The sequence below is a fragment of the Bubalus kerabau genome, chromosome 2, assembly GCF_029407905.1.
Source record: "Bubalus kerabau isolate K-KA32 ecotype Philippines breed swamp buffalo chromosome 2, PCC_UOA_SB_1v2, whole genome shotgun sequence".
Lineage (NCBI taxonomy): Eukaryota > Metazoa > Chordata > Mammalia > Artiodactyla > Bovidae > Bubalus > Bubalus kerabau.
This window is the reverse complement of record NC_073625.1, coordinates 81,942,815-82,231,172: the sequence shown is the minus strand read 5'-3', so window position 1 is coordinate 82,231,172 and position 288,358 is coordinate 81,942,815. Positions and strand designations below refer to the sequence as shown.

General features: G+C 37.4%; 1 non-coding gene across 1 annotated transcript; it reads right to left on the bottom strand.

Annotated features, from left to right (window-relative positions):
- Positions 1–200,742: 200,742 nt before the first annotated feature.
- TRNAC-ACA (transfer RNA cysteine (anticodon ACA)) lies at positions 200,743–200,814 on the bottom strand. The gene has a single exon. It is a non-coding gene; the product is annotated as a tRNA-Cys (tRNA).
- Positions 200,815–288,358: the final 87,544 nt, after the last annotated feature.

The following is a 288,358-nucleotide window of genomic DNA, read 5'->3' as shown; positions in this document are numbered from 1 at the left end:
TCCAAAACACAATGCTGAGAACTGAAATTTGTTTTCGCTTGTCATAAAACTGACCCTTGATTTTAAAGAGCTAGCCCTGTTTGCTTTGTTTGTGCCACTCTCTGCATTTACTTTGCTTCTTCCTTTCTCCATTGTATTCTCTCATTTTCCTCTCCTAATGCGTGCTCTCTGTTCTCTCCCTGCTAACAACGATCCAGGTCTGCTCAATGCATCTCTATGCTGTGCCTTCCTCTACTAGATGCAATCACCACGTATTTTTCTCTTTGTACAGTGAAGGCAGCTGAGTATAGAGCATACCTTCCTGTCTTCTCATTCAAAATGAATATTTAACTGATCTTTGAAACAGAAAAATAGTTAAAATAAGTATATTACTATTGTTTAAAACACTAATTATTAAATTTTAGAATAGCATATATGTTAATATTAGAGCTTCCCTTGGGGCTTAGCTGGTAAAGAATCCGCCTGCAATGCAGGAGACCTGGGTTCGATCCCTCGGTTGGGAGGATTCCCTGGAGAAGGGAAAGGCTACCCACTCCAGTATTCTGGCCTAGAGAATTCCATGGACTAAATAGTCCATGGAGTCGCAAAGAGTCGGAAACATCTGAACAACTATCACATATGATAATATAAAAGTATTTGATGTTAAAACTTTAGAAAACATGATTATAACTTCACAAAAAAAATCTCTATTTCATTAGAATAAAATACATCAGTCTTTCTTTGACATTTGAATAAAATAACCTTCAGCCAACTTTCTGAATAAAACATTCAGAAATACCCTTAAAAAGAGCCAAAAACAACACTAGTTTCCAGTAAATTGAATATTACTAATTAAGTAAAAACATGGCCATGATATTTATTGTGTCATCCTTCATATAATAGCATGTAATTAAGAAAACATTTTATACACAATTAGTAAAGCTGGCATCATAGGACAATATCTGTGATCAGCCCATACCATTTCAGATGGCTAGCATACAGCATTTCAATGAAAACACTAACTTTTTTTCCTAGTCCATGGCAACAACATATACAATTTCAGTTGATTTTACGTAAATGTAAAACTGCAACACTTTTCCATTTCAGATAAAAGTTATTTGCAATTAACTCGAAGGCAAATAGTCTTATTTATGGCATTCACCAGCTGCAGCATAGCTCTGCTAGACTTCCTTCCCTGTTTAATGTCTGCCTTATGTATATTTGAATTTTATAGGCCAGTATATGTAGAAGCTTCCATAATTTAATATGCATAATAATTCATGCATAGCGAAAGCCAAGAACACCCATTTAATATGGACAATTTAAAAATTCATAATCTTGTCAGCCATTGGGCAAATCAAGGTAGTCAATGAAAATCTGTCCAACTGGTTTTTGGATTAACTTGAGCTATTTACATATAAATTTGCTTGCATATCTGATGATCATAATGATAAACTTAGTCAAAAGACAGTCATATATTAATACTGTCCAAAAGTTTGTAGCATGGGTTAATCACTTGCCAATTTATATTTGGGCTTAGTTTGACCTTTGTCATCCATTTCAGTTCAGTTCATTTCAGTCACTCAGTTGTATCCGACTCTTTGCAACCCCATGAATCACAGCATGCCAGGCCTCCCTGTCCATCACCAGCTCCTGGAGTTCACTCAAACTCACGTCCATCGAGTCGGTGATGCCATCCAGCCATCTCATCCTCTGTCGTCCCCTTTTCCTCCTGCCCTCAATCCCTCCCAGCATCAGAGTCTTTTCCAATGAGTCAACTCTTCGCATGAGGTGGCCAAAGTACTGGAGTTTCAGCTTTAGCATCATTCCTTCCAAAGAACACCCAGGAGTGATCTCCTTTAGAATGGACTGGTTGGATCTCCTTGCAGTCCAAGGGACTCTCAAGAGTCTTCTCCAACACCAGTTCAAATGCATCAATTCTTTGGTGCTCAGCTTTCTTCACAATCCAACTCTCACATCCATACATGACTACTGGAAAAACCATAGTCTTGACTAGATGGACCTTTGTTGGCAAAGTAATGTCTCTGCTTTTGAATATGCTATCTAGGTTGATCATAACTTTCCTTCCAAGGAGTAAGCATCTTTTAATTTCATGGCTGCAATCACCATCTGCAGTGATTTGGAGCCCCAAAATCCATCTATACAGGTTTAAATATTAGTTTATTCTTCATTAAATATGAAGTTGGATTCATTGTTTTCCAAGGTCTTATCCTGGTTTAATTTTTATGATTTCATTGAATTTGCCACTACTTGGCTGGTTTGTATTTATACAGAGTCATGATATTTATGATGCTGTATGTTTCCTCCTACATATTTTCCTTGCATTAACATAACCTCTCACTAGGATGGCACAGTCCCCTCAGCCTAATGAGTTTTTTTCATGTGTAGTTGTGTTATGGATTATTGAATACTTTTCATTTTTTCTGTGTGTGTGTATAAAAAGTTAAAAATATCAGAAATATAACTGCAAAAATGGTAGGTTCTCATTTGAACCATCTACAAGGTTAGGTAAATTGTTTGTTTCCAGAAAGAAAATGTCCCTATAATTATCTATCAAAGGCTATCTGTCATGGAGTCTGGAAAACGGTGTGAAACTTTCTTTTCCTTTCCTATTGTGATTTTTTCTTCATTTGGTACTGGGCAATCTAGGAGGCTCTTCTCTATCCAACCAATGACTCTTTTTTTGCCAAAAGCAGAAAGTTGAGAAGAGGGTTAGACAATAGAGAAAGGGCTTACAGGGAAAAGAAAATTCTTGCTTTCCTCATGCTATATAATACTATTTAAGAAGAGAGAAGCATCACTCTGAGTATTATCTGAAGAGCTTCTAAGGCCCCATTATAACTGAGTCGTTTTCATTTTATTTTTTTATCAAAGACAGTTTAATCTAATCCCAGTTTTCATTTTGGACTTAGGAAAGTGAAAAGTGAAAGTGAAGTTGCTCAGTCTTGTCTGACTCTTTGCGACCCCATGGACTGCAGCCTATCAGGTTCCTCAGTCCATGGAGTTTTCCAGGCAAGAGTACTGGAGTAGGTTGCCATTTCCTTCTCCACGGGATCTTCCTGACCCAGGGATCGAACCCAGGTCTCCCGCACTGGAGGCAGACGCTTTACCGTCTGGGCCACCGGGGTAGCTCTTTGGACATAGGAAGACAGAGCTGAATCAACCTACACTTTTTATCTTTTCCAGGATATTGGATGGTGCTGCATTTTACTCTTGGACCTCTAACTGCTATCCAAACCTTGACAATCACTTGATAGCTTGTTTCTTCCATTTCCGTTCCTGCCTTTTCTCTTTTTTTCTCTTGCTTCTTCCTTGACTCCTTCCTTTGTCCCTTCCTTCCCTCCTTCCCTTGTCCCTTTCTTCCTTCTTCCCAATTACTGTGGACATTTAGTCTATTTTTTATCCTTAATACACTTAATAGGTAAATAACAACATCTCTCTTTGGAGAAAGGAAACTGCCTTTAAATTTCATAAGGCTTGGCAAAAGTTAAAAACTTAAAAGATGAACAAACTAAGCCCCAAGTTAGCAAAAGGAAGAAATGACAAAGATCAGATTAATTTATGATGAAGGAGCCAAGAACAATCAATAGGAGAAAAGGTGTTCTTTTCAATAAACGGTGTTGGGAAAACTGGACAGCCACAAGCAAAACAATAATTGGACCCCTGTCCTACCTCATATAGAAAACTCAGCTCAAAAGGGGTTAAAGACTTGAATGTAAAATGTGAAACCATGAAACTCCTAGAGGAAATCACAGGGAGAAAAATTCCTTGAATTTGGTCATGACGATGATTTTTAAGATTTGACACCAAAAGCAAAGGCAACAAATGCAAATATCAGCAAGCAGGACTCCATCAAACTAAAACCTTCTACACAGCAAAGAAACCATCAAAAAAATAAAATGGAACTTTTGGACTGGGAGAAAATATTTGTAAATTGTATATGATAAGGGGTTGATATCCAAAGTATGGGGTTTCCCTGTCTCAAACAGTAAAGAATCTGGCTGCGGTGTGGGAGACCTGGGTTTGATCCCTGGGTTGGGATGATCCGCTGGAGGAGGGCATGGCAACCCCCTCAGTATTCTTGCCTGGAGAATCCCCATGGACAGAGGAGCCTGCTGGGCTACAGCCCATGGGGTCACAAAGATTCAGAAATGACTGAGCAACTAAGCATAGCATAGCATAGCATATCCAAAGTATATAAAGAACTCATAAAAATCAATAGAAAAAAACAATCTGATGAAGGAGTGGGCAGGGGAACTGAATAGATATTTTTCCAAAGAAGATATACAAATGGCTAATAGGTGCATGAAAAGATGCTCAACATCATTAATCATCAAGGAAATGTTAATCGAAACCACAATGAGATGTCACCTAACAGCTATTAGAATGGTTATCATCACAAAAGACAAGAAATAATGAGAGAATACTGGTGAGAATGTGGAGTAAAGGGGATGTGTATTGTTGGGAATGTAAACTAGTACAGCCTCTGTGGAAAACAGTATGGAGGTTTCTCAAAAAATTAAAAATAGCATTACCATAAGAACCATTCTCACATCTGGGTGTATATATCTAAAGGAAATGAAAATAAAATCTCAAAGAGGTATATTGTACTCTTAAGCATTCATTGCAGCATTGTTCACAATACCCAAGATATGGAAACAATGTAAATGTTCATCAATAGTTGAATGGGTAAAGATGTTGTATACACACACAATAGAATTTATTCAGCCATTTAAAAAATCCTGTCATTTATGACAACTTGAGTGGACTTTGAGGGCATAATGGTAAGTAAAATAAGTCAGACAGAGAAACACTATGATATTGCTTGTATGTTAAGTTGAGAAGAGCTGAACTCACATAAACAAGAGAGTAGAATAGTGGTTACCAGTGGTTGGGATGGGGAAAATGAGGAGATATTGGTCAAAAAACAAAAATTCCAATTATCAGTTGAATACGTTCTACAGATCTAACACACAGCCTGGTTACTATAATTAATAATACTCAGTATAAAGAATGCCCTAACTACCACACAGATGCGCTTGTCTCACACTCTAGTAAAGCAATGCTCAAAATTCTCCAAGCCAGGCTTCAGCAATACATGAACCGTGAACTTCCAGATGTTCAAGCTGGTTTTGGAAAAGGCAGAGGAACCAGAGATCAAATTGCCAACATTCGCCGGATCATGGAAAAAGCAAGAGAGTTCCAGAAAAAGATCTATTTCTGCTTTATTGACTATGCCAAAGCCTTTGACTGTGTGGATCACAATAAACTGCGGAAAATTCTGGAAGAAATGGGAATACCAGACCACCTGACCTACCTCTTGAGAAACCTGTATGCAGGTCAGGAAGCAACAGTTAGAACTGGACATGGAACAACAGACTGGTTCCAAATAGGAAAAGGAGTACGTCAAGGCTGTATATTGTCACCCTACTTATTTAACTTATATGCAGAGTACATCATGGGAAACGCTGGGCTGGAAGAAGCACAAGCTGGAATCAAGATTGCAGGGAGAAATATCAATAACCTCAGATGTGCAGATGACACCACCCTTATGGCAGAAAGTGAAGAGGAACTAAAAGCCTCTTGATGAAAGTGAAAGAGGAGAGTGAAAAAGTTGGCTTAAAGCTCAGCATTCAGAAAACGAAGATCATGACATCTGGTCCCATCACTTCATGGGCAATAGATGGGGAAACAGTGGAAAGAGTGCCTGACTTTATTTTTTGGGGCTCCAAAATCACTGCAGATGGTGATTGCAGCCATGAAATTGGAAGACGCTTACTCCTTGGAAGAAAAGTTATGACCAACCTAGATACCATATTGAAAAGCAGAGGCATTACATTGCCTACAAAGGTCCGTCTAGTCAAGGCTATGGTTTTTCCAGTGGCCATGTATGGATGTGAGAGTTGGACTGTGAAGAAAGCTGAGCACCAAAGAATTAATGTTTTTGAACTGTGGTGTTGGAGAAGACTCTTGAGAGTCCCTTGGACTGCAAGGAGATCCAACGAGTCCATTCTGAAGGAGATCAGCCCGGGGATTTCTTTGGAAGGAATGATGCTAAAGCTGAAATTCCAGTACTTTGGCCACCTCATGGGAAGAGTTGACTCATTGGAAAAGACTCTGATGCTGGGAGGGATTGGGGCAGGAGGAGAAGGGGACAACAGAGGATGAGATGGATGGATGGCATCACTGACTCAATGGACGTGAGTTGGGTGAACTCTTGGAGATGGTGATGGACAGGGAGGCCTGGTGTGCTGCGATTCATGTGGTTGCAAAGAGTTAGACACGACTGAGCAACTGAACTGAACTGAACCGAGTATATACTTGGGTGTTGCTAGGAGAGTATGTCTTTAAATATTCTCATACAAAAATGAAATGACAGTTATGTGACAGAGTGTGAACTAGCACTCTAGTGATAAGCATTTTGCCATATATAAGTGTATCAAATCAACACGTGGCACAACTTATTCAGTGTTTTATGTCAACTCAATAAACCTGGAAAATTAATTTAAAAAGAAAAGGAATTAAAAACATGAGAGGCTCACAGCTACATGATACATCATAAAACATCTACTATTCAGTATAATTTTAATGCTGAATGAGGTTATGGCATTCAATTTTTTTGAAAATCAGTAATTTGCATATGTTTATACACCCATCCACAAATGTTTATTGGATATCTGCTATATGTCAGTTATTATATCTATGGTAACAAAGTAATAAAAAAGTCACAATCCTAGCTCTTGAGGAGCTTATAATAAAGCTATTAATATCTTTTTTTAAACTAGAAAATGTAAGAAAAAGTAAAATTGTACTCTGTGAATAATTTAAATAAGAGATACTTTATTATGTACACAGGTAGACATTACTAGTTGTCTGTGAAAATCTATCTCTTCCCTTTTTTGCTATAAGTGGTGTCTTATTTTGTTAGGAACAAGATGCACAGCCCTGGGCAATGCATAATGTTTGTTTAATCCAGTCCTTAGAATTCTGTCCTCTGTTTTCCTGATCTCTCTTGCATCATAGCGTGCCAATGATACCGAAATGATAACACATGGATGGGTTTCTGCAAAGCTTTTCCTCTCTTGAAATAGGGAACACTAGAGGTCAGAATCAATTGTTCTCATTTTTTTCTGCGCAGAAAGCAGACAGGTTGTGGACCTGTAGCAGACATATTGTGATCATAATCTGGGTTTCATGAGAAACACATTAATACGCTAAAGATGGTGCAGCAGAGAGGTAGAAAGAGCTATTCCTTGAGATGTTATTGAGGAGCTGAACTGACTATAGCCACCTCTACCTTCCAACTTCTCATTATGTGAGAAAAATAAACCCCTATTAGTGTAAGTCGTTATAAACTAGGTTAACTGTCACAGTGGAACAAATTTCTTTATAGATACACATATACAAAAGAGTCAATAGGGATATAACAGACTAACGTAAATTAAAGCCAGCAGTACAGGACAAATTTTGTATTCCTAACATTCATGTGAATTAAGTGAGTCATTGGTAAGAGCTTGGAAATCATTGTCATATTAATTTTTGGTTTAATTGGGTTTGAAACGTGGTACAAAATGTCAAGAATTTATTTTTAATAGAGTATAATCTCTTCTTAGAGATCAATGATGGTGGCTATGCATTAACATTTTATTTCCTACTGTCCTTTCTTTCAGAACTAAAAATGAGTCTATCATCTAAGGATAAAGAAAGAACTTTGAAGGTATTGAAAGTCTCTCTGAAATAGAACTTTCAAAAGGACAGCATTTTATTCTTGTTTACTGAATCATGAAATATGTTCCTTTGTTTATAAGATTAAAGACAATTTGGGAAGGAGACAGAGCAAGCGTGGTGATTGCAGATGTGTGCTTAGTTGTATAAAAATACATCTCCAATTAGTGTTTTTAATCCCATTCCTTCGTAGAGAATATTGGTTAGGTGACTTATTAGGGAAAGTGAAAGTGTTAGTCTCTGAGTCATGTCCGACTGTTTGCAACCCGATGAACTGTAGCCCACCAGGCTCCTCTGTCCATGGAATTCTTCAGGTAAGACTATTGGAATAGGTAGCCATTCCCTTCTCCAGGAACTCTTTCCAAAACAGGAATTGGACCCAGGTCTCCTGCACTTAGGCAGATTCTTTACCATCTGAGCCAACAAGGAAACACAGGAGTTACTAGAAAACCCTCACTTAACTAAAAACCCGTTCTGATTTTATTATCAATACAAAGAACCCTATGAAATGTCTACATTTATTTATGTTTTAGAGAAACTAGTAGTTTACAACATTAAGTAGTAGTGTTAATTCTGAGGTCCCATAACAGCAGTTTCTACATGTTTGAAAGACTTAAGTGCAAATAAGCTGTTAGCATTTGGAGGGCCTTTATTCAGTGAAAGTAGATGACAATTGTCCTGCGTGTAGGTTGAAGTCATATGGATATGTTTGTATGTGTTATTTATAGCTATGATGGTAACAAAATCCAAGAAGAATTTGAAAGAAAACCCCACTATAACACTGAAGTGTTTTATTTTATTTATGTTACTGATGGGTGAGGGCTCATGAAAACAAAGCGAGAGCTAATTGAAGTTATTTGGAAATTTCTTTACCTTTGGAATGCAGTCTTTTTAAGTCTAGAATGTTCAGTTCAACTCTGGAAGCATTCTGTTAACAACACACACTTGTTAAGCATGTGATATATCCTAGACAGCGCTCTTCTCATTGGGCAAACAAGTGGTACACACCACTGCTGGTTGCATGGGACTCAGCTTATTGGGGAGAAAAACACTTAAAAATAAGCACACCAATAATACAGATATATGTGGATGGCTCTGTAAGATCACAGAGCAGAGTCCCTCACTGCATGGGGGAGTGAGTGGGGGCAAGGATGGCAACCACTCTTCTGTTTTTCCATCTTCTGTCATATCCAGGGCTCACCTCTCCATCTGTGCTCTAGATTCAAACTCTCCTCACCTCTTCTAGGACCTTTTGAGCGACATTTGTTGTTTCCTTTCTCCTCTATATTTTCAAATGTTTCTAAGTTCTTCCTCTCACAGTCTAAACATGCTCATTCTCATCTTAAAAATATTAAAGATGGCCTGTCATAGGCCACTCCCCAACAATTCCCAGTTTCACCAGCATGCTTCGCAACACTTTTGCCTGCTGTTGAAGACTTCACTTCCTTTCATTCCCCTCATTTTTCCATACTTGAAATTCGGGTTCTGTTCTGACTGCTGCACTGAAACTGCCTTGCCTAGAGTGGGAAATGACCCATGTAGATGGCAAGCTCTGTGAGATATGCACTCTGGCTGCCTCCTGCATAGTGTACTGCAACCTGCACAACCTTACCTGGCACAATGTCAGAGCAGTGATAAATGTCTGTGGATTGATGACTAATATCTTTTCTTTCTTCCTGCAGTATTTTCAACATCTTCCTCGTTTTCTTTAGGACATTCTTGCCCTCCTTAGTTTCTGGTACGTCACTGTCTCTGTTCTCATATTGCTTTTCTGGACATTTCCTATACTTCCTCTACTGGATCAATATGAAATATTAGCTTTCTTTCTGAATTTTATGTTTTATTATTTTTTCTTCACACTCAATGTATTCCCCTAAAGCTGTTTGTAGTCCTCAAATTTATATTGCTATCAAAGATTACTTTGAGAATATCCAGGGCTTATTTGACACATCTGTTTTTACTTCCTATGTTTGCTCCTATCAACATAGTGAAATCTTCTTGAAAAATTATTCCACCTCCAGAATTTCCTATAAAATAAGAGACAGTGTATCCTAGACTCAGAAATCTAGTAATCACTATACAATAATCTTCTTTCCTCACCCCTCTCCCCAGGCCAAAAGACACTAAGTCTTGCAGGCTCTATCTTCTCATTATGTCTGATACCTGACTCTTGAATCTCTCATATTGAATAGCTTCTTATATGGCTACAAAAGTAAATTTTTAAGGGTTCCCTGAACTCAATCATGTGCTTCTTGAATTCTTTCTACCCCTGTATCTTAATGGTCTTTCTAAAGTATAAAACTAGTAATATTACATTTCTAACTAAAATATTTCAATGGCTGCTTTAGGATACTGTATCAGAAAATTTAATACTATGAAAAGATTCTCACCACTAATCATCAGGGAAATGCAAGTCAAAACCACATCACCTCACACCTGTCAGAATGGCTGTCATCAAAAAGAACACAAATAACAAATGTCAGCAAGGATATGGAGAAAAGGGAACTCTTGTGTACTGTCTGTGTGTATGTAAGTTGGTGCAGCCAGTATGGAAGGCTGAAGGTTTCTTAAAAAACTAAAAATAGAAGTACCCTAAGACCCTATGCCAGAAATTCCACTCCTGAGTATATACCAGAGAAAATCCCAAAAAACTAATTTTAAAAGATAAATTTACCTCAATATTCACAGCAGCATTATTTACAACTGCCAAGATATGGAACAACCTAAGTGTTGTCCTGTGAAGAAAGCTGAGCGTTGAAGAATTGATGCTTTTGAACTGTGGTGTTGGAGAAGACTCTTGAGAGTCCCTTGGACTGCAAGGAGATCCAACCAGTCCATTCTAAAGGAGATCAGAACTGGGTGTTCTTTGGAAGGAATGATGCTAAAGCTGAAACTCCAATACTTTGGCCACCTCATGTGAAGAGTTGACTCATTGGAAAAGACTCTGATGCTGGGAGGGATTGGGGGCAGGAGAAGAAGGGGACGACAGAGGATGAGATGGCTGGATGGCTCACTGACTCGATGGACGTGAGTCTGAGTGAACTCCGGGAGTTGGTGATGGACAGGGAGGCCTGGCGTGCTTCGATTCATGGGGTTGCAAAGAGTCGGACACGACTGAGCGACTGAACTGAACTGAATTGAATTGATGTGTCCATCAACAGATAAATGGATAAAGAAAAAGTGCTAAACATATACACAATAGAATATTACTAGAATAAAATAAATAATAGAATAATAAAATAAATTAATAGAATAAAAAGAATGAAATTTTACTGTTAGCAAAAACATGATACTAAATGAAATGAGTCAGACAAAGAAAGGAAAGAAAAACTATGATATCACTTATATGTGGAATCTAAAAAACTAAAACTAACTGGTGAATATAACAAAAAAAGAAGCAGACTCACAGGTATAGAGAACACACTAGTGGTTATCAATGGGGAGAGGGAAGGCAGGTGGACATAGGAACAGAGGCCACAGAGGTGCAAACTATTAACCTACAAGGATATGTTGGACAACATGGGGAATATAGCCAATATTTTATAATAACTGTAAATAGAATATAATCTTTAGAAATTGACAGGATGGAGCAACTGAACTAAACTGATATAGTATACCTGTAACATACAGTATTATACATCAACTATACTTCAATAATAATAATAATGCTGCTGTTAAAACAGAGAAAATTTAATACTATGTCTAAAAGTAAATTAACTGGATCATCTTATTAAAATACAGGGTGAGCCTCATGCATTTTTTCCCTGCTTTTCTTTTACTCTCCCCACCATTTCATTAGCTTCATTCTCTTTGTTCAGTTGCAAATGGGATACCTATCTTCTGTTCCCAGAAGAAGGGCAGTTCCAATCAGTTTTCACAACCATTTAAAAAAGGTCTTGAACTTCATGCTATTAATAACTGGGCCTTCTTTGAACAATTTCTTCTGGACAAGGAATTGCAGCATGTTGATTGTGGAAAATTCTGAAAGAGATGGGAATACCAGACCACCTGACCTGTCTCTTGAAAAACCTGTATACAAGTCAGGAAGCAACAGTTAGAACCGGACATGGAACAACAGACTGGTTCCAAATAGGACAAGGAGTATGTTAAGGCTGAATACTGTCACCATGTTTATTTAATATATATGCAGAGTACATCATGAGAAACGCTGAGCTGGAAGAAGCACAAGCTGGAATCAAGATTGCTGGGAGAAATATCAATAACCTCAGATATGCAGATGACACCACTCTTATGGCAGAAAGTGAAGAAGAACTAAGGAACCTCTTGATGAAAGTGAAAGATAAGAGTGGAAAAGTTGGCTTAAAGCTCAACATTCAGAAAACAAAGATCATGGCATTTGGTCCCATCACTTCATGGCAAATAGATGGGGAGACAGTGGAAACAGTGGCTGACTTTATTTCTCTGGGCTCCAAAATCACTGCAGATGGTGACTGCAGCCATGAAATTGAAAGACGCTTACTCCTTGGAAGGAAAGTTATGACCAACCTAGATAGCATATTCAAAAGCAGAGACATTGCTTTCCCAACAAAGGTCCATCTAGTCAAAGCTATGGTTTTTCCAGTGGTCATGTATGGATGTGAGAGTTGGACTATAAAGAAAGCTGAGCGACGAAGAATTGATCCTTTTGAACTGTGGTGTTGGAGAAGACACTTGAGAGTCCCTTGGACTGCAAGGAGATGCAAGCAGTCCATCCTAAAGGAGATCAGTCCTGGGTGTTCATTGGAAGGACTGATGCTGAACCTGAAACTCCAATACTTTGACCACCTGATGCGAAGAGCTGACTCACTTGAAAAGACTCTGATGCGGGGAGCGATTGGGGGCAGGAGGAGAAGGGGATGACAGAGGATGAGATGGCTCGATAGCATCACCAACTCGATGGACATGGGTGTGGAGGAACTCCGGGAGTTGGTGATGGACAGGGAGGCCTGGCGTGCTGTGGTTCATGGGGTCATAAAGAGTCAGGCATGACTGAGCGACTGAACTGAATTGATTCATTTAGGCCTTGGTTAGTATCTCTTGCTGAAACAACCACTATGGCAAGGGAAGTGGGAATACCGTTATAGTTGAGATCAATAACGGTCCACCCCTGAGTTTGGAGTGGGGTGATCCCACAAGTAGAGCAGCCACATAATGTGGATAGAGTGGGTAAGCATAAGACAGATGATCACTGTGCCCCAGAGATGACACAGTTCTTCTGTAAAGTGACCTTCTGGCCTATCCATTTTTATCTCTTGTGAAATGCTTGTCTGTATTGTGGTTTTATGCATACAGATCTGCTTGCCATTCTCTGAGCACACCAGTCAGTTTCCTGCATCTGTGTCTATACTCATCTGCTCTCCCTGTATGAAAGGGAAACTTCTATTCCTTGTTTAAAAATGAGTGGAGACCCTCACCTCTATGAAGCTATCTGTGATGCCACATTCCCTAGGAAGAATTTTTTAATTCCCTGTGGACTTCTTCCCCACCTTTACCACACACTCACTGAATGGTATGGCATTTATTTTTTATACGTTTGAATTTTTAGCCTTTTGAATCAGGGGAGTTTTCTCAGTTGCCTTGTAATCCTTAATACTTATACAATGTCTGGCAATAGATAAGGCTCATTAGAGTCAAGGACAAGAAATGCCACTTTCTCTAATACTTTAGGCAAAGGCAAACTGGATGTTTGGGGCTGGTGCACTGGGACGACCCAGAGGGATGGAATGGGGAGGGAGGAGGGAGGAGGGTTCAGGATGGGGAACACATGTATACCTGTGGTGGATTCATTTTGATATTTGGCAAAACTAATACAGTTATGTAAAGTTTAAAAATAAAATAAAATTAAAAAACAAACAAACAAAAAAAAAACAAAGGGGAATATATTTTCCAGTGAAAACTTTTCTTTTTTTAAATTTATTTATTTAATTGGAGGATAATTACTTTACAATATTGTGATGGTTTTTGCCATAATCAACATGAATCAGCCACAGATATTCAAGTTTCAAAAGTATAGTTAGGATCTGGAAGAAAAGAACTTTCAGGTTAGGCAGTACACAGAAAAATATAAACATTTGTTGGCAAATAGAGACAAACATCAGTCTAAAATAGATGGAAACTTGGAATGGGTGGTTAGGAAAGTTCTGACTTCTCATTCTGTTTCTTGACTGTTTAGAGAAAGAAGCAGAAACCTTGGTAAATGTCCCAGAACCCAAGGTGGCAGCAAACTTTTTAGTAAAGGAGCAATGCAGCAGACATTTCTCACTTGTGAGAATAAATAAATACCTTGCCTCTATTCCTGCTGTTACAATCTTCAGATTCTTTTTATCTAAATGCCATCATCTCCCTTGTCCCCAGTATCAAATAAGCCATTAGTTCAGTTCAGTTCAGTCGCTCAGTTGTGTCCGACTCTTTGTGACCCCATGAATCGCAGCATGCCAGGCCTCCCTGTCCATCACCAACTCCAGGAGTTCACTCAGACTCACATCCATCGAGTTGGTGATGCCATCCAGCCATCTCATTCTTTGTCGTCCCCTTCTCCTCCTGCCCCCAATCCCTCCCAGCATCAGAGTCTTTTCCAATGAGTCAACTCTTTGCATGAGGTGGCCAAAGTACTGGAGTTTCAGCTTCAGCATCATTCCCTCCAAAGAAATCCCAGGGCTGATCTCCTTCAGAATGGACTGGCTATTAGATCCTACTTATTCTTCCTTAGAAATGTCTCTCATGTTTGCACTTGACAAACAAAGCTTTACAAAGGCATAGTGAAGGTATAAAGGAGTCATTCTGCAGAGAAAGTAAATTATGAAAGGGAAGATGGATTTGGAAATGTCTTAGGAGCCACAAGTAGAGAAAGTGGCCAGGACGCTGAGGTAGTGGTCAGACTTTAAAGGAAGGAATGTAATAAATGCCTTATTAATAACTTTCTCAATTCACTGAAACCCTTCCCTTACTTACATAAAGAGAATACTACCTTAGAATTTTTCCTAGGGAAAGTAATATATCCATTTTCTAGGATGTTTCAGAATTTTGGAAAGCTAGGAAGTTTAGAGCACTTCCTTTATGTTCTTATTGTCTTACTCCTTATTGAAATGCAACTTCTATGCAAAACAAATAAAACTGCCATTACCAACACAATTGGCATATATATAAAATCACTCTCCAAATAGCCTTTAGTGAGTGTTCATATAGAAAACAAAGAAGGTAAAACATCAATCAGTTCCTCTTAAAATGTTTTTGGTTACATGCCTTCTTTGATATTTTAGGTGGATATCTTTCAGCAAAATGATAAGAAAATACCTTGAGCTTCCAGAATTAAATCAGGTATTCTTTGGAGATACAAGACTGGAAAAATAATTTCAATATTTGCCTGAGACAAAGAAATAGTTCTACTTAATACAGATGGGGAACTGGGAAGACATAATTATAGTTCTCAATGAAAAGTGAAAAGTAAAATGAAAGTTGCTCAGTCATGTCTGACTCTTTGAGACCCCATGGTCTATACAGTCCATGGAATTCTCCAGGCCAGAATACTAGAGTGGGTAGCCTTTCCCTTCTTCAGGGGATCTTCCCAACCCAGGGATTAAACCCAGGACTCACGCATTGCAGGGGGGTTATTGACCAGCTGAGCCACAAGGGTAGCCAAGAATACTGGAGTAGGTAGCCTATCCCTTCTCCAGCAGATCTTCCCAACCCAGAAGTGGAACTGGGGTCTCCTGCATTGCAGGCGGATTCTTTACCAGCTGAGCTATCAGGGAAGCCCATAGTTCTCAACAAAGAAGATTAAATTTAAACTATTAAAATATAGGATTCCTTCAGTGACTCTAATTGACTAAGGAGTTGTGAACAACAGACTGCTTTGAGCTCTGAAAAAAAAAAAACAAACACAACACACATGAAAAGATGTCAAACATTGCTAATCATTAGAGAAAAGCAAATTAAAACTATAATGAAGTATCATCTCACACCAGTCAGAATGGGCATATCATCAAAAAGTCTACAAATAATTAATGCGAGAGAGGATGTGGAGGAAAAGGAACCTCCTACACTGTTGGTGGGAATGTAAATTGATGTAGCCACCATGAAGAGCAGTACGGAGGGCCCTTAGAAAACTAAAAACAGAACTACCATATGATACTGCAATGCTACCCCTGGGTATATATCCAGAGAAAACCATACTTTGAAAAGAATTATGCACCCTAACATTGAGAGCAGTACTATTCACAATAGCCAAGACATGGAAGCAACCTAAATGCCCATTGACAGATGAACAGATGAAGAAGATATGGTATATGTATACAGTGGACTATTCAGTTCAGTTCAGTCACTCAGTCATGTCCGATTCTTTGAGACCCCATGAATTGCAGCATGCCAGGCCTCCCTGTCCATCACCAACTCCCAGAGTTCACTCAGACTCACGTCCATTGAGTCGGTGATGCCATCGAGCCATCTCATCCTCTGTCATCCCCTTCTCCTCCTGCCCCCAATCCTTCCTAGCCTCAGAGTCTTTTCCAATGAGTCAACTCTTCGCATGAGGTGGCCAAAGTACTGGAGTTTCAGCTTTAGCGTCATTCCTTCCAAAGAAATCCCAGGGCTGATCTCCTTCAGAATGGACTGGTTGGATCTTCTTGCAGTCCAAGGGACTCTCAAGAGTCTTCTCCAACACCACAGTTCAAAACCATCAATTCTTTGGCGCTCAGCCTTCTTCACAGTCCAACTCTCACATTCATACATGACCACTGGAAAAACCATAGCCTTGACTAGAGGGACTTTTGTTGGCAAAGTAATGTCTCTGCTTTTGAATATGCTATGTAGATTGGTCATAACTTTTCTTCCAAAGAGTAAGCATCTTTTAATTTCATGGCTGCAGTCACCATCTGCAGTGATTTTGGAGCCCCCCAAAATAAAGTCTGACACTGTTTCCACTGTTTCCCCATCTATTTGCCATGAAGTGATGGGACCATATGCCATGATCTTTGTTTTCTGAATGTTGAGCTTTAAGCCAACTTTTTCACTCTCCTCTTTCACTTTTATCAAGAGGCTTTTTAGTTCCTCTTCACTTTCTGCCATAAGGGTGGTGTCATCTGCATATCTGAGGTTATTGATATTTCTCCCAGCAATCTTGATTCCAGCTTGTGCCTCTTCCAGCCCAGTGTTTCTCATAATGTACTCTGCATATAAGTTAAATAAGCAGGGTGACAATATACAGCCTTGACATACTCCTTTTCCTATTTGGAACCAGTCTGTTGTTCCATGTCCAGTTCTAACTGTTGCTTCCTGATCTGCATACAAATTTCTCAAGAGGCAGGTCAGGTGGTCTGGTATTCCCATTTCTTTGCCATAAAAAGAATGAAATAATGCCATTTACAGCAACATGGATGGGCCTAGTGACGATCACACTAAGTAAGCCAGGAAGAGAAAAACAAATATAGTGTGATTTCACTTATAAATGAAATCTAAAAAAGTGATACAAATGAACTTATATACAAAACACAAACAGACCCACAGACATAGAAAACAAACTGATAGTTACCAAAGGGGAAGAGAGGGAGAAACACAAATTATGAATTTGGAATTAATGTATATACATTTACTATATATTGAATTATTACCAACAAGGACCTACTGTATAGCACAGGGACTATGCTCGATATCTGAATCACAATGTTGTGTACCTGAAACTGACACAAAGTTATAAATACATACACTGCCTTTTTTGGAAAGAGACACTGCATAAGTAGTGATCGTAAGCATCTATATAAGAAGAATATTATCTTATTATTATTTCAACAATAATATTTAACTTCTTGATTAATTCAACATTAACATGTTCTATCCAAACCAAGACTGCCCTGTGCTAATAGGACAATCTCCATATGCTGCTAAGTCACTTCAGTTGTGTCCAACTCTGTGCGACCCCATAGATGGCAGCCCACCAGGTTCCCCCGTCCCTGGGATTCTCCAGGCAAGAACAATGGAGTGGGTTGCCATTTCCTTCTCCAATGCATGAAAGTGAAAAGTGAAAGTGAAGTTGCTCAGTTGTGTCTGACTCTTCGCGACCCCATGGATTGCAGCCTACCAGGCTCCTCTGTCCATGGGATTTTCCAGGCAAGAGTACTGGAGTGGGGTGCCATTGCCTTCTCCGAATCTCCATATAGGCAGCATCATTTAGATCATTTTGTCTCCTCTTTGCCAAGTCTATTTCCCTTTAGTATTTCAAGCTTCATTCCTATCAACATGCTCTTGAAATAGGAATTAGAGGAGATTTCATGTCATTGTGATCTGCAAAAGGTTTCGCCATTCTCAATAGTCTCTCAAATGTCTCTCTCTTGGCAATTAGATGTTTTGTTTTAGGAAACGTGATTATCTGCTTCTGAATGAATCTGAATAATAAAAAAGTAAACCATGAGAAAATGGGCTCATGATATAGTAGCACACAATATTCATCTTTTTTCCCAAAGCTCCAACATAGCCCCTAGGTTGTTGGATACACAACACAACATTCCTTGGTTGTGTATCTGAAAATAACTGCCAGAATATACTTCATAATTGAAAGAATTAATTTGTGAAAATCTATGCATGGGGCCTGAGCTGGCAGTGAGATGAAATAGTGCTTAGAGTACATTCACTTCACTGACAGGGACCCTTCAGAATGTCACATAGTCCTGATGTCTTAGAGCTCTGCAAACAAGAATCCCATCATTTCCTGTATATATTTTAAAATACCTAGGTTAGTGTTTAATAAAAATGTGAAATGTTTCTATAAGAAAATTTACTAATATAGGAAATCTTATTAAAGGTATATTTAGATAGAGCCTTTCACCTAGGATAAACAAATTCTCTGTCTTACTTAATTTGCACTTGAAAAATAAAATTTGACCAACTACTTTTCTAACTTTTTAAAAAAGGAAATTTATGTTTCTCAGATTTTGAAAGAGCCCACATATCTGATTCTAAATCTAAAAATAATGATTTTAAGACTGGTCAGTATTTATAACTCATAATAATATTTAATGACTATAATAGTAATCATGATTTATCAATAAATAGCTAAGTGTATTCAGAGTACTTTTTAAAAGAAGGTAAGAATATATGTAATGCATTTTAAAAAGATGGCACATTAAAATTCTTTAAAATGGGTCTCAAGACTTTTAAAAAGATACTTCAGCAATTTTACACCATGCTCAAAAGACATTTATTCTCTTAAAAATTTGTAGCACTATAATGATCATTTAGTTCAAACCCCCCATTTTTTTGAGTCTATAAGTTTAAGAAACTTGCTTAAGTTTACACTGACAAAGAGTGATGGCTCTCTGACATAAATCACAGCAAGATCCTCTATGACCCACCTCCCAGAGTAATGGAAATAAAAGCAAAAATAACCAAATGGGACCAAATCAAACTTAAAATCTTTTGCACAGTGAAGGAAACTATAAGCAAGGTGAAAAGGCAGCCTTAAGAATGGGAGAAAATAATAACAAATGAAAAAACTGACAAAGAATTAATCTCCAAAATATACAAGCAGCTCATGCAGCTCAATACTAGAAAAATAAATGACCCAATCAAAAAATGGGCCAAAGAACTAAACAGACATTTCTCCTGTTTGGAAGAAATGTCTTCTTCTGAAGAAGACATAGAGATGGCTAACAAACACATGAAAAGATGCTCAACATCACTTATTATCAGAGAAATGAAAATCAAAACCACAGTGAGGTACCATCTCATGCTGGTCAGAATGGCTGCCATCAAAAAGTGCACAAACAATAAATGCTGGAGAGGGTGCAGAGAAAAGGGAACCTTCTTACACTGTTGGTGGGAATGCAAACTAGTACAGCCACTATGGAGAACAGTGTGGAGATTCCTTAAAAACTGGAAATAGAACTGCCATATGACCCAGCAATCCCACTGCTGGGCATACACACCCAGGAAACCAGAATTGAAAGAGACACGTGTATCCTAGTGTTCATTGCAACACTGTTTACAATAGCTAGGACATGAAACAACCTAGATGTCCATCAACAGATGAATGGATAAGAAAACTGTGGTACATATACACAATGGAGTATTATTCAGCTATAAAAAATAACACATTTGAGTCAGTTCTAATAGGGTGGATGAAACTGGAGCCTATTATACAGAGTGAAGTAAGTCAGAAAGAAAAACACTAATACAGTATATTAATGCATATATGTGGAATTTAGAAAGATGGTAACGGCAACCCTATATGAAAGACATCAAAAGAGTACAGATATAAAGAACAGTCTTTTGGACTCTGTGGGAGCAGGTAAGGGTGGGATGATTTGAGAGAATAACATTGAAACATGTATATTACCATATGTGAAATAGATGACCAGTACACGTTTGATGCATAAAGCAGAGTACTCAAAGCTGGTGCACTGGGACAACCCAGAGGGATGGAATGGGGAGGGAGGTGAGAGGGGGGTTCAGGACGGTGTGACCCATGTACACCCTTGGCTAATTCATGTCAATGCATGGCAAAAACTACCACAATATTGTAATTAGCCTCCAATTAAAATAAATAAATGAATTCAAAAAAAAGAGTGATGGGACCTCAGTTTATAACTAGATTCGAAGATTGCAAAGTCCAGTGTTTCTTTCAGCACATCACATAGTATAGGCAAGATTTTTTTTCTTGTTAGGAAAGTCAGAAGCTTAAAGTCTCAAACAATAAATGTCTAAAGAAAAATAACGAAAAAATATTTCAATTGTATCATTAAAAGTTTTAAGTGAAGCAAAGAAAAGAAAGGAACCATCATTTATTTGAGCCGGTGAATGTGCCAGAATTCATGACCTTGTCAGTTTGGGTAATATTTTTCACATTTTCAGAGGTAGAAAAACTTCAAAAGACTAAAGTGATCTGATTTTCTTAAGATCATTTCATTTTTAAGTGGCACATCTGGAATTATACCCATGTCTTTCAAAGAGACCATCTGATTGCCAAGCCTATACTCACAAAAGGACACAGTCAGTGGTGATTTATATTAGACTCAGCTGACTGGTTATGAGAAGATATGAATAACCCTACATCCGGCAGTTTAATCTTACAAATCTATACCATGTTTTCTAAAGGAATGATTCTCACTGGAGGTAAAACTGTCCCCTCGCTGCTGCTGCTGCTGCTAAGTCACTTCAGTCGTGTCCGACTCTGTGCGACCCCATATACGGCAGCCCACCAGGCTCCCCTGTCCCTGGGATTCTCCAGGCAAGAACACTGGAGTGGGTTGCCATTTCCTTCTCTGATGCATGAAAGTGAAAAGTCAAAGTGAAGTTGTTCAGTCGTGCCCGACTCTTAGTGACCCCATGGACTGCAGCCTACCAGGCTCCTCCAGCCATGGGATTTTTCCAGGCAAGAATACTGGAGTGGGGTGCCATTGCCTTCTCTGTACTCGTGAAACATGAGTCAGCTATCCCTCTGGGAAGCTCCTCTAAGTATTGAGGGTAGCCATTTGGGGGAGATCACCACAGTCTTCTGAAAGCTATATCAATTATAGAAGGATTCTCTTAGACACTGGAAGGAGAGAAAAAAGTAAACAGTGGCTTTTGTTTAAGAAGTGCCATGGAGTGGGAAGTAAACTTGGAAACAAAGTGTTGTTTATAATTGTAAGGATCCCTCAGTGAGACCTATGTTGGCCAGGAGACACAAGTTGACAGTGTCTCTCAGAGCATGTCCCAGTCATATGATGTAGCTCCCAGTTCACTCTGAATGATTGAGTCTAATTCTTGGTTTTGGAGACACTCCCTAGAGGCAGTTTGGCTGATCTGTTTGGTTCTTGCATGCCATCAGTTGGGGGATATCTGTGCCTTATGCAGCATTAGAGGAACAGCTACAAAAATAAGGGTAGGAATGATCCAGAAGATGGACAAGCATTTTATGAGGGATCTGTGGGATATGGGACCTTTCCTTCTATTTCCAATTGACTTCGTGCATGGTTAAGTGGAATAATGATTAAAGAATCGTCAAAGATCTCTGGTATGGATATAAAACCCAGGAGTCAGTTAAATTCAAGTTGCTCACAAACAGCTGGGAGACTGGTGACAGGGCACTATCTTTTACAGAGACGCTTTCAAGGGCAATTCTGAAATACAAACGATCATAAGATCCCTCCCTCTCTCACACCTCCCAGGTCTAAGGTATTCCTTCCTAAGGTGCCAGGTTTGTTGCATTCTTTCTGCTACTCTAAAATCTATGCATGCTGTCACAGTTTTTGAAAAGTCATCTTTTTTTTTTTTTAAACCATCCTCTGCTATCATCCGAAGGGATCTGGTACAAGAGTGACAGGGTTTTAGGATTTTTATCAAGTCTTCAGAGACCCAGAAAACTCCCTATTTTAGCCTTGTGGGTTTGTTGTCTAGTGTGTTCAACCAAAGAGTCATTATAATTATGCTCTAAAACTATGGACATTCAACGAGAGAATCCAGGGGACTGGGCCAGAATTCAGTTCAAATCCTCTAAGACTTCTTTTGGTTCAGTTGTAACTAGGAGAATTCACTACCTCGTCCAGTCCTAGTTTTCTGTTAAGGGAAAGAAAGAAGCCTAATGCTCAGGATTGGTCAGACTGGAGTCCCTAATTTTCAAAATAGGCCTACACATCCTCCCACAACATTCATCCTGATATTAGATGCTCATTTAATGACTAAACTGCTATAATCAGGTGTGCGGATTAGGAGGCAGGGAGGAAAGTAGACTGAGAAATCTTTTTGAGCTGGTGTTTAGAAAATACTGGATGCCTGGGGATGGTGGGCAGTGTGGAAGAGCCATCAAATACCCATCAGGGCACTGTGGACATTGTCTAATGACTTATGATAAAAGGAACACCACAGTCAGACTGCAAGTGGTCCAGAAAGTCAAACACATAACAGAGATTAAGTTTTAAGGACCACAACAGGGTGACTGGAGTCAGTTGTCTGGGGTGGGAAGCAATTCCGTAACCTGCAAATGTGCTGAATACACTGTGGCTGCTGCTGCTGCTAAGTCACATCAGTCGTGTCTGACTCTGTGCGACCCCATAGACGACAGCCCATCAGGCTCCCCCGTCCCTGCGATTCTCCAGGCAAGAACACTGGAGTGGGCTGCCAGTGCCTTCTCCGCTGACAACAATAAGGCACCATTAATTGCCTGGATAAGGGGATCAGAGAGCTAATGTAATTACTCTGTAAGGACTAGGTGGGGGCCAAGTCCCAAGGAACTTGGTCTCTCCCACCTTGAGACAACAGGGCCACCTTCAGCAAAAGTTTGGCATGTGGTGGTAGCCTCTTCATTAGAAACAGAATCCTTTCCCCTGTGTCCAGGATATGATGGTGGGTGGATTGCTATATCTCACATAGTGATGAATCTATGTGGTGAGTCTTGACAACCTGGGCAGCTCAGGCTCAATCAGCAGTATGAGTCCGGTTGGCCTCATCAGAGAATGAATCCTTTTTGTGGCCGTCTGTACATGTGGCCCAGATAGTTTGATTTGAAGCCTCATTGTGATACTTCATGGCCCCAAAGAAAGGTGTCTTTAATCTGACAGTTTGTCGTTTTCCATGCGGCTGACCAAACCTCTAGGCTTTTTGCAACAGCTCAAAATCAGTGAAAATGTAACAGAGTTCGTCATGAGAAGTATTTGTCTGAGCTACGAGAACGGTTTGAGATTTGCCCACAGTGGAGAATCAACATAGTGCTTTTCAGTCTGGCCCAGCCGGTCTGCCACCGAGCCTGCAGAAGGCCTGTCACGCCACATTTCAGTTTGGCAGAGCTGTCAGTAAACGGGGCCATGCATTTTGCGGAATCTCAGCAACAAGAGGACCCACTGAGCAGGCAGCTTCTCTTCAGGCAGTGGAGAGGGGAATAAAGTGCTCCTCAAAGGTTAGCTGCCACGTTCTCATGTAAAGCTAAGAGTGCTGCTGGAGTTGGATGAATATGCCATTTCTACTTGATGAGTAAGACTTTTTGAGTATGCTTTACCTTGTTGCTCGTGGACTCTGAACTGACTCCAAATAGGGATGTTATGTCAGAGGTTTATGAGGCCTTTCTGGATAAGTGCTTGGCTTCAAACCAAGGCCAATAGTATGCTAATGACTATTTATCAAAAATGCTATATTTAGTAGTTGTTTCAGGGCAACAATTCTAAAACCTTGAGAGGGAGCTCCAATGAGAGGCTACCTCCAGTTGCTGGGAACTTCAATAGGCAAAGTGATATTTGTGGTTCCAAAGGGTCATTAGGATTGTCACACTCAAAGGTAGAGAGTACGTTGTATAATCTTCAGGAAAGTTTCCAATGGGACTTTTAATTAGGATACAGCTCAGAACAAGCTGATTTGTATTACGGTCAGTCACTGGAATCAAGTAGGAATTTCAAGTTGGGTACAAACTGCCTCAGTGCCTAAGGAGTCCAAGAATAGTGTTGGGGCCTCTCTTTGGTGAGGGGGTGCCAAAGATAGCTGATCTGACATGTTGAAGGAATTGATGGTTGTGAACCCACACATAGCTCCAAGGCTCAGAACTTTATCCGGATTTAGCTACCATCCCTTCCTTGAGTCAGAGGTGTTATTACACCAGGTAAATGAGCATTTATGTTTCTCCTCACTCCATCTGTGTGTTCCTCCTTAGATTTGGGGCCAGTTGGTTGTTACTTGACCTCAGTCCCATGATAGATTTATTAAAAATTTGTGAATGTAAAGTTAGTCAACAATTTTTTATTGTGAGCAGGAGAGTGGTGTTTCTTCCTGCTCTCTACATTCTAGAGTAGGATAAAAAAAGTCATATGAGTAGCTTCTGAGGAAGAAGCTAAGGAGAAAATAACTGCTCTCTCAATCATATCACAAACTAATTTTTACATAAATATTTAAAAATTTCTTTCATCATTTTGAACATGAACTAGTGGCCCTGTGCTACTCAGTGAATTTAATTTACCCTTTAATTCCCACCCTTATTCTTCAGTTCAGTTCAGTTCACTCGATCAGTCAGTCGTGTCCGACTCTTTGCGACCCCATGAACTGCAGCACGCCAGGCCTCCCTGTCCATCACCAACTCCCAGAGTTCACTCAGACTCACATCCATCGAGTCACTGATGCCATCCAGCCATCTCATCCTCTGTCGTCCCCTCCTCCTGCCCCACTCCCTCCCAGCATCAGAGTCTTTTCCAATGAGTCAACTCTTCCCATGAGGTGGCCAAAGTACTGGAGTTTCAGCTTCAGCATCATTCCCTCCAGAGAAATCCCAGGGCTGATTTCCTTTAGAATGGACTGGTTGGATCTCCTTGCAGTCCAAGGGACTCTCAAGTGTCTTCTTCAACACCACAGTTCAAAAGGATCAATTCTTCAGCACTCAGCTTTCTTCACAGTCCAACTCTCACATCCATACATGACCACAGGAAAAACCATAGCCTTGACTAGATGAACCTTTGTTGGCAAAGTAATGTCTCTGTTTTTGAATATGCTATCTAGGTTGGACATAACTTTCCTCCCATGGAGTAAGCATCTTTTAATTTCATGGCTGCAGTCACCATTGGCAGTGATTTTGGAGCCCCCCAAAATAAAGTCTGACACTGTTTCCAATGTTTCCCCATCTATTTCCCATGAAGATATGGGACCAGATGCCATGATCTTCGTTTTCTGAATGTTGAGCTTTAAGCCAACTTTTTCACTCTCCACTTTCACCTTCATCAAGAGGCTTTTGAGTTCCTCTTCACTTTCTGCCATAAGGGTGGTGTCATCTGCATATCTGAGGTTATTGATATTTCTCCCGGCAATCTTGATTCCAGCTTGTGCTTCTTCCAGCCTGTTTCTCATGATGTACTCTGCATATAGGTTAAATAAACAGGGTGACAATATACAGCCTTGATGTACTCCTTTTCCTATTTGGAACCAGTCTGTTGTTCCATGTCCAGTTCTAACTGTTGCTTCCTGACCTGCATATAGGTTTTTCAAGATGCAGGTCAGGTGGTCTGGTATTCCCATCTCTTTCAGAATTTTCCACAGTTTGTTGTGATCCACACAGTCAAAGGCTTTGGCATAGTCAATAAAGCAGAAATAGATGTTTTTCTGGAACTCTCTTGCTTTTTCGATGATCCAGCAGATGTTGACAATTTCATCTCTGGTTCCTCTGCCTTTTCTAAAACTAGCTTGAACATCTGGAAGTTCACAATTCATGTATTGCTGAAGCCTGGCTTGGAGAATTTTGAGCATTACTTTACTAGTGTGTGAGATGAGTGCAATTGTGTGGTAGTTTGAGCATTCTTTGGCATTGCCTTTCTTTGGGATTGGAATGAAAACTGACCTTTTCCAGTCCTGTGGCCACTGCGGAGTTTTCCAAATTTGCTGGCATATTGAGTGCAGCACTTTCACAGCACCATCTTTCAGGATTTGAAATAGCTCAACTGGAATTCCATCACCTCCACTAGCTTTGTTCGTAGTGATGCTTTCTAAGGCCCACTTGACTTCACATTCCAGGAGGTCTGGCTCTAGGTCAGTGATCACACCATCTCGATTATCTGGGGCATGAAGATGTTTTTTGTACAGTTCTTCTGTGTATTCTTGCCACCTCTTTTTAATATCTTCTGCTTCTGTTAGGTCCATAACATTTCTGTCCTTTATTGTGCCCGTCTTTGCATGAAATGTTCCCTTGGTATCTCTAATTTTCTTGAAGAGATCTCTAGTCTTTCCCATTCTGTTGTTTTCCTCTATTTCTTTGCATTGATCACTGAGGAAGGCTTTCTTATCTCTCCTTGTTATTCTTTGGAACTCTCCATTCAGATGCTTATATCTTTCCTTTTCTCCTTTGCTTTTCACTTCTCTTCTTTTCACAGCTGTTTGTAAGGCCTCCTCAGACAGCCATTTTGCTCTTTTGCACATCTTTTCCTTGGGGATGGTCTTGATCCCTGTCTCCTGTACAATGTCACGAACCTCTGTCCATAGTTCATCAGGCACTGTATGTATCAGATCTAGTCCCTTAAATCTATTTCTCACTTCCACTGTATAATCATAAGGGATTTGATTTAGGTCATACCTGAATGGTCTAGTAAAAAAAAAGTGATATGAGTAGCTTCTGAGGAAGAAGCTAAGGAGAAAATAACAGTTTTCTCAATCATATCACAAACTAATTTTTAAATAAATATTTAAAAATTTGTTTCATCATTTTAACATGAACTAGTGGCCCTGTGCTACTCTGTGAATTTAATTTTCCCTTTAACTCCCACCCTTATTCTTCAGAGCCACCCTATATCCATAAACCTGTTAACTTTCACAGCTGTTCTAGATTTACTTCCTCTCTCCACCTATCCTGAGTAGATATGATCTATCTTCTTACTAGTTTATATTTGTAGATGATATTGCAGGTCCACTTTATTTTTTGTTGAAGTATAATTGACTGACAGCATTACGTTAGTTTCAAGTGTAGTACACAGTGATTTGATATTTTTATACATTAAAAAATTATCACCACAGTAAGTCATCATCTGTCACCATACAAAGGTATTAAAATGTAAAATGTTCTTGACTATATTCCCTGTAATATATACACTGTAATGTTGTGTATTATATCCTTATGACATATTTATTTTATAACTGGGAATGTATTTCTTAATCACCATCTCTTTTTCACAAATACCCTCACCTCTCTGCTCTGGCAACCACTAGGTTATTCTCTGTGTCTATGAGTATGTTTCTGTTTTGTAATGTTTGTGTGTTTTGTTTTCAAATTGCAAATATTAGTAAAATCATACAGTATTTGCCTTTCTCTGTCTGATTTATTTCACTTAGCATAATACTTTCTAGGTCTATCCAGGTTTTTGCAAATGACCACACATTATTTTTTATGGCTAAATAAATATTCCATTGTGGGGTGTGTGTGTGTATCAGTTTAGTTCAGTTGCTCAGTTGTGTCCAACTCTGTGACCTCATGGACTGCAGCATGTCAGGCTTCCCTGTCCATTACCAGCTCCGGAGCTTGCTCAAACTCATGTCCATTGAGTCAGTGATGTCATCCAACCATCTCATGCTACTTCTTTTTTAAAAGTCAGTTCATCTATCAGTGGACTCTTAGACTGCTTCTAAATCTTAACTATTGTAAATAATGCTGCAATAAACACAGAGGCATATATACATTTTCAAATTGGGCTTTTTTTTTTTTTCCAGATAAATACCCAGAAGTGAAATTGCTCAGTCATGTGGTAGTTTCTAATTTTAGTTTTTTGAGGAATCTCCATATGGTTTTCTATAGTGGTTGTACTATGTGCAATTTAAACTTCAGCTCGTGAAGCATCTACCTGCAATGCAGGAGATCCCTGCATTTTGATTCCTGGGAGGGGAAGTTCCCCTGGAGAAAGGATAGGCTACCCACTCCAGTATTCTTGGGCTTCCCTGGTGGCTCAGATGGTAATCTGCCTGCAGTGCAGGAGACCCAGGTTCGATCCCTGGGTTGGGAAGATCCCCTGGAGGAGGGCATGGCAATCACTATAGTATTCTTGCTTGGAGAATTCCCATGGACAGAGGAGCCTGACGGGCTACAGTCCATGGGGTCACAAAGAGTCGGACACGACTGAGTGAATAAGCACACATGGCAACAATGCAGGAGGGTTCCCTTTTCTCCACATCCTCGATAAAATGTATTCATTGTTTTTAAACAGTCATTTTGACAAGTGTGAGGTGATATCTCATTGTGGTTTAGATTTGCATTTCTCTGATGATTAATGATGTTGAACATCTTTTCATGTGCCTATTGACCATCTATGTTTGCTTTGGAAAAATGTCTCTTGGGATTATACTACTAAGACAAGGTTCCCATGGTGCATTTCACCTGGGTCATCTTGGTGGAATGGCTGGAGCTTGGACAGGTACGCCAGGGATGCCTTAGAAGGACGACTGTAGCTGGCAGCTGGGGGTGCACTGGGACAACCTTAGCAGACTGGCTGGATCACCTATTTTCCTACTGGGTAATAATATGGAGAGGGAAGAAAGCAATGGCATTCTCTGATTCTCCTAACCTCAGAGACAGTTTCAGCAGTTCTCCACTCAATTTGACAGATGCTCTAGGGTTAATAAATGGATTTTCTTCATGGATAATGTAGGTGCTTTCTAAACTGCTGTTTTGTTCACTGTGCCCCAGGGTGGGCAAGTCTGTACTTGGGCCTCTCAGGGTTATTCTTCCTTACTGCTGGCTACCAGATTGGGGGTGGGGTTCTCATGGATACTGTGTCTCCTTGTCTTCTCCCCATCCTTTTGTGGTCCTTTGGTCGTATGTTGTGCAGAAGCTGTTCAATCAGCTCTCAGTTCTTCCTCAGGAGGAACTGGTGGAAAGGTAGGTATAGGTTCGTGTATCTGTGGGAAGAGGTTAAGTTTTCGATCTTCTTATGCCTCCATCTTGGACCCTTCCTTTCACTTTTAAATTAAGGTCTAATATAGAATTTTGTTTCTTCAGTTTGCCACTTGAATCAAAACCTGTGCTTTTAAAATTAGTGTAAAATCTTTAAAACATTTATTAATTTTGATCTCTTGTTTTCTTCTTTGAGTAGTTCAACAACATGTACAAATGTTTCTTATTCAACAGGACTCTTGTTCCAAGTGTTCTAGTTGAATCAACTAATTTTCAATTACTTCGACTTTATTTTGGTTTCTTCTTTCTTTTTAAAACTTAATGATTTATCTCATTTAGAAATTTTCATTCTAGATAGTGATTATTTCATTATTTATATCTAATGTGCATGTTTAGTCCCTCTGGTATCACATTTTGAAGTCATTTTACTATACTTAAATATTTTCTAGTGTTTTCTATAAATATTGTATATAAAATCACTGTTACAGTTGATAAATAATGCATTTGTAATTTTATTCTTTAAATAACTCCAAGCCAATATTCTTTATTGGTATTTTCTAGTAATTGTTATACACCATGAATGGCTATTTATTTGCTTATCCTTCTTTTGGTTCTATGAATTGCACATGTTCTTTTTTTGTATGCAAGTGATATGCTTCATGTTGCTTTAATCAAGAATGATTAAACAAAATTACAGGGTTTTCATTTGACCTGTTCAACTTTTGAATTTGATGAGATAGTTTTCTTCTCTTCATAAGAAATTAAATCTTCATTAAATTAATCACTTGTAGTGTCTTATATCAGAGAAGGCAATGGCACCCCACTCCAGTACTCTTGCTTGGAAAATCCCATGGACAGAGGAACCTGGTAGGCTGTAGTCCATGGGGTCGCGAAGAGTCAGACACGACTGTGCGACTTCACTTTCACTTTTCACTTTCATGCATTGGAGAAGGAAATGGCAACCCACTCCAGTGTTCTTGCCTGGAGAAGCCCAGGGACGGCGGAGCCTGGTGGGCTGCCGTCTATGGGGCCGCACAGAGTTGGACACGACTGAAGCGACTTAGCAGCAGCAGTGTCTTAAATGCTTAATTTAGGTTGGTTATGCTTAGATAAAAATAATCTTTTAAATTTTTTTTAGCTTTTAAAATATGTAAACAAACTACCTCTATGAAGACTTTCCCCATTTTTTCCAGCTCTTTTTTGAGCTCCACTTTTGCATATTTTATCATGACTCTGACTTGAACTCTTGCTTAATCATCTAATAAAATTAAATTGTTTTCCAAGTATAAGAAACTAAGTATATTTAAGTCAAACTCTATTAAAGTGAAAATAAAAAATAAAATTATTTTCACATTTGTTTTCAAAATATTTTTCTTGAAACTAAAATGTAAAATATCATTTATAAAAAACTAAAAAGTTAGCTCAAAATTATTTTAATAAAATTGAAATTTTTAAGTGGTTTTGGACATTGATAAATTCTATTAAATATTTTTATAAAACTTTCTGCAAGTGTAGCATTCAATTCACACCTGATATTAAATGAAGTATCAAAATCACATTAAGTCTATACCCACATACATACTAATTTATGAGTAGTAAAATTTGTTTAACATAGTAAATTTATCCCAGCTACCTTCTTTAGCTGTTGAGGTTTTATGGACTAATGGGAAATTCTTTGCTGTGTAAGAATTTTTGCATTTATGCTGACAGGAAGGAGTTGACTAGTCTTTATATTTTCTTTTTTTCCCATATAAGTACTTCTGCTACTCACATCCTCGTCTCACTATTTCTGTGTCTACTGAAGCAGTCAGGCACACAATTTACAAACTTTCCTGGCATTTGGATGTAAGTTCAAGCCTGCACTGTTCAAGGGGCAACCATACATAAAAATAGTATTAGCTTGTGAGCCGAAAACAAGAGGCCCCATGATATAGATGGTCCATGGGCCATAGGTTTATAGTCTACTGCTTAGAATATTACATCTCTTCTTTCAAAGGCAAGACAATTGGAAAATCTAATGAGAAATAAAACTAATAAGAAAGTTTCATGTTAATTAAAACCATATTATTGAGACTTTTTCCTGAGAAAACTTGAAAGGGGTATTCAAAGGCCATTTACTGAAAGTGATTTTAAATTATAATATGTAATAAAAGGTCAGTTTTCATTCCAATTCCAAAGAAAGGCAAAGCCAAAAAATATTCAGACTACCACACAATTGCACACACTCCACATGCTAGCCAAGTAATGCTCAAAATTCTCAAAGTGAGGCAAGAACTTCGAGATGTTCAAGCTGGATTTAGAAAAGGTAGAGGAACCAGAAATCAAATTACCAACATCCATTGGATCATCAAAAAAGCAAGAGAATTCCAGGAAGACATCTATGTCTGCTTCATTGACTATGCTAAAGCCTTTGACTGTGTGGATCACAACAAATTGTGGAAAATTCTTAAAGAGATGGGAATACCAGACAATCTTATCTGCCTCCTGAGTGCCGGGGACCAGCCCCAGCTGATCCAGGGTATTCGAAGGAGAGACGGCTAGGCGAGGGTCAGGGAACAACTGCTTAATTAAACGTTAATTAAGGAATAGAATAAGGATAGCTCAGTAGGAAAATTCAGTGGAGAAAAGAGGCTGAGTAGCTTGGTTTACGCGGGGGACCAATAAAACTTCAAGACAAGAAGCTTGCACCACTTACGTAGGCCGCAGGCGTCCTTCCGTTCTCCCGAAGGAGAGGAGACACTGAGGCCTCCCCGGTCGGATCTTAGAAGCCCAGGCATAATTAGTAAGCATGGTGGGTTCCGCGCTCCAGATGGAGACTCAACCAGAGTGAGAGAGAGAGAGACATGGGGAGACCAGTCTTTCGAGGAACTGATCCCAATTCTTTATTTTCCATGGTCTACTTTTATACACTGAGATGTTATGCAAAAGTCACGCGGGGTCAGCAGTCCTGACTTTTATCAAAGTCAGGTGCTTCATACAAATGTATACAGAGGTCTTAGGGGTGTTACATCATCTTCTGGCCAGGGGGCCTGCTGACAATTTACGACCCTCTCCTTGTGACAGCGGTCAGTCAACCAGGACACTTATTTCTCCAGGGGTGATTATTCTTAAAACAGACGCCACCCAAATAAAGTTACATTCCTATAGGGTGAGGGTGTAGTGGGTTTTAGTTAAGGAAAGAATTTACTTAGCCTAAGGTCTAACGTGATTTATATCAAAGGTTAATACTTATTTCTTCTATATATTCATTAATGTGTATAAGGGCAGGGGATGTGGAGACTTAGCAGTAAACATTGGCTCAACAAATGAAAAACCCTTCACCAATACAATTTCTAATCAGCCCATTACACTTATACTAATAATTTTCTAACTTTTCTAAAGAACCTGTTTTTAGAAGGTTTAAAGCATCTTGTGCCTCTCATGGTTGGGAGGCTGTGAGCAATCACATGTGGCCGGACAAGCCTGTCAGGCAGGCTAGAGAACCTTCAGAGGAGTTTGTAGGTTAAAACACTCTTGTCACGCCCAGGGGTTTTTATCAACTGGAGCTTTAAGTTAACTCCTTCTCCGAAAGAGGTGGTGGGGGACAGCCCCCCGTAAAGTCAGAGGTGTAGGTGAGAGCACAAAGTAGTAAAGTAGGCAGGCTCTGGTTATGGGGGTAGATGCTCGAGGATTTCCAGGGGGACTCCTGAGGCTCGATCCCGCCTTTGCGTATGTCGAGCCTCCTTCCTCATGACCTTTGCCATGGGTGGAGTGCCTCATGCCGGCCCCCAACACCTGAGAAACCTGTATGCAGGTCAAGAAGCAACAGTTAGAACTGGGCTTGAAATAGCAGACTGGTTCAAAATTGGGAAAGGAGTACATCAAGGCTGTATATTGTCAGCCTGCTTATTTAACTTATATGCAGAGTACATCAAGTGAAAAGCTGGGCTGGATGAAGCACAAGCTGGAATCAAGATTAATGGGAGAAATATCAATAACCTCAGATATGAAGATGACACCACCCTTGCGGCAGATGGCAAAGAGCAACTAAAGAGCCTCTTGATGAAAGTGAAAGAGGAGAGTCAAAAAGTTTTCTTAAAACTCAACATTCAAAAAATGAAGATCATAGCATCTGGTCCCATCACTTCATGGCCAATAGACAGGGAAACAATAGAAACAGTGACAGATTTTATTTTCTTGGTCTCCAAAATCACTGCAGATGGTGACTTCAGCCATGAAACTACAGATTCTTGCCCCCTGGAAACAAAGCTATTACCAACCTAGACCATACTAAGAAGCAGAGACATAACTTTGCCGACAAAGCTCCATGTAGTCAAGGCTATGGTTTTTCCAGCAGTCATGTATGGATGTAAGAATTGGACAATGAAGAAGGCTGAGCATGGAAGGATTGTTGCTTTTAAACTGTGGTGTTGGAGAAGACTCTTGACAGTGCCTTGGACTGCAAGGAGATCAAACCAGTCAGGTCTAAAGGAAATCAACCCTTAATATTTATTGGAAGGACTGATGCTGAACCTCCAATACTATGGCCACCTGAAGTGAAGAGCTGACTATTTAGAAAAGACCCTGATTCTGGGAAAGACTGAAGGTCAGAGAAGGGGATGACAGAAGATGAGATGGTTGGATGACATCACTGACTCAATAGACATGGGTTTCAGCAAGCTCTACCAGATGGTGAAGGACTGGGAAGCCTGGCATGCTGCAGTCCATGGGGTCACAAAGAGTAGAACATGATTGAGCAACTGAACAACAATGTAATAATTATATCAGCTGTATTTCTGAGCACTTCACAGATTCTACTAGCTCAATCACCATAAAGTAGGAAAGCAATATGATTTTTCAGTTGAGAAAATGGAGGCAGAGAAAATTGTCACTTTCTTAATTCACATAATTAGTGACTGATGGTCATGGGATTCTAAAGAGGTAATGTCTCTCCCGAGTTCATGCTTTTAACTAATACTACATACTTTCTGTGGTAGCTTTGTAATGTGGCAAAATAGCTAAATCAAATTACATTTCTCAGAATGCCCTTCCATTTAAGAGGGTTGGAGGGAAGATTCTTGGGAAATTTGGAGGACAAAAGAGAAGCAACAGTCACTTTGTGGCTAACACCCACTGCTACTGATTTACAGATTCTCTCTGGTGGCCTGAATCAGCAGCTGGGCTTGAAACTGCTCTATCATTCCCCATATCCTTGTTCAACTTCTAGACAACTAGTCAAGGTATATGTATTTGGCTTTGTGGGAAACATTCTTGGTTTCTGTAGGATACCCTTACTACCACTGTTAAGTCAAAAGCTTGTGTGTTTCTGACCTTCCTCATGGAGTTCCACCTCATGTGGTGTGGGTTCCAGACTATTTTTGAACTACCTTGTTTTAGATCCACCTTTATGACTGTCAGCTCTATGGACCAGAATTACTATTCCTCAGTTTCAAAGGAAATGTTCTTTTTTTCCGAAGTTATTTTTCCAAAGCCTATAATGTTGCATAGAATGATGTAATTTATTTAATTATTCTCTAATTGATGGGCTTTCAAGATGTATATTTTTTAATGTTTATAGAAACAGCTCTGTAAATTTATTCTTAAATATTAGTTTACATTTCTGAGTTGCTGGGCTCAAGGATAATGTGTATTCCCTGAAAAAGTTGTATCAATTTGGAATCCCACCAGTAAGGCATGAGAAAATTTTTGTCCGCATTAAATGCTGACTCATTTGTGAGCATTAAATGCAACTGTACTTTTATTTTTCTAAATTGATAACTGAAATATGTGCATTTGTTGCTTTAATTTGCATTTCCATGAATAATACCAAGCTTGACCATCTTGACTTATGTTTATTCTTAGTTATTTTGGTTTCTGTTTCTTGAGTAGCCCTTTCTTTTTATAGATAAATCAGATTATCAGTTTAAATTTTTCTTCTTAATATGGGTTAAGATAGTATTCCTTAATATCTAACTACTTTGTTAGCATTTTTCTATTTTTCCACCAATTAATAAATCAAAAAACAAAAATGTGGGCCATCTACATACAATGGAATATTATTCTTTGGGTTATAAAATACATGGAATTGGGATGGCCAGATCTTGTGCAATTTTATTTTTAATTTTTGTGAGGAACCTCCACATAGTTTTCATTATAGCTGCAACATTTATACTCTCACTAATGGTATATAATGTTTCTAATTTCTCCATATCCTTACCAGTACGTGAACCCAACCCTTGCTACTTTTTTGGGGGAGAGGAGATAATAGCCATTATTGGGAAACCTTTTCCAAGGTAATTTAGGTGAGAAACTTGCTGGAAACTTTCCTTGTCTGTATTTCCAGGTCTTTTTAATCTTAGACTTGTCAGATTTCCCAGAGAAAAATTTTCCAGTATTTTGTGTGGAGACTAGTAGTTTGGCCATCAGATTTTTGGGTGTTATATTGTAGAAAGGATATGTGGTACTCAGCACTTACCATTCAGAATGCATGTGTTCACTAATCCCTCTATGTTCAGTATAGAGCCAGATCCTCAACTGTATCTAGTGTATTCTACCAGAAAGACTCTCCATTATATCCTCCTTAGTGGAAATATTAAGGAGATCCTGGAGAATTCCATGGACAGAGGAACCTAGCAGGCTACAGTCCATGGGGTTGCAAAGAGTTGGACACAACTGAACAACTTCACTTTCTTTTCTTTCTTTCTTAATGGAAATATATATCTAGTAAAAAGCAGTAGGGGTAAAGAAATTGGTGGGATAGGGCTTTATCCAGGAGTATAAAATGACAATCTAAATGCTACTCAAACAACTTTAACCCAATCGTCCTGACATTTCTTCTTCCTTGCCACCCTGTTTATAGAGGTATCTGGTGCTGTATGTCCATAAAACACTTGAACATTCTGTGGTATAAACTGCCCTATTTCTCAAACTTCACTTGCTGAATTAAGGTTTACTTTTCTTGATATTCTGTATCTATCACCTGTTCTTTCATTAATCTTCTGTTGTATACTTTGCTGTTCTTCCATGCTTATTGGATAATGTCTTTAAAATCCCTTTACTATAGGTTTATTGGATTTTCAGGAGTAAGTGACATTATATTGCTATTTAGTGCAAAAAATCAAAAAGTTCAATTTAAATGCCAGAGTTTTATCTGGGGAAATCTAGAGGACATTTGTTCCTTCCAATTTACTCTGAAAAATGCCTGCTGCATGTTTCACGGAGTTGACTTTTATCTGTTTATGTATATACAGAGAGTGTGCTTTTTTTCACTTACTCTAAGCCCTTGGCCATCCCTAGTCATTGCCTCTGCATTTTGCCCATGCTGCTGCTGCTGCTATGTCACTTCAATAGTGTCTGACTCTGTGCGACCTTATAGACGGAAGGCCACCAGGCTCCTCCATTCCTGGGTTTCTGCAGGCAAGAACACTGGAATGGGTTGCCATTTCCTTCTCCAGTGCATGAAAGTGAAAAGTGAAAGTTAAGTTGCTCAGTTGTGTCCTACTCTTAGCGACCCCATGGACTGCAGCCTACCAGGCTCCTCCTTCCATGGGATTTTCCAGGCAAGAGTACTGGAGTGGGGTGCCATTGCCTTCTCCAGCATTTTGCCCATACTGTGTCTTTAAATAGGACTGTGTTCTATCACCTTGTACGGAGAATACCTTCTGACTCAGCTTTTCAGGGCAAAAGAATCCCTCTTTGATCTAACATAGCACTTTTCCTCTGTAAATCTTTAAAATATTCTTCCTGGTCACATAGTTCATGGTGCTTCTAATTAATCATTTCATATTCAGTGTAACATGAGCTGTAAAATAAACCTAAATGCTCAGACTTCAGACGTCAGTTTGAGGGAAATTGTGAAAGTCATATCAATATCTTTCAAATTATAAAATACAAGTGACAACTGACCCTCTCTTTTCATAAGAACATCTGTTTTGTATGTGTGTATATGTGTATGTACATAAATTTCTGCTTAAGTGGGATAGTTTTCTTTCTACTTGTATGAACTTTTGGATAATTATACAAATTTGTTGTTGTTGCTTTTTAAATCTGCTTATGTTAGACTCATGACATACCATGTCTGATACACACAAGCATAGGGCATGTACCATATCATATTCATTTATATAAAATCTGCCTATGCTATCAGACGGAGAAAGCAATGGCACCTCACTCCAGTACTGCCTGGAAAATCCCATGGATGGAGGAGCCTGGAAGGCTGCAGTCCATGGGGTCTCTAAGAGTCGGACATGACTGAAGTGACTTAGCAGCAGCAGCAGCATGCTATCGGAAAAGTGTAGGGGAAATTATGAGTAATTATTAAGATCTGTCTCTCTCAACAATAAACTGGGAATGTTATAGTTTTTATTATTTAGATTTGTCTACTGATTCAGCTCCAGTTGAGTCCTATATAGTCGAGAGGAGTTAATAAAAGCTTTCCAAAAATTTTGACGCATAAGCATCAAAGTTTTGAGATCCTCTTAGCAAAGTGGCAAATCCAGGCAGAGAGGAGTCCTCCCAAGTTCTCTATGTAATTTAGAAATAAGCAATTTGTAGTGCTTTATCTACCTAGAGTCCCTGTTATCATAAATTATACAACTCTTACTATTTTCATAGAGAATAACAGTTCTCTTCCTGCACACAAAATCTTCTGTGGGTTCGCTGATGGTATCTGGTGAGCAGCAGCTGTCCCTGAAGGTTTGTTGCACAATCTGCAAGAGTAATGGAAGCACCTAACAGGAAACAGCTATATTCTGTATTAATTGTGAGCCTTTCTGGTCATTGCAGAATAAGTGAACTCATGGAGGGAATGTGCTATGATCTATTTTCAAGTTGCTGAAATTCTCATAACATTAGGTGGAGGTAAGAACTAGTGAAATTTGAATTGCTATTAGAAATGTGCTATCATCTTTATGAATAGATTCAGGAAGTCCAGTTATGCTAAAGGAAGATATGGTTATCAGCTATAAGTACCTTTTTCCTTATGGTAGAAGCTTAGAACATTGATCTAATAATTTAATAATTATTTAATTATTATTAGGTTTAATAATTCTTTTCAATTCTTTACATGAGAAACTATTGTTCTATAGGGTTTATAAATGTATTTTTTTCTATTAAGGGGATATCTGTTCTTTTATATAAATTTCATAATTGCCTGTGAATATTTATTAGAAGATTCTTCCTAGAATTATAGCAAGAAGAATGAAATATTGGGATATGTAACATTGAAAGTTGTTTTCCCAGCATAAAAAAGTTTAAGCATGAAGTGTTAAAAGATAGTAAGATAAGAAAATTACCAACTGCTTAACAGGGAATCTAATGAAATACTTGCAAAAATTTTACAGAGAAAACATTATTGGGAGAAATTAAAGTCTAAGTCCTTATAGTAGAGAATATGAAAGATCTAAAATCAACGTTCTAAGCTTCTACCATAAAAAGTTAGAAAAAGAAGGACCAAATAATCCTAAAGTAAGTAGAAGAAAAAAATTTGCAACTAATCCTACAAAAATTTTCACTGAGCAGCTGCTTGTGCAGCTCTACTATTTAAATGTATATTTAAATATTGAGGCTATCTTTGGAGGCACATAGTAGTCACTTCCTTCTCTCTCCTTCCCAAACAAATAGAGCAGTTGTGACACCCTGAGGAAATCTGCTCCAAGTCTCCCAGTCTACATTACTCCAGGGGTGTAAATCAGAGGAGAACAGATAATAAAGACAAGAGAGAAGGCATTGAAGCATGACTTGTCTTTCTGTTCTATGTTTATCCTTTTTAACCTGTGTCAACTGCCATGGCATGCTTGATATATTTTTCTCCAGAATGTACCTCAAGAACATTATTACACTTGGGTGTGTGTACTAACACAGCTGCTTAGGCTACGTTCATATTTGCTTGTGATCTTTTTTTTTTTTTTTGAAATGGTCAATATTTTAACTTTTATGAAATACAGTATAATTTATAAATAAGAAATTTGTAGTGATTTATCTACCTAGAGTCACCTGTTATCAGAAATTACAAGCTCTACATCCGACTAATAATTTGCCTGGAAAATTTTATAGATATTGTCTAATGCAATATGACAACGCAAATAAGAGGACTTTATGCACTAAAGTTTGATTTTTAATAACCAGACACATTATTTGCTGTCCAACTCAGTTTTTAAGTCTAACAAACATTTTCCTTCCCACCAGTCTCCAAGCTAATTATCAGGAAGTGCCAGGACAGAGGTGATTAAGCAATTGTTTTCTCTCTATAAGGAATTATGATTATTTTATTCATTTTTATTAAAATATTAACAGTTCACTCTTTATGCTTTGCCTCTAACTTTTCCAAGGAAGTATATACATTACTTTTGAGATAAGGACAAAGGTTTGTAAAAAAGAAACAAAATGATGAAAAATTAGACTATTAAGTTCAAAACTCAATTGCTTTGGGTAGTTAGGATTCCAGAAATTCTATTTATTTCAGGAATACTTTACCAACAATAAAGACGGTGTTATTCAAAAGGTACTGGCTTACTGCTTAGTCTTGAAAGAGAAAGAGCATAAGAGGAAACAGGAAAACTGTTCAATCACTATATCACAACAGAAGTGCACTTAATTTTACTTAGTAAATAAATTCATTTAAATGATTTACCATGCTGTACTGCCACATTATTAGCATCAATTCTGTGGTCATTGTAAGCCCACCAGACAGATTCAGCATCTAGAATTTTCTTCTCTCCCCATCTTAGAATAGGCAAGCACTAAAGACTTTTCATAAAAGTTATGCCTTTAACATGTGAAAGAGAATGTTTTATAAAGGCAACAAAATATTAGCATTTAACACCAAGTCTCAGATGCTTTTAGTTTTCTAAGAGATGAATTTGAAGGAGTGGAAGAAAGTTATACTGGAAGGGCAGTGCATTTTTTATCATAGATAGGTAAACTGAAAGAAACGTTAATGAAGAACCCCATTGTGTGTGGTTGTAGGACACAGAGCACTTGAAGTACATTGCAAACCTCATGGATGGTGACAGTGATGAGCAAATCTTCATTTTAAAAAGTGTGGAAAGCATACATAGAATATATTGTTTTTCAGCCTACTACATAGCTAAATGATCTATCATAGATACCACAGTGGTGGAATCATAAGGTAATAATTAATGTCTATTATACCTTCTTACCTTATTATACCTGGCATGCTGTGGTTCATGAGGTCACAAAGAGTCAGACGTGACTGAGAGACTGAACTGAACTCAACTGAACTGATACCGTCTTACAAAGGTATGTGAAAGTCAGGTTTATGTAGTAGACAGCAGAGTACACAATAGTGTATCTTATATTTTTACCCTCTCCATTTCAGGCCAGCATATTCTAAAGGCCTTATTGTTTTAAATTTTTCACACATCCTAGACAATGACTATGGTATCATCTCTGGTGAACTCAAATCCTCTCTTGTGAGAGACAATCTGATCATCTTCAAACAGAATGGGAGGAAGTAGTTCTCTCCTCAAACACAGCGAGAGGAAGTCCCAGATACTTTGGATTATTTGTATTTTGTAAACCTGACCTACTATAACTACAGTCTTTTAGGAGCATATAATTTTGCCACAAGCAAGTTGACATAACAACCCAATTAAAACTAACTGTGAAACGTTAACTACCTATGTGTCCCAACTATTTACACTGAATGAAACTCTTTCTGTCAAGTTTTGGGCTACTTTTCTATGATCAGTCTGAGTCTATTTCTTATAAGATCACGCATTAGAGTTGTCACTCTACTTCTAACCCCTATTTGACACTTCCAACCTCTAATTCCCACCCCCTAGTTATCTGCCTCAGTCATGGCACCAATTTAATTTTCAATTTGCTGCTCTCCCTGGGTTTCTCTGCTAAGGGAATTCATTAGAAATGTAATTTGGCACTTGTTTATGGTTTTTTTCCAATCAGTCTGATGTGGCTGACAGAGGTATTTCATCTGTAGTGGCAATGTAAATCATTTGGAAAGTTTTTAAGCATCCTAAACAGACTTTTTTTTAATAGTAAAGCCATATTCCATTGGCAGGAAATCCTAATCAAAATTTCAATACCTGTTACATGAGGTCCTGAGAAAGTATGTCTGATTTCTAGGTTCAGTTCAGTTCAGTTGCTCAGTCGTGTCCGACTCTTTGCAACCCCATGAATCGCAGCACGCCAGGCCTCCCTGTCCATCACCAACTCCTGGAGTTCACTCAGACTCACGTCCATCGAGTCAGTGATACCATCCAGCCATCTCATCCTCTGTCGTCCCCTTCTCCTCCTGCCCCCAATTCCTCCCACCATCAGAGTCTTTTCCAATGAGTCAACTCTTTGCATGAGGTGGCCAAAGTACTGGAGTTTCAGCTTTAGCATCATTCCTTCCAAAGAAATCCCAGGGCTGATCTCCTTCAGAGTGGACTGGTTGGATCTCCTTGCAGTCCAAGGGAGTCTCAAGAGTCTTCTCCAACACCACAGTTCAAAAGCATCAATTCTTCGGCACTCAGCTTTCTTCACAGTCCAACTCTCACATCCATACGTGACCACTGGAAAAACCACAGCCTTGACTAGACGAACCTTTGTTGGCAAAGTAATGTCTCTGCTTTTGAATATGCTATCTAGGTTGGTCATAACTTTCCTTCCAAGGAGTAAGCGTCTTTTAATTTCATGGCTGCAATCACTATCTGCAGTGATTTTGGAGCCCAGAAAAATAGTCAGCCACTGTTTCCACTGTTTCCCCATCGATTTCTAGGTAGTGGGTTGATATTCCTGTGTTCATTTAATTCCATTTCCTTTCTTCCTCATGGAACATTACAGGGTAGTTGTTATTCTGGCAATTTTTAGGTAAAAAAAATCAGAGACACTGCACAAATTTTCCTTGAAAAGAACTAGATAATTTATAGAGATAAATGATGTCTGTGACAATCAAATACATTAAAATGAGTTTAGTTCAACTTCTCAGTTGTGAGTCTTAGCTAATGGAGATGACTGCAATTTGCAGAGCAATGAGAATACTTTCTGAGTAAAGAGAGCAGATTTGAAAAAAAGTTCCACTTAAGGATTTATCTATAGCAGACTAAATGTAGAGTAAAAGCTTGAGAATTGCTGGTTTTCAAGATTGTGAGGTTAACTTAATAATGACAGGATCTGAGCCCTAATTTATAGATGTGTGAATTCTGCCTTCAACAAAGTAAACAAGTAGAGTAGCTTGAGCAGAGGAAAAAATTGTGAAATATATACTTTGATTGAATATTATTCATGATATCTATAAAACAATATCTTTAAGTGTAATTTTATTTATATTATTCATGATCTATGTTGAACAATTTATCTTATGTGTAATTTTATCATTAGGCAGTGTCCTCACAGCTAAAGCCATGGTTCTCAAGCTTTACTTTGCAACAGATCACCTGAAAGCCTTGTTACAATATATGGAGTATCAGTTCTCAGGTGGGGCAGATAATTTAAATTCCTAACAAGTACCATTTTTTTTTTTTTTTGCATGAGTTGTATCCTCCACAACTCTCTGCTGCTGCTGCTAAGTTGCTTCAGTTGTGTCCGACTCTCTGCCACCCGATAGATGGCAGCCCACCAGGCTCCCCCGTCCCTGGGATTCTCCAGGCAAGAACACTGGAGTGGGTTGCCATTTCCTTCTCCAATGCATGAAAGTGAAAAGTCAAAGTGAAGTCGCTCAGTCGTGTCCGACTCTTTGCGACCCCATGGACTGCAGCCTACCAGGCTCCTCCATCCATGGGATGTTCCAGGCAAGAGTAGTGGAGTGGGGTGCCATTGCCTTCTCCACCACAACTCTCTAGTCCTATGTTATTCCAATCTCCAAATTTTGAGAACATACAATGAATTTTATTTGGGTAAGTAGTATATTTTGAGAGCTGAGTAACCCAGTGAGCTTCCCGCATAGCTCAGTCAGTAAATCATCTGCCTGCAATGCAGGAGACCTGTGTTTGATTCCTGGGTGGGGAAGATGCCCTGGAGTAGAAAATGGCAACCCACTCCAGTATTCTTGCCTGGAGAATCCCATGGACAGAGGAGCCTGGCGGGCTACAGTCCATGCGGTGGCAAGAGTTGGACAAGACTTAGCGACTAAAACCACCACCACCACGAACATTTAAGGATTGTTGTTAGAATACTTGGAGTTTTATTTATTTATTTTGTTTTCAGAGTTCTCTTAGAAGGGGATGACAAAGAAAGAGATGGTTAGATAGCATCAGCTCCTGGATGGACATAAATTTGAGTGAGCTCTAGTAGTCGGTGATAGACAAAAAACCCTGGTGTGCTGCAGTAAACGGGGTTTCAAACAGTCAGAAACGACTTAGTGACTGAACAACTACTGGAGAGAACTGGTCTTGCTTGCCCTGGACTACACTTTGAGAACTACTTACTCCAAAAGTAGCTTTCACATTTGTACTCTTCTAGCAGCTCTTATCTGGCTGAATCTGCTTCATAATGAGGCAATTCAATACCTTTTATACTCTATATATCCACTTTTTTTTTGACATTAGTTATTTTCTCCACAACTCTCTAGTCCTATATTATTCCAGTCTCCAACTTTTGAGAATGTTTGCTAGGATTTCTCAGTCATATGGAAAATTCATAAAATAACATTTATTCATTTAGCAAGTATTGTTTGTTTGGTTTCCTAACATGTACCGAATATCATTTAGGCACTAAGGTATGTTCTGGGAAAAACAGATAAAGTATCTACATTCCCTGATTATATAGATTAATAATGGTAAACAAGAAACAAACAAGTGAGTAAACAAATAATTTTAAGTACAGAGTGTGTTGAAATAGGGTGTTGAAATCAGGGAGATGCAGTGATGGGTATGGAATGTGGTATTCTAGAAGATGATATTTTATATTAACACTGAACTATAAGAACATGACTTCTTTAGAATTTTAAAAAACACACAAAAAAGTTCTGGTTAATCTTCTATTGGAAACATGTCTATTTTATTTTATTTTATTTTATTTTATTTTTTTTAATTTTAAGTGTTTTTTTTTTAATACTTGAAAATTGCTAAGAGAGTAGCTCTTACATATTCTCACCATGAAAAAGAAATGGTAATTATGTGACATGACAGAGGTGTTAACTAACGCTAAGGTGGTAATCATTTTTCTTTTTCTTTTTTTTTTTTAGATGCTTTTTTTTTTTTCACATATTTTATTTTATTTTATTTTATTTATTTTTTTTTAATTTTATTTTTAAACTTAACATAACTGTATTAGATTTGCCAAATATCAAAATGAATCTGCCACATGTATACATGTGTTCCCCATCCTGAACCCTGCTCCCTCCCCATACCATCCCTCTGGGTCGTCCCAGTGCACCAGCCCCAAGCATCCAGTATCATGCATCAAACCTGGACTGGCAACTCATTCCATATATGATATTATACATATTTCAATGCCATTCTCCCAAATCATCCCACCCTCACCCTCTCCCACAGAGTCCAAAAGACTGTTCTATACATCAGTGTCTCTTTTGCTGTCTCATATAAAGGGTTATTGTTACCATCTTTCTAAATTCCATATATATGTGTTAGTATACTGTATTGGTGTTTTTCTTTCTGTCTTACTTCACTCTGTATAATAGGCTCCAATTTCATCCACCTCATTAGAACTGATTCAAATGTATTCTTTTTAATGGCTGAGTAATACTCCATTGTGTATATATACCACCACTTTCTTATCCATTCATCTGCCGATGGACATCTAGGTTGCTTCCATGTCCTGGCTATTATAAACAGTGCTGCGATGAACATTGGGGTACTCGTGTCTCTTTCCCTTCTGGTTTCCTCAGTGTGTATGCCCAGCAGTGGGATTGCTGGGTCATAAGGCAGTTCTATTTCCATTTTTTTAAGGAATCTCCACACTGTTCTCCATAGTGGCTGTACTAGTTTGCATTCCCACCAACAGTGTAAGAGGGTTCCCTTTTCTCCACACCCTCTCCAGCATTTATTGCTTGTAGACTTTTGGATCGCAGCCATTCTGACTGGTGTGAAATGGTACCTCATAGTGGTTTTGATTTGCATTTCTCTGATCATGAGTGATGTTGAGCATCTTTTCATGTGTTTGTTAGCCATCTGTATGTCTTCTTTGGAGAAATGTCTATTTAGTTCTTTGGCCCATTTTTTGATTGGGTCATTTATTTTTCTGGAGTTGAGCTGTAGGAGTTGCTTGTATATTTTTGAGATTAGTTGTTTGTCAGTTGCTTCATTTGCTATTATTTTCTCCCATTCTGAAGGCTGTCTTTTCACCTTGCTTATAGTTTCCTTTGATGTGCAGAAGCTTTTAAGTTTAATTAGGTCCCATTTGTTTATTTTTGCTTTTATTTCCAATATTCTGGGAGGTGGGTTGATCTATATTTCTGTCTTTGTGCCAGTACCATACTGTCTTGATGACTGTGGCTTTGTAGTAGAGCCTGAAGTTAGGCAGGTTGATTCCTCCAGTTCCATTCTTCTTTCTCAAGATAGCTTTGGCTAGTCGAGGTTTTTTGTATTTCCATACAAATTGTGAAATTATTTGTTCTAGCTCTGTGAAGAATACTGTTGGTAACTTGATAGGGATTGCATTGAATCTATAGATTGCTTTGGGTAGTATACTCATTTTCACTATATTGATTCTTCCAATCCATGAACATGGTATATTTCTCCATCTATTAGTGTCCTCTTTGATTTCTTTCACCAGTGTTTTATAGTTTTATATATATAGGTCTTTAGTTTCTTTAAGTAGATATATTCCTAAGTATTTTATTCTATTCATTGCAATGGTGAATGGAATTGTTTCCTTAATTTCTCTTTCTGTTTTCTCATTATTAGTGTATAGGAATGCAAGGGATTTCTGGGTGTTGATTTTATATCCTGCAACTTTACTATAGTCATTGATTAGTTCTAGTAATTTTCTGGTGGAGTCTTTAGGGTTTTCTATGTAGAGGATCATGTCATCTGCAAATAGTGAGAGTTTTACTTCTTCTTTTCCCATTTGGATTCCTTTTATTTGTTTTTCTGCTCTGATTGCTGTGGCCAAAACTTCCAAAACTATGTTGAATAGTAATGGTCAAAGTGGGCACCCTTGTCTTGTTCCTGACTTTAGAGGAAATGCTTTCAATTTTTCACCATTGAGGATAATGTTTGCTGTGGGTTTGTCATATATAGCTTTGATTATGTTGAGGTATGTTCCTTCTATTCCTGCTTTCGGGAGAGTTTTTATCATAAATGGATGTTGAATTTTGTCAAAGGTTTTCTCTGCATCTATTGAGATAATCATATGGTTTTTATTTCTCAATTTGTTAATGTGGTGTATTACATTGATTGATTTGCGGATATTGAAGAATCCTTGCATCCCTGGGATAAAGCCCACTTCGTCATGGTGTATGATCTTTTTAATGTGTTGTTGGATTCTGATTGCTAGAATTTTGTTAAGGATTTTTGCATCTATGTTCATCAGTGATATTGGCCTGTAGTTTTCTTTTTTTGTGGCATCTTTGTCAGGTTTTGGTATTAGGGTGATGGTGGCCTCATAGAATGAGTTTGGACGTTTACCTTCCTCTGTAATTTTCTGGAAGAGTTTGAGCAGGATAGGTGTTAGCTCTTCTCTAAATTTTTGGTAGAATTCAGCTGTGAAGCCGTCTTGACCTGGGCTTTTGTTTGCTGGAAGATTTTTTATTACAGTTTCAATTTCCGTGCTTGCGATGGGTCTGTTAAGATTTTCTATTTCTTCCTGGTCCAGTTTTGGAAAGTTGTACTTTTCTAAGAATTTGTGCATTTCTTCCACGTTGTCCATTTTATTGCCATATAATTGCTGATAGTAGTCTCTTATGATCCTTTGTATTTCTGTGTTGTCTGTTGTGATCTCTCCATTTTCATTTCTAATTTTACTGATTTGATTTTTCTCCCTTTGTTTCTTGATGAGTCTGGAATGGGTTTGTCAATTTTATTTATCCTTTCAAAGAACCAGCTTTTGGTTTTGTTGATTTTTGCTATGGTCTCTTTTGTTTCTTTTGCATTTATTTCTGCCCTAAGTTTTAAGATTTCTTTCCTTCTACTAACCCTGGGGTTCTTCATTTCTTCCTTTTCTAGTTGTTTTAGGTGTAGACTTAGATTATTTATTTGACTTTTTCTTGTTTCTTGAGGTAAGCCTGTATCACTATGAACTTTTCCCTTAGGACTGCTTTTACAGTGTCCCACAGGTTTTGGGTTGTTGTGTTTTCATTTTCATTCGTTTCTATGCAAATTTTGATTTCTTTTTTCATTTCTTCTGTGATTTGTTGTTTATTCAGCAGTGTGTTGTTCAGCCTCCATATGTTGGAATTTTTAATAGTTTTTCTCCTGTAATTGAGGTCTAATATTACTGCATTGTGGTCAGAAAAGATGCTTGGAATGATTTCAATTTTTCTGAATTTACCAAGGCTAGATTTATGGCCCAGGATGTGATCTATCCTGGAGAAGGTTCTGTGTGCGCTCGAAAAAAAGGTGAAATTCATTGTTTTGGGATGAAATGTCCTATAGATATCAATTAAGTCTAACTGGTCTATTGTATCATTTAAAGTTTGTGTTTCCTTGTTAATTTTCTGTTTAGTTGATCTATCCATAGGTGTGAGTGGGGTATTAAAGTCTCCCACTATTATTGTGTTATTGTTAATTTCTCCTTTCATACTTGTTAGCATTTGTCTTACATATTGTGGTGCTCCTATGTTGGGTGCATATATATTTATAATTGTTATATCTTCTTCTTGGATTGATCCTTTGATCATTATGTAGTGACCTTCTTTGTCTCTTTTCACAGCCTTTGTTTTAAAGTCTATTTTGTCTGATATGAGTATTGCTACTCCTGCTTTCTTTTGGTCCCTACTTGCATGGAAAATCTTTTTCCAGCCCTTCACTTTCAGTCTGTATGTGTCCCCTGTTTTGAGGTGGGTCTCTTGTAGACAACATATGTAGGGGTCTTGTTTTTGTATCCATTCAGCCAGTCTTTGTCTTTTGGTTGGGGCATTCAACCCATTTATGTTTAAGGTAATTACTGATAAGTATGATCCCATTGCCATTTACTTTATTGTTTTGGGTTCGAATTTATACACCCTTTTTGTGTTTCTTGTCTAGAGAATATCCTTTAGTATTTGTTGGAGAGCTGGTTTGGTGGTGCAGAATTCTCTCAGCTTTTGCTTGTCTGAAAAGCTTTTGATTTCTCCTTCATATTTGAATGAGATCCTTGCTGGGTACAATAATCTGGGCTGTAGGTTATTTTCTTTCATCACTTTAAGTATGTCTTGCCATTCCCTCCTGGCTTGGAGAGTTTCTATTGAAAGATCAGCTGTTATCCTTATGGGAATTCCCTTGTGTGTTACTTGTTGTTTTTCCCTTGCTGCTTTTAATATTTGTTCTTTGTGTTTGATCTCTGTTAATTTGATTAATATGTGTCTTGGGGTGTTTCGCCTTGGGTTTATCCTGTTTGGGACTCTGGGTTTCTTGGACTTGAATGATTATTTCCTTCCCCATTTTAGGGAAGTTTTCAACTGTTATCTCCTCAAGTATTTTCTCATGGTCTTTCTTTTTGTCTTCTTCTTCTGGGACCCCTATGATTCGAATGTTATAGCGTTTAATATTGTCCTGGAGGTCTCTGAGATTGTCCTCATTTCTTTTAATTTGCTTATCTTTTATCCTCTGTGATTCATTTATTTCTACCATTCCATCTTCTAATTCACTAATCCTATCTTCTGCCTCTGTTATTCTACTATTTGTTGCCTCCAGAATGTTTTTGATCTCATTTATTGCATTATTCATTATATATTGACTCTTTTTTATTTCTTCTAGGTCCTTGTTAAACCTTTCTTGCATCTTCTCAATCCTTGTCTCCAGGCTATTTATCTGTGATTCCATTTTGATTTCAAGATTTTGGATCAATTTCACTATCATTATTCGGAATTCTTTATCAGGTAGATTCCCTATCTCTTCCTCTTTTGTTTGGTTTGGTGGGCATTTATCCTGTTCCTTTACCTGCTGGGTATTCCTCTGTCTCTTCATTTTGTTTAAATTGCTGAGTTTGGGGTGTCCTTTCTGTATTCTGGCAGTTTGTGGAGTTCTCTTTCTTGTGGCATTTCCTCACTGTGTGTGGTTTTGTACAGGTGGCTTGTCAAGGTTTCTTGGTTAGGGAAGCTTGTGTTGGTGTTCTGGTGGGTGGAGCTGGATTTCTTCTCTCTCCTTTAGAAGACAATGGGCTGCTTTTCTGAGTGCCTGATGTCCTCTGCCGGCACTTAGAAGTTGTTTTGTGGAATTTACTCGGCGTTTAAATGTTCTTTTGATGAATTTGTGGGGGAGAAAGTGTTCTCCCCTTCCTATTCTTCCGCCATCTTAGCTCCTCTCTGTCTATTTTAAATTCCCTAAATTTCTCAATTGTTCAGTCTTTACACTTTCCTCTTTACCCTTTCCAAATGCCTTGCTGTTCTATTTTGTTAAGAATAAAAGACCTCCACAGATACACAATCTTATTGGAAGTCCTCTGTGCCTTTTTCATTTGTATCTGCTACATGGAAAAGATGATCTATACCTTTGCTTATTTACTTCTGCTTTCCTTCCATTAGAGTGGGAGGACCTTCCTTTCCATAGCTCTGCCAGCCACTGATCTTCCTGCCTCTTAAAATAGTACACCTCAAGTTTCTCTCTGAATTGTTTCCTTTTCATCCTCTCTCCTGTTTAGAAACACACTTAATCTCCTGTATCTTCTTATCTGTCCATCATCTTGATGCATCTTACCCTTGAACTTGCTACATTTAGTTACCATTTTATCACTCTTTTCTGTAAAACATTTGGAAAAGGAAGGAATGGAAAGTAAAATTTGGGAGTCAAGAAGACCAGTGTTTAGAATGTTACTTCTGGGACATGTTAGCTGTAGGAATTAAGGCAAGTTTCTAGATTAAATTTCCTAAAACACATAAATGATTATATTTCTATTATTTTAAAATACTATCACACCATTTACTATAATAAATGTCCAGTGCCCTTAGTTTCAACCTTTGCTCTCTGATATCTATTTTTTTTTTTTTTTTCTATTTTACATCTTTTTTTTTTTTTTTTTTTCCTCATTCTCAAAAACTGTGATGGATCAAGTCACTATTCACTTCTATTTTATATTCTTATATTTCTCTGTCTTAGTTTATACTCAAGTTATTCTTTATCCCAAGAATGCCTTTCCTATTAAACTCTAGTAAAACAAATTCTACCCACAGTTTTTTGCAAGCACAATGGCAACTTTTCCCTAAATTCAATTTCAGTCTTTCATCTGAAATTATTTACCCTTCCGTGTTTTGATACTGGTCATACTTATTTTGTAATTCCTTTTGGACTATCACCTTCTAGCTTTCACATATTTGTCTGGTTATTATAGTTGACCAACATGAGTGTAGATTTCTAGAGGAAAGAGTATCTAATTCATCATTATAATCTTCCAAATACCTAGTACAATACCTATCATCTTCAAAGTGTAGGCCCTAGATGAATAGCATCAGCATCATTTGGTCATGGTTAGAAAGGCACTGCAGAGAAGGTGATGGCACCCCACTCTAGTACTCTTGCCTGGAAAATCCCATGGATGAGGATCCTGGTAGGCTGCAGTCCATGGGGTCGCTAAGAGTTGGACACAGCTGAGTGACTTCACTTTGACTTTTCACTTTCATGCATTGGAGAAGGAAATGGCAACCCACTCCAGTGTTCTTGCCTGGAGAATCCCAGGGACAGGGGAGCCTTGATGGGCTGTCGTCTATGGGGTCACACAGAGTCGAACACGACTGACGTGACTTTGCAGCAGAAGGGCAGAGTCAGAAACTCTGGGCGTGGGGTCTAAAACTTGCATTTTAACAAGCTGTCCAGTTGATTCTGATACTGGCAAAATTTGGGACCCAGGCTTGTACACATTCAGCAAATACTTGTTGAATGGACGAATGAGTAAACAAAAGAATAAATGTAGTTGATTTTTAAATAAAACATATGACTGTTATATGATTATTTCTGCTGGGAAAGTACATACTGTTGAGATTTGGACATTAAATTATGAAACATCTTTGAGTTTATATTAGAACAAATCTGATGTGCTGTACGTCTTAGCAATTTTTTTTTTAATGCTGCTTTCCTCAATTCTTTCTCTTAATTCATACATTACTTATAACATCTTAAAGTGTGACTGCTGAAACTTTTGTAAATGTTTACAAGTAAGCCACTGATTTTAATTTGCTGGCGAGATAAAGATATCCATAAGGGTCTCTTGAATTTTTTCAATAAAACAGAGCATTGTATAGTGCTTTGTGACGTGATTGTGCATATGACTCATGTGAGGATCTTGTTAAAATGAAAGTTTGATTCAGCAGATCCAGGATGGTGTCTGAGACTTACTTGTAAGTCTCGTCCTGCTTATTGGTTCAGGGACCATCTTATGTGGAGAATCATAATAGTGTCATGTGGTTTCCAATCTAACATGCCAATTAAAATCACTCTGTAGATGAGGAAGGGGCTTGAGGTTTGGGGCAGATTATTTTTTCCCTGGGAACCTCACTTTCTTCATCTGTGAACTAGAAATAACCTCTAGTATGATGCCTGACACACAGTAGGTACTCAATAAAAAGCAAATATTATTATTCAAATAAAAATAATGACAAAATTTAAAAGGAGTATCAAAATATTATGGCTCCATCCGGTAGTCTACAGATTGGTATGCAACTGGTTAACTCTATTCCTGATGTGCTCACTCTGGAATGTGAGGGCAATAAAATTGATCTGCTGTCAACAGTTTTATAGCTTCTGCAATTTCAGCTTGAGTATCTGCCATTGACCTGCAGCAGCTGAAATCACAGGTGCAACTTCCTGAAACCTGAGCCCTTCTTCTGGCACTTCCCTAGTTATCAGTTATTCCTGACAAAGAAAGCTGCAACCCATTGAAAGATAACATTTTGATTTTTTTATTGTATATGTAAAAATATCTTTTCATACTGAGATTTATCTTGTTGCACATTAATGTCAGTAACTGAGATTTAAGCAAGTCTATTGTTAGATTTTTCATTAATATCAGGCATTAGTTGAATTTGGTGAATTTGGTGTACTTATACATACCAGTTAGCATACTATTGAAAAATGAGTTATTTAAATTATATAGCTTATTAAGGTAGACTTTTTTTTCAGTTTGTAAAATCAAAAGCAATAAATCCAATAGACTATTTTATTGTTCACTGCAGGAGAGTTACCACTCAAAAAGACAAATTTCTGAGTGACTGTCAAATTAGATCATATGCTAAGGAACTCTTTTGGAACTTCTTTTGGGAATTATGGACACTTAAATATAACAGATAAATACTCAGTTTAAACTACAGTGATTCATCAGAAAAAATATGCTTCAGATCCAAGAAAAGTAGATTTATCCCTAAAGACTACTTTGAAAGACATTGTACTAAATATTTAAGGAAAGATGCATCATCTCATGTCATTATATTCCTTTATGAAAATTGGGAAAGAACAGGAAAGCAAAAAATAGATCTCTGGTTTTGGGGTGGGAGTAAGATTTAGAAACATGTTTAAAATGATTTTTCAACTACTTACAGTCCAAAATCTACCAATTATTGTGGAATACCTTGGCTGTGTTGAATTTTCCAGATTTTTATTGTGACATTTAAGTTTTTTAATTAAAATATTATCAGTAATTAAATCCTAGTGTTAGGTTTAATTAAAACATGTTCTGATAAGCATTTGGCTGAAGTTCAGCAACATTTCATAAGTCAGTAACTACCATATCTAGATTAAATAGAGTTAATTTATCACATTGATGGCAGATGAATTATCACCTTCAGATGGTAGGTCAGCAGATAATAGTTTTCAGATAGTAGGACAATTGGTCACATTAAAAAAAATAGAGCACTTTTGCATAACTTAATGAAATGAAAAAAGGAATATCAGGTAAGATAATTTTATTTTCACTTTTAATGGTTTCACTTGACTTTAGGGACATGAGGATTAAAACAGGAGTTCAAAGTTTTTCTTTCATCACTGCCTCTCCTTTACTCTGTGTCACTCATATTGCGAATATTTTTATTCTTTAGTTTTCCTATCTTCTAAACATGTTTTAAAATTAATTCTTAAGCTTTTCTGAAAGGGAATACATTTTAAAAAACAGGTTTTGAATGCCAATTATGTTTCTCTAAGATAAAGATCACTTGATTTTTACCTGTAAAAAAATTTATTCCATATTATTCCCTCGCTTTAAAAATTCTCTTTCTCTCTCACCCAATCTCTCTCTCTCTCCTCAATTGGATTTCTCTGTCATATACTTCCTATTTAGTTGAAGTGTGACCAGTCTAAGAGAAAGAGTATTTGACCTTGATGTGAAGCAAATTTTAATAGTATCATAGAGTCCACTGTCAATTTATGGGACAGTATTTGAAACACTGGCACTTCTTTTAGCTCTCTGCCACCCATGAGTGAGCCCACCAGCATTTAATGGGGCAAATTTAGCTTAGCCCAGCTAGAATCTGCACCTACATTCCCCTGAAGCTACAACCAGGAAGTTTCAAGCCCATGCTCTTGACTATGAATGTGCTGTCAGAGACAGAGGTGGGTTCAGAAACTTATAGAATTTTGAAGGCCTCTTTTAAGGAAAAAGAATACAATTTGTTTTTACAAAAATATTACAGAAAGCATTTGACTATAGGAACATACTACTAGGGCCTCTTGTAAGGGACTGATGCTAAGGAGCTTTTTGCAGGAAGTGGGTAGGACATATAAAAATTCCTGCTTCCATAGAAAAAATAATTCCTGATTCAGAGAGAAAAATCCAAATGTTTTCTGAGGGTCATGGTTAGCCAGCCTGATTCCATAAATATATTTTATAGATAGATATTTACTTATTCATTCATTAGTTCAGTGTTCTGTCAATGAGCAGGCAAATGCCTCTCTAAGATTAGGTTGAATTATTTTGTAATTTTCACAAGCAGTTGCAACAGTGCCCTTTGAAAATGCTCAGCAAATGCCAGTACGAAGGCATATGATCAGTGGATTTTGCTTTTCCTTTTTTCTTATTTCATATGACCACATTTATTAGTTCTCAAAATATACGTTCAGTGGTATTAAGACAAGCTAAGAGGTTTAAAGTGAGGGCAGAAGAATATCTACATTCCAACTCTTAGTTTACCAAAATGCTATTGCATTGGATTAGAGGATCACTTTATATAGGTACATCTTAACTATTTACATCTGCAGTGATTTTATTTCCAAATAAGGTCACATTTGAGGGTACTGGGGCTTAGGACTTCAAGATATAGATTGGGGAAGGGGGGCATAACTCAAACTATAAAAGTAAGACATGCTTTTTGTAAGCTTTACTTATTTAATCTCTTTCACTTAAGCACACTGACTGATTTTGTAGATCTAATGAAAAGATGACTTAGATGGTTTATTCGTAGACTAGATGGTTTAAACAATAGAAGTTAATTGTCTCACCATTTTGGGGGTTGGAGGTCTAGGATCAAGGTGCTGGCAGGACTGGTTTCCTCTGAGGCATCCCTGATGGACTTATAGATAGGCCCTCCAGATGCTTGTCCTCCCTCGCGGTCCTTCTGTGTGCACAAATCCCGGTACCTCCTAACTTACAGGGACACCAGTCATTGGGTCAGAGTCACTGCTATGGTCTCATTTAACCTAATTACCTCTTTAAACGTTCTATCAATGGATAAAATTACATTCTAAGGTACTGAGTGTTAGGACTTCTGAGGGCACAAAATTGAGACCCTAACAGATGGCCTACCATGTTTTTTTTTCTTATTAAAACCTGCTCCTTGCCAGTGAAAATTTAATTTGGGTGTTATTTCAGTTAATATTCCACAATGTCAATTGTATTAGTTACACTAGGCATAAAACAGTCTTCCTTGAGTACCTTTAGTGTACAAAGTTTACTGATTAATATAAGGCATACAAAGATGAGATACATGATAATCCTTGACCTTAAAGAATTTTCTAATGAAGTTAGGAGAAAAAAGGAAAAGAAAACTGAATGAGACTGTTGAGTGACTAGGTTTTTTTTCCCCAATGGGGTAGGAATGACATAGCTACTGACAGTGGTTGAGATAGATGTTAGGGTTGGAAACACAGAAAACTTTAAGGAAAAGGTACCTTATAAGTGCATCTTGAAGGATATGTGGGATTTAAATATGCAAAAATCATTTCTCAATGAAGCCAAATATATAAATACCCTCAATATGAAAAACAAAGCTAAAATTCTGTCTGTGATACCAACAGACCATGAAATAACTGTAAATATTTCAATAGAAAGACTATATAGTTGCTTATCTGTGTATCATTATGTGAAAATTGGGATCTATTGGATCAATCAATCATAAAGGAAATCAGTCCCGAATATTCATTGGAAGGACTGATGCTGAAGCTGAAACTCCAATACTTTGGCCACCTGATGTGAAGAACTGACACATTGGAAAAGACCCTGATGCTGGGAAAGATTGAAGGCGGGAGGAGAAGGGAACAACAGAGGATGAGATGGTTGGATGGCATCACTGACTCAATGGACGTGAGTTTGAGCAAGTTCTGGGAGTTGGTTATGGACAGGGAAGCCTGGTGTGCTGCAACCCATGGGATCGCAAAGAGTCAGACACGACTGAGCAACTGAACTGAACTGAACTGAACCAATAACAACAGCAAATGTTTATTTAAAAAAATTACAGTTTCTAACACTGTTCTGAGCACCTTATAGTTTTCACATAGTTAGCTTTTACAATTATTATATCAAGTAGTAGTTATGATTATCCCCATTTTGCAGAATGTACACACACACACACACACATACAGACACACAGTTTCTTTTGTGTCATAGTGAACACCCTTCTGTATACACAGTGGTGTTTGTAGTTTAACAGGTTGGATAAGTAATTTTTAACTGATTTATGAAGAAAATAAATGGTTGTCTCTGGACTGCAACCAAGATATTTACACTGCTATTTTGTCATAGATTTAAGTATGATCACAATAACTTTTCTTTTCTTTGGATCTTTATTTATCTTTTCTTAAGTAGGAAGCATTATAATGTGATGTTATTACTAATTATGGTGGTAGTTAAAGTCTGCTGCTGCTAAGTCGCTTCAGTCGTGTCTGACTCTGTGCAACCCTATGGGGGTCCACCAGGCTCCCCCGTCCCTGGGATTCTCCAGGCAAGAACACTGGAGTGGGTTGCCATTTCCTTCTCCAATGCATGAAAGTGAAAAGTCAAAGTGAAGCCGCTCAGTCGTGTCTGACTCTTAGCGGCCCCATGGACGGCAGCCTACCAGGCTCCTCCATCCATGGGATTTTCCAGGCAAGAGTACTGGAGTGGGGTGCAGTCTACTCAGGGGAAAATTCTAATCTATTGAATGAGTAAATTTGTTCTACAATGTGTTCTAGTTGCAACAGGATGTTCTTTGTTCCTTAACCTAAACACTTTCCTGCTTTCAAAATGTTTTCCTAGGTGTTTGCCTACATATGGAATACACTTTCTCAAATCTGGCTATTACTTTTACCACTGTTGCACACATAATTGTCTGATAGCTGCCATGAACGTGCCAGGCACTGTCTGAAAGACCAATGGGTTAGGCAGTGAACTAAGCATTCCACAGATCTTATTTAATACTAGGAATAAGTCTATGATTAGATATTATCTTCATTTTACAAAACTAAAGCTTTAAACACCATGCATACTACTTACATCATCAAAACCTCCATTGAGTACCCACTTTCCCCATGAAACTTTCTAAATTCTTTGTTTTTTATGCTTTCATAATTCTTTGATCATAATATTTAAAACCAAATTCACATTTCACTTGTTATTCATGGAATGCCTTGACTTATGTTATTCTCCAACAACATTTGGGAATAATCAAGATGAATATTGGATCAAAAATTATGCCCTGCTCTGTATTAAAATGTTTGTATTTTAACTATTTTGCTTAGATATCTTGGTAACAATGTAGTACCAGAGAAGGGCAAATAAAAAGAACTGGAGTGGAAAAGTTGCTATATGCTTATAGATAGATGATAAAGGATCTTTAGATAAGAATGAGAATGATGAAAGCTTTATTAAAAATAAAATGAAAATCCTCTAAGAAGAATAAATCTAATCTCTAAACAGTAGAATGAATATGCCTTTCAAAGTCAAGCCAACTAAAATGGAAATGCTAATTTGTGGACTAGGTTAATTAGTTTCTCGTTTTCCTAAAAAATGAAACAAGGAGAAATAATAAATAGAATTTAAAAGAATGTCAACCAAAAGAAGTTGGGATATGTATGATCCAAAATGTTGACTTCAGAAAGGAAAATTAGCCAGTTGTCTGTTTCCAAGAGTGTTCATAATTGTAGGAAGAATATTTTCAAGTATGCCTCAGTTGTGAGAGGTAAAGATGCAAATAATGCATAATAAAAGAACAAATCTTGCTTTCAAAGGAAAAAATCATACTCTAGAGGTAGATATATCTAATTACCTCTATCTCTAATTAATATGAGATCAAATCTGTATGACAATATCTATGTTTTTATAAAGAAATGATATGTATTATTTTTCTAAAAAAACTGAAAAAATTAGAACATAGTTTACTCTGGTAGTGTTATTTTAATTGCTTATTTTGACATCGTTTGAATGTATTCCTGCTGTTCTTCAGAATATTGTTTTTCACTCTTATAGTACTATATTCTTTATTATTCCTAAATATTTTGCTTAGCATCTCATAACTATAACTATTTAAATGTTTAAACACAATAAATTTTACTTTAATCTTTTTAATGATCACTTTAAATTTTTTTTCATCTTTCTCCAAAAATAGTTAATAGTTTAATGTTCTAACTTTCCCTCAGCAACATAATTCTTAATTCCATGGTCATTTGTTGAAGCTCTAATTTTAGCAAGTTTTCATTAGATTGTCACTGCAGCTGTCATCAGAAAGGCTTCTGTTAGCATTTTATTTGTCTTTTCTTTCTCTACGGTACTGAATATGTTTAGCCTCTCTCTTCCGTATTCTTTGCAGAATGCCATTGGGCTCCTTTTCTGTTTTATTTTGTAATATTCAAATATGTTTGTGGGAGCAGGATACAATTGATAAATGTTTTATAAGTACATTTTAACTTTTGGAAATGTTAGAGTTTGTCTCATTATAGTCATGTAGCAGCATATTTAGTTTAAAATATGCTATATTTACACTCTGAGGTGGAGACTAAATATAAATTTGAAGATTAAATGATTATTTAGAATGAAATATAAATGTTATAAGCATGTCCTGGATAGAATTATTTTAATGTTCTATACTTAATATTCAATATTTACTCATGGTCCTTATTTTCTAGCCCATTGATTAACTGTTGTCACAAGTCACCTTCTATTAATAATTATTTGATTAGTGTAAATGTGTACTATTTCCCCCAGTGGGTGTCAACTTTCTTGAGAATAGGTATGTTTATACGTCTTTTTATTCTCCACAGGGCATAGTAAACAACCTTGCAAACAGTAGGTGTTAATAACTATCAATTATTTGATTACATTTTTGTGAAGACCTTGTTCATTGTATTGATGGACATTGCTAAACAATTGGTTTTTCCCTAGCCATCTAGACAAGTAAGGCCTTCTATGTTCTTTCTTCATATGCCTGACCTCCCTAGATTTTTCCTATGATGGGAGTGAATTAGAAGGCACGGAAAAGCAGTCAGTCTGACTTTGAGGCCAACCTACAGCTACTCTGATGAGGCAGAGAGCAAAATAAAACCTGTCCAGTCTCTTTCCTCATAGTCTGCCAAACTACTCACTTCACAGTAATGACATATTGGGAAAATGAAAAGCATTTTTTTGCTTGTGGACATTGAATGACAAAATATGACATGTTTGTGTGAAGAACCTCTGCATCAATAGTTTTGCAACTGGTAACTTGTAAGCTACATCCCCAGTCTATCTGGCTTTCTTATCATAAAGAGTAGAGGCGGTGGTGGTGGTGGTGGTGTAATCACTAAGTCATGTCTGATTCTTGCGACTCCATGTACTGTAGCCTGCCAGGCTCCTCTGTCCATGGGATTTCCCAGACAAGAATACTGGAGGAGTAGGCTTTTCTAAAAACATCCTGTAAAAACTCAGTGAGATTCTAGCATCCAAAACAATATATGACTCATCCTATGCCCTGCCAAGTCCTCAATGTATGCCATATCTCCATCAATAAAGTAGTCTTTTGTGGATTATACAATGCTCTCAAGTGATTACTTTCTTTCCTGTTTAATTTTTTGAGAGTCAAGGTTTGAAAGAATTCAATCAAGTATTACTTCATGCAGAAATCCTCCTTTTAATTGCAATTACTCATGGAAAAGATAGCATGGTAAACTGATTACATCAAACATACTGAAATGGAGAGAAAACAAAAACGTAAGGAGCAAAATTCAAACACCTTTTACAGAATTTTGCTTCAAGGCCAGACCCATTCAGAGTAAAAGAAATCCTTCTGCTCATACACAACTGAGAGTTCTTTTTCACTTCCAGCTTTCATCCATGCTCTTTGCATTGTTCGGATGCTTTCCCAGCCATTCTAACCTCATTTATCAAGTTAATATCTACATATCCATCAGCTCTCAGCCAGAATAGTACTTCTTGAGCACCAGCCTTCTGTTATTCTTTTTCATTGTACTCTGTAACTTTCCATTGTCTTGTGAATTCTGTAAAAATTTGAGGTCAGGATCATGTCTGTCTTGACCATTATGGTAATTCCTGCTCTGGCACAGTAACTGACAAAGCAGGGATAACACTAGGAAGGTTTTAATGATCTGGTGTTGAATTCTATTTATTCTTGTGAAACCAGGTCAATCCACCCATATAATCACATTGCCAATCACAATTGGCACAATTTCAGATTTTAGACTAACTCTCCTGAACTTACTGTTGCTCATTTTCCCCAAGAGATATCAGGGTCATTACTTTACTCACTTACTCTCTTCAAATGATTACTTCCTTTCCTGTTTTAATTTTTTGAGAGTCTAGGTTTGAAAGAATTCAATCAGTTGCTGCTTGTCACAGGTTTCTAGTTTTTCTCTGTGTGATGATAGTATAGGATGTATAGACTCTCACAGAGGATATTATAATGATGCCCAAGCAAAGTCTGATTCACTAGAGTAAAAACTTGTTAACCCCACATCACAGGTAAACATCAAAGTGGTTTTCCTAGTGTTGAGCATGTACTTGAAAGTGAAAATGTTAGTCGCTCAGCTGTATTCAACTCTTTGCAGCCCTGTGGTCTGTAGCCCGCCAGGCTCTTCTGTCCATGGAATTCTCCAGGCAAGGATACCAGAGTGGTTGCTATCTCGAGGGGATCTTCCTGACCCAGGGATCAAACCCAGGGATCAAACCCAGGTCTCTTGCATTATGGACAGACTCTTTACCCTTTGAACCACCAGGAAAGTTCTGAGCAGGTACATAAACAGATCTTTTTGTTTTGGGCACAGTTTCCAGAAAGGTGCAGATGGATTGAATATGTATCCCTGTCTTCGTTGCAGCATTTCTGTTTGAAAAAAAAAAAAAAAGCACGAGTTTCAGATAGCTGCAGGATACAACAGGTTGCTGTATTTTCTTTGAGATGTTCCCGCCTTCCCTACCATAGCCTCAGGGAAGGTAGCCAGCCAGATTTTCTGTGCATTTACTGATAAATGTATGGATTCTTAACCTACATCATTAAACACTTCAACCTACTTCAGGATTTAGATCCAAAGATGTATGATGAGAAAACAGAGATGACAAAAAAGAAATGAATATCAACCACAATCAGCGAATATAGTCTGTTGTGATTGATCCTTTAGTTATTTAAGGCAGGATTTATAATGATCTGAATAAAATTATCTCATATGTATGTTACTTAAACCACTGTCTTCTTTTTGGCCTTTTTTTTTTTTTAATGAAACCTCTTATGACTAGATTCATGCAAAATATGAAGCAAACGTTACAACAAAACCTATAGCTTCAGTACCTGAACCAAATATTAAATCCTCAAAGAGGGAAATACTGCTCCTAGAGAAATCTAACATAAATTTGAGGGCAGGTTGTTGGAGAACTTCTGTCACAATCGTCAGCTCAATACTGTCCGTGGAGCCACTTCTATTAAAAATAATTATCTGTTCATGGAGGTGCAACATCCAAACAGGTTATAGACACTTTTATGTGATGTGGACAGATTTTAGAATTATTTATCTTGACTCTTTTTAGCCCCAAATAGTGCTGAGCTACTCACACTGTGATAGACATTATGTCTGGATATTTAAGACAAGAGTATTCTAAATTAGATGTCTTTCACATCCTTTTTTAATTATCTAAAAGTATAATCAATCTTCTGAAAATGTTACAGCTAAGCCCCAAAATAAAGTAACATTTCTGAAGTAGACAAGATAGATTATTTGATAAATGTTCTGTTTCCCTTGGATATGTGCAAGCATGCTCAGTTACACAGTTGTGTCAACTCTTTGTGATCCCATGGACTGTAGCCCACCAGTCTTCTCTGTCCATGGATTTCCCAGCCAAGAATGCTGGAGTGGGTGCCATTTCTTCCTCCAGAAGCTCTTTCCCACCCAGATATTGAGTCTGTGTCTTCTGTGTCTCCTGCATTAGCAGGTGGATTCTTTACCACTGAGTCACCTGGGAAGCCCTTTATTTGGATATAGCAATATTTAAATATAACAAATGGCCTGTCATATTTTCAAATGTGTGTGTGTATAGTTTGTATTTTCCTGTTTACTTGTAACTATATGATATGATGTTTCCTTATATGATGTATGAATCTTTCGGACCATGACAGACAGAATATCAATAAAAATTTAATTACATCATCGCAAGTGGTGCCAGTTGGCTCAAACCATCAGATGTTCAGTTTGCTTCATGACAGTAGAAAAACAAAAGATACATGGTAATAATAGCTCAAAAATTGCATCATATACATGTTTTTGTCATTTTCTTGGGGCCTACAGACTGGCATATGACTTCCCAATTCCTAATGTCATGTTCAATCTTTAAACACTTAAAACTTTAATTTTCCTGCAGAAATCCACACTTGAGGCTCAATATCTCAGTTCTCCAGCCTCTATCATGTTTTACTGACAATCAAGAGACAAATCAATCAGTCAATCAACACAAATTATAACTTTTGGTATCAAATGACAAGATACACCTAGGGATAAGGTGGACACAATAGGAAAAAATACAAGTTTGCACAATTTCTTTCAATACAAAGTCCAAACTAACTTTACCTACTGCTAGAAATTGAGGGGATCCTGGAAATGGCAACCCACTCCAGTGTTCTTGCTTGGAGAATCCCAGGGATGGGGGAGCCTGGTGGGCTGCCATCTATGGGGTTGCACAGAGTCAGACACGACTGAAGTGACTTAGCAGCAGCAGCAGAAGTTGAGGGAATCCCGGAAATGGCAACCCACTCCAGTGTTCTTGCCTGGAGAATCCCAGGGATGGGGGAGCCTGGTGGGCTGTCATCTCTGGGGTCGCACAGAGTCGGACATGACTGAAGCGACTTAGCAGCAGCAGCAGCAGCAGTTATTACTAGGAGGCAGGATCTTGTTTTAATGAAAACTGATTTCTTTGCCATTTCAAAAAGCCAATTTCATAAGGAGTGTGTTTTGTATCTGGGACAATCAATCTCTAAGTGAAGAGAAAAGATAGATCTTAGATTAGTTTCAAGTACATAACTTAGACTTTTTTAGTTAGGATAAAATACATAAGTGAATTTTTTGTTAAGCTATTTGAAGTTTAGTTTTAAAACTCTCTCTTTGCTAAGATTGTTTTATTTATTGTTTGGTGCTAAATAATCATTTAAAAGGAATTCAAAGTGAGAGCAATGCTTCTCTTCTAGTTATTCTTAGCATCTACCTACCACACATGTGAATTATACCCAAGGAAGACAGAGTACAACAAGGGAGATTTCAGACTAGATTTATTTCTTCATGGAACGTATCATTAACAAATAATCTCTCACGTCCACACATGAACATAAAACTCTGTGCTAAATGCTATTAAGGAAAAGTAGATGGTGCTATCAGAACATATCATAAAGAAAGCCTGTCTAATCTGGGCAGGGATAGCTAGGATAAATGATATTTTAACTCAATAAAAAGTGATATTTAAATATGACTCTGGAGAATGTGGCAAAAGGTGGGAAGAATTTTCATGTGGTGGGTACAGTGAACGGACCTTGAGCGGAAATGAAGAACAAAGACGGGTGTGGATCACTGAGATGGTCTGGGAAGCCAGTGGGTGGCCAGATAGATCCTGGAGAGCCCAGGAGACCATGTTAAGTATTTGAGACTTTGCCTATAGCTGTGGATGCCAGTGAACAGGAGAGTTAAATGACAAATATGCACCCTTAAAAAGAAAATACCTTACTTGGAAAAACAGTTGATAAAGATCTATGCTTACTCTTCTTTTTATTTTTACTTTTAAATTTATTTATTTGAAGCATAATTGCTTTATAGAATTGTATTAGTTTCTGACAAACATCAATTTAAAAAAAATTGTGTAGTTAATTTATACTGATTCAGATGTACAGCAAAGTGATTCAGTTATATATATAAATATAAATATATATGGCTTCCCTGATGGCTCAGCTGGTAAAGAACCTGCCTGAAATGCAGGAGACCCGGGTCCAATCCCTGGGTTGGAACATACCCTGGAAAAGGGAATTGCAACCCACTCCAGTATTCTTGCCTGGAAAATTCCATGGACAGAGGAGTCTGGCAGGCTACAGTCCATGGGGTGGCAAAGAGGGTCACACAACTGAGCGGCTAACACTTTCATTTTCATGTATATATTCTTCTTAGATTCTTGTCCATTATAGGTTATTACAAGATATTGACTATAGTTTCCTATGGTATACAGTAGGTCCTTGTTGTTTATTTTATATATAGTAGTGTGTATTTGTTAATCCAAATTCCCAATTTATCCCTCCTCCCCTTTACCATTTGGTAATCATAACTTTGTTTTCTACATCTGTGTGACTGTAGATCAGCCTTCTATGTGATTGATTTTATGCAAAAGCTGTTAAAAACTTGATTACTGGTACCTACAATCTCAGAGAGGCCAGGATCCTTTTGGGCTGTGGAGAGTGATAAACTGAATTCTAAAAGTTCATGGGCCATTTTTCCAAAACCAAACAAGTTGCAAGGATTGTGGTTATTTTTACCCCTAATCTGGCACTATTCTGATACTGTGATATTAAAATCAAAGGCTGGTTGTGAATAGCTGAAAATTCCATAAGCAAAGTTAAAAGGTAGACAACAGACCAGGAGAAAATATTTTCAAGATTCAGCTAAAATGTCAACCATTTTTGCCAGCTTAAGAAAGTTTTATTCTTATATGCTTACTCTTCATATTTCCTCCTCCCAGCAATCTCAAGTCTGTGCAATCCTGAAGTCTTGAACTATATTCTAGTACCATTGGGAGTTTTCAGAAACAAAGATTCAGTCATTGAGGGCGATCCTACTTTAATGATCTACACATTCACTGATGATAGAAAGGTCCCAGTATGAATCTAATGCTCTCAGTAAGGTCGCATAGATGAGAAAAAGCTAATAATTGTAAGGTGTTCTCTTAAGAATCAGTTTTATCATCCTGGTGGTGGCAGAAGCAGTGGAGTGGCTTACAGTGTTATAATCCTCAGGGTTATAACAAATAAAAGACAGAGAGAGTCTGTTTGACTCCTTAGCTTGATGGATGATCATCAATGGATAGCAAATGAGCAATTTGGCAAACAGGAAACAAAAGAATCTCAAGAAACATGCCTGGACTTGGAAATTGAAGGAATCTGGCCTAGAGTCAGGAGATGTTTGTGGGTAACATGCAAAGGATACCGGGCTTCTTTGGTGGACCAGGGTAGGAAGACCTTAGCTCCTCTTGTATCTATATACCTGCCCTGGCTTGGGTACCTGAAAGCATTATGATTTTTCTGGCAGTAGTGTTTATCTTTTTCTGCTCACACATGGTTCTCCCTTAAAGATCTTCCACATCTATTTTTTCTCTTCCATTTCTCTTTCTCCCCCACTCTCTTTTTAATCTATCATAATTTATTTTTAATTTAATCTCCCACTTCTCTTCCCCATTATTCCTTTCCTTTCTTTTCTTTTTCTTAAATGAACATGATATGGAACAAAAGTGAGTGATTTACAATATTTGTTATATTTATGTTTTAAAAGTTTCATAATTTCTATACATTATTTATAATTTATCTGAAACTGCAAATCACATAACTGAAATCACTGATAAATTGCTGTATTGGGGTAATATTTATTTTTATTATAAGTCAGTGTTCCTTGTTAGGAAAAAATAAAACAGAGCTATCCTGCTGAAATCTGAAGAACAGAAGATGTGCTGTACCACCGCTGTTGTTGTTTAGTTGCTAAGTTATGTCCGACTCTTTTGCAACCCTGTGAACGGTAGCTTACCAGCCTCCTCTGTCCATGGGATTTCCCAGGCAAGAAGACTGGAGTGGATTGTCATTTCCTACTCCAGGGGATCTTCCTGGGCTGGATGGAACTTGCTTCTTCTGCATTGGCAGGCGGATTCTTTACCACAGAGCCACCAGGAAAACCCTGTGATACCATATCGCAGGGTAGTTAAAAACTCAGATTAACATTGTCTCCTATTTAGAGTGGATATTTTTAGTCCTTGTCAGGTTAGTAGGTGAATGATAATATTGATTGATGAATCTTGAAAAGAAACAAGTTGACCAAGAGTTGTTAGGAAATTAATAGGAGTGCATACCTAAAGAAGTGCTGGGCTTAAGGTTTTGCATGGATAATCTCATTAAATCCTCATAATAGTCTTAGAAGAGAAGAACTGGCATGTTACAACTTTATCAGCTGTAGAACTGAAGTTAAAGGTCAAATTTATTGCTTTTCAAAGAGGCAGTTGAAGGGCTGGGATTCAAACGTAGGTAGTCTTACTCCAGAACTAAAACCAAACTTTGCTAACCTGGCTCAACCATCTCTTATTATTCCTACATCTGTAATGTAGCATTAACTCTGTAAAATAGTGACTGTTAGTAATTCACATACAAAAATATTTCAACTTAAAAATTAAATTGCACTTTCTTTGGATCACTATAATAGTTATGACTAAACAATCTTTCTCTATGTCACTTTATTTTATTGGCAATGAATAACATCTTTGTTCACAGATAAGAATATTGTAAAACAAAATTATAGCATAAAACATACTATTTAAAAAAATTAAAGCTATAGTTTGAAAATAAATAAAATTATTGAAAGCAAAGCAATGTTAAATTTGATTTTGCATCATCATGTTTCCTTGAAATTTTCTAAAAGATACAAAGTGGTTGTAAATCTTTTTTTAAAAAACATATTCATAGTGAGTATAGCATATATTTCCAGTAAGCAGAATCTGGTCTTGGTAATTTATTTGCTCATTTATTTTTTATTGTCCTACTTTTAGCACAAGGTGTGCTGTTAGTTTACATGATTGGTCAATTGTCAGGAAGGAGCCAGTTCTCATTCAGAACTTGCCAAATCATCAAATTGGCAATGGGCTTTTCAGGTTTCTAAAAGCTTCAGTACTTTGAGAATTGGCTACTATCCAAAGCCCCTGCAGAGGTTGAATTAGAGTAACCCATATGCCTGAGGGCTTCCTTGGTAACTCAGACAGTAAAGAATCTGCCTGCAATGCAGGAAACCTGGGTTTAATCCCTGGTTTAGGAAGATCCCCTAGAGAAGAAAATAGCAACCCACTCCAGTATATTGCCTGGAGAATTCCATGGACAAAGGAGCCTGGCGGGCTACAGTTCATGGGGTCACAAAGAGTTGGACACAACTGAGCGACTCACACAAACACACACACACATATACACACACACGTCTGAAAAGAAACATAGGTTCTCCTGTGGAACAATCTTATGAGCCTACGGGCCAAAAAAAGGTAGGATGTCTTTGATCTTTTACTCCTGGTCAGCAGGTACCCTGGTCTGGGATGGCTTATGCTGCTAGCAGACTGGGAGCACTCATTGCTATTCTGTTTGGGTTTTTTCCTCATCTCTAGACACCATCTTCTTTTTTGTGGTTTTCACATATCCACCATAATGTGGAAGAAGTATCAAGAGATAAAGGGAAATCATTAGATTCTAGGTAAGGTTATTTTGATTCTGATTCCTGTCAGGAATTTACTAACACTGATGAGCTGGTCCTATGGTTTCTTTGATTTCTGATTCTTGGTTACCATATTTATAAAATAGAGCTTGTAGGTGGAGCAAAAATAAATTATATATGCCTCACTATGAATCCTTCCTATAACTTAAAAATATCTGAGACACATAATAAAAAATAAACACATAATAGTTCAGAATAGCAATTGAAAATTCATCTTACAAAAATGGAATGGTTCCTAGGATGAAGACTCCTTTGAAATACAAAGTAGTGCATAGGAGTAAGTGTATCAGAAAGGGGTGCATATGGCTATAGAATAAAAGAAAAGGAAAGGATCACAGAGGAATATTTTGCAAAATTGTACATTTTTACAAGTGGGTGGGAAAAGTGATTTGAAGTAGATGAATCATTCCCTGTTTTTCTCCCCAAATATATGGTTTGAAAGAAGCAATTTAAGCTTAAAATAAAGACTGTGTATGTGGCTTTGTCCCACATTCAATAGGAGGACTTTGACAGGCAATGGCAGACTTTGGGGTCTATCTGACTGCATTCTGTCAGTTTGCCCATCTGGAAAAAATGGTATTAACAGGCCTGTATAAGTGCTTGATCTTTTACCTCATTTCAAATTACTGATTGAAATTTGGATTTATCCATCAATCTCCAATTATTTGGGTTAGCCCCAGTCAGCAGCTTGAGGCAAAATAATACATCACTAAAGTGTTAGAGAAAATATAATACCAGGCATATATTAGCAGATGCTTTATAAATGTTAAATGAATAAAGAGTTAATCTAGTTTATTAGATTAAATGAAGACTACAGAATATGGCTTGTTATAAAACATCTTTCTAGCAGTGACTTTTCTTAAGATAAGACAGGTATACTGAAAAATGCTATTCCTTCTAAAATGAACTTCTAACCTTTTCCCCTTCTATTTTTTAAAAAGATAAACAACTGTTTATTTGCCCACTTTTCTTCCATATTTTCTCATAGAAGAAGGAAGCAAAACATGTTAACATTGAACTCTGATGCACTATTAAATAACTCTTCACATCTAAATGTGCCCCCAAGGTTTTGCTCTTATATTTTTATATTTGTGCATTTATTTTTGATGAAAACATGATTTCAAGTACAAAGCATTTTTTTTAATGAGCTCAGAATGTCAATATATTAAAATTATAGAAGTAATTTCTGCCTAACTACTATGGTATTTTAGTAATGGAGAAAAATCACAATCTAACCACTGAAGTATTAAAATCATAAGTTGTTTTTCATGTTTCTAGGTTTATCTAAGACTCCTTGGAATTTGCACTATTGTAGTTCACTTATGGCATGATGCAAAAGGGGATAAATAAGACTATTTCATTAGTTACTGTGTTCTAACAAAAAAAAATAGGTAAATGATTACATCTTGTGCTTTATATGGCAGGCCAGAGTTTATATTTTTCTTTTCTGATTGGAGCATAACCAGGCTAGAAAAAAATTATCAAGCATAATAATTTACAATAATAATGCAAGAAAGAATAATCTTATAGAGGGTGAAATAGATTCTATAGATATTAATCTTGAAGCCAGCCTGGTCAATGCGACCACTGTCACTTTCCCTTATTTCTTGGGCCATCAGCAAACTGGACACCGTGGAATGGGGGCAGTGGGCTGAACAGACAGAGGAAAACATGGGAAAGGGGTGAAGAAAGGGGATGTTGACCAGCTGGACCCAGCTCCCTGGTGATGCTGGCGAGGGGGGCATCTGTGTTATGAGGAATAATTATGCTACTTTAAGTAACATAACAGTTTTTATTTGATCAATCACGTGCAAACATGGAGTAACACCACAGAGAGGCTATGAAAGTGAAAGGGATTTATTATGCTCAAAGGTGCCAGAAGAGGGAGATGTAGGGTGTCACATAGGGAGACACAGGGAAGGAGCTCCCAGAGAGCTGAGAGAGAGTGGGGACCCCTTGGCAAGTACTGTAATGGAGGGCGGGGTCAGGGTGGAGGGTACAAGCAAAAGCAGTGAAGCAATTTCATGTGTGACTGGATGTCACTGAGTCATAGTCAGGGGAGGGCACAAAGGGGGACTTGTGGCAGGGACCAGCCTTATCACACTGGTGGACCTAGTCACCTGGATGGGTACTTATACCCTGTTTGTGGAGACGTTGAGGCATGAGGAAAATATGAAGTTTTGAAAATTTACAATCTATGGCTAGATTCTCTAGATTTTATTCTCAGATTTTAAGAAAAAGGCCCCAGTGCCTGTGAAAAATGGATGATAATTTCCCACCGAAAGGAGTTCTGTACAGGGTGATATAGGTCATTTGAGTTTGGAGAACAGAATGTTCTGCCTGTAGCTCTGATCATCAAGTGTGACTGATGAATAAACTGTAGGATTTATTATCATAAATAATCAGAAAGACCCTCCCATATTTCAGATATTGAAGATATCTGAAGATATCTTATTACAGATATCATATTATAGATATCTTATTACAGATATCATATCATATGATATCTGAAGATATCATATTACATATATTGAAGATACTGTAAAAGTTAAAATTTTTGAATGAGATAAGAATTTATTGGGAGACAATTTTCTATATAGGGGAATGGAACTTTGAACCCAGGAAGGACAACTAAGATCTAGCATAACACTATATCTCCTCCTTTTGAAAATGAGATGATTTATTTTTTTCCAGTAGCCATGTATGGATGTGAGAGTTGGACCATAAAGAAGACTGAGTGCTGAAGTATTGATGCTTTCAAATTGTGATGCTCTCAAAAGACTCTTGAGAGTCCTTTGAACAGCAAGAATATCAAACCAGTCAATCCTATAGGAAATCAACCTTGAATATTCACTGGAAGGACTGATGCTGAAGCTGAGACTCCAATACTTTGGCCACCTGATGCAATTTCTAAAGACCCTGATTCTAGGAAAGATTGAAGGTGGGAGGAGAAGGGGAAGACAGAGGATGAGATGGTTGGATGGCATCACCGACTCAATGGACAGGAGTTTGAATAGGCTCCTGGAGTTGGTGATGCACAAGGAAGCCTGGCATGCTGCAGTCCATGAGGTGGCAAAGAGTCAGACACGACTTAATGACTAAACAACAATGTTTAGAGAAAACGGCTATGACCTATTTAGTATCATCAGTGAGTTCAATCATTCAATCATGTCCTACTCTTTGCAACCCTATGGACTGCAGCACACCAGGCCTCCCTGTCCATCACCAACTCCTGGAGTTTATTCAAACTCATGTCCATTGAGTCAGTGATGCCATCCAACCATCTCATCCTCTGTTGCTCCATTCTCCTCCCACCTTCAATCTTTCCCAGCATCAGGGTCTTTTCCAATAAGTCAGTTCTTTGTATCAGGTGGCCAGAGTATTAGAGTTTCAGCATCAGCATCAGTCCTTCCAATGAATGTTTGGGACTGATTTCCTTTAGGATTGACTGGCTGGATCTCCTTGCAGTCCAAGGGACTCTCAAGAGTCTTCTCCAACACCACAGGGTTTCACCTGCATATGTGAAGTTCTTGATGTTTCTCCTGGCAATCTTGATTCCAGCTTGTGCTTCAATCCACTCTGGCATTTTGCATGATGTACTCTGCATATAAGTTAAATAAGCAGAATGACAGATATACAGTCTTGACGTACTCTTTTCCCAATTTGGAATCCAAGAATACACAGAAGAACTATACAAAAAAGATCTTTCCGACCCAGATAATCACGTTGGTATGATCACTTAGAGCCAGACATCCTGAAATGCAAAGTCAAATGGGCCTTAGGAAGCATCACTACGAACAAAGCTAATGGAGTTGATGGATTTCCCATTGAGCTATTTCAAATCCTAAAAGATGATGTTGTGAAAGATCTGCAGTCATTATTCCAGCAAATTTGGAAAACTCAGGACTGGAAAAGGTCAGTTTTCATTCCAATCCCAAAGAAACACAATGCCAAAGAATGCTCAAACTACTGCACAATTGCTATCATCTCACACGCTAGTAAAGTAATGCTCAAAATTCTCCAAGCCAGGTTTCAACAGTACATGAACCATGAACTTCCAGATGTTCAAGCTGGATTTAGAAAAGGCAGAGGAACCAAAGATCAAATTGCCAACATCCGTTGGATTGTTGAAAAAGCTGAAGAGTTCCAGAAAAACATCTACTTCTGCTTTATTGACTATGTTAAAGCCTTTGACTGTGTGGATCACAATAAACTGTGGAAAATTCTTCAAGAGATGGAAATACCAGACCACCTGACCTGCCTCTTGAGAAACCTGTATGCAGGTCAGGAAGCTACAGTTAGAACTGGACGTAGAACCATAGACTGGTCCAAATCGAGAAAGGAGTATGTCAAGGCTGTGTATTGTCACCCTACTTATTTAACTTCTATGCAGAGTACATCATGAGAAATTCTGGGCTGGATGAAGCACAAGCTGGAATCAAGACTGCCAGGAGAAATATCAGTAACCTCAGATATGCAGATGACACCACCCTTATGGCAGAAAGTGAAGAAGAACTAAAGAGCTTCTTGATGAAAGTGAAAGAGGAGAGTGAAAAAGGTGGCTTAAAAATCAACGTTCAGAAAACTAAGATCATGGCATCCACTCCCATCACTTCATCACAAATAGATGGGGAAATAATAGAAACAGTGAGAGACTTTATTTTTGGGGGCTCCAAAATCACTGCAGATGGTGACTGCAGCTATAAAATTAAAAGACCCTTCCTCCTTGGAAGAAAAGTTATGACCACTCTAGACAGCATATTAAAAAGCAGAGACATTACTTTGTCAACAAAGGTCCATCTAGTCAAAGCTATGGTTTTTCCAGTAGTTATGTATGGATGTGAGAGTTGGACTATAAAAAAGTTGAGTGCTGAAGAATTAATGCTTTTGACCTCTGGTATTGAAAAAGACTCTACTGCATGGAGAATCAACCAGTCCATCCTAAAGGAAATCAGTCCTGCATATTCATAGGAAGGACTGTTGCTGAAGCTGAAACTCCAGTACTTTGGCCACCTGATGTGAAGAATTGTCTCATTTGAAAATACCCTGATGCTGGGAAAGATTGAAGGTGGGAGAAGGGGAGGACAGAAGATGAGATGGTTGGATGGCATCACTGAATGGATGGACATGAGTTTGAGTAAACTTCAGGAGTTGGTGATGGAAAGGAAGGCTTGCTATGCTGCAGCCCATGGGGTCACAAAGAGTAGGACATGACTCAGCGACTGAACTGAACTGTTGTTCCATGTCCAGTTCTAACTGATGCTTCTTGACCTGCCTACAGATTCTCAGGAGGCAGTTCAGGTGGTCTGGCATTGCCATCTCTTTAAGAATTTTCCACAGTTTGTCGTGATCCACACAGTCAAAGGCTTTGGCGTAGTCAGTAAAGCAGAAGTAGATGTTTTTCTGGAACTCTTGTGCTTTTTTGATGATCTAACGGATGTTCATAGCAGGTTGTTATCCTGTCAGGACGAGAATGGAATTTTTCTAGTGGCTTTTTTTTTAACCACTTATGCACTGTATTTTCATTTTTTATTTTTAGTTTGAGCAAAATAACATGATAGTGAATTGTTCTTCTATCTAAATTATTCTTTATGTATTTACTCTAAGATGTTTACAAGTCTATGGTAAAGTTAGACACTAAAGACTGAGCCTGCATTTTTTTCCCCAAGAAATAATAAAACCTGAAGATGTATTCCCTAGAGACCCTGCCTGCAGATAAAAGGCCCACAGCAACCGAAAGTGTCTTTAATTTCTTAGAGTCCTTAGTGAATCTAACTTGGTAGCACTTTTTAAAAAGTTTTCTCGTTTTTATTTTTGGTCTTTATCCCTAAAGAAAGAACAGATGCAGGACATGTTCAGGGTGATAACAGGAGATTGAGTACTATGTCTTTTAACCACTTTAATCCTCAGATATTCTTAAATTTAACAATTTTATTTATGTAAGAATAAAAAGGGATAAGTTGCAATTTCCCTAATTTTGCTGATTAGAAATATGCCAAAAAGGAGTTAAGTTACCCTAACTAAACAGTAGTTCTGGAATTCAAATTCAGGGGTGTGGGCTCTAGAAATTGCACTTTTTTTTACACTAAGTGCTGCATTAAAGGCCAAACCTACTGAAAGGTCAAAGCTATGTTTTTAGTGGTAGTTTTCAATCTTCAGGATTTTATTCTAATTGACATGGTTTCTGTACCCCCACATCTCTCTCTTTGCCAACTCTAAAGACCTATTTTAATAACACTTGTCTTCTAGAAATAATTCCCAAACCCAGTGTTTGTCTTGTGTAGTCCTGGTAGCTTGGCATCTGCTAAGCATACACATTATTTCTACTATAAACTTTATATTTGGATTCCAGATATCATACTCCTAACTCCTCCATTATTTTTCTCTACATTCTGTGCTCTTCTGCTGCAGTACCTCATCCTTTTATCTTAGATCATTGCCACCAAACGTCTACTTGGATAGTTTTTATCTTTAGACTTTGCCAAATCCCCTTTGACACTGACTTATACTAATCTCGTTGGATTTCCACTTTTAGTTCAAACCAACCCTGAGATCTCACACGTATGTCCTCTGCCCTGTAGTGTTCACTATTTGGTCCATAACTTTCTAACTAGTGAATTTACAGATGTAACAGCAAATCAACCCTAGATATTTATAGGAAGGACTGATGCTGAAGCTGAAGTTCCAATACTTTGGCCACCTGATGTGAACAGCTGATTCATCAGAAAAGACCCTGATGCTGGAAAAGATTGAAGGCAGGAGGAGAAGGGGATGACAGAGGATGAGATGGTTGGATGAGATCAACAACTCAATGGACATGAGTTTGAACAAACTCTGGAAGATGGTGAAGGACAGGAAAGCCCAGTGGGCTGCAGTCCATGGGTTCACAAAAGTCGGACACAACTGAGTGACTGGAAATCAAGGAAACAGCATCCTCTCTTACTAGTTTCGATTTCAGAAAATATTAGAAAGTATAGTCAGAAAGCTGAATGGTGAAATGTTATGCCCCAAATGGATCTATTACATATTTTTAAAGGGATGAAATGTAAGCACTGTATAGTCAGATAAAATATTGATAAATACCAAACTCATATTAGAAAAATTATGAAAGCCCTGATCTGCAGTTCCAAGTCAAAGTTTGCTTTTCTAAGAAACAAACCAATAGCAAACTAAAGAGATGTGGAGACACAGTTATTCGGTTTCTAGTGCTGACTATTGTTTGTTGCACTTAATCCATCAAGAACAAATCTCTGAGTGTGACAGGACCAGAACTGAGCTCAGGCATTCTTAAGCAGAGTTGCACTTTTGTTCCACCTGAAGAGCTTTTAAAAATACTGATGGCTGAGCCTCATTTCCAAAGATCCTGATTTAATATATCTGAGATGAGACACAGACACTGTATTTTATTTAAAAGATTCTAAGGTGAATGTGGGACTTCCCTGATAGCTCAGTTGGTAAAGAATCTGCCTGCAATGGAGGAAACCCTGGTTTGATTCCTGGGTTGGAAAGTTCCCTTGGAGAAGGGATAGGATACCCACTTCAGTATTCTTGGGCTTCCCTTGTGGCTCAGCTGGTAAAGAATCCGCCTGCAATGCAGGAGACTTGGGTTTGATCCCTGGGTTGGGAAGATCTCCTGGAGAAGGAAGAGAAAGGCTACCCACTCCAGTATTCTGGCCTGAAGAAATCCATGAACTGTATAGTCTATAGGGTCACAAAGAGTCCAACACAACTGAGCGACTGTCACTTTATGGGGTACTAAGGTGGGCTTCCCTGGTAGCTCAGACGGTAAAAAGTCTGCCTGCAATGCAGGAGACCTGGGTTCGATCCCTGGATTGGGAAGATCCCCTGGAGAAGGAAATGGCAACCCACTCCAGTATTCTTGTCTGGAGAATTCCATGGACAGAGGAGCCTGGTAGGCTACAGTCCATGGGATCACAGAGTCGGACACGACTGAGAGACTTCACTTCACTTCAAGGTGAATGTATTATTCAACTAGGAATGAGAACATGTAAGAACCCTTGGCAAAATAACTGAAAAAGTCCAGCGTGTTTTGTTCCCCCTATCTTTTCATTCTCTCCTTTCTAAGCATGTGGCAATCTGCCTACTGGGGTCTCAGAGTGCCAAGGGCTCCTGACTCAGTTCTTTCTATGTTTGGCCACTTTTCTCTTGGAGGCTTTCTCATGTCATGGGCTTGCCTCTCTGCTCTTGTAAATGGCAGGAACTGCTTGCTGAACCAAGTTTTCTAAGAGGTGAAAAGAAAATTGGGATTTAACATGATGATTAGTATTATAGAATATTTTTCTCTTCACCCTAAAGTGAAAGGCCTCTATCAAAACTGAGTAAATTTAAAGACAAAAATGATTATCTAGTACTCTTCTGTTCTCATGTCATAACTGGCTTCTTCTCTGTCTGTTCAAAAATCTGTCTCTGAAAGCTTGGAATGAATGGGCTTATTTTTCCCAGAGGCCTCAATTGCTTCTACTGATACTAATAGCTGTGAAAAAGCGACATGTTTCCTGTGCAGTTGGAGCCTCTGCAGTTGGATTTATTAGGAAGGCATATAAAAATAACAACAACAACAATGAAACAATTCAACTATGATTTGGAAAAATACTGAATGGAAATACACTTATTGTCCATATAAATGTTTTCCCTTTTGTCAAAGAAAGCCAGAAAGTGTTTACAATGTGTAGGGCCTTGAATGAATTTTCAAAGTATGTGCCACTAGGCTTATTTTTGGAGACCTTAAAGATTGATATTTTAGGTATTGTTTTATTCTGATCACACTTGGGTACCTAACTAATTATCTTGGAATTCAATAGAGGATCTCTGTTAAGAATCAGTGCTATTGAAGCATCTAAGAGAAAATAAAACCTGTGAGGAGGGTATTTGCTGTTTGTTTTTAAGCAAATAGAGATAATTTATGCAAAGACTTGGTGGTCTAAGGATGAAACTGCGATAAGTAAGTTTGTCTATAAGTAAGTGTGTCTATGGTTCTGGGGAAAGATATTAGCTTTGTAAAGTATCAATTATTTCAACATTAAACTCATAAGAGATCATTATAATATTGACATTGTAGGAGATACTGTTAGTAAAATAGGCATTTAACTAGGAAAATTAAAACCTGGCAAAACATAACTACAAAGAATAGATGCTAAAAGAAATAAAGAGTTACTCTACAGTTGAATGAAAGATACAAAGACCTGGGAATGCAAAGGCTTGGCATAAGCTGGCTGTATGACCTTTACCAAAATGACTTCTCTGTACTCTATTTCTTTAAACGTGGCACTGGAAAAAAATCATGTGTTAAAAATTTAAAGGTCTCTTAGGAAATTTAACAAAATATAAAAAATACTTTGAAGAGCATAAGAAATTTTACAGCTTTCTTGCTAAACAGAAACTCAAAACTAAAACTACAATATATGTAGAAAACTTTTATTTAGTTTAATCCATAATCAGAGATCATAGCTTTTGTCTCTTTTCATAATTAAACAAAATTAAAAATAACCAAAGGATTTCAACTCAAGATTAGAAAAAGACAACAAATATAGTAAGATGTAAAGAAATAATCTAGGAGAAGAACTCATGAAATAGAATTTTAAATACAGTGCAGCAACACAATAACTATCTCTCTCCCTAGTGGAATTTGTGGATAGAAAAATGGATTCTTTTAGGAGTATCATACAGGAAAATCCATGAAAATTTTGATCAAAGAGTAAAGGAAAAACCTTAATATTAGGAAGGAGAAAAGAGATATGACCCTAGATATATAATAGAGTAACACAACAAAAAGGTAACAAATAAGTATAGAAATATAAAAAATGGAAATAAGTGACAAGTGCAATAACACATATTATAATTTATAAGACCTGGCCAAAACAATACTATGAGGGTAACCAGTAATTTTAATATCTATGGTAAGTCCTTACCTGAAATAAAGAAGGGAAATACAGACAAATAGCTTCAAAGAATATGCTCATAGTCAGAAAGCATGCTAAATTATACAAGAATGAATCACGTTCAGCTTTTCATACACACACACACACACACACACACACACACACACACACACACCCCTCCTGGGTCCTACAGTGCTGATTCTCTGACAAGTTCTCTGATCCTGTGGACTTTGGAAATAAATTCTGTAGTTGCATAGGTTTGGTGTTTCACTGACTCTACTACTCATCAGAAGTGCTGCTTGGAAGAAAATCTCAGAAATCATAATCACAGAACTAGGAAATAAGATTTCAGTCTTCTGGTACCCTATGTAAGAAGGCTTAAGTTATGGAATTGATGTATTAACGGATAATGTGAATTTCTTAACACTGTCAGTTTTCTTTATCTACAGGTGCAACCCTTGTGAATACCATGATAAACTTTGAGTACTTCCAGAATCACAGATTGAAAGATGAAGGAAAACAAGTAACAGAGAATTGATACCATTGGTGAATAGTACTTTCTTAAAAAAGAATGCCCTGAAATTTTGCTGAGAGGAAGAATCTGACAAATTAGTTTATTTGCTCTTTCTTTGCCACTGTTCAAAACTGGATTCACTCTTTGAAGTAGTTTCCATTCAGATGTCAGCAGCAGCAAAATCCTCAAACTGCCATTACATTTGGTCGCAGTCACATTTACTTTCAAGGACACAGGGTGAGTGATGTGAAAAACAATTTCCCTGGGGCCTAAACAGAGTTAGTTAGTATGAGAGTAAATGTTTAAGTGTATGGGGTGTTCCATGTTGGTGTGTGTGTGTGTTAGTTGTTCAGTTAAATCTGACTCTTTGTGATCCCATGGACTGTAGCTCACCAGTTTCCTCTGTCCATGGGATTCTCCAGCAAGAATACTGGAGCGGATTGCCATTCCCTTCTCCAGGGGGTCTTCCTGACCCAGGGATTGAACCCAGGTCTCCTGCATTGCAGGCAGATTCTTTACCATCTGAGCCACCAGGAAAGCAGCTCTGTGTGCTGGTGTGGCGTGCCAATCCTGAGTTAGAGTCATTCATGCTCTTCAGCAAATTTAATTCTAGTGTATTTTTAGTACATGGAACCCCTAAATTACAAGGGTACAGAGAAGTGACCCTTCACACAAGTTCTAAGAGTTGTACTTGTTTAATATATATGATTTTGAGTCACTGAATATGTCCAGTTGGAATATCCAGGAATCAGCTAGCTAAACATATGGATCTGGAACTAAAAACAATTAGGAATTGTCCACATGCAAATGGTTATTGGACTAAACTATCTTTGTAGCCAGTTAGCTGTTGGAAGTTCTCATTACCAAGTTCACTGACCAGAGATTCTCACAGAGTGGGAGAAGTAGAAATTGAATGAGCCATGACAGCTTTATATCAAGGCTTTGTTTTATTGTTGACTAAAACATTTATCTGTCATTATGAAAATGGCAACCTAGTAGAAGAGGTAGGTATTTAGCATTGAAAAGGAGGAAAGTAAAATAAAGAGATAGTTTGGAATATTTAGGGAAGTTCTTCCTGAAAGAGTAATATGAAAACTGGTACTTAAAAATTTAGTATAAATTTATCTAGGGGAAGGGAAGGGGTGACAGAAAACATTAAACTTGAGTTATTCAAGGGATAGAAAAAAGACATGGATAGATTGTAAAGGTTAGAGTGTAAGTAGGTTTTAAACTGAGTATCTTGTGAGTTCTGATAGGGATTTTAGAAACCATATTAAAGATGTTTGGAAGTTACCAAAGTATATTTGGGAATAAATGATCAGATTGAATTTTAAAAATTTATACTCAAACTTATGTATTGAAAAGGGGTAAGAGTTAAGAACTAAAAATGATTAGAATGTTACTGAAGTAGAGAAAACATCATGTTTTGGATAAAAGTGTTGATAGTAAGAAAAGAGATAAGAGAATAGAATGAGCAAGTTATTTATAAAATAGAATTGATAATACAATGATTGGTTTAGAGGAAGATGTCAATATAGTGTCTGGCTTTTGGCGCAAGCTGTTCTGTGGATGGGGTTATCATTTACTAAGTAAGAGAGAAGGAGGATAACTGATTTAGAAGTGTTTATGTAAGTGGAGATGCTTTTGAAACCTAAATGAGGATGTCAGCAGGCATTTACACAAATGTTCTGGAGATGTAGAGAGAGAGGTCTTGACTAAAGATATAAATGTACTGATCAAGAAAAAAATTGGTTAAGAGGAAGATGTTCAAGATGATGCCTGGTCAACTCAGTCTCTGTTATGTTCATTGTGTTATGTAGTCAGAAAAGTGCTGGAATATTTTTTATATTTTGTCTAGTTCTCATACATCTAGCTAATCCATCTAACTCTGATTTATTTACTATGCTTTGTTTCTGTTAATCGTACCCATAAAACATCCTTAACATAGAGTATCACATGCTGATGCCTCTTACAAACACACTTAACAGTTTAACCTGATCATTTCTCTTTATTTTTACCTTTTCCTCCTGATTAGCACTAGCCATTATGTATTAGAAAGATAACCAAAATAATTAAAAGGCCAGTAGGAGTTAAAATGGGTTGATTTTAGTTTTATAGAAAATTATCATTATTTAAAATTTCATTTATTTGACAAGATAGGCAAAAATAATACTGAACTTAGAAGGAAGAAATAATAAGATATGCATTCATGAAACAATTAGATGACAGATTTAGCACTCAAAATCTGATGATTTGTTAAATGTCTTTTTTTTAATACGCTTAGGTCTCTTAGAAAATTCTTTTTGCTATTTCTCTGTTTCATAAAAGGTAGTCATTTTGTATCTAATAAAGGGGAAAATCACATTGTTGTAAGACCCAGTGCTGTTATTATCTATTTTAAAATTACAGCCAAACTAGCTGAGAGATATTAAAAATAAATTATCAGCCTGTAATTACCACAGGTAGATATTGTGCTGTCACCAAAAAATAATGGGTGAATGGCAGATGAAATGCGCAGGTGATGAGGTGCTATTTGTAACCCAGAACATGGTTCCTGATAAATCGTAAACTGTATAATTAAGACAACAGAAATACGCACATTGAGAGATAGGGTTGGTTAATATTCGTCACGTGAGGATAGATGTTGTTTAGTTTATCATGCCTTTACTAAATAATTAAACTATTTCAGTTTTAAATAGCGCTCATATCTTTTAATGATGGCAATGGAGTATATGGTTCTGGATTCCACTTGTGAAAGTGGCTATAGGATTTTGTGCAGAAAGTATTTGTTGAGGCTTTAGGCTCAGACCAATTTCTCTGAAATCCTTACCACCACAATTCTTACCCTCCCATCACATGCATCATTTTAGATATCAGTTCTGCACCATGTAGGAGTAACTTGGAAGTTTTTCAGCTGGTTTTTTTTTTAACTCAAATTCTGATAGTATAATACCTCATTTTAGAAAAAGAAAATGGTTCCAGTTTTTAGCAAGCATTTAAACATTCCAGTATACATGTATTCCATTGTTTTTAATTCAACAAACATCAATAAAGCCAAGGCCCAACTACATTTCCTATTCCAAGGGATTCGCTGTCAAGAGAGGAACACCAATATGTTAATAATATGAGCACTTACAAATAATAGGTGTAAAAAGACAGGTAAGCAAAATGATTGAGGAGCAGAGAAAGCAGGATTTAGGAGATAATCTTCACAGAGGTGGTTGATAGTCACTGAGGGTTTTTATCAGGGAGAGATTTTTAGGTAGAGAATATAATGATACGGAGGTGCAAAGCAGTAATATGTATGAGGTTTGCAAGTAGTTCAATAGGCCTAGTTGGCCAAGTTTGGGCAACTGACAAAATATGAAGCTAGAGAGGTCATATGGGATAGACTATAAAAGCAATCTTATCAGGTGGTAAAGAATCTGCCTACAGTGTAGGAGACCAGCGTTCAGTCCCTGAGTTGGGAAGATTCCTGGAGAAGGGAATGGCTACCCACTCCAGTATTCTTGCCTGGAGAATTTCATGGAGAGAGGAGCCTGATGGGCTATGGTCCACAGGTCACAAAGAGTTGGACACGACTGAACAACTACCACTTTCTCTTTGACAGGGAGAATGCAGAGAAGTCAATATTGCATATGTTGTTTGATTATCAAAAATTGGTTACTGTTTTGGGGGAGATGTTTAAATGAGTTTTGAGGAGGCTTTGTCACATACACTTAAATCAAAAAAGAGTCTTCTTTTTCCATGTAAATTAATCAAACTGTGTATGTGTATATGTGTGTCTTTGTGTGAGTGTGTATGCATGCAAGGAGATCCAACCAGTCCATCCTAAAGGAAATCAGTCCTGGGTGTTCATTGGAAGGACTAATGTTGAAGCTGAAACTCCAATATTTTGGCCACCTGATGTGAAGAGCTACACATTTGAAGAGACCCTGATGTTGGGAAAGATTGAAGGCAGAAGGAGAAGGGGACGGCAGAGGATGAGATGGTTAGATGGAATCACCAACTCAATGGACATGAGTTTGGGTAAACTCTGGGTGTTGGTGATGGACAGGGAGGCCTGATGTGCTTCAGTTCATGGGGTCACAAAGAGTCAGACATGACTGAACTGAACTGACTGATATCAGTTATGAAAGCAAAAATGAACTACATATCCACGTCTATTCATACTTCAACTTGAATGAAAGTATTCAAGGTAGAATGTTTCTTTGAAAAGAAAATCTTGACAATTTCCATGACCTTAAAGTGCATTTTTTTTTTCTGTTTTCTCAACTTATCTCTGAAATAGCTATTTGCTATGGTGATTGTTTTATAATCAGTTCAGTACTGCCCATTTACTGCCACACAATCAATTGTTCCATGAATAACATGAGAAGAAGGAAATTCCTCTTAATTTACGTAAATACTACCTAAAACTTACTAATATCTGATATTCAGTTCAGTTCAGTTGCTCAGTATTTGCAACCCCATGAATCGCAGCATACCAGGCCTCCCTGTCCATCACCAACTCCCCGAGTTTACCCAAACTCATGTCCATCGAGTTGGTGACGCCACCCAGCCATCTCATCCTCTGTCGTTCTTTTCTCTTCCTTCCCCCAATCCCTCCCAGCATCAGGGTCTTTTCCAGTGAGTCAACTCTTTGCATGAGGTGGCCAAAGTATTGGAGTTTCAGCTTTAGCATCATTCCTTCCAATGAACACCCAGGACTGATCTCCTTTAGAATGGACTGGCTGGATTTCCTTGCAGTCCAAGGGACTTGCAAGAGTCTTATCCAACACCACAGTTCAAAAGCATCAATTCTTTGGCGCTCAGCCTTCTTCACAGTCCAATTCTCACATCCATACATGACCACTGGAAAAACCATAGCCATGACTAGACAGACCTTTGTAGGCAATGTAATGTCTCTGCTTTTTAATATGCTGTCTAGGTTGGTCATAACTTTCCTTCCAAGGAGTAAGCGTCTTTTAATTTCATGGCTGCAGTCACTATCTGCAGTGATTTTGGAGCCCCAAAAAATAAAGTCTGACATTGATTCCACTGTTTCCCCATCTATTTCCCATGAAGTGATGGGACTGGATGCCATGATCTTCGTTTTCTGAATGTTGAGCTTTAAGCCAACTTTTTCATTCTCTTCTTTTACTTTCATCAAGAGGCTTTTTAGTTCCTCTTCACTTTCTGCCATACGGGTGGTGTCATCTGCATATCTGAGGTTATTGATATTTCTCCCGGCAATTTTGATTCCAGCTTGTGCTACTTCCAGCCTAGCGTTTCTTTAACAGGGTTAAAAAGAGTTGCACACAACTTAGTGATTGAACAACAACAATAAAATAAAGTCTAACCTTTTTCTTCTCCTGTGTGTTTAGTCTAGTTTCACTTGCTCATAGGGTGCCATGTGTGCAGAGAGCTCACATTGGACCCTTCAAGCCAGAGTTCCTTTGTGAAACAAACAGCTAACCTGACACCTCAGCTCAGACCATGTACAGAAGCCACAAGCACAGCAGAGCAATTCAAGTTGGTGGTGATGGGATGGGCTGTGTGCAGAGACGCGGCACCCGGCACAGTGATCTGGAGCATGAACAGCACAGCTACATGGGCTCGGCGAGAACCCCCGCACTCCCACTGATGAGATCCTTATAAAGCAGCCCTGACCATGGCCTGTTGGGCGAATGTGTGCTGTGTGTGCCCTAGAGCGTGAGCTTGCGCCTCTTGACTCTCTGATTAGAGATTAAATCTGTCCTTTGCTTCTGAACCAAAGTCAGTCTCCTTTTATAGATATAAGTAACACCAGGGAGAAGGATACTTGTTGCAGACAGACTTGGGAGGGTTGACAACAATTTCATACCATAAAAAAGGAATCGAGGGCTTCCCTAGTGGCTCAGTGGTAAAGAATCTGCCTGCCAATGCGGGAGATGCTGGTTTGGCCCCTGGGTCAGGAAGATCCCCTGGAGCAGGAAATGGCAGCCCACTCTAGTATTCTTTATTCTTCCCTGGAAAATTCCATGAACAGAAGAGCCAGGAGGCTTATAGTCTGGATTGCAAAAGAGTTGGACACAGTGACTAAACAACAACAACATAGGAGAATTGATATCTTGTTCTTTCATATGTACCACTTTATTATAACATCTATAAAGGAGCATTACATAATTAATGTGTTAAGACTTTGCATTTTAGATTACTGTGGGAATAATTTTGTAATCAGTTTAGAAATTTGGTCTCTTAAGAACATTTTAGCTTTTATAAACCAACCTTAGTTTTAAAATTCAGGAAGTGAATATATGTATATCAATATATTTCATAAAACCATACACATAAAGACAGATAATAATATATATCATTTTTAAGCCAAAAGTAATTTTTTCTTTCATTTTTAGTTATATCAAGTGTTAATTATTCTTTTGAATATATGCAAGAGTATATAGAGAAAATTCAAATCATAACATTAAACATAAAAACCTGCTGGCTTTAGAATACATGAACATATCTTTCTCAATATTCTAATTTCATTATTTCTTGTATGACCACATAAGAAAAACACTGGCTTTATTTCTTTTAAGTGATACAATATTAAATTTCCAGTTTTCTAGGATCTTACCAAACTTAGATTCCTCTGGTTTCTTGTTTAAACTTAAAGTTGAAAAATGAAATATTTTTGAAAAGAATTTTTTCAGTGTACTTGGTATGCTTTTGAAGTCCTCTCCAGGTCTGCAGACTGCTACTTATAACACAGCAGTTGTTTGCATTTATCTTTAACAGGTAACAGCAGGCTGGCAAGAGCTTTGAGGAAAAGAAGAACTTTTATATTTAAATAGCCAAATAAAACAATAAAATGCACTAAGTAATTCTGCAGTGTAGATCTTGACATCAAAAGATAGCTCTTTCTCCTTCTTTTGTTTCCATAAATATTCTTGGGATGTGGGGAATAAAAGAATTTAATCTTTCTCTTTTCAGCCTTTATTCTCTCCCTAAAATCTTTTTTTTTTGTGACATCAAATGGTCTTTTAAGTGGTGTCCATAGTTATGTGTTGAAGAAACAGTCCAATTTATGGCATGAATTCCACAAAGAATAATTTTATTTTCAATTATTTCTTATAGAGATGCCATATTTGAGAACAGGAGGTTTATTTATTACATCCTGTGTATTATGGTTTTGAAGAACTCTTCCCCTAGGAAGCAAGTGATTATAGAAGTGAGTAATCTTCTGTTTCTAGCAAAGTTTAAAAGAAGCCACTAAATTATTTCGGAGTAAACAGGAAATGTACTTTCATATCTACAAATTTGGTTTCTCTCCTCCAAAACCAGTATCAGTGGGGAGAACACAAACTTTCTTGATAAAAATTAAATAAATTATACTCTAATACAATAATATTATTAAAAAACAGATACTTCTCAAATCTTGAAACTTATTCAATTTTTTAGGGATTAAAATTTTTTCTCTTCACAAAAACAGGTCCTGTTATATGGTTTCTATGGTTAAATATCTTCAATGCTTTCTTTTGGTCTTTTAGGTGAGGAGAGGGAGAATAATGCTTATTTTAATCTTTCTTTTTCTATCTTATAGAGTGTAAATTTATAAAAACCTAGTATATAGTAGATATAATTGTCTTATTAGCTTCCAAAATTTCTCAAACAAGTTATGGGTACTTTTGTGGTAAAAAGAGATTGAGAAAAGAGACATAAGGAGAGAGACCGAAACAGAAAAAGGAAGATGCTATGCATCTGCAATTATAAATTCACATCTTAGTGAATTTCTTCTTCTTGATACATGTGGATCTACCCCCATTTGTGTCAAACTTCCATAACTTGTTTTAACCATTAATCTATTAATAGTCAACGAACAATTTTCTTTTCCACCACAATTAACAAATAGTGCAATAAATATTCTTCTGTTGGAATAAACGCACATTTCTCAGTCTCCCACTCAAAATGTCTCATGCTAGCCCCCATATCTTTATCAGCTTGTTTCCCTGTTCACTTATACACACCAAATGTTCTAGTTAAACTGATTTAATCACAAAATAATTGTTCACATTCTACACTTTCAGTTCATTGCTTGCACCAAATACTCACATTGATCTGGGATGGCCTCACATTCATTTCTTCATTTACTCAAACTTGTGCATTTGTCAAGTTCTACCTCTCTTTTGACCAGCAGTGATTGCTTCCTCTTCTATAACACATAGATACCATGCATGGCTCAGTTATGTAAGATATCTTGTGTTAGTTTAAGCGTGTAAATGTATTATATTTTTCTTCCTAATTATAGACACTTTTGGAGAAGGCAATGGCACCCCACTCCAGTACTCTTGCCTGGCAAATCCCATGGACGGAGGAGCCTGGTAGGCTGCAGTCCATGGGGTCGCTAGGAGTCCGACGTGACTGAGCGACTTCACTTTCACTTTTCACTTTCATGCATTGGAGAAGGCAATGGCAACCCACTCCAGTATTCTTGCCTGGAGAATCCCAGGGACGGGGGAGCCTGGTGGGCTGCCATCTCTGGGGTCTCACAGAGTGGGACACGACTGAAGCGACTTAGCAGCAGCAGCAGCATAGACACTTTAAAGACTTTCGATTATTCCTTGAGTTTCTAGCATAATTGCATATTTTCCTAATCATGGGAGACACTCTAAATAATAAAAACTTTAGAGTATGATTCCTAGATTTCTTTCTTAGTAGTGGTGTTAACATTCTTAGAAAGTGAACAACCCACTGCTGCTGCTGCTAAGTCACTTCAGTCGTGTCCGACTCTGAGTGACCCCATAGACAGCATCCCACCAGGCTCCCCCGTCCCTGGGATTCTCCAGGCAAGAACACTGGAGTGGGTTGCCATTTCCTTCTCCAACGCATGAAAGTGAAAAGTGAAAGTGAAGTCGCTCAGTCATGTCCAACTCTTAGCGACCCCATGGACTGCAGCCTATCAGGCTCTCCGTCCATGGGATTTTCCAGGCAAGAGTACTGGGGTGGGATGCCATTGCCTTCTCCGGAACAACCCACAGGTATCAACAAATCAGAATTGAGGGCTGACTATGAAAGTGTCACTGGCTCGGTTGTATTTGACTCTTTGGGACCCCATGGACTGTATCCCACCAGGCTCCTCTGTCCACAGAATTTTCCAGGCAAGAAGACTGGACTGGGTTCTCATTACCTTACTCCAGGGCATCCTCTCGAACCAGGGATCCAACCCCGGTCTGACGCATTGTGGGCAGACTCTTTACCATCTGAGCCACCAGGGAAGCTCAAATACACAAGTGCTGGGGAAAATGCCTGCAGCTCTCCTGAAGTATCAGATGTTTCTCTTTTAGTTGTTTGATTATGGAGAGATCAGATGCTGCAAGGAAGAACCTTGGCAATTGTGTTCTTTAGGAAGATACTTGAGGACCTATGACACTGATTACATAATTAAAAAGCCAGAATGAAACTATTTCAACATTTTAACAATAGGCCATGCAGGTGATGGAGGGGGTCATCATGAGGGCATTACCGCAGGTTAACCCTGACATGGGAATTAGTGGTTCCTCCTGCTTCCCAGTCTTTGTCGTTCGTGCTCCTTTCTGCTCCTGGCTTCCCTGGTGCTGCTGCTGCTGCTAAGTCACTTCAGTCATGTTCGACTCTGTGCGACCCCGTAGACGGCCGCTCACCAGGCTCCGCCATCCCTGGGATTCTCCAGGCAAGAACACTGGAGTGGGGTGCCATTGCCTTCTCCGCCTGGCTTCCCTAGCAGGAACCATTTCAAACAACACAAGTCCTAGAGGAGAACATAGGCAAAACACTATCCGACATACATCACAGCAGGATCCTCTATGACCCACCTCCCAAAATATTGGAAATAAAAGCAAAAATAAACAAATGGGACCTAATTAAACTTAAAAGCTCCTGCACCACAAAGGAAACTATAAGCAAAGTGAAAGCCTTCAGAATGGGAGAAAATAATAGCAAATGAAGCAACTGACAAACAACTAATCTCAAAAATATACAAGCAACTCCTACAGCTCAACTCCAGAAAAATAAATGACCCAATCAAAAAATAGGCCAAAGAACTAAATAGACATTTCTCCAAAGAAGACATACAGATGGCTAACAAACACATGAAAAGATGCTCAACATCACTCATTATCAGAGAAATGCAAATCAAAACCACTATGAGGTACCATTTCACACCAGTCAGAATGGCTGCAATCCAAAAGTCTACAAGTAATAAATGCTGGAGAGGGTGTGGAGAAAAGGGAACCCTCTTACACTGTTGGTGGGAATGCAAACTAGTACAGCCACTATGGAGAACAGTGTGGAGATTCCTTAAAAAAATGGAAATAGAACTGCCTTATGACCCAGCAATCCCACTGCTGGGCATACACACTGAGGAAATCAGAATTGAAAGAGACACATGTACCCCAATGTTCATCGCAGCACTGTTTATAATAGCCAGGACATGGAAGCAACCTAGATGTCCATCAGCAGATGAATGGATAAGAAAGTGGTGGTACATATACACAAAGGAGTATTACTTGGTCATTAAAAAGAATACATTTGAATCAGTTCTAATGAGCTGGATGAAACTGGAGTCTATTATGCAAAATGAAGTAAGCCAGAAAGAAAAACACCAATACAGTATCAGTTCAGTTCAATTCAGTCGCTCAGTCGTGTCCGACTATTTGTGACCCCATGAATCGCAGCACGCCACTCCTCTCTGTCCATCACCAACTCCCGGAGTTCACTCAGACTCACGTCCATCAAGTCAGTGATGCCATCCAGCCATCTCATCTTCTGTCGTCCCCTTCTCCTCCTGCCCCCAATCCCTCCCAGCATCAGAGTCTTTTCCAATGAATCAACTCTTCGCACGAGGTGGCCAAAGTACTGGAGTTTCAGCTTTAGCATCATTCCTTCCAAAGAAATCCCAGGGCTGATCTCCTTCAGAATGGACTGGTTGGATCTCCTTTCAGTCCAAGGGACTCTCAAGAGTCTTCTCCAACACCACAGTTCAAAAGCATCAATTCTTCGGCGCTCAGCCTTCTTCACAGTCCAACTCTCACATCCATACATGACCACTGGAAAAACCATAGCCTTGAGTAGACGGACCTTTGTTGGCAAAGTAACGTCTCTGCTTTTGAATATGCTATCTAGGTTGGTCACAACTTTCCTTCCAAGGAATAAGCGTCTTTTAATTTCATGGCTGCAGTCACCATCTGCAGTGATTTTGGAGCCCAAAAAAATAAATTCTGACACTGTTTCCCCATCTATACAGTATACTAGTGCATATATATGGAATTTAGAAAGATGGTAACGATAACCCTGTATGCAATACAGCAAAAGAGACACAGATGTATGGAACAGTCTTTTGGACTCTGTGGTAGGGGGCGAGGGTGGGATGATTTGGGAGAATGGCATTGAAACATGTATAATATCATGTGTGAGATGAATCGCCAGTCCAGGTTCGATGCATGATACTGGATGCTTGGGGCTGGTGCACTGAGACGACCCAGAGGGATGGTACGGGGAAGGAGGAGGGAGGAGGGTTCAGGATGGGGAGCACGTGTATACCTGTGGTGGATTCATGTTGATGTATGGCAAAACCAATAAAATATTGTAATTAACCTCCAATTAAAATAAATAAATTTATATTAAAAAAAAAACACTGCAAGGCTTGAGAGAGGAAATAAAGTGTTACTGAGACTATCTGGGCTGTACTGCATGTGACTGAACCCCATTAAGTCATCTTTATAAACTCCTAAGATTCTGGGGAGTGGATGCAGAGAGCCACTGTTTTGAGGTGCCCAAGTAAGAAAGTTTGCTTGTTAAAACTGCCACCCACAAATCTGGATTGATTGACATCTACCTTCTGTCTCTTCTTGCCCTCCGTACAGGGGATCCTGTTTGGGACTTCACTCATGAAACTCGTCATTTTGAACCTACAACAGGTTACTAATGTGGGAATGTTAGGCTTGTTAACCCAGACTTCAGAAATAGAGCATATTTGGAATTTGTGAGGGCTACAGCCTGGGAGACACAGATTCAAGAAGCACTTGAATTGTCTTCTGATGGACTGCAAAATGAAGGGGCTTATGATGGCAGAAAAGTGGCAAGCCATAGTTAGTTACAAGGGTTGTTCGTGAAGAATTGTTTGGAGCTGGCAAGAAATAAGGGTGATTGTTAAGAAAGTATTGTTTGGGGTCCAAGATGGTTGCATAGTTACAGGTTATAGGCCTATAAGACCTTGATACCATAAGGTAGCAGCTGGCAGGTGTTTTTCTGAATATAACTCGTGGTGTCCTTGGGTCTGGTATGGTTTATACAAAGTTCAAGTTCTCAGTGGTCCAAGGGTATGTCTGAGACCAGATCCTCAATGGCCACTCAACTCCATTTTTGTTTGTCTGAGCTTTTATTACTCCATTGTAATTTCAAGTTGTCCTCAATTCTATTTTTGTTCTATAAAACTCACTAAGAACTGATGGAGGCAGACATAGAAGTATGAGAGATATTCGGTTTATTGAAAGATGAATAGGACTTGACCATTAAACAAGGAAAAAGAATAGCAGATGGTGTTGTGTTTTATTCCAAGTTGAAAACCCATGAGTAAGAGTCTGTGATTCTTGAGAAACAGTGTAAACTTCTGTTTATGTGGAAACAATGGCAATCAGAGACTGTTGGAAATTACTGGAAGACATTATAGACAGATGTATATGTAATAAAGAATAATTTGGACTTCCACCTATGAGTATGGAACTCTAGGAATTTTAAACGAAGTCAGGATGAAATGAGTGGATTTGTGTTTTGAAAAGTGTTCAGTGAAGCAGATTTTTTTTTCAATATTAAATACTACAATACTTCACAGTTTGGAGTTTGTTGTATCTGTGGATGTAGAACTGGATGTGGAGGGCCAGGTATAAGTTACATATGGGTTTCCCACTGTGCAGAAGGTGGACACCCCTAACCCCAGAATTGTTCAGTGGTCAACTATAATGGAGGTGTGTGTTCCTATGTAAATTTTTATATTGGGAATCTCAGTTGCTCACAGACTCTCTGTGTAAAATAACATTGAGATAGTAACTGCTATGCTGAAGGTATTTTATTTTGGGTGTAGTCTACACTACTGATTTAATTGATAATATCTGTTTCTGACCATTTCCTAATTAGGATTGAAAAATAAAACAGTTGTTGCTAATTGAGCATACAAAAATGATACAGGTGCAAAATATTTTTGTTCAAGAAATAACATATTGGTAAAATGAATAAATATTACCACGTCTGGCTGACAAATTAAAGAGAAATTCATGAGTGAAACTTTTGGGCTGAATGGTGACCTTCCCACAACCATGAAAAGTGAAAGAAAATGTTTGTCGCTAGGTCATGTCCTACTCTGCAGCGCCATGGACTGTAGCCTGCCAGTCTCCTCTGTCCATGGAATTCTCCAGGCAATTAGGGTTAGGGTTAGGGTTAGAGTGGGTAGCCATTCCCTTCTCCAGGTGATCTTTCTGACCCAGGGATTGAACCTTAGTCTCCTGTATTGGCATGTGGATTCTTTACCATCTGGGCCACCAGGGAAGCCCATATCTGTGTTCTATTTCCTGGAACCTGTGAATGAAAAAGAGAGATCTTTGTACATATAATTAAGGATTTTGAGTTGAGGGTATAAGGAGATCCTGTGTTATGCAGATGAGCCCTCAATCCAATGATACGGATTCTTATAAGAGATGTACTCCGAGGAGGAGGCCATGTGATCACAGAGACAAATATTGAAATGATGTGGCTGCAAATCAAGGAATATGAACTGCTACTAGAAACTGAAAGAGAGGCAAGGAAAGAATTCCCCCTGTATCCCCCAAGGGAGTGCAGCCCTGCCAACACCTTTATTTCACACTTTTGGCTTCCACAGCTGTGAGATAATAAGTTTGTGTTTTTTAAGTGACCAAGTTTGTAGTAATTCATTATAGCAGCCATAAAAAATAATGCACTAAGCTTTTTAGATAAATGTTTAAATATCTGTGGCCAAGATAGCAGTTGAAAAAGTATCACATGGGCAGTAGAAAAACCAGAGCAATTTGAACAAATAAGGATCATTCACATATTATCTAAAGAATTACTATGACACATGTGTAATTGTCTTATGATCTCACTTAAGCTGGCTGTGAGTGAAAGACAGTTTCTGCTACTGGGGATTTTCCTTTTATGTCCTAACAGTGTGGTTCCTGTATTGCTGAGAGATGGGCTGAGGGGTCATGAGGGAATTTTCAGGAACAGGAATTCTCTAAAACAAACAAAGATTATGCTGAAGTATTTGTGAAAGTTTGGCACGAAAAAGCACGTGAATAGTCAGGTTATGAAAATAGATCTAACATTCAAAGTAAATAAACATGCATTTTACATTTGGTTTCATTTTTGTGAAATCATCTTTGCCAAGCAATAACACAGTATATTGAGCCTAATGAGTTGTTACTATTGGACCCAATCTTTTCAGTTGTAAATTCAGTATGATTTGTTTATTTTTTGGGTACTGTTCAGACAGTATCTCATAAATCTTTCTTTTGAGACATTTTTAAAATTTTGTATTAGTGTCCTAGGGCTGCTATTACAAATGACCACAAAATGATTGGCTTAAAACAACAGAAAAGTGTTCTCCCACAGTCTGGGAGCTACAGATCTGAAATTATGGTGTTGGCAGGTCTGTGTTTTTCTGAAAGTTCTGATGGAGAAATTATCCATCTCTCTCCTAGTTTCTGGTGGTTGCCAGCGATCCTCTGTGTTACTGGTATGTACATGCATCACTGCAAAGTCTGCCTCCATTCTTGCATGATGTTTTCCCTGTGTCTCTATGTTCAAATTTTCCTCTTCTTTTTTTTTTTTAAATCAAGACATGAGTTCTTAGATTAAGGTTTACCTTAATCCAATATGACTTCTTATTAACTTGATTATATCTGCAAAGACTCTATTTATAAATATATTGATCAGCATTCTCCAGAGAAGCAGAGCCAATGGGACTTACGTGTGTATATTTATTTTAAAGAGTTGGCCCATGTGATTATGCCTGGCAAGTCTAAAAGTTACAGGGTGGGTCAGCAGGTTGCAGACCAGGGAAGGGCTGATGCTGTAGTTATAAAGTTGAAGTTGTTGACAGAATTTCCTCTTATTTAGGGAGAGTTCAGACTCTCTTTAAAAAAAAAAAAAAAAAAAAATTCTAGCTGTCAACTGATTAGATGAGGCCCACCCTAAATCTCAAGGGTATCTACTAAAACTCTACTAATTTAAATGATATGCTCATCCAAAAATACTCTCTTAAGGAATATCCAGAATAATGTTTAACTGAATATCTAAGGCTGTGATCTAGTGAAGTTGCCATATAAAATTAACTGTTAAAACAAAGTCATACTCATAGTACCAAGAGTTGTGACTTGCCTATATCTTTTGGGGGGGCCATAATTCAACCCATAATACTTTTGTACATATATATGTAATTTCAATAACTTTCTTAAATATTTTAGTTTTTGCATAATACTGCTCCTTTCTTATAGTTGGAAATATAGGAATAAGACTAAACCATGTGTAAAAGTCCTGAATTCACAAAAGACAATTTAAATGTTCTGATTATTTTAGACTGATGTGCAATCAAGTTTTAGTTCTTTGCATGGGAAGAAAATATTCTCTTGCTATGTCTATGTCATCATTATAACCCTGTTGGCTTATAATTCAGCCATTTTCTCCATAGTGATATCCACACTGCTTTTATTTGTGATCAGGGTTTTATTTATTTTGTTTCATTCATTGAACTAATGATTATTTGTTCCTGGGGAAAGGAAAGGCATATATGGGCCTTGCTTTCGTGATAAAAATAAACAGGAAATAAACAAATTGATAATGTTATCGGCGGTAGCAATTTAGAACCAGGGAAGAATAAAAAGTGTGGGTTGATAGAGAATGAATTGAGGTGGGGGTGCTTACAGCAATATTAGATTGTGATACCTGGGAAAGCTTCTCTGAAATGAAGAGTGACATTTCAATTGAAAAATGATTTGACAGGAAGGAACCACTGACCTGAATGTTTGGGACAGAATCTTTGGATAGAAGGACCAACAACTGGAAAAGTCCTAAAGACAGAATAAGCTTGGTGAGCACATAAGACGGAAGAACAGCAAGTGTGGCTGGGACTTAGTGAGAGAAGGGGAGAAGTCTGAGATCAAGATCCATCCAACCATCTCATCCTCTGTTGTCCCCTTCTCCTCCTGCCTTCAATCTTTCCCAGCATCAGGGTCTTTTCAAATGAGTCAATTCTTCATATCAGGTGGCCAAAGTATTGGAATACTTCCAATGAATATTCAGGACTGATTTCCTTTAGGATGGACTGGTTGGATCTCCTTGTAGTCCAAGGGACCCAGTCCAAGGGTAGGTGAAGGTAGGTCTTTTTCCCACAGTGAACCCTCTATGCACTTAATGATACGTCAACTGTAAATCTTTCAGCAGTACCATTTATAGACTTTGCCTCACCCATTGACAATATAAAAGTGTACCTGAGGTTGGGGGTGATCATTTGCATATCAGTGTCAGAAGATTAAATGTCATTTACCAATATTTTAGGTTTGACTAAAAGTATATTTTATCTGTTTTTCTAATAGAAAAAAAAAGTAATAAAATGTGTAATTTACCCTAAAGGACAGACTTAGAATAATGGTTTTATCTTCTTAAGTGTCAGTTTGAATAAGAATCATCTAATCCAAGACATGGTCCAGTAAGTTGAATGTAAATTGTTTGAGATATGAAGTATTAATTAGCTCAGAAAATGTTGACCTTTCCCAAATGTCCTTTTTGTGTTTTTTTTAAATCAGTTTTCTCTGAGAGAAATTATGAATTTCTCAGTAGAATATAAAATTAGCTGTGGGGTACTTTTCATTAATATTTTTGAGTAAGTAAATCCTTCTCCCATCCCTCCCACCAGCCAACCCGTAGTAGAGGGCCATGAATATAATGGAAATGTTTATAGCCATGTTTACTTGAGACTATTAACTTGTATAATTTTTAGTTTACTTGTTAATAGAGACCATTAATAACCTTTCTTTATGCTTTGATATAATAGGATTAGTAATCTCAGTAAAAAAATGATTAGAACTTTGAAAAGTTCTCACATGTGTTTCAGTTATCATTGTAATACAACAAACTATGATTTAATAGCTTAAAACAACATTGTTGTTATGCTCACAGATTCTGTTGTCAGAAATTTGAACAGGGCATTGCCGGAAAGACTGGTATTTGCTTCACAATGACTGGGGCTGGGGAGACCCAAAGTCTGGGGATGAATCTATAACAAAAGGTGAAATCATCCGAAGACTTGTTCAATTACAAAATTAGCACCTGAGCTGGGTGACTGGTCATCTAGAACTATTGTCTAGACTGGAAGTCTAGGCAGTATTTAAGTTAAAAATGCATATATCGTATGCCATAGGGATCCCATTTCAACTGTATCTTGAATAATTTTTTGAAGAATCTACGTATAGGGATGCTCACTATGACATTGTTTTGATAATCCAGAGCACATGACTTCCAAGCAAGGCAAGAGCTTGTATGAGCCAGACTTGGAATACTGCACAGCATCACCTCTTCCCAACTATATTTGTCTATGCCATTATAAATCTTTCCAGATTCAAGGGGAAGGCAAGTAGACACTAACAATTGGTAGGAGATTTATAGTGTCCTGTAAAAGGGCATAAGGGCATATGGGAAGGGAGATAACATGATTGCTATCTGAAGAAAAGGCAATCTGATACAACATATAGAGTATTTAGCATAGGGTTTTTAATATGAAAGAAGCACTCAATGATAATTATCATTAGTATTTCAAGATAATAATAGTTATAAAATATTCTTTAGTATATTTTGGACTATAGTCCAACTTGAGCTTTTTAATTATTCATGTCATTATAATAAGAGCTTTTCATAAAAAAAAAAAAACTCAGATTCCAGAAGGAAATTTAAATTGTGTTTTCAATTGGTGAGAAAATTTAATCCATTTATTGAAATGTAATATTAGACTTAATTATGGATGAAGCACAAGCTAGAATCAAGATTAATGGGAGAAATATCAATAACCTCAGATATGCAGATGACACCATCCTTATGACAGAAAGTGAAGAACTAAAGAGCCTCTTGATGAAAGTGAAAGAGAAGAGTGAAAAAGTTGGCTTAAAGCTCAACATTCAGAAAACTAACATCATGGTATCTGGTCCCATCACTTCATGGGAAATAGATGGGGAAACAGTGGAAACAGTGTCAGACTTTACTTTTGGGGGCTCCAAAATCACTGCAGATGGTGATTGCAGCCATGAAATTAAAAGATGCTTACTGCTTGGAAGGAAAGTTATGACCAACCTAGACAGCATATTAAAAAGCAGAGACATTACTTTGCCAACAAAGGTCTGTCTGCTGCTGCTGCTGCTGCTACTAAGTCGCTTCAGTCGTGTCCGACTCTGTGCAACCCCATAGACGGCAGCCCACCAGGCACCCCCATCCCTGGGATTCTCCAGTCAAGAACACTGGAGTGGGTTGCCATTTCCTTCTCCAATGCATGAAAGTGAAAAGTGAAAGTGAAGTCGCTCAGTCGTGTCCGACTCTTAGTGACCCCATAGACTGCAGCCTACCAGGCTCCTCCGCCCACGGGATTTTCCAGGCAAGAGTACTGGAGTGGGGTGCCATTGCCTTCTCCAAAGGTCTGTCTAGTCAAGGCTATATTTTTTCCAGTAGTCATGTATGGATACGAGAGTTGGACTATAAAGAAAGCTGAGTGCTGAAGAATTGATGCTTTTAAACTGTGGTGTTGGAGAGACTCTTGAGAGTCCCATGGACTGCAAGGACATCCAACCAGTCCATCCTAAAGGAAATCAGTCCTGAATATTCATTCGAAGGACTGATGTTGAAGCTGAAACTCCAATACTCTGGCCACCTGATGCAAAGAACTGACTTATTGGAAAAGACCCTGATGCTGGGAAAGATTGAAGGTGGGAAGAGAAAGGGATGACAGAGGATGAGATGGTTGGATGGCATCACTGACTCAATGGACATGAGTTTGAGTAAACTCTGGGAGTTGGTGATAGACAGGGAGGCCTGGCGTGCTGCAGTCCGTAGGGTCGCAATGAGTCAGACATGACTGAAGGACTGAACTGACTGACTGATAATCTCTACAATTATTAGAGCAGCTTCACGTTTTGACAAGGGAAGTTCCAAAAGCAACACGTGGCAGTTTGACCACTAGAAAAACTTTAATAAACTTAATGTGGAATTTGTGGACATAACATGTAAAATGAAGGGGGCTGTCAAACTAATCAGTTATTTGTTCCTTTGATAGCGATCATGTCTTTTTCACATGAGAACATTAAAAATAAAATGGTACAATCTTTATAAAAATTAACAAGTTAAATGTATGAACTGATTGAAAGAACTAGGATTAATGACTTAAAACAATTTATATTACTATATTACACAAATAAAAGCTAAAATATTGTGAATTAATGAATTGACCTTTGACTAGGATAAATTTTAAATGGAGGTTGACTTCATAAAGTTATTTGGCAATATTTGATTAGTTTTAAAATGAATCAAGATATATCTTAAATAAGTCTTGCAAGGAACACATGTAGGGATGCTTTATACTGTATTTGTTTATAATAGGAAAAAAATGAAATAATTCAATGCCTTATCGGTGAGGGAGTATATTAAAAAATTAGTCTCTTCATTTGATGAGATGTTAACCTAGATTTTAAAATAAATACATTTGATAAATGTGTGTTGAGTATTTGAAACAGATTGAATATAAAAGGCTATTTGTAGAAAAATATTTACAGTAAATTTTATTACCTAATTTTTGCCTTATATATGATACAACAGTATTTGTTACTATGGAAGTAAACATGTAACACAGATGTGCAAACCTGTTTGCATGGAAATCTAAATTTTGTTAATGTTCATATAGGAGTAAGAGAAGGATTAGACTATAGAGAAAAAATCGAGGTTACAGCTGCACCTGTAATTGTAAAAACATTTTGATTAGTCTGACAAAAGATAATCTTTATTTTGTCTGGCTAGCACACCAATATTGTTATATTATCTATTATAATTTTCTGTTTTAAAAGTGAAAAGTGGTATTGACTCAGAGGGAAAATTATGCTACAATCACTGATATCTTAAAAATTAGGCATCCTTATGATTATAACTCCAGCTGGAGAACTTTCTTTTGATATGATGAATTTCAGTCCTTTTTTAATGGTATTGATAATTTTTAAATTACTGTTTTATGTCTATTTTTTTTTTAAATTGGAAAATAGGTAAACTAGCACCACTTTGTTTTCTTAATTTGCTATCTAAAGAATTTCTGTGTAACTGTATGTCAAAGCTCTGTACTTCACAGCTCTACAATAAAAGGCATATAATAAACTTGTCCCTGAACCATCATGGTAGACACAGATAAGAAAAATGAATCAGGAAAATAAAGAAGATTATATGGGGAGAAGGCAATGGCACCCCACTCCAGTACTCTTGCCTGGAAAATCCCATGGACGGAGGAGCCTGGTAGGCTGCAGTCCATGGGGTCACTAAGAGTCGGACACGACTGAGCGACCTCACTTTCATTTTTCGCTTTCCTGTATTGGAGAAGGAAATGGCAACCCACTCCAGTGTTCTTGCCTGGAGAATCCCAGGGACGAGGGAGCCTGGCAGGCTGCCGTCTCTGGGGTCGCACCGAGTCGGACACGACTGAAGCGACTTAGCAGCAGCAGCAGCAGCAAGCAATAGCTTGTATTCTTTAGTTGTGATTCTTTAGTTATTAGAAGCATGAAATATGTTAACCTCTTTGGATTCTGTTTGAAAGGTACATATATATGTGAGTTTTCCAATAAAGCTATTTCTGCTTTGCAAGTTTGACAAGATTCTGGCATGTTTGGGGTCATCTCATACTCTGTGTGTATCATCAGCCTTCATTCTCTGAATCAGTGCCTCTCCAAAGGTCACCCACAGACTGTTAACCAGTTGGTATGTGTTACCAGTCTGCAGTGGGATAAGGCACTTGTATCAGTGTAAATCAATCATATCATAGACATTATTTATTTCAGTTATTTAAAAAATATAGTATGAGTTTCTCAAAGAAGGAAGCAGTGCATTTACTTCCATTCTGATATTGAAATGGACTAACTTGGATTAGTAGGAAAAAAAGAAGCAGAAGTTGCAGCAAGGATAAAATTTTCACACTTTGGGAAAAGGACATCCAGGGCAGTGATGATAGGGTGAAAGGGAAATGAGGCAAAGAAAGAAGCAATGTAAGCAATGTAACCATGAGCTATCAGGCCATTTGGCACTGTTCACAAGGAGCACTGAAGGGATATGGTTGGTCCACAGCACTTTCTTAGAAGAGTTACAAGGAGACACATATAGCATAGTGGGAAAATAGATTTTATAAATATTCATTGAAATAAACTTTGAATATGGAAGAATATTAGGACTCTAAAACGATAACTATTTTTAGAATTTCTTCAATGTTAATAAATGACAAAGTTTCGCATCATGTTTATTATATCCCCAAACTTTCCTTTAGTATGGTAGGGGACCATGTTGGTAGGGGTCCATTAGCTTGTTAGGAGTGTTGGTTGCTAATGACTCATAGCTGCTGCCTTCTCTAGAGCATTTCTCTTGGCAGAGTGGGAGCTTCCTTGCCCAGAAGGTTATGTGTCCTTTCATACAACCAGTGACTGGCATGGAGATACAGATGGTAGTTCCCTTGCCTCAAGGTAGAGTCAATTCTGTGTCATAATTTATGTGCCAGAGGCTACAGGGGATCAGCCTGAAGCTGGACATCAGCTGAAATTCATCCTCGCTTAGCTCCTTCCCCAGCTGTGTCTGCTTCCTTCGTTCCCTTTCTCCTGTGAGCACTGCCACGATCAATCACGTGTGCCCAAATCTCTCTCAGCTTCTGCTTCTAGGAACATCAGCCGAAGTCATGATGTTGGAAGAACTGATTGAGAGAACTTTTGAAAGAAGAATCACCAGAAATGGTTTATTGATGGAATACTGAGAGGTGATTTGATTTACAAATGGCCCTAACATTACGAGACAGTGCTTACGAGGCTTCTATGGAGAAAAACATTAGAAAAGGGAGTAGATGACAATTTTAGATATCCTGCATTTGAGATAATAAGGAGTCAAATGGAAAAAGCAGAACAGGATATTTAGCAAAACTGCAATTTAGATCAGTAAATAGAACTAAGACTGATTAGGAAGGAAGTGACTTTTGAAGAGATAAAAACATAATTCTCAAGGAAAAATCTTTAAGAACAGAGGGCAAATGAATGCACATTTTTAAATAGAAGAGGGCAAATTCTTTTACTAAAGGAATTCTTGTGAAATTCATATCTGTTTTTCAGATAATGAACTTTTGAATTGAAAGCCCATGTACCTATATAAAGTTGGGCTTCCCTGATAGCTCAGTTGGTAAAGAATCTGCCTGAAATGCAGGAGACCCTGATTCAATTCCTAGGTCAGGAAGATCCTCTGGAAAAGGGATAGGCTACCCACTCTGGTATTCTTGGTCTTCCCTTGTAGCTCAGCTGGTTAAGAATCTGCCTGTAATGTGGGAGACCTGAGTTCGATCCCTGAATTGGGAAAATCCCCTGGAGAAGGGAAAGACTACCTACTCCAGTATTCTGGCCTGTAGAATGCCATGGACTGTATAGTCCAGGGGGTCACAAAGAGTCAGACAAGACTGAGTGACTTTCACTTACACAAAGTCTACTTTCTATTTGTAAAATAAATTTGATTTCAGCTTTTAAATCTGTGTAAAACCGTTGGGTTAAGCCCTTATTGATCATAGAGCCTTGAAAGTATTTTAAATGTAAGTTTTAAGTTTAAAATCCTTTATAAGTTTTTCAATTTTAGTTTCAGTTTCTGAAATACAATATTATCACTTTGAGATTTAACTAAGTTTGGATGAAAGATTAAGTAGATGAAGCAGAGTCTCCCAGGCCTCATCCATCTTAGTCAATGGTGCTCACAGCATAGGCTGCCTCCACAAACATCAGAGAATTACCTCAAAATGCCCACCCTGTGCAAAATGTTATGATCTTTTCCTCAAGGTCTGCTTGAATGTTAAAAAATATATATATATTTTCTTCTAAAATAAAAACTAAATGCTCTTAGGTCCCTTCTTGCTGGAAAACTTGCTTTATATGTGTCATTTCTTTAGCTGCTTAAAATGGTTCCACTCAGATTTCAAATTTCTATATCTGAGACATGGACAATAGTGCTTTTTAAATATAGCATGATAAAATGAGCAAGTATAACTTGTTATAAGAATAATGTGAAATTACGGTATAAGCATTGGATTCCTCTAAAGGAATGTCTGTCAAATCTGATAAATTATTAAATTTAATAAACAGACAAAAATTCGCTGGGCACTATAATATCAAGTGGCATACCACAGTAGACAAAAGAATCATGGTAATAAAACGCTATGGTTTTTACATGAATTTCTTATTAGAATTTAAAATGAATATGAGAGGCAGTGAGTTACTAACACTATAAGAGTCAAATTGGGGAAAATCTGAATTTGGGAAAGTTCAAATGAACTTTAATATTTTCCCTATATTTTTTATTCCTATTTCTTAAATAGTCTTACAAGGAAAGCTTCCTAACAAAATAAAATCACTAGGTGAGCAAATTATATGAACTCCTCTCTCCTTGTAGTAGATGAATAGAAGGAAATCAAGTTGTTACAGGTTGTTGTTCTGATATGTATGTGTTGAAGGTATGATGAACAGAGGAGTGTAGACTACAGTCTGTACTGTAGGAAGACTATGGAATCAGCTTTTAATTCCTGCTATGGAGAGAAATATATGAGTTATTAGTTCTTTTTAATTTATTTCAGCTTAATCTCCTAAATGATGATTCCAGTATACTTGTTCCTTGAAGGTTAAATTTTCCATGTCAGTATTTCCAGAGGTCAAGGTACTTTTTCTCTCTCTGTGTTAAATGTCTATGCATATTATAGCACAGTTTTCAGCACTGGCCACAGGACTGGAAAAGGTCAGTTTTCATTCCAATACCAAAGAAAGGAAATGCCAAAGAATGTTCAAACTCTTGCACAATTGCACTCATCTCACATGCTAGCAAAGTAATGCTCAAAATTCTCCAATCCAGGTTTCAAAACTACATGAATAGAGAACTTCTGGATGTTCAAGCTGGTTTTAGAAAAGGCAGAGGAACCAGAGATCAAACTGCCAACATCCACTGGATCATTGAAAAAGCAAGAGTTCCAGAAAAACATCTACTTCTGCTTTATTGACTACACCAAAGCATTTGACTGTGTGGATCACAACAAATTGTGGAAAATTCTTAAAGAGATAGGAATACCAGACCACCTGACCTACTCACTGAGAAATCTCTATGCAGGTCAAGAAGCAACAGGTAGAATCGGACAACTGGTACCAAACCAGGAAAGGAGTACCACAAGAATGTATATTGTCACCCTGCTTATTTAACTTCTATGGAGAATAGCATAGTTGGATGAAGCACAAGCTAGAGTCAAGATTGCCGGGAGAAATATCAATAACCTCAGATATGAAGATGACACCATCCTTATGGCAGAAAGTGAAGAACTAAAGAGGATCTTGATGAAAGTGAAAGAGGAGAGTGGAAAAGTTGGCTTAAAACTCAACATTCAGAAAACTAAGATCATGGCATCTGGTCCCATTATTTCATGGCAAATAGATGGGGAAACAGTGGAAACAGTGACAGACTTTATTTTCTGGGGCTCCAAAATCACTACAGCCATGAAATTAAAAGATGCTTGCTCCTTGGAAGAAAAGCTATGACCAACCTAGACAGCATGTTAAAAAGCAGAGACATTACTTTGCTAGCAAATGTCTGTCTATTTAAGGCTATGGCTTTTCCAGTAGTCATGTATGGATGTGAGAGTTGGACTATAAAGAAAGCTTCAGGTCAGTTCAGTTCAGTTGCTCAGTCGTGTCCGACTCTTTGTGACCCCATGAATCACAGCACGCAAGGCCTTCCTGTCCATCACCAACTCCTGGAGTTCACTCAAACTCATGTCCATCGAGTTGGTGATGCCATCCAGCCATCTCATCCTCTGTCATCCCCTTCTCCTCCTGCCCCCAATACCTCCCAGCATCAGAGTCTTTTCCAATGAGTCAACTCTTCGCATGAGGTGGCCAAAGTATTGGAGTTTCAGCTTTAGCATCATTCCTTCCAAAGAAATCCCAGGGCTAATCTTCAGAATGGACTGGTTGGATCCCCTTGCAGTCCAAGGGACTCTCAAGAGCCTTCTCCAACACCACAGTTCAAAAGCATCAATTCTTCGGCGCTCAGCTTTCTTCACAGTCCAACTCTCACATCCATCCATGACTACTGGAAAAACCATAGCCTTGACTAGACGGACCTTTGTTGGCAAAGTAATGTCTCTGGTTTTTAATATGCTATCTAGGTTGGTCATAACTTTCCTTTCAAGGAGTGAGCATCTTTTAATTTCATGGCTGCAATCACCATCTGCTTAGTGCCAAAGAACTGATGCCTTTGAACTGTGGTGTTAGAGAAGACTCTTGAGAGTCCTTTGGCCTATAATGAGACCAAACCAGTCAATCCTTAAGGAAATCAGTCCTGAATATTCATTGGAAGGACTGATGCTGAAGCTGAAGCTCCAATACTTTTGGCCACCTGATGCAAAGAGCTGACTCATTAGAAAAGACCCTGATGTTGGGAAAGATTGAAGGCAAGAGGAGAAAGGGATGACAGAAGATGATATGGTTGGATGTATCACCAACTCGATGGACATGAATTTGAGCAAGGTCTGGGAGTTAGCAATGGACAGAGAAGCCTGTTGTGCTGCAGTCTAAGGGTCAGAAAGAGTCAGACACGACTGAGCAACTCAACTGGACTGGGATAAGGTGCTCTGATTCCAAATTCTATTTTTCTTTAATAAAAGTAGTGATCTGATAAAGTATTTTATTTCTAAACAACTTTTTTCCAGAACAAATATTTTCATATACTAGTGCGTTAAATGGATTTAGTAAGTTTAACAGTGTTTCATGTGTCTGCTTTTGCCTTAAAGTTATAACTTTGTCAGTTTCCACAAATAAGACCAAAAAAAATGTAAAATTTGTAGAGAAAGTGAATATTTTTATTAACTTGTACTTTTAATAATATACTTATCTAAGTATGAAGTATCCAATCATGTAAGAAGACAGTACTCAGAGCAAACAACTTAGCTTTAGCTAGAGTTGTCAGGGGTGACAGAAATAGGGAGTCAGAGAGATGCATAGGAGAAATGCATAGAAACTTGGAGGCAGGTGACAATAAAAGTAACCCTTCATCAATTCTAATTCCCAGCTGACTTGGTTATAAAAAAAAAATGTGTTCTTTGGGTATAAGAGAATCAAAGACAAATCAAAGGCCAGAAGCTGGTTCAAGAATTTAGCTTTTGACCACTCATTTCATTTGAGGTTACTCTGGCCTAACCTGAAACCCAACAGAGAGCTTTTTCTATGAGCTATAAGATCAAGACCAGCCATATTCTTGATTTGAAAGTTTGCAATGTTTAAGCAAAAGTTCATCCTGTACACTTACAACTTTTGATACAAATGGAAACTCATTAGCAATCTTAGAATCAATACAAATTGTTTGCTTGGTTAGAAAATGTGGTTTAATAAAAGACTGAAAAAAATGTTTTTGCTAATCACAGAAGGCTGAAAAGTGTTTTTATTGTCCTGGGCAGGATCCCCGATTAGGACTTCTCTAATTAGATGGTGAAATGGAATCTGAGAGTAAAGGATTTAAATGACTCACTGAAGAATTTTTAGGACAGAATTACAGGTTGACCAAGGTCATAGCATGCATAGTGTAATTTTTGTTTTTTTGGTTTAGATGAAATATATAAGAATCTTTAACTCCAGTATTTTCTTTTAAAGCAATAATTATTGACATCTTTGCAACCAGGAAAGCTGAATTTTAATGTAGTAAAATGTGAACCCAAATTTCATTCATCATGCCTTTTATACCCCTTAGGATGTCATGTAATGAACCAGTGGTTTAGTGTAACATATGTGAATATGAGAGTTTTTCCTCTACATGGAGAGCAATATATGCACATGTTAAAGAGATTTATTAAGCTCATTTTCTTTAAATTAGCATACTAGACAGTGCTACCAAGCACACGACTGATAAGCTACTGCAGTTATTTTAGCTTCGGTTTTAAAAAGTGCCAAGAGCGTACACAATATCTAAGCAAGTTGGATGAATATTTTTTACCTTAGATTCTATTTCAACATTTGATTAGAAAATATTATCTAAAAGGCAGCTATCAGTTTTGTGTGATACTTTTTAAAGTGAATGTTTAAGTCTTGAATAAAAATGGGGTAGTCAGGGAAAATGATAGGTGAATTCATAAGTAGCCAAGAAGGAACTCTAAAAATTTTTAAACTCAAAAAAAAAAAAATCAGTTTTTATAAGGCCATGATGACATAGCTCAGACAGGAATTGAGTCTTAAAACATATTATTTTCCACTGAAACTAAATACAAGGAAGCTATCAGGGAAAAGGCTATTCGACGATGTTGCCTTTTCCTGCTTTCCAACAATTTCACATTTCTTTTTATTTCTACAACATCAGTTTGACTAAGGGCTCCTGTATTTCAGTTAGGAAAGCTCAGTTTCAGTAAGGACCAGAATAATATGCAGTAATCATTTATTGTCCTATCATTTAGCATAAGCAGCTGTTTGCAGGAAGCTGCCCTCAGCAGGAAACCCCTTTGTCTTGGCACTTTCAGTTCAGTTCAGTTCAGTTGCTCAGTTGTGTCTGACTCTGCGACCCCATGTACTGCAGCACACCAAGCTTCCCTGCTCATCACCAACTCCCATGCCTTGCTCAAACTCATGTATATTGAGTCAGTGATACCATCCAACCATCTCATCCTCCGTTGTCCCTTTCTCCTCCCGCCTTCAATCTTTCCCAGCATCAGGGTCTTCTCTTTAGTCAGCTCTTCACATAAGGTGGCCAAAGTATTGGAACTTCAGCATCAGTCCTTCCAATGAATATTCAGGACTGATTTCCTTTAGGATGAACTGGCTTGATTTCCTTGCAGTCCAAGGGACTCTCAAGAGTCTTCTCCAGCACCACAGTTCAAAAGCATCAATTCTTCGGCGCTCAGCTTTCTTTATAGTCCAACTCTCACATCCATACATGACTACTGGGAAAACCATAGCTTTGACTAGACAGACCTTTGTTGGCAAAGTAATGTCTCTGCTTTTTAATATGCTATCTAGGTTGGTCATAGCTTTTCTTCCAAGAGCAAGCGTCTTTTAATTTCACCATCTGCAGGTATTTTGGAGCCCAGAAAAATAAAGTCTCTCACTATTTCCACTGTTTCCCCATCTGTTTGTGGTGAAGTGATGGGACCGGATGCCTTGATCTTAGTTTTCTGAATGTTGAATTTTAAGCCAACTTTTTCATTCTCCTCTCTCACTTTCATCAGGAAGCTCTTTAGTTCTTCACTTTCTGCCATAAGGGTGTTGTCATCTGCATATTTGAGGTTATTGTTATTTCTTCTGGCAATCTTGACTGCAGCGTGTGCTTCATCCAGCCCGGCATTTTACATGATGTACTCTGCATATAAGTTAAATAAGCAGGGTGACAATATACAGCCTTGTGGTACTCCTTTCCCTATTTGGAACCAGTTTGTTGTTTCATGTCTGGTTCTAACTGTTGCTTCTTGACCTGCATACAGGTTTCTCAAGAGGCAGGTCATGTGGTCTGGTATTCCCATCTCTTGAAGAATTTTCCACATTTTGTTGTGATCCACAGTCAAAGGCTGTGGTGTAGTCAATAAAGCAAAAGTAGATGTTTTTCTGAAATTCTTTTGCTTTTCTATCATCCAACGGATGTTGGCAATTTGCTCTCTGGTTCCTTTAGCAGAGAGCTATATTGCAACTAACCTTAAACCAGGCACTCTCATGCCCTGCACATGGATATAGCACATGTTTCACATCTTTTGATCACACAATACCTTGCTTAACTTGTTTGTTCTTTCCATAGATCAAAGAAGTAGAAATGAAGAAGAAATAATTTACAGATAACCATACCTCTTTTACTAAAGCTTCCCTTTTAATAATCTCATGTAGAAACTGTGTGAACAAGATAGCCTGTAAAGAAAAACCACAAGAAGTCCACAAGCCTGCACACAGTGAGGGGATGGCGATGACTCTGAATTATCTCAATGATTAACTGAAATTATTTACCATTTTTTCCTTTAAAAGATTTCATGACTGAGCAGAATCTTGGGAGTTGCTATTTTTGGGGACTCTGAGTTCACAATCTCCCCAGATTTCCAGCATTCTGATGAAACTTCCCTTTCTCCCAACAATACATCTCATGTATTTATTTTGAGCAGCCAGACCTGAGTTTGGTAACATTAGGGGAAAAGTTCTTGCAAATTTTCAAAAATACCTTTTCTATTGTAATTTATACTAACACCTAACAAAGAAACAACCGATTAAATTCAGCAACAACTACTACGCAGTAGCAAACTGAGTGGCTAAAGCCTATTCCTTTCCAGTGGCTCAGAGGTAAAGAATCTGCCTGAATGCAGGAGATGCAGACAATCCAGGTTTGATCCCTGGGTCGGGTAGATCCCTTGGAGGAAGGTATGGCAGCTGACTCCAGTATTCTTGCTGAGAAAATCCCATGGACAGAGGAGCCTGAAAGGCATATAGTCCATGGGGGTCTCAAAGAGTTAGACACGACTGAAGTGACGAGGAGTCACTTACTTGCAAGGGGATCTTCTTAGTTGCAAGGGGAGCTCTTGGTTGTTTTTGTCCTAATTCTAGTTAATCTCTTATCTATAAATACCAATGAACCTATGCAGTTCTAGCTTTGTATTAATAATTTATTAGTCCATTCTTGGAGAAGGTAGTGGCACCCCACTCCAGTACTCTTGCCTGGAACATCCCATGGACGGAGGAGCCTGATTGGCTGCAGTCCATGGGGTCGCCACTGAGCGACTTCACTTTCACTTTTGACTTTCATGCATTGGAGAAGGAAATGGCAACCCACTCCAGTGTTCTTGCCTGGAGCATCCCAGGGACGGCGGAGCCTGGTGGGCTGCCATCTATGGGGTCGCACAGAGTCAGACACAACTGAAGTGACTTAGCAGCAGCAGCAGCAGCAGCAGTCCATTCTTGTATGGGACTAAAGTAATAATAGCTCTAGTATATTTTCTACTTGATGAGATAATGTTTCTAAAAGTTATGGTTGCTTAGTTTAGTGTAAATATTTATTTCCCCCATCGAAATAAACAACTATATTAGATCCCAAAGTTTATAAGTTATTTAAATGAATAACTAGTGTAATATCAAGGAGAAAAGTAATTTTTTCCAGCAAATATATTTTTGAGCAAATGATACATGCTAATTACTATTACAGGTAGACGCTGTACATGTCCTGCTGATGAAGTAGCAAACAAAACAGACCAAAAAAAAAAATTACTATGTATTATACACATGAAGCTTACAATCAAAGTTACTTGTAGTGTCGTGTACACATATATTACTCACAGTGGCCCCTGTCCAACCTCACCTCCCCCTAAAACATGCATACTGGATTAGGGATCTTTCGTCCTTGATCCCAAGGCATCTTGGAATGTACTCAATGCACTTACCAGATTGGACTAAACTTGTTGATGTCTTCTACACTAGACTTGGTGGATAAGAATAATTTCTTACTCATCTCTATTTCTCCACTGCATAGTTCAGCATCTAGAATAAAGGGTTCCTTAAAGTTTTAATTGAACGATCCCACATGTTTAATAGCTCATAGTTACTGCTCAATTACCTGACATTCTAAAAATCACTAAAATTCTGATGCCTCCTCTAGGAACTTTACCATCTCCAGTCATGTGAAGCAGTCTAATATTTATTCTTTTAACTTAGAATTCTCATTATACAATTTTTATGAGATTTTCTCATAAAAATGATTTCTTAGAGAATATCAATCATAAACATTTTTTATGAACTATTACTGTTATCTAACCTTTAGCTAGCTAGATATCTCTGAATACCATATGCGTGCATGTGTGCATGTTCCGTCCTGTCTGACTCTTTGCAACCCCATGGACTGTAGCCTGCCAGGCTCTTCTGTCCATTGAATTTTCCAGGCAGAATACTGGAATGGATTGCCATTTCCTCCAGGGGATCTTCCTGACCCTTAGATCAAACCTGTGTCTCCTGCATTGGCAGGTGGCTTCATTACCACTGAGCCACCTCCATAAATCACAGGGTTTAGTAACTCCTTCTGATGCTCCTGGGATGCTAAAATCTCTGCTGTTCCCACATTCACATTGAATACTATAGCAATTCAAATCTACCTTATTTTGTAATACTGAAAACATGAAAAATTAAGTTAATAGTTAAGACTATGCATGTGTGCTAAGCCACTTCAGTTGTGTCCAACTCTGTACGACCCTATGGACTATAGCCTGCCAGGCTCCTCTGTCCATGGAATTTTCCAGGCAAGAACACTGGAGTGGGTTGCCATTTCTTCCTCCAGATCCTCCTGACCCAGGGTTTGAACCCACGTCTCTTAAGTCTCCTGCAGTGGCAGTCAGGCTGTTTACCACTAGCGCCACCTGGAAGCCTAATTAAGACAAGAAACAAAGTGAAATATAAAATATTAAGAAACAATTGAGACTCCATCCTTGATGAAATGAGTGAAGTTAAATTGAAATGACAAAAAAAAGATTTTTGTAATATTTACCTGTTCTTTTAAAATAGGAAGATCAACGTGTAGTTAGTTATAGAATTCTTGTACAAGGGCTTGCGTTTTCATGTAATGGGCTTCAAATGCTCTCATAATTTTACATTAAACACAAAAGATATAAATAAATTAGCAAAATATTGTAAAACATTAAAGAATGTTAAGCTAAACAAACAAAGACAGTCTTCCAGGCAGTAAGCCTGAGGGAAAGAAATCTCATTTGAACTTCAGTTTTAAAAGACTCTGGTAACCTCAGATGCAGCCACATAAAGAATTATATTCTGTGTGTGACTCGGGGATCAGCAGATGAAAGCATAAAACTAATTTTAAGCAACATTGGCTTAAACTAACCAATACTAAACTAACTTAAACTAACCAATACTAAACCAATACTTAAAGTATGGTTTTGTTTGTGATCGCTTTCTGTCCTCTATCAGTCTGCCGGTCCCTTTCGTTAATTCATTTTTGTTGAATTGTTGAACCCCTTTCCAAGGACTATGTTATTTATCTTGATGTCTTTAATGTTTCCCACTTTTAACTTTTATTGCCTCATTGAAATGCATTAACAAATAAAAGCACACCAGAAACTGACTTCCTGAAGAGTGAGAGGGTGAGAAACAGCCTCCAAGAGAAAAATGGGGATGACTACTCCTAGGAAGAGAGGGTTTGAAAACCGCTGGCAAATAAACAGGAAGTTTTCACAGAAAAATTAGGGTGCCCTAAAGTGGTCCCTAAGAAAGAACTATTAATAGAATCAGAGTAAACAGTGGAAGAGAAAACCTCCACGTGGACTACAGGTGCCTTCATACTTTGTGTGATTTTAGAAATATCTGGTCATTTCTTGAAATTTTATTTTTGAATATTTGAATCAAAATTACTATGCTGAAGAGACTACTGTGCTCTCAGTTTTGACTCGTCTAGTCTCTGCAGTTGGGCAAGATGCTGAATCTTTAAAAAGTCATGTTTTCCCCATATATGTTTTAAAATGGTGTAATCATAGTAGCTATATTATAATAAGATTGAAGAATAAAAAATTTATGTGTTCTTCATGGCACAGTGCATGGTATATAGTGACTATTCCATAAGTATTTTATTTATAATTATAAACTTTATAAGAAAAAATTCTTTTATATAGCTAAACCTAATGATTCCCTGATAGCTCAGTTGGTAAAGAATCCGCCTGCAATGCAGGAGACCCCGGTTCCATTCCTGGGTCAGGAAGATCCGCTGGAGAAGGGATAAGCTACCCACTCCAGTATTGGGCTTCCCTGGTGGCTCAGCTGGTAAAGAATCTGCCTGCAATGCGGGAGACCTGGGTTCAATCCCTGAGTTGGGGAAGATCCCCTGGAGAAGGGAAAAGCTACCTACTCCAGTATTATGGCCTGGGTCTCAAAGAGTGAGACATGACTGAGTGACTTTCATTTTCACTAATGATTAAGGCACGTCATTATACTGTGCCTATTAAGCTAAACCCTCACAGTTTACTGGACCTGGAGACAAGAGCTTACAAAGATTTCAGTTAAAAACTTTGTTCTCTAGTTCCTTGTTTGCAAGGCTCAAGACATCTTTCTATACAATTTAAATTTTCTAACATCTGATTGGGTCTCAATTGAGAAGTTTATATCCAAAATGTTTACTGTATTTTGGATCTTCTATTAAAGTCATATATTAATTTTAATATTTAAATTATATGTATGGAATGTAAAAAGCTAACATGCTATTTTCTTCATTAATTATATTGCATATCATATATATCAACACCAGGAAGGAAAAATTTGTGAAGTAAATTAAAAGTAACTAACTATAATGATGTGAATAGGCAAAAGTTTATCCATAAGAATGGTAAAATGTAAAAGGGGATGGTATACAAAAGTATAATATGATACATAAAGTTGTATGTGCACAAGGAAACCAAAACCCAAGAATAATCCAATATTATTATTTTCTTTTTATGAGATATACTTTGAACTTATCCAGCTTCTAACTCTGGATTTCTGGGGGACCAGGCCCTTCATCTTTCCCCCCCGAAATATTTTATCCAACTGAAAACTTCCTTGGGGCCACCTTAAAGCAATCAGATATTGTTGACAAGAATTTTTTTCCCTGAGTCTGTGTTTTACTTGGGATAAGTCTAAACCAGTTTTAACAGCCAAAAGCATTTCTCTGTTTCACATTTTTCTCTAACAGTAGAGGAGAAACTGTCCCACTTTCCCAAGTCCAAATACTCAGACTGTGCAAATATGTACAAGAAAGAGGATATACTTGCACTTGCTTTCTAGTGATTAGGCATCAAGAAAGTTGAACCGTCTCTGCAACTTTTATTGTTCCTTTCTACTCCTAGTTAGTATTGCTTCAATTCAATACTCAGAGTATTTGGACTTCTTATTTTTTCTTTCATGTCTACTTGATAATGGGTGATTCTGTTCTGTGTTTGTCAATTGTGAAAATAGCAATCCATATTAGTAATATTCTATTTTGAAGTTCGTTGCCCAAAGTCAAAATTTCATCAAGTGCATTTTCTGCCTTCCAAACTGGGATAGGGAAGACTCATACTTTATTATAGTGAAAGTGTTAGTCACTTCAGTCATGTCTAACTCTGTGTTGACCCTATGGACTGTAGCCTTCCAGGCTCCTCTGTCCATAGGATTCTCCAGACAAGAATACTGGAGTAGGTAGCCATTCCATTCTCCAGGGGATCTTCCTGACCCAGGGATCAAACCCAGGTCTCCTGAATTGCAGAAAGATTGTTAATCTGAGCCACCAGGGAAGCCATTTTCCCATTTACTCCAAATACAGCCTGCAACCCAGTACCAGGTGTGTGTGTAAGTGTGTATTTAATAGCAAAATTCCAATGTGAGGTATCAGTTCTATGGTTTTTGGTGTGGTGATAAACAGCTCCCAGGTGTGTGTGTGTTTATATTTAATAGAAAAATTCCAGTGTTAGATATCAATCCTATGGTTTTTGCTGTGGTGAAAAACAACTCCAAAATCTCAAAGTCTTTTAAACATGAACATTTATTTCTTGTTTTCCCTATATGAGGACTGAGGTTAGCTCCACATATCTTCTCATTCAAAAGTCCATGCTACAGCAGCAGCCCCCTATTTTGGTTAAGCTGTTGTCATGGAAGAAGACAGAAGCTAAAGAGATTGAACTGAACATGAAATTATTTGCAAAACCTCTATTCAAAAGGATGTGACATATATTTCTTGATCACCTTTTATTGGTTAAAGCAGTTTGACAGTGGGTAGCAGAAATTTATGCAAATACAAGATGGGATATGAATATTTGGAAACAGTAGTGTAATCTTACTCCATCATGTAAATTTTTCTGTGTCGTGAGAAATGTTTTCGTAGGTCTCCAGACAGTAATGCTAGAGAGATAAATACATTGAGTGGGACGTAGGCCAATCAGGTTTGTAAGTTACAGGTTGAAATACTTTAGATATCTTTGTGCTAAGTATTATAGGTAGATTAAGCATGACAAAGACCTGGGTACTATTTCTTAACCACTTTTTAAGACTGAGAGTAGAAAAACAACTTTACAAGCAATTTTATTAGCTTCCAGAGCCTAGGTAGATTGTTTGTCTCATAAGGGAGAATGATTAGACAATTTGTTTCTCTCTCTCTTTTTTTTTCTTCTGCAGTTGTCAGGCACTTAAAAAAAAAAAACAAAACCAAAACAGAGGTAAACACAGGTATAGTCTTTATGGAACAAGAAAAAAATGGGGAGAGAATATAATATTCTAACAGCAACTCTAAAGGATATGTGAAATAAATAAAAATATTTACTGTTGCTGTATCTAATGGCCACATGCATGTTATAATATGTGATCTTGGTTTTGTAACACAAAGTACAACTCTTCTGAATGATGTGAAGATAATTCTCTAGACTGTGCAAATATGTACAGGAAAGAGGATATACTTGCACTTGCTTTCTAGTGATTAGGCATCAAGAAAGTTGAACCGTCCCTGCAACTTTTATTGTTCCTTTCTACTCCTAGTTAGTATTGCTTCAATTCAATTTGAAGAATTGGCATTTTCTGAATTTGATCTTAGGGACTGTTAATGCTTAATGTCCAGTTCAACATCTGCTGGATCATGGAAAAAGCAAGAGAGTTCCAGAAAAACATCTATTTCTGCTTTATTGACTATGCCAAAGCCTTTGACTGTGTGGATCACAATAAACTATGGAAATTATGAAAGATATGGGAATACCAGACCACCTGACCTGCCTCTTGAGAAACCTATATGTAGGTCAGGAAGCAACAGTTAGAACTGGACATGGACCAACAGACTGGTTCCAAATAGGAAAAGGAGTACATCAAGGCTGTATATTGTCACCCTGCTTATTTAACTCATATGCAGAGTACATCATGAGAAACGCTGGGCTGGAAGAAGCGCAAGCTGGAATCAAGATTGCTGGGGGAAATATCAATAACCTCAGATATGCAGATGACACCATCTTTATGGCAGAAAGTGAAGAGAAACTAAAAAGCCTCTTGATGAAAGTGAAAGTGGAGAGTGAAAAAGTTGGCTTAAAGCTCAACATTCAGAAAATGAAGATCATGGCATCTGGTCCCATCACTTCATGGGAAACAGTGGAAACAGTGTCAGACTTTATTTTTTGGGGATCCAAAATCACTGCAGATGGTGATTGCACCCATGAAATTAAAAGATGCTTACTCCTTGGAAGGAAAGTTATGACCAACCTAGATAGCATATTAAAAAGCAGAGACATTACTTTGCCAACAAAGGTCCGTCTAGTCAAGGCTATGGTTTTTCCTGTGGTCATGTATGGATGTGAGTGTTGGACTATGAATAAAGCTGAGCACCGAAGAATTGATGCCTTTGAACTGTGGTGTTGGAGAAGACTCTTGAGAGTCCCTTGGACTGCAAGGAGATCCAACCGGTCCATTCTGAAGGAGATCAGCCCTGGGATTTCTTTGGAAGGAATGATGCTGAAGCTGAAACTCCAGTACTTTGGCCACCTCATGGGAAAAATTGACTCTTTGGAAAAGACTCTGATGCTGGGAAGGATTGGGGGCAGGAGGAGAAGGGGATGACAGAGGATGAGATGGCTGGATGGCATCACCGACTCAATGGCCATGAGTTTGAGTGAACTCCGGGAGTTGATGATGGACAGGGAGGCCTGGCGTGCTGCAATTCATGGGGTCACAAAGAGTCAGACACTACTGAGAGACTGAACTCAACTGAACTGAATGTTTAATGTTTTGTTTGGAAACATTATCTCTGCTCTGAAGGTTAATTAAGAAGATAGATAAATTAAATGTATACCTATAATAAATTCAGTTGTGTTAAAAGCCTTTGCTTAGGAAAATGAATAAATGTGCTGCCTGCTTAATAAGGTTTTGAATGAAAAACATTCTGATCATCAATTACCTCTTGAAGTAGATCAACTGACTTGTATTAGTCATTAAAATGGCACTTTACCTGCCCTAAAATCTTATTCCTTATACTTTCTATACTCTCTTCTTCCTGTCTATTTTAATAGTCATTTTTGATGTGATTTTTATTCTAGCAAGAAAAAATAACTTTAGAAACAAATGGAAGATTTTTCACTTGTTAGTTGAGAATCAGAAATTCCTTTTCTAATTCTTACTCCTTTCTTCTTTTCTTCTTGGAATAGGTCAATGAATTTTATCTGCTCTTTCCTGTGAGAAAGAGTTATAGATTTGTGATGCTTTGTAGGTACACTTTAATTTTCTATTTAATATTTCCTTTTGATAAAGTGACAAAATGAGAGCAGAAGTGGTATAAAATTAATATTTCTTAAGATACAGTTTAGACCATAACCACATGATTCTTCTTGGTTCTGGTTCGAAGTTAATTACTTTTCTGGTAATTTCTCTTTGCAGTGTGGAGAAATGTTGCCCTGTAATTTTTTTGTAATTTGTTTTGATCATCAGAAAAACTGTTCTCCACACTGTAAGTCGAGGGCTGATGTCAGCATCTCCAGTAATAATTGAATGATTCTTTAGTTTTAAAAATTGGTAATGCCTGAGTGAGATCTGAACCTAGCTAGAATAAATTAGAAGCTTCATTGTTAAAAAAACATTATTTTCAGTATGTGTATGATTTCTGGTTGAAGGTATATATATCTTGAGAGAAAATTAAAGAAAATGCCAAATATGATGCAAATTCACCTCACAGCCAGTATGGATGCAAGATGTATTAAATTAAGATAAAAAATATTGGCACCAAATGCAGACATGAGCTTAGAATTCAAATTAGATCAAAGAAAATATAATATTCCTTAATGAGCCAGATTCTGTCAAACCATGGTTGCTCCCTAGTAGAAAATATGAAGCTTATTAACCAACTGCAGTAACTCTCAGGCTTCTGAGAGGGCTTATTTTAAACTCATGACTTGGGTTGAATTCAGAAAACAGCATTAAGAATCTGGATCACCTGTTATTCAATGTGAAAGTACCTTTTCAGTTTCACTTCTTACAATGCCAGTGGGAACTCTAAATGTAATTTTATCTCCATGACTGACCAACTCCATAATTTATGTGGAACCAAGCTGGAGTTCTATTTTAACTTGTACTGACTTTATAAAATAATGCTTTGAAAGCACTGGCTTCAGAATGTGACAATAATAGTCTTCTGACATTGTATGCACAACTTACAATCATCCCACACTTGTTGTACCTCCATACATAATGTTGCACAGAGATTTATGTGAAGAGTGGAAAACTCTTAGTGTTATTCGGCTTTCTGTAAGAGCATTGCTTTTTACCAATATTGGTTAAGATACCTGAAAGGTAGAAGTTACCAATATTGGTTAAGATACCTGAAAGATAGAAGTTACCAATATTGGTTAAGATACCTGAAAGGTAGAAGGTTAAATGAAATGTCCTTTATATAAAGGTAGAAAGAGAAAACCTATACAGAAAATTGGTTATAGAGTTTTGGCATATTCAGATATGATCTAGTTAGGACAACACATTCAATTCCTTGAGTGTCTCTTGTCAGAGATGAAATACACTGGAGTCATAAAATTGGGTCTAATTTGGGATTTTGTTGATTAAGTTTAAGCTCTGTGACTACTGATATAGTTATAAAATAGCTCTAATCTTTTTCTATTTTTGTTCTTTGATTATTTTTTAAATTTATTTATTTTTAATTGAAAGATAATTGCTTTACAATACTGCATTGGTTTCTGCCATACTTCAACATGAATCAGTAATAGGTGTACATATGTCCCACCCTCTTGAACCTCTTTCCTACCTCCCACCAATTCCCACTCCTCTAGGTTGTTACAGAGCCCTGGTTTGAGTTCCCTGAGTCATTCAGCAAACTCCCATTGTCTAAAATAAATTTAAAAAATTAAAAGACAGTTGTTCCTTGGAAGAAAAGCTATAACCAACCTACATAGCATATTAAAAAGTATAGAAATTACTTTGTCAACAAAGGTCCATTTAGTCAAAGCTATGATTTTTCCAGTAGTCATGTATGGATGTGAGAGTTGGACTATAAAGAAAGCTGAGCACTGAAGAATTGATGCTTTTGACCTGTGGTGTTGGAGAAGACTCTTAAGAGTCCCTTGGACTGCAAGGAGATCAAGCCAGTCCATCCTAAAGGAAATCAGTCCTGAATATTCATTGGAAGGACTGATGCTGAAGCTCCAATACTTTGGCCACCTTATGTGAAGAGCTGACTCATTAGAAAAGACCCTGATGCTGGGAAAGATTGAAGGAGGGAGGAGAAGGGGACAACAGTGGATGAGATGGTTGGATGGCATCACTAACTTGATGTACATGAGTTTGAGCAAGGTCTGGGGGTTGGTGATGAACAGGGAAGCCTGGTGTGCTGCAGTCCATGGGGTCACAAACAGTTGGACACAACTGAGCGACTGAACTGAACAGTTTGTTTTGATCCACACAGTCAAAGGCTTTGGTGTAGTCACACCTGAGCCAGACCTGCCTTTCAGTGTATGAGTGTCTCCTTGCGGAGGCACAGATCAGCAGTGGCCTGCCATGGGGACAGGGACTCTGGCCACAGCAGTCCTGGATCACCCAGTGTGTGGCATAAGCCCTCTTCGAGGAGGTCATCATTAGCCCCGCCATAGAGCTGCCATGCAGACGACCCACAAACTGCAGAACAATTATACCAAAGAGATTCTTTCACTGTTAAGAAAGTTCTAGGACCCACAACAGATTTCCTAACTTGAAGATCCAGCAAAGGGACTGAAAAACCCCCATGGAATTTGACTTTGGAAGCCAGTGGGATTTGAATACAGAACTTCCAAGTTAAAGTGAAAGTGTAAGTCACTCAGTCATGTCTGACTCTTTGTGACCCCATGGACTACAAAGTCCATGGAATTCTCCAGGTCAGAATACTGGAGTGGGTAGCCTTTCCCTTCTCCAAACCAAGGGATTGAGCCCAGGTCTCCTGCATTGCTGGTGGATTCTTTACCAGATGAGCCTCAAGGGAAGCCCTTGTCCTAGAATTTTCATAGGACTTGGGAAACAGACTCTTGGAGGGCACAAACAAAACCTTGTGCATACCAGGAGCCAGGAGAAAAGAGCAGTGACCCCATAAGAGACTGACCCAGACTTGCCAGTGAGTGTGCAGGAATTTAGGGGGAGGCATGGGTGGAGAGTTTGGCCTCAGGCCAAACAACAGGGAAGGAACACAGCCCTGCCCATCAACAGAAAATTAGATTAAAGATTACTGAGCATGGCCCCACCCATCAGAATAAGAGGCATTTTCCCCTGTAGTCTCTCCCATCAGGAAGCTTCCATTAGCCTCTTATACTTATCCATCAGAAGGGTAGACAGAATGAAAACCACAATCACAGAAAACTAACCAAATTGATCACGTGGACCACAGCCTTGTCTAACTCAATGAAACTATGCGCCATGCCATTTAGGGCCACCCAAGACAGAAGGGTCTACTTATTGGAAAAGACCCTGATTCTGGGAAAGATGGAAGCCAAGAAGAGAGGAGGACAGCAGAGGTTGAGATGGTTGGATGGCATCACCGATTTAATGGACATGAATATGAGCAAACTCTGGGAGATAGTGAAGGACAGGGAAGTCTGGCGTACTGCATGCAGTCCATGGGGTCACAAAGAGTCGGACACAACCTGGTGACTGAACAACAGCAGCACTGTTGTCTGCTTCTGTAGAAGTAAATGATTTCTTCTTCTGAACTCCATCAGAGTTTATGTTCTTTGTAGTCTGTTTTGTACTTGGTGCCTTCTTTTTTGTTGTTGTCCTATACTATTTAAGCCATCCTTGTTAGTATGCTGCTACTGCTGCTGCTGCTAAGTCGCTTCAGTCCTGTCCAACTCTGTGTGACCCCATAGATGGGAGCCCACCAGGCTCCCCCGTCCCTGGGATTCTCCAGGCAAGAACACTGGAGTGGGTTGCCATTTCCTTCTCCAATGCATGAAAGTGAAAAGTCAAAGTGAAGTCACTCAGTCATGTCCAACTCTTCATGACCCCATGGACTGTAGCCCACCAGGCTCCTCCGTCATGGGATTTTCCAGGCAAGAGTACTGGAGTGGGATGCCATTGCCTTCTCCTGCCTTGTTAGTATAGTGGTGACTATTCCCGCCTGTCACACTGGAGACTGGGATTTGATTTCCAGACAGGAAGGCAACACACCCTTTGGGCTCACCCTGTTGGCTCAGTAAAAAAAAAATTTGCCTGCAGAGTGAAAGAAGTAGGATACTCCTGTTCCATCTCTGGGTTGAGAAGATCCCATATAGAGGGGAATGGTAACCCACTCCAGTATTCTTGCCTGGAGAATTCCATGGACAGAGGAGCCTGGCGGGCTACAGTCCATGGGATTGCGAAGAGTTGAACACAGCTGAGCGACTAACACACATATGATTTAAATATTTATTTCTGTCTAAATTTCAATATATTTATCATATAATTATACATATAATCCTTAATTAGAATACATATTTTTTGGTATATCTTAATATTTTTAAAAGAATTGTATATCATTATAGCCCCTAAATCCTGGCATCATCATGCATTGCTCATTGCAAGTACTCAGCAAATTTTCTTAACCCTGAATTATACTTACAACTTACAGTTTTTCATAATGATTAGTATCTTTCCAGAGAATTAAAGTAAACATTGAAGAGAATCACTAATTAATTTATTTATTCATTCTTATAGCAAATGATACTGAGTTCTCTCTAAGTGCTGGAATCTAGGATAAAAACATTGAATAGCTAAGAAAATTTTTCTCATGAAATTTAGAGTAAGGCTTCTTTCATGTGCTTATGAATCACCTGGAGATCTTGTTAAAATGCTGATTCTGATTCAATACTTCTGAGATACAGCCTGAGCTGTCTGTATTTCTAATAAGTATCCAGGTAGTACTGATACTCCTGGTCTGGTCCTAGGAACATTTAGTGAGTAGCAAGCACTAAACTCTCCATAGCTGAACACCTTGCTGAACACTTAATACTGGATCACTTCTCTCTCATTCAGTCTCTCCTGAGAGAGGGGGATCTTGATTTGAAACACCCTTACATACTAGCCCAGAAGAAGTGAACTCATCAGTGTGACACTTGGCCAGGTGAGGTATGTATGGGAGAGAGGCTTGCTTGTAGGATGTCAGTTCTCTTATAAACTCTTAACAAGTATGCTCACCCAAATCCCACTGAGGAGAGCTTAGTCAGAGAGTACCACCATGTTGCCTCTCGACACAAAGAGTCTTCTCCATTAGTGGGCTTTAGCTCTACTCCCAGAATTTATTGCATTATGATTATGTGATAGAAACATGTTCTGTAATAGCACCCATTTCTGATGTGCTAGGGCTTGGGGTCTGAGTGAATATAGACAATGATGCTCTACTGTCCTAGTTCAGCTTTTGATTTCTCTCACCTTTAAAAAGGCACAAGAATGTGAGTTATTGATAGAATTACATGAAGTGATTTTCTAATTATGTTAAATTGTATACACTTCTACTTATCTCTAATTTAGATTGTCCACAGCAGCCCAGTAATTTTATTAAATAATTTACATCAAGCATACATGGAATCATATTTAACATCTACAGTTTTCACATCTAACCTCTTATTAAGAAAAGCCAACTCTATTTATGCTCTGAAACTTCAGATGAAGTGACAATTCCACATTGTCTTCTCAAGCCACTTGCAATTTCCCATTCCCTACTTATGTTATTAGCTTTGGAATATTCCTCATGTCCTAATTTTTCAACCATTTCTCATATGGGAGCTTCTCAGTATGATTTTCTAATAATTCCTTATTATCTTGATCGATATTTTTATTGCCCCTGCCCTACCATGCCCTTGAGAAGTGGCAGTTCTAGAACAGATTTCTATTATCTTTTTTTTTTGCCAGTTTCATAATATCCTACAAATCAAGAGTAAATGAAAAATTATATTGCTGTCATAGTCTCAAGTTACTTTTGGCAGTGAGCTCTGGGTGACTCATGCTCAGTAAGTAGCACCGTGACCATGAAATATGCATGGTTCCATCATTATCATACAGGATAAGAAGCTCACAATGCCACATAAGGACACAAGACACACAGTAACCATGATGATCTGAGTGGATTTCTGAACCATGGGTCTTGTGATTTCCTAAGTCAGGGGCTAAAGAAGAATATTACTGGAGATGCTTCTTGTATTATAGAGCCATGAGTAAACTCTAGTTTATGTAAGTCGACTAGAAAACTAATTAGCTACCTCTTCATCCTTTCTTTTCAGAGTTTACTGCACAACTCAGTTGCTTTTTATTTTATTTTCCATCGATGAATTTTTCTTATGGCCCTTTAAAAATAAATAGGCTTTAAAAATTACCATCAATTTTTAAGCTCCAGTATACATCACCCATTTAGTCTCTCTCATATTTCTCTAATGTTTCTCAGAAAAGTTGTTATAATAGTCTTGGATTTAGTCTTAGGAAAGCACTACTTATTATAATTTACCCAAAGACTTAATAATCTTTAAGTGACTGATGCAAATGAATCTAAACAAAAATGTTCTTTCCCACCCAGGCACCTTATTGAGTTTTACAGTGTTCCTAATATGAGGACATTTGTAGAAGGAGTTAAGGAAGATTCCTGAGCCAGGACTTTATATATATATATATATATAATTTTTCTTTTAGAAGAAAGTTTTCCAGATATACACCCAGGAGTGGGATTGCTGGTAACAATCATATGGCAACTCTGGTTTAAATTTTTGAAGGAGCCTCTATGTTGTTTTCCATAGTGGCTGCACCAATTTACATCCCCTCTGTCAGTGTAGGAGGGTTCCCTTTTCTCCACACCCTTTCCAGTATTTTCTTTTTGTAGACATTTTGATGATGGACATTCTGACTGGTGTGAGGTGATAACTCATTTTAGTTTTGATTTGCATTTCTCTAATAACTAGTGATGTTGAACATCTTTTCATTTACCTGTTGAAAAAAAGTGAAAGTGAAGTTGCTCAGTTGTGTCTAACTCTTTGCGACACCATGGACTATAGCCCACCAGGCTCCTCCATCCATGGAATTTTCCAGGCAAGAGTACTGGAGTGGGTTGCCATTTCCTTCTCCAGGAGATCTTCCTGACCCAGGGATCGAACCCAGGTCTCCCGCATTGCAGGCAGACGCTTTACCGTCTGAGCCACCAGGGAAGCTATCTATATATTTTCTTTGGAAAAATATCTATTTAGGCCTTATACCCATTTTTTGATTTTTTTTTTTTTAATATTGAGTTGTATGAGCTGCTTGTATATTTTAGAAAGTAATCCCTTATCAGTTGCATCAGTTGCAAATATTTCCTCTCAGTCTGTAGTTGTCTTTTCATTTTGTTTATGGTTTTCTTTGCTGTGTTTAAGCTTTTAAGTTTGATTAGGTCCCATTTAAAAAATTTTTGCTTTTATTTCTTTTGCCTTGGGATACTGGTAAAGATCCATATTTTAAAATTTACTTTTTAGGATTTTCCTGGTGGTCCAGTGGCTTAAACTCCAGGTTCCCATTGCAGGGGAACAGGGCTCCATCCCTGGTCAGAAAACTAGATCCAACAAGTCGCCACTGAGACTTTGTAGTCTATCTCTAGACTTTGTAGTATCTTTCGACAACTGAAATATCCGGAATGCTGCAACTAAAGATCCTGCATGCCACCACTAAGACCCAGTGCAGTTAAATAAATAGATAAATATTTTTTTTAAGTTTCATTAAAATTTACTTTTTAAATTGCTATTTTATTTTATGCTGAAAAATTCCTTTATATTTCTTAAAAAAATTTTTTTTGCTCTTTTCTCTGGATTTTAAAAACTTGATTCCTTTCCCCTCAATCTTTCTAATAAATGCAGTAATTACAAAATCCATATCTTTACATACATGAACTATAGACTAAGGACTCTTGATGCTACTTCGGCAATATTCTTTTAAGGTTTTATTTATAGTGTGCTCATCATTGATTTCTATTATAGATAATTGTTGCATTTGTTTTCTAGGGCTGCATTATCAAAGTACCACAGGCTGGGTGGCTTAAACTACAGAAACTTATTGACTCATAGTTCCAGAACCTAGAAATCCAAAATGAAGGTGTTGGCAGGGTTGATTCCTTCTGATAGACTCTCTGAGTAAAGGCCTCTTTCTTTGGCTTATAATTGGCCATCTCCCAGTTTCTCTTCCCCTAGTCTTGCCCCTGGGGCATCTCAGGTGGTGCTAGTGGTAAAGAACCCAACCTGTCATTGTAGTGGTTGGGAAGATCCCTGGAATAGGAGAGGGTAACCTGCTCCAGTATTCTTGTTTGGGAAATTTCATGGACAGAGGAGACTGATGAGCTACAGTCTATGGGCCACAAAGAGTTGGAGATGACTTAGCACACACAGAGTCTTCCCTCTATGGATGTGTCTCCAAATTTTCCCATTTTTGTAAGGAATTTTGTTAGATTGGACTTCCCTGGTGGCTCAGATGCTAAAGAATCTGCCTGCAATGCAGGAGACCTGGATTGGAAAGATCCCCTGGAGAAGGGCAGAGAAGCCTGGCAGGCTACAGTCCAAGGGCTTGCAAATATTGGACATGACTTTCACTTCACTTGTTAGATTGGACTAGAGACCTACTCTCTTCCAGTGAAGACGTCATCTTCACCTAACTAATTACATCTGCAATGATGGTATTTTCAAATAGGGTCACATTTTAAAACACTGAAGTTTAGAACTACAATGTATGAGTTTGGGGAAACACAGTTCCAATTATTAACCTTGTGATACAAGAACCCCACTATTGTGTATGTGCTTAAGTAGCTTTACTCCAGAAGGGGAATAACTGGGGTATAAGGAATGTTGTGTTGTTATTGCCGTAAGTAAAAAAAAAAATGTATGCCTTGATGTAGGAATTTCATGTTTTCATTCAGCTTAATATAAATAGATATCCATTAACATATATCAATTGTATGTTTTATGAATGCTACTGTGAAAATGCAAAATTCAGTTGAATACATTTAAAGATCTAATTGGCTTTATTCAATGATTCATAAATTGAGTATTATCCCTTCTAGCAAATAGAAAGGAGCTCCAAAGAACTGTACAAGTGGAAGACTTTGATAGGCAGAAATGGATGAAGGACAAGGAAAAAGTGCATTGTTTCAGGCAAGGTCACCTTCCTTTAGGGGACAAAAAGGATATATCAGTATATTACTTCACTGGTGCTGACCAGAAAATTCCAGACTGACAAGTTAAGATTACATTCCTGGGGGAAGTTAACAGGGCAGTTAGGCTAGGTATTGCCTTGGGTCTGATGATATGGATTTAGCATAAGGGACTCCATTTTGGGCCTGTTGTCTCTTTTAATACTACTTTGTAGGGAGATTTCTTAGAATGTATAAGAGATAAAACAAAGTTTTAATATTCAAAAAATGAAATGCCGTTTTCTTGGGAAAAAATGCTAGATGTTCTTGAATAATCCTTTTCATAGTTTTATTTTCCTATGTTGTCCTATTAAGCAATTACCTGCTGATAAATCTTATTTAATTTAGTTTTTTCCTCCTTTCATACCACCCTCTGCTATCAGCTCTACATATGTTTTGTCATAAATCTGTTAAAGGGCAAGCATATAAATAGTTTTGGCTTTTGAATATTAAATGTCATTGCTTAGACAAGGGAACCTACATCTTTTTTTAAATGCTATTTTTCTCTATGCTTAAGATGTTGCAATATCTTAGATGAAGACCAAATCTTTCATAAATGCTTTTCTACAGCAGGTCAGGATAACAACTGTTTCAGTATCCAAGCTACTAATACAGTTTTGGCATCACTTTTAAGAGAAAGGGAAGAACAAAAATCAGCTGCGTGACTGAAACAATATGGGATAAACTCAGAGAAATAATGAACTCCTTCCCTTGAAGGGTACTTTCTTGAAAAAATAAAAATTACCTGCAGAAATGGTTTAAAGACGTTTGGAAAGCTGCCCCTTTGATTAGAAAAGAGTTCCATCTGAGGTTTCTGATTCTGTATTGTCTAGAGGAGTAATTGGAGGCATCAAGCCTAAGTGTTGCTATTATGCAGTATTACATGTAGTGAAGTCACTCACTGAGGTGCTCTCCAAGTTTCGGATACTGCATTTCCAATGCCTGCTAATGAAGACTTTCCAAACAAGTAGGTACACTTTTGCTAAGAATGGAAAATGTTGGAGGTTATAAGATTGTGAGTTGTGCTTATAATTTGTTATAGTTTTACACTGAAATTGAACTATATTACCTTAAAAAAATGAGAAATCATGAGGAATTAGTGATATAGAAAGCCTTATATATTTCCCTAAGGATTTAGTTGCTTGAAGTAGTAAGCACTAAAGTCATGGAGACACATTTTATCACAAACTTGGTTATTATATATAACTAGAAATTTGCTCTTATAATGCTAATGTTAGAACTTTTAGGTCAGATCAGTTGATTGAGTTGGAAAAGAACACAGTTCTTTGTGATACAGTTTAGTCTTAGTTTTTTGAAGTGAGATACAATTCAGTCTTTGTCACTTGTTCTGTGTCCTTGGACAAATTACTCAACCTTCCTAAACCTCAATTTCATCATCTTTAAAATAAGAACAATACCTATATTTGACTTAAGACATTTGTTACATTTAAATAAAGTAAAATAGATTACTTAGATTATTATTATTATGTGGATTATTTAGCCCAGTGGCTGGCACATACTAAACATTCAACTAATTAGCTTTATTATTACTAACCCTAAACTGGAAAAAGAGTTAGCTAAAGATATAAAAGTCATTTACAATTTAGTCCATAAATATTTGTTATGGGTCAGGGATTGTTACAGGTGCTTGGGAGAAAGTGATAAGTAAGACAGATAGGATCCTTGTCTTCAAGGAGTTTCCATATTAGTGGATGTGAAGAGGTGGGTATAGAAAAAGACAGTAAGCTAGTATGAAATGAAGTAAAACAATTTACATTATGAAAAACATGGATAAAGAGATAGAAAGGGACTAGAGTGCTAATACTGTTTTAAGAGGTATCATGTGACTTGAGACTTAAGAGGTATCATGTGACATCAAGGAGAAGGGACAGTAAGTACAAAGTAAGATGCTTGTGAGCTTGTCATCACTTTAAGAGCCGTAAAGGTCAGTTACCTGGAGCACAGTAATATGGAAGGTGAGGGAGTCATGAAAGGTACATAATGATCAGTAGGTGGGGATGTGTCATAGAAAATTTTGGAGACCATCATCATTAAGGAATTGTTGAGGAATTATTGATTAAGAAATCAATAAACTTGTTGATTTTGTCACTGAAAGATTTTAAGCAAGAAAGTGACATGACCCAGATCACATTTTAGAAATGTCTTCCTGACTCAGAAGGGGATGGATTTAGGGCAGCAAGAATTAAAGCTAGCAGAGCAGTCAGGAGGTGACTGAAGTAGTTGTTGATAATTCTATGGGGAATAAGGTGAACTTGAGCTAGGATTTTGCACTGAGATTACTAAAAAGGTGAGATTTGGAATTTATTTTTCAGTTAGAGGCAACAGGATGAATTGGATGGAAGGTATGAACAAAAAAGATAAACAATAACAACATTAGGTTTTGTCTGTCTAAGCAAACAAAGAGGTGGACTCATATTTTCTTTCTTGACTAAGTAGAATAGATTATTTAGACTATAAGTAAGGATATATTAATAGTAATGTGCATACAGAGAAAAACAATTTCAAACCAAGAAGGAACCAACCAAGTTATTATGAGTTTAACATTTTAATGCAGAAATGCTACATTCTAAGAAAGCCCTGAAATGTTTGGTTTGATGTATTCTTAGTATTTTGAGTGACTTTCTCCAGCAAATGCATCTTCATTTATTGGCATTCTAGACTGCATTCCCATCTCCTTGGAAAATGAAGATGATGAAGGATATTTTTGGTTGATCTATACTGCTCAGGAAATGTTTGCTTTAGTTATTTGTGTAACGTGAAAAATTGTTTAAAGTGTAGTGAGAAATAGGAATGTGAAGTAGAAATATAACTTTAGTGTTGGAGTTTTAAAAGATTATTATAAAATCTGTCAGCCTACTATTCAATAATGTTTTATCACATCTTTATGAGCTAAAAATCTAAAAATTAAAAAAATTAAAAATAGCCTTCTTCCCCAATAAAACAAACAAATGAAGGTTTCCTAAATTTAAATAGAAAGCCAGAAACTATAAAGTGCTGGATTTCTTTTGGCTGAAGTCAGAGGGATTTGAAGTATGGAAGGGACTGAACTCATCATTGTTAGAGGGGTGGCCACATGGAAAGCAAGAGAGGACTTCAGGCAAACTCTAGGAGAGAAGACTACCCTCCTCTGCACCCCTGTATCCAGCAGACAACCAGCCAGGAGCAGGGCCTCAGTGACATAAATATAAGTAACTAAATCTAGGGAACAAGTTGAATGAACTTGGAGGTAGATGTATTCCTAGAGCCTTCAGCAATCTTGCTGACATCTTCATTTTGCCTTTGTTGCTGGTGGCGGTGAATTGCTAAGTGGTGTACGACTCTGCGACCCCATGGATTTTAGCATGCCAGGCTTTTCTGTCCTCCACTATCTCCCAGAGTTTGCTCAGATTCATGTGCATTGAATTGGTGGTGCTATCTAACCATCTCATCCTCTGCTGCCCTCTTCTCGTTTTGTCTTCAGTCTTTTCCAGCATTAGGGTCTTTTCCAAAAAATTGATGCTTTGCATCAGGTGGTCAAAGTATTGGAGCTTCAGCATCAGTCCTTCCAGTGAATATTCAAGGTTCATTTCCTTTAGGACTGATTGATTTGATCTCCTGCTGTCCAAGGGATGCTCAAGAGTCTTCTCCATCACCACAATTTGAAAGCATCAGTTCTTGGGCTTTGTGATACTTTAAACAGGAAAGTTTAAAAAAGAAAAAAAAAAGTTAAAAAAAATGAAAGTTTAAAAAAGAAAAAAAAGTTAAAAAAAAGAAAAGCAATGCCAAAGAATGCTCAAACTACTGCACAATTGCACTCATCTCACACGCTAGTAAAGTAATGCTCAAAATTCTCCAAGACAGGCTTCAGCAATATGTGAACTGTGAACTTCCAGATGTTCAAGCTGGTTTTAGAAAAGGCAGAGGAAGCAGAGATCAAATTGTCAACATCCACTGGATCATGGAAAAAGCAAGAGAGTTCCAGAAAACCATCTATTTCTGCTTTATTGACTATGCCAAAGCCTTTGACTGTGTGGATCACAATAATCTGTGGAAAATTCTGAAAGAGATGGGAATACCAGACCACTTGACCTGACTCTTGAGAAACCTATATGCAGGTCAGGAAGCAACAGTTAGAACTCGACATGGAACAACAGACTGGTTCCAAATAGGGAAAGGAGTACATCAAGGCTGTATATTGTCACCCTGCTTATTTAACTTATATGCAGAGTACATCATGAGAAATGCTGGGCTGGATGAAGCACAAGCTGGAATCAAGATTGAAGGGAGAAATATCAATAACCTCAGATATGCAGATGACACCACCCTTATGGCAGAAAGTGAAGAGGAACTAAAAAGCCTCTTCATGAAAGTGAAAGAGGAGAGAGAAAAAGTTGGCTTAAAGCTCAACATTCAGAAAACAAAGATCATGGCATCTGGTCCCATCACTTCATGGGAAGTAGATGGGGAACCGTGGAAACAGTGTCAGACTTTATCTTCTTGGGCTCCAAAATGACAGCAAATGGTGACTGCAGCCATGAAATTAAAAGACGCTTACTCCTTGGAAGAAAAATTATGACCAACCTAGATAGCATATTCAAAAGCAGAGACATTACTTTGCCAACAAAGGTCCATCTAGTCAAGGCTATGGTTTTTCCTGTGGTCATGTACGGATGTGAGAGTTGGACTGTGAAGAAAGCTGAGCACGGAAGAATTGATGCTTTTGAAATGTGGTGTTGGAGAAGACTCTTGAGAGTCCCTTGGACTTCAAGGAGATCCAACCAGTCCATCCTAAAGGAAATCAGTTGATTGGAAGGACTGATGTTGAAGCTGAAACTCCAATACTTTGACCACCTCATGGGAAGAGTTGACTCATTGGAAAAGACTCTGATGCTGGGAGGGATTGGGGGCAGGAGGAAAAGGGGATGACAGAGGATGAGATGGTTGGATGGACTCGATGGACATGAGTTTGAGTGAACTCCGGGAGATGGTGATGGACAGGGAGGCCTGGAGTGCTGCGAATCATGGGGTCACAAAGAGTCGGACACAACTGAGCGACTGAACTGAACTGAAACAGGAGACACAGTTAAATTACATTGTACTTAGATTGCTGATGAACAGAATTGTGAGATACAGGAGTTGGTGTAAACCTAAATATGTGGAAATTTGTTATGATAGCAACAGAAAATTAAGTTGTTAAAAAAAAAAACCAAGTTGTTAAGCTTGTTGAAGAAGGGCAGCAGGACCAAACTGAAGTCACTTGTGCTAAGCTGGAAGTCAGAAAACCAAGACTTAATACCTAACCTGATTGCAGTTTCAACCACTCTCAGAAATGTAATCTTAAATCAGTCCATCTGGAATTTCCTGGACAGCACCAGTGATGTAATCCATCTGATTACCTCTTTCATCTCCCAAATATAGACACTTTGCTCCTTCCTGTTATTGCCCCATTCTGTCTACAAAATGTCTCCCATTTTGTACAGCTCCTCAGAGCTCCTTTATGTTTGCTAGATGGGGTGCTGTCTGAATCATGACTCATTTAATAAAGCCATTTGGTTTTAAATTCACTCAGTTGAATTTTGTTTTTCAACAGACTGGTGAACAAAGAAGTGAAGAGTAACACAAAAGAGAGGAAAGACAATCCTCAATATTTGTTTATATAAAATTACTATATATAATGTATACAATTGATTATATGAAATGGTTTACCTTCCCTGTAATTTAAAAACAGGATTCTGAAGTGAAGAAAAAAATAATTATTTTCCAGGAAGAATTACGCTTTATTTCAAGATAGCTTGGTGGCTCAGACCGTAAAACGTCTGTCTAAAATGCGGGAGACCTGGGTTTGATCCCTGGGTCGGGAAGATTCCCTGGAGAAGGAAATAACAACCCACTCCAGTACTCTTGCCTAGAAAATCCCATGGACGGAGGAGCCTGATGTCCATGGGGTCACAAAGAGTCAGATACGACTGAGAGACTTCACTTTCACTTTCAGAGCAACTTTCACTTGGAAAATTAAAAAAAAATTTTTTAGCTATACTATTTCATTAAAAAAACCTAAAACTTTTTTAAAAGCTTAAAACTTAAAATTAAAAGATTTTTAGATTCCAAAGAAATAGTACAATTGTTTTATTGATCTTGGAAGATTATGTGATTTTATCAGAGCAACTAGAAGAGATTTCTGGACTATTTCATCTATATTACTTTGACCCTTGGCAAGTCACCTAACATCTCTGTGACATATCTTTCTTATCTGAGACTATGAATGTTAATGGAACCTACCTCATAAAGTTATTATATGAGTTAAATGAGTAGGGAATCAATTAGAATTATAGACTAATAGAACGAAGTTTAATACTGTTTCATTTAATGGTATTTCTGTATGAAATGTGGGCTATTAGATATAAATGTATTGGGCTTTCCTGGTGGCTCAGAGGGTAAAGAATTTGCCTGCAATGTGGGAGACCTGGGTTCGATCCCTGGGTTGGGAAGATCCCCCTGGAGAAAGGAATGGCTACCCACTCCAGTATTCTGGCCTGGAGAATTGCATGGACACAGGAGCCTGGCAAGCTACAGTCCATGGGGTCACAAAGATTTGGACATGACTGAGCGACTTCCTCTTTCTTTCATACATACATATCCCTAAAACCTACTTGCATGAGAAAAACTCACGTGTTTATTTGTAGCTACTGTTTCAAATAAATGACCTATCTTTCAAGTCCTCTTCAGCTCTCTTGTATCTTAGACATCCTTACTGTCTCTATTTCCTGTTGTTATGATAGATTATTAATCCTCACAAAGCTGCTCTGTTGCAAGACCACCAATAGAAGTCCATAAATAAAAATATTGTATCCCCTAGTTTATTGCATTATGGGTGAAATGCCTATATTGAAATAAACTACCCTGTAAACTGGGGTGCATGAGCTATATCTTATTCAGCTTGAAAAGATGTTGACAGCAGTTCCTGGGGCATATTACAAGTACTCAATCAACACTCAATAAAAATATGTTTGACCTCCTTGGCATGAAAATTTATTTTTGTCAAAAGAATTTAACTATCTTATTAGATTTTTATGGTTCCTCTTCCTAGCTCTAAGTATCTAATTCTGCTGCTGCTGCTGCTGCTGCTAAGTCGCTTCAGTCGTGTCCGACTGTACGACCCCATAGACGGCAGCCCCCCAGGCTCCCCCGTCCCTGGGATTCTCCAGGCAAGAACACTGGAATGGGTTGCCATTTCCTTCTCCAAGTATCTAATTCTAGGTAGTATTTATTGAGTCTTGATCATGCTTCTCTGAATTCTGAATGCTTTACCTATTAACTAATTTTATTATAAAGTATTCAGGCTGTTTTCCAGCTATGTGCTTTCCTTGTAGCCTTGAAATATCTTTACTAACCTTGAACATTCCCTGCATTGCAATTTTTTTTTTTTTTTGGCTAAGATGAAAGAACTCTTTATTCTTTCCTAAGATAGTTCATGATCTGGTTGAACTTCTAGCCTCGGCTCTAATATCATCAGATCCGTCATTAGCCTTATGATGATCTTTTCCCATTAGAGGAGACAGAATTTGACTAATTCATTCCCTTCATCTAAGAGTGAATTTACCAGAGGAGAAAATGGGAAGAGAAATAAAGAGATGTGATGTTATGAACATCATTGTCTATTTGAATAGTTACTACCTGAGTTAAGTGTCTTCTTAGATGTGGCTTGAAGATGGACAGCTGTATCAGGAAGTTCTTTATAACACTAAGAAGTGTCTGTTGAAAGCACTAAATGCACTTCTTTCTGACAAACAAGGGAAGTTGAATCAGTTGACCCCAGGCAATTACCATTCACATCTCTGTGATTCAGCGACTTTGTTTGAATGGCTAGAGGAGTGTTAAATTACCAGTTTTATGCAGCTGCCCTCCCTGCTGATTCCGTGGCAAGATAATATGTAACCTCAGTTATTGCAAGCAATCTTCTGGGTCTATAAAGTGAGTTAGAGTGCTGCATGGAACAGCCAGTTTAAATTATAGTTATGGTTCGTCTTTGGGCTGTATTACTCACCTAAATAAAATTGGCTGCACAAACAAATGCTATTTATAATGTGTATGTTTGTTTTCTTTTCACTTTTTTCATACATCTTTCTTGGGGAGTTAAGTAAAGATATTCTTTAAACTTAGCATTGAGTTTCTCAGGCAGTAGGATCTGGGCCTCTACTCAAAATAATGTCACCAGGTTCTTTACGTCAAATGCTTCATTGTTTTTGATAACTTTGTCCTTGAGGTAACAGTTCTGACCTCATTATTTACCTATGTTCTTGGTTTCTTTTCTAAGACCAAGCAGAAGTAAATAAAAGGGGCCCAGTGAGACAGAGGTGACTAAGTGTTTCTCTTCTTCTGAACTGCTAGAACTACCACTGGTCTCTCCAGAGTTTGAGCTGAGTTGTCCAGCTGAAGACTCTTGTTTTTCAGATTCTCTTGCATCCTGGTGTGTTTTATCAGGTTGAAAGCCAATGGAAAGTAAGCACAAACCATTGTGACCATTTCCAGTTCTTGGCCTCAAAATATTGAGGAAAGAGGTGGAAGAGTACATATAGGCACATAGAAGCCTCCCCAGAAACATAGACTCTTAACTTTGAGACTATTTGTGAGAAATAAATAAATTTCTATCTCAAGGTACTGTCATTTGGGAATATCTATGTTACAGCAACTAACAATTTACCTTCACCTATATAGACTATATACACTTCACAGGTGGTGCTAGTGGTAAAGAACCTGTCTGCCAATGCAGTAAACACAAGAGACACAGGTTCAATCCCTGGGTCAGGAAGATCCCCTTGAGGAGCGCATGGCAGTTGACTCCAGTATTCTTGCCTGGAGAATCCCATGGACAGAGAAGCCTGGCAGGCTATAGTCCATGAGGTTTCAAAGAGTCCGACACGACTGAAATGACTGAACACACACACATACAGACTGTTGCTCAATTGCTACTTTAGATAATAACTTCAATTTAGTCCTATAAAAACTGTGCTTGATTTACAGATAGAATGTAATTGTTGGTTAACACAACACTAGACTGAGACACAGGAGACCATGGCTCAAGTTCAGGTTTGCAACCAGTGTGAACCTGAGCAAATTATTTAGCTAATATTATTTATGATAATTATCATTATCAAATATTACATAATAATATACCAAGCATTTACTTATTTGCTTATTGTCTACAGTGCATGGATTTCTCCAGGACAGAATACTGGAGTGGGTAGCTATTCCCTTCTCCAGGGGAACTTCCCAACCCAGGGATCAAACCCAGGTCTCCCACATTGCAGACGGATTCTTTACCAGCTGAGCCACCAGGGAAGCCCTCACAAAATGCAGGCTGCACAAATACAATTCATTTAAACACTTGTTAAAACAAATAGCTTATCTCTGGCACATAAAATAGGCTTAGAATAGTATCTATGCAATAAATACTTGTTAAATTTGTTGAACTTTTCTGGTCCTCTCTATACAATATAAAAGTTGGATAAAATAATCTCTTAGGACTTTTCTAACATTTTATGACAATTAGTTTTAATAAAAATACGGGAATTCTGTCACTCATTATGATCTTATCAATATCAAAATTAATTATGAATTTACATTAACATTCAACAAATAGCTAATATGTAATAGACACTCAACAAAGTCCTGGGAATAAAAGGGCCTGGGTGATAATACTGTTCAGGTTAAGAGGATGGGTGGAATTAAGGAAAGGTGGTGATAGGCTATGAAATATTAATAATTAGCCTATGGCCTGGGATTAAGATGCAATGTATCGATACTATGATAAAGTATGACAAGTTTCAGAGACATGTAGAAAGTGCTGTGAGAACAGAAGGGAGAAATGTAACCTTTTGTTTTCAGTGAATAAAATGAGAAAGATTAGAGGTATGTAAACTATTCTGTGCCTTCAAAGAAGAATTCTCTAGACAAAGACATAGAGAAAGTCATTGTGGACAGAGAGATTGATATAAATGACATATACTCCAAAAATAACATGGAACTTCTTTGGCTAGGGCACACATTGAAAAGAGTAGAAATATATGGATGAGGAACAGATTTTGATGACAAAGAAATCTGACTTTATTTGTACTAGCCTGTTTTTCTCCCACTCCCATTATGATAAATATTTTAGAAAAATCACTGTGGCAGCAGTGGTTCTATAAGTGGGAAAACAAAAGCAGGAGTGACAAAGAGACTCAGGGGATGTGAAAGGGCTGCTGTAGGGAATTAGTTAGACAGGGCTGGTCAATGAAAAGCAAATGGTCACATACATATAAATGGTCCTAAGTTGATCATATTTTTAAAAATAGTCTACAGAACTTCTGTCATATTCTAAAAGGTTAAGCCATGGAGTGTTTAACTTCCACATATTAACATAATCTCAGTTAAAATCTTTAAAATACAATTTAAATATATAATCACTGAATTAAGTAGGAATGAGGACAGGTGGCATATTACTTTATTAAAATATTTTCTTTTTTTTTCTCTTTTCTTTTTACCTAGGTTTTAATCATAGAGGGAAATTTGTCCCCAAAACTCTTATTTTTTCATCCAGTGTGTCTAGACATGTCAAGAAACCTGAAAAAAATTGATTGTTTGAAGAAGGCAGGGTGAGAACAGGCTGTTTTAATTTCTTCTGATCTTTTTCTCCAGACACCTAGATTGGCACAGGAAGATTGCAGAATTCCTCTGAAGAGATAAAGTATCTTCCTATAGAGGGAAGAATAATAATGTGAAAGAACTGCTATCAGTACATGGAAAACCAGAAACTGTTTAAAAAAAAAAAGCCATGATTTTTCTAAAGTAAAAGAGGAATAGAGCATAGGACTAATTCTTTAAAAATCTGTATTGTTTTAATTTTCTCTCTCCAGGTCTGGAGATTTGGGGAAAGTGGGAAGGCTTCCAGTCTTCTGCATACTTAAGGGTGCTAAAATCTATCTAATGAATTGATATAGGAAAATTTGATATTTCCCCATTGTATGCTCTAGAAGATCTGTCATGGTAAACAGTATTTTTTCACCTTCTGAATAATGCTTCTTTGAAGTTTAGGAGGAGAAACCCTTTGTCTTTAAAATGAGGTGATACTTTAAACTAAAAACAAGTTATTTTAACAGCACTCTACTGCTAATAGAAGGGTTGATATTAAAATTATGCCTTTCTCACAAAAATCACTTGGTCAGTAACATTTCAAGGGCCTTAGAAATAAAGTAAGAGCAGCTATTTTAATGTTATAAAGGAAACTTAAAATTTTATATTTTGAGCATTCTGAGCATTCAGAAAGAGATACTAGGGTAGCATGTGGTTTTTTTATCCTGAAAATTTAAAAAACACAATTGCTCTTTCATTAGATTGTAAAATCACAGAAGTGTGATAATGTTTATATACCTTGTCACTAGCCTAACCCTGTCTCTACATAAACCTTTTTTGTGTTTTTCCGGTCAGATGTCTTTCAGCCTGTGCATAAATAACTCCAGTGATTAGTGCTGGAGCCTTCTTGAATTCTCAAATGCAGACTCTTAGAAGCTTTCCTTTATTTTGGTTCACAGTATGCCTTCTACTAATTACATTTAGGTCTTTTTTTGTCATTTTGATCACACAGCATAATTCTCTGTCCATTTTTCTTTCAACTTTTCCACATGTGGTGTGGTACTCCTCTCTTGATTTGTTTGGTTACTATTATCTAACATAATGGTGTGTGTTTAATACCATGGTGAAGTCTTTTTTAGAATTTAATGTAATACTATAAGATTAATTTGGTAAGTAATATACTGAGCAGAATAATTACTGCCTCAATTCTAGACATTTCTATCAAGACAGGCTAAAACTGAATTCACTTCTATAGAGGTTATATATGGACATTTACATATCTTTCATTCAATCAAAAGCTAACAACTTTTCTCATTAATATTTATAAACCAGGCCCCTCCTCTTCTTCCACCTAATTCCCTTCTGATACTTACATAGTTGTTTGCGGGACCTCAAAGTGCAGTCTTATTCCACTGTTATCTTTGGCTTTGTCACAGTATTTTAATCTTTCTGATTAATCTGTCTTTTAACCTTTCTATTGTGTAAACTGAAATGTAACATTTCAAAAGTTCAGGATTCGCTTTCATCATGTCATTAGTTGTAGTCATTTTTAAACTTAAGGTTGAAGACCCTAAAAAGTTGCTTGAAAATAATTCTGACTGGGACATAAATCAAAAGAAATGGCAAATGATTTAGAAGCAGTATTAAAGAAAATCGGTAATAATGCTTCTTGGAGTTTTGCTAAGTTGTAAAGATCATCTGCTGTGCTAATAATAATGGTAACTACAGTATGAGGGTGGTTAATGTTAGATCATTCAAATACCCTTTGGGAAGCTTCAAATACAGGAAAAGCCTAAAAGAAATGAATGAAAAGGAAAACTATATAATCGTTTTCAGACTAATGAGAGGTGCTGGTTTGAATTGCTACCCTAGGAAACTACTGTCATAGAAGCAATTATGTTCTGTGCCTTCATCTTTGCACATGTTCCTTCCTGAAATAATTGCATCCATTACACAGCTGGGATTGGATGGTAACAGTTTCCATCCTGATTTCTTTCAGAGCCTCCTTTATGACATAGGCACATTTGGGAAACACTCAAAAGGTGTTTGACTCATAGGAGATCTAAAACTTCATATTCTCTAATTACACACTTTGTTAATGAGCCTCTGAGTAAACAACCATGCTTAAATTTTTTTTTAAAGTTTGCTTTGAAATGTCTCATTAGTACCATGCATCTCATAAAAAGTAAAGAATATCGCTAAATTTAAAGTGGAAGAAGTGTTATTTTGTCTTTGCATCATATGCTTGTGATTGGAAATCATCCAAGGAGTTCATGTGCACTGTAATCACCTGGTGAATTAAAACATACCAGTCCCCAGGCTCTTCCCCAGACCAATTAAGTCACACTTTCCAGGGCAGTGGATGTCATGTTTGAAGGAGGGAGCTTTTAAAAATCCCAGTGCCAGGGCTACATTTCAAACCAGTTAAACCAATTAAATCAGAATCTCTGAAGGATGGAATTTAGATATCATAATTTTTAGTCTTCCAGATAATTCCAATGTCCAGACAAGTCTGAGAATGTGTAAGTGTAGGTCCCATATATTTGACTGCTTAAAAAGACCTCTATGCTATGTACTAGGTTGCTTCAGTCACGTCTGACTCTTTGCAACCCCATGGACTGTAGCCCACCAGGCCCCTATGTCCATGGGATTCTCCAGGCAAGAATACTGGAGTCAGTTGCTGTTTCCTTCTCTAGGGGATCTTCCCAACCCAGGAATCAAACCTGCATCTCTTATGTCTCCTGCGTTGGCAGTTGGGCTCTTTATCAAGCCCTCCAAAGCATACTGAATTCAGGTCATCTTGTGAATCACTGATGTGAAGAAGAACTACCCCAGGATTTCCATGGTGGTCCAGTGGTTAAGATTCCATGCTTCCATTCCAGGGGGCCAGGGTTTAATTCTTGGTCAGGAAACTAAGATTCCGTGGCCTAAAACAAAAAATAAATAAGGAAAAGAATAACTATCCCAAACAAGCAAATTGTCTAACCTGAGGCACTTAAATAGTCTTAAGAAGGACTAGAAAGTCTGATTTCTGGGTCCAATGTTCTCCCCATTCCACTTACCTTACACAATTCCTAAATTCTACCAATATTATAAAATATATTGTGCCAATATTTTTATTGGGGTCTTCCTAGGTGGCACAGTGGTAAAGAATCTGCCTGCCAATGCAGGAGACCTGGGTTCCATTCCTGGGTCAGGAAGATCCCCTGGAGAAGGGAATGGCCACCCACTCCAGTATGCTTGCCTGGAGACTTCCATGGACAAGCTCCTATGCCCATGAGATTCTCCAGGCAAGAATAGACAATTAAAGTAGAAGACATGAGATTATTTACTAAGCCTTTGACAAAGTTAAAAATATTTTTGAGGTGAGCATGTGAGGGTGTTCAAGTACTTGCCAAATGAGTGGAATTTTGAGTTTACCTAGGAAAAGGAAGTCTCTGGGGCCTTGTCTAAACATTGCACTGTGGAGAGCCATCTGTTGGTTCAGTCATCTAACATTTCCGTCACATCAGTATGGTTCATCCCAAATTATATGATACATGAAATGACAGATTTATCAAAAGAGAGAGAGAGAGAGAGAGAGAGAGTCAGTCTTTTACGTGTATTAGTTTTGTAGGGCTGGTGTAACAAGGTACAACGAAATGGTGACTTAAACAAGAGAAACTGATTTTCTCACAACCCTGAGGAGGCTAGAAATCTGAGGTCAAGATGTTGTCAAGGTGTTGAGGTCTCTCTCTTGGCTTCTGGCTTGCCACCTTTTCCCTGTATCTTCAGATGGTCTTCTGTACATGTACACATCTGTGTCCTAATTTCTTACAGGGACACCAGTGAGATTGGGCTAGGTCCCACCCTAAGGACCTCATTTTAGCTACCTCTTTAAAGACCCTGTCTAAGCACAGTCCTGTTCTGAGGTACAAGGAGTTAGTACTTCAACATATGAATTTGAGGAGGACACAGTTCAGTCCATAGTACATAGAAAGAACACTATTCAAGCACACTTAAATGTCTGCTGTTTAAAACACAGAACACTGCTATCAGCTACATCTGGACTGTACATTTGGATCACAGAAGGATCAAAAAAAATACAACTTCAAGGTGATTGGCATTGTCAATGTAGGATAATTGTGTCATCTTTCTGCTTGAAAAGTAGTACTTACACAAATGTGTATCAAAATGTATTTCCAAGTCTAGATAATTGTCTGTCAATTCACTATATATCCTGACACTTGAAAGCTTTTCTTTGGATATTTTTGACCAACCAGCCTCTTCATTCTATGTGAAAACTCAACAGTTTTAACTCAATAGCCCAAACTAAAAAACACAAAGTATCAATGAACCTATTTGCAGGGAAGGAATAGGGATGCCAACATAGCGAACAGACTTGTGGATACAGTTGGGGAAGGAAAAGGTGGGGAAGAATTAAGAGAGTAGCATCGAAACATGTACATTACCATGTGGAAAACAGTATGTCTCAGGAAACTCAAACAGGGGCTCTGTATCAACCTAGAGGGGTGGGATGGGGAGGGAGATAGGAGGGAGGTTCAAGAGGGAGGGGACATATGTATACCTATGGCTGATTCATGTTGAGGTTTGACAGAAAACAACAAAATTCTGTAAAGCAATTATCCTTCAATAAAAAATGAATAAATTCATTAAAAAAAAAAACAAACAAAACAGATAGCTGATGGGAAGTCGTTGTATTACACAGGGAGCTCAACCTGGTGCTCTGGGACAACCGAGAGGGGTGGACTGGGGTAGGGGGTAGGAGAGAGGTTCAAGAGGGAGGAAGTATATGTATACATATAGCTGATTCATGCTGTCGTGTGGTAGAAATCAGAATAATGTTGTAAATAAATTATCTTCCAATTAAAAATAAACTAAAAAATTAAATACACAGCTTAAAACAAAGCAACACAATTTGAGAAGATTTTAAGGATTATGCTTCACTAACATGATTCATGTACGTTTATTACAGATGTGTGCATGAGCTTTCTTAGCATTCTGACATTAGAAACTATAGAAAAACACGGATGATTCAAGGAGGCGGATGGCCAGCACTGAGATAAGTGAAAAATCTCAAGTGTGATTTTTATAAACTAGAGCCGTGAGGGCCTCATGCTATTTGAAAACCATAACATATGGTAAAGCCATAGTGATATGTGTTTTTCACAACTTGTAAACGCCAACACATAGCAGTATTTTATATTAGAAAATAATTTAAAAAATCTTTTAAAATGTATTCTTTAATAAATTTTTAAAGTATCTTTTTTTAGTTTAAAAAGATTTGGGTCTAATTTATTTGCAACAGAAAGTACTGACTATAAGAGTACAGTTTTAACAAATGTTTATACCAAAGTTACCATGGCTCTACAAAGATACAGTATGTTCATCCTAGAGAGCTCTCCATGTTCTTTCCAAGTATATTACATTGAATCATCTTTTCTCCCAGTTCCAATAAAATTTTCCACTTTCTTTCCAGCCTTCACTAATACTGTCTTCTAGACCTTTCTGCTTCTGTCTGCTACCCAGTGTCAAAAACCAGGACAGAATTATGCTTGCTGTGGTGATTTTAGCTTAATCACTAAATAGAGTTTTGCCCGTTTTTTTTTTGAAACTACATATAAATGTGGTGATATAGTATGAATGCTATAGTGACTGATGTCTTTTGCTCAATGTAGTATTTGTGAGATTCATCCAATTTTTTCACATGTATACTTATTTTCGTTCTTTTATTACACTGTAGTATCTTACTGTATAACATCAGTTACTCATTTTTATGATGAACATTTAGTGTGTTTTTAGCTTGGGGCTGTTATAATTTCTGTGAAGACTTTTCAACTTACTTTTGGCAAAATTTTGTCCTTATTTCTCTCAGAGATATACTTGCTGTTGTTCAGTCACTCATTCATCTCTGACTCTTTGTGACCCCATGGACTGCAGCACGCCAGGCTTCTGTGTCCTTCGCCATCTCCCAGAGTTTGATCAAATTCATGTTCATTGAGTAGGTGATGCCATCCAACCATCTTGTCCTCTGTTGTCCCCTTCTCCTCCTGCCTTCAATCTTTCCCAGCATCAGGGTCTTTTCAAATGAGTCAGTTCCTTGCTTCAGTGGTCATAGTATTGGAGTTTCAGCTTCAGCATCAGTCCTTCCAATGAATATTAAGGATTGATTTCCTTTAAGATGGACTGGTTGGATCTCCTTGCAGTCCAAGGGACTCTCAAGAGTCTTCTCCAACACCACTGTTTAAAAGCATCAGTTCTTCTGCGCTCAGCTTTCTTTATAGTTCAACTCTCACATCCGTGACTACTGGAAAAGCCATAGCTTTGACTAGACGGACTTTTGTTAGCAAAGTAATGTCTCTGCTTTTTAATATGCTGTCTAGGTTGGTCATAGCTTTGCTTTCAGGGAGCAAGTGTCTTTTAATTTCATGGCTGCAGTCACCATCTGCACTGATTTTGTAGCCCCCCCAAAATAAAGTCTCTCACTCTTCCCACTGTTTCCCCATCTATTTGTGATGAAGTGATGGGACTGGATGCCATGATCTTAGTTTTCTGAATGTTGAGCTTTAAGCCAACTTTTCCACTCTCCTCTTTCACTTTCATCAAGAGGCTCTTTAGTTCTTCCTTGCTTTCTGCCATAAGGGTGGTGTCATCTTCATATCTGAGGTTATTGATATTTCTCCCAGCAATCTTGATTCCAGCTTGTGCTTCTTCCAGCCCAGCATTTCTCATGATGTACTCTGCATAGAAGTTAAATAAGAAGGGTGACAATATACTGCCTTGACATACTCCTTTTCCTATTTGGAACCAGTCTGTTGTTCCATGTCCAGTTCTAACTGTTGCTTCTTGACATGCATACAGATTTCTCAGGAGGCAGGTCAGGTGGTCTGGTATTCCCATCTCTTTCAGAATTTTCCAGTTTGTTGTGATCCACACAGTCAAAGGCTTTGGTGTGAACAACAAAACAGAAGCTTTAAATAATTAAATATTTTACCATATTTAAATTGTACTATTTTCTCTTTGTGCATCTGTAATAATAATCACTGAATTTCTTTTATGAAAATTTTCAGTGATATGGTGATATAATAGTTTGACTCTTATCTTGGTACATATGCCAAACTGAACTGTTTTATTAAAGTGGCCTAGAGAGCCTCATTAATTAATCCTCTCTCTTTATAGACAATATAAACTAATAATGTATATGTTAATAGAATAGGGATTTAAACAAATAAAAATTTTTGATAAACTTTTATATACATATTTAATTTAAACTTAACAATGCCCCTGAAGATAATATTATTTTCTTTTGCTAGAAAAGGAAACAAAACCCCAGATTTTATAGAGATTTTAGTTGCTAAAGTTCATAGCAATTTAATAACATATGTGGAACTTAAATCTATCTTTTCTAGCTACAGATCCAAAGCTCTCTTGTCTCTCTATAAATAGTAAGCATATATTAAAGCATGAATTCTATTATTTTCAAAGCAGAATGGTAATTTTAGGATTTAAATAAATCATATTTATTAGAGTATATTAAATGTTTTTATGTAATTTAGAATATAGCTTTAAAATAAGATCCTTGTATAAATTTAGTATTATATTCCAGAATTCATTGTTTTAAATGCACTGAATTTGTTCATAGTAAAACTAGCATCTTATTATGAGAATAAGTTTTTAAAAATGGTATTTTTGAGCCAAAAGGATTTTTCACATGTATTTTTATTCTAATTTGGTTGTCAATAAAAATATATTGGAGAAATCAGAATTGCTCTATAGTCTGGTGCTCTGTGATTTTAGGCATGTTCTCTAGTATCTTTGAAAGAATAATGAAGCTTTTAGAGGAAATTTCTTCCTGTTATTATACTAAATTGCTTTGTCTTGCTAGAATGCTCACTTAGTCTGTAGAAATAATTCTAGACTAGCAAATCTACTGTTTTTCTTTTTTTAAGCTTAGGTACACCATTACTGATAGTATATGCTATTTGGATTGTTTCTTCATAATCATCTATGAAAATATATAAGCATCATATCACTGAGGCTAGAAAAATGGTTTAACTTATTTGATGTATTTTAAGTTTTAAAAGGCATCCTGTCAAAATAGACTGGCAGTCAGAAACTATAGATTCCCAGCTTACATCTGAAGCTGAAAAATCATTGCAGATCTCATTTTTTTAACTGTAAAATAAAAGATTTACACTAACTAGAGCTCAAAGGTCTTAAAGCTCTAAAAATGTATGTACTCATTTTATGTATGGTTTTCGTTGTTTTTTTTTTTTTAAATCATGGTGACTCTGTCTGCTATTGCAGTTCTTATTTTGAAATAGGGGTTTTATTTTTTTCCTTTTTTAAATGAGAGGGAAATACTTTTTGCAGATTATGTCATGCTCATTTGATTAAAAACTGATGCTTGGGCTTATATTATGATACTAAATCAGAGTCCTTGTTTTAGGTTCTTCTGGACAGAGGCTTTATATTGCTTTTGAATAGAATGCCATTCTTTTAGAAGGCTTGTTAGAATTCTCTCCCTTTGAAGAACAGCCCTTTATAGCTCTCCAGTCTTCATTTCCTCTCAATACTTTCAATGAGATTTTCATTTCATATCTCATTTGCCTTGTATATTTGAATAGTGCACGTTTTAAAGATGATTTCACAAAACTAAGCTTTATTGAGAGTTTTTTCACTTAGTATCTTTCAGAAGTCATTTAAAAATTTTCCGTCATAGTTGCACCTCATAAGCAATCACTGGCTTGTAGTGAGGGTTCAAAATGGTTTTTTTAGTTGAATTGACTTCAGTTGAATTACGAAGAAATAAGATAAATGAGTTTGTAAAATATAAATGTTCATTTGTTTTAGCACTATCTTTGGAAAGACCATCCTTTTCCTTCAATTACCTAGGCACTTTTATGGAAATAAATTGACCAGATTTGTGTGGATATCTTCTTTTTGAAAGTGCTTATTCCATTTTGTGTTTTCATTCTTCATCTATTACTTTGTAGAAATTCTTTTTATATTGTGAATATAAATCTTTCACTGAACATATGAAAATATTTAACTCTCTGTTGATTTTTCACTATTTTAATGATGTCTTTTCATAAGTGAGTTCCTCATTTTAGTAAAGTTCAATTTATCACTTGTCTTCTTTGTGTTTAGTGCCTTTTGTGATCTGTTTAGAAATCTCTGCCCAACCTAAAGTTAAGAATATGTCCTTTTATTTTTCTGAAGCTTTATCATTTACTTTTACATTTATGTGTACAATCTATGTACAGTTGCTTTCTGTATCATTTAGGCATCAACATTCATTTTTCCCTCCATATGGATATCCATTAGTACAAAAGAGTTTATTCTTAAGCCCTCTTTTTCTCGCTTGTGTGTAATTGCACATTTGTTATTAATTAGGTAAACATATCTCTATGAATCATTCTGGACTCTCAATTCTGTTTCAGTTTTCTATTTTTTTTATCATTGTTTTAATTACAGCTTATATAAAACCTTTGACATCTGATAGGATAAAGTGTTAGTTGCAACAGTCATGTCCAACTCTTTGTGACCGCATGGACTGTTGCCTGCCAGGCTCCTCTGTCCATGAAATTTTCCAGGTAAGAATATTGGATTCATTTTGATATTTGGCAAAACTAATACAATTATGTAAAGTTTAAAAAAAAAAAAAAAGAATATTGGAGTAGGTAGCCATTCCCTTCTCCAGGGGATTTTCCCAACCCAGGGATCAAACCCAGGTCTCCTGCATTGCAGGCAGATTCTTTACTACCAAGCCATGATAGGATAAGCCATCAATTTTATTATTCAAGATTGTCTTGGCCATTCTTGGCCCTTAGTTATATAAATTTTGAAGTTGAATAGTCTATTTTAACTGTAATATAGCTTAGTATTAGCTTTCATAATAATTAAGTTGGCTTGTTCAAATCTCCACACTAGACAGGTTGAAAAATCTACTATTTTGTGTGACAAGTTTTTTTAAAATACCAATGTGACCTGCTCCAATTATTTGAATCTAAACAGAGTCTTTTAAAAATATCAGTAAGAAAGTGATTTTATGTTCTTTAGTCATTGGAAAGTGGTACTAAATTTGCCAACCTTCCCTGACATCAAAGTGGTAAAAATAAAACATCAACAACAATCTGTGAAGCAAAAAGAGAGAATATAGTTTCAGCAAAGATTAAAATGTCTCATGCTCCTGAGCATGGTAGTTTTCAACCCTATGGTGCTTGAGAAAAGTCCCTCAGGTGGGTGGAAGTGAAGGGCATGTGTTTTCTAGAGCAGAGTCCCTACTGCCCATCTGTGAGAGGCAGTCAGGGAGACACCTCAGTTCAAGGTGTTGTTATGAAGTGAACAAGCTGGAGCATTGTTGATAATTTTATATTTGTTTATGGTCTTTCTTGGTGATAGAGGATTTTCATCTTGCTTCCCACCCTTTGCCTGTAGATAACTACTTCCAATTTTATTCAGTTAGTATTAAAGTTGTTTTTAATACATAAGAAACACTTTTTCAAAGGAGTCTGTGTCAAGCCTCTCAATAGTATAAGCTTCATTGTGGAGGAAAATGTATTGAGACAAACACATTCTTATCAATCTTATAAGAGGTGGGAGTTTTTGAAATGATGGTTTAAAAAAAATCCAGATTCTACAAAGAATATTTAAATGATTCCTTAATAGTAAGAAATAGCCTGTTGTTGTTCAGTTGTGTCCGATTCTTTGTGACCTTATGGACTACAACCTGCCAGCCTTCCCTGTCCTTCACTATCTCCAGGAACCTGCTCAAACTCATGTCCATTGAGTTAGTGATGCCATCCAAATGTCTAATCCTGTGTTTCCCCCTTCTCCTCCTGCTCTCAATCTTTCCCAGCATCAGGGTCTTTTCCAATGAATTGGCTCTTCACATCAGGTGGCCAAAGTATCATAGCTTCAACTTCAGCATCGTCGGAGCTTCAGCTTCACCATCAGCATTGGAAGAACTCCAGTCCTTCCAATGAATATTCAAGATTGCTTTCCTTTAGAATTGACTGGTTTGATCTCCTTGCAGTCCAAGAGACTCTCAAGAGTCTTCTCCTACACCACAGTTCACAAGTATCAGTTTTTCAGCACTCAGCCTTCTTATGGTCCAACTCTCACATCCATACATGACTACTGGAAAACCATAGCTTTGACTATATGAACCTTTGTGGCAAAGTGATGTCTCTGCTCTTTAATACACTATCTATGTTTGTCATAGCTTTTCTTTCAAGGAGCAAATGTCTTTTAATTTCATGGCTACTGTCACTGTCCTCAGTGATTTTGGAGCCCAAGAAAATGAAATCTGCCACTGTTTCCACTTTTCCCCTATCTGTGTACCATAAAGTGATAGGACTGTATGTCATGGTCTTAGTTTTCTGAATGTTGAGTTTTAAGCCAGATTTTTCATTTTCCTCTTTCACCTTCATCAATTCCATATCTGACTGCTTCCTATTATACCTAAAAGAAATTCTTGGACAAATTATAAATTATATCAAAATATACAGATAATTTCAAATTTGAAGTTGTTATATCAACTATTATTAAAGCCCGTTATGTTGTATTCAGAATTGACTTAATGTATTTTTACCTATTTTTAAAAAATAGGTACAGGTGTACAACAATGTGATTCAATTTTTTTTTTTTTTTTTACAGATTATGCCCATTAAAATTACAATATGGTGCTGCTGCTGCTGCTAAGTCGCTTCAGTCGTGTCCAACTCTGTGCGACCCCATGGACTGCAGCCTACCAGGTTTCTCTGTCCATGGGATTTTCCAGGCAAGAGTACTGGAGTGGGTTGCCATTGCCTTCTCCTAAATTACAATATAATAGCTTTAATTCTCTGCACTATACAGTATATCCTTTATTTTATACACAGTAGTTTGTATTTCTTAATTCCATATTCCTAATTTGCCCTTCTCCCCCTTTCCCTATTTTTTCAGCTTTATTTATTGACCTTTCTTATCCACCATGTACTGTGTCTGTATTTCTGCTTCATTTAAAGCTCTCAGTTTGGTGATTCCTGAAGTGGTTCATGATCAGCTCTAGATCAGATCATCACAAGATTTGAAGATGTAAAAGCAGTGGTTTCCCTCCTACAATGAAGTGTTTCTCCCATAAAGAAGTGGGTGAACTTGTTCTTTATCCACTCTGGGATTATTATAATGAGTTGGTCTATTAGGCTGTCAATAAACTAAAAATATTTATAAATAGCATGAAATGAAAGAATGTCATCATTTTTATTTGTTGTTGTTGTTATGTCATCTTTTTATTTTTGGACAAAATATATCAGAACTATGATTATATTTGTTTAGTTCTAGATGTTCTAAGGGTATAGGTTGGCAATCCCAGATGCCTCAAAATATTAATTGTGGGTGTACTCTTTCAAATAAAAAATATTGTCTTTGATGTTATTTTTATTTGGTGAGTTGTTAAGAATATCGCAGAAATTTGATTTGTATTGCAGTTGATACTTTACTTAATATTTTAAGGATTTTCCAATTTTTTCCCATTCAGATGATAATTTTTTTGGTAGTTTTTGTAGTATTATTATATAAGTAGGTAGCAAATAATCAAGGTACAGAATTTTAAAGTATGTGTACGGAATATTACAGCTTCTCTCTTTCCCCTGTCCCTCACACTCAATTTTCAGCAGATATAACCACTACTGTTCTGTAATTTCTAAAGATTTTAAGAGCACTTGTACATAAATGGATTAATAGATATAGATATATTTTTTCACCAGTGATTGAATAGTATATATGCTGTTCTGCACCTTGCCTTACTTCATTTAATAATGTATCTTGGATTATTTTTCATATTTATACCTGTAGATTTTCTTTAATACTTTTAATGATGACATAGTGTTCCCTTATATGAGGTTACATTAAATATCTTTACCCAGGGTTTTAGCCAATTGGACATTAAGGTGATTTCCAATACTTTATATAACAAATCATGTTGCAGTGAAGATATTTCTACATTAATTTCTTTATACACATACCTGTTCCAGTTACCCACCCACCATTCATATGTAGCTGTATCTCCTTCACACATTCTTTCCGGCATAGCATCAATTTTTTTTTGTCTTTACTAACTTAATAAGTGAAAATAAAGTCTTTCATGGTCTTAATTTGCATGGGTGTTAATCTGAATGGGGCTTCCCTGGTGGCTCAGAGGGTAAAGCGTCTGCCTGCAATGCAGGAGACCTGGGTTTGATCCCTGGGTCAGGAAGATCCCCTGGAGAAGGAAATGGCAACCCACTCCAGTACTCTTGCCTGGAAAATCCCATGGACAGAGAAGCGTGGTAGACAACAGTCCGTGGGATCGCAAAGAGTAGGACACGACTGAGCGACTTCACTTTCACTTTCACTTAATCTGAATGAGGTTGTTTTTCTTTCTACATTTGAATCATTTGTATTTACTTCGTTAAGCAAGTATAGAGTCTAATAACCAACTGAACATATCACTCAATTTAAACTGTCCCTTCTATAGATAGGAACTTCTCTGCTCTGGGAAGCACCCTACTTTACTTTTTACTCCTTTTTAATCAGCCCTTAAATTGCATCTGGTTATTCTAGAACTGGGATAGAGAAACACAGGCAAGACAAAGACCAGGAAAATCTTACCTTCGTTGTGCCACTTGAATCTTTTGCTGGCGTCTGTTAAGTGTGACAATGCCAACACCGACTCTTTCACTTATAGGATATTTTTGTGGGTTTCCCTGGAGATTTGCCTACTGGGAATCTGTGAGTATAGCTTCTTTGATGAGGGCCATGCTGTCTTTGCTTGGATACTTTTTACTCCAATCCAGTCTCTGGGATTCCTCAAATCAACCCACTGTTGGGGGCTCTTTGCCTTACCAAGTGGTTATGTTAGATTGTCTGCTTTTTAAGATGACTCAAAGTGGGTCTCTTGATGAGTTCATGACTCCTCTCACAGCATCACATATTTTGATGTTGATGAACATGTAGGGAATTCCCAAATCAGCCCTTTCTTTGTGTCCAGACTTCGGTCAGTTTTTTTTTTTTCCTTTAGATTTATCATGGCAACTGTTTTACTCCAGTTATTGGCTGGTTCCTTTCATTTTACCCGTGTTGAAGAGATACCAAAATTCCATCCCAAAAACTTTGCCCAAAGAAAATTCTCTATCAGACTCTTTAGCCCCAGACTTGCAGTTTTTTCACTTAATGTAACTTAGAAATGAGTAATGCGCTGGCAGAATTTGCTTCATAATCTCTGTAATGTCTTAGATTTTAGGATATTTGGGATTCTGTATATTGCTTTCAGTCTTTTGGGGATCAGCCCAAACTTGAAGAAAGCGGTAACAGTCACAGCATCTTATTACACACATATGATACAAGAAAACCCCAAATCCCAGCAACACACGGTTCTCTCTTTTTCTGATTTCCCCAAAGCACAATAATTCATCCTAAGAAGGCAAATAATAATAAAAAAAACTAATATAATGCATATTTATAATGGGAACCAACCTAAGCATTTAAAATATATTTAACCTCATTTAATTCTCACAGATACTATATCAAGTAGGTACTGTTATCTTTATTTTATATATCAGGAAACTGAGTATGAAAGAGATTAAGTAATTTGTTCAGAATTACACATCTAATTATTACTGAGCCCAGATTTTGAAAAAAAGTCTGTTTCCTGAGTCTATGATCTTAATTATTACATTATACTGATTCCCATTAAAATCTTATTTGTTTCCAGGGAAACAAAATGAAATATAAATACAGAGTACCTTCATTTCTGGTTGCCTTCACATCTTTTGTTGGCTACTGAACTATTCTTGATGTGCAGACTCAAATTTGTTTAATTGGTAATTTTCAAATTATGCTAGAAATTGAAAGACACCTAAGAGGAAATTTTATTTAAAACTCAAGAATTCCACTTAAAGATTATTTAGAATAAACTAGCAGCTCAACTTATGAAACAAAGTGGGATTGACAATTCTTGATTAAAAATGTAGCAAAGGCTAACCAAAAGTACATATTATAGATATTGACATATCAATACTTGAAATCAATGAAAATGACTGTAGAGAATAGAAAAAAAATGGAAAAATTTTTATTTGAATATTCATAATTTGAAGCTCCAAAGTTACTCTCCACCTTCTCTTTTCTTATTTTTTCTGTCCTATTTTTCAGTGTTTAAAAACAACCAATGATAAGTTTGTATTCAAAAGTAGAAAGAGAAAATCATCATGGGATGTATCTTCCTTTTTAAAACAATAATTCGAAGAGTTTATATAGGCAGTTCAGAATGAAGTATCTTTGGATGATGTCGTCTTGAATTTAGCTTTGATCCTAATGATATTTTTATTGAGTTAATAAATAAACATTTTAATATCAGAACTATGCTAAATTAATACTTTTTCATCTGGAAAGTATTTTCTAAAATAGGCTATATTTAACAAATTTAATTGCTTCATTTCCTGTGTGGTCAATTTAAATTACTCCCCATTTTTTCCCATTTTAATTTAACTGCAATTATTTTCATAAAATATATTATTTTTGTGTAATTGTTTCAAGGAAACTGGAAATCTATCAACTCTCTTGATCACATTTTATTGCTCATGTTTCTGTTATTGGAAGCTTTCTTTAAGCTCATTATTCCACCAAGTCCAAGATTCCTGGCTCAGTCTGACAAATGTATGCCAAAAGATTAGATTTTTCTTCAATTTTTAGGTGGTTGCAAATTTGCCATGTGCAACTTTAGATGTTGTCAACTTCATATGTCATTGATTATTTTTGTAAGATATAAGTTGTAAAAGTCTCCATTAACAGACTTATGTGAACAATAAACTTTACTTCCTTTTCTATAAATCAATTTACTTTCTAACTCTAATGCCCATTCCTCAGCCAGGAGAAAACTTCCCCTCAATTACTCCTGACACTCTGTTCTCTGTAAAATTGTATTTCCTCTGTATAACACATGCAATTGCATCAAGTGTATCTTATACTCAGTAGCAGGTCCACTTAAGTTGGTAAAATGCCTGACTGCAGTCCTCATGACTCTTCACATATTTCTTTTGATTTTTTAGAACAGAGATGATCAGTGAGGTTTCCTGCCTTTGTTCCCATCTATGTATCCACAATGCAAGCACTTCTCTTTGATATCTGTCTACTCATCTTCCTTGAGGTGTTGATGGCAAACAGAGCACAGATTCCCTTGCTCTGATAGTATTGGGACATCTCTTGGCTTCACTGCTTGAAGTTTTTGTTTTAATCTTTGGGGCAATAATCCCACTTACTTTCCTGTTTTGCCAGGAAACACAATCTTTGCCCAGAGATCCCTTTCATTCATTCATTCTTATTATTTTTTACACCTAAATTCTTCTTAAGGTTTAGGGCAGGTAAAAACAAACACTTTAGACCACTTCTACATTATATACTCCTACAAATTTCCCAAGGCACTGAAATAAGGGTTGGACTTCTTGCTTGAGTGAGACCCAAACAAAAACAATAATAACAACCACTGCCCCCAAAACCAGAAGAAAATAGGAGGGAAACTATTTCAAAATATTATAAAGCCATGTTAGTGTATTATAAAACCACGTTAGTGTAATATTTATGTGATCAATTGCCAAATTTCCAAATGCTATAGAATGTTATACTAATATAATGTGATACTTCAGTCAGGTTACTTTTGAAATATATAGTAACATTTCCCTTGGGATATTTCAGCTGCTGTGAGCTTTAGTTTGTATTCATTTTTCCAGCAGTAGTATTAAATTAATTGCTGTGAAAGGCTCAAAGTATGTTTTTATTTTAGTAAGAAACTGAGGACATTCATAGAACAGAGGTTTGTTAGATAAGTTTTCGGCAAGGTGAAAATTGTTGGTTTCTGGCAAGTGTGTGTTCATTATAATGGGGAAAGGTTATGCATAACAGGACAAGTGTTGGCTTCTATCCATGTTTCTCCTTGTTTTGTGTTTTAGTTTTTTTGGAGAGAAAAAGAAGCAAATTTACAGATTTGTGAGGACATCTAGGAGGTCAGAGGTGCAAAATTAAAGCCTTTATTCATTTTCCTCTGAAATTTACTGAAACGGGAACAATTATGATGATTTGATGTACCCCTGACTGATTCAACACAACTCCCATCCACCCAGCTTCATGAGAGGGGAAATTCACCAGGCACATGAGTAGAGTACAAGAGTCTAGATGACCTAAAAGAGAATTTATTTACAGTTTGTGTGTTCCCAATCTAGGGAGCTTATCTTGGCTCAATCTGTGTGTGTTTTGAAGTGAAAGTTTAGCAGGAAGTGTTACATAGATTCCTGTGTGTATAAAAATATAATCTGTGTCACCCGGGGCTCAAGGCCAAGATTATTAGGACTCAGCAATTATTAAACATAATAATAAACATAATATTAAACATAATAACCCAAGAAGATAAAATTCCTCTTTTCCCACCTTACACTAGTGTGGGGGCATGTCACAACAGTAGACAATAGAGACTGCAGAATTGAATCAACATGCTTCCCAGGTATTGGAGGAGGAAATGGCAACCCACTCCAGTGTTCTTGCCTGGAGAATCCCATGGACAGAGGAGCCTGGTGGGCTGCCGTCTATGGGGTTGCACAGAGTCGGACACGACTGAAGCGACTTAGCAGCAGTAGCAGCAGCTTCCCAGGTAGTACTAGTGGTAAAGAACCTGCCTGCCAGTGCAGGAGAGATAAGAGACACGGGTTCAATCCCTGGGCCAGGAAGATCTCCTGGAGCAGGGCATGGCAACCCACTCCAGTATTCTTGCTTGGTGAATCCCATGGACACTGCCGCCTGGCAGGCTACAATCCAGAAGGTCACAAAGAGTTGGACATGATGGAAGCGACTTAGCTTGTGGCAACAAAAGCCACAACAGAGCAGCAACTGGCCTGCCAAATTTGCCCAGACTTTTCTATTTTCTTTCCAAGATGTGATTGGCACTGACTCATTCTTGTTTTGGGTAAGTGAAGCCTTATAAAATTCTTGGATTTTCCCCAGTGGTAAAACATTCTGCCTTAGAAATAGAGAAATAGGGAACTGGGTCTTACAGTTGACCTTATAATTAAAGTTATTTTTACCAGCAAATGTGTTCATTTGGGAATGGCAGAGGAATTACTTGGACATGGCAAACCACTGACAGATCTGCAAAACACAGGAGAGGAATGAGGAAGGAGTTGGGAGGGGCTACTTTGAAGGAAAGTCCATTGCAGGAAAGTGAGAGTTTCTCCTTGGCACTTTTGGCGATTTCTAATTAGCTGGGCTGTTGATGGGCAAAGAGAAAAGCCTTCCTTCCTCTTGCTGAGGTAGTATAGTAAGCTTATTCCTCCCCAGAATTGTAAAATAAGCTGCAGTGAATGGGGTGTGTGTGTGTGTGTGTGTGTGTGTGAAAGAGAGAGAGAGAGAGTGCTTTCCCTTCAGGGCTTCCTGATTTCATTTTAAATGAGGTTTTCCTTTATTGATTTTCACAAAATTAAATACTAAAGATAAATTTTAGCCAACAGTGTATTGAATAAAAATATCAGAGGATTGACACCACTAACTGATATCATGATTTTCTATAAACTACTGCTACTAAGACCGTGGTCTTGTTGAAAGAATAAACAAATAGATTAATGGAGGAGAACAAAGCTTCCAGATATAGACATACAAGAAGATAGTCAACTAATCTTTGACAAAAAGCAAAAGTGATGCAATGGAGAAAGGATAGTTTCAATGAATGCTGTTAGAAGAAGTAGATGTCCTTATATAAAAAATAAATCTAAACACAAACCTTACACAAAAACTAACTCCAAATGGATCATAGAATTAAGTGTAAAACACTAAACTATACAGCTTACAAATGATAACTTAGGGAAAAATCTAGGTGGTGGTGGTCTTGAGTTTGGCAATGAGTTTTTAGATACACTTAAAGCACAGTCTATGAAAGAGAAAACTGAAGGTTGTACTTCATCAAAACTAAAATCTTCTGATCTGTAAAAGATGCTGCTCAGAGAATGAAAAGATAAGCCACAGACTGGGAGAAAATACTTGCAAAAGACATATTTGATGAAGGACCAGAATATACAAAGAACCCTTAAAACTGAACAATAAGAAAATAAGCAACCCAATTTAAAACTAACCACAGATATGAATCTTTGCCAGAGAAGATATATAGATGGAAGATAAACAAATGAAAAGATAGTCCACATCATATGTTATTCAGTCAGTCAGTTCAGTTGCTCAGTTGTGTCCGACTCTGCGACACCATGAATTGCAGCATGCCAGGCCTCCCTGTCCATCAACAACTCCTGGAGTTCACTCAAACTCACGTCCATCAAGTCGGTGATGCCACCCAGACATCTCATTCTCTGTCGTCCCCTTCTCCTCCTTCCCCCAATCCCTCCCAGCATCAGAGTCTTTTCCAATGAGTCAGCTCTTCACATGAGGTGGCCAAAGTACTGGACTTTCAGCTTTAGCATCATTCCTTCCAAAGAAATCCCAGGGCTGATCTCCTTCAGAATGGACTGGTTGGATCTCCTTGCAGTCCAAGGGACTCTCAAGAGTCTTCTCCAACACCACAGTTCAAAAGCATCAATTCTTCGGTGCTCAGCTTTCTTCACAGTCCAACTCTCACATCCATACATGACCACTGGAAAAACCATAGCCTTGACTAGACGGACCTTTGTTGGCAAATTAATGTCTCTGCTTTTTAATATGCTATCTAGTTTGGTCATGACTTTCCTTCCAAGGAGTAAGCGTCTTTTAATTTCATGGCTGAAGTCACCATCTGCAGTGATTTTGAGCCCCCCAAAATAAAATCTGACACTGTTTCCATTGTTTCCCCATCTATTTCCCATGAAGTGATGGGACTGGATGCCATGATCTTAGCTTTCTGAATGTTGAGTTTTAAGCCAACTTTTTCACTCTCCTCTTTCACTTTCACCAAGAGGCTTTTTAGTTCCTCTTCACTTTCTGCCATAAGGGTGGTGTCATCTGCATATCTGAGGTTATTGATATTTCTCCCAGCAATATTGATTTCAGCTTGTGCTTCTTCCAGTCCAGCGTTTCTCATGATGTACTCTGCATATAAGTTAAATAAGAAGGGTGACAATATACAGCCATGACGCACTCCTTTCCCTATTTGGAACCAGTCTGTTGTTCCATGTCCAGTTCTAACTGTTGCTTCCTGACCTGCATACAGGTTTCTCAAGAGGCAGGTCAGGTGGTCTGGTATTCCCATCTCTTTCAGAATTTCCCACAGTTTCTTGTGATCCACACAGTCAAAAGCTTTGGCATAGTCAATAAAGCAGAAATAGATGTTTTTCTGGAAATCTCTTGCTTTTTTGATGATCCCGTGGATGTTGGCAATTTGATCTCTGGTTCCTCTGCTTTTTCTAAAACCAACTTGAACGTTATTAAGGGACTGCAAATTAAGCAACAATTTGATACTGGAACTACCTATTAAAGTGGCAAAAATCCAAAACACCAGCACCACCAAATGCTGACAAGAATCTAGAACAACAGGAGCTCTCATTTATTGCTGGTGGGAATGCTGTATGTTACTTTGAAATTCTCTGTCCTTTCTGATAAATTTTTCTTGCGTATAAAACTGCTCTAGAAAATAAAGTAATTAATTAAAAAATTTAAATCTACTCTGTAAAACAAACTGGTAAAATTTGCTATGTAATTTATGTGCAGGTAAGAAAATGAATGCACAAAAAAGTGTACTAACTTATCAGTGGTCACTTTTTTTTGAGGCTAAGGCAGCCCTGAAAACTTTGTCCTGGTTCAGATAATTAGTTATCAACCTCATTCTATCACCTGTCTCTACATAAATAACCTCTGCTTTATACTGTGTCATTCTGTTTTGTCATACTACCATTTTCTCATTTTAAAAATATTCAAATATTTATAAGCATTATCAGTTCAGTTCAGTCACTCAGTCATGTCTGGATCTTTGCAACTCCATGGACTGCAGCAAGCCAGGCCTTCCTGGCCATCACCAGCTCCTGCAGCTTACTCAATCCCATTTCCATCGAGTCAGTTATGCCATCCAAGCATCTTATCCTCTGTTGTCCCCTTCACCTCCTGTCTTCAATCTATCCCAGCATCAGGGTCAAGGCTTCACTAAAAACTTAGAAGTTATATAGAAAGGCAAAATAACAGATCAAATGTAAAAGAGAAAATGGCATATTTAATTTTCATACTTTTAAACGTCTCAAGCCACTTGTTGCTGGGATTTTTTATTCAGCTCGTTATCTTTGGAAGAATCCAACTTTCTATTATTTTTCTGACTTTTCATTTGTTCTTCAATCATTTTTTTCCTTTCCTTTTTCCTCAATGAAAATTTCTAAGAGAAAAAAAAATGAGAGGGTGAAAAATATTACCCAGTATTTCTTTTATGTTATCATGTAAAAGATCCCAATTATTTCTTTTCTATTCTTTTGGCTTTCCCTACCAAGTAACCTCAGCATGCCAGTCACTAGCCCGACACTCATCAACTTATTAACATCCCACCAAAGAAACATTACTCTCCAAAGAGGAATATTGATGATTTTCCTGAGCCGCACTATATAGATAGTTCCATTTTGCATTTCCATAATACTCTCAAAATTAATGTCAACATGCATAACATCTAAGTTCTGTTTAGATGTGTTGAATAAAAAAACTACTTATTACCAGCTATGTAATTTAGGGCACATTGCATTAATTTTGGTAATTTCCTGTCTTTATCTGTAAAATGGATATGATAATGGTCCTTAATAAGGTTATTGTGAAAAATAAGTGAGTTAATATATGAAAATATATGAAATATATGAATATATGAAGTGAGTTAATATATGAAATATATGACTCATTTGAAAAGACCCTGATGCTGGGAAAGATTGAGGGCAGGAAAAGAAGGGGACGACAGAGGAGGAGATGGTGGTATAGCATCACCAACTCAATGGACATGGGTTTGGGTGGACTCCGGGAGTTGGTGATGGACAGGGAGGCCTGGCATGCTGCGGTTTGTAGGGTCACAAAGAGTCAGACATGACTGAGTGACTGAACTGAACTGCATATATGAAATAAACTCAGAACAAGGTATCAATGTTTTAATACTTTGTGGCTTTATTTATTAATTTCACATATTAGAGACATAAAAATCTCTAAATTTAAAATATGCTTAATGTTGCAATTATTTCATGGGAGTTCTCTCATCTTGAACCTATTTCCACAAATATTCAAATTATCCATATATCAGCAAATTACACTTTATACTTACCATGCTAATACAATTGCCCATCACAGAAGACTGCTTACTATAGATGATCCCGATGATCAAAACTAGTGAGTTCTTTCCTCACAGAAGCAACCACATAGAATCTAGAATTAGTCCTATTCCATCCAAATGAGGTAAAGTATTAAGACAAAGATGATCACACCATTTTGGAGGAAAAATGTGCTAGGAGCTGAGAAATAAAGTGGATTAAGAATTTGATTCTGTCTTTTAAGAATTACCAGGCAATCCTAAATCATATATATGTATGTGTATATATATATATATGCATATATATCCATATCTGTATCTCTCTGTGTATATATAATATAAATAAATATATTTAAAGGTCTGTGATCCTTTTAAAGTAGATTCTGAAAGTGCTGGGAAAGCAGAAAATATAAACATAAATCTTTTTCAGATAAATGTTTTCATGAGGGCAGGTACTTTCATAGGAGAGAGTCCCAAAGTCCCAAAGTCATTGTAAAAGTACACTTCAACCTATATTTGAATAGCCCACAGGAGCCCTTTCATATTAGTGCTCAACAATATAGGAGGATTTTGGCATCTTACATTTTTGTGGCACCCATAGTAAAGAGCACCTCTGGATATTTTCTCATTGTTTAATACTTTTAGAAACAAAGACAGCATTTTTTTTAATTTGTAAATTACCTGATGTCATATATGCAACAATCTAGCTTCCTTCCAAAGCCATAACATATAAGTAATACAGGAGAAAAGGAAAAGAGCAGGAAAATTGCAGAAATGCCCTAAAATAATTAGCTAGATCAGAATCAGACCTGGGATACGCCTGAATCACTTGGGAAAACTTGTTAAAATACAGATGACAGGACTCCATCTGTTGAGATTCTATTTCGGTAAGTCTGTGATGGGCCAGATAGTCACGTTTAACAAGATCTTCTGATGATCCTAAAGCACACTGAAATTTGAGTTCCCCTGAATAAGGCTAGCAGAAGGAACAAAAGGAAGGTCTGTATGTAGGCCTTTGGCAGTCAGGCCTTAAACTCAAATTCCTAAAGTGTGAATAGCAAGGAGGGAGAAGCTGTTCATTCTTCTTTGTTTAGATTACTTGATTTTAATATTAGTTTCTAAAATCTTGTATGTATTAACATTTTGGTTAATTAAGGCAATTAAACTTGTTTCTATCAAAGTGACTAAGGATTAATTTATCTATCTATGTACTGAAAGTGAAAGTCATTCACTCATGTCTGACTCTTTGTGACGCTATGGACTGTAGCCTGCCAGGAAACTTCCCAGGCAAGAATACTGGAGTGGGTAGCCATTCCCTTTTCCAGGGGATCTTCCTGACCCAGGAATAGAACCAGGATCTCCTGCATTGCAGGTGGATGTTTTTACTGTCTGAGCCACCAGGGAAGCACATTACCTACAAATATGCAGTGATGTTCTCAACACAATTATTTTGTCTTTGCCTAAGAAAGTTAGGAAATTAAGAAAAAAAGATCAGCAGTTACCCAAGCTAAATACGTATATTATTTCCAAAGACACTGGTTTAATTGTTTGTGCTGCTTCATACCACACTGCTGCTGCTGCTGCTAAATCGCTTCAGTCGTGTTCGAATCTGTGTGACCCCATAGACGGCAGCCCACCAGGCTCCCCCATCCCTGGGATTCTCCAGGCAAGAACACTGGAGTGGGTTGCCATTTCCTTCTCCAATGCATGAAAGTGAAGAGTGAAAGTGAAGTCACTCAGTCGTGTCCTACTCTTTGCGACCCCATGGACTGCAGCCTACCAGGCTCCTCCATCCATGGGATTTTCCAGGCAAGAGTACTGGAGTTGGTTGCCATTGCCTTCTCTGCACTATGCAATGATAAAAACAAATAAGATCAAATAGAATAAACAAATAGAAATATGAAGAAATACTGACTTCTACAGAAACTAACCTAAAACATTATAAAGCAAGCTCTTCAAAACAAGGTGACAATAAAGGATCATGAACAAATATTTAACAATTATGGAAGTGTTTATCATAAACTATTTTACAACATCTCTTACAGTGTATACTGAAATAAATTCCAGATATGTTAAACAAATGTGATATCTTAAAACTATAAAAAGTTGAACAGAATATTTTATTTCACCAGTTGATGAATATCTTTGTTAATCTGAAGAAAGTAGAAATGGCAAGGAAAAAAAAGATATACATTCATATATAACACTAAAAATTGAAGTACTGTAATAGCTGTTAGTTAGTAATATAATTTCAAAAAGAAAAATAATATTTGATGGAGGATTTTCATCTCAGTATAATCTTTCATTTCAGCTAAGAGAACAGTTCTTAATTTCTTATTTCTATTTAATTATTTTTATCCAGAATAGTATAAATGAGTTGGTAAATTTAAATAAATAAAATAATATTCTGAAGTTTCTCATAAAATAATTATTGAAACTAGGGAAAACCAAAAAATTGTGAAATGATATCAAATATAACAGTATAAATTAGAATGTCTATCTACTGCATTTCTTGAAAAATCATTCATTGGAAACAGATTGGACATAGGGAACTCTCTGGCAGTCCAGTGGGTAGGACTCTGGGCTTTCACTCCTGAAGGCTCAGTTCAGTTCAGTCACTCAGTCGTGTCTGACTCTTTGCGACACCATGGAGTGCAGCACCCCAGGCTTCCTTGTCCATCACCAACTCCAGAGCTTGCTCAAACTCATGGCCATCGAGTCAGTGATGCGATCTAACCATCTCATCCTCTGTCATCCCCTTCTCCTCCTGCCTTCAATCTTTCCCAGCTGAGGGCTAAGATTCAATCATTCCTGGTCAGGGAACTAAGGTCGCATAAGCCTTGTGGTGTGGCCAAAAAAAAAAAAAAAAGGAAATCACAGATTAGACAATGCATTTGAGATTCATTCATTCATGTTGTTATGTGAATCAGTAGTTCATTCCTTCTTATTAGTATTCAAATGTATAGATGTATCAGAGATTGTTTATACATTCACCAGTTGAGGGATATTTGGGTACAGGTTTTCGTGTAGTGAAAGCAACCATACTTAAAAGGCTACATACTATAGGCTTCTACATGTGACATTTGGGAAAGAGAGAAAACTATTGTGACAAAAATCAGATTTGTGGTTGGGTTGGCAAGGGCTGGAGAGAAGAATGGATTTCAAAGGGGTGAGTGATTCATTTCCTAGGGCTGCTGTAACAACTTACCATATACTAGGTTACTTAAAACACATTAATGCTATAAGTGCTTTTGGTGAATTTCTCAGATGGAAATGAGAAATGTGTTATTAGACACGGGGGAAAAAAGATGATTTTTGTTATTAAGTGACAGAATACTTGGCTAAATTGTGTTCTGACTTTGGGAATTAGAATTTGTAAAGTGATGAATTTTGATACTTAGATAAGAAGATATCTAAGCAAAGGGTCGAAGGCATGGCCCAATTTTTCCTTGCTGCTTATGGTAGAATTAAAGAGAAATGGAGTAAGTAAGGAAGGAACTGTTAAACTGAAAGGAACCAGCAATTGATGATTTGGAAAATTCTCAGCCTATCCATATTGTTAAAGATGAGAAGTTTGCCCTGGAGAGAAGTTTGTCCCAGGTTGGACCACATGCAGAATCTCATCTATATTTGATTTAGATGAGTTAGAAGATGAGACTAGGGACTTACTGAATTTATCATATTTAGATGAGATTTTGGATTTAGAGTCGATGCTAGAATGAGGTTAGATTTCGGGGAATGTTAGGAGTGGGTGAATACATTTTGCATGTGAGAAAGAAAAGAATTTGGGGGGACCAGAGAGAAGACCACTGTTGGTTGAACTGTGTTCTCCAACAAAATATGTTCAAGTTCTACCCCCTGATGTCTATGAAAGGGACCTTGTTTGGAAACAGTCTTTGAAGATGTAATCTATTTCAGATTCGATCATTCTGAGTTACCTTAGGTCCTAACTCCAATGACTGGTGTCTTTATGAGAAAGTGAGAAAATTTCAATACACAGATGCACAGGGAGAATCACATGTGAAGATAAAGGTAAAGATTATAGTGATGCAATCACCAGCTAGAGTGCCAGGGATTGCTAACAGAAGCTACAAGAGAAGCATGAAACAATTCCTTCAGAAGAGTCAGTTTTATTGACACTTTGTTTTGGACTTCTAGCCTCCAGGACTGTTCAGTTCAGTTCAGTTGCTCAGTCGTGTCTGACTCTTTGTGACCCCATGAATCACAGCACGCCAGGCCTCCCTGTCTATCACCAACTCCCGGAGTTCACTCAAACTCATGTCCATCGAGTTGGTGATGCCATCCAGCCATCTCATCCTCTGTTGTCCCCTTCTCCTCCTGCCCCCAATCCCTCCCAACAACAGGGTCTTTTCCAATGAGTCAACTCTTCACATGAGGTGGCCAAAGTATTGGAGTTTCAGCTTTGCATCAGTCCTTCCAAAGAACACCCAGGGCTGATCTCCTTTAGAATGGACTGGTTGGATCTCCTCGCAGTCCAAGGGACTCTCAAGAGTCTTCTCCAACACCACAGTTCGAAAGCATCAATTCTTCAGCGCTCAGCTTTCTTCACAGTCCAACTCTCACATCCATACATAACCTCTGGAAAAACCATTGCCTTGACTAGAAGGACTTTTGTTGGCAAAGTAATGTCTCTGCTTTTGAATATGCTATCTAGGTTGGTCATAATTTTCCTTCCAAAGAGTAAGCGTCTTTTAATTTCGTGGGTGCAGTCATCATCTGCAGTGATTTTGGAGCCCCAAAAAATAAAGTCTGACACTGTTTCCACTGTTTCCCCATCTATTTCCCATGAAGTGATGGGACCAAATGCCATGATCTTAATTTTCTGAATGTTGAGCTTTAAGCCAACTTTTTCACTCCTCTTTCACTTTCACCAAGAGGCTTTTTAGTTCCTCTTCACTTTCTGCCATAAGGGTGGTGTCATCTGCATATCTGAGGTTATTGATATTTCTCCCGGCAATCTTGATTCCAGCTTGTGCTTCTTCCAGCCCAGTGTTTCTCATGATGTACTCTGCATATAAGTTAAATAAGAAGGGTGACAATATACCGCCTTGACGTACTCCTTTTCCTATTTGGAACCAGTCTGTTGGTCCATGTCCAGTTCTAACTGTTGCTTCCTGACCTGCATACAGGTTTCTCAAGAGGCAGGTCAGGTGGTCTGGTATTCCCATCTCTTTCAGAATTTCCCACAGTTTCTTGTGATCCACACAGTCAAAGGCTTTGGCATAGTCAATAAAGCAGAAATAGATGTTTTTCTGGAACTCTCTTGCTTTTTCCATGATCCAGCAGATGTTGGCAATTGGATCTCTGGTTCCTCTGCCTTTTCTAAAACCAGCTTGAACATCTGGAAGTTCACGGTTCACATATTGCTGAAGCCTGGCTTGGAGAATGTTGAGCATTACTTTACTAATATGTGAGATGAGTGCAACTGTGTGGTAGTTTGAGCATTCTTTGACATTGCCTTTCTTTGGGATTGGAATGAAAACTGACCTTTTCCAGTCCTGTGGCCACTGCTGAGTTTTCCAAATTTGCTGGCATATTGAGTGCAGCATTTTCACAGCATCACCTTTCAGGATTTGAAATAGCTCCACTGGAATTCCATCACCTCCACTAGCTTTGTTCATAGTGATGCTTTCTATGGCCCACTTGACTTCACATTCCAGGATGTCTGGCTCTAGGTGAATGATCACACCATCATGATTATCTGGGTCGTGAAGCTCTTTTTTGTACAGTTCTTCTGTGTATTCTTGCCACCTCTTTTTAATATCTTCTGCTTCTATTAGGTCCATACCATTTTTGTCCTTTATTGAGCCCATCTTTGCATGAAATGTTCCCTTGGTATCTCTAATTTTCTTGAAGAGATCTCCAGTCTTTCCCATTCCAGGAGTGTAGGAGAATAAATTTCTGTTGTTCTAAGCTACCATATTTATGGTAATATTCTGTAATTTATGGTCATTTGAAATCCCTAGGAAATTAATCCAGAGCATGAGAAAAAAAAAATTGGGAGTGATAGGCCTGTTCTAGATCTTGAGTTCAATGTTCATCACACAATTATATCCATGTATCAAAACTCATAGAATTGGGCACGAAAAAAGTGAATATTCCTGATGTAAATTTAAAAGATGAATTTTAAAACACATTGAAAGAGACTGTCAGGAAACAATGGAAAAGTATGAGGAAAGGAAATTAGACATGAAATTGGGGTACTCTGAACTTGGGGTAACTTGAATAGCATGTGTCTAGTTATTGGTGAGGTTATGTCTATGACTTGTTTTATGGCATATTAGTCATTATTATGGTCAACTACCATAGCTCTGTTCTAAAGTGAAAATGTAGATGCAAATTGTATGCTTGTATCAAAGTATTATGAGAAATTCAAATTAATATATAAATATTTAATAAAGCATAAAATTAAAATGAACTACTTCTTACATTCAATCTTAATTTATTTACAGTTTTCCAAAAATCCTGAGGGGATGAATAAATGTATTCATAAATAAATAAATTGAAGCTGGTAATATAGTTTTTAAGATTACTTTTTTTCATTTTTGAGAAAACTGTATTATAGGACATTAGCAAAAAGATAGAAAATGTAGAGTAAGTCATAGCCCGTGGCTGTATTGGTAAAATTCTGGGTTAGTAATATTTTGCCTTTCCATTTAAATTGCTACTAGTTCCAAATAATTTTTTTTTCACTTAGAGGACAGTGCCAATGAAGCCACAGCCTATAAAGAATCTATTAAAGAATTCTATCTTATTGATCCATGAAAGATACTTCAAGCCATATGCATCCTCTTTTGAACTGGAAAAGCATGATAGACAGTTGGAATCTTTGAGGCTTAAATATACTTCATCACAAATATCTCCTGGTTCTGTTGACCTCGTCTCTTCTTTAAACAGGTGCCTGATGCAGTAAGGAGAAACTGGAGAAACAGTGGACGTGTGTGTGTGCATATTTCAATGATTTTGATAGTCTAGATATATGACATGACTAATGTATATTCTACTGGTCAAAATTGGCTCCCTGCTCTTTGTCTTTGCTCTTTCACACATAACTTTTGGGTAGATGGTCAACTTTATAAGGATAACTGTCGAGACTACATTTAGCTCATACTTCTTAGTTCTAATGTCTTATATCCATTGTATTCAACCAAATGGATAGTTAAAGAAGTCTAGGTGTCATTTCAGGCTCAACATGTCTAAACTAGGAATATCAATTTATTATTTCATATTCTCTGCTCCTTCCTCTACAAATGGATGTTTTGACTTCTCCCTTTTTTTCTTTCATATCTCACCACAGAAAATCCGTTGTATAATTTTATCAGTTGTATTCTCTTCTTGCTCTCCCTACTGCAACTAGACAAATTCTGTTCCTTATAATATTGTTATACAATAAGAAAGAAATGTCTTTGCTCCTTTTTTATCCCTATCCCTACTTATGTATTTCTTCCAATTCATTATATACATTGAGACATTTAATTACATATTCATAGAAATATAATTAATAGTCATGCTAATTTGAAAGCATAATACATAAATATATTTAACTTATAATAATAAGCCAAGGTAAATAAAAGTTACATATATGTATGTTTTTAAATAATAACATTAAAAATCCTTCAAAAATGATTCTGTTACTCTTTTGGACTAAAATGTTTTCATGAGGAAAAATGTGAAAAAATCCTTACCTTGATGGTGCATTTATTTTATAGCTTTTAATAAGTGAATGGGGAAATTCAATAGCAACATTTAACACTATGTAGAGAATATTCATTGGAAGGACTGATGCTGAAGCTGAAACTCCAATACTTTGGACACCTGATGTGAAGAACTGACACATTAGAAAAGACCCTGATCCTGGGAAAGGTTGAAGATGGGAGGAGAAGGGGACCACAGAGGATGTAATGGTTGGATGGCATCACTGACTCAATGGATATAAGTTTGAGTAAGCTCTGGGAGTTGGTGATGGACAGGGAGACCTGGCATGCTGTAGTCCATGGTGTCACAAAGAGTCAGACATGACTGAGTGACTGAACTGAACTGAGAGAATATTTAATACTACGGCACTGGAAGAGCTGGAGGGAAGTGAGAGCATGAGTGAGGTCTGTTTTTCCAGTCTCCACACTTTTTTCTGCCTTAAATATGTGGCCACCCCAGAAGATCTCCCACAGTGTAAATGCTGAGGTTTTGCTCATTAAAAGCTTTTCACAATAAGAAAGTACACTGTCATGACTTTGGAGACGGATGGCTTTTAGCTAACAATTAAATTTCTCTTGTTGCTCTTTTTATTTTTAAAATTTTACCTTGAGTCAATGGTAGCAATTTGTTTTTCTAGAAAATTGTCCATTGAAATAATTGTTTGAATTTATTGATATAAAATTTTAACTACATAAAAGATTTAAATATTTATTTTTTAACTTTGTCCCTTTTTTATTCTACTGTTGAGTCTCTTCTCTTTTTAATTCATTAAAAAAATCTTGCTTGGTTTTTAGAGATTAGTTAATTCAATTATTAGCCTCTTTAAAAACCATTTGCCATTGTAAAATAGATGACCAGTGCAAGTTTGATGCATGAAACAGGGCACTCAAAGCTGGTGCTCTGGGACAATCCAGAGGGATGGGGTGGAAAGGGAGGTGGGAGGGGGGTTCAGGATGGGGAGGACACATGTGCACCCACGGCTGTTTCATGTTAGTATATGGCAGTAACCACCACAATATTGTTAAGTAATTAGCCTCCAATTAAAATAAATAAAAAAAGTTTTTCTTCAACTGTGTTGTTGAGATTCTCTGATCTTAACTCCTCACTCAATAATTTCTGCTTTTATTTTTTATTTCCTCCTCTCTACTCTCAAAAATGGAATTTATTCCATTATTGATTTATAATCTGACTCTATTATATGTCCTTTTATTTCAAACATTTCTTGCATTTTAATACCCTGAATACCATTTATTTTTAAGTACAATTTTAGTTTTATTCAAGTTTGTTTTAAGTAAAACTTCAAGTTTTATTATTTTTATTGTCATTTAATTTCAAACATTCTGTGATTTCCTTTTTGGGTTTTCTTTTTACCAATAAAATACCTAACATGGAAGGCTCCATGGTGTAGGGGAACAGAGGCTGGGCCCTGGCACCACACTGCTGTGTTCAGTCCATCCCTATGCTTACTAAACCCGAGAACATAGGCAAGTTAATTATCAGCGCTGTGTACTGTTCTCTCTTCTAAAAATGTGCATAAAAAGTAATGGCCTCACGCAGTTGTTATGAGGACTAAGTGAAGGGATGTCTGACCAGCACCTTGAACTGTATGCTGCTTCTTAAACTCTAGCGCCCTCAGTTCATCTCAGGATGAAATGAGCTGTTTTTCTACCTTTTTTATTTATCCATAGGTAGCATTTTGGAGAATACTTGCAATATTTTAAAAATATATTTGAATAGGGCTACTCAGAAGAGAACCTCTAGCTGTCTCCTCCTGCTTCAAGATCATTTATCTACTTTAATATCTTCTGGCTTTGCCTTTTTGTCTTTTTCTTTCCCATGATGACATTGTCATTTTTCACTCAGTTGTGTCCAACTCCTTGTGACCCCATGCCAGGCTGCATGCCAGACTGCAGCATGCCAGGCTTCCCTTCCTTCACTGTCTCTCTGAGTTTGCTCAAACTCATGGTGACATACTTTGTTCTAAAACACACATGCATGTGCACACATACACTTTAAAATATTTAATCTATAACTTCTGTTTTTGAAATAGAGAAGATCCCCAAAGCAAAATTAAATTCTTATTGGAAGTCCACAAAAACCAATGTTAGAATGTCAATGTATGGCAAAAAACCACCACAATATTGTAAAGTAATTAGCCTCCAATTAAAATAAATTAAAAAAAGCAAAGAGGTGATTGAATAAATGAATGAAGGAATAAAAAAAAAGAGTATTATCCTTACCTTCCTGAGAATTTTCTGACTCGCCTTAGAGATGACAGGTGATAGCCAGGAAAGTTTGGTAAATATGTTTAAAGACATTATGCTTTTATAAAAAACAGTGCTCAAGTGAGACTACCTATTTCTCAAACTCAGAGTTGTCAATATGCATTAAGAATGGTTGCTTAAAAATTAGACATAGGTGAGATTTGCCTTTATAAGTGAGAAAAATATGACTTTCAACTAAACAATTGTAGTTTTTACAAAAATTTATTTTCAAAGGGTAAAAACCATGGTTGCTATTTACAGTCATACAGATATTTAAAAATATTAAAAAAAAAACAACAAAAATGTTCATGGCACTTTGGTTGCAATGAAAATATACCCATGAGACAGGCAGAAATAACCTCAATATGAAAACACCTAAAAGTGATACTTGGCAGGTTTATCATCAGTTATAACAACGTTAGATTTTTTCTCTCACATCAGAACTAAGGTGATGGCATTGTGTATTTTTAAAATGAAAGGCTGAAAGCTTATGAGAGCAAAAAACAAAAATGAATGCTGTCTATCTTAAGATATATTCTATTTTGTGAGAGATGGAACTAAATCTAGACTCAACAATCTTGACTGATTGATAGAAAAATATCAGTTTTTTGGGAGATGGGATGATAGGTTTGGTGGTTCATCTTTTAATATCAATCAGTCAGTTCAGTCACTGTCTGACTCTTTGAGGCCCCATGGACTGCAGCACACCAGGCTTCCCTGTCCATCACCAACTCCTGGAGCTTGCTCAAACTCGTGTCCGTTGAGTTGGTGATGCTATTCAACCATCTCATCCTCTGTCGTCCCTTTTTCCTCCTGTCTTCAGTCTTTCCTCAGAGTCTTCTCCAACACCACAGTTCAAAAGCATCACTTCTTCTGTGCTCAGCTTTCTTTATAGTCCAACTTGCACATCCATACGTGACTACTGGAAAAACCAAAGCTTTGAGGAGATGGACCTTTGTTGGGAAAGTAATGTCTCTGCTTTTTAATATGCTGTCTAGGTTGTCATAGCTTTTCTTCCAAGGAGCAAGCATCTTTTAATTTCATGGCTGCAGTCACCATCTGCAGTGATTTTGGAGCCCCCCCAAATAAAGTCTCTCGGTTTCCATTGTTTCCCCATCTATTTACCATGAACTGATGGGACCAGATGCCATGATCTTAATTTTCTGAATGTTGAACTTTAAGGCAGCTTTTTCACTCTCTTTTTTCACTTTCATCGAGAGGCTCTTTAGTGCTTATTTTCTGCCATAAGGGTGGTATCCTTTTAATAAACAGCAGAATTAATTTTCATGTATTTTAAAAGTATTGCATGTTCTCTCCAAAATGCTACCTATGAACACATAAAAAGGTAGAAAGCAGCTAGTTCCATCCTGAGACAAATGGAGGGTACTAGAGTTTAAGAAGCAGGGTACAGAGGCTGAGCAGATGAAATTGTTCTCTTTTGCTCTTTTCTTCCCAACACTGGAAAGTTGAGGATGTCGTAGGAAATCTGGATCTTAGCCTGGACTTGAAGGGACTTCCCTGGTGGCTCAGATGGTAAAGCGTCTTCCTGCAGTGCTGGAGTGAAAATGAAGTGAAGTCACTCAGTCGTGTCCGACTCTTGCGACCCCATGACTGTAGCCTATCAGGCTCCTCCGTTCATGGGATTTTCCAGGCAAGAGTGCTGGAGTGGATTGCCATTTCCTTCTCCAGGGGATCTTCCCAACCCAGGAATCAAACCCGGGCTTCCTGCATTGCAAGCAGACGCTTTACCGTCTGAGCCGCGGGAGACCTGGGTTCAATTCCTGGGTGGGGAAGATCTGGAGAAGGAAATGGCAACCCACTCCAGTATTCTTGCCTGGAAAATCCCATGGATGGTGGAACCTGGTAGGCTACAGTCCATGGGGTCGCAAAGAGTTGGATACGACTGAATGACTTCACTTTCACTGGACTTGAAAGGAACAAGTTCAATTTTAATATCTTATCATAAAAGTTGGCACAAAAACTTGGCTGAGCCAAGTGGGATGTAGGTGTGGAGCAGATCATAGTATAGACAGAATAGCCCTCCTTGAACATGTTCTTCAATTATGGTCCCTTTAAAAAGTGTTTAGAAATTATGTACTGTTGAGAGTTAAACTGTGGCTAAAAAAATCTTCAAGAAAGCAGTGTGAACATTCAGTTAAAACAGAAGAATTCAAACAGTGAAACATTATGAAAGTAATGAAGATGCAATGCTGTTTTATTTGCTTCTTCTTTCAACCAAAAATGCAGGTTCATCCCACAGCAAGTACTCTCTCCAGCCTCAGTTAGAAGCTGTCTAGGCCACTCATTGCCACATTGATTGCTTTCAAGATCTTGAGTTAATATATTTCCTTATTATCTTCCTCCTACCTCTTTCTGAATTTGTCCCTCATTTTCACTTTTTTCTTTTTTCCATTTTCACTGACCCACCTTCAATCTCAACCAGCATTTCAACACACTAACATTTGGTGTTTTGCTAATTTTATCCAACCCTATCTAGATCTATCCTCTCACACTGAATTTTCTTTTGTCTCCTCAAGCCCACTTACATCCTTAGCCTCTGTGATTAGAGTAGAACTAAATCCTAGTTTAATATCTAAAGCAATCCAAAATAAGATGAACTCATTCATTTAAGTCTTTGCATTTATTTATTTATTTATTTTTTCCGAATGTATAATTTGCTTTAATAAGAGTTTGGTATATTAAAATTGTGTTAATCAAGGCATGATTTTTCTTTTACTACAAATAATGCACTGTGTTTTCAATAAAAAGAAGGTATTGTTAATGTATACTTATAAAAGAAAACCTGAATGGATATAGAGAGCTATAGATGGTTTTTAGGAAGCAAATTCTATTTGCTTTGGATATATATCATATAATTATATATGCATATATATAATTTCAAATAATGAGCTAAATTGAAGCAATGATATATATTAGTTTTGACAACATTTGCACAGTAAAGTTTTTTTTCTTTTTTTTAATTTAATTTTATTTTTAAACTTTACATAATTATATTAGTTTTGCCAAATATCAAAATGAATCCGCCACAGGTATACATGTGTTCCCCATCCTGAACCCTCCTCCCTCCTCCCTTGCCATTCCATCCCTCTGGGTCGTCCCAGTGCACCAGCCCCAAGCATCCAGTATTGTGCATCGAACCTGGACTGGCAACTCATTTCATACATGATATTTTACATGTTTCAATGCCATTCTCCCAAATCTTCCCACCCTCTCCCTCTCCCACAGAGTCCATAAGACTGTTCAGTCTTTGCATTTAAAAGGGACTGTTGCTGCTGCTGCTAAGTCGCTTCAGTCGTGTCCGGCTCTGTGCGACCCCATAGACGGCAGCCCACCAGGCTGCCCCGTCCCTGGGATTCTCCAGGCAAGAACACTGGAGTGGGTTGCCATTTCCTTCTCCAATGCATAAAAGTGAAGAGTGAAAGTGAAGTCGCTCAGTCATGTCCTACTCTTCGTGACCCCATGGACTGAAGCCCACCAGGCTCCTCCATCCATGAGGTTTTCCAGGCAAGAGTACTGGAGTGGGGTGCCATTGCCTTCTCCATTAAAAGGGACTAATATCACTCAAATAATGGACATTGCAATGTTCTTATGAAGTATGTATGGTGAACTTATGAAATCAACCATTTAAGCCCACATCCCTATCCTCACTCTTCATCTCCAAAATTGGAACTCACAAGTCTCAGTAAATCAAAGCATTGTAAAGTAGAAATTAAATTGAGAATCACAATTTAATTAATTTTGATGAACTATAATTCAAAATTTATTCCAGCTCATCAAATCAACCTTCAATTTATAAATTCTTTACTAAAATATCGATAATACAGTTTAAGCTAAGTTATTCCTTTTTGTTTTTAAATAAATTCTCATTTATAAGTGACTCTGTAGAGGACAAGCATTCAGCAAGTTTAAAAAAAAAAAACAAAAAAGTTCTTTTTAAAATACGGATTCAAACTATATTATGATCACAACTACTCCCTTTGAAACATCACTACAAAATCTCAAAGAGAACCAAATATTAGCTGGCCTCAAAAAAGAAAACTACAACACTATATATCATAATAGCACTTCATGGGAAATAGATGGGGAAACAGTGGAAACAGTGTCAGACTTTATTTTTGGGGGCTCCAAAATCACTGCAGATGCTGACTGCAGCCATGAAATTAAAAGACACTTACTCCTTGGAAGAAAAGTTATGACCAACCTAGATAGCATATTCAAAAGCAGAGACATTGTTTTGCCAACAAAGGTCTGTCTAGTCAAGGCTATGGTTTTTCCAGTGGTCATGTATGGATGTGAGAGTTGGACTGTGAAGAAAGCTGAACGCCAAAGAATTGATGCTTTTGAACTGTGGTGTTGGAGAAGACTCTTGAAAGTCCCTTGGGCTGCAAGGAGATCCAACCAGTCCATTCTGAAGGAGATGAGCCCGGGGTGTTCTTTGGAAGGAATGATGCTAAAGCTGAAACTCCAGTACTTTGACCACTTCATGCGAAGAGTTGACTCACTGGAAAAGACTCTGATGCTGGGAGGGATTGGGGGCAGGAGGAGAAGGGGACGACAGAGGATGAGATGGCTGGATGGCATCACTGACTTGATGGACGTGAGTTTGAGTGAACTCCTGGAGTTGGTGATGGACAGGGAGGCCTGGCGTGCTGCAATTCATGGGGTTGCAAAGAGTCGGACATGACTGAGTGACTGAACTGAACTTAACTGAACTGAAAGTGAGGGAGGCTTCCTTGGTGGCTCAGTTGGTAAAGAATCTGTCTGCAATGCAAGAGACCTGGGTTCGATCCCTGAGTCAGGAACATCCCCTGGAGAAGGGAATGGCATTCCACCCTAATATTCTTGCCTGGAGAATTCCATAGACAGAGGAGCCTGGTGGGCTGCAGTCCATGGGATCCCAAAGAGTCCAACAGGACTGAGCAATTAACGCTTTCTTTCACTTTGAAAGTGAGAAAAAGAATCTGACCTGAAAGTACAGTAGAACAAAGAGAACTTGTTTTCCTACTAAGCTAGAGAAAAATTTGAAGAAATATTTAAGAAGTGTTATGAAACTTGTGAAGGTAAGGATATCTTGACTTCACAATGTTCATTTTTTTATTTGCATTTCAGAAAACTAGTAATACCTTCCATATGTATAACAATAATTTGTGGGTCATGGAACAAAAACCTCATGGGCAAAATAAAGAAAAATACATTATTATGGAAAAGAAAAAAATTACTTGTGACAATAACATTAAGAAATTTTATTGTGTTATGCAATTAAAGTTAACAAAACCCAACAATGTAGCAAATTGACTACATTAATCTCTCCCAACTTATTGCCCTCATTTTCTTTTTTAACATTCAGAGACATCTTATGTCGTTAAGAGTGACAAGTTTAGGAGACATTTATTTAAATCCTTTAGAACCTTAAGATAGACAAAATGGTGGCAGTAAAAGCATTTAATTAGGAGTCAGGATTCCTGGCTTCTCATTAAGAATCTTAATGTCCTATATACTCTGAACCATCAGAATAACTTGGTGTTTAATTACAATAATACTTCTCATAAACAGTGAATTTCCCTCAGCTTTTCAGGTTTACTGGAGAAGTAAATGGCAACCACTGCAGTATTCTTGCCTGGAAAATCTCATGGACGAGGAGCCTGGCAGGCTACAGTCCATGGGGTCACAAAGAGTCGGACACGACTGAACGACTTCACTTTTCAGGTTTACTGTAGTATATTCTAATTTCCCTTCTGTGTATGTTTTACTCAACTATGAAAGTATTTATTGGAGAGCAAACAAGTTTACAGGCATGACTCGTTAGTTGCAATCAAAAAGAGAAAAATAGAACCAGGAATTAAAAAAAAACAGCAAAGCTGAAGAATGAGTAAAATTACAGGATTTTCTAGTGGTATGATCTTGAGAGAATAAAAGATGCTGAAAAATGTATGGACATGATCCTTAGAACTGCACTCATACAGCTATTAGGAGAGAAGCAGGACAACGTGTAGGAGAGAGTGACAGAGTCAGGCCAAAGTCCCAAGTGCTTGGAGCATGTTGGTATGAAGTCCTTGTGGGTGATGTGAATGGAAATGCAATTTTGAAAGTCTATATGTAATAATGTCTATCTGACTGGCTTCCATGAAGATTGTTCAGAACTTTTGCCCTTTGAAGCACTCCAATTATTATTTATGTCTAGAGATGATGGTTGAATGCTGGAGTTAGGTAAAAAAATCTCAAATCATTGTATTAGGAAGCGTTGAGAATGTGGGCAGATTTCTCCATATCTCTCTTTCCCAACTTCACTCTCTTGACTTTCTCTCATACACACAAATAATTACATACTTCTTAATATTTCTACCATCAGCAACAAGGCAAGAAATACTATAAAAATCTCATGAAAAATGGAAAAATTTAGGTGTTCAGTAAATAAGAGTTCGATTATTATGAAGTACCTCTTTTATTACTTTGCTTATTTATTTATAACTCATCTATTCCTCAAAGGAATTGAAGTGGCTACTTTAGGATATGTTGATGATTCCTTTATTTAGTGTGTTATGGTCATTGTTTTATTTTTGTTAAAGTTTTTTTTTTTTGTATTTTTTTATTATTATTTTTTAAATTTTATTTTATTTTTAAACTTTACAATGTTGTATTAGTTTTGCCAAATATCGAAATGGATCCGCCACAGGTATACATGTGTTCCCCATCCTGAACCCTCTTCCCTCCTCCCTCCCCGTACCATCCCTCTGGGTCATCCCAGTGCACCAGCCCCAAGTATCCAGTATCCTGCATCGAATCTGGACTGGCAACTCATTTCATACATGATATTATACATGTTTCAATGCCATTCTCCCAAATCTTCCCGCCCTCTCCCTCTCCAACACAGTCCATAAGACTGTTCTATACATCAGTGTCTCTTTTGCTGTCTCTTACACAGGGTTATTGTTACCATCTTTCTAAATTCCATATATATGCATTAATATACTGTATTGGGGTTTTTCTTTCTGGCTTACTTCCCTCTGTATAATAGGGTCCAGTTTCATCCACCTCATTAGAACTGATTCAAATGTATTCTTTTTAATGGCTGAGTAAACATAATTTTCTAATTGCTTCACTCCTCAGATTCCAAGCCTTTTTTTTTTTTAAAACAAGATCTGAAGTATTTTAATTGCATAAAGATTTTAGAAATGTATCCCACGTTAGCAACAGAATACTCCTTGTGGCAATGTTGCTACCAAAGTAGTTGACAAATCAAGTGTGAAATACTCCCTCTTGTTAGATCTGAAAAGAGAAATTCCGATGTAAAAGCTTTATTTCTTGAGAAGAAGAAGGCTCTTCTGCTATAGGACTGACTTCTCACCCAGTGTAGAGCGTATCTGAAGCAGATCTCTTTTGCCATCAGTAGGCAGCACAGCCCTGTGACAAAAAGCACTGGCGTGGGAGGCAGAATGCCAGTAAAGCACTATGTAGATACAGCAGGTTATAGTGCTTGAAAAAGGTGTGTAATTATTCTAAAGCTTTCAAATACCTGTTTTTATATACATTTAGAAGCTGATATAAAATATGAAGGAAAAAAAGACTATGGGAGTTGGTCACTTTCTTGGCTGACAGTGCTTCTAAGATTTTTTTATTGCATTCCTTCCTTAGTCTTGTATTGTCTAACAAACTAACAAGGAAACCATTTGAAAATAGCTTTGACTGATAATCTAACAGTTTTCATGACAAGCAAACATTTTCCACTTTGTCAAATTCCTGATCAAAGAAGCTTTGGCTGTTTTGCAATTCATAAAAAGCAATGCCATCAAGTGCCCATGTTGAACCTAAGTACAGTATCTCAATAAGGGGAACCAGCGTTCCTTTGGAGAAAGTGCTGATTTTGGGGCTGGGCAGGACATGTACAAGATGAGATGGTAATACATCACACCAAATACCAAGGGACTGCTCAAAACGCTCATATGAAAAGGCTCTCACTGACTAAAAATCAGACAATTAGATAATCAAAAAAGATAATAACCACAAAAGATTGCATCACTTCAAATATATTTAGATCTGTGGGTTTATAATGGTACTAAAATATTAACTAATAGCTCACAATTAGACCATGTCAGTGAACTAACCCATTATTTTGAAAACTGGCACAAGGAGAATCAAATATGTCTGAATGGCTGCTAACATCACAGAGAGAAAACCAGATATTATGTGTCTCAGGGTGAAAGACGATTACCTTGCCTTTTAAGTAGTCTCATAAAAATAAAGAAAATATTGGCCTGTAGTTTTCTTTTTTTGTGGGATCTTTGTCAGGTTTTGGTATTAGGGTGATGGTGGCCTCATAGAATGAGTTTGGAAGTTTACCATCCTCTGCAATTTTCTGGAAGAGCTTGAGCAGGATAGGTGTTAGCTCTTCTCTAAATTTTTGGTAGAATTCAGCTGTGAAGCCATCTGGACCTGGGCTTTTGTTTGCTGGAAGATTTTTGATTACAGTTTCAATTTCTGTGCTTGTGATGGGTCTGTTAAGATTTTCTATTTCTTCCTGATCGAGTTTTGGAAAGTTGTACAGGCCAATATCATTGATGAACATAGATGCAAAAATCCTTAACAAAATTCTAGCAATCAGAATCCAACAACACATTAAAAAGATCATACACCATGACCAAGTGGGCTTTATCCCAGGGATGCAAGGATTCTTCAATATCCGCAAATCAATCAATGTAATACACCACATTAACAAATTGAAAAATAAAAACCATATGATTATCTCAATAGATGCAGAGAAAGCCTTTGACAAAATTCAACATCCATTTATGATCAAAACTCTCCAGAAAGCAGGAATAGAAGGAACATACCTCAACATAATCAAAGCTATATATGACAAACCCACAGCAAACATTATCCTCAATGGTGAAAAATTGAAAGCATTTCCTCTAAAGTCAGGAACAAGACAAGGGTGCCCACTTTCACCATTACTATTCAACATAGTTTTGGAAGTTTTGGCCACAGCAATCAGAGCAGAAAAAGAAATAAAAGGAATCCAAATTGGAAAAGAAGAAGTAAAGCTCTCACTGTTTGCAGATGACATGATCCTCTACATAGAAAACCCTAAAGACTCCACCAGAAAATTACTAGAACTAATCAATGACTATAGTAAAGTTGCAGGATATAAAATCAACACACAGAAATCCCTTGCATTCATATACACTAATAACGAGAAAACAGAAAGAGAAATTAAGGAAACAATTCCATTCACCATTGCAATGGAAAGAATAAAATACTTAGGAATACATCTACCTAAAGAAACTAAAGACCTATATATAGAAAACTATAAAACACTGGTGAAAGAAATCAAAGAGGACACTAACAGATGGAGAAATATACCATGTTCATGGATTGGAAGAATCAATACAGTGAAAATGAGTATACTACCCAAAGCAATCTATAGATTCAATGCAATCCCTATCAAGCTACCAACAGCATTCTTCACAGAGCTAGAACAAATAATTTCCCAATTTGTATGGAAATACAAAAAACCTCGAATAGCCAAAGCGATCTTGAGAAAGAAGAATGGAACTGGAGGAATCAACCTACCTGACTTCAGGCTCTATTACAAAGCCACAGTTATCAAGACAGTATGGTACTGGCACAAAGACAGAAATATAGATCAATGGAACAAAATAGAAAGCCCAGAGATAAATCCACCCACATATGGACACCTTATCTTTGACAAAGGAGGCAAGACTATACAATGGATTAAAGACAATCTCTTTAACAAGTGGTGCTGGGAAATCTGGTCAACCACTTGTAAAAGAATGAAACTAGAACACTTTATAACACCATACACAAAAATAAACTCAAAATGGATTAAAGATCTCAACGTAAGACCAGAAACTATAAAACTCCTAGAGGAGAACATAGGCAAAACACTCTCTGACATACATCACAGCAGGATCCTCTATGACCCACCTCCCAGAATATTGGAAATAAAAACAAAAATAAACAAATGGGACCTAATTAACCTTAAAAGCTTCTGCACATCAAAGGAAACTATTAACAAGATGAAAAGACAGCCTTCAGAATGGGAGAAGATAATAGCAAATGAAGCAACTGACAAACAACTAATCTCGAGAATATACAAGCAACTCCTACAGCTCAACTCCAGAAAAATAAATGACCCAATCAAAAAATGGGCCAAAGAACTAAATAGACATTTCTCCAAAGAAGACATCCAGGTGGCTAACAAACACATGAAAAGATGCTCAACATCACTCATTATCAGAGAAATGCAAATCAAAACCACTATGAGGTACCATTTCATGCCAGTCAGAATGGCTGCGATCCAAAAGTCTACAAGCAATAAATGCTGGAGAGGGTGTGGAGAAAGGGGAACCCTCTTACACTGTTGGTGGGAATGCAAACTAGTACAGCCACTATGGAGAACAGTGTGGAGATTCCTTAAAAAACTGGAAATAGAACTGCCTTATGATCCAGCAATCCCACTGCTGGGTATACACACTGAGGAAACCAGAAGGGAAAGAGACACGTGTACCCCAATGTTCATCGCAGCACTGTTTATAATAGCCAGGACATGGAAGCAACCTAGATGTCCATCAGCAGATGAATGGATAAGAAAGCTGTGGTACATATACACAATGGAGTATTACTCAGCCATTAAAAAGAATACATTTGAATCCGTTCTAATGAGGTGGATGAAACTGGAGCCTATTATACAGAGTGAAGTAAGACAGAAAGAAAAACACCAATACAGTATACTAACGCATATATATGGAATTTAGAAAGATGGTAACAATAACCTTGTGTACGAGACAGCAAAAGAGACACTGATGTATAGAACAGTCTTATGGACTCTGTGAGAGAGGGAGAGGGTGGGAAGATTTGGGAGAATGGCATTGAAACATGTAAAATGTCATGTATGAAGCGAGTTGCCAGTCCAGGTTCGATGCAGGACACTGGATGCTTGGGGCTGGTGCACTGGGACAACCCAGAGGGATGGAATGGGGAGGGAGGAGGGAGAAGGGTTCAGGATGGGGAACACATGTATACCTGTGGTGGATTCATTTTGATATTTGGCAAAACTAATACAATTATGTAAAGTTTAAAAATAAAATTAAAAAAAAATAAAGAAAATAAAAACCGAGGCAAATTTGATGCAGTCAACGAAATCCAGACTATAGGCAATTTCAAAGGGCACATTCCTCTTTCTTCAACACATACATTTCATGGGGGAGGAAAGAGATGGAGAATATGACACTAGATTAGAAGAAAATTAAGCAGTTGCCGTACTTGGACCATAGGTTTATGCTGATTACATGAAATAGCATGGATGCAGACATCGCCCATGGTTCCTGGCACATAGAGAATGTTCCACAATTATTATTTCTTCATAGAGAAGGAAGTCTCTCCTCTGTTTTTGCCTTTGGAGGTATTAAAAGATAACAATGTAAAATATTTTAAGCTAATTGGTAGAACATATTATTTTGAAGGGTGTATTTCTTGACTTTTCACTAAATTCTGTTTTCAGTTCTTTAACATTTTTGAAGCATCGATATTGTTACAGATAGATAACTTCCTGAATTTAGCAATAGAGAAGGTCACTTTTCTCTTAGCAATCTGAAAGGAGTGTGAGAATGGAAAACATCTGACTTTTCCTGCCTTGTTTATTATGACATTTGTTGAAGAAACTATTTTAAATCTTGGAATTTTCCCAGTGTCACTTTCCATTTTTTGTTGTAATATTCATCTTCCTGTAAATAACAGCTTTCGATATTATCCACTGGTGACACTGATTATTTTTGCTAGGACTTTGGTTACTTGCTTTTCTCTTTTAAACTTGTTCATAACTGATTTATCTTGAGTATTGGAAAAATTTTTCATTGTTAGTGTTTCCAAAAGAATAGGAAAAAAGGCTTATGCCAGAGTCACAATATAGTTCAATTAGTAGGAAATAAAACTCATGACGGCATCCTTAGAATATATATGGTCTTCCAGGTAGAACATAATTAGTCAAAATAGACAAGGGAAGCAGAGGTAGACAAGTTTTAGTTCTTAAAATGTTATTTTTTTTCTTAAAATGTTATTTTTTACTTCTTAAAATGTTATTTTTAACAAAGCTGGTGTAAGAATTCTTTCAGATGCTTCTTGGTGACCTAGATATTTTAAACACGTATTTGAAACATCCTGTAAGTGTGTGTGGCATGGAATGGGTTACCATTCCTTTCTCCAGGGGATCTTTCTGACCCAGGGATTGAACCTGCGTCTCCAGCATTGCAGGTAGATTCTTTACCATCTGTGCTACCAGGAAGCCCCATATATATGCATATAGAACAAGTATGAAAAAACTTAACCAGGTGCTTTGAATGTCATGGTACTTGACATTGGCATTTATTCTGCTGACTACTTGAATTCCCTGATAATTTGAGGGAATGTCCTGTGTGCAGTCTTCGGTGGGATGTTGAGCCTGACTCTCCTCTATTAACAGCAAAGGGGGTTGGGCATTTCCTCTCCTCACCCGCTGGCACTGGTTAACTGGATGCTTCCACTGAGACTTTGCATTTGGAGTGAATAAAAGCAAGATGTCATGACAGCTGAGGACTATGCACTGTGGCCACGGCAGAGTCACAACACAGGGATGAAGATGGCACACGTCAGTGCTGATACGGTGTCAGCAGTGGGTCAGGAGGTAGCATCTAGGGCTCAGGATACTTAAAGTGGTGTCTTAACCACACTGTTCTTGTGGTATAACATTGACTGCTTCTCTGCTGCCTAGCCTTCTGTGTTAGTCTGGGTTTTCTAGGTGAATAGAAAAAGGACTTCTAACCTCCAGAAGTGTGAGAATAAATTTTTTTTGTGTAAGTACTAGTTTGTGGTACTTTTTTTTACAGCAACCCTAGAAAACTAATACAAAACCTTTATCACTTTTACAATCAGGTTTGTTTAGCAGTAATTGTATCTGGTTTGCTTTGGAAAAATATTTCTCAGCTTTATCAGATTCTTTTATAAGAGCAAATATCACTCCCTTTTACTATCCTGAAATAAAATTCATAGTAATACAATCCACCTACAAAATTTCATAAAATACCAATTATTTTATTCCAATATTTTATGTACCAAAATTATACAATATCATGTCTTTAGAACCATCTAATTGGTAAGATTAATTTATAATTATTTTATTAACTTGTAATAAAGTAATAAATGTTTCAATATTTAAATGTCTTAGCAAGACTTCAGTAGAAGATATAGAGAAGTAGTCACATGTTTATACCAGAAGTGAAACATGCACAGGTTTTTGTTGTTTGTTATTAACGATTCAAATACCCTGGGTAGCATCACAGTTTATGTTATATTTTTCTGAAATAGTTAACAACCTTTGTTGCTTTTCAAAAAATAAAATAATTATTTTATTATATTTGCATGATAATGTCATCGTTTACTTGATACCATGCTAAGTTATCAAAACTCAGGTTAATGATCAATTCTTTTTGGAATCATTAACAACATTCAATCATAATTATTCCTTCCTTATATTTCCTTATATCTGTACCTGTCCATTTTTATCCATGGATATGTAGGTATATTGGAGAAGGCAATGGCACCCCACTCCAGTACTCTTACCTGGAAAATCCCATGGATGGAGGGGCCTGGTAGGATGTAGTCTATGAGGTCGCTAAGAGTCAGGCACGACTGAGCGACTTCACTTTGACTTTTCACTTTGATGCATTGGAGAAGAAAATGGCAACCCACTCCAGTATTCTTGCCTGGAGAATCCCAGGGAAGGGGGAGCCTGGTGGGCTGCCGTCTATGGGGTCGCACAGAGTCGGGCACGACTGAAGCGACTTAGCAGTAGCATGTAAGTATATGAGCAGCCTGTTGCTGGAAGGTGCCAAGTGCTTTTGGTTCTGTAAGAGTGAGAAGATCCCATCACAGCAATTGCGGCAGGAACTTCTCAGATATGGGAGATGGGCAGGGGGCAGGTCTGTGATGAGGACCCTTCATTTACCTGAATGAGCTTTGGCTGGGATTACTCAACTCTAGGGCCCCTTAACTCTAGAGTCCCCTCCAAAGTGCATTGGTAGGAAAAGGCTGTGGAACATTAAACATCTGTAACCACAAAAGTAAAACAAAACCAAATCAATTTGCTAACTATGGTGTTTAACTAGAGAGAAAATGAGCTGAACAGCGGGTTAGGGTTTGTGAGGGAGCAGATACCTAACATTATTCTTCAGCTCTCCTGAGTTTGTTTTACGCCCTGGAAAATAGCAGTGTTTGTGAATTTTGTAGTGATTTAGTCATCTCTGAAAGGAAGTGGCAACCCACTCCAGTGTTCTTACCTGGAGAATCCCAGGGATGGCAGAGCCTGGTGGGCTGCTGTCTATGGGGTTGCACAGAGTTGGACACGACTGAAGCAACTTAGCAGCAGCAGCAGCAGTTGTCTGAAAGTTGTGATATCTGAGGCTCCTTCATGTTGGAGGATTGCTTTGATATCTAGCAGGATATGTCTATCACACCTGGATCTGGATAAATGAACTGAGAAAATGACTTTGAGAGGTCAGGCCTCTCTTGGTCTCCTTTTCAAGATTACTTTTTACCAAAATGAGCTCTCCCCCACCCTTGTTTGCAGAATTGTCAACACCATTGTGTATGCTATCCTTAGAGCAGGATTACCATTTGAGCGATGGGTCAAGAACGGTTTCAGCAAAAAGAACAGCCTCATCCCTGAAATAGAACCACATCAGGTAGACATTTCTCCCTCTCTTTATCATTGGTAACTGTAAGGAGAGATAAGGCAAGATGGCTTTAACACATAAAATCAAGGTTAGAAATGAACTTTGGTGAAGTTGGATAAGACTTACAGGAATACCTGTAAGGGTGAGAGCCCTAGATCTGACCAAGATGTGTATTTTGCCCTTAAATTATCAAGAGCCTTGATTTGTTTAAATACTTGTAAATTCTAGTTCTCTTCTTTTGCTCCATGTTTCTAGCGTGGGTGCTTGCTCAGTCACTTCAAACGTGTTCAACTCTTTGGAACCTCATGGACTGTAGCTCGCCAGGTTCCTCTGTCCCTGGAGTTTTCCAGGCAAGAATATTGGAATGGATTGCTATTCCCTACTCCCAGAGATATTACCGACCCAGGGATTGAACTCGCGCCTCCTGTGTCTCCTGCACTGGTAGGCAGATCCCTTACCATTGTGCAACCTAGGAAGCCTTCCATTACTTAAAATTTTTTTTCTGGAGTAAGGAAGTCATTTCATTTTGATTTACTTTATATAATACACTGGCTTATTCCTTTCCTTTTAATTGTTTAAAGATTTGTGTAACTTTTAAAATTATGAGCACCTATGTACAGTATGTTAAACTTTTAATTAATAGTTGTAAGAGATAATATTTATTGAGTACTTGGTATGCAGAATTACTGTGGTGAGTCCTTCATATAAGCCATCTCATTTAATTCTCATCAAAATGGAGAAGATAAAACTTAGAGTGTATAAGAACTTGTTTTTAGCAATGTTAGGGGTAGAACGAGAACCAAGATTTATTCAATTCTGAAACACATATGTGAATGCATGTAAGTCACTTCAGTCACGTCAGACTGTTTGCAACCCTATGGATTTAGCCCACCAGGCTCCTCTGTCCATGAAATTCTCCAGGCAAGAATACTGGAGTGGGTTGCCATGCCCTACTCCAGAGGATCTTCCTGACTCAGGGATGGAATCTGTGCATCCTGCAGCTTCTGGATTGCAGGTGGATTCTTTACTGCTGAGCCATTGGGAAGCCCCTCTGAAGCCCGTACTTAAAGCTATTTATATTGTATGTACTGGTTCCTTGAGCTGAGGCAGTGTCATGACTGGAAAGGATGAGAATGAAGTTTTAGGATGGTGTACAAGTCTTAAGCCCACTATTATTTAATTCTGTGCCTTTAATGTCTTCATAAAATGATGGGATTCTATGGTTTTCAAACTGCATTCATGAAAGCCATAGAATTTAACAGTTCTTTAGGGAGGGGTGAAGGATTAAATGGGCTGACACAATTGGGCTCCAGAACTTGTAACTACTTTATAGATTGAGATTTCAAATAAAAGTTGGTTCTTCTGCTTAAAGACACTTGAAATTATGAGATAATTGGCAAAGTATCATCCTGATTTAATCTGTGATTTATGATTGTAAAATAGTCTTATATGTCTTAGATAAATACTGTTGAACTGATGTTTTTTGATTTCCTTTAATGTGTTGGCTTCTCTATGTGAGGTTTCTGATACTATCAACTTCAGAAAGTTTATTTGATTCATCTTTCATGAGATAAAACATGGTTTTTATGAAAGAAGCTTAAGCCTTAATAGAGGAAGCCAAACACTGACTTAATCAGTTCATACACTGAAAACTTCAGCCACATTTTCTTTGTAAATGTTTGCTAAAAGAGATCAGAGAAATTGCATTTAGTAAGTAATTTTTCTTTTATTAACTTTCTGGTTATTGAGTTAACAATTAAGGAAAAAATAAGCATCACTTAAAACTGATTTTGACCGTTAAGGTTAATTTTGGGCTTCCCTAGTGGTTCAGATGGTAAAGCATCTGCCTATTTCAGTTCAGTTCAGTTCAATTCAGTTGCTCAGTCGTGTCCGACTCTTTGCGACCCCATGAACCGCAGCACGCCAGGCCTCTCTGTCCATCACCAGCTCCCGGAGTCAACCCAAACCCATGTCCATTGAGTCGGTGATGCCATCCAACCATCTCATCCTCTGTCGTCCCCTTCTCCTCCTGCCCTCAATCTTTCCCACCATCAGGGTCTTTTCCAATGAGTCAACTCTTTGCATCAGGTGGCCAAAGTATTGTAGTTTCATCTTCAACATCAGTCCTTCCAATGAACACCTAGGACTTATCTCCTTTAGGATGGACTGGTTGGATCTCCCTGCAGGACAAGGGACTCTCAAGAGTCTTCTCCAATACCACAGTTCAAAAGCATCCATTCTTCAGCACTCAGCTTTCTTTATAGTCCAATTCTCACATCTATACATGACCACTGGAAAAACCATAGCCTGGACTAGATGGACCTTTGTTGACAAAGTAATGTCTCTGCTTTTTAATATGCTGTCTAGGTTGGTCATAACTTTCTGCCTATTTAAAAAGTTATTTGATGTTTTAAGACTCCATAAGTTTTGACATATTAATTAATAGTTTTTTAGACCAATAAAACAATAACTAAAGCAATAAAAGGAATCAAGCGCTGCTGCTAATATGATTTGAATGCCAGCTCAGATGAATTTGCATCCATATTTTTTGATAGTTGTACATTTTAACATAATTTGCTTTGTGAGTGACTAAAAGTTTGCATTTTCTTTGAAAAGTGAAAATAAATCTATAGAGACACTTCTTAGTTTTGCCAGAAATCCAGTTCTGATACAATTTGCATGTGTGCTAAGTCGCTTCAGTGGTGTCTGACTCTTTGCGACTCTGTGGATTGTAACCCGCCAGTCTCCTCTGACCATGGGATTCTCCAGGCAAGAATCCTGGAGTGGATTGCCATGCCCTCCTACAGGGGTTTCTCCTGAGCCAGGTTTCGAACCCCCGTCTCTAGTGCCTCCTGCACTGGCAGGCAGGTTCTTTACCACTAGCCCACCTGGGAAGCTCTGATACAATTTAGGAACAGCTATACATTTAAAGAATTCTGCATTATTTTAGGAGAGACTGTTTTCCAGCAAAGAAATTGTTACTAAGCTCAAACAAAGTTTTCAAAATCATTCAAGTTTTTAAACTACAGAGTTTTAAAATCAAGTATTTTGTGAGACATATATGATTTCTGGAGGGATATCTAACATTTTCTGGTCCATAAAACAGGAACAAGAAAGAATGCATCCTTATCAAGTCAATGCCTATTTTATTTTATAGGATTTAGTAATTCACAAACATTTTAACAGTATTTTATTCATATTTTCTCTTTAAAAATAAAAAAAAATTAAGAAAGTAAATGAAAAATATAGCAGTAAATTTAACTTAGAGAAAACTTTACTAATTTGAAAAGCAAAGGATCGATAAATCCATGTCTCTACACTAGAAGCAGATATTTAATTTTATCTTCAAGATAGAAATGCCGATGAGGTAGAATAACTCATTATAAAAAATGTTATTTCATAATTCATCATGCCAATAAAAAATGATGGAGCTCATTTAAAAATCTGTGCTTTCGATCAGTAAGAGGTATTAGATTCCCAAAAAGGTAAAGTATCATTACTTGGTATCTAGCTTAGCATTATTAGAAAACTGAGCAGCAATGACTAATAATATTGTTGTTTATTTTATTCACCCATTTTTCATTTTAGTATGCTTTGTGTCCTGAAAATTTTTCAATTGTATCATCAGATTTATTCCACCACTTTTAAAAATCATAATATAATTCATTACTCTAATATCACCAGAATCTCTTTTATTAATATTTTTGGTTTTAACCAGTGCCAGAAATTATCACTGGAATTGAAAATAGCTAGAATTCCTTAATGTGAACCTTAGGTATCTCAGTTCAGTTCAGTTCAGTCGCTCAGTTGTGTCCGACTCTTTGCGACTCCATGAATCGCAGCACACCAGGCCTCCCTGTCCATCACCAACTCCCAGAGTTCACTCAAACTCATATCCATCGAGTTGGTGATGCCATCTGGCCATCTCATCCTCTGTCGTCCCCTTCTCCTCCTGCCCCCCAATCCCTCCCAGCATCAGAGTCTTTTCCAATGAGTCAACTCTTCGCATGAGGTGGCCAAAGTACTGGAGTCTCAGCTTTAGCATCAGTCCTTCCAAAGAACACCCAGGGCTGATATCTCAGTTTTTAATAAAAACTATGGCATATACAAATTTGATATTAAATGTAAGCTCCAAAAAGTAATATAATTTATAATTAATGTTAGTAAAAGGATTAAGGACAAAACAAAAAATAAAGTGATAATATTATCTATATTTTAAGATATGTTTTTTATTCATTATTTTTGCTATTAAATGAATTGTTTCAGGCATTCTGAAATATTAATTCACTTAAAAAATATTTACTGACTATCTGCTATGAACAAGGCAGTGTTCTATTCATATTTCAGAAAATTGTGATTTATTATAAATTCATCTAAGTTAAGTAAAATTTCATGCTGCTTAACATCTGTTAAGCAATGTCATTTAAATGATGCCAAAACTATATCTGTTATGCTTAATATCTTATATATAATTATTTATAGAAGAGTTGAGTTTGGAGCAATTTTAAATTTAAATAAGGTCAAATTTATCAGTCTTTATATTCCCCCCCAAGTATTTTAAAACCCTCTCTAGTGATGCTTTCATATTTTATTATTATTTCATATTCTTTATCATTTTTAGTACTTTTCTTTCACCTTGATATTTAATTAGCCAGGTAAATCATCATTAGTATTGTTATTATCATTACCATTTTAAATTATTATTACTTTTATTGTCAATGCTTATTTAGATGTACACAAATTTTATTCGTTTCTTTATCATCATCATTTCTTATCACTGTTTTCTTCAGGAAATTAATCCATGATGAAATATTAATATATACCTTCATAGTGGCTCAGACGGTAAAGTGTCTGCCTACAATGCGGGAGACCCGGCTTCAATCCCTGGGTTGGGAAGACCCCTTGGAGAAGGAAATTGCAACCACTCCAGTACTCTTGCTTGGAAAATCCCATGGACAGAGGAGCCTGGTAGGCTACAGTCCACAGGGTTGCAAAGAGTCAGACACAACTGAGCGACTTCACTTCAGTTCACATCATAGTTCCTTTAGTAGAGGTTAGTGCATTTAAACTTTGTTAAAAATTACCTTCTTTCCATTATTCTTTAATCATATTTAAGCTGAATATAGACTATTTTGCTGAATTATTTTTCCTATACACTTTGAAGGTATTATTTCATTATTTTCTCTCTGTGAGTGTGTGTGTGTGTGTGTGTGTGTGTGTGTTAGTCACTCAGTTGTGTCTGACTCTTTGCAACCCTACGAACTGTAGCCGGCCAGGCTCCTCTGTCCAAGGAATTCTCCAGGTAAGAATACTGGAGTGGGTTGCCAGTTCCTTCTCCAGGGGATCTCTGGACCCAGGGACTGAACCCACATCACCTACATTGCAGGCAGATTCTTTACCAGTTGTCAAGCTGCTGTTTCTGTTTTGGTGATTTCTCTCTTCTCCGCATATAGATTATAAGGTTTTCCTGTATCTTTGATCCTGCATTTCAACTACATTCATGTAGTATGGATTTGTTTTTATTTTTCTGCCTAGGACTTGTTCTTTTGCAAGCTAAATATTTGTTTTTTTTTTTTTTCAGTTCTATAAAACTCTCTAAATATTATTTTTTACATACTTTTCTTTATTCTTCTTCTAGAACATCAATAAAATGTACTTTGGAATTCTCCTATCTTCCAAGTGTCTCACTAGCTCTTTTTTTCTATTCTTTCTTTTCTTTTTTTTTTTTGGCTTCTTTTCTGGATATTTTTCTTACTTTTATCTGCCAGTTCACTAATTCTTTCTCTAGTGATATAAAATCACTGTTCCTCTTAGGAATATAATAGGAACCTACTTAATAAGCAGGATTTTTATATATTAATACAAGTTATACATAAAGGCATTAATCATGTGATACTTTACAAGTTTTAAGAAACTACTGTGTTTCCTGTCTATTTTGTTTCTAAGTAAGATTTTTACTCTGTAATTTACAAAATGTAATTTAAAAATAAAAGCTATATTTACTTAAATTTCTCAGTATCTTCTTTCATTATCATTTTAAATGATTATGAGATCCAACTTGGTTATCTTAAGATTTTTTTTATTGTATGTGTGATAGAATGCCAAGGCCTCAATAAAGACATTTAAGAGATCAAGAGAAATATAATTAGTTACCATTTTCAACTTTCTATCTCTTTAAATGTTTTGATGGAGGGAGAAGAATTGTGTCAATATGAATATGAGATATGTAAAGAAATTGAAATGCTAGTAGGCCTGGTGAGTTATGTTAAGATTTGATTATTTGATTCAAAGAGTCACATGGAAACACTTAAGTTAGGCAAGGCAATTGCATATTGATATCTGGAAAGATCATTTAGAATTCATTGTGGAAAATAGGTGATAAAGTTTGATGACTAATGGCTGGAAAATTGATTTTATATAGAAAGTTTTACATAGGAAGTAATTACACAGATTTCGTGATGAAACAGTTGTATGGATGATGGAAGAGTCAAGGTTCATGGCATAGGTAACACTAGACAAGGGTCGAGTCTGGACAAGGAACATCCAGTCTTCAGCAAGATAAACATGGACTGTCAGTGGGATAGCTAGGTGGGATGTCCAGTTATAGGTTTGAAGTTCAGGAGAAAGCTTTGCCCTAAGACAAAAAGCAGTGGGGACTGGTGAAACCCAGGAGCTAGTGGTATACAAGCTCCTTAAAAAAATAAAAAAAAAACACTTAATTAAAAGTGTTTCAAGAAAGACAGATTAATTAACATTATCTCAAGATGCAGAAAGTAAACCAGAAAAGATTGAGGGATGTTTAAGAGGCTACAACAAAATCATGTTGTGAAATCATTTTCAGGAAATAAAGAAATTATGGCACTTACATTAAGTAGAATATAATGAAACTTGTAATATGTGGCCTTCATATATCAAGTTTGAAATACAAAAATATTGAAAGCAAAAAAGTGACATGTACAGTAAGGTGTTATTCATATGAATTGTTATAATATAAAATATGTAATTAATATTGCATGCTGTTATAAACACAGATATACATATACATATATATGAGAAGTTTAAAAAAAGACCAGTAGATTACACATAACTTCAAGGTATTGGGTCTTTCTAAAGAGAGGGAGACAGTAATGGGTGTATTAGGTATGACTTTTAACCACTGGTGTCTCAGATGGTAAAGCGTCTGCCCACAATGCGGGAGACCCGGGTTCAATCCCTGGGTTGGAAACATCCCCTGGAGAAGGAAATGGCAGCCCACTCCAGTACTCTTGCCTGGAGAATCCCATGGACAAAGGACCCTGATAGACTACAGTCCATGAGGTCACAAAGAGTCAGACACGACTGAGCGAGTTCACTTTTACTTTAACCACATTGGTAAAATTTTACTTTCTTTAACCAAAAAAAAAAAATGATCTAAAGCAAAGAATGAGAAAATAGAAGCACACATTAACTCTTGATGATAAGGGAGACTTATTGTTTAAATTCTTTGTATGTTTGAAATATTTCTTAATTTTCTAAAACAATTAGATTTGTACTGCATTTAGGCAACATGCATAGATAAGAAATATAGTCAAATTTTAGTAGGGTTCAAGTTTTCTGGATATTTAAGAAACCCACACTTAAGTGTGAGGAGTGAGCAATAGAAGCAGCACATATTTGAGATTATTTCATAAATGGTTATATTAGCCAAAATCCAATTAATTCTCAAATATGAGGAGACTACAGTTATACAATTTTCATTCAGCCACAATTTGTGGTCATCTTTACCAAACAAGCTGGCATATGTGGTTACAGTCATAGTTAATCTCAGCCTATTAAAAATATTTCAAATTGGAAAATGAGACTCTGTGTATTAATCTGAGTCTTCTGCTTACTGTTTTTCTTTAACAATGATACTTAATTATGGACACAGGCATTCCTTTGCCATTAATAATGTGCATAATGTGCTAGATATATAACTTCTTTTTATAAAGAGGGTTCATCATTTAAATTCATGGAATAGTCAAATAAAGCCCGAGTTTAAAAATAAATAATACTGACTTAGTAGAGAAATGTACTCTCTCATAGCATTTCTATTTTTACTTTAAATAGTTGAAGAAAAGAGTTATGTATTTTTCCAGAGATACCAAATACATTTTTATTTATCTATGGTGCATATATTAAACCTCCATTTCCCATTAGCTGTTTTAAAACCATCCTTAATTAACCATAATCCAGTTTATTAAAAGTTTAAAAGATTTGTCAAAAATGAAAAAAATTTCTAAATATTTCCCAGATATTGAGATCATAGTCCTTGAGTTCACTGTCTCAGAAGAAAAACAATGACATACTACCATCATAAATTGGAGAAGGAAATGGCAACCCACTCCAGTGTTCTTGCCTGGAGCAAGGGCAGGGGAGCCTGGCTAGTGTAGCTTGCATCCATGGCGTCGCAAGAATCAGACAACACTTAGTGACTAAACCACCACCACCACCACCATAAATAAAAAGAACTTCCTTCAGAGAATTTAACCCTAGATTCTCTAAGAATTATTTGTATCAGCATACATGAGCCAATTGTAACAGCCAAGTTATGCCAGTATAAAGCCTGTAAGTGATCTATGCTTATTTACATCAAGATTTGATTACAGTTGTTACAGTTCTTTCTTAAGATAATAGCAGAACTGAAAATCTCACAGGGAGAACACATGCCTCCTGGATGGGACTGTCAGAGTAATTTTAGATATCTTTTGATTTTGAATTTTGATCTCCCAGGGTTCAGTCCTTGTCTGTTTTGAATCCTGGCGGACTATGAAATTTGATATGTTCCAATGTGAAAATAATGAAGTCAAGTTCAAGGTCACCAATAGGCATTGTTACTTACAGAAAATAGTAACAGCTTGTTCTGACCAAGGAATAGTCAAGTGAGACAACAAATTATTCTCATAACTTTTCTGTAAGTTGGAGCACAGCTTTATTAAGATTGTCTATATTTATTTCCGGAGAAGGAAATGACAACCCACTCCAGTACTCTTGCCTGGAAAATTCCATCAACAGAGGAGTCTGGCGGGCTACAGTCCATAGGGTCACAAAGAGTCGGACACGGCTGAGTACAAACACACACATATTTATCTCAGGCAGGCCTCTCAAATTTGAAACCATTGTGTTTTTAATCAACTGTTCCCCATGTGATATTAATTTTTGAAATCTTAAAACCGAGAAGGTCATGTTTTTCCCATCTGTTGTGAATCACCAGAGATCGGTTCCATCTTAGAAATTTCACTCTTCAAAATGAACCCGCTTTCAGTGACACACAGTCTCTATTTGGAAAACAAAATTAATTGCAAAGCACCAATTTGTCTTGGATATGCATTATCTGTGTTTATTACTGTCCTAGAAAATTGTGTTACAATTTCCTTTTAATTAACTTCCTGAGGATACACCTCACTTCCTGATGACAAGTGGAAGACGTCCAAATGACTACCAGCCTTAATTATGATATGTTACTTATTCAGAAGCTTTAGTAACTGTTCATGGTCACTGAATGGCACCCCTCTCCAGTACTTTTGCCTGGAAAATCCTATGAACGGAGAAGCCTGATAGGCTGCAGTCCATGGGGTCGCTAAGAGTCGGATACGACTGAGAGACTTGACTTTCACTTTTCACTTTCATGCATTGGAGAAGGAAATGGCAACCCACTCCAGTGTTCTTGCCTGGAGAATCCCAGGGACGGGGGAGCCTTGTAGGCTGCCGTCTATGGGGTCGCACAGAGTCGGACACGACTGAAGTGACTTAGCAGCAGCAGCATGGTCACTGAATGTTTATTAACTTGTGTTTCAAATTGTGACATTTACCTAATCTGGCCCATAAAATATTATAGTATATCATATATATGTGAAATTCGATGAATTGATTTTGATGGCTTCATAAGATTATTTTGTTTTGGAAAAATGTTTTATTATTGGCTTCTAATCTGTGTGAATAATTAATCTATACATAAAACATATACATAGAGATATGGAAGGAATCAGACTACAATGTTTCAATTACTATAGGAGGTATTATAAGGAAGTAATTATATGATTGGTTAAGAAAGAGGTCTCCATAGAACCCTGAAGTCTTTTCTGTATGGAAGAAAATAATTATTGAAGCATTGGTATGGGAAGAAGAAAAATGATATGATATTTAAAGGAAAAAATGTAAGAATTTCTTCTTTGATAAGGTAGAGATTTTGCATATGACTGCAAGTTTTGAGAGTAAGTGGAACATGTGTACACATATTTGAGATAGGCCAGAGGCCAACAGAGTTCTTTTAAAATATCCAACCATATTATTCCATTGGCTTGAGTGTGTTATTACATGTTCTGTGATCAAAGAGAAGCCCAGGCAGAAATGAAGCCACATCTGCAGGAGTCATAAGCAAGATTTAGTCATGCACATGAAGAAAGTGACATTTTATTATCACTTTCATATACCAAATTGATTTATGGGGCAAGCACTCAATAAATGTTAGCTGTTACTATCCTTGGTGATGTGATTGAAAAGAAATTTCTGGAGCAAGTGCAGCTGTTGGATGCTTCCAGCAGGGGGAAGCAGACCCCTTCACAGTGAGGGTGGCTGATAAGGGTGTCCAATTGCAACTGGAAAGTACGAGGGAATTGGTTTGGCGGCATCCCAGGATCACCTTTACCCATCGTTTTAGTCTCCCCTCTTCTGTAGGCATTTATTCCTTCAACTTGCATTTCTTTAGTTAAATCTGATGGAGGCAGTAAATATTTTAGGAACAGCATATGAATGTACACTATGTATTTTATACACTGATAAATTACTCCAGTGCAGTCTTATCAAGTATCGATTAAGGATATCTACTCCTATTGAGTTTGGAATCTAGAACCACAGACTACTTGTCAGGCATTCTCCAAATCTGAGCTTAGCCGCAGACAAGCTGGACATACAAACATAATATTGACACCCTCACATCTGTGCCACTCCTGCTCAACCGTGGCTATGTCTTTGACTTTGTCTTCTTCAGTTCAAGGAGAAAAGCTGTCAAAGTTCACTTAATATTTATTTTTTCAGAAGTCTAAGCTCATGGTTAAGCCCACCCAGACAAGTGGGGCTGCTGATATCCACATGCCCTTGTTTCTCCAATTGTTGGAGTTTTCTCCAAGGTAAGGTGAGATTAGCCAGGACTGCTGGGTTTGTCCTACAAACTCAATGTCATCATCTGACATGTCAACTTGGACATGACAGTGTACTTAGACTTCTGAATAAATAAATATTGTTGGCACCCTATGGAATCATGATGGACTCATAGCACATAATTCTAACCGTTGAATTTGTAGCTTTGTAGTTGTCCAGGTACCTTTCTGGGAACAATATCTACCATGAATTCTTTATTACATTATTATGGATAACGTTGTAATTGTTTAGTTTGCTTATTTGTTATTTTTGTGTGCTTATTTGTAATGTTAATTTCATAATATTATTTGGAAAGCAAACAAAAAATTAACAATAGGAACATTGGGGGGTTGGACATGCTATCAATATAGAGTTTTAAGTTTTGTGTATTTGTGTGTGTGAGTGTGTGTGGGGTGGTGGGGGAGGGAGGGAGGGGGGAATCTCTTTGGATACTATGAAATTCAAGATTTTTAAAGATTGCAACAATGGTTAGTGGAACCCAGAGGGCCGAGGGGAGGTAAAATGTCCACGTCTGGCAGGGGAGTAGGCCAGAGAAACCCAAAGATGCAGGGATGCTGCATGGCAATACACAGGGAATCACAGTGGAGCAGGCAGAGGACGTTCCAGATGGGAGATGCAGGGCCATTGTGTGTGTTTATTCCTGGTATTGCCCAGCATCTGGTCTTTGTGTGTATTGCCCTTTGGCCTGTACAGTATAGGATCCCCTGGATTACATATGGTAGTACTGGACATGGCAAGTGACAAAAAGCAACTCAAGAAAATCCCAAAAAAATATTTTTGAGAATTACATGACTTCGTGTGTGATAAGAGTCTGAAATTTTTAGTTTGGGTAGTAAAAGGAAGGATGACCACAGAACACTAGAAATTTCAGAGTGGTGAGACAACTTTTTAGTTTTAAAAAAAGTCTTACTAAGAACTTGTTATTTGCTCAGTCATGCTGATTCTTTTGTGACCCCATGGACTGCGTTCGCCAGGTTTCCTGGTCCATGGGGTTTCCCAGGCAAAAATACTGCAGTGGGTAGCCCTTCCCTTTTCCAGGGGATCTTCCTGACCCAGGGCTCAAACCCATGTCTCCTGCATTGGCAGGCAGATTATTTATCACTGAACCACCAGGTAATCCCAACTTTGCTCTTATCCTAGCAACTAAGTGTTTTTCCCTGTATGCTTACCTTGTGATTTTGCATTCAGAAATGATCTGTATTTCTCATTACCTTAATGAAAAAATCTGTTAGTTTTACTCTTCCTTCTGTCTCTGGGTTTCTGTACTATATTTCTTTTACTGTTCCCTTGAAATAATTCTTACCTTTCCCTTCTTATACCCTCACAGCTGAGCCTCCTTCAAGTCAGTGTTGTACCCAATCCCATACTTTAATCACATTAGCTATAGAAAATACATTATCATAAAATGCATAAAGAGATATATACTTTTAATATCCACTTATTATCCACTTACCACTAAGAATGGCAGGAAAGTCACTCTTCCCTGAGTGGTTATCTCTTCGATGTACATTTTACTCTCTTCCACATTAAATGGGCTTCTCTGGTAGCTCAGTTGGTAAAGAATCCACCTGTGATGCAGGACACTGCCTGCAATGCAGGCAACTGGGGTCTAGAAAATCCCTAGGTCAGGAACAGCCCCTGGAGAAGGAATGGCAGCTCATTCCAGTATTCTTGCCTGAGCAATCCTGTGGATAGAGGAGCCTGGCTGGCTCCTGTCCATGGGGTCTCAAGAGTTGAACCTGACAGGGACTAAAACACCACCACCACATTATTCATCAATGATAAAATCAGGACTACCTTTTTCCCCATTGATGGTAGTTTAAGAGAATTATGCTTCTGCTTCTCAACTAATATTTCAGTCTATGTGATGTGTTTGGAAAGGAGCTGAAGATGCCAAAATCTATGTGAAATGATTTGCATTTATATAGTTGACAGTATTTGACAGGCTGTTTTACTAAGCTCTCTCTGTTTTATTACCTAGAAGGGACAATACATTAGCAGATGACATTTTCCTGATATAATATGTGTTTCTGAATTGTTGAGCTCTTACTCAACCTTTAAGCCATTGCTGAGGCACCCTCTCCTCCATGAAGGCAGAAGATTGCTTCCTTCTTCAGCAAGTGGACTTCTGTGTTTATACATCCTCTCATGGCTAAGAGCGTCTGTTTTGGAAATGTTTACTCTACCTCCATAAATGGCTTTTGAGCAGTGATCTGAGGTTCCTCATCACAACCACCAGCAAATAACTGACAGGAAAAAGCTGGCAATAAATGTTTTCTGAATTGGACTGAGTAGGAGAAAAGTTAAGGGAGAAGCAGTTAGGGAGCATTTCCTCTGTGCCAATCCTCTACTTCGCAGGTGGTTATCTTTTAAACTTTCCCACAATCCTCTACCAATTTTGTTAAGAGAGCAACGTCCAGAATGACTCAGAGGGAGAAGAGTTGAAATTTGTCTTTCATTACCCAGCATATCTTGTTTCCTAGTATATTCCAAATGATTCCTCCACTGAAATCAATTAATATTTGTATCTCAGCTGACTCAGAGTAAATATTGTTACAAGTAGATAAGAGAAGTGGGTGGTAAAGGCATTTTAAAATCTATAGGAAAAGATTATGGCCACTTTACTCATAAGAAAGCAGATACTGGCCATTTTTACATAGATATTTTATTACTGGATTGAAAATTATAGAAGTGATCACTTAAAAAAATACTCAGTAAATTATTCTCTTATTTAGCTTAAAATATTTGGAATCACTATTAACACTGGTTTGTGAGAGGAAGGTTGTAAAATGTATTGTAGCTAGAGTTAACAACAGAAAAAGTACAATATGACCTTCCCTAAATGAGGGCTTCTACTACCATTCCCTAGTACCTCAGTTTTTGAAACTGTTTCAAAACCCCCATATTTTCTTAAAACCAGAGTGGATAATTATTATAGAATTTTAGATAGGTATGTGTGTATACATACATATTTGTGTATGTATATATAAAACCATAGTGAAAATATTTAGAAAACCTAGCAATGCTGATAAAATGGAAGTTGGTTATGTATAGAAGTAGACACTTGCCATTTATGGCTACTCAGAATTTTTTTAATCTTTTTTTTTTCATGTTTTGATTGTTCTTCATATTCTCACAGTTCTACTCTTCCCAAGATAATAACATAAAATGAAAGATGCATAACTTAGGTCTCACGAAACAGACACAAGCATACAAGAGTTGGAATTGAGGTTGAGCTTCATGGGGCATTAGTGGGACTTGTTCCTTGCTGCTGGCATGGGTGGAGGCAGGAGATGGGTTCCTCTGTGCTCTGCAGCAGCATTCTCTCTCTTAGTAGGCCAATTATGCAATAATGTTTGGGAAATTATTTCTGAAATTTCACCTATTAGTCTTCCTATAGTACCGTGAGGTTTTAAACAGCCTTTAATAAATTCATTGGTACTCAAATTAGATAGAATTGATTATTCTCTTGTCTGCAAATAGGGGACATATGTCTTATTTTATCAAAATTTTTTTTCCTCTTCTGTTTTGGCTGTGCTGTGAGGCTTGGGGGATCTTAGTTCCCTGACCAGGACAGAACCTTCACCCTCAGCAGTGAAATCTGAGTCCTAACCACTGGATTGACAGGGAATTCCTTCATGTGTCTTATTCTAAAATATTAAATCTGATGCCTTCATATACCCAGAAACTTATACTTAGCTTCACTTACAGTGACTCTTTGAAAAATGTTTGTTGATGACGATAACAGCATTTGCCAAAATATGATTTAATGAACCTTATTGTTTAAAATTTGTGTTTACCTTTTTTATTTTTTTCTGTAAGAATGTAAATACTCCGTACTTAAATACAGTAGATATTTATATTGTTAGTAAAAAAAAGATTCATGCATCATGAGGGATATTTTAAAATTCTAATTTCAAAACTTAACTTTGCCAAGAAATTTGGTTTCTGAAACCCCTGTAAGGATAAATATATATATAAGCCAAATCTTTCTTTTCTATATCTCTTTTGGAACTAGTTCAGAAACATTTCTGCAGCCAAATATATCTGTCAGTTTCTTCTCTATAAAAGGCAAAATTTGTGGATTTCACCAAATCATTGCACAGTAAAAAGAAAGAAAATTGAGTAATATGAAGTATAAAAATGTCCTTTTATCAATTCAGTGCTCCAAGTGTTCTTTCTGTTCAGTCTTGCATATCTACATTAAAGAAAGATTTACTGTTTAAACTTTTCTATATACTATAACATATAAGAATGAGAGATGATATGATAGAATCGATATTTAATTTAAAACATCACTCATCTTGCTATCCAACAGCTTGAAATATTTCCTTTGCTGCTTTATTAGAATCATAAGGAGTTTAAGTCTCATCAGTTTAAAAGTATGCTTGAAACATCTCCCTGACACATTCTCATCATTGATCCATGTTTGACCTTTTTAAATTATTCCTTCTTCATTTGCTTTTACAATGGTATAATGAACATCTCTGATACTTTCTGGCTATAGTTTATATTTTTCATATTTATGCAATATGCACTCTTTGTAGAATACCAAGCTACTATGGGAGATGAAACTGAAACAAGTGGTCTAGCTTTAGTAAGTGACTTGGAGTCTTTTATACGGAAAGGATACACTCACCATTAAAGAAAAATTTCTTATAAAGAATACTTGCCAGCATAGCAATTCTGATACAGTTATTGCTTTTGCAAATTAGAGCTACTAGAAGGTTAGAAGAACATTAAATTAGCAGATGAGTTTTTGGAAACCAAGGCTAAACTAAATTGTATAAGTCATGGATGCTGTACTCTTTGTATTTTAGCAAGATGTGCTTTTAATAGATGACACATAAATTCAAGCCAACAGAAGAATAGTATTAACAGATGAATACCCTGCTGCTCACTTATCCCCAGGTATGCTGAAGGTACAGATCATTCTTTAGAAACTTTAACTTGTATAGCAGGTAGGGGAGCTAGAACAAGAACAAAGCTATTAATAAATCTCCTTCAAACAAGTACATTATAAAGAATTCTTATGACCTCATACTTCCCTTCTAGGATTAAGCATTGTGTTATAATTCTATAAAGGTATTGTCTATTCTTATTTTTGTATATGTCCCATTAAGTCATCCTCAAAATATATATAAATAATTGTGAGCTTTTCTTGAGCTAGAAGGTTTTTTTATGATTGTTTTACAATATTGGTTTGATTTCTATCATACATCAACATGAATTAACCATAGGTGTACATGTATCCCCTCCCTCTTGAGTCTCCCTCCCACCTTCTGCCTGTTCCCTCTAGATTATTACAGAGCACCAGTTTGAGTTTCCTGAGTAATACAGCCAATTCCCACTGGCTATCTATTTACAAACATTAATGTATATACATCCATGCTACTCTCTCCGTTTATCTCCCACTCTGCCTCTTCTTCCCCACCCTCGTCCATAAATCTGTTCTCTATGTCTGTGTCTCCATTGCTGCTCTGTGGACAGATTCTTCAGTACCATCTTTCTTGTTGTCGTGTCTGACTCTTTGCGACCCCATGGACTGCAGCACACCAGGCTTCCCTCTTCATTACCAACTCCCGGAGCTTGCTCAAACTCATGTCTATTAAGTTGGTGCTGCCATCTGACCATCTCATCCTCTATTGTCCCCTTCTCCTCCTGCCTTCATTCTTTCCTAGCTTCAGAGTCTTTTCTAATGAGTTGGCTTGGGACTTCAGCATCAGCACCAGTCCTTCTAATGCACATTCAGGGTTGATTTCCTTTAGTATTGACTGATTTGATCTTCTTGCAGTCCAAGGGACTCTCAAGAGTCTTCTCCAACACCACAGTTCAGAAGCATCAATTCTTATTGCTCTGCCTTATTTATGATCCAACTCTCACATCCACAGTATCCTCCTAGATTCCGTGAAAGTGAAAGTTGTTCAGTCATGTTCAACTCTTTGCGACCCATGGACTGTAGCTTGTCAGGCTCCTTTATCCATGGAATTCTCCAGGCAAGAATACTGGAGCAGATACCCATTCCCTTCTCTGGGTAATCTTCCCAACCCAGGGATCAAACCCAGGTCTCCCACACTGCAGGCAGATTCTTTTGTATGTGTTACTATATGATATTTATTTTTCTCTTTTTATGGGAGATCTGATGAGGTTGGAATGATGCTAGGTTTAGATGGTTTTAATATTTGGAGTGTTGTTTTTGGTGAAAATTGGGTGGCGAATTACATATAAGACAAGGAGCCAGTGTTGGGGGTGTTCATGGTAATAACCAGCTGAGACATACAGTAATGGCAAATGCTTTAAAAGAAAGTATATACATATGTGATGCTTTTCAAAGGTGAATCAGAGGCAAATAAGCATCATTTTTTATTTTTCTATTACATTCCTACATTAGTCTTTTAGGGCTGCCATAACAAAATTCCCCCAGATTGTGTGGCTTAAACAACAGAAATTTATTTTCTTCCAGCTTTAGAGGCTGGAAGTCCAAGATAAGGTGTCAGCAAGTTTGTTTTCTCCTGAGGCCCCTTCCTTGGCTTGAGGATGGTGCCTTCTTCTTACTTCCTCACTCAGCCTTTTCTCTGTGCTCATGCACTCCTAGTGTCTCTTCTGTGTGCTTGTATTTCGTTTACTTATTAAGACATGAGAGATGGGGGTTCAGTTCCTGGGTAGGGAAGATCTCCTGGAGTAGGAAGTGGCAACCACTCCAGTATTCTTGCCTGGAAGATTCCATGTACAGAGGAAACTGGCAGGCTACAGTCCATGGGGTCAAAAATTGTTGGACACAACTGAGTGACTAAGCACAGCACAGCAAGGTTGAGTTAGATCATAAAATCAAGCCTAAATGGGCTGGTTTTAACTTATTGTTTTAAGGTCCTATCTCCAAAAATACATAGTCACACTCTGAGGTATTGGGGTTTGGAGTTCACAGAATTTTAGAGGGACACAGTCAAGCCCATGGTGATCCCTTTACTTGAAATGTAATCATCACCCAGACATACTATGAACACTATATACCAAATTATAAAACCTCTTTTCCTGAACAAGCCAATGTTTTATTGCCTTGTCACTCATAAAATATATTCTCTCTATTTTTCTCTGCCATAATTTTACTCATCCTTCAAGACTTCACTGCGTCTTTTGGGGACATTTTTAATCCATCTGGCTAGAAGTGATCTCTGCCTTTGGCCTCCATTTGTCTTTTTTTTTTTTGTCACACCCTATTAGTACTTTTATCAAATGACATCTTCTATCAAAATTGATATGTGCCTTATTTCTTTTTTCATATTATATTTTATAGAATCCGGTCTTATTTGTTTTGAAATCCCTGCACTACATAGTGCGATGTCTTGTGTATGGTGGATACTAAATATGCTTTGTTGACTGTTTAAGACTTAATGATGTAAAAAGATTGGTTATATTTTTTACTCTAATCTGTTAGCATTTTCCTAATATTTTCAACTTTATTCAAAGAGGATTTACCACAAAAATCCTTCAAAACTCATGGTGCAATTTTAATGACTGCCTTATTTAGCATATTTCATACATCTTGGACATGATAGGTAGGCAGACAAAAACAGCAGCGAGGACAGAGATTAGCAAACTCAATCTAATTAGTTTATAGAGAACACAAATGATTATTTATTGGAAATAATATAGTTTTCCTGTTTCGATGGCATTCTTAGAATGGGTAAAGAGTACTATGGATGTATAATATATGTAATATGGGGTAAACACCCCAGGAAATGGAACATTCATCAACAATCTATATTAGGAGAATAAAAGTGGTGGGTAAAATATTGCAGGACTTTATTTTCTATTTAGGAAAAGTGAAAGAAAGTGAAGTCGCTCAGTCGTGTCTGACTCTTTGCAACCCCATGAACTGTAGCCTACCAGGATCCTCAGTCCATGGGATTTTCCAGGCAAGAATACTGGTTTGGGTTGCCATTTCCTTCTCCAGGGGATCTTCCCTACCCAGGGATCAAACCTGGGTCTCCCGCATTGTAGACAGATGCTTTACCAACTGAGCTACCAGGGAAGCCCAATATTTATTTGAGCCCCTTTTTTTGGGGGGGGATAGGCAAGAATACTGGAGTGGGTTGCCATTCCCTTCTCCAGGAGATCTTCCCGACCCAGGAATTGAACCGGGGTCTCCTGCATTGTAGGCAGATGCTTTACCGTCTGAGCCAAATTTATACTCAACCTTTAAACAACTCAGATCATGGCATTCGGTCCCATCCTTCATGGCAAATAGAAGGGGAAAAAAGTGGAAGTAGTGACAGATTTTCTTTTCTTGGGCTCCAAAATCACTGTGAAGGGTAACTGCAGCTATGGAATTAAAAGATGCTTGCTCTTTGGTAGGAAATCTATGATAAACCTAGAGACTGCATTAAAAGGCAAAGATATCACTTTGCTGACAAAGGTCCATATAATCAAAGCTATGGTTTTTCCAGTAGTCATGTACAGATGTAAGAATTGGATCATAAGGAAGGCTGAGCGCTGAAGAATTGATGCTTTTGAACTGTGGTGTTGGAGAAGACTCTTGAGAGCTCCTTGGACTGCAAGGAGATCCAACCAGTCAATCCTATAAGAAATCAACCATGAATATTCATTGGAAGGGCTAATGCTGAAGCTGAAGTTCCAGTACTTTGGCCAACTGCTGCAAAGAGGTGACTCATTGGAAAAGAACCTGATGCTAGGAAAGATTGAAGGCAAAAGAAGAAGAGGGTGGCAGAGGATGAGATAGTTAGATGGCATCATCAACTCAATGGACGTGAATTTGAGCAAACTCTGGAAGATAGTGAAGGACAGGGAAGCCTGATGTGTTGCAGTCATGGGTTTTCAAAGAGTCAGACATGAGTTAGCAACTGAACAACAATAGCAACAACAACAATAGGAAATTATAGACCAGGAACCACAAAAAATGTGCAGCATTCTTATGTTTTTTTATTTGGAATTTATTATTTCCCTATAGAGACTTATAGCAAAATCTTTAATTTGAAAAAAGTCTGTGTCTTTGGGAATAGCAATTAAGAGTTGGAATGTGATGGAAAGAGTACTTTGGAAAGTGCAACTGTTTCCCCAGCTATGTTTTACGGGAAATGAGAGATCTAAGCTCTTGAGAAGAAGTAAAATAACATGTAAAATTTGCGGGCTCACTCTGATTCAGAGAAGATAAGAAGAGGGACTTCTGGAGTGATATACTCTGTGATGCCACATACAGGGTTCCCAGAGATGGGAGTTTTTGATTCTGCTTTGTTTTCCCTTATGGTGTGTAAAAGAAGGAGCTTTTCATATTTCCTAGTTGCTGACAACCCATCCAGGAGGCCGGTCTTTGAACTCCTACACATCCATTCCCACAGATTCTAAATTTATCTAGAGCACATTTTGTCTCTAAACTCAGAACAGATGGAGAAGGATGCTGTCTAAGAAAAGCAGAAATGACAGAATTACATGCTGGTTTGAATGTTCTTTATTAAGATCATTTATTGTGTTAATGCTGTGACTACATCCTCTTCCTCCAAGGATAAGTGACTGCTGGCTTAAGTGTGGCCAGAAGAGATGAGCAATATTATTACATTTTTTTCCTGGCCAGCAAGGAAGTAAAAGATAAACATGGAAAGAGGATAGAAGGTTGGGGGAATGAAAGAAAGGTCTTTCCCTGAAAAGTCATATTCAGTAGTTTAGGTGGGGCAAAAAGTGATCTGGGGAAGTGCATATAGGAATCTATATATTTAAACTCAGATCTTATAGAGCAGATGAATGGGAAGAACATTACCAAAATTTTATTTTTTCTTTGAGTACATGATGATTAAAAAACAAAATTATACCAAAAACATAGGAGTTGGTGTAGAAATGATACATTGACATTCATTGAAATAAGAAATAAAAAATGATAAGGGATATTTGTAAGGAAATTCTGAAGAATATATCTAGGCTACATCAGGGTTTACTTCTGAAATTGAAAACTACAAGTGGTAAATTTAATGGCTGGTCAGTTGTCTTGAATTCAAAGATAAATGTGGAAACTTATGAATGTGTTGAGTCATAAATGGATGGCTGTCATAAATTCTAAATTCCCAGAATATCCTGCATGTCCCTTGAAATGCCATCTTAGTATTTGTGGATATACTATATTGAATTAGTAGAAATTCAGGGTACATTTTTATTAACATTAAAATAAAGTATAACTTTTTCATAAAGTTATAAATAAAGTATAAATCTTGATTTTGTGTGTTTTGCACCTTGCATGGAAATGTTTGCAAATATGGGATAAAACTAGTCATGGCCATTCCAGATCTGGTCTTAGATCAGTGAGTGCTTCTCCAGCTTGAGTGTGATACTAGTCACCTGGGGAATCTGGGTAAAATCTTATTTCTGATTCACTAAGTCTAGGGTGGATTTCTGAATTTCTAATAAGTTCCCAGATGATGTTGTTGTTACTGGTTGAAAAACCACACTTTAAAGAGCAGGCCCTTAGGTGACTAAAGATTCCCTCCACCCACCCACTTGAATCAAATATTTTCCTAATGAGTATCAACACAAAAATTTTAATCAATTATTTTTGGAGAACATTTGAAAAATTAAAAGTCCTTAAAGTTGTGACAGAGACAATATGTGAAATATGGTTTATATTTTTATTTATATAAATATGACCATAGGACATCAGAGAAGAAAAATCAGTAGACACCAGATACATATATGAACACAGTTTAATTTTGTATTTAAAGAATATAATTATTTTGATTTAATGTTAATCATTTAAGTTAGTATCTCAGTCTTCCTCTCAGATGTCTATTTGAGCATTTAGCAGAGTTCCTGCCATTTTGAGTACTCCATAAACATTTTCTAAATGAATGAATGAGAAAAAGGGTAATATACTTAGAAGTTTATTCTTCATGGCAATCACATATTATAATTAGTTCTTTAAATATTTGTAACCAATATGTTTATCTTTGGGAAGAGGACTTATCAACTCTTCAAATTTTTCTATTTGCCTTGGATCCATTTTATATACATTTACATGTATTTACACACCAGGTATTATGATTTGAGTAAAGGAATTATGTCCTATTCTTTGTCTCCAGTACTGTTTTAGAAACCATCATATAGAGATTCACTGGGATAAAAAAGTCCCAAAAGTTTTAGGAGAAGCTGGTATCACTATAACTAGTGATACCAGTCATATCATAACTATGTTGACCTTTTATGAAATAAATGTTGATTTTTATGAAAAAAAAATTCCCACTCTGAAGAATGGGAGGTTTAATAAAGAGGGGCAAGGAGACATTAAAAGAAGATGGTGGCAAAAGTGTTGATAAGAGAGATCACAGAATATGAGAACAAATTATATGAGATAAGAAATGATCTTAAGTGGTGAGTTATACTTTAAAATATTGCCTAGAGCCAGACCTAATTCTTTTCCTTTTAAAAAAGCAAACATTTGAGCATGAATCTTCTCTATTTTCTTTATCTCAAAGTTAAATCTCTCTTGCCTTTGGATTCCAGAGAACACTCAGATTTTCTCTACCTCCTGAAACCCCTCACCACAGTGTGCTGATTAACTTCAGTTTCGATGCTATGATGTGTACTACACCACAGAGCTTATTATTAGTTGTCTCATCAGGAAAAATGTGTGGGTTAATATGATAATTTATGTGGAAAAAAAAACCCAGCTGATTATAAACCAGAAAACTTAGTTTTTGTTCTCAGCATTTCCATTCTTTCTGTGTGACCTTGTGGAAGATATTTAATGTTTCTTGGTTTCAGAATGACAGTAGGTGGACTGCACCAGCCTCTCTGATTTTGAACTTTTAAGTTTTGACCTTGTGAAGTGTTTTTTGATAATCTCATTTAAAGTAATTAAAATAAACATAGAATGCAAATCACAGACATTTGGTGTTGTCAGTTTCTGTTAAAAGAAAGCTTTCATTTGATTTGAATATATATTTGACATAATCAACCTTATGTTTCAATGCAGTGTCCTTGAAAACACTGAGTTTCTAATGAAATGGAAACTGACTCTGTATCATGTGTTTAGCATAAATGTATTTTAAAAAGCCATGAAATTTATATACATGATGTATTTTTATTCTTGAGCTTCTGAAGTAAATATTAAGTCAGTTTAATTTTAGTGTATAAAGGTGTCAACATTTTCTGTGATGGAAATATTTGGACATAATTTTCAAAGTCTATGAGAAATTAATTCTCTCTTTATATCTATATACATACATCCATATGTGTGTATATATGTATTCTTTGTTTCAGTATAGATACTTAAGCCGTTAAGAGAAAACTCAGACATGTAATTACATGATTTTTCAGCATAATCTGTCAATGAATTGAGGCTAAATTCTAGTTCACAGGGAGATTCAAGAGGGAGGAGACAAATGCACACCTATGGTTAGTTCATGTTGATATATGAAAAATCAAACCAATCATTAATCTATTAAAATAAATATAAAAATAATATCCTTCTGAATATAAAAGCCTAAGTAAATCCAATATAATTTTCAAATAGTGCTACAAATATGTTTTTCCCCAATTAGAAAAGGAAATGCTACACACTAGGAAAAAAATCCAAGAATATCAAATATGTTAAGCTAAGAGGCAAAAATTCACCCTTATTAGGATTGTCTTGAATTATCCCTGATGCTCCATGGTTCTAAAGAAGACAACCAAGAAGAAGTTATTACTGTAACTGTCTTTTGGCAATGATTATTACAATTTGTTCAATGTAAAACTATCTCAAATGTTAGAAATAGGAATTATAAAAGATATACATAGCACAGTGTTAATTGAAGGAGTCATAATAAAACTGAATGACAAGATGCTTTAATGTACAATTATAATCTACAATATACATGTGTCTTGGGAATAAAAGAAATCCTAGGTAATTTTAGCTAGTTAAATATATGACATGAGTTATCATAACATATGTCTCTATATTAACTCAGCAATCATAAGTGCACATAAATGATAGGGTTGTTTCAAGAGTCTCAACAAAAATTAACAGGAATTTGGTGAGTTAATAGCACACATTATTTTTCAAGGGCTACTTTAAAGACATGATGCAATATGTAATTCTTATTAATAGGTATCTCCTAAAATAGAGATGTTAGAAAGTCCATCTGCAATTCGGGAGACCTGAGTTCGATCCCTGCGTCGAAAGGATCCCCTAGAGAAGGGAATGGCAACCCACTCCAGTATTCTTGCCTGGAGAATTCCATGGACAGAGGAGCCTGGCAGGCTACAGTCTATGGGGTTGCATAGAGTCAGACATGACTAACCAACTAGCACTTTCACTTTCAAAACATGAGGAATAGCAGCTGTTAAAATTAACTACTAGTCTAAAATATTAGAATATTTACAAAATCAATCCATATAATTAGTGATATTTTTAAAAACATTTCACATTACATTGTATCTTTTATAGCCAGACTCCTTCAAAATTTATGTAAGCTCAGTGTATAACTTCTGGTGGATTATTCTAAGTTATACAATTCGAAGAGTTTTTTCTAGTCCTTTGTGATCTCAGAACTCCATTAGGGCTTTCATTTTATTCACCAGTCTTTGATCCAGGTCCAATTTTGATTTATTTTTCTCAAGAAGCTCTACAGAGTTTCAGAAATTTAAGTAATGATCATTTCATTTAGTTGACTATTTCTGATGTCTGGTTTTTAGTAAAAATTTAATAACAATTACCATCCTCACAAAAATTAGGTATGCAGGTGAGCCTAGGTGTTCTCATAATGGACACAATTAAAGATCTGAAAAATCAAGATTAATACGGTTTTCAAAAACCTATGATGGATGATCTAAATAATTTACTTGAATCTTTCAAAAATAAATAATCACCTTAAGTGGTGTTTGTAAATACTTTTGTCATTTGTTTAACTAAAAGTTATTCTATTCTGAATGTCACTTTTGCTGTTTGTTTCACCCTGTCGATACACTTTTAGTAATAAGATTTTACCTTATCAAAATATAATTAGAAGTTTCTTTTGGATTTAATTAATTTACAGATAAAAATTGGAAGAATTCTTGATGGTGCTCTAATGGTTAAAAGTTCCATTTTCTTAGGCATATTTGGAACATGAACATTTGGATTATGAAAATTAAATATACTTTTACCTTCTTTCTATTTCAAAATCAGACAGAGAAGTAATGCAAACCTAAGGTTTTTTGCAGTGAACTCTTAATGATTCATTTAGGAAATAGTCATCTGTCTTGAAGAGAATTGCTAGTTGTTTTTTTCTCTTCTAAAAGATAAGAATTTCCCAAGGGGAGATAAGAAACTAGACTTTCCTTTCAAAATAGTCAGGACCACATAGACTTGAGCCACTGAGATATGTGGTTGAGGGTGAGTCGGGGATTTGAATTTCAAAATTCCAACATAACTTGCCTTGTTGGGAAGGGCATATTATGGGCTTGAAGTGTGTTAGAAGGTTGCAGGGGCACTGGTGATTCTACTGAAAATCTACCCCCACTAATGGGGATTGCCTCTGGGGGTGGGTTCTGATAAATAACACACAGAATTCTCAGATCCCAGAACATTGTGGAAGTCCAAACCCTTCCCCCCAAACAGTGTCAACTGTTCAACCCCTCATCATCAAGCTGTTGATAGATTATAATGAGTTAGTATAAGCTGAATAAAAAAGCTGTCAAAAATAATTTTCTAATAAATGGAATAGATTTAGAATAGTTTGCTAATCTCTGATCCTAAATGGGTGATTCTATCCAAAGAGTTGCTTGTCTCACTGATACCTAGAATCATGTTACCTGGGTAGAATTACCTCTTATTTCATGATTCAGGTAACAATTTTAGATGATTCTACCTCAAAGGAACACACTATGTTTAATATCTAATTTATTTTAGCAGATCAATATCAGGTCTATTTTTTAGAGCAGCTTTGACAGAAAGAGGAGGAAGAGAGAAAGACCACTTTCTGTCAGGGAAGAGAAGGAACAGGGAAGCATCATCTAGATGTTTAAGTAACAAAATGGGGTATCATTCTTGCTTAGGGTCTCCTTACACCACAAGGGACTCTACTCAGCACCCTAATAACAGATTTAACACTATGATGCATTAGCAAATGATGATACTTTAATGCAATAGCAAGAGTTGCAAGAGCAATTTTTTTTGTTTTTAACTGGATAATTGTTTTACATTGTTGTGTTTGTTTCTGCCATACAACAGTATGAGTTAGCCATAGGTATATATACGTTCTCTCCCTCTTGAACCTCCCTTCCACCTGTCTAGGTTGTCACAGAGCACTGAGTTGAGCTCCTATTGTCTGACACAGCAAATTCCCACTGGTTATCTATTTTACCTATGGTAATATATATGTTTCCATGCTACTCTCCCAATTCGCCCCTCCCTCTCCTTCCCCTGCTGTGTCCACATGGTTGTTCTCTATGTCTGCATCTCTATTCAGTTCAGTTCAGTTCTGTTCAGTCGCTCAGTCATGTCTGACTCTTTGCGACCCCATAAATTGCAGCAGGCCAGGCCTACCTGTCCATCACCAACTCCCAGAGTTCACTCAGACTCATGTCCATCGAGTCGGTGATGCCATCCAGCCATCTCATCCTCTGTCGTCCCCTTCTCCTCCTGCCCCCAATCCCTCCCAGCATCAGAGTCTTTTCCAATGAGTCAACTCTTTGCATGAGGTGGCCAAAGTACTGGAGTTTCAGCTTTAGCATCATTCCTTCCAAAGAAATCCCAGGGCTGATCTCCTTCAGAATGGACTGGTTGGATCTCCTTGCAGTCCAAGGGACTCTCAAGAGTCTTCCCCAACACCACTGTTCAAAAGCATCAATTCTTTGGCTCTCAGCTTTCTTCACAGTCCAACTCTCACAACCATACTTGACTACTGGAAAAATCATAGCCTTGACTAGATGGACCTTTGTTGGCAAAGTAATGTCTCTGCTTTTGAATATGCTATCTAGGTTGGTCATAACTTTCCTTCCAAGGAGTAAGCATCTTTTAATTGCTGCCCCACAAATAGATTCATCAGTATCATTTCTCTAGATTCCATATATATTTGTTAATATACAATATTTGTTTTTCTCTTTCTGACTTACTTCACTCTGTATAACAGGCATAGGTTCATCCACATCACTAGAACTGACTCAAATTCATTTTTTTTTATGGCTGAGTAATATTCCGTTGTGTATATGTACCACAGCTTATTTATCCATTCATCTGTCAATGAACATCTAGGTTGGTTATTGGAAATAGTGTCAATATCAAAACTTAATAGGCTCTCTCAGGATCATGGATTTTTGTCCCAAGTTCACCAACCACCTCATGCCTCCTTTCTTTCTCTCACTCCCAGTCTAAAATCATTTCTCTGGTCCTCAGTCTTTCTGATTTGCTCTCCCCTTACATTATATACTCAGTTAAGTCATATGCTTTTAGCATCCTTGCCCCACTCAGGAATCATCAATTATCACTTCTCCAGGAAGCATCAAATGTCATTTAAAAATGTATTTTGGATCTCTAATATTGCAGTTTATGTTTCATCAAAATTTCTGTTTAACAAAAATGGACTCTATGTGGAGGAAGGAGGTTGGATAAGGCAATAAAGGCTATTGCTAAAGAAAATAGTTTTAGGTGTGTGTATTCATTTATCCTTATTATTAAACCTTCATCACTTTGCTTCTAGCAGAGAGGAACAGAGAGAGGGAAAGGGATCTGTGCTTCTGCATCACCAAGGTGGAATGGATTTTATATTCTTTAAATGTTTGACCATTAATGTTTGAATACACAATATTTTGAGGTTCAGAAGTATCACCATTTGTTTTTATTGTGATAGCTGTCTTCATGGCATGCAATGTACAGATTTTGATTATGTTTTGTTTTTACTTTTACTCATGAAAAATGTGACATTACACTTAAAAAAATAGATCCAAAAAGATTTCAGAGTTTTGGAAGTTGGTTTAATGTATTTTTAATTTTAATTTCTGTCACCTTTCCAATAGCTATATTTTCTTTGCTTTCTGTAGGGTCTTTGGAATGTGAGGGTGTGGACACATTGTAATAGGTATATGGCAGATTTTCATCCAAAGTCCTTCTTTCTTGTGTAACACTTAATCCAGTCATCAGATGATAGAAAATGCTATTTAATACCTAATTGACTACAGCCAATTTTGCCTCTAAGGCAATGGCATAATTTCATAGTATACTAAATTTCTTAGTGTTACAAAACTCTTTTTTGCTGTGAGATGTTTTAAAGTTATATTAGGTTGTTGGGCATTGTAATTCAGGAAGACATAAGGACATGACCCCAGACCAAGGCTCAATTGACCTATACAAAAGTTTATGATTGATGATTTGCTCTTCTGAGTTAATCTTTTGATTTCTAAAACACAGGTAGTGAGTATCGATGATAGTCATGCCTCCATGTGCCACTCACCTTGAAGCTCTGACACTAACCTGAAAAGCTACTTGAATAAGTTACACTAATGAGTGAAGTACCATTTCAGCTGCATCTACTTCACCACTGAGGAGATCCTTCAGCATCTGTTCCTCACACTCTCCAGCTAGTAACAAATGTAATGCAAAATTTAATCTATCTTTTGCTTTCTTATTTTCATTTTCCTTTTTATTGAAATTGGCAATTGTGAAATAATACCTTTTAAGATGTAAATGATTAATTTTCCAGTTCCCCTCAACCAAGTTTCACTACCAAAAACAAATACTCTCAATTTACTTAACAGATGATTCTTACAAAGCTGAAAACAAGCAAAGAATATTCAAGTCAATGATCAGATTGAGCTGAATATAATACCCCACATCCTCCTGCTCTGTAATTTCATTTCCTAAAATTTGTTTAGGATTTTAGGTGGGGAAGGACATGTCTCAGAAGATACTGAAGAAAGCATGAATACTTTGAGAAAGTTCTGGATGTGCCAGTAACATCCTTTCTGGGTATTTTAAGGTGTATCTTAGGCAAGCTTTTAGGTTTTTAGTGCACGTTAAAAAAGACATTAACCTATGTGAGTAAGTTTGCTTTGAGGAGCACCACACACTTACATTAATTGAAAACGATTAAAGGAATTACATGATAAAATAATACTGACTAAGAAAGTAGATAAAATTTCCATCATAAGTCTTCTAATTGAACAACAGAAGCTCTTAAATCAACCCCAGCAACTTCCCCCTTTTTGTAGTTCACAGTCCTAAGTGTTAAGCCTTTGGTGTTTGCTTTTTATAAGCTTGTAGAGTGATTTACTAAAGTTTAATTATTCCTCACTTTAGAAGTTCAGTGTTACCACCAATCCATAGCCAGCTTAAGTGTTCCATGCAATGTTATTTGAGTTGGGAGAGAGGATTATGCATTCTTTCATTGAAGATGAACACAGCACAAATGATTTAATTATTGTGATCATCACTTTATAGTGTTACATCACCTGTAGTGTCTGTCCCCAAATTATAAGCTTTCTTTGTGTCATTTAATTAGCTGATTAATCTTAGTTTGTAAATATGCATGTCATTATTTTGGCACTGAATTATAAAGAAAACATCATTGTCATTTGGCTACACCATAGATTTCATATTGAAGAAGATAAAAACTAAGTGGAATCCAACTGAGAGAGTTTCCCACTTTGAAGAAAAAGAGTGCCAGTTCACCTCTGTAAAACTCTCTGCCATACACAGATCAAACAAGGGTTTTTTCTTCCCACAAAATACACTTTTGGTCCTGGAGTCTTCCACCAAAATTTAATCTAATAGTGCTTATAGTGCTCCTCATTTTATCAGCCACATTGTGCTGTGTTGAACTAAGTTGAATTCGTCATGACTCTGTGTGACCCCATAGACTGTAGCCTTCCAGGCACCTCTGTCCATGGGATTCTCCAGGCAAGAACACTGGAGTGGGTTGCATGCCCTCCTGCAAGGGATCTTCCTGACCCAGTGATTGAAACCCTGTCTCTTATGTCTCTTGCATTGGCAGGTGGGTTTTTTTTTTTTTTTTTTTTTTTTTTTACCACTAACGCCATTGAGAAGGCCCACTTTGGAGGTGGCTAATGTCATAAAGTTACCAAGTACAATAAAAATGTTCTAATTATTATAGTATTAAAGCTCTTGGATAGCAATCAAAATTTTTGAAAATCTGTATCTCTACATCTATATATATATTTACTTGTGTAGTGTGTAGTGTTCAGTTCCTATCATAAAAGTATATTATAATAAAATAAGAATTTATAGATTTTTACCTTAAGTAAAAACATGTGATCATTTCTGGAGACTTCATCAAAAATATCTCTTATTTTACTTGTAAGATTTAATGGTAATTTTTCAAAACTTCTTTTCTTCCTTATCTTCTATTGGAGAATGGTTTTTAACTCAACAATGTTAAGATTTTATGTCATATTTTATTCCTTCAAGTTATTTTGATCACAACTATTATCTAAATATATTACTTCAGCCTAATAGACCTATTTGAACTCCAAAGTGAGAGAGAAAATCCTAGAAATTCTTTTAGTAGAGGAAGAAATGAAAGACAGATTTTAGTCCTAAACATCTCTCTAACTTCATCCCAAAGTATAGTAGGGATTTAGCTGACAGAACTGTAATGAAGATTCTATGGGGATACACTTTAGAAATAATTTTGTGCCAAATACATAATGAATGAAGAGAAATTCGTAATTATTCTTGTGCCTGGTATATAATAAAGGTTTATACACTATTGCTATGTGGTTGTTGGTGGTAGTATTTTCTTGTACACAACTTATGGAAATGTACTCTCCATTTCCCTGGGATAGCTTCCTTCCAAGACTCCTCCTTGTTTTTTATGCAAATAGATCACTAGATATCTTTTTCACTGGACAATAGAACCTTGGAAAGGAATCAGTTTACATCCTCAAACTAAAACACTTGATAGATCAGTCAGCTTCTCAGTATCCCCATTTCCCTTCTGTAAAACAGGAATTCAAGTATGGGATAGGCCAAAAAAGTTCTTTTGGGTTTTTCCATAAGATGTTTTAGGAAAATCCAAACTAACTTTTTGGCCAACCCAATAATTGCCTTCTCATAAGATATTATGCTGAAGAATTGCTTGTTGTTTTCACATTTTTTCTTTTATGTTAATCCAATAATTATTTTCTGAATAATTTGCCAGATTATGGACTCGGCAATAGAAATAATAATAAGGAATAAATTCAGTGTTTATCTGCAAAAAGGGTACAGGTATGAAAGCCACTTGGGAGTTACAATGTTCTGTTAATGTGAAGTAAAGTAATAATGTAGAAGAAGGAGTATCTTAGTGATAATAACCTCAAATATCTTGAATATGGTGGTTAATTTTAAATTTTAATTTAAAAATCAGTTAATAATTTATCATGCAGAATTACCTGAATTAATTTTCTATTAATACATATTTTTTAAGTGGAAAGAGTATGTGGAACAGGGTTTTACTCTGAAGTGTTTTGTATAATTTATATTTTAATAAAATAATATTCATGTCATAAAGTAATTTAAATTTGGCATATATATTTAAATAAGCTCTTGATATGAATATTTTAAATTTCTAATAATACATTAATTAGTTTTTTTATGAGAAAGCATGATCATTTAAAGATATAAGCTACTTCTAAAATTTAGTTAGGACTCTAAAGTTGCTTTCAATCTCCTGTAGAATGAATCACAAATTAAATATTTTGAATTTCTAATGCCCCGTGAATCTCTATAAAAGAAAAGTCTGGGATGCTACTCTTAGTTATACAGCCCTATTGTTAGCTCTTTTGACATACATTCTGCTAATTTGCACAAAAGTTTTTTTTTTTTTTTAATTTACAAAGTAAACATAACAGTCAAGAAATCTATTTAATTCCATAGCATATTTAGGGCATAGTTCTGTGCTACATTATATCATTTGGAATAAATTCAACCATGGAATTACACTGAAGCTTAGACAAAATGACTCAAACTAAAATCATGACTCTTAAAGCTTAATATTTTAACATTAGTATTAAAATTATATTTAGCAAGTTAATAGCCAAAAGTGGAATTTCTATCACAAAGCCCTGTTATCTGTTCCCACAGATACATGTAGTAGCGCATGGTATCCCTTGAAATTGTCATATACACTGCATCCTATAAGCTGTAACTTCTTACAAGATGAATTCACAACCCTTCTGGTTATATACGTTCGAAATTTACCTAAAGAGAGAAGGGCCTGTATGCAGACTTATTGGTTCATTAAAGATAGTATTTTGGAAAGGACGTTAACAAGATAGGCTATATGAACAGCAAAAAGCAAAGGAGAAAAGGAAAGATATAAACATCTGAATGCAGAGTTCCAAAGAATAGCAAGAAGAGATAAGAAAGCCTTCTTCAGAGATCAATGCAAAGAAATAGAGGAAAACAACAGAATGGGAAAGACTAGGGATCTCTTCAAGAAAATCAGAGATACCAAAGGACATTTCATGCAAAGATGAGCTCGATAAAGGACAGAAATGGTATGGACCTAACAGAAGCAGAAGATATTAAGAAGAGATGGCAAGAATACACAGAAGAACTGTACAAAAAAGATCTTCACAACCCAGATAATCACGATGGTGTGATCACTGACTTAGAGCCAGACATCCTGGAATGTGAAGTCAGGTGGGCCTTAGAAAGCATCACTACGAACAAAGCTAGTGGGGGTGATGGAATTCCAGTTGAGCTATTCCAAATCCTGAAAGATGATGCTGTGCAAGTGCTGCACTCAATATGCCAGCAAATTTGGAAAACTCAGCAGTGGCCACAGGACTGGAAAAGGTCCGTTTTCATTCCAATCCCAGAGAAAGGCAATGCCAAAGAATGCTCAAACTACCGCACAATTGCACTCATCTCACACGCTAGTAAAGTAATGCTCAAAATTCTCCAAGACAGGCTTCAGCAATATGTGAACCGTGAACTTCCTGATGTTCAAGCTAGTTTTAGAAAATGCAGAGGAACCAGAGATCAAATTGCCAACATCCGCTGGATCATGGAAAAAGCAAGAGAGTTCCAGAAAAGCATCTATTTCTGCTTTATTGACTATGCCAAAGCCTTTGACTGTGTGGATCACAATAAACTGTGGAAAATTCTTCAAGAGATGGGAATACTGGACCACCTTATCTGCCTCTTGAGAAATTTGTATGCAGGTCAGGAAGCAACAGTTAGAACTGGACATGGAACAACAGACTGGTTCCAAATAGGAAAAGGAGTACGTCAAGGCTGTATATTGTCACTGTGTTTATTTAACTTCTATGCAGAGTACATCATGAGAAATGCTGGACTGGAAGAAACACAAGCTGGAATCAAGATTGCCAAGAGAAATACCAATAACCTCAGATATGCAGATGACACCACCCTTATGGCAGAAAGTGAAGAGGAACTCAAAAGCCTCATGATGAAAGTGAAAGAGGAGAGTGAAAAAGTTGGCTTAAAGCTCAACATTCAGAAAACGAAGATCATGGCATCCGGTCCCACCACTTCATGGGAAATAGATGGGGAAACAGTGGAAACAGTGTCAGACTTTATTTTTCTGGGCTCCAAAATCACTACAGATGGTGACTGCAGCCATGAAATTAAAAGATGCTTACTCCTTGGAAGCAAGTTATGACCAACCTAGATAGCATATTCAAAAACAGAGACATTACTTTGCCAACAAAGGTTCGTCTAGTCAAGGCTATGGTTTTTCCTGTGGTCATGTATGGATGTGAGAGTTGGACTATGAAGAAGGCTGAGCGCTGAAGAATTGATGCTTTTGAACTGTGGTGTTGGAGAAGACTCTTGAGAGTCCCTTGGACTGCAAGGAGATCCAACCAGTCCATTCTGAAGGAGATCAGCCCTGGGATTTCTTTTGAGGGAATGATGCTAAAGCTGAAACTCCAGTACTTTGGCCACCTCATGTGAAGAGCTGACTCATTGGAAAAGACTCTGATGCTGGGAGGGATTGAGGGCAGGAGGAGAAGGGGACGACAGAGGATGAGATGGCTGGATGGCATCACTGACTCGATGGACGTGAGTCTGAGTGAACTCTGGGAGTTGGTGATGGACAGGGAGGCCTGGCGTGCTGTGATTCATGGGGTTGCAAAGAGTCGGACACGACTGAGTGACTGATCTGATATGAACATTATTTAGTACATCATAATAAGATTTCAATTTTAAGTAATAATTCAGTGACTTGGTTTACTTTTAAACTTGGGGGTGAACAATATTGATCTAGAGCAGTTTATGATTTTAATGCTAGTATTTCTACTGAAATGAAACTTGGGTAGATAAATGAGATATCAAGCATTTTTAGGTATTGAAAAGTTATCTTGTCCAAGTTCCCTTTGTGAATCTTCTTCAGCCTCACACCCTTTCAGTGAAATACAAGCCAAGTTTGTGATAAGAGAAAGCCAAACAATAACGACCCATAGATTTAAATCTTTTGCAAATTGCAGACTTACTTTTCCACTTGAAGATTTCATTCCTCGTGACATTTGTAAAAATACCTGTTTTTAATTAAATCCAATTTGGTCAACATTTGTTGAGAATATACTATATCCTTAGTGCTGTGAGGATAAAAATGACATCTAAAATAAGGCTAGTTAAGGGGGATAATGATGCCCTTATATGATTGTAATTCCCACACCCGTCTTAAACTTGTAGATAACTCTGAACCATTTTCTTTTTGCCTTGAACTATTTTATTCTTTAAAGGGCCCAATCTTTTCCTCAGCCTTCAATTTGACAGTCATTACTGGAGCCAGTCTTGTCTTCATACTCCATAGTCATTCATGTCATTCATAGTCATTCATTTGTAGACACTGACTGTCTTTTTTACTTTTCCTTTGTTCATTTGTTTCTTCCATAAGTATTTTACTTTTTAAAACTGGGTTGTGTTGGATAGAAAAATACCTTGCAAAATGTAATTTCAAAAATATATAGAGGAAAGCCTATTATCACATCAATTTTGTTGGGTTAGACATCTGGATAGAGTTTCATATCTATAAAAAGTTCCTTATGAAAGTATAATGTATCTGTATGCTTTGTGTTTTATGCTCACACCACTTATCAGAGAAAATGGAAATATTATTAATTTGCCTTTGTTTCTAAATCATATGATGATCTTTATTCAAATTGCAAAAGAAAGAATCACTGGAATACTTATACTAAACAGTTGTTTTAAAGCATAAAAATAACAAAGAAAGTCTTAAAAATTTAATCATTACAGTTCAGTCTAGCAGTCATGCATTTGGATTCTCTTTTGCCATAATTTGAAATTGACCTTAATGGTTATGGATATTCCTAAAATTAAAAACATGTGATGCAGAGTGGCTGTTCTACAGAATTTCTGTTAACTCTTTGTAGGTACTCTGTAGGTTCATGAAAATGAAACTGGGTCAGAATTTATTAAAGTTTAGAATTGTTTCTCATGTCTGTATTACACTCTCACCAGTACTTTATTCTCCATAGAAAATTATTCTGATAAGGTGAGCAAGTTATTCAACAAATGTAAGTTGTGACTTCTAAATTATTGATAAATAATTACTAACAAAATTACTTTCATATGTCTTAGGTATTTTTTACTCTCATCTGAGTAATGTGGGATTTGTTTTGCTATACTATACTATATATAGCATACTATATACTATGCTATACTATTTGCTATACTATAATATAGCAAATAGTATATTAGTTTATTAGTATGTTAGTCATGAAATTAAAATATGCTTGCTCCTTAGAAGAAAAGTTATGACTAACCTAGAGAGCAGAGACATTATGATTAACCTAAAAAGCAGAGACATTACTTTGCCAACAAAGGTCCATCTAGTCAAAGCTATGGTTTTTCCAGTAGTCATGTATGGATGTGAGAGTTGGACTATAAAGAAAGCTGAGCACTGAAGAATTGATGCTTTTGAACTATGGTGTTGGAGAAAACTCTTGAAAGTCCCTTCTACTGCAAGGAGATTAAACCAGTCAGTCCTCAAGAAAGTCAACCCTGAATATTCATTGGAAGAACTGATGCTGAAGCTGAGACTCCAATACTTTGGCCACCTGATGCGAAGAACTGACTTATTTGAAAAGACCCTGATGCTGGGAAAGATTGAAGGCAGGAGGAGAAGGGGACAACAGAGGATGAGATGGTTGGATGACATCACCGACTCGATGGACATGAGTTTGAGCAAGGTCTGGGAGTTGGTGATGGACAGGGAAGCCTGGCATGCTGCAGTCTATGGGGTCACAAAGAGTCAGACACGACTGAGCAACTGAACTGAAACTAATATAGTAAATATTAGTATAGTAAGAGCATCATAAGTTAGAGCATAAGACAGCATTTTCAGAAATATAAAATGCTCAGTAACTTCCCCGGTGGCACTAGTGGTAAAGGACAAGCCTGCCAATGCTGGAGACATAAGACATGCTGGTTTGATTCCTGGGTCAGGAAGATCCCCTGGTGGAGGGCATAGCAAGCCACTGCGGTATTCTTGCCTGGAGAATCCCAAGGACAGAGGAGCCTGGCATGGTACAGACCAGAGGAGGCAAAGAGATACAACTGAAGCAACTTAGCATGCATGTATGACCATGAACCTGTTCCCAACTAGTTTTATTAAACATTAATTTTACAAATCATTGTGCAGTCATGCTCCATGGCCAACACCGGTTTGTCCCTTGTTGCTATTTATGGCACCTTTACAGTGTGAGCTTTCAAGTTCACAAAGATTATTCCAAGGCAATTTATATACTGAAGTTTCCTTCCACACCATGTGGCTTTTTGAAGTTAGAAAGAATCATCACTATTTCTACACAAATTCCCATGTACAAATTCTTGGCTCTGCTATTACCAGTAGTTGTTTTGAGACATAAACCAAGAAGGTGAAGTTGTGGTGCTGGCCAAGACAGCTTTTCCAATGCTTCTTTAAATCATATAGAAATGACTCAAAGTATATCATGGACATTTTGTTTTTTCCAACATAGGAATATTTTTAAAAAGTATCAGTGATATCTTGCTTTCCCTAAACAGGATACCAGCAAAGCAAAACATGATTTTGAGTTTCTAGATATAGTTCTAGAATTTATGTGGTATGTGTGTGTGTGTGTATGTGTGTGTGTGTGTGTGTGTGTGTGCATAAAATATCTATATATGTGCTAGTAGTAGGGCTTCCCTAGTGGCTTAGCAGTAAAAAAAAAAATCTGTCTGCAATGCAGGAGACATGGGAGACACGGTTTGATCAATCCCTGGGTTGGGAAGATCCAACCCAAGATGCTGGAGGAGGGCATGGCAACCCATTCCTATGTTCTTGCCTGGAGAATTCCATGGAAAAAGGAGCCTTGCAGGTACAGTCCATAGGCTCGCAAAGAGTCAGACATGACTAAAGTGACTTAGCATGGGTGCAGGTACTAGTAGTCGCCATTATACCAGTCCTCTGACAAACTTGAAGAACAGTAATTCAGAAAAGTACAACATAAGTTTGAAACAAGGGGATAGAACAAAGAGTTATGGCATTATTATAAGAATTTAAATGTTTTGCAAATATTAATTTGGTAAAGATAGCATTAATTTTGTTGGATTATTAAAAAAAATTCTTATAGGAGAATCTAATTCACAGATTAATAAAATATTAGAAATAAGACCAAAGACAGATATGGTCTACTCTGACTTTCACAGTTTACAGATGAGCAAAACAGGACCAAATCATGTAATGTATCACACACAGAGGACATTTGACCTTGTCTTTGAAGCTAGTTCTTTGCTTTTACTGGTCTACAGCTACCTCTTAAAATTTCTGCAATGCCGACATTAAAGAGCTTCTGACTCCCAGGTCAGTGCTCTTTAAATGACGCATTGACCAGGGGGTATGGTTTAAACAGATAAATATGAGGAACATGGTAAGGAAAAAAAGTAGACAACTTTGGGAACATCATAAAAGATGAAAATAGGAAAGTGTCAGATGAGTCTGTAGTATTTATATAAAGAAAAAATAGACTAGAATGAAAAAAATGTGTACCAGAATGTTGAAAAGGAGAAAGATCTATCGTAATTGTGAAGGATCAAGTTATAGAGCTTAAGTTCATGGGCAAAGATAATCTAAATTTTTTCAAGTGGGAGAGTGAGGTGGAAAATGTGATTTGCAAATGATAGTTTGAAAATGATGTTCATGAAGTTGGAGAAATAAAAAGATGTGGAGTATAATTAGCTCAGGCTACTGTGTAATCTAAGCATGAGGCAATAACATCTCTACTAATATATGTTAAAGAGAAATCAGCCCATGACAATGTAGTGGTTGTGTTAAGGAAGTATGGGAGCCAAGTATCACCAATGCTTCTGAGCTTTAATTCATGAATTCTTAAAGGAACTAAACTACAGTTTAAGAATATGAAATCAGAAAAGGGAATTGGGGTTTTATTGGAGTGGGTAGTAAAGGCGGAGGAGATCAGTTTAGTTCTAGAAATAGTAATCTTGAGAAAATGGAGGTCGAACCTTAAGTTAAAGGGGCTTCCCTGGTGGCTCAGATGGTAGAGAATCATCATCCTGCAATGAGGGAGATCTGGGTTAAATCCCTGGGTCGGGAAGATTCCCTGGAAAAAGGAATTGTAATCCATTTCAGTATTCTTGCCTGGGAAACCCCATGGACAGAGGAGTTTAGTTGGCTAGAGTCCATGGGGTCCCAAAGAGTTGGAGAGGACAGAGCGACTAACAATGCTAAGTAAATACAAAGCCCCTGCATGTGTGCCGTGTTGCTTCAGTCACATATGACTTTTTCCGACCATGTGAACAGATGTATTAATAGCACTATTAACTTCCGGAAAATTTAAAGATAAAAGTTGCCATTTACTCCTAAATTTGTTTGTTGAGAGTTCTAAACTTAGATACCTTTTGATTCCAAAGGGTAAGTCTAGACATTTGTGATTAATTGTATACATCAATTTGTTTCAGTTCAGTTCAGTTCAGTTCAGTTCAGTCGCTCAGTCGTGTCTGACTCTTCGCAACCCCATGAATCGCAGCACGCCAGGCCTCCCTGTCCATCACAAACTCCCGGAGTTCACTCAGACTCACGTCCATCGAGTCAGTGATGCCATCCAGCCATCTCATCCTCTGTCATCCCCTTCTCTTCCTGCCCCCAATCCCTCCCAGCATCAGAGTCTTTTCCAATGAGTCAGCTCTTCGCATGAGGTGGCCAAAGTACTGGAGTTGCAGCTTTAGCAACATTCCCTCCAAAGAAATCCCAGGGCTGATCTCCTTCAGAATGGACTGGTTGGATCTCCTTGCAGTCCAAGGGACTCTCAAGAGTCTTCTCCAACACCACAGTTCAAACACATCAATTCTTCAGCGCTCAGCCTTCTTCATAGTCCAACTCTCACATCCATACATGACCACAGGAAAAACCACAGCCTTGACTAGTCGGACCTTTGTTGACAAAGTAATGTCTCTGCTTTTGAATATGCTATCAGGTTGGTCATAACTTTCCTTCCAAGGAGTAAGCGTCTTTTAATTTCATGGCTGCAATCACCATCTGCAGTGATTTTGGAGCCCCCCAAAATAAAGTCTGACACTGTTTCCACTGTTTCCCCATCTATTTCCCATGAAGTGATGGGACCGGATGCCATGATCTTCATTTTCTGAATGTTGAGCTTTAAGTCAACTTTTTCACTTTCCTCTTTCACTTTCATCAAGAGGCTTTGTAGTTCCTCTTCACTTTCTGCCATAAGGGTGGTGTCATCTGCATATCTGAGGTTATTGATATTTCTCTTGGCAATCTTGATTCCAGCTTGTGTTTCTTCCAGGCCAGCGTTTCTCTTGATGTACTCTGCATATAAGTTAAATAGGCAGGGTGATAATATACAGCCTTGACGAACTCCTTTTCCTATTTGGAACCAGTCTGTTGTTCCATGTCCAGTTCTAACTGTTGCTTCCTGACCTGAATACAGATTTCACAAGAGGCAGGTCAGGTGGTCTGGTATTCCCATTTCTTGAAGAATCTTCCACCGTTTATTGTGATCCACACAAAGGCTTTGGCATAGTCAATAAAGCAGAAATAGATGCTTTTTGGAACTCTCTTGCTTTTTCCATGATCCAGCGGATGTTGGCAATTTGATCTCTGGTTCCTCTGCTTTTTCTAAAACCAGCTTGGACATCTGGAAGTTCATGGTTCACATATTGCTGAAGCCTGGCTTGGAGAATTTTGAGCATTACTTTACTAGCGTGTGAGATGAGTGCAATTGTGCGGTAGTTTGAGCATTCTTTGACATTGCTTTTCTTTGGGATTGGTATGAAAACTGACCTTTTCCAGTCCTGTGGCCACTGCTGAGTTTTCCAAATTTGCTGGCATTTTGAATGCAGCACTTTCACAGCATCACCTTTCAGGATTTGGAATAGCTCAACTGGAATTCCATCACCTCCACTAGCTTTGTTCGTAGTGATGCTTTCTAAGGCCCACTTGACTTCACATTCCAGGATGTCTGGCTCTAGGTCAGTGATCACACCATCATGATTATCTGGGTTGTGAAAATTTTTTTGCACAGTTCTTCTGTGTATTCTTGCCACCTCCTCTTAATATCTTCTGCTTCTGTTAGGTCCATACCATTTCTGTCCTTTATCGAGCCCATTTTTGCATGAAATGTTCCCTTGGTATCTCTAATTTTCTTGAAGAGATCTCTAGTCTTTCCCATTCTGTTGTTTTCCTCTATTTCTTTGCATTGATCATTTGCTGAGTAAGAAATGTCTGTATTTCCTCATATTAGCCAAAGCAGAGTCATTTTACAGAATCTGATGGGTAGCATCTTTCATTTAGTCTTTTCCAGAATATCAGTTCTTTATTTTCTACATTAAATGTGTTTCTTCCTCTTTTTCTAAACAATGTTTATTCCTACATCTGTATCTTTTTCAAATATTCAACCTTTTCTGTAATTTCTTTTAATATTTTGCCATACTCAGATTATGCCTCAAAATAGGAAATCCCGTATGCAATTCACTATTTGAGTAAATTTGCTTGTGTTCTGCTTCCTTTCCAAAAAGTAAAAGAAAAAAAAGAGAGAGAGAGAGAAACACATCTTAATGTATCCCAGGTTCCTAGGCACATGGAAGATCTGGCTTAAGTCCTTTGGAGATTATTTCTTGAAAATCTCACTAACAGTTAAAACTTTAAAAAGCAATATAAGTTCATGATGCAATAATAGCCAAATATTAGTACAATATAAAATTTAAAATATATTTCACATATATTTCCTCATTAGTAATTCACAACAGATTGAAGTAGATTGGTTATAAGGAATCTAGGTTCCAGAGAAGCTATTTAGCAAATTACTCATGACCATACCACATTGGAAAAGCCCAAGGCACAAACTTGCAACCAGTAGATAAATATGTTCTAGAGGCCTAATACACAGCAGAGTGACTATAGACAACATACTGTACTATAAACATCAAAGTTTCTAAAAGAACAATCCTTAATTGTTCCCATCACATACAAAAAATAATTAAAAAGTGACATAATAGAGATGTTAACCAAAGCTATAATAGTAGTGATATTGCAATATATAAATGTATCAAATCAAAGCATAGCACACCTTAAACTTAATGTTATATATCAATTACTTTTCATTAAAAATTTTTCAAAACTTTGTTTTCTGAAGCTATTTGCTGGGCATTAATGAACAGTACCTATGTAACACTTTATAATTTGTAGTTTGGAATAATTTGAAGTACTTTATCCTTCCAAAGCTTAGTATGCTTATTTTCTATCAACATATATTGGAATAGAAATAAAAATTCCAATTTCAAATGTTTCTTTGTTGGGGGCTGGTGAGGATAGAGTGCCTTAAAATTATTTAAATAGTATTCATATATTCATAGCTTCTAAATCTGAAATGTAAATCCTAGATTTGCTCCCAAAATTTAGGATTCAAGAACCATGATATAAAAGTGCTCACCGTTGTTAGCACTGGGAGCTGACTCCTGTGGCAGTAGTATGACAATCCCACTTATTCACTAAAACAATGTTTCAGTCAATGACAAAAGAAGTATTTTTTTGTCATTAAATTTTTATTTTTATAGAATACACTTCTGGAAAGTTTAATTCGTAATTTTGGAGTCTTTATGCAATTTTCAAAGATTTAACAATCACTATTCCCTTTCTCCCAGAGAAGGCAATGGCACCCCACTCCAGTACTCTTGCCTGGAAAATCCCATGGACAGAGGAGCCTGGTGGGCTGCAGTCCATGGGGTCGCTAAGAGTCCGACACGATTGAATGACTTTCACTTTTCACTTTCATGCATTGGAGAAGGATATGGCAACCCAGTCCAGTGTTCTTGCCTGGAGAATCCCAGGGACAGGGGAGCCTGGTGGGGTGCTGTCTATGGGGTCGCACAGAATCGGACACGACTCAACGATTTAGCAGCATTCCCTTTCTCCAAAATGTATCTTAAGTTTTGTGACAGATGTTCAGTAGAAGAAATACAAGGAATAACAAGTAATGTAGTCCCTTGTTGAGGGCATCAAAACATTTCATCCCTTGCCAAAATGATGCAGAATACATTTGCATGAATAAATGCTAAATACTCTGCCATGAAATGACTTTGATTTGGCTAGTGCTGTCATTTTTTCCCCATGAAACTTAGATTGAAAGTGAAAGTGAAACTCACTCAGTTGTATCAGACTCTTTGCAACCCCATGAACTCTCCAGTTCATGGAATTCTCCTGGCAAGAATGCTGCAGTGGGTAGCCTTTCCATTCTCCAGGGAATCTTCCCAACCCAGGGATTGAACTAGCCAACCAAATCCCCATTTCCTGAATTACTGCTCTCTCTGTTACTTGGTTTCTTTATTAACTGTATGAATTTTTACACAGAGTCATTCAAATTACTTTGGTTCATATCTCAATTTGTTTTATTTTAAAATTTACATGACAAAAACAGTTGGTGGTGACTAAAATAAACTTAATTTTTGTTAAAATTTTTTTTCAATACCTTTGGATATAAAATAATAGTATTGTTATTCAAAAACAAGAAACAAGGCTCAGAGATAATGTCCTTTTTCAACAGGTAAAAGAAAAAAAAACTACGCTTTATCTTAAGTATTGTATATTAATCTTCTCTCTGTCAGATGACTTCAAAAATGCATAGAGATACACATTTAATATTTGTAGGATGTAGAAAAAGCAATTATCTTTCAAAGATAAAGATATTTCTAGTAATAAAATGATTAATTTGTATGTGGAAATCATCAAAATACAAATCAATGCTTGAACTTTGATCACAAATTTTATACAATTACTATTTCAACAGAAAATGGGATTAAAGATTTACTGAGCATGGCTCCACCCATTAGAACAAGTTCCCCCCTCAGTCAGTCTGTCCCATCAGGAAGCTTTCATAAGCCTCTTAACCTTCTCCATCAGAGGGCAGACAGAATGAAAACCACAATCACAGAAAGCTAATCAAGCTGATTACATGGACCACAGTCTTGTCTAACTCAATGAAACTATGAGCCATGCTGTGTAGGATCACCCAAGATTGACAGGTCATGGTGGAGAGTTCTGACAAAACATGGTCCACTGGAGAAGGGAATGGTAAACCACTTCAGTATTCTTGCCTTGAAAGCCCATGAACAGCATGAAATAGCAAAAAGATAGGACACTGAAAGATGAACTCCCCAGGTCGGTAGGTGCCCAGAATGCTACTGGAGATCAGTCTAGAAATAACTTCAGAAAGAATAAAGAGACAGAGCCAAAGCAAAAACAACACCCAGTTGTGGATGTGACTGGTGATGGAAGTAAAGTCTGATCCTGTAAAGAGCAATTTTTCATATGAACCAGGAAATTTAGGTCCATGAATCAGGCAAATAGGAAGTGGTCAAACAGAAGATGGCAAGAGTGAACATCGACATTTTAAGAATCAGCAAACTAAAATGGACTGGAATGGGTTAGTTAAACTTAGATGACCATTATATCTTCTACTGTGGGCAAAAATCCCTTAGAAGAAATAGTAAGCCATCATAGTCAACAAAAGAGTCTGAAATGCAGTAACTGGATGCAATCTCAAAAATGACAGAATGATCTCTGTTCATTTCTAAGGCAAACCATTCAATATCATAGTAATCCAAGTCTATGCCCTGAGCAATGATGCTGAAGAAGTTGAAGTTGAATGGTTCTATGAACACCTACAAGACCATCTACAACTAACACCCAAAAAAGATGTCTTTTTCACTATAGGGGACTGGAATACAAAAGTAGGAAGTCAAGAGACACCTGGAGCAACAGGCACATTTGGTCTTGGAGTACAGAATGAAGCAGGGCAAAGGCTGATAGAGTTTTGCCAAGAGAATGCACTGGTCATAGCAAACACCCTATTTCAGCAACACAAGAGAAGACTCTACACGTGGACATCACCAGATGGCCAACACTGAAATCAGACTGATTATATTCTTTGCAGCCAAAGATGGAGAAGCTCTATACAGTCAGCAAAAACAAGACTGGGAGCTGGCTGTGGCTCAGATCATGAACTCCTTATTGCCAAATTCAGACTTAAATTGAAGAAAGTAGGGAAAACCATTAGACCATTCAGGTATGATCCAAATCAAATCCCTTATGATTATACAGTGGAAGTTACCAATAGTAACAAAGGATTATATCTGATAGACAGAGTGCCTGAAGAACTATGGATGGAGTTTCATGACATTGCACAGGAGGCAGGGATCAAGACCATCCTCAAGAAAAAGTAAGGTAAAAAAGGCAAAATGGTTTTCTGAGGAGACCTTACAAATAGCTGAGAAAAGAAGAGAAGCTAAAGGCAAAGGAGAAAAGGAGAGACAGACCCATTTGAATGCAGAGTGCCAAAGAATAACAAGGAGAAATAAGAAAACATTCCTCAGTGATCAATGCAAAGGAATAGAGAAAAACCACAGAATGGGAAAGGCTAGAGATCTCTTCAAGAAAATTAGAGATACCAAGGGAATATTTCATGCAAAGATGGACACAATAAAGGACAGAAATGGTATGGACCTAACAGAAACAGAAGATATTAAGAAAAGGTGGCAAGAATACACAGAAGAATACAAAAGAAGACAAAAAAGATCTTCATAACCCAGTAACCATGATGGTGTGATCACTCACCTAGAGCCAGACATTCTGGAATGCAGAGTCAAGAGGACCTTAGGAAGCATCAGTGCAAACAAAGCTAGTGGAGGTGATAAAATTCCAGTTGAGCTATTTCAAATCTTAAAAGATGATGCTGTGAAAGTGCTGCACCCAATCTGTCAGCAAATTCGGAAAACTTAGCAGTGGCTGAAGGACTGGAAATGGTCAATTTTCATTCTAATCCCAAAGAAGGGCAATGCCAAAGAATGTTTAAACTACTGCACAATTGCTCTCATCTCACATGCTAGTAAAGTTATGCTCAAAATTCTCCAAGTCAGGCTTCAACAGTACATGAACCATGAACTTCCAGATGTGTAAGCTGGATTTAGAAAAGGCAGAGGAACCAAAGATCAAATTGTCAGCATCTGTTGGATCATCAAAAAGCAAGAGAGTTCCAGAGAAACGTCAACTTCTGCTTTATTAACTATGGCAAAGCCTTTGACTGTGTGGATCACAACAAACTGTGAAAAATTCTGAAAGAGATGGGAATATGAGACTGCCTTACCTGCCTCTTGAGAAATCTGTATGTCAGTCAAGAAACAACAGTTAGAACTGGACATGGTACAACAGACTGGTTCTAAATCGGGAAAGGAGTACGTCAAGACTGTATATTGTCACCCTGCTTATTTAACTTATATGCAGAGTACATCATGCGAAATGCCAGGCTGGATGAAGCGCAAGCTGGAATCAAGGTTTCTTGGAGAAATATCAATAACCTCAGATATGTGGATGACACCACCCTTATGGCAGAAAGTGAAGAACTAACGAGCCTCTTGATGAAAGTGAAAGAGGAGAGTGAAAGAGTTGGCTTAAAGCTCAACATTCAGAAAACTAAGATCATGGCATCTGGTCCCATCACTTCATGGCAAATAGATGGGGAAACAATGGAAACAGTGACAGACTTTACTTTTTGGGGCTCCAAAACCACTGCAGTTGATGACTGCAGCCCTGAAGTTTAAAGACACTTGCTCCTTGGAGGAAAACGTATGACTAGTCTAAATGGCATATTAAAAAGCAGAGACATTACTTTGGCAACAAAGGTCTGTCTTGTGAAAGCTATGGTTTTTCTAATAGTATGGTATGGCTTTGTGAGTTGGACTATAAAGAAAGCTGAGAATTGAAGAATTGATGCTTTTGAACTGTGGTGTTGAAGACTCTTGAGAGTCTCTTGGACTGCAAGGAGATCCAACCAGTCAATCCTAAATAAAATCAGTCCTGAAAATTCACTGGAAGGAATGATGCTGAAGCTGAAACTTCAATATTTTGGCTACCTGATGCAAAGAATTGATTCATTGGAAAAGACCCTGATTCTTGGGAAGATTGAAGGTGGGAGGAGAAGGGGACGACAGAGGATGAGATGGTTGGATGGCATCACCGACTTGACGGACATGAGTTTGAGCAAGCTCCGCGAGTTTCTGATGGACAGGGAAACTGGCGTGCTGCAGTCCATGGGGTCACAAAGAGTCAGACGTGACTGAGTGACTGAACTGAACTGAACTATTTCATTAATGTGTAATCCTGGATTGATTCTCATATCTGTAAATATTATTTTAAGTTATAATAAAGAACAACATTTTAAACTGGAATTATAAAATAGATTTAGTGATTATGGAATTTATCAAAATTTATAAATACAAATCCGTAAACAACATAATGTCTACTCCTTGAATGTTATTATATCTCCAGATGCCTATATTTTTTTGCTAAAACTCTTAGATTATTATTCTGATCTTACAAAAAATTTAGTATCAAAGAATTGATACAATTCAAATATAAAATTTATAGTTACAAGTTAAGATAAAGTTGATTTGATCTCTGGTTTGATCAAGATCCTGAAAGCATTATTGCTTCCAGTTAGTAAGTTAGTTACTGTAATCTCATGACAGCGAGTGAATGAAAGCGTTAAATGAAAGCGTTAAATCACTGACTCGGTGGACATGAATTTGAGCAAACTCTGGGAAATAGCGAAGGATCGGGAAGCCTGGTGTACTGCAGTCCATGGATCACAAAGAATCGGACATGACTGAGTGACTGAACAACAAAAACACAGAGCAACTCTGAGAGGGATTCCTCAGTCTAGTTATCTATCTAGGTCAGCATTTGTCATTAAAGTTTAATGCAGCCCACAAATACAAACTAATGTGTTATTTTAAATTTTCTAGTAGCCACATTAAGAAAACTATAAAGTAGTGGGTAAAGTTAAATATTTTCTTTTTTCTAGTGTATATAATCAAACCAACACTATCCATATAGATTAATAGATTAATCTATATAGATTAATAATGAGATATAGATTAATAATGAGATATCTTACTTTATATTTTCTTACTAAGTATTCCTAACAGTATATATTTCACAATTGTAGCCCAGATTAGTCTACCTAATTTTAATTTAAAAGCCATATGTTGCTAATGACTACCATATTGGACACTGCATATTTAAACACCTCTCCCAACCAGGCAGCTATATCACTCCTGTATGATGATGGATTCATGGACTGTATGCCCTGTTCACTGGGACAATGGGCCACTATCCCTGGTGTCTTGAATTATTTTATACCTACTTAATGCTGTGATAGAAGTTACACCCTGCCTGTTTCATCAACATATTTGGGACACTGACCCTGACTCCCTCACTTTTTCTCTTCCTTTACCCAGATCTCTGTCTCCACCAACACAGAAATCTTCTCACTTCCTTCCTGGCATCATAGGGGCTCCATTCCATCACATTCTGAATTCTCTCCTCCAGTGTGGTCTGATGGACCTTCAGGGTCACAAGTTCTGGATTTTTACTTGCTTATATGAATGTAAGGAATTAAGGAAATACATTTCTCTCTCAAAAATACCTGACTATTAAGATGATGGGGATTAAAAAAACCATTATAATAATCCTCCTTTCTCTTTGCATTCTAATTTAGCCATCTCAGTCTTCTCTGAGGTAAATAAATGCATCTGGACAGTGGTATGCTGATAGTTAACAACTTGCGCTTTTTTTTTTTTTTTTTGGGCAGTGGGGATTGTGTTGATTTGTAGTGATTACCTATTTCTGTTGCTTCAAAACCATGCTCCCCAGCTGAGTTGACATGAGATGATTATTAAGCCAGAGGTGAAAAGGTATGAGAAATCTCATAAATATTTGTACCATACAGATATAGTCAATACACTTCAGAACATAAATATTAGTAAAATGTAGAAAAATAGTTATGGAGAAGGTAATGGCACCCCACTCTAGTACTCTTGCCTGGAAAATCCCATGGACAGAGGAGCCTGGTGGGCTGCGGTCCATGGGGTCACTAAGAGTTGGACACGACTGAGCGACTTCACTTTCAATTTTCACTTTCATGCACTGGAGAAGGAAATGGCAACCCACTCCAGTGTTCTTGCCTGGAGAATCCCAGGGACGGGGGCACCTGGTGGGCTGCAGTCTATGGGGTCGCACAGAGTTGGACACTACTGAAGCGACTTAGCAGCAGCAGCAGCAGCAGCAGTAAAATAATTAAGAAGGAGAAGTTTTGAGTACTCATTACCTTGTTTTTAATATAATTATTTAGATACAGATTTATATAATTTAATTTTTAACAACCAACAGTTTGCAAGATTTCTGAAAATTTAACCATCATCTCCTGCAAGCCAGTACAAATCAGTTCTGGTACACCACTTGCTTTGAATCACTAGAGGAAAGAGATGTTTGAAGAAATGTAAATGCTGCAATGAATATGGAAAAACAAATATCTCCTACAGATACTGATTATAATTCTTTTGAACTATATACCCAGAAGTGGAATTGCTGGATAATATGGTAGCTCTGTTTTTAATTTTTAGGGGAAACTCCATTACTTTTTTCCCATAGAGATTGTACCATTTTACATTCCCACAAACAGTGTACAAAGATTCTAATTTATCCATATCTTCACCAACACTTACCATCTTCTGTTTTGTTGATAACAACCGTCCTAATGTATATGAGGCAACATCTTTTTTTTTTTTGAGGTAATATCTTATTGTAGTAATAATTTGCATTTTACTGTTGATTAATAGTGTTGACCATTTATACATCTTTGGAGAAATATCATTTCAAGTTTTTAAAGATAAGACTGTTTGGGTTTTTCTTTTTTTGCTACTGAGTTATAAGAATTCATTTTATCAGATATATGCTTGCATATATTTTCTCCCATTCTCTACCTTGTCTTTTCCTTCTATTATTTCCTTTGCCATACAGAAGCTCTTTAGTTTGATGTAGTCTCACTTGTTAATGTTTGTATTTATGTCTATGCTTTTAGTGTCATATCTAACAAATCATTGCCAACAGTGATGTCAAGAAGATTTCTGCATATATTTTCTTCTAGGAATTTTATAGTTTCATGTCCCATGTTTAAGACTTTAGTTCATTTTGAGTTGATTTTTCCTCCATTGTATGTTCTTGGCACTCTTGTCAAAAATCAGTTGACCATATATGCACAGGTTAATTTTTGGATTTTCTATCCTATTTCACTGGTCTATTTATCTGTCTTACACTGGTACCATATTACTTAATTATGTAGCTCTAACTTATTTCAAAATCAGTAAGTGTGATGCCTCCAGCTTTGTTCTATTTCTCATGATCAGTTTGGCTATTCTGGGTCTTTTGTGATTCTGTATGAATTAGAGGATTGTTTTTCATATTCACGTAAAAACTGACACTGAAATTTTGATTGCTTTGGGTGGTATGGACATTTAACAATATTAAGTCTTCCAATCCATGAACATGGGATGGCTTTACATTTGTCTGTGTCTCTTTTCATTTCTTTCATCAACATTTTGTAGTTTGCACTGTACAAATCCCATGTTGAATAGAATTGGTGGAAGGGACATTCTTTGTCTTGTTCTTGATCTTGGGAGAAGAGTTTTCAATTTTTCACTGTTGAGTGTTCTGTTTCCTGTGGGCTCGTCCTTGCGGTTGTTGTTCAGTTGCTAAGTCATGTCTGATGCTTTGTGGGTCCATTTCTTCTATACCTAGTTTGTTGAATGTTTTAAAGTGTTTTTGTTATAAAAATGTATTGAACTTTTTCAAGCATTTTTTATGCATGTATTGAGGTGATTATGAGATCTTTATCCTTCATTATGTTTCTATAATGTACCACACTTATGGATTTGGGTATGTTGAACCATCCTTGCATTCCAGGGATAAATCTCACTTGGTCATGCTTTAGACCATAACTGTAACTTGGCACTAAGTTAGATAATACACTTTGTTAAAATACTATTCAGAATTAAAATTTACTCTGGTTCTAGCATAGATAAAGTCTATAGAAGTGTGAAAGAAACTCATATCTTCTGGAAGCAACACTGTGTCAAAACATCTTTGGGGCCCATCAGTTCATGATTTCAAGTTAGGTCTTGCAATGTATTATTTAACTATTTAGCAGAGCTGAGCTTCAGGTTCTTCTCTATGGATATAAACAATTCCTGAATGGTGTCTATAAGTATACAACAAATTAAATCATGAAACATTTGAGTGCTATTGTCATGAAGTTGATGAAAATCCCTATTTTTCTCTTGAGCAGAAAGCACTAACATACTGAAACATTTGTACAGAACTCACAGGCAATAAAATTACTGAATAATGAAAAATATGGTATTTGCCCCATAGAGTATAATTGTACATGTCAAAAAATGTTTTAGCTTTGTGAAAAAATGATTCTTTTAATGTACTTTTGAATTTGGTTTGCTAGTATTTTATTGAGGATTTTTGTTTCTATGCTCTTTGGGAATATTAGTCTATAATTTTTTTCCTTCTATTATCTTTGTCTGGCTTTGAATTCAGTGTAATGTTGGTCTCATAAAACGAGTTGAAAACATTCCTTCCTCTTCATTTTTTTGCAGGAATTTGAGAATTGGCATTAATTATTTTAATTTTTGGTAGAATTTAGTAGTGAAGCCATTTGGTCCTGGGCTTTTTTTGTTGGAAAGTTTTTGATTACAGACTTAATATCCTTACTAGTAAATAGTCTCAGAGAAGGCAATGGCAACCCACGCCAGTACTCTTTCCTGGAAAATTCCACGGACAGAGGAGCCTGGTAGGCCGCAGTCCATGAGGTCTCTAAGAATCGGGCAAGACTGAGCGATTTCACTTTCACTTTTCACTTTCATGCATTGGAGAAGGAAATGGCAACTCACTCCAGTATTCTTGGCTGGAGAATCCCAGGGACAGAGGATCCTGGTGGACTGCTGTTTATGGGGTCGCACAGAGTTGGACACAACTGAAGAGACTTAGCAGCAGCAGCAGTAAATAGTCTCAGGTTTTTAATTTCTTCTTTATTCAGTCTTGGTAGATTGTATGTATCCAGGGATTTTTCCATTTCTTCTAGGTTATTCAACTTTTTAGGACATATAGAATTGAAAATAACCCAACATCCATTGACAGAAGAATGGATTTAAAAAATGTGGCATATACATATGTGTGTGTTAGTCGCTCAGTCATGTCTGACTCTTTATGACCCCATGGACTGTAGCTTGCCAGGATCATCTGTCCATGGAATTCTCCAGGCAAGAATACTAGAGTGGGTTGCCATGCCCTCCTCCAGGGGATCTTCCTGACCCAGGGATGAAACCAGCATCTCTTTTGTCTCCTGCATTGTAGGCAGATTCTTTACCATCTGAGCAGCCAGGGAAGTCCAACATATACATATAATAGAATGTTATTCAGCCTTTAAAAAGAAGGAGCTCATGACATATGTGAAAATGTAGATAAACATGGGAAATATTTATGCTAAGTGAAATAAACAGTTACAGAAAGACAAATGGTACAAATACTCTTTATATGAATATCTAAAATAGACTCACAGAAGCAGAAAATATAGTACTGGTTGCCATGAGACAGGTTCGGTGCAGGGTACAGGTATTAGTGAGAGAGTTAATTTTTAGGTAGGTTGATAAGGAGTCCAGGGCTCTCAAGGAGGAGAAAGGGGTCTGGGGCTCACAAGCACGAGAAAAGGACAAATTTTTTTTCTACATTCCTTCGTGTTAGTACATAATACATTTTTCCCCTAAGCTCTGAGTTGTTATGACAGCAATCTATTTTGCCCAAGACTAACTTTTTTAAGCCCTAATGATTAACAAAATAACTCATCTTGCTCAAAGGTATGTTTTTTTTCCTTAAGCTCTTATTAATGGTTATATTCATGGCAAATAGAGGGTGAAACAGTGGAAACAGTGCCTGACTTTATTTTGGGGGGCTCCTAATCACTGTAGATGGTGATTGCTGCCATGAAATTAGAAGATGTTTACTCCTTGGAAAGAAAGTGTAATCAACCTAGACAGCATATTAAAAAGCAGAGACATTACTTTGTCAAAAAGGTCCGTCTAGTCAAGGCTATGGTTTTTCCAGTGGCCATGTATGGATGTGAGAGTTGGACTATAAAGAAAGCTGAGTGCCAAAGAATTGATGCTTTTGAATTACAGTGTTGGAGAAGACTTCTGAGAGTCCCTTGAACTGCAAGGAGATGCAACCAGTCCATCCTAAAGGAGATCAGTCCTGGGTGTTCATTGGAAGGACTGATGTTGAAGATGAAACTCCAATACTTTGGCCACTTGATGCAAAGAGCTGACTCATTTGAAAAGACCCTAATGCTGGGAAAGATTGAGGGCAGGAAGAGAAGGGGATGACAGAGGATGAGATTGTTGGATGGCATCACTGACTCAATGGACATGGGTTTGGGTGAACTCTGGGAGTTTACCCAATTCTTTGGTGATCAGGGAGGCCTGACATGCTGCGGTTCATGGGGTCACAAAGAGTCTGACAGGACTGAGCCACTGAACTGAACTGAACTGAATGGTTATATAATAACACTGTGTCTTGCTTGGGACATCTTTCTTCTTCTTAACAGGAAACTTCTGACTAATCTTGTTACATATGTTGTGGGAATGGGTCTGGTAAGACCTTTCTATTGTTAGTGACTAATTGGAAAAATATATAAAGCCTTGATAAGACTAGGAGTGGTGGCTTCACGGTGCAGGGGCAGCAGCTGTATGGCAAAGGAGCAGCGAAGAAGAGACTCCCCATGTCCAGGGTCAGGAGCGGAGGCTGTGAGGAGATACCCCACATCCAAGGTAAGGAGCTGTGGCTGCGCTTTGATGGAGCAGCCATGAAGAGATATCCCACGTCCAAGGTAAGATAAACCTGAGTAAGATTGTAGGTGCTAAGAGAGGGCATCAGAGGGCAGACAGACTGAAACCACAATCACAGAAAACTAGGCAATCTGATCACATGGACCACAGTCTTGTCTAATGCAATGAAACTAAGCCATGCCATGTGGGGCCACTCAAGATGGATGGGTCATGGTGGAGAGGTCTTACAGACTGTGGTCCACTGGAGAAGGAAATGGCAAACTACTTCAGTATTCTTGCCTTGAGAACCCCATGAACAGTATGAAAATGCAAAAAGATAGGACACTGAAAGATGAACACCCCAGGTTGGTAGGTACCTAATATGCTACTGGAGATCAGTGGAGAAATAACTCCAGAAAGAATGAAGGGATGGAACCAAAGCAAAAACAACACCCGGTTGTGGATGTACTGGTAATAGAAGCAAGGTCTGAAGCTGTAAAGAGCAATATTGCATAGGAACCTGGAATGTTAGGTCTATGAATCAAGGCAAATTGGAAGTAGTCAAATAGGAGATGGCAAGAGTAAACATCAATATTCTAGGAATCAGCAAACTAAAATGGACTAGAATGGGTGAATTTAATTCAGATGACCATTATATCTACTACTGTGGGCAGGAATCACTTAGAAGAAATGGAGTAGCCATCACAGTCAACAAAAGAGTCTGAAATTCAGTACTTGAATGCAATCTCAAAAACAACAGAATGATCTTTGTTCGTTTCCAAGGTAAACAATTCAATATCATGGTAATCCAAGTCTATGCCCTGACCAGTAACGCTGAAGAAGCTGAATGGTTTTATGAAGACCTACAAGACCATCTACAACTAACACCCAAAAAAAGATGTCCTTTTCACTATAGGGGACTGGAATACAAAAGTAGGGAGTCAAGAGACACCTGGAGTAACAGGCAAATTTGGGCTTGGAGTACAGAATGAAGCAGGGCAAAGGCTGATAGAGTTTTGCCAAGAGAATGCACTGGTCATAGCAAACACCCTATTCCAGCAACACAAGAGAAGACTCTACATATGGACATCACCAGATGGCCAACACCGAAATCAGATTGATTATATTCTTTGCAGCCAAAGATGCAGAAGCTCTATACATTCAGCAAAAACAAGACTGGGAGCTGACTGTGGCCCAGATCATGAACTCCTTATTGCCAAATTCAGACTTAAATTGAAGAAAGTAAGGAAAACCACTAGACCATTCAGGTATGACCTAAATTAAATCTCCTATGATTATACAGTGGAAGTGAGAAATAGATTTAAGGGACTAGATCTGATAGACAGAGTGCCTGATTAACTATGGATGGAGGTTTGTGATATTGTACAGGAGACAGGGATCAAGACCATTCCCATGGAAAAGAAATGCAAAACAGCAAAATGGGTGTCTGAGGAAGCCTTACAAGTAGCTGTGAAAAGAAGAGAAGCAAAAAGCAAAGGAGACAAGGAAAGATATACCCATTTGAATGCAGAGTTCCAAAGAATAGCAAGGAGAGATAAGAAAGATTTCTTCTGAGATTGATGCAAAGAAATAGAGGAAAATAATAGAATGGGAAAGACTAGAGATCTCTTCAAGAAAATTAGAGATACCAAGGGAACATTTCATGGAAAGATGGGCTCAATAAAGGACAGAAATGGTATGGACCTAACAGAAGCAGAAGATATTAAGAAAAGGTGGCAAGAATACACAGAAATGTACAAAAAAGATCTTTAGGACCCAGATAATCACGATGGTGTGATCACTCACCTAGAGCCAAACATCCTGGAATGTGAAGTCAAGTGGGCCTTAAGAACCATCACTACGAACAAAGCTAGAGGAGGTGATGGAATTCCAGTTGCGCTATTTCAAATCCTGAAAGATGATGCTGTGAAAGTACTGCACACAATATGTCCACAAATTTGGAAAACTGAGCAATGGTCACACGACTGGAAATGCTCAGTTTTCATTCCAATCCCAAAGAAAGGATACACCAAAGAATTCCCAGTCTACTGCATAATTGCACTCATCTCACACGCTAGTAAAGAAATGCTCAAAATTCTCCAAGTGAGGCTTCAGCTATACATGAACCATGAACTTCAAGATGTTCAAGCTGGTTTTAGAAAAGGCAGAGGAACCAAAAATCAAATTGCCAACATCTGCTGGTTCATTGAAAAAGCAAGAGAGTTCAGAAAAACATCTATTTCTGCTTTATTGACTATGCCAAAGTCTTTGACTGTGTGGATCACAACAAACTGTGGAAAATTCTTCAAGAGATGGGAATATCAGACTTCCAGACCTGCCTCTTGAGAAACCTGTATGCAGGTCAGGAAGCAACAGTTATAGCTGGATATGGAACAACAGACGGGTTCCAAATAGGTTAAGGAGTATGTCAAGGCTGTATATTGTCACCCTGCTTATTTAACTTATATGCCGAGTACATCATTAGAAAAGCTGAGCTAGAAGAAGCACAAGCTGAAATCAAGTTTGCCGACAGAAATATCAGTAACCTCAGATACGCAGATGACACCACCATGGCAGAAAGTGAAGAAGAACTAAAGAGCCTCTTGATGAAAGTGGAAGAAGAGAGTGAAAAAGTTGGCTTAAAACAACATTCAGAAAACGAAGATCATGGCATCCGGTCCCATCAGTTCATGGCAAATAAATGGGTAAACAGTGGAAACAGTGGCTGACTTTATTTTGGGGGGCTCCAAAATCACTGCAGATGGTGATTGCTGCCATGAAATCAGAAGACGCTTACTCCTTGGAAGGGAAGTTATGACCAATCTAGACAGCATATTAAAAAGCAGAGACATTACTTCGTCAACAAATGTCTTTCTAGTCAAGGCTATGGTTTTTCCAGCCGTCATATATGGATGTGAGAGTTGGACTATAAAGAAAGCTTATCGCTGAAGAACTGATGCCTTTGAACCATGGTGTTGGAGAAGACTCTTGAGAGTCATTTGGACTGCAAGGTGATCCATCCAGTCCATCCTAAGGGAGATCAGTCCTGAGTGTTCATTGGAAGGACTGATGTTGAAGGTGAAACTCCAATACTTTGGCCACCTGCTGCAGAAAGCTGACTCATTTGAAAAGACCCTGATGCTGGAAAGATGCCAGGAGGAGATGGGGATGACAGAGGATGAGATGGTTGGATGGCATCACCGACTCAATGGACATGGGTTTGGGTGAACTCCGGGAGTTGGTGATGGACAGGGAGGCCTGGCGTGCTGCGGTTCATGGGGTCGCAAAGAGTCCGACATGACTGAGCGACTGAACTGAACTGATAAGACTAGCAGGTGGGACACTTCTGGTATCTATGTCAGAAGCTTTCTATGTCCCCTTTATACTTTTTAAAAACTCTGCTTACCTCATAGCTCAGCTGGTAAAGAATCTGCCAGCAATGCGGGAGACCCTGGCTTGATTCCTGGGTCAGGAAGATCCCCTCAAGAAGACTTAGGCTACCCACTCCAGTATTCTTGCCTGGAGAATCCCCATGGACAGAAGAGCCTGGTGCACTACAGTCTCTGGGGTCGCAAAGAGTCAGACAAGACTGACTAAGGGCAGCACACAGCACACAATTCTGCTACACAAAAGCTCTGCATGATCAAGCCTCGTCTCTGGTCCCGAAGTTAAGTCTCTTCTTTGGAGATCATGAATCTGACACCATTTACTGTAAGCTATCATTAGTGTTTAATGAGCCAATGAGCATAAAATTTCAGGTATGTATATGAAGGAAGATCTATCTTAAAGTTAGATATCTTTACCACAAAGAGAACAGAGCACAAAGGAACACGAGGAAACACGGAGGTGTAGGATATGAATTATCTAGACAGTGGTGTTGAATCATAGCTGGTAGCATATGTCCAAATTCATCAATTTGTACACTTAAGTCTGTACAGTTCTTTGTCTATCAGTAATATCTCAATCAAATAGCTAAAAGCTGCAAATGAAAAAAACTCAATGTATTTGGAAAGATGTAATCACGACTGAGTGACTGAACTGAACTGAAACCCCATTACACATGCACCGAATTACACAAGATAGTTTGTTAAAATGATCCTTGTCATTAAAGTTTGTTCTGTCTCTAGTGTTGAAGAGGCCTGAAAAAATTGTGAGAGCAGCTTATATCTTCTGAAAGCAACAATATGGAAAAAAAAAAACATTAGAGTCCATCAGTTCATAATTTTAAGTCTTACAATCTATTATTTAGATGATTTAACAGAGCTGAGTCTCAGGTTTCTCTCTGTAAAACAAATATAAAGAGTTCATGAACAGTGCCTATAAAGACAAAACAAGTTTAATCTTAAAAAGTGAGAGTTGCTGTTATTGTGAAATTGTTGAATATCTCTATATTTCACTTGAACAAAATGGTCACATAAAGTACTAACATGAACACAGTGAAACTCATGTTTTACAGAACTCATAAATGAAGCTTAAATATTCCCCGATGACTATGAGGCAGTCTTTTGCTAATTGATGTCCAGTGGAAAATGATGAATTTATTCTCCTATATTATCTTTAACTTCACAAAATTGAGGTACAGCATGGTACCTAAATCTCATGTTCCTAAAGGGTGCCCCTCCTAAGATGTTTAATGATGAAAACTTCATTAATCAACATCCAAGTTGATTTTCCATTAAAGTTTTCTCTATAATATATATCAAGCAATACATTTACCAAATAATAAACAGCATGATGTTTGTCACACAGAATATAACTGTGCATTTCAAAAGCTTCTTTGCCTTGGTGAAAACATTTCTTAACTGTAATTTTGATAAATGTTTTCTTTAGCTCTGTAGTTTCTGAAACATGAAATGTTAAAAATTGCCTGAGAGAAGATTCTAGAATATAAAGTTTAAAAACTATGTCCAATATTCCTTCTTTCCTCTTCACGGGTATTAGAGATTAGTGGTTTGTATCTGAGGTCATGGACACCAGTGTAAAGACACCATGTTTAGCCTCCTTTCGTCTCCAGAGGAGACCATGTGACTGATTTCTAGCTGTTAGGATTGAAAGAGAAGTTTTATGTGGTATCTCTAGGAACCTTCTTTATTTATTTTTAATTAAAAAACTTTTTTTAAAATTAGAGGACAATTGCTTTACAATGTTGTGTTGGTTTCTACTGTACAGCAATGTGAATCAGCCATAATTATATATATATAACCCCCTCCTCTTGAGCCTCCTCCCACCCACCCCCCATCCCACCCCTCTAGGTTGTCACAGTGCCCCAGGCTGGGCTCCATGTGTTATATAGCAGCTTCCCACTAGCTGTTTTACACATGATATTGTATATATGTCAAAGCTACTTTCTCGATTACCGTCTCCTTCCTTTGCTGTTCCACAGTCCTTTCCCTACATCTACGTCTCCATTTCTTCCCTGTAAATAGGTTTGTCAGTACTGCATTTCTAGATTCTATATATATATATATGCATTAACGTATGATACTTTTCTCTTTCTGACTTACTTCACTCTGTATAACAGACTCTAGTAGGAACCTTCTTTAAAAGGAAGCCACACATAACTGTGGCAGTTTTTTCTTCCCTTGTTCTCTCTTACTTTGAGGGTCCAGAAACCACCAACTTGGGTCATAGGAACAAAGGCCACCCTTATAGGAATGAGAAAACTTGAACTGGAAGGAGACAAACTGTTTGAGAAAAGAGTTGACTTATGGGTTCTAAAATGATTACATTATGATAGGATATCACTTATTAAGGCAGAAAGGAACTTTTGTAATTAAAGCACTGCTATAATTTAAATTGTTATGTCTACTCTTTCCTTATTTTAGGTAATGCAGCAGGTGTATGATATTAGCTCTTATCTACTTTTTATCTGTTTTAATCTTTTTCTATATCTTGTTTTTATCTTGAACATTTCATTTCATTATTTTGTGCACTTAGCTACCTACAAAGTAATTTTTATTTTACTTATATTGTTAAAAATTACACTAAAATAAAACTTTGCATTTATTGATACTGTTACTTATGTTTATTTTTTAACAATGCAATTAATTATTTCAATATTCTTAAGTGAAATATTTATTTTTGCTTTTTAAAGATATTGACATTTGTATCTTCATATATATCCCATACAGTGATTTAAATGATACACTATTGCACTTGGAAATAGTTACTTACCAATAGTTAGTTCTATAGTTTTCATTCTGTACATGAATTTCCCAGGAATGGCATGAAAGGAAAGATGGTTATTATACTGTATTCTCACAAAGAGGAAAACTTAATAATTAACTTATGTTTTGTATTTTGAAATTTGTACTTGTGAAATTAAGACAATTTTAATAAAGAATTAAGTTAAAACTGAAGCCAACTGTAAGATAACCACTAACATCAACTCAGAAGAAAGAAAAACAGACTCCTCTCATTTAGAGCATTAAGTCATCAATGTTAGATGAAAACCAAACAGGAGAGCGTCTGCAGAGCAGGTATTTTGGAAATTTTGTTTAGTTTCTGACCTGATCAGAAATATTTGTAAATGGGGATAAAGAAAGTTAAAGAGTAGCAACAAAGTGAAGTTGTTGCTTTTTGGTTGCTCAGTTGTGTCCGACTCTTTGTGACTCCCATGGAATGGGACCCACCAGGCTCTTCTGTCCATGAGATTATCCTGGCAAGAACACAAGAGTGGGTAGCCATTTCCTTCTCCAACAGTGAAGTTAGTCGTTTGGTAAATGGGGCTTGAATCGAAGAAGTTAACATTTTTGAATTGCCTTTTTTTTTTTTTTTTTTTTACTTTGGCATTTTACCACCAATGAGTGGGAGTATAGAAAGGCATTTTTCCACTCTATATTTTCTGGCTACCTCTTGTGAAATCACAAAAGTCTCTGTTAGGACAAAGTAGCAGCTCCATCTGTTAGCCTTCTTCATAAAATAAAATGTGAACACACAGGACTGAGTATCTGAGCAGTGGTAATAATATTTGAGCATGATATCCAAAAAAAAAACTTGTATGGAACATTCCTAAATATTATTTTTAGAGTTTCATGAGTAACATACCATCTTACAAATATTTCTTATTACTCTCAAGCAATATTTCTCTAAGAAAATCTTTCTCCTTTTCTTGCATGTTTTGGATCAGTTTTGAATCTTGTGGAAGGTGTAAATTCCATATGTACAGATAGAATATCAACTGCCTCAATGTACTTATCAATATGTCATGAATAAAGCTATATTATTTTGAATATTTTATTGTTTAATCTAGAAGTATACACCATTTGTTGTAATAAATATTTAGATTTATATTCACTATAGTTGATTTGCAAAAGAAATAATACATTAACCTGGTATTGGTATTGAGAGCTCTGATGAGCTATGGATATAATTACCATTGAAATATAAATCACCAAGGGAAGGGAAGGGAAAGTCGCTCAGTTGTGTCCTATTCTTTGCGACCCCATAGACTATACAGTCCATGGAATTCTCCAGGCCAGAATACTGGAGTGGGTAGCCTTTCCCTTCTCCAGGGGATCTTCTCAACCCAGGGATGAAACCCAGGTCTCCCACATTGCAGGCAGATTCTTTATCAGCTGAGCCACAAGGGAAGTCCAATAACACTGGAGTGGGTAGCCTATCCCTTCACCAGTGGATCTTCCCGACCCAGGAATCGAGCTGGGGTCTCCTACATTGCAGGTGAATTCTTTACCAACTGAGCTATGAGGGAAGCCCATAAACCACCAAAGAGATTTGCAGACGAAATGAGACTTTAATTACCATTTTATTTTATTTTATTTTCAATTTTATTTTATTTTTAAACCTGAAACACTGTATATGTTTTGCCAAACATCAAAATGAATCCAAGAAAGGACATACTATCAGCAGTTCAATTCAGTTGCTCAGTCATATCCCACTCTTTGCGACCCCATGGACTGCAGCATTCCAGGCTTCCCTGTCCATCACCAACTCCTAGAGTTTACTCAAACTCATGTCCATTGAGTCGGTGATGCTATTCAACCATCTCATCCTCTGTCGACCCCTTCTCCTCCTGCCTTCAATCTTTCCCAGCATCAAGGTCTTTTCAAAGGAGTCAGCTCTTTGCATCAGGTGGCCAAAGTATTGGAGTTTCAGCTTCAGCATCAGTTCTTCCAATGAATATTTAGGACTTATTTCCTTTAGGATGGACTGGTTGGATCTCCTTGCAGACCAAGAGACTCTCAAGAGTCTTCTCCAACACCATCGTTCAAAAGCATCAATTCTTCGGTGCTCAGCTTTCTTTATAGTCCAACTCTCATATCCATACATGACTACTGGAAAAACTATAGCTTTGATGAGATGGATCTTTGTTAGCAAAGTAATATCTTGCTGTTTAATATGCTGGCTAGGTTGGTCTAGAGTGAAAATTAGTAGGCAGGCACTTTGACAAAAGGCTAAGAGGAGTGAAAACAACCTAAAAGAAATAAAATATATTTTTCCTGTTAGTATATCTCATTAGTTTTTATGTCCTCATAGAGAAAAATGAAAATTGTCGATTCCTAATGGGTATAAAAAGACCCAGAACAATGGACATAGTAGAAACTGTGGTTGACATGCAGATAGGATTGGCCAATTTTAATCTTAGGAGGAGGGCAAAATTTTATACCTAGAGAAGAAAAAAATCTATTATCAAAGTAATAGCATATATGGGGAAATGCATTATAAAATTAAAGACTGTGGACTTGGACATAGCCTCCATTTCTCCTATTAATTAAGCACATTTAATTCTAATTTCTTTACTATTTCTGTGCTACTGTTTCTACCCAGTCTGATCTTTCTCATTCTTTCTCTACAACATTTCATACCTACTGGCCTCATTTTTACCTATGGGCTAACTGAAGTTGATAAAATTGTAGGCATGGCTACCACCAGATAAATGTCAGATTTCTATGAGTTCTAGTATGTTTTCTTCCTTCCTTTAAGCAAAAATGAAAAATTGTTAATGAAGAACTCCAGAGGAAAGAATAAAGAAACAAAAGACTTATTAGTAAAGAGACAGTGAGGTGAAACAAAAATAGAAAAGCTGGAAATGATGCCATTTCAGTTCAACTAACACTTTCTGAATACCTAGACTGGAATGATACTGTTCTAAGTACTAGTACTCTAAAGATTTCTGCCCTCAAGGAGTTATAAATCTAGTGAAAAGGAGAGATATAGTTTTTTTTAAAAAACCATTAAGTACAAAAAAGTAAGCATCATGAGAGCTGAAGGAATGAATATATAAACAGAACTGATGTACACAAGATTTTCTGTGTGTACACAGAGGTGATTCAGAAAATTTTCCCTGACAGGGAATAACCTGGCTGAATCTTAATGGAAGAGTACTAGTCAATGAAAAAGAATTTGGAAAGAACCGGGGAAAGGATGTTTCAGGCAGAGTAATATAAATAACTGAGAAGAAAAAAAGAAGTGAAAGGCAGAGAAGAAAGGGAAAGATATACTCAACTGAATGTAGAGTTCCAAAGAACAGTAAAGAGAGATAAAAAGGCCTTCTTAAATGAAAAATGCAAAGTGTGGTCTTCTTTACAGACTGGGGCCTGGTGGACCAGAGTCGATGAAAAGAAAGAGGGAAAAGGAGAGAGAGAGAGAGAGAGAGCAGTATCTCTCGGGTTATGTTGAAAACCAATAAAGCCCATGCACAGGACTTTTACCACTCACTAAGTCACAGGGCGTCCTCTCAAGGAGGTCTTGAAAGCCTGGGCGAGAAAGTGAGCTCGGTAGGTTTCCATGCTCCAACGAGAATGGAGACAGAAAAAAGGACGTGGGGGACCCAGGTCTCTCGTGGAGCAAGGGTATTTTATTAGCAGAAATGCAGGCTTATATACCTTTAGTAAAATGATTACTCAGCTATTACAAAGAATGAAATTCCATCAGTTGCAACAGAATGGATAGTCTAATACATACAAGGTCGCTGATGCTGAAAAGAGTCACTGAAGGGAGTTACTGAAAAGAATACAAGCAGGTACCCTTTTCCATGATCTCCGTCCTGAGAACTGAGTACAGCTCTACTCGTTCCCAGAATAGGAACTGATAAGGAACAGAGAATCCTTGAGAAATGGCACACAAAGGAAGAAAAGTGCAACATATTGGATTCCTTAAAGTTAAACGTCCCTGACAATCCCCTCTTTTTTATTTTTTCATAATTGGGGGTGACTGCAGATACTTTAGTGAAAAAGGTCCTGACCAAATGAGTTTGTTTAGTTTGAACAATTTTTGTTGAAAGGCATTGGTACAATACAAATATAACCATTAGGACAATTATTAGCATTACAATTTTAGATCCAATACTATGTATAATGCTTTGCAAGCATCTTTGAGGGTCTGTTGTGGATAATTAATCAGCTAGTTGTTCAGCTAAGGTTTCCAGATTGTTGGAAGAGGGTAGACTCAGAGAAAGGTTCAAAGATTTCTTTTTGTAATAATTGTACATTTAAGGAAGCATTATAATGTAAGTCTTGCAAATGAAATTTGATTTGTTTCCAATTGTAGGCACTATAGTTAAACTGAACAAGGGTAATATAAAATTAAGTAGAATCTCAGTCTCATTTTAGTATAACTTATTTTTGTAAATCTATTAACTGATCTCCAACCCGTTGGATGGCTATTTTTTTCTGTATTTTATCTTGAACTTCCTCATTTATCTGAGCCTGAGTGGTCCACATAATATGAGCATCTTTAGTCCAATTTTGGATAAAATTGTGTGTTTTGAATTGAGGTTTGTACAGAAATGCTGGCAACAGCAGCAGTAGTACAAATGGCTATCAATCCCCAAATGCCAAGAATTAGCCATCCAATGAATCATTTAGATGGTAGGAGTACTTTAGTAAGTAACTGGGAAGCAAGTCCGACCATGGGATCTTCCTCCCAGGGTCGTTGGAGATCTATTGACAACCATAGGTTACATCCAGATTGAAGAATCAGAAGGGATTCATTTTTTATAGACATGGATGAGTTAACACAAGTATATAGTTTGCAATTTATACACGTTATAGAATGTAAAGTTGTATTAAATTGCAAGTTTTCTATAGCTACAACAAAAGGAAGGGGAACACAAGCTTGTATGAAATACGAATGATTATAATGAAAGGAATAATGACTAGAACCATGATTAGTCTTTGTGAAATATCCAGTCCAAGTTACAAGTTCTTTGGTGCTTGCAGCAAGCTTCCAAATGTCCCATTGTTCAGGCCCAATCCGTTTATTGAGGACGATCTGAGGGTGAGGGGGTGCCATTTCACTGTCAAGCCAGCCAAGAAGTCCTTTGTCATGGTAATGTTCCATCATAATATTGGTAATCTTCTATGCTACTTGAGTAGCATAATGACATATAGTGCTGTTAATATCATCTGAACAGTCAGACAACCAGGAATCATGGGGTCCCCAATGAACAATGGTGTAATTGGCCACAAACATTCATTTTCCTGATTTGGCTTGACATCTGTCTCAACGAACACGAGTATATTTAAACTTCTTATAAGTAAACCCTTTGCATAATGTTTCTTGTCCTTTTGCTAGAGTTTTAGTAGTGTTGATATGGTTCTCATAAAAAGAAAGGGCAGTAAATAATCTAAGCAATGTCCGAAAGTCCTTTTTTGGAGGCAGGACGAAGGCCCAAGTTTGTCGGCTAACGTTTATCCATAATTCTGCTGGGCCCGTGCATAAAGGAAGGATTTCATAACCTAGAAAAATATTAATTAGTGAATTATGAAATGAAATCTTTATGAAATCCTTCCTTCTTCCTCAGGGTATGAGGGCCCCTCCAGGCTCCAAGGAGGATGTATATGTATTGAGTCATTGGTAGGTACGACTGGTCCTCTCTCTGTCCATTCTACAACCAGCAGTAAAGAAGGGTTGGGTATATAAGCCCAGTAAGTATGATTCATTAATTTAGCTTGAGCAGGGGAAGCAAAAGCAAGCAAAGCAAGCATAGCAACAAAAGTATTTTCTGGATTCCGAGGCATTCCCTATTGAGAAACCAGATTTTCAGCTGGATTAGTAAGAATTTTTATCTGTCCCCAAGTAAGGAGATTATAAGGTCGATGATGTTGAGGGTGGTGTTTTTTGGAAATTTTAAAGCCGCCATGACTTGTACTGGAATCTCCTTCTCCTGGGGATTTCGCTGTTCTTCTCTATCTTGAACGCTGGTGGCTCCCCTGGGGTGGATCATCCAAAGAGGAAGCCAAGTGAGTTCATTGGATCCATCTGGAGAAATACAAGCTTACCTCTTTCTCTGTAATATTAATTTTCCAGATTTCCAATGTTTAGTCAACCCATCTTGATACCAAATGGGCAGAGGAGGGGAAGTATCCTTCAATGCCTTGAAATGTTTTTATGCTTTTGTAAAAATATTTTTTTGTGGTAAGTTTAATACATTTAAAACAAATAAAGCTGTATTAACAATAGTTATAGGATTAAAGAATATATGTGTTCAGTCAGTTCAGTTCAGTTCAGTCACTCAGTAGTGTCCGACTCTTTGCAACCCCATAAACTGCAGCACACCAGGCATCCCTGTCCATCACCAACTCCCGGATTTCACTCAGACTCATGTCCATCGAGTCGATGATACCATCTAGCCATCTCATCCTCTGTCGTCCCCTTCTCCTCCTGCCCCCAATCCCTCCCAGCATCAAAGAATTCTCCAATGAGTCAACTCTTTGCATGAGCTGGCCAAAGTACTGGAGTTTCAGCTTTAGCATCATTCCTTCCAAAGAACACCCAGGACTGATCTCCTTTAGAATAGACTGGTTGGATCTCCTTGCAGTCCAAGGGACTTGCAAGAGTCTTCTCCAACACCACAGTTCAAAAGCATCAGTTCTTTGGTGCTCAGCTTTCTTCACAGTCCAACTCTCACATCCATACATGACCACAGGAAAAACCATAGCCTTGACTAGACGGGCCTTTGTTGGCAAAGTGATGTCTCTGCTTTTCAATATGCTATCTAGGTTGGTCACAAATTTTCTTCCAAGGAATAAGTGTCTTTTAATTTCATGGCTGCAATCACCATCTGCAGTGATTTTGGAGCCCAAAAAATAAAGTCTGACACTATTTCCACTGTTTCCCCATCTATTTACCATGATGTGATGGGACTGGATGCCATGATATTAGTTTTCTGAATGTTGAGCTTTAAGCCAACTTTTTCACTCTCCTCTTTCACTTTCATCAAGAGGCTTTTGAGTTCCTCTTCAATTTCTGCCATAAGGGTGGTGTCATCTTCATATCTGAGGTTGTTGATATTTCTCCCAGCAATCTTGATTCTAGCTTATGCTTCTTCCAGCCCAGCGTTTCTCATGATGTACTCTGCATATAAGTTAAATAAGTAGAGTGACAATATACAGCCTTGACGTACTCCTTTTTCTATTTGGAACCAGTCTGTTGTTCCATATCCAGTTCTAACTGTTGCTTCCTGACCTGCATATAGGTTATATTGTGTTGGAATCTAGTAAAGTCTGCTCTGGATAAGGAAGATAGAAGTGTTCCTATGTATTCCCCCTTTTTTATTTTTTCATTTGTTGTTTAAGTGTGTGATGTGCTCATTTAATTATGTCCTGTGCTTGTGGATTGTAAGGAATGTCTGTAATATGTTTAATAGAAAAAGATTGTAAAATTTGTTTGAATTGTCTAGAAGTATGGCAGGGCCATTGTCTGTTTTTATAGAACTAGGAGTTCCCATTATAGCAAAACAAGTTAGTAAATGATTTATAACGTGTTGTGTAGTTTCACCTCGAAGAGGTGTGGCCCAGATAAAAGAAGAGTTTGTGTCGATACAGACATGTAAGAAAGAAGATGGAGCGAATTCAGGGCAATGAGTCACATCCATTTGCCATAACTTGTTAGGTTGTAATCTTCGAGAATTGGTACCTTGTGCAATGGGTCAAAGGTGTAAGGGTTTACAAGTAGAGCAATTATTAATGATTTCTTTAGCTTGACGGTATGGAATTTTTTATATATGGAGTAAGGAGCCAGCATTATTGTGTAATAAAGCATGTTGTTTTTTGGTAGTAGCAAAGGAAACAAGTTTATCAGCTTGTTCATTACCATGAGTCATAGGGCCGGGAAGGCAAGAATGTATTCAAATATGAGTAATATAAATGGGAGAAGTGCATTTTCTAATAATAGATTGTAGTTAGAAAAAAAGTTGTTGAATAGCAGGTTGACTGGAGTTTATAGTGGAGGTTTGTGTATTTTTTAATACAAAAACTAAATATAAGGAATCAGAGACTATATTAATGGGGTAAGGATGTAAGTAAATAACTTCAATGCGAGCATATAATTCATTTTGTTGAGCAGAATGAAATTTACTATAAAAATTTTTATATTCTTTAAGAGACCAGAATGAGGCTTTGGCGTCTTGGGTCCCATCTATAGAAAACATCAGCTTGAGGTACAGGTTGTGAGCTGACAATGTGGGAGATAATAAATTCAGTATTTTTGAAGAAATTTTAGAGCTTGTTAGAAGGATAATGAAATGAAATTTCTCCAAAATATTTTACAAAGGCTATTGGAAATCAAAAGAGGTTTGTAATGCATTTTCAAATTGAGATTTATTAATATGTATAACAATTTTATGAGGATCAGAGCCAATTAATGTCTTAGTTCTGTTTCTTCTACTGGTAACAAATAAAACAATTAAATCAAGATAGGGTGTAAGTGATTTTGTCCCTCTAAAATGTGTATAGATCTATTTTATTGGGTGTTAAGGTTGGGCAAGAAGTCCTATGGGGGAATGGAGAGAGGGGAGTATGAATAATTTTAGAGGTAAATCAAGGCTAATTTGTGTAAAAAGTTGCTGTTGTAATATATTCTGAATTAGCTGTAAAAAGAAGAGAAGTGAAAATCAAAGGAGAAAAGGAAAGATATAAGTACCTGAATGCACAGTTGCAAAGAATAGCAAGGAGAGATAAGAAAGCCTTCCTCAGCGATTAATACAAAGAAATAGAGGAAAACAACAGAATGGGAAAGACTAGAGATTTCTTCAAGAAAATTAGAGATACCAAGGGAACATTTCATGCAAAGATGGGCTCAATAAAGGACAGAAATGGGATGGACCTAACAGAAGCAGAAGACATTAAGAAGAGGTGGCAAGAATACCCAGAAGAACTGTACAGAAAAGATCTTCATGACCAAGATAATCATGATAGTGTGATAACTCACCTAGAGCCAGACATCCTGAAATGTGAAGTCAAGTGGGCCTTAGAAAGCATCACTACGAACAAAGCTAGTGGGGGTGATGGAATTCCAGTTGAGCTATTTCAAATCCTCAAAGATGATGCTATGAAAGTGCTGCACTCAGTATGCAGGCAAATTTGGAAAACTCAGCAGTGGCCACAGGACTGGAAAAGGTCAGTTTTCATTCCAATCCCAAAGAAAGGCAATGCCAAAGAATGCTCAAACTACCGCACAATTGCACTCATCTCACACACTAGTTAAGTAATGCTCAACATTCTCCAAGAAAGGCTTCAGCAATACATGAACCATGAACTTCCAGATGTTCAAGTTGGTTTTAGAAAAGGCAGAGGAACCAGAGATCAAATTGCCAACATCTGCTGGATCATCAAAAAAGCAAGAGAGTTCCAGAAAAACATCTACTTCTGGTTTATTGACTATGCCAAAGTCTTTGACTGTGTGGATCACAATAAACTGTGGAAAATTCTGAAAGAGATGGGCATACCAGACCACCTGAACTGCCTCTTGAGAAACCTATATACAGATTGGGAAGCAACAGTTAGAACTGGACATGGGACAACAGACTGGTTCCCAATAGGAAAAGGAGTACGTCAAGGCTGTATATTGTCACCCTGCTTATTTAACTTCTATGCAGAGTACATCATGAGAAATGCTGGACTGGAAGAAGCACAAGCTGGAATCAAGATTGTGGGGAGAAAGATCAGTAACCTCAGATATGCAGATGATACCACCCTTATGGCAGAAAATGAAGAGGAACTCAAAAGCCTCATGATGAAAGTGAAAGAGGAGAGTGAAAAAGTTGGCTTAAAGCTCAACATTCAGAAAGAGAAGATTGTGGCACCTGGTCCCATCACTTCATGGGAAATAGATGGGGAAACAGTGGAAATAGTGTCAGACTTTATTTTTCTGGGCTCCAAAATCACTGCAGATGGTGACTGCAGCCATGAAATTAAAAGATGCTTACTTCTTGGAAGGAAAGTTATGACCAATCTAGATAGTATATTGAAAAGCAGAGACATTACTTTGCCAACAAAGGTCAGTCTAGTCAAGGCTATGGTTTTTCCAGTGGTCATGTATGGATGTGAGAATTGGACTGTGAAGAAGGCTGAGCACCGAAGAATTGATGCTTTTGAACTGTGGTGTTGGAGAAGACTCTTGAGAGTCCCTTGGACTGCAAGGAGATCCAACCAGTCCATTCTGAAGGAGATCAGCCCTGGGATTTCTTTGGAAGGGCTGATGCTAAAGCTGAAACTCCAGTACTTTGGCCAGCTCATGCGAAGAGTTGACTCATTGGAAAAGACTCTGATGCTGGGAGGGATTGGGGGCAGGAGTAGAAGTGGACGACAGAGGATGAGATGGCTGGATGGCATCACTGACTTGATGGACGTGAGTCTGAGTAACTCTGGGAGTTGGTGATGGACAGGAAGGCCTGGCATGCTGCTTTTCATGGGGTTGCAGAGAGTTGGACAAGACTGAGTTACTGAACTGAACTGAAACAGAGTTTTTGTCTCTTGTGAAAAATGAATGAGGACTATTTAAATTGGGATCTGCTTTTAAAGTATTAAATAAATTAGTTGATAATTAGCAATGTCTAAGGATAATCTAATCATCCTTTTATATCTCCTAAAACTTTTTGAAAATTATTCATGGTTGATAATTTATCAGTATGAATCTGTGTTAGTTGATGAGTAATGTGTTGACTCTTAATAATAAACCCTAAGTAATGGTAAGGTATAGAGGATTAGATTTTTTTGTGATAAGTTGTGTTTTGAAGTAGCTCAGTCATGTCTGACTCTTTGTGACCCCATGGACTGTAGCCCACCAGACTCCTCCATCCATGGAATTTTCTAGGCAAGAGTACTGGAGTGGGTTTGCCATTTCCTTCTCCAGGATATCTTCCCAACCCAGGGATCAAAGCCGGGTCTCCCGCATTGCGGGCAGACGCTTTACTGTCTGTGCCACCAGGGAATGGGAAATGGAGCACTGAGGTATCCATGAAAGTGAAAGTGAAAGTGAAGTCGCTTGGTCATGTCTGACTCTTTGTGACCCAATGGATTGTAGCCTATCATGCTCCTCCATCCGTGGGATTTTCCAGGCAAGAGTATTGGATTGGGTTGCCATTTCCTTCTCCAGAGTATCTTCCCCACCCAGCGATAGAACCTGGGTCTCCCGCATTGTAGGCAGACGCTTTACCATCTGAGCCACCAGGGAAATCTTAGATTTTTTTAGGGGCAATAATTAATCCAGAGTCTTTCAAGCACTGTTGAGCTATATTAAACACATGTTGAGTTTCTAAAACAGATGGAGCTGAAAACAATATATCATCCATATAATGAATAACAAGAAAGTCAGGAAATTGTTTTCTTATAGGTTTAAGGGCTTTGGCTATATAATATTGAAATATGGTAGAAGAATTTATTATTTTTTGAGGTAGTATAGTCCATTGGTATCATTTATGAGGCCCGGTGTGATTAAGATAAGGAAAAAAGAAAGCAAATTTCTCTAGGTCTAGAGGGTGAAAATGTATATTAAAAAAGCAATCCTGTAAATCTATAATAATAATATGTCAGTTTTGAGGAATAGTAGTAGGTGATGGGATTCTTGGTGACAATGTATTTATAGGTTTCATAGATGTATTAACTTTTTTAAGGTCTCTTAAGAGATGTCATTTGTTAGATTTTTTTTTAATACAAAAAAAATGGGAGAGTTTCAAGGGGAATAAGATTCTTCAATATGTTTTAATTCTAATTGTGTACCTATAAGTTCCTTGGAAGGAAAGTTATGACCAACCTAGATAGCATATTCAAAAGCAGAGACGTTACTTTGCCAACAAAGGTTGGTCTGGTCAAGGCTATGGTTTTTCCTGTGGTCATGTATGGATGTTAGAGTTGGACTGTGAAGAAGGCTGAGCGCCGAAGAATTGATGCTTTTGAACTGTGATGTTGGAGAAGACTCTCGAGAGTCCCTTGGACTGCAAGGAGATCCAACCAGTCCATTCTGAAGGAGATCAGCCCTGGGATTTCTTTGGAAGGAATGATGCTAAAACTGAAACTCCAGTACTCTGGCCAGCTCATGCGAAGAGTTGACTCATTGGAAAAGACTCTGATGCTGGGAGGGATTGGGGGCAGGAAGAGAAGGGGACGACAGAGGATGAGATGGCTGGATGGCATCACTGGCTCAATGGATGTGAGTCTGAGTGAACTCTGGGAGTTGGTGATGGACAGGGAGGCCTGGCGTGCTGCGATTCATGGGGTCGCAAAGAGTCAGACACGACTGAGCGACTGAACTGAACCGAACTAAACTGAAGTTATTTAGCCATCTGTAATTTCTCTTTTGTAAGGGGCACTGCTCTGTCCAAATAGGCTTGTCATTTTAATAATTGTTATGTTTGTTAAATGAGCAGTGGCCCCTAAGGAAAATGTGGAATGTATATTTGAGTTTGCCATAGAAATAACTCCAGAAAGAATGAAGGGATGGAGCCAAAGCAAAAACAATATCCAGCTGTGAATGTGACTGGTGGTAGAAGCAAGGTCCGATGTTGTAAAGAGCAATTTTGCATAGGAACCTGGAATGTCAGGTCCATGAATCAAGGCAAATTGGAAGTAGTCAGACAAGAGATGGCATGTGTGAATGTCGACATTCTAGGAATCAGTGAACTAAAATGGACTGGAATGCATGAATTTAACTCAGATGACCATTATATCTACTACAGCTGGCAGGAATCCCTCAGAAGAAATGGAGTAGTCATCATGGTCAACAAAAGAGTCCGAAATGCAGTACTTGGATGCAATCTCAAAAATGACAGAATGATCTCTGTTTGTTTCCAAGGCAAACCATTCAATATCACAGTAATCCAAGTCTATGCCCCAACCAGTAACGCTGAAGAAGCTGAAGTTGAATGGTTCTATGAAGACCTACAAGACCTTTTAGAACTAACACCCAAAAAGATGTCCTTTTCACTATAGGGGACTGGAATGCAACAGTAGGAAGTTAAGAAACACCTGGAGTAACAGGCAAATTTGGCCTTGGAATACGGAATGAAGCAGGGCAAAGACTAATAGAGTTTTGGCAAGAAAATGCACTGGTCATAACAAACACCCTCTTCCAACAACACAAGAGAAGATTCTATACATGGACATCACCAGATAGTCAACACCAAAATCAGATTGATTATATTCTTTGCAGCCAAAGATGGAGAAGCTCTATACAGTCAGCAAAAACAAGACCAGGAGCTGACTGTGGCTCAGATCATGAACTCCTTATTGCCAAATTCAGACTTAAATTGAAAAAAGTAGGGAAAACCATTAGACCATCAGGTATGACCTAAATCAAATCCCTTATGATTATACAGTGAAAGTGAGAAATAGATTTAAGGGCCTAGATTTGATAGATAGAGTGCATGATGAACTACGGAATGAGGTTCATGACATTGTACAGGAGACAGGGATCAAGACCATCCCCATGGAAAAGAAATGCAAAAAAGCAAAATGGCTGTCTGGGGAGGCTTTACAAATAGCTGTGAAAAGAAGAGAAGCAAAAAGCAAAGGAGAAAAGGAAAGATATAAGCATCTGAATGCAGAGTTCCAAAGAATAGCAAGAAGAGATGAGAAAGCCTTCTTTAGTGATCAATGCAAAGAAATAGAGGAAAACAACAGAATGGGAAAGACTAGAGATCTCTTCAAGAAAATTAGAGATACCAAGGGAACATTTCATGCAAAAATGGGCTCCATAAAGGACAGAAATGGTATGGACCTAACAGAAGCAGAAGACATTAAGAAGAGATGGCAAGAATACACAAAAGAACTGTACAAAAAAGATCTTCACGACCCAGATAATCACGATGGTGTGATCACTGACCTAGAGCCAGACATCCTGGAATGTGAAGTCCAGTGGGCCTTAGAAAGCATCACTATGAACAAAGCTAGTGGAGGTTATGTAATTCCAGTTGAGCTATTCCAAATCCTGAAAGATGATGCTGTGAAAGTGTTGCACTCAATATGCCAGCAAATTTGGAAAATTCAGCAGTGGCCACAGGACTGGAAAAGGTCAGTTTTCATTCCAATCCCAAAGAAAGGCAATGCCAAAGAATGCTCAAACTACCGCGCAATTGTACTCATTTCACACGCTAGTAAAGTAATGCTCAAAATTCTCCAAGCCAGGCTTCAGCAATATGTGAACCGTGAACTTTCAGATGTTCAAGCTGGTTTTAGAAAAGGCAGAGGAACCAGAGATCAAATTGCCAACATCCTCTGGATCATGGAAAAAGCCAGAGAGTTCCAGAAAAATATCTATTTCTGCTTTATTGACTATGCCAAAGTCTTTGACTGTGTGGATCACAATAAACTGTGGAAAATTCTTCTAGAAATGGGAATACCAGACCACCTGACCTGCCTCTTAAGAAACCTATATACAGGTCAGGAAGCAACAGTTAGAACTGGACATGGAACAACAGACTGGTTCCCAATAGGAAAAGGAGTACGTCAAGGCTGTATATTGTCACCCTGTTTATTTAACTTCTATGCAGAGTACATCATGAGAAATGCTGGACTGGAAGAAGCACAAGCTGGAATCAAGATTGTGGGGAGAAAGATCAGTAACCTCAGATATGCAGATGATACCACCCTTATGGCAGAAAATGAAGAGGAACTCAAAAGCCTCATGATGAAAGTGAAAGAGGAGAGTGAAAAAGTTGGCTTAAAGCTCAACATTCAGAAAGAGAAGATTGTGGCACCTGGTCCCATCACTTCATGGGAAATAGATGGGGAAACAGTGGAAATAGTGTCAGACTTTATTTTTCTGGGCTCCAAAATCACTGCAGATGGTGACTGCAGCAATGAAATTAAAAGACAGTTACTTCTTTGAAGGATAGTTATGACCAATCTAGATAGCATATTGAAAAGCAGAGACATTACTTTGCCAACAAAGGTCTGTCTAGTCAAGGCTATGGTTTTTCCAGTGGTCATGTATGGTTGTGAGATTTGGACTGTGAAGAAGGCCGAGTGCCGAAGAATTGATGCTTTTGAACTGTGGTGTTGGAGAAGACTCTTGAGAGTCCCTTGGACTGCAAGGAGATCCAACCAGTTCATTCTGAAGGAGATCAGCCCTGGGATTTCTTTGGAAGGAATGATGCTAAAGCTGAAACTCCAGTACTTTGGCCACCTCATGTGAAGAGTTGACTCATTGGAAAAGACTCTGATGCTGGGAGGGATTGGGGGCAGGAGGAGAAGGGGACGACAGAGGATGAGATGCTGGATGGCATCACTGATTCAGTGGACGTGAATCTGGTGAACTCTGGGAATTGGTGATAGACAGGGAGGCCTGGCATGCTGCGATTCATGGGGTCGCAAAGAGTCAGACACGACTGAGTGAATGAACTGAACTAACTGATAGTATAAGTAAATACCTTATTATTAGATTAAAGGGTGCATATATCACATAAGGTTGGAATGTTGTAGGCTGGCCTTCTGGTCTATCACAAGGGTAAATTTGAATGTTTCAATAGACTTCTTGCATTTTGGTTTGAGAAATTTCTTTAATTTAGTAGGAAATTTTCTGTACAGCCCAAGATTTAGGCCATAAGTGTTTGGAAATACTAGTGATATTGGATCCGGTCTTGAGGAGATTAGAAAATCTTTTATCATTAATTTTGATATTTATATTTGGCTGGGCATATTCAGATACCAGTGATGTCCATAAAGATTGTTTTTGATCTGTATTTCCTAATTCATTTGTCTGTATATCGTTAGAAGAATTAATAGAAATATAAGGTAAAATAAATAATTGGGCAATTTTGTCTCTTTTCTTGAATTGCCATAGTATCTGAGATGACATGATAATTTGAATTTCTCCCTTATAATCTGAATCAATTATTCCAGGGTGAACAGTAATTTCCTCAGAAGTCAAGCTAGATCAGTCAAGTAAAAGGCCAAAGGTTTGTGGAGGTAGGGGTCCAAAAAGTCCAGCAGGTGTTCTAGAAGGGATTGTTTGAGGGGAAAATGGAGTTTGCTCCTGTTTTTTGTTGAAGGGGACCTGGGGAGTCCCCTGTTTGAAGTTTTTCAAAATAAGTTTTCTCTCATATCATATTTATATTGACAATCTTTGGCCCGATGTATCCCCTTATGGCAGCGAAGGTAGATTTTTGGAAATTTTTTATTTTTAAATTTTTTATTAATTTTAATTTTTTTTTGCATGTTTCTTAGGGCAATCCTTTTTCAAATGGGTCTTATCCCCATATGCAAAGTATCCTTCATTTCCCTTTTTAAAAGCAGCAGCCATTGTTTTAGCTAACATTTGTATTTTATGTGTCTCAGACCCTAGATTGCGGCAAGCCTTCAAGTAATCAATAACAGTCCTGGTCTCACTTATTGGAGTGATAGCCCTTTGACATTCTTGATTTGCATTCTCATATGTAAGCAGTTTTTCTAGTTGTATTTTGGTTTCTTCTCTAATTACACTATGGGAAATAGTAGTTTCTAGTCTAGCTAGAAAATCACATAGGCTTTATTAGGCCCTTTCCCAAGACATATATTTTGAGATAACTTTGGCGCAAGATTAGCCAGGGAGAACAGGTTCTAAACAACGTCTCTGGGCAAGATGTACTGTTGCTGTGTAATCAGGGGTGCAAGTATTGAGATACAAGTTCCCAGGCAAGATTTGTTACAATTATAATCATTAACATAGACCCTAAGAAAACCATTTATATGAGTAAGACATTGTGCTGTATAATTATTAGTTCTGGACCTAAAGAAAGGTCAGTTTTCTGGCAAGATACATGTTGTACAAGGTTTAAGGAAAGCATGAGTGAGAATGTTTGCTTTCTCTTTATAGGGCCTTGGACTGTCTGCTTAAGCTTTAACTCTTTCATTTCCTCCTGCTTTTAGGAGAATATGGTTGTCAGGGAAAGGGGTGGAGAAATCATTTTGTAACTTTTTCCTGTTGGAAAGTGGTGTAGACCCTAACATGTTGAGGCAATATATTTTCTTTATCCTCATACTGAGGATCTTTGATCTAGGGGCCCCAAGTAATAGTTGGAAAAGCCTATGGCAATCATAAGAGCTTGAGTAATTATTTGTAACTTAAATGCCTCAAACCTCTTAGATATAAAAGTCATTATATAGTTGCAGATATAAAAAGCAAACAGCAAGAATAAGATGACTACAATTATTACAGTCAAAATAGTTTTCCACCATTTGGAGATAAGCCTCTATTTGCTGATGTGAAACTGAAAGTCTTTGAACTTTAAATAAATGATGAAGTAAAGTAGAAAAATGGTGGGGCTTTCCAGCCATTTGTCCCATAAACCCTCACTTACATGACCTCCGTAGGTCCCAGTCACTCTGTCCAGAATACCATGAATTCCAGGTCCCTGTTTGGGTGCATGTGCAGTCTTTACAGACCGGGGCCTGGTGGACCAGAGTTGATGGAAAGAAAGAGGGACAAGGAGAGAGAGAGCAGTATCTCTCGGGTTACGTGGAAAACCAATAAATCCCATGTACAGGACTTGTACTGCTCACGAAGTCACAGGGCATCCTCTCAAGGAGGTCTTGAAAGCCTGGGCAAGAAAGTGAGCTCGGTAGGTTTCCACACTCTGACAAGAATGAAGACAGAAAGAAAGATGTGGGGGACCCAGGTCTCTAGTGGAGCAAGGGTATTTTATTATCAGAAATGCACGCTTATATATCTTTAGTAAAATGATTAATCAGCTATTACAAAGAATGAAATTCCATCAGTTGCAACAAAATGGATAGTCTAATACATATAGGGTCGCTGATGCTGAAAAGAGTCACTGAAGGGAGTTACTGAAAGGAATCCAAGCAGGTACCCTTTCCCATGATCTCCATACTGAGAACTGCGTGCAGCTCTACTCATTCCCAGAATAGGAACTGATAAGGAACAGAGAATCCTTGAGAAATGGCACACAAAGGAAGAAAAGTGCAACATATTGGATTCCTTAAAGTTAAACGTTCCCTGACACAAAGAAATAGAGGAAAACAACAGATTTGGGAAAGACTAGAGATCTCTTCAAGAAAAATGTCAAGGGAAAATTTCATGCAAAAATGGGCATGATAAAGGATAGAAATGGTGAGGACCTAACAGAAGCAGAAGAGATTAAGAAGAGGTGACAAGGATACACAGAACTATACCGAAGAAGGTGTTAATGACCCAGATAACCACGTTGGTGTGGTCATTCACTTAGAGCCCGACATCCTAGAGTGCAACATCAAGTGGGCCCTAGGAAGCATCACTACAAAAAAAGCTAGTGGAGTTGATGGGGTTGTAGCTGAATTATTTAAATTCTTAAAAGATGATGCTGTTAAAGTGCCACACTCAATTTGTCAGAAAATTTGGAAAAATAAGCAATGGCCACAGCACTGGAAAATGTCAGGTTTCATTCCAATCCCTAAGATGGGCAATGCCAAGTAATGTTCAAACTACAATATGTTCCCCACATTTCACATACTAGCAAGGTTATTATCAAAATCCTTCAAGCTAGTCTTCAGCAGTATGTCAACTGAGAACTTCCAGAAGGACAAGTTGGATTTATAAAGGGAAAAAGAACCAGAGATCAAATTGCCAACATTTGTTGGATCATGGAGAAAGCAAGAGAGTTCCAGAAAAAACTTCTGCTTCATTGACTACACTAAAGCCTTTGACTGTGTGGATCACAACAAACTGTGGAAAATTCTTAAAGAGATGGGAGTACCAAGCCACCTTGCCTGTCTCCTGAGAAACCTGTTTGCAAGTCAAGAAACAGCAGTTAGAACTGTCTAACAACTATTAGAATTGTGGCAGACTACTTGAATGGACATGAATTTGAGCAAACTCCAGAATATAGTGGAGTTCAGAGGAGACTGGCATGCTGCAGTCCATGGAGTCACAAAGAGTTGGACATGACCTAGTGACTAAACAGCAGCAATAGTAGAATAATGAGAGAATACATCTGAGGGAAATAATTCTGGAGTTGGGGAAATTAGTGAGGAGATATTGGAGTAAGCAAGATAAAAATAAGGACCAGAACTAAGGTTGTCTTACTTTGAATAAAGAAGACATATTGGATTTGAGAAATGTTTTGAAAGTAGAAATATATGGCCTTAGGAATTGATTGTTGTGTACAATAAGGAGCAGACATCTAGGATGACTTATTTACATTGCATAACAGTGTGAAGAGTAATGCTAATATGTGAGGTGAGATTTAGGATGTAAAATTCTGGCAGTTAAGATGAGGTGAACTCTTTTAAAAGGAAAGATCTGGAGAATGTCCAGAAATATATATCAGTTTATAAAATACAAAGTATATATAAAATACAAAATCCAGGTGCTGAATTAGAATTATACATATGTAGATATGAACATTACTAGTATATAATCCTGATTAAAATATGATAGCAAATACAATCACCTAGAAAATAAAGGTAGATTAAAATATGAAAATTCAATGAATAAAAATTAGTCATAGAAATCAGTAATACATAATGAGAGAGTGAAGAAAGAAGTTCAAAAAGAAAACAAATCAGAAAAAAGATCCAAGGAATTTTGAGAAGAACCAGGAAATTGACATGTCACAGGAAAAAAGGGAGTAGTTTTCCAGAAGTCAGAAATGATCAATACTGTGAAATAATTAATGAGATCACTGTAGGAGGAAGACTGAAAAATGTCCAATAGATACAGAAATATGAAGGTTAGTGGTGACAGTTGCCTGAGGAGTTTCAATTAATGATTGGAGTGTGTCAGGAATGAATTGGAAATGAGGAGAACTAATACTGTATTTTCAAGACCGTTGGCCAAGACAGAAATGTGCTTAAGGATACGAAGTTCTTGTGTATAGAATAGGTTCTGGAAGGAGACTTTACTAAAGCCCCTGAACTCAATTTTATAATAGTCACAACCATTTTCATCTTATGAGCTAAATATTTTCATGTTAATGAACTATATATTTTCATACGAATTTTGCTATGAAACAATATAGCAGTCTTCCAAAATATTACTCTAATTTGCTATTTGCCATATTTAGAATAGAATCAGCTCATTCGCAAAAGTTTAAGTGATAAAGTACTTAACTTTAGATAGCCCCTTAAATATGTGGATGTTTACTTTTATTATTTAGCACATTAAATGTCCAAGACTGGTATGACTTCAATAATGATGTTTATTATGCTGTATATACACAAAGTGTAAAGATTAAGGATGTAGTAATTCACTGATGGTTCATATTTGCTGAGTTAGCCTTATAAGAAATATGTAAAGAGCATTACAAAAGCATACTTTAAATTGATATAGAAGAAAATAAGGACATTATTAGTTGCATAAATACCAGTTTATAAAATACAAAGTACATATAAAATACAAAATCCAGGTGCAAATAATAAAATAATTTTATTCATAATATTATTTAGTTGATTTTGGAACATGAGTAAGCAAGAGATAAACTGCTTGTTTAAACAGAGAACACATTTTAGAAATGATATAGAATGTATGCCCTTGTCTAGGCAACATGTATAAAAGTGGATAGAAAATTTGCAAGAGGAGAGCAAAAATTATTCTTAGAGATTTTGGTAAATAAGTTTTAAAGAAATAAACACTTTTTGATTTACCTTCCACTGTTTTTGTCATTTGATAGCCCCCACTGCATTTAGAAAGCAACTGTGCAGTCTGAATTTTCTGGTTATCATTTATAAATTTAACCAAATTGCCCTCAAAAATTCTGAAGTTTTCTTGGGTCCTTCACAGTATAGAAAAAGAGCCAAATCCTTATTTTATTTTCTATTTATACACATCTTCTTTAAGGTCATAAATGTTATTTCACAAAATAACATCATCTTAAAACATGCAACCATAATGTGTAAACCATTTTGAGGTTTTTCTAATATCTGGTTCTCCTCTGCTTCCATGAACAGAAAAGGTAGCGCTTCTCTGGTATCATCCTGGTAGGTGGAAGCTCCTGGTGGTAGCACCCTGGTAGTAGAACCACCCTGGTAGGTAGACAGGACCTAACTAATTCTGGGCTATGAAATAAGTGCAGGCTGTTGTCTGTCACTTCTTTGCTGGCACAGTGAAGAACTCATGAACAGTTTTCCCATGTCTTTCTCTGCAGTGGTAATTGTGAAGGAGACAAATTAAGATGATGGGTCCATAACATGGAAGTACCCTGAATCAATATTGCTGCATGAGGACTCCTATCCTGAGGCTGTCCAGACCTGCTGCTGACTTTGTGTGAATAAATAAACATTAGATGTGTTGAGTCACTGAGTTTTGGAGATTATTTTTCATTGAGAACAACCTACCCTATCTTGACCAAATAACATTCCGAGTGTCCTTTGAATCTAAAGCAAGACCTGTCACCTAATTAACTTTTTCCCTGGGTTAGTATCTCCAAAGGAGAGTTGGAAAAGAAAAAGAGAGGAGGTAGAAAGTGAGTGGAATGGAGCCAAATGAGATGTTAATAAAATCCCCAAGACCATTTAATGGACTACAAACATCCATCAGGTTCTTTATAGTTAGAATAAAATTAAATATATTTCTTCTTGCCCTCTCCAACTCATGAAGAAATAACTTGATGTAGTTGTTAAAGACAGTTCCTTACTCAGGTCTAATGAGGTAGCTGTCTGACATTTTGACTCTCATAGTTTGGATTCTTTTGATTACTTGTACATTGTCAAAAACAAAAAAAAGTAATAACTCACTGCATTTCCTTCATCAGCAAATTTTTGCTCTGTGAGTTTTCCTGTAAGTGAAAATACGCATCATTACTATATCCTTCCTCTTCCTACATCTTGCTTTCAATGCTGCATCTGGGTATTCTACCAAGTATTCTAATTTTCTCATTATATCCTTTCACTTGATTTTAATTACAGAATAAATCATGGAAAAGTACTGTTTTGGGGACATCAAATGATTCTACCACCCATAACATATAAACTTACCACCTTCCTCCTAAGTTTCACAATAGCCTCAGACTGTAAGAATTTTTCCTAGGTTATCCTGAGCTATACTGTACAAGTGTGGACCAACACATACATGTGCTTCTACATATGATTAACCCTGGATATGACAGTGAGTGGAAGGACAGAAGATTTTCTGTAAGGATTTAGGAAAGCTAGCAATCTAGAATTCTACTAAAGAGTGAAATTTCATTTTGTAAAGGTACTGACAAAAAGTAATAAAATAAGATGAGAAACACATATACACATAAAAAGCAGTCTGGCAATCCTGTTATGATCTGCTCTGTGTCCAGTTGGAGGGTTTTGAGTAGTGAAACAGTATTAGCTGATTAGCACAATGAGGTATTCTTCTATAGAAAGTACCTCCTTAAAGAGATTAAGCTAACATAATTCTTTAGGATAATTAACTTTACCCATTTTTTAAAAAATTGTTCCTAACCAAAATGTCATTCCAGTTCCAGAAAATGTACTTGGGCATATTGGTATCATCTCCCTGTTAACTCAGGTAACACAACATTCCTGACTGTTCCAAGAATTTTTGGCATTTTACTTTTGGCTCTCACTACGGTAGTGCAGCCCAGCAATCTGTTCACTCTTCCAGGACTGTTGCTTTTCTTTGCATCTGTTATTCAGACCCTATCAGTGGGTCCTTGGGATGTTGCCTGCGTGCTGATGATCATAAACAGGCCTGGCCTTTGATGTGCTATTTATCATTTATATTTAGGTGGTATTGCGGATGGACTGGGCCCCCCTTGCTGTGCTGTGTTTTGTCTTCATCCATTAGTGGGTATCACAGCGAACATTCCTTCACTCTGGGAGAGAGTTATAGATGTGCCAAACCCCATCATCCTCTCTGTGTTTTATGAAGCATGTTGGGACCAGATGGTATTCTAAACAGAGCTTTAGAAAGAATCTTTCAGCACTTTGTGTTTCAGGAGGTATTTCCCCCTCTTCTGATGAAGGGGTGACTTCTTATGGGAGTTACGAGTCTCTTGTTCTTTTTCTTCTGTATCTAGACTCCTGAGACATTTTCATAAAGAGAAGCAAATGAAAATTTTACCTACTCCAAATCTTGAAACATAATGTATAAACAATAGTTATATTCAAAATGCTTTTATATGTCTTTTTAGTTTTATATTAATAATAATGCCTAATATATGATAGAAAAATTATCTCCATTTTAAGGCAGAAAATCTGAGAATCAGAAAGATTAAATTCCTTGACTTCTGTCACAAAGAAAATCCATGATAGAGCTAATCTGATAATCTCAATTTTGCTATTTTATTTCCTACTCTTTTCAAAGTATTTATTAATGGCTTCTATGTCAAGATCCAGATTATAACCATTTATCAAGAAATGAAATTGCTAAGAGGGATAATATGTAAATTTACTTCCATTTTATTTTTCCAAACCAGGAACAAGATACATGTAAAAATTTATAGTATTTTGATGAGGAGTGAATAATTAATAACCTGGATATCAGTTCCCAATACCTGATAAAGAATACACAGAAAAATAATTTTATCATATCTATGTATAGCTTGCTGGAGAAGGCAATGGCACCCCACTCCAGTACTCTTGCCTGGAAAATCCCATGGATGAAGGAGCCTGGTGGGCTACAGTCCATGGGGACGCGAAGAGTTGGACACGACTGAGCAACTTTACTTTCACTTTTCACTTTCATGCATTGGAGAAGGAAATGGCAACCCACTCCAGTGTTCTTGCCTGGAGAATCCCAAGGACGGGGGAGCCTGGTGGGCTGCCGTCTTGGGATCGCACAGAGTCGGACACAACTGATGTGACTTCGCAGCAGCAGCATATATAGCTTGCACTATATATCCAAAGGAAAATACTTGTATCCAACCACTTTTGTTCATTTGGTGGGTTTTTCTCAAAACAAGTATCAGATTTAATGATAACCTACTTATCATTAAATCCTTTGACCAAGATCTAATTGATGGACTTCTAGACACTAATTTTTAATTTAGTTGGTAGATTTTGTTATCTCCCTTTCCTAGACTATTTAACACTAAAAGTTTTATTTTTGCTCTCTATATTGGGAGTCTGTATTTCTTCTCATGGCCAAAGATATTAAAGAGGTTTATGTCAATACTTTTAAAACTCACAAGTTCTCTTCGCTTCCTTGGATCTGATTTAACTAAAATGATTAAAATTGTGTTTTTTTTTTTCAGTTTTCCCTCAGGAAGAATAAATACATTCTGTAATTAAAACCCTAAATACAATACAAAAATACAATAATGTGTTTTTATAATTCCAACCTTAATGAACTGAAATATAAAATATCATAAAAGGGTAATCATTATACAATAGATATTTAAAATTCCACTGAATATTCACAAAAAGTAAGGGGATTGTTTTAAAAGTGAAAATTTCTAGAAAAGGTTTGGAAATATTTTACTTCTTTTTCAGAGAGTTTATATTGTAATTATATTCTATCTAACATAAAATGCTGTTTTCCAACTTTATATTGAACATGTTTTGAAATATTCCAATTACAAATAATATGTAAAGTTTTTAAGTTAAATGGGGAAAAGAGGACCTGTAAAGAGTTTCCTATTTTTAGATCTAGAATTGAGGATTCATTTTGAGGGATCTAAATTAGGCTATATGTAGGAATAATTATCTAAGATGCAAGTTTGCTTTCATTATTTGCCCACCTTTAAAGTTTATTTTTTCTCATTTAAGAATTGCATGTAACACATGTATACCTGTGGCGGATTCATTTTGATATTTGGCAAAACTAATACAGTTATGTAAAGTTTAAAAATAAAATAAAATTTAAAAAAAAAAAAAAAGAATTGCATGTAACTACAAATATCAGAGCTGCCAATCCCTCAGATACCCTTTAGGTGGCGCACTATCAAGGCCAAGACAGCCTTGTTAGACAATGACTGTTCTCAGTCCTATATTTCCTTTTCACCATATATTCAATCAATTTTTGTTAAAGAAGAAAGCTATATTTTAAAGTGATGGATAAAGGACACAGTAAGTATTAAAACCCAGTAATATGTAGTTTCATGGACAGGATCTTAAATAAAACTCAAATCCTAATAGCATAGTTGCAGCAAAGTTGCAACATTGGCATTTCTCTCCTCAAGTTATATTTTCTAGACCTTTTTTAAACTGCATATCTCCTTATAACATTTAAAAATAAGATTGTAATACAATATGACCCTACAATGACTTAAGGTCAGGAAGAGATAGCTGTAATTACTTCTATGAATTTATATATAAATATAAATATATATATATATATATATATATATAGCATAGTTCAGTTCAGTCACTTAGTCATGTCGGACTCTTTGCAACCCCATGAATCGCAGCACGCCAGGCCTCCCTGTCCATCACCAACTCCCAGAGTTCACCCAGACTCAAGTCCATCGAGTCAGTGATGCCATCCAGCCATCTCATCCTCTGTCGTCCCCTTCTCCTCCTGCCCCCAGTCCCTCCCAGCATCAGAGTCTTTTCCAATGCGTCAACAATTCACATGAGGTGGCCAAAGTATTGGAGTTTCAGCTTTAGCATCAGTCCTTCCAAAGAACACCCAGGACTGATCTCCTTTAGAATGGACTGGTTGGATCTCCTTGCAGTCCAAGGGACTCTCAAGAGTCTTCTCCAACACCACAGTTCAAAAGCATCAATTCTTTGGCATTCACCTTTCTTCACAGTTCAATTCTCACATACATACATGACCACTGGAAAAAGCATAGCCTTGACTAGACGGATCTTTGTTGGCAAAGTAATGTCTCTGCTTTTCAATATACTATCTAGGTTGGTCATAACTTTCCTTCCAAGGAGTAAGCGTCTTTTAATTTCATGGCTGCAATCACCATCTGCAGTGATTTTACAGCCCCCCAAAATAAAGTCTGACACTGTTTCCACTGTGTCCCCATCTATTTCCCATGAAGTGATGGGACTGGATGCCATGATCTTCGTTTTCTGAATGTTGAGCTTTAAGCCAACTTTTTCACTCTCTTCTTTCACTTTTATCAAGAGGCTTTTTAGTTTAGGCTCTTCACTTTCTGCCATAAGGGTGGTATCATCTGCATATCTGAGATTATTGATATTTCTCCTGGCAACCTTGATTCCAGCTTGTGCTTCTTCCAGCCCAGTGTTTCTCATGATGTACTCTGCATAGAAGTTAAATAAGCAGGGTGACAATATACAGCCTTGATGAACTCCTTTTCCTATTTGGAACCAGTCTGTTGTTCCATGTCCAGTTCTAACTGATGCTTCCTGACCTGCATACAAATTTCTGAAGAGACAGATCAGGTGGTCTGGTATTCCCATCTCTTTCAGAATTTTCCACAGTTTATTGTGATCCACACAGTCAAAGGCTTTGGCATGGTCAATAAAGCAGAAATAGATGTTTTTCTGGAACTCTCTTGCTTTTTCCATGATCCAGCGGATGTTGGCAATTGGATCTCAGGTTCCTCTGCCTTTTCTAAAACCAGCTTGAACATCAGGAAGTTCACGGTTCACATATCGCTGAAACCTGGCTTGGAGAATTTTGAGCATTACTTTACTAGCATGTGAGATGAGTGCAATTGTGCAGTAGTTTGAGCATTCTTTGGCATTGCCTTTCTTTGGGATTGGAATGAAAACGGACCTTTTCCAGTCTTGTGGCCACTGCTGAGTTTTCCAAATTTGCTGGCATATTGAGTGCAACACTTTCACAGCATCATCTTTCAGGATTTGAAATAGCTCAACTGGAATTCCATCACCTCCACTAGCTTTGCTCTTGGTGATGCTTTCTAAGGCCCACTTGACTTCACATTCCAGGATGTCTGGCTCTAGGTCAGTGATCACACCATCATGATTATCTGGGTCATGAAGATCATTTTTGTACAGTTCTTCTGTGTATTCTTGCCACCTCTTCTTAATATCTTCTACTTCTGTTAGGTCCATGCCATTTCTGTCCTTTATCGAGCCCATCTTTGCATGAAATGTTCCCTTGGTATCTCTAATTTTCTTGAAGAGATCTCTAGTCTTTCCCATTCTGTTGTTTTCCTCTATTTCTTTGCATATATAGCATAAGTACATAAATATTTGGTTTAACTTAATGGGGTCATACCCTTAATCAACAAAAGTTTATTGTGGACTTGCAGCATTCTAGTCTCTGTGAAGCCTAGAATCCAGTGAGCTTCATGATAGCAAATGACTTCTCATACTTCATTTATCTTATACTTCATATAGGGCTTACTTGGTGGCTAGGACAGTAAAGAATCCTCATGCAATGCAGGAGACACAGGTTCGATCTCTGGATCAGGAAGATCCCCTGGAGAAGGGAATGGCTACTCTTTCTGGCATTCTTGCCTGGAGGATTCCATGGACAGAAGAGCCTGGCAGGCTGCACAGTCCATGGTGGGGAGTGGGTGAGGGGGTGTTGCAAAGAGTCAGACATGACTGAGCTACTAACATACTTCACATAATAGACACACTTTTCATGTATTGCCCATAAACTTCTGGTTTGGCAAGTGGTCTACCACATGGCATTTACAATTTGTGACTCTGCCAGTCCTTATTTCTAGGAGGTCCTTTGCATGTAGTCAGGCAGATAAAAAAAAATAGTACATAGAAAAGTCCTATTAGCTGCATGTAGCTCCTATCCTGGAAGTGATGCATGTTATTTCTGGGCACATACATGTGGCAAAAGCAGCTGCATACTGGGATTCTGGGAAATAAGAAACTTGTCACAACTCACCTCAGAACAATGGCTAGTCATAAATAGATGTCAATGTAGTGGATGTGCGAGCTGGGCCATAAAGAAGGTTGAATGCCAAAGAATTGATGCTTTTGAACTGTGGTGTTGGAGAAGACTCTTGAGAGTCCCTTGGACTACAAGGAGATCAAACTAGTCAATACTAAAGGAAATCAATCCTGAATATTCACTAGAAGAACTGATGCTAAAACTGAAGCTCCAATACTTTGGCCACCTAATGTGAAGAGCTGACTCATTAGAAAAGACCCTGATGCTGGGAAAGATTGAAGGCAGGAGGAGAAGCAGATGACAGAGGATGCGATGGTTGGATGGCATCACTAATTAAATGGACATGAGTTTGAGCAAGCTCCGGGAGTTGATGAAGGACAGTGTAGCCTGATGTGTGCAGTCCACGGGATTGCAGAGTCAAACATGACTGAGCGACTGAACAATAGCAACAACAATGTAGTGGTAAGGATTAGACTGTGTGATTTGAAAAATGGAAACAGTTGTGGAACATATTGGAAATAAACTATGAAAATGTATGAATGAGATAATCTTGAGACACATGTAAAACTTATCTTTCAAAATTGTCAATGCCTTCATATTTAATTTCTCATCAGGGTATATGTTTGTGCAGATTTTAGGGTTATAAGCAATAGAAATCATCTAAAGCTTGCTTCAAAACAAGGCTTACTTCTGAGAGTTTAAGAGTGTGTTTCAAAACCAAAGCTCAGAAATGTAGTAATGTGGGAAAGACACTGGGACCAGGGACGGATAAATTTTGAAGGTTTTATTGCTCTCTTATCTCTAATGCTTTCAGTACATCTCTGTTACCTTTTTCCGCTGGAGACCCAATCTCAACTTCTTGGCCCGCAGGCGGTTGCAAGTTGCTTCTGCTACCATTCTCAGGTTTATGCCTTCTGCATTCTGGAGTTAGTCTTTTTCAATCTCAATCCAAATTTCTAGAACATTGCACCTGATTAACCCCATTTAGCTTTATACCCCTAGACTAAACCAGTGTAAGATGATCCATGATATAAATCTAAACTGAGTCATTGTATCTGAAATGCACCTTGGTGATCTTTGCCTTATGGGAGGCAGCTCAAGAAAGGAACTAAAAGGTTTGCAGTTATCTAATATAAGAACTAGATTGATGAATATGAAGTAGAGGATGCATAGATGCAAGTGGGAATAGATGAAAATGAGATGTGTGGGTTTGAGGCAATTATAAAAAGACAGAATGCCACACTAAGCAAAGGCATGAGGGCATGATCAAAGTGATGATTTGGGAAGATTATTATAAAGGCACTGAAGAAGCTGAATTGGAATGAAAAAGTGTTCTAAAATTCTGCTCAGTAATTGCCCTAGTTGGAAGTGTTTAGGGAGGAACAGTGACTTTAAAATGTGATCTGGATATGGCAACTCAATACAGTTTTCCTTTCATATGTACCTTTTTGGCATAAAAAATAGGTTTCCATCATTTTTGGAGGTTTACTTAACCACATATATTAATTACTGCATTTGAAAAATATGCCACAGTGAATAATATTTATAGTATATTTGCTGGTTATTTTAGTGACTAAAATATTTTTCATAGCAATTTTTACAATATAAGCATTTACCTTGTTAAACAAATGCTTCTTTCCCTAAACTTTCATTAGTTTACTTTCTGACATTTCTAGGACATTTAAGACATTTCATACTTTAAATTTAAAAGTTTAGGAACCATAGGAATATGGACATAAATCATATGTTTAGTTCTTAAAAATTCAAAATACATAAAATTTGTATCTGGCATTTCATTGAGGTACAGTGTACTTTTTCCTACTAGGGATAATGAAACTGTTATAGAGATAACATTTCCAAAATATTTAACCTGTATTCTTTAAATTCGCCTATAAACTATGTTTCTGTTTAGCTTTTCCATCATGAAGTCAAAACCATATACTTCCTCACCTCAAGGAAGGAGAAGGCAATAAAAACGAGCCATAGTGCAGTTCTTGGGCTTCCCAGGTGGCTCAGACAGTAAAGAATTTGCCTACAATGCAGGGGACCTAGTTCGGGAAGATCCCCTGGAGGAGGGCATGGCAAACCACTCTAGTGTTCTTGCCTGGAGAATCCCCATGGACAGAGGAGCCTGGCAGGCTACTACAAAGAGTCGGACATGACTGAACGCCTAAGCATAGCACAGTGTAGTTCTTATTTGGGGACATCTGAAATTTAAAATCCCTATCTGTGTACTAATTTAGTTATTAAGCTAATATAGTCACTTAAATAAGTTTATTTTAAAGGAGAAGACTCTTTGATGGCTCTCATTGTATTTAGCCTAAATCCAAACACAAACTGCTCACTTTTGCTGTTGTCATTTAGTTGCCAAGTCATGCCTGACTCTTTTGTGATCCTATGGATTATAACCTGTCAGGGTCCTCTGTCCATGGGATTTCCCAGGCAAGAATGCTGGAGTGGCTTGCCATTTCCTTCTCCAGGGGATCTTCCCAGACCAGGGATCAAACTCATGTCTTCGGCATTGGCAGCAGAATATTTACCACTGAGCCACCAGAGAAGCCCAAACCCTTCACTATGAACCATAAACTTTGGCATGAGACAGTCTCCCATGGGATGATTTTATTCATATATGTGAAGCCAAGACTACCACAGAGATCAAAAGACAAACAAAACAATAGCAGCAACAAAAAGCATCACTTCCATCAAGAAGAATAGAGCCAAGGGAAGAACAGGAGATGGAATTGGGCCAATGTTGGATTACATTGGTCCTAAACCTCCCTCTTTATTTATACTTCCAGTTGTGTAAGTTATTGCGGCTCCTTAGTGTTTGAGCCAGTTTCAGTTGGCTGTTTTGTTACCTGCAGTCAATTTTACACTGATTACTCCTGTCTCCTAATTGCATTTCAAGCTAAAGCAACATTAAATATGTATTTTAGGTATTTCAATGTGATTGAAATTCCTGTAGAGAACTTGTGTAATAAATCTACTCTCAAATAAAATTATTTCATAATCACATTTCATATTCCACATCTGGTAGATGATTTGATCCATCACACAGAATCCCCTTCAGGAATGAGGTGTTCCCTCCCTATCCACACTCTATGTGCTGAGAGTGGGCCTTGCAGTTCCCTAGGGGATTCCCTCACCTCAGAAGTCCACTTCTCTCTAGTTATGCCCTCCTTTAGGACAGCCATTATGTAATAATTGACTAAGATGAGGCTGTAAAGTGCTGACCTCCCCAGGTGTCGCAGTGATAAAGAACATGCCTGCCAATGTAGGAGACACAGGTTTGATCCGTGGGTCAGGATGATCCCCTAGAGGAGGAGATGGCACTCCACTGCAGTATTCTTGCCTGGGATATCCCATGGACAGAGGAGCCTGGCAGGCTACAGTCCACGGTGGGGCAAAGAGTCGGACATGACTGAAAGACTGAGCATGCATGCACTTAAAGTGTTGGCCCCCCTGCTCGAACTTAGATCCACTCTGAAGGATCATCTTAGATTCAGACTCCCCTGTTGGTTTCAGGAGGCTTCTGTTAACACTACACATTACTTTGTATAAAACAGATAACTAATAAGGACCTACTGTATAGCACAGGGAACTCTTCTCAATACTCTGTAATGACCTACATGGAAAAAAAAATCTAAAAAAGAGTGGTTATAGGTATAGTATAACTGATTCACTTTGCTGTACAGCAGAAACTAACACAACATTGGACATCTACTATACTCCAAAAAAAAAAAAAAGACTGCTTCAGAATTCAAGTTCCCCCTTATCCATGCAGGCTGCACTACATTCCCATCCTTTCTCTTTTACAGATATTAATCCCAAGAGCACTCTTCCATAAAGCTTTCCACGGCTAAACTCAGCACAAGAGTGTTTCCAGGGAACCTGAACTGAAGTACAGGATAGCAGTTTCATAGAATCAAAAATGGTTACAATATGCATTAATATGCAATATTTGTATTTCTCTTTCTGACTGACTTCACTCATATATGTGAAATCTAGAAAAATTGTACAAATGAACCTATTTCCAGGGCAGGAATAGAGACACAGCCTTAGAGAGAACAGACATGTGGGTGCAGCAGGTGGAAGGGGAGGGTGGGACGAGTTGGGAGATTAGGATTAACAAACATACAGTACCATGTGTAAAACAGACAGTTAGTGGGAATCTGCTGTAGAGCAAAGGAAGCTCAACCTCGTGCTTTGTGATGACCTAGATGGGTGGGATGGTAGGGGAGAGAGACCCAAGAGGGAAAGGATATATGCACACACATACCTGATTCACTTAACTGTACAGCAGAAACTAATACAACATTGTAAAGCAATGATACTCCAATTAAAAAATAAATGGTTACATTGAGGATTAATCCCCTAATACTGGAAAAGCACAATACCTTTTGAAAACCTGAATTCTTCCATTGTTGATTAACTTGTAATTTATTAAAATGAATGCCTGCTTGCTCTGCCCTGGGGACTCCTCAAAACATCCTCAAGTTGTGTTGATTAACAGGCTGTCATCATGAAGTGTTTAAAGTTATACAACTTTATTTCTATGTATTGAAATTTTAAAAAAGAAACAGTAAGAGTTTTGGGTTTTTTATTTTAATATCCTCAATTTTAGACAACCTAAAAGCCCTGCTGCTGCTGCTGCTGCTAAGTCGCTTCAGTCATGTCCGACTCTGTGCAACCCCATAGATGACAGCCACCAGGCTCTGCCATCCCTGGGATTCTCCAGGCAAGAACACTGGAGTGGGTTGCCATTTCCTTCTCCAATGCATAAAAGTGAAAAGTGAAAGTGAAGTTGCTCAGTCGTGCCCGACCCTCAGCGACCCAATGGACTGCAGCCTTCCAGGCTCCTCCGTCCATGGGATTTTCCAGGCAAGAGCACTGGAGTGGGGTGCCATTGCCTTCTCCTAAAGTGATCTTATTTTTCAATGGTAAGGTTGGAAGTTCCCATGCTGAAGACAGTCTTTTACCTTCCAGACTTTGGGGACTCAATTTGTAGTCTGTATTCTAACAGTTATTTATCTACATTGTTATTACAAGGTCACTTCTTCACTATACCCATCACTTCCTTATGTTTAATCAAAATCTCTGCAGTCTCTCTACACATCAGTTATTTGCTGTACTTTTGTTTCCCTTTCAGTTTCTCCTTTTTTGCTCTGTTTGCTCTCCTGGGGCAATAATTTATAAGAATGAATATAAGGTGATGGACAGGGAGGCCTGGCGTGCTGCGATTCATGGGGTCGCGAAGAGTCGGACATGACTGAGCGACTGAACTGAACTGAACTGAAGGTATCATATAATATCCACAGACACTCACTGCTGCCTGGAATATAGATCAATATCTTTAAAATGGCTAATAATAGAATTTCTTCTCAAACACAAGTAATACTGCAATTTCCTGGATCACATAAAGGTGAATTTGAACTTGTCAAGTTTGTGTGTGTTGTGTTCAGTAATTAAAACTATGCTTAAACAGATGCATCATGCCAACACAAATCATATAATATGCCTTAGGAAGGCTAGTTTTGAGCCAGTGTTACCAACCCATAGAAAACAGTGCAGGCCTAATGTGCCTGCGTAAGTCTTATATCTCTAATGGAAAAAATCAGCTGATTCTTGATTCTACGTTGACCAGGAAACTGGCAACTTATTTTTCCTGTTGCCATTTGCATTTCCCAGACTTCCAGGCCGCCGTTACCCCATACACTGCTTGCACTGAACTTTGAAAACTCTAAAGAGAATGACACTGTTTAAAGGGACGTAGTTTTATGATACATGAGGGAGAAAATATGACTAAGATAAACCCTAACTTTTGGCAATATTTACATATAGGGATAAATGTGAATGGACAATTTTCAGTCTTCTCTTTCTAATCCCATTTTCTCTTTTTTCAGAGGCTCAAAGAGCATAATTAGTCTAGGTCCTAAATTATGAGGACATAGTATCTGACTAAACACATGTTGTCTATGATGTTAGAGTCTTAATTTGCTCTCTAATCATCATTAGTCTTTGAAAAGGCATGCCTTAGAAAAGAAATGACCCAAAGGCTTAACTGTTAATAGCAAAATCATGGGCATCAATGAATAATTTATATTGGTTTGGAGAGCTGTTAAAATACCAAACACTATAAATTGGTATTCTTTTTCCTTGGCAATATGATGCTTTTAGAGATTAGCAGGCAATGGCACCCCACTCCAGTACTCTTGCCTGGAGAATCCCATGGATGGAGGAGCCTGGTAGGCTGCAGTCCATGGGGTCACTAAGAGACATGACTGAGCGACTTCACTTTCACTTTTCACTTTCCTGCATTGGAGAAGGAAATAACAACCCACTCTAGTGTTCTTGCCTGGAGAATCCCAGGGGCGGGGGAGCCTGGTGGGCTGCCGTCTATGGGGTCACACAGAGTCGGACACGACTGAAGTGACTTAGCAGCAGCAGAGATTAGCAGAGTAAAAATGCTCTTTTGCCTTCCAGATCTTCATATGATTCAAAGATAAATTTAGAAACTTTGGCATGTACTGAACTATAAACAAGAGATTTGTCAGTTAGTCTTAATTTCCAGAGATGAAGGAGTGTGAATAACTTTCAATCTCTATAAACTAATATTGGCTTTTAGAGTCCACATTAGTTCACTGAAAGATGACTAAAACAATATTTTCTCCAGATGAAACTCATATTTTACAGCTCCTACAGCATCTCTAATAACATTGGAAATGAAAGTTCATGAAAACTTAATAAAATGCATATTAAAATATTAGAAGAATGACATATTAATCCAATGCAAAAATGTGAAGAGTCTTTACCAGAGAATGAACTGAGGTGGTAAAGGTTTCAGGAAGATATCTATGTTTCAGAAAATGAAACATGGAAGTGAGCATCACATAATAGCTGATAAGTGAGTCATAAGCTAATTCTTAGAGTTACCCTTTCTTATTGAAACATAATTCATACCAGTTCTTCTTAAATTCTGGACTTTTCTTGTGGCTCAGCTGGTAAAGAAACTGACTGCAATGTGGGAGACCCGGGTTCGATCCCTGGATTGGGAAGATCCCCTGGAGAAGGGAAATGTTACCTACTCCAATACTCTGGGCTGGAGAGTCCCACAGACTGTATAGTCCATGGGGTCGCAAAGAGTTGGACACGACTAAACCACTTTCACACTGAAAACCGGACCTTTATAATCATGCCCAGGAATGGCATCATCAGATGGTTACCATGACTATGAGACTGGAATCACAAGAAGCTATTTATAACCTCATTGCTGCTGAGGGAACCCTCCCATGAGTACTTGTACCAGGGAATGCTTTGCCACTAAATAAACTAAAATTTATTTCAAGACAGGTTAATAAATTTGTCTCTAAATAAATTAAAATAACCAGGCGCAATGGGTGATTATTATGGAGACAAATAACTTCTTCCAACATTTAATTTGATGGATGGTAGTGAAACTCATCATGAAAATTTTAATATATGTTGAGCATCCTCTTAGCTCTAGTTAGATTAATGACAAAAAACAAAAGTGGAGAAGTGTCCTTCAGTATTGAAGAGAAAAGAGATTTCAGGGTGCCTTAGGATATACATGGACTTAATTTTGTGAATGATAGAGATAAGACAGTTCACTGAAAAATGTTTAATATAAAAAATACTGTAGGTTTAAGTGCATTTGAATTGATGTTTCCCCTAAAGACCTCTCCTGGAAATAATATCACTTTTGGACATTACCTTCAAGAATAAGGAAGGGAAAGAGGAAGAGTAGGGAAAGCTGTGTTCTTTGTTTACCTTTTTTTTAGAAAGTAGTTTCAGAATTACCAATCCATTGAAAGTAATGCATCAGTTTGATTCATTATGATGATATAGTGTTAATTTTCCTCCGGCTTTATTGAGCTATAAATGATATATAACCTTGTGTAAATTTAACACAACATATTGATTTGATCCACTACACATTGAATTCTGGGAGATGGTGAAGGACAAGGAAGTCAGGCACGTTGCAATCCATAGGGTTGCAAAGAGTTGGACACAACTGAGCGATTGAACTACAGAAACATCAACAATGCATTACAATGTGATTACCACCATGGTGCTATTAGTCAACACCTGTATCATATCACATAATTACCAGTTCTTGGGTGCAGTGAGAACATTTCAGTTCTACTCTCTTAGCAACTTTGGAGTATGTAATACATATTGTTAACTATAATCACAATAATGTGCATAAGATCACTGATTCTCCTAAACGAAAGTTTGTATCCTTGACCATTTCTCCCACCCTTCAGTGCCTGGTGATCACTATTCTACTCTGTGCACTGTTGGTGGAAATGTAAATTGGTAGAGACATTACAGAAAGCAATACAGAGATTCCTCAAAAAATTAAAACTAGAACAACCATATCATCCAGCAATCCCACTTCTGGATATATATTCAGAGGAAAGAAAAACAGGACATCAATGAGAAATCCACACTTCCATGTTATTGACAATTGCCAGGATAAGCAAACAACCTAAGTAGCTGTCAATGGATGAAAGGATAAAAAATATGTATATGTGAACTTCCCAGGTAGCACTAGTGATAAAGAACCCTCCTGGCAATGCATGAGACATAAGAGACACAGGTTCAATCCCTGGGTTGGGAAGATCCCCTGGAGAAGGGCATTGCAACCCACTCCAGTATTCTTGCCTGGACAGCGGACCTGACTGAAGGGACTTAGCACATACGTATATGTATACACATACGTATGTATACACAATGTATACACAAACGCATATGTATACACAATGGAATATTTTCAGTTATAAGAATGAAAGTAATATCGCTTTTTTGTGACAACATGGATGAATCTCGAGGGCATTATGTTATGTGAAATAAGTCAGACAGAGAAAGACACAGACCATATGGTATTTATATATGGAATTTTAAAAAGTGAACTCACTGAGTGAGTTTATTTTTTTTAAAAGTGTGAAAATTTAAATGAGCTTGGGAAAGTAAATGATATACAATCCTTTTTGACTTATTAGTATCATTTTAAAATTAATATCTGATTCATCATGTATTTTTAGTTTTATGGACAAAAACATTTGGAACAAATCTAAAATATAACATATATTTTCAGTGCCCTTTCCCCTTCTAACAGATAATATCTGTAATCTAGACTAGAACAATAGACAGGTTTGGTGTTACTTTTGTTCTTTCTCTTCTTTCTCTCATTTTCAAGGACGGAGGCTTACCCGTAGCTTCGCGGGTCTTTCTCTTAATAGTTACAAGGTGTTTAAAGGCATCGTCTGTACACTATCTGGAACCTCTCATTTCCTAAAACCAATCTCCTCCCTCCATTGCCAGAATTAATACCAACTTTGCAGGCACAAGTACATTTTTGACTGAAGACAAAGGAGAGTTTCAAAGGGTGGCTACCTGTAGGAGGAACAATGCTAAATATTCAGCCTCCAGGACTCTCCCTTGTGTCTCAGAAGATTATTCCCAAGGAGAGGGCCTCCTATAGGCATGTCCTTCATTCCAAGCTACAGGTTTGAGCATCCTGCTCCCTACCCTTGGTAAGTGATCTTTGTCTTCACATAACCTTATTCAAAATGCCATATCCCTCCCTACCTCTTGCAATGAAGGAAAATTCTACTTTTCCTTAAGAGAATATGTCTTTATAAATTCTTTACCATAATCTCCCCACTCAAAGTAAAGCCAAATATTAGTGGTAACAGTTAATGGCTATGCCATGAATCTCTCCTTTCTCAGTGGTTCTCAATCTGGTTATACATCCAAATAACCTGGAGAAGATTTTAAAAATACTTATGCACCAGCACCAAAGTCACCCTCCCCCAAAACTATTTTTTACTTTAATTTTTTAAAATTAATTTTTATTGGAGTATAGTTGCTTTAAAATGTTAGTTTCTACTGTATAGCAAAGTGAATCAGCTACATGTATACATATATCCTGTCTTTTTAAAATTTCCTTCCTAAAAACTTTTATTTGATTGGTGTTATGGGTGTTGGGAGAACACAGTTATAAATGTAGTTCACCAACTACAACCACATGGTCAGCTGCAGAAACAAAGACTAAGAGTTATGAGTATTCTTTCCTTATTTTGATATGTTTGTATATGATGATGATTAGTTTTATGTGTCAGCTTGGTTAGGCCATGTTGTCCAGATATGTTATAAAATATCCTGGATGTTTCTATGAGGGTGTTTTTAGATGATGTTAACATTTAAATCATTGCATGTGGAGTAAACCAGATTACCCTCTGTGATGAAGATGAGTCTTATCCAGTCAGTTGAAGGCCTGAGTAGCACAAAAGTCTAATCTACCCTAAGCAAGAGAAAATCCTGCAGGAAACAGTCTTCAAACTTGAACTATCAGATTGGCTCTTTGGTCTATGGACTTGAATTGGAGTAATGGCTCTTTCCTGGGTCTCCAGCCTGTCAGCTCACCATGCAGTTTTATACTCTCAAGCTTCAATTATGATTTGAACCAATTCCCTAAAGTAAATCTTTTTCTCTCTCTTTATGTATCAAATTGGTGTTGTGTTTCTCTGGAGAACTCTACCACAGATTTTGGGAGTGTGACGTGAGCTGCTGCTGTAACAAATATAAAGAAAATTTGAAAGTGGCTTTGGACCTGGGTAATGGTTGCAGGCTGAATGAGTTTTGAGGTGCATGCTAAAAAAGCCTACACTGCCTTGAAGAAACTATTGTTAGAAATATGGTGAGATGTTGGTGAGATCTCAGAGATGAGGAATATATTATTGGAAAGTGGAGGAAAGGGAATCATTGCTATAAAATGCAAAAACTTGGCTAATTGGTGTTCTATTGTTTTGTAGGAAGTAGAAGTCAAAAGTGATGAATTTGGATATTTATCTGAGGAGATTTCTTAGTAAAGTATTAAAGGTATAGCCTGGTTTCTCCTTGCAGCTCATTATAAAATGAAAGAGAAGAGATACATTAAGGAAACTTGTTTGGTAAAAAAAAAAAAAAAAAAAATAGAACTTGAAGATTTGGAAAATTACCAGCTTATCCATATTGTAAAAACATGAGGAAATGCTCTGGAGAGAACACCCAGGGTGTGGCTGGAAACCCATTGATAAAGAGATTATGGATATGATTCACAGATCTAAGCAGACATCTCAGCAGAAGCCAGGAATAGAGGTGAGGTTACATTGGCAGGAATACTGCCGACTTGGGAACAATGACATTGCAAAATGGAGACCACTGTACTTGTGGGACAGTACAGCTGTCTGGCTGCCAGCATGTATTGTCTTAGGAGGAAAAGGGAAGGATGATCCTGAAGCATGAAGAGATAGGCAGAGAAGCTACTCCCACCACTGGTCCAGAGGCTAGGTCCAGGGGACAAGGCTCTTACCATCTCGGTTTCAGTGTGTTAGTCACTTGCCGCCCAGTGACAAGTGACAAGGCTGCTATGCAGGGCTCAGAGGCAAAGTCAGAACCTGAGGCCAAAGGGATTCAAGAAGGGGCTATCAACTCAGTGGGCCCAGAGGTCAGATAATTGTGCCAAAGAGGATAATTCTAGAGCTTTAAAGACAGAGGGGAAGGAGAGAGTGGAATGAATGGAGAGTAGCATTGACATATATACACTGCCATGTTAAACAGGGAGCCCAGCCTGGTGCTCTATGATTACCTAGAAGAATGAGAGGGAGGCTCAAAGTGGAGAGGATATATGTATATGTATAGCATGAGGAGAAGGGGACGACAGAGGATGAGATGGCTGGATGACATCACTGACTTGATGGACATGAGTTTGGGTGAACTCCGGGAGTTGGTGATGGACAGGGAGGCCTGGCTTGCTGCGATTCATGGGGTCGCAAAGAGTCGGACATGACTGAGCAACTGATCTGATCTGATAGCTGATTCACGCTGTTGTATAGCGAAAACCAGTGCAACATTATAAAACAATTATCCTCTAATTAAAAAAAAAAATCCATACAATGGAGTACTATGCAGCTGTTCCTCTGTAGAAGTATTACAGCTATTAAAAAGCAATAATGGAATTCAAACATCACCATTTTGCACTTCTAAAAATGAAAGGTTCTAAACAATGATCATAAATGACTGTTAACACTACAAAAAGAGAAAAAAATCAGACATTATATGCCTCCTCTTGGAAGCTTATGAAACGGTTAGGAAAATATCAAAATCCAAAATGTGGGGAACTATATAGTAGAAATGACTTGATTTTCTTCAAGAAATAAATTGTAAGGAAAAACAGAGAAAGGGAAAGGAAAACATATAGATTCAAAAATATTAAAGATTCAGATCATGTTTAAAGTTTTAGAAACAGGTGGTGACGACGGTAGTACTTCATTGTGAATGTTATTAATGCCACTGAACTGTACACTTAAATGGTTAAAATCACAAATTTTATATTACACATTTTTTACCACAGTGAACTTTCTTAAAATTAAAACAAGTCTATTGGAACTTGCCTTGCTTGGTTTTGGACTTGCTTGGCGTATCCCCTTTTTTCTTTCTGATTCTCCCTTTGGAATGAGAAAGTCTGTCCTATGCTTGTTTCACCATTGTATTTTTTTTCTGTTTTCTTTTTTTTGTTTTAGATCTATTTATTATAATTGGAGGCTAATTACTTTACAATATTGGGTGGTTTTTGCCATACATTGACATGAATCAGCCAATTTTATAAGCATATAATTTGTCTGGTTTCACAGGTTCACAAAGAGAAATTTTGTCCTGGGATGAATCATATTTTGAGTTTCACACATACATGATTTAGTTGATATTTAGGTGTAAGTTTGGACTGCTGTTGATGGAATGTGATTGTATTTAGAGTAAAGACCTCTGAAGAGGAAATTAAAGATTTTTAAGCAAAGTCACATGGGTGGAATGCTCATCTAATAGGACTTACAAAAGGAAGAGACACCGGGAGTGTGCATGCATGCAGAAAGAAACACGTGAGGGCACAGCCAGGTGCAAGTCAAAGGAAGCGGCCTCAGGAGAAATCGCAGCTGCTAACACCTTGATCTTGCATTTCTAAACCCTGGAAATTACTGGGAACATACATTACTGTAGTTTAATTTTCCCAGTCTGTGTTTTTCGCTATGGCATCCTAGAAGATTACCAGTAGCATCAGCATCACTTGGGAACTTGCTGGAAAGGCAGATTCTACTGGATTATAAACTGCATGGGCTGGATCTCAGCATTCTGTAGTCTTGCATGTCTTCTGAGTGACACTGACTGACACACCTAAAGTTTGAGAAGCAATGGAATTGTCTGCTCAGGTTGCCATCATGAAATCCACAGAATGGATGGCTTACACAGCATAAACTCAATGTCTCACAGTTCTGAAGGCTAGAAATCCAGGATCAGTTGGACTGCCAGAATGATCAGTTTCTGGTGAAGCCTCTTTCCTGGACTTGTAGCTTGTCCACCTTTTCTCTGTGTGCTCACATGGCCTTTTTCTCAACAGATGCACAGAGAGTGACCTAAACACTCCTTCCTCCTCTTATAAGGATACCAATCCCATTAAATCAGGGCCTACCCATATGACCTCATTCAATCCAAAGGACGTCCCCAGTGGCCCCATCTCCAAATACCATCACACCGTGAGGGAGAGAACCTCAACATATGAGTTTTGGTAGGGACACAGTTCAGTCCATAACAACCACTGGCCTAGGGAATGATTGTAGAAAAACAAGAGTTTCAAACCTGAGCCTTGGGGGCACTTCATATTTAGATATGGAAATAGTGAAAAGGAGCATCCAAATAGACAGAAGAAGGGTAGCTAGTGAGGGAATAGGAACATCACTAGAGTCTGGGTCTTGGAAAGCCAAGTAAATTATGTGTAACAAGGAGGAGAGAATGATGTATTTGGAAACAATGGTACTGACAGATCAAGGAAAATGAGAACTGAGAATGGACCACTGGGTTTCACAATGCAGGCTCATTATTGGTCTTGGCAAAAGCAGTCTAACTGGATGATGGAGGCTAATGCCTAACTGGAATGGGTTAGAGAGAAATAGGAGGAGAAGGATTACACTATAACATGCAGACATTTTCTTTAAGAAAGGGGAACAGAGAAACAGGCTGATAGTTGGAAGAAGATATAGGATTATGAGAGTTTTATTTTTAAGAGAAGTTACACCATGTCTGTTTTCTGATAGAAATAATTCTGGAAGACAAAAAACAAAATGTTTCAAGTGAGAGAGCATAGAATTTCTAGAAGGATAGCCTTGTGTGATGGGATGAAATGGGAACTGATGAACAGCTGCAGCTACTGGTCTTCACAGCATGCAACAGAGCAAGGAAAGGAATATTTATAATCAATAGAGAAGTTAGACTTTCACAACATAGTCAAGAAGTGGAGTTGCTCAGTTGTGTACAACTCTTTGAGATCCCATGGACTATAGCCTACCAGGCTCCTCCGTCCATGGCATTTTCCAGGCAAGAGTACTGAAGTGGGTTGCCATTTCCTTTTCCAGGGGATCTTCCCAACCTGGGGCTAGAACCCAGGTCTCCCGCATTGTGGACAGACACTTTACTTTCTGAGCCACCAGGGAAACCCCTAACATAGTCAAGCGTTGGCCTTTTCATGTTCTGATTGCCACTAGATTCACTGGTCCTTAAATATTATAAAAGATCAGTTTATATATTTAAAAACTTGCCAGTGGTTTGTGAAATTCAGTGCTGAATTCCTCTTTGTTATGAGATACATATACATCTTATGATTACATTCTGTTTGAACACTGCAAATGGACATAACATATGTGCATATGGGAAATGTAATTTGCTTGCTGAAGAATAATTTTAAACTAGAGAAGCAGTCAACTTAGTGAGTCAAAAGTAGATTGCCAAGTCAGTCAACAGATTTGGAGATACTATCTGGAAATTTCTTTGCTGGGGTTATGTGGCTTCAGCTATTTTTTTAATTTAGTTTTAGTTTTGTAGGAGCAATATTAAATTTTACTCTTGAATTTTGTTTGTCTTTAAAACCCTAATAAGAAAAAGGAAAATGTTCATTCAAGGGCAAAAGAAACAACTCTAATAAGCCTGTTTACTGGGAGAGAAGAGTCAATATTTTGTTGCAGTACATTTCTTATATTTCAATTTGAAGGTTTTATGATGCTTTTAACATGGACCAGAGAACATACACCACTGCAAAATAAAATCCTTTATAGTATATATTTCCCTTTGGTAATATCCCTTTACACATATGTTGCTCAATGGCTATCATTAAGTATTAGCAGATGTAAAATGTGCTCTCCTTTCCCTTTCTTGTATCGCTTCCTCTTTTGATTAGTTCTAAACTCATAAGGAGGAAAAGGGGACAACAGAGGATGAGATGGCTGGATGGCATCACCGACTCGATGGACGTGAGTTTGAGTGCACTCCAGGAGTTGGTGATGGACAGGGAGGCCTGGCATGCTGCGATTCATGGGGTCGCAAAGAGTCGGACACGACTGAGCAACTGAACTGTACTGAACTGAAACTCATATTTAAATTGATGGAGGTGCTATTCTATGCCAAGTTGCTTCACTTGTGTCTGACTCTGTGTGACCCAATGGATTGTAGCCCGCCATGGGATTCTCCAGGCAAGAATACTGGAGTGGGTGGCCATGCCTTCCTCCAGGGGATCTTCCTGACACATGGACCGAACCCATGTCTCTTTTGTCTCCTGCATTGGTAGATGGGGTCTTTACCACTAGCGCCACCTGGGAAGCCCAAATTGATAGATATGGGGCTGCTACTGACCCAAGAAGAATCTGACACAGAAGGAACCAGTAAACCAGTCAGCTAATTCTTTCCATTTAATATTGAAAACAAAGTCAACATTTAAGGCAGAAAATTTGGGACAAATAAGATTTTTCTCTAAGAGAGAAAGAAAGAAAAAGAGAAACTTCAGGGTAGAACTGAATAAGAGTTAGGAGTATTAGATGATTATAAATGGTTATAAGAAAGAGCTAGCGGGACCTATCACCCACCTAGCTGTGCTTAGCTCCAAGAAAAGAGTACATCAAGTGGGTGTCTGAGAGGAGACCTGGATCCCTGGGAAATGGTGGCCTTCTTTAGCTTTTATATGCCTTCATGAATGTAGAATTAGCTATGTGCTGAGTTTAGGCGGAAAGTTCCTACATAAATCCCCAAATTTCCTGTGTTTGCAATGTATGGGAAAAGAGTATCAGACTCTTTCTGAGGGGATGACAATTCAGTGGACACAAAAGGGCCTCATAGTTGTCATAAGATGATAGCATGGCAACAAGCAGCATGGGACATTCTGGTATTGAATAGGTGAGATAAAATGGCTCACTAGACACCAGCGTGAAGGGGTGATGAGGGCCAAGAGTCAGCCGGCCCAGGTACATCTCTCAGACACCAGTAAGAAAAGACACTAACCAAAGAACAAATATCTCTCTCTGCTCCCTTCACTATATGTAAGAATCCTGCCCTCCTAGGACTTAGATCATAACTATTGGAGGGGAGGAAGGAGGAAACAGAGAAACACTTATTTGAGTTGAGAGTTGAAATGAAGGTGTTTACTCATAAATGACAAAAATGGTTTTCTGTTATTGGGGAGAAAGGGTGTTAAGATTAAATTCAGTTATTGAAAAATAAGTAATGCTTATAGTCTTTGTATATATTAGTATATGTCTTATGATTTCACACCCCAGTGTGAAACAGTGGAAACAATGGTAAACTTTATTTTTGGGGGCTCCAAAATCACTGCAGATGGTGACTGCAGCCATAAAATTTAAGACACTTGCTCCTTGAAAGGAAAGTTATGACCAACCTAGACAGCACATTAAAAAGCAGAGATATTACTCTGCCAACAAAGGTCCGTCTAGTCAAAGCTATGGTTTTGCCAGTAGTCATTCATGGATGTGAGAGTTGGACTGTGAAGAAAGCTGAGCGCCAAAGAATTAATGCTTTTGAACTGTGATGTTGAAGACTCTGGAGAGTCCCTCAGCCTGGAAGGAGATCAAACCAGTCAATCCTAAAGGAAATCAGTACTAAATATCATTGAAATGAATGATGCTGAAGCTGAAGCTCTAATACTTTGGCCACCTCATGTGAATAACTGACTCATTTGAAAAGATCCTGATGCTGGGAAAGATTGAAGGCAGGAGGAGAAGGGGATGACAGAGGATGAGATGGTTAGATGGCATCACTGACTCGATGGACATGAGCAAGCTCTGGGAGCTGGTGATGGACAGGGAAGCCTGGTGTGCTACAATCCATGGGGTTGCAAAGAATCGGACATGACTGAATAACTGAATTGAACTGAACTGAACTAATTGAACACCTTTAAACTGTATGTGGTCTATTGACAAACCATTTGAGTTAAAAAGGTCAGTTAATTTTCCAGCTGTTTCATCTGTTTAATCCCTTTCTACTTCCTGAAATTTCACAAATAATCCAATTCTCAAAGTAACACTGATTTGTTTGGGTATAATTAGACATACCTATGTGCCTATTCCTAATCCTGTGGGGGATCCCAACCCCTTCCTAATATTTCCAAAGGGGCTTGGTGGAGGTAGGCTCAGATTATATTTTTCCAGGTCATCTCTTGCTCAAATTTCCTGCTTCAGTTGGCACAACTATTTTCTCAACTAATGCAATTTTGTTTTTTTAGTATGTCAGGTTTTCATTGAAATCATAGAAAGTACTTAAAGCAATTAAAGCACAGCACAGTACAGGCAGTAACTTTAAATATGAGACGTTCCTTCTTTTTGACCAGTATCTGTTTATGTCCTAATGTGAACTTTTCCCTTAGAGTTCTATTTTATTGTTGTTCTACTACCTTTTTTTTTCCCCCTTTTTTAGCCATGCCCCATGGCATGTGAGATCTTAGTTCCCTGACTAGGGATTGAACCCGTGGCACCTGCAGTGGCAGCTTGGAGTCTTAACCATTGGACTGCCAGGGAAGTTCCTTGTGGCCTGCTATTCACTATCTTTTCACAGTCTTTCCCCATAGCTCTCCATTCTGAATCCTATATTTCTATAACTCGCTATTCACACTCTTAGTATTTCTGAATCAATTTTTAACTATTCATTTGAATGTGTGATACCATATAAACATACCAATGATATATTTATTCATCTAAAATAATTAGAGCTCAACTTAATACCACAAATTTAACTTGTGTAATTCCATGATTTTTAAATTTAAAAATTATGACCTCCTAGCGTAAGTAATTTTACCAGTTGACTTCCAAAAAGTCCTGGGAAAAAAGAATCATTACTCAATTAACTTTAAAGAATTATTTCAATTTCCATTGAGTTTAAATATATATGGAATACAAAGAGATCACTTTATATATTTGCATAAAAATATTGTCATTTTCATTAGCTATTTCTAAGGGTTAAATTCTGAAGCATAAAATTCCAATCTTTCTGCATCTCCTATAATACCAACTTAGAGAGCCCTATAATCTTCTCCCCCCCATCCATCTATGAGAAAGCTCTTTTTCAAAGCTCAAGGAAGTGCCACATCTTTGGTGAATCACTATAAATCACAATGTCCCACACATTTGGGGTACATGTATGTGTAGTACAAACATAATTTTGTTCTCTAAATATTCTCCTGGGTGTGAACTCTTGTGTAACCATGCTATAGCTTAAATTTTTAATAGGTGCTTTTTAAGTTGTAGTTGCCTACACATAAAACCAAGAACATGATATGCACTCAGTAGATTTTTTTTTATAAATTTCATCAAACATTATAGCATGCTGCAATTTTGCCAATGTTCAAAGACTAAAACTCCAACCTATACTTAGAATGATTACATACATACATTTTTGTTTGGTAAGATAGTTTTTTTTGCCTTTTTGTGGGTATAATTTAGACAGAGTCAAATGCTCGAATACTAAGTTTCATGAGTTCTGACAACCTATGCCTCAGACAATCTATGCCCTTGCCCCTAAAAAGATATATACTTCCATCACTCCAGCTAATTCCCTTATGCACTCCCTCTAGGGGCAACTCCTATTCTTATTTTTCTCACCGTATATTACCTTGGCTTTCCTAGAACATCAAACACACAGAATTATACCATATGTATGTTTCATGTCTGCCTTCTCTCACACAGCATAATGTGTTTTGAGATTCACCCCTGTTGTTGTAACAGAAATTTATTCTGTTTTACTCCTGAGGAATATCTTATCATGTAAATGTACCACACTTTGCTTCTCCATTTTCTTATTGATGTTCATTTGGGTTTTCCAGTTTGGGACTCTTAAGAATAAAGCTCCTGAGGATAATTTTTGTACATCATTTTGGACACATGTATTTTTGTTTGCTTGTTTTTTGTCTAAGATATCCTAGATATCTCTACAGAGGAATTGCTAGGGCATAGTATGGATATAAGTTTAACTTTATAAGAAACCACTAAGCAAACTGGTGTTTGTAAAATGGTTATCATCTTGCATTGTTAAAGCAATGTTAGGGATTTGAGGTGTTCAGTATCTTTGCCGTGTTGTTTAACTTAGCCATTCTTAAGTGTGTACCAGTATCTCACTGTGGTTTGAGTCTGCATTTTCCTAATGA